The following is a 285,061-nucleotide window of genomic DNA, read 5'->3' as shown; positions in this document are numbered from 1 at the left end:
GCGGAAGAGCTAAAAACTGCAGTTCATCGTGGATCCGCTTGAGGCTGGCTCTGGAAGTCACATACACACCAATTCAAAAAAGACCATTTTTACAGCAGAAATAAACATGTTTAGAGCCTGAGTGTAGTCTGGAAAGCTAATTTCTGAATCCGCACACACTGTATGGGGGTCGATTTTTTTTCTAACGTAGTAATTCGAAATATATTTAGATTACGAGTCATCCAATGAGAGGCACAGCTGACTTGATTGACAGGCGGGAACACTGTAGCTGTTGGCTAGGAGGCTGCTGCCGGCGACTGGCCTCAAAAAAGCGGTTAAGAAACAGATGGATGAAGTCACGGAGACAACGTCCATTATTTATACAGTCTATGTAGTAACTGCATTGGAAACATTGCTAGCATTTAGCCACCTAGCCACCATTATGATAGCTTAGAAGTACATCTCTGGCTTAAGATATGTTACCTAGAATTGTACACCTTACCTTTCTCACCAGGTACCTTAAAAACAGTTATTTAAGCTTTAAGTCATATTTTGGCTAATTATTGTATTAGCTAGCTAGAGTCTAGCTTAACTCAAGTTCAAAATCCAGGCTTATGTTGCCTTGTGTCATTATGAATTTTTCTGATTTTGTTGAACCATATGCTCATATGTTAGAATCAAATATCATCTCAACATTAATGAGAAGATCAATACTACTCTCATTTCTGCACACTAAAAATGCAAGTGGAGTCAGAAGACTATTAGTGTGGCATAACCACAGGAAGCAGGGGGAAAACCGAGATGGCTCTGCTCACAGGCAACAGAATCAATCTCATTATTTTTTTGATTACATAATTTCCTTTCTTTGAATCTGTATTTAAGTACAAGGAAAAAAGTTAGGGTTTTATGAAGTTATGGTCTTGTCTATTCTTGGTAGGATGCAGTGACATTTTGGTGATTCTACTTGTTGCAAAACTCTAAAATGTTTGATCCTTTTGAGCTCCAGTGTGCAACAGTATGCATTTATAAGATTTGCACTCTTGGACATAGCTAAATGGCAAATCATGTGCTTATGACTACAATGCATTAGTCAGAAAGACTCCCATAGTTTATGGTTCCTCAGGCTTCAGTCAAGACTTTAGCATTGGCACTAGCACAAAAAAAAGTGTTTTCATCTATATTCATGCCCCATTTAGGTGAGTATCTTTGTTTTTGTGATGGTACAGTGACGTGAAAGGAAGTCAATTCAGTAACAGCATAAAAATGATACATTCAATCTACATACCTTAGTCGTACATGTGTTCATAATAGGAAACAATGATCCAAACAGGATTCAAGGATAAACTTTTGCCCTTCCACTCAAAGTGGAATGTGATGCATGTGACATTTGAATCACCTGACCTATATCTACTCACATGTTGCATGTTCCATCACTTAAATCTCTGGCTCACTTGTTTGTAGGTCATGTGGATCAGAGATGAGGGAACATTCCTGCTGACCATTGTATGCTTAAATGTGTTTGAAGGGGGCAAACGCAGGATGGGCTGGTTGAGTGTATTTCTTCTGTACAGCACAAATACAATGGACAGATTAAGGTCATGGTTTCATAACTTGCTCCGTTTTTGTCTTCGACCAGTGTCCCTGCAATGGTTCCTCGGGCCATTGCTCCGGTCATACTTTTCAAGTAGTTTGATTTAGAGTTGTTTCCTGCCCAATATTGGACCCCTGAGAATAATAAACCATTCGACAGAGCAGAGGTCATGTGCTTTCCTTTTCCACCACGCTTTGTATGTAAACAGAAGAACATCTTGACATGTAGAAACTAAAGACAGAAAGCTTAATATTGTCTTCCATTAAGTATGCCCTTTTATGTGTACTTGAACACCAGCCATCATTTTGTGTGGATAAAATACAGAGAGAAGAGAAAAACTGAGATGTTATATTCCTGCAATAAATTACATATCATTTACTGTGCTTGACAGATTTCTCAGGTTTAGATCAGGCTTTTAAAACCAACCTACTCGGTAAATCGAATCAAGATTATTTAATGAGAAAAGCAAACCTTTAAATACAATTTTCACAACTTCTTACAGTATGATGTTGGGCAGCTGATATGGATTTGCATTGCAGTGCTGCAGGGCACCTGTAATTGCATGCTGGCACACAGGAATTCATTCCCAACATTCTGTGCTTGTATGTGTAATCTGATCTGAAACTTGAAAGCGGATAAAAGAAAAGTTTACCTCTTTCTAAGACCCTGTGTAAGATGCTCAAATGTGCTTATCACCACAAATAAGTTCATTTGTAAATAACTGTGACACTTTCCCAGGGTGATTAGAAGCCAGTGCTTTGCTACGTTTTTATTTGTACTTTTAATTATGACAAACCAAAAACCACAACATATATATGTAAAAACACATGTACAAATATAAGTGTGAACATGATATTGAAAATTTTGAAGGAATACACTCATCTGTATTCAGTTTGTTTTGACTGGAACATTTCAAACACCATTTAGTAGCACTGATGTAAATCTTTCTCATACAAAGGGATGTCCCAAAGACGGCTTCAGTTAATTGACTGTGTTTAAATGCAAAACAAATGCCACAATGAAGCAGTGAAACAGGCGGGTTTAATTTGCTACACAATGCATGAGGAGTTTTATACCAAAGTTCAAATGATCTCACTGTTTATTCAGAGCAATGCAGCAGATGTGACAAAGATGATGCCATGCTCTTTGGATTTCACTGAAACAACCTCAAGCTTTCAGAGTCCCAACAACACTGACAGACGTCTCATTTATACACCTATAAAGCAACTCAATGGAAACAGCTGATGATTTGTCAGAAAACCTTTTAAGGGGGATTTTATGTAACACATGCACAATAAAAAGATTTTGTTCAACCAGAGTGTGTAATTTCTCCTTCATTTTACTGCTCCTTTACTGTCAAACCATGTTAGTAATTGCCAAATTTAAATTGACATGCAGCATTCAGCACTCTACAGGTGCTGTGGTTGAACACTCCTTGTTAAATCGTCTTATTGTGACCTGCATGGATGATTATGAAGAGCTTGACGTAAAGTTGTCATGCTCCAGCAGGGACAACGTTTTCCTAGTGCGCACAAATAGAGAATGTCATCCTTGTTGAAAATGACAAGTATGTTTCTGAACTATTCCCATGCAGGAGTGACTTCACAACAAAACAGATGAAGCTCTTGTCTGGGCTTGCTCTGACTGCATCATTTGGAGGCACTGATAGTCGTCTCATAATGTATGTCAATGCTGGCTAAAGAGCCCCATTGCGTGTGCCAGAATGAGTCATTGGCTGACTACGCATGAAGTGTAGCTTTGTCTTAACAAACAAACAAACACAAAAGAATCGAACAAGTAGAGCGTTTGCTTTGGTCACAGTATCAGCAAATAGGATTTTGTAGCAGGAATGCTATGGGTATGTCAATAGGTCAGAGAAAGTGAGAGAATAACAAGCTAGATTCAGCTGCCTGGATGGCATGTTGCTAAAACTGCTGATGATAGATTGAGTCATTGTTGTGCCATACTAACATACATTTTCACATAGATTTATATTCGTGACTCAAATTCACATAGCAGTCATTTCCTTGTGAATCAGAGCTTAAATGTTGCTGTAGTACAGCTGTGTTTGAGTTAAGGCTTATTTTGTTGGGTCTCCAACTGAAAAGTCCCTATACTCAAAAAAGTCCCGGTACACCAAGGGGTTGAATTTAGATCATGAGTAACTGATATTAAGTAACCATAATTCTATAAAACTGACAACCTGGACCCTAGCAATACAACAGCATTAGTAGATTACATCAGAGGATACTGGTTGATGTTTGAATACAGTCAATACTTGTGTAACTATAATGACTAATGTTGTCTTTAACTATAACAGTTGCTTAGTATATAACTTAACTGTAACAAAGTGTCCCAAATAAAGACCGACTTCAATAAAGAATGTAATAAGGCCCTTTTATTTCCAAGACTCCTCTAAGTGCATCCTGCAAATGTGTCCATTTCTTAACAGGCCATGAAAGATACATTGTATCATGTTTCACTGCCCAACCTCACCCAAGACTCATTGCGCAACAATTCAAAGTAGATGGTGGACACTTGCAGAGGCAGAGCAACGTTTTATTTAAAGGCATATGTCCCCAAATAGCGTTTTTTCTGCTGGCGGTGCCTATTTTCTATATACCCAAAGTACATGGGGGTAAAATCTAACCACACTAGCCTTTTTTGAGGGTACAATTTCCAGGTCTACAGCTGCCGCCAGTGCTATGACAATCAATCAATCAATCAATCAATCAATCAATCAATCAATCAATCAATCAATCAATCAATCAATCAATTGTTGTATGAAAAGCAAATATGAAGTATATAGGGCAACACAAAACAGACTTAATGGTAACAACAAAGGAAAGTGAAACTTTGCAACAGTAAAAGCTGGTTAGAAGTGCTCAAAAATCTTCCAGCTCAAAAATGCTCTTAGCGGACACAGGCCCTGAATGTAAGTATTTGGTTTCAACCAAGCGGCAACCTCCAGTCTCAAACGATGAAGCCCATGCGGAAGTGTTATAAAACTGCAATTCATCGAGAATCTGCTTGAGGCTGGCTGCAGAAACACCTGAAACCACATAGACACCCATTCAAAAAAGATGATCTTTGCAGCATTAATAAACATGTTTACTGCCTGCTTCAAAAAACAGCTTTGCTCTACATCGCTAATTTCTCTATCAGCACACACTGTACAGGGGGTGATTTTTTTTCTAACTTGACGGTTCATAAGATATTAAGATTACCAGTTTTTGCCCAAATAAGGACATGACTGACTTGACTCCCGGACAGGAACACATAGCTGTTGGCTAGGAGGCTCAAACTCCGCCCCTTTACGTCACACTCTGCCTGGTTGAGTTCCGCATTTCCAATATGGCTGCCGCCGACGATTGGCTTCAAAACAGCGTTCAGGAACAGATGGGTGACATCACAGATACCACATCCATATTTTATACAGTCTATGGTTTCAAATTAGTCCGGCAGCAGGGAATACAAATGATAAAAAAAAAAAAAAAAAAATCAACTGGGTCCTTGGAAATTCAAGTTACCTTTGAGATAATAAATAAAGTTCCCTGACATTGACCATGTATGTTAGTTAGCCAACCAGCTACCTGTTGCCAGGTGACAGGAGCTTTGTAACACAAGAGCAAGGGAGGAAAAAACACTGTGTGTAGAAAGCCTCCATATACCAGACTGTCTGTTAGCAGTCACAGGCAATGAAAGAAGAAGCATCCTTTGGTGCCTGTGTCCTGCGGAGGATGAAGTCCCTGAATTGGGCCACAGCTAATGCAATTTTATTCAGCCTTACAGCTTTGTAATATTAAGAGCAATGCCACTGCTCAGTAGCACAAAATGTTCAGTTTAATGGACTGAACAAGGTTTAACCTATTTAGTATTCATTTCATACCATGCTAATGGCAGAGACACGCTCATTGTATAAAGTATAATGATAATTGACTGACATCAAAACATTTCCATGTATTATTCATCTGAATATTAGGATTCAGATTTTTTTAAATCCTTAAAGTGACAGTACAAACAGAGTATAAAGTATACTCTATTTTGAAATGTGGTTCAAAGCAGAGTACAGCCTCATTCGATTATATAAGGGATTCTATTTGTGCCTCTGAAGCTGTGAGGATTAGTCAACAACAAGTCTCCTGGATTGCTTTCCATGCCAATAAGGTGCCTGTCAGAGGCTGGTGGTGTTGGGGATTTTGTGTTCGCCCTTTGGTTAGCTGCTACTGTGGGAATAACTTTTTTTTTTTGCAACCAGCTGTGGATACATTTAACCTGCTTGGCCAAAATAGGACTGCCAAATTTGGATACATGGAAATAAGCAAGGAAGATTACATTGCTATTAAAATCCCTCATTAAAGTGATTTTGCCTTATTTGACTAAATGAACTGGACCACGGTCTAAAAATATACAAAGAAATTGATATCAATTTAGGATGAGAAAAATGTAACTCTGCACTATAAACATGACATGTAGATGCTTTTACATGACAAACTCTTAAGTGTCTCATTTTAAGTTAGGTTGCAGCCTCAAGAGATTATTGTAATATGAGCACAGGATCTAATATTTAGATAGCCTTGCTGTCCTCTCCTTTCTCCTTATTTAGGGTGGCTTAAAGAGTCAGAGTGGGACAAGAAAGAAAGAAAGAAAGAAAGAAGAAATCTCAGCAGCAGTATAGCATGTTGTTTATGTGTCATATCATTCAAAACAAAAACTTTTAAAAACAGTATGTTCTCCTTTTATGCCACTGTTCCCCAACACAAAGAGTTCACTCGACACACGTTCAACAGTCTGATTTAACATCATGTGGCCGGGCACTGAGGGAAATCCCATAATTCATTGCAGAGGAGGGCGCCTGGTGCTTCCTCCAGGGCTTTGGTCTGTAGAGCAGGAATAAAAGTACTCCTAAAAACAGGCAATAATCTGTAATTAAGGAAATCCTGCAGGTTCATTTTAAACCTTACTTGCTGTTTTGTATGTTGGTGGCCCAAAACAAGAGTGACAGGTTAATTGTTTGAAATTTAAAACTTTGAAACCCTCAAAACATGCATAGTGACACCAGAACAGTAAATTACACACAGCCCAGTCATGCTAGCCTTTCATCACTGTGCGCAGTGTTGATGAAACAATACATAATCCAGCTTTCTCTGAACTTATCTTATGCTACATGGCTTTTAGTTCATTTCTCAGGTTTTAATTCCTCAGGTTTTGTAGGGCGTGAAGCATCTATTCCTGTCAATACAGCTTTGTTTAAATCATAATAGCTGTTTTGTGCAGCAATTTACTGTAACATCCTCAGAGGAGAAGTTTATATATAAAAAAAGTTAAGCTCAGTAATGAATCCATTTCATGTTTTTGTCTAATTTTAGAATCTGATAGCAGGTTATGGAGATGAAATACGCCTAATTTAGGCCAAAAGAGGGCACATTGTCTGAGGCTTAATGTTTGTGGATGTTGCGGTCTCTGCAGGAAGCATTCAAAGTAAGCTTCTACAAGCAAATATAGTTCTACATTTATACTCTGTGTACTTTAACATATCTTTTTCCCATGAGGCCTGCAGCTTTGTAGATCCCCCTGGAGCGGCACACGCAGGGAAACCAGCCCTCCTGACTGCTTCAAGGCCTCAGCGACTATTTAGACAGCTGCACATATCAGCCTGATCTTAAGTAGACTCCAGGGTTATAGCAGATTAAATAAATCCACTGCATTTGCATAGCTTATTGCATAACACTTGCCTGATCATGGGCACAGTGTGAGCCTGGTTTTATTTATCATAGGTCCGTTGCAGTGATGGAGATAATCCGTGTGCTTGTTTCAATGAGCCTAAGTGGAATTAGACTGTTTTCTGGGCACCAGCACAGGCCTCACCGACACACTTTGGACAATGGCCACCAGGCACCGAGTGTGTATCAACTTTGTGCAGCTTTTCTGTCGAAAGAAGCCGTGCCAGGACTCAAGCTGACACACATCTGTGCTGAGTTGGATTTCAACAACTGACCAGGGTGTGACCCATGTCCTCCTTTTTTTTTTTTATTTCTCCCGGCCTGGGAAAAAAAAAATGGGTTGAATCATGTTCAACTATCAAGTACAGCCGCTCAACACCTCTGCTCGCTCCGTTCCCACTCACTCAGGAAAGAACAAACCAAGCCGTGGGGCGCAATAACTTCTATTCTGGGACATGCTGCTTTTCTGTGGTGAGCTGTTCAGGGATTTCTTAGTCATATTTTGTCTGCTGATTATGGGCTTCCCTCTCCCACCATTGCCATGGTGATGGAAGCAAGCTGACACACACAAACAGTTGGCGACAGGGAGATGTGAGAAATGAAAGGAAATGAGGGCTCATCCCTGTTTCCGTGATTAATCTTAAAATAGCCCCACGTCACACACTGAAACTAGGTGTGGAAGAAGAACCCAAACACTGCTGCGTGTATTCATCCCAGGATGAACTCTTTTTTTCCCTGGGTGTTTCTCTCATAACAAGTGGGCCCTGTTTTTTGCTCCCTCTCTTGTGCAGACGGAAGAGTAGAGTGGAGTAAACCACAGACTCTCTTGAAGTGCTCCCCCGGGATGATCTGTAGATAGGGGAATGGCTGCCTGTTAGCAAACAGGAAGAGAATGATCTCATTTCTAAATGCAAACTGAGAACAACAGTCATACAGGGCCGGGTTAGAGGGTGCTAACAGTACAGCAACTGATGGGCTTATCAATACTATAGACCTATTGACATACAATCAGTTGCATAAGTATTCTGCCATCAACAGATGACGCACAGAGTTACTTTTTTATGATATTGACGCATGCAAATGTACAGCTTTCAGATATTACTGCAAAAATGCAATCATATGCAATGTACTTATTCATGGGAATTTGACCTGCTGAATACTGTTGCAGATTTCCAAGTCAAGATAAAAAGTCATGCTTTTGCCCCATGTCAGAGTTTTATGGAGCACATGGTGCCTGATGTAACTCAAACATGCAGGGAAGTTGCAAGAAAACAATCACATGGTTTAAAACAAGCATGTTATTTAATGCTCAAACACTGACTAATTCATGCAACAAACAAGGAACAAAATGTTTCATGAGTGTATATTTGCACACACTCACATATAAATACAGTAGCAGATAGGCTTCCAGCACTGAATTACCATGCATCACAATTCAGGTCACTAGTGTATCCATGTTTAAGTGGCATTATCTCCATGCAGATCATGTTTATCCATTATAAAAGTAGGGCTTTGATAAGGCAAATGAGTAACTAATCCTAATTTAATTTTAGTTTTATATCTCTGGGCACAGAGCTTGTTGATTCTGACTGGATGTTTACTCCCAGCACTGAAGTGATAACAATGCCTGACACTGACCCACATGCAGAAGCTATTAGTAACATGAGGCCTTAAGTATCTCAGCTAACTGATTGCTGTTGTTTATGCAAGGGAGGGCGAACATTGTTGAGAGTGTTTGGCTAAATGTGTGTATATGTGTGTGTGGATCCACCTGAAATTAAAGGAAACCAGGATTTATTTCCCGTAAAAGACATTTTATATAAGATTTCCAACAGAGGCTGAAGGTTAAGTATGTTTGGGACAATTAAAGGGATATCTTCCTTTTTATCAGTTGACCTTCATGCTGCCGGGTACCAGAGCATGTAAGCTTCCTGATAAGAGTTAGTCAGCAGTTACACCACGCTGTGTGTGGTTTCCTCTCCAATGTATCACCTTATGTAACTTGTCACATTAACAGTAAGTGAACAGATGCTATACATGGGTCCTAAATGATGCAGAAAGGCATTTTCCAAACCAAACAAAATACACCTGCTCCAGTCAGATGAGCATGAATATGTGTGACTGCAGCTTGGCGTTCCATTAGTTATGCAACGGACACACTTGTCAAAGTGCGTGGCCCTCAGCAGGTCTATTGCTGCGTGTGTGTGGTGTGTCTGAGTGCAAACAGATGGGAATGTAAACACACAAGAGTAATGTCTGGCACTAAACACACAACAGGATTACTGTGGCAGGCTGGAGAAAAATACAGGGTTTGTTAAAAAGGTTGCAGTTTCAGTCTCTTTAGTTTCGGAGGAATGGATGGGTAATTAGGTAATGACAGCCACACAAGCAGGGAGACAAGCCCTACTGCCTTCTAGACTGTAGACACTAGGGCAGATGTATTGCCTTAACTAAAGGTGAATGTTCAACAGAAAAAAGCATACAAAGTCATTACTGGGAGAATAAAATAGTTCAAACTGGAACAGCAAAGTTAGAGCACATTAAAGCAGATGATGTTGCAATTAATCTCTCAAAATCAAAGGACTTTTGCAGGGACTGATGAAACAAAGATGCTGAACGAGATCTGCAGAAGCTGCTAAGAGGTGGAAGTGTGCATGCACACAACAACAACGATCTGTTAAGTGTGGAAAAGATATTTTACAAAAGCCAAGAGACAGTTTGTCACGGTGCTGTTGGACAGCAGATATCTCAATCCACTGTCCTACACAATGTCAGCAGGAAATTACAGGTGAGCATGCCCAAGAGGATTGAATGCAGAATGATTGGAGGAAGGAAAAACAGGCCTAGTGCTCGCCTGCAAAATACAGTCCTCATTTAACTTTCACCAGAGCTTCATTTCCTGGATATAAGTATAGTATAAGACATACAAATTCAAACAGGAGCAGATACACTGTTGTATAACTGTCCTGGCAGGAAAAACTAGAGGGAAAATCAGATAAATTGTTTTCTTCCGAGGTCTACAAAGCTAAATAAAACATTTTTTCCCCCACTTTTATACTAAACAACATGAGCCCTGATTTTTTTTCTTCCTCTACACCGCAGCTTATGTAAGCCAGCCTGCACGTTGCCCTACATAGCAGCTACCCTGAGCAGACCGCAGCCAGCAAACACTCCAGTCAACTTCCTTAAAAAGTACCAGATAACGGGGAGTAACTGTAGCATGCCATGCAGCTGTTTCATGGGTGTGACTGTGCACCATATGGCCCTCACCTCTACGTGATGCACACTGGCACTCTAAATACTCCACGGTAACAGACTCCTGGAGGAAACTTAAACACATCCTGGCACAGCTGAGCAGCCGGTGTTTTGGGTCTGTTGGATGCAGTTTTGCAGCAGCAGTAACACAGTTTGACAAGTTGACCCATGTGTTTAAGAGCCTGTTTCCTGGGCCTGTCTCACTTTTTGTTTTAAGTGTTCTCAGTGCCGCTCACTGCCCACGCCGACGGTGGGGGGGTTGTCAGTACCATCTGGCTATGTTTACTCTATGCGGCACGGTGGCTGACATCTACAAGTATGTTATGTTACGGCTATTCTTGTGTAATCTATTGGGGTTAATTTTTGTACACATCGTTGAATCGTTTCAGCACAGGAGTACAATCTATTGTTCAACTCATTGGATTATTTCCAAGTAATTTGGTCACTTGTGAGTCATGAGGGTTTTAGACAGATTATTCATTGCATAACAAAATCCTACAGTCAGGCATCATGCTTCAAAGAAAACCCCAAAATTTCCATACAACCACAAGCCGCATTTACAGCGGTTACTACAGCAACTATAACTACATGATACAGTAGATGAGATGTAAATACTAATACAAAAACTATGGCTTCATTGCATAATCTCTTCTGTCATGAAGGGGAAGGATAGGCGAGTCTCTCACTATGAGTCACTGTGTCATACTCTCCCACCCTGCCTTGTTACCAGCAATAACAGCACCATGCTGTGCTATGGTAACAGTGTGTGGCCAGAGTCGTGTGAGTTTACAATGCAAATGTAGGGATCAACCATTGTCTCACACAACCTCGGAGAAATCACCTCTATTACTGCTGAACGCAACAGCAGCATCCTCTTATCATATCAAGCTCCGCATCCTGAGAGTCAATTCTCTGGGCTCTAGTTCTTGTGCTTATCTCACTCCCACAATCCCACCCCTCTTCAACTCAACAGCCCTCCCACCTCTTTCCCCCTCTTGTCCTGTTTTTTTTTTCTATGCTCCACTTCTCATTGCTCCTAGGCTTTTCTAGCAATTTCTGGGTCTCTCCAGACACTCCCCAGTAGATCTTTGTAGACGTATTTTACTAAAACGTGCTTCGTCATTTTCTCGACAGGGAGTTCATACTGCTTCTCACATCAACAGTGAACTGTGAAACTAGAGAGTCAAAATGATTACTGAACATGTTCATTAATTTAAAGATACTTAGAAAGTAGGGATGCACCAATTCGATCCTGGTATCCGATATCGGCTAGATCAGACTCAAAAAGCTAGATCTGATATTGGTGACAAAGGGCCGATATATAGTGCCGATCCATATCCATAACAACTCCTCCGGAAACTTGCAAAAAATAGCCCAAAGGAAGAAGTTCACGTCAGCTGTAGCATACTGCAAAGCAGCAAGAAACCTTCTATTAATGGATTCAAAGTGTGAAAAAAGGACGGGTTATTGGATTTAATTGTTCTGGATCCTTGAAATTAAGGGATTCCAGCCTCCGGTTTAGCACTTGGAACCCAGGTACAGTTCATCATCAAGTCCGAAAAGCCTGAACTTGCCAAAACATGATTCTATACTCACATTAAGGAATAGAGATTGTTAAATCAATACCAGGATCAGATTGGCTAGTATCTGTATTGGCAGATACCAAAGCCCAGGTATTGATATCAATATCGGGAACTAAAAAGTGGGATCGGTGCATCCCTATTAGAAAGATATAAGAAGAAATAGTACTAAAAAGTTGCTAATTTAAATACATGTAGATCCATGGTTTTGAACAAAGGATTATTTTTTTTAATTGGCTGCTTAAAATCCTCTTGTATAACAGGGATTTTCACAAGTTAAAATCTAGAAATAACAAAATCCAGTCAAATCATGTACACATGCAGCATGATCAAACATAAATGCCTAAAACAACCTGGCAATGGAAGGCCACAATCTGAAGGTGACTGTCAGATGTTGTCGTCTACACAACACGGTCGTTCTCCTCCATGTAAGATGATCAGATCCTCTATGTGGCTTTTCTATTTATTACAACAGATTAGGACCTCCTTTCATCCTCTCCACTTAGTACACAGAGATACTCTCAGGGAACGGATCAAAGATAATTAAAAGGAATGAAGGGATTTCCCAGGAGCCCTTGTTCACTCAGATGTCTGGGATGCTTGGTGATATTTATGACCAAAGCACGTGTGTGGTGACCTGGGAGCACAGAAGTTAAATGCTTGGTCATGATTGGAATTCTTTGTCTGTATCTAATTTTAGCACGGTTTTGTTCTTTCATTAAATGTATCTGTTTTCTCTTATAAAGATCTTCATTACAGATTTTTTTCTAAGATATCTTTGTGTCTTGTTTTGTATTTTTCTATCTAAAAAGTAATCAGAGAAGCGATGCAGACAGCTCATCTGACGCAATCAGGCGCAAAACAAGAGTACATTGCAAAGAGCTGCAGAACTGTATAGGCGTTTGTTCCTCACTATTATAACCTTTGGGAATAGGACAATGAGACAGAGCAGATAGTGGGGCCAAATGAACAGTCATTTTTTAAGATATTTGTGGCCGTAATCCATTCTTTGAGAATAATACTGAAGTTTTGCTCTCGTGAAGCTAACATGAATCTATTACAAAACATTTTTCATCACAGTTTTCTTTTTCATTTGGAGAGTCTGCAGTAAACATTTGATATCATCAGTATCCATCACAATGAACATACTCCTTTCGGAGACTTTGTTCATGACAAGTTGATATTCAAGAGGAATTAAAAAAAAAATCTCAAAAGCTCCACGTGATCAGCATTTTGTTGAACAAAATAATAATGTTTTCCTTTGCTGGGTTAATTGAACACAACACCCTGCCTTGTCTCACATGCCTCATGCATGTTTGAACACATTCTTTTGTAACGTGAACTTATTACACTGCCAGAAAGTTTTGATGCCAAATTTATGGCCTACATAACAAGGAGAAAGAAGAAAAAGAAAGGATCATTCTTTCTTTAAAATAACAAGACTATTCTGGTGAGTGAGAGAGGTCTTTTTGTGTAAAAAGCTCTTTAACTCCTGAGAAGAGCTAGAAAAACAGATGATGATGTCAACCACTGGGAACTGCACTGCTTTTTTTATCTGCTTCCTGTTTACCCTCTACTGTGTCTGTGTCTGCCAGCGGGAGCGTTGGGAAACACCTACAACTCGGCTCCCTGGGAGTATCAGGGAGCAGCGGTAGGTGTCAGCAGCAGGTCCATTGTCACCAGACCCCTGAGCAGGCCTTATATGGAGAGAGCCTCCTCTGAGAGAAAGCAGACAGAGGGGACCAGGGGGGGGGGAAATAGAAACTGAAAGGCTGCTGACGGAATAGTTAAAGAATGACTGAGGAAAAGTAACATTAACATAAAAGAAAGAGAAAACAAAAACATTAAAAAGTAGACTGGGGAAACCCCCCTTTGGTCTGAGTCACCGCCAGGAAGAGGGCCAGACCCAGACAGTCTTTTTTCCACCTTAAATCCTCCTCAGCCCCCTCTTTACTCTTAAAGGTGTAAGGGTCTGGCCTGTAAAGAAACAACACAACCAGCTGAGTAAGAAGAACTTCTGATTTGAATTTGCTTGATTTGACAAACAGTTGCTTCACCTACAAGAACTTGGTAGAGTAAATAAGAATCCCCATTTTGTGCTGTAATGTGTTCTGTTTTGTTGCTAGGTGGTTGCTCTAGTGATGGTTAATTGTGATAAACAATGATGTGAAAAGAGGAATTGAAGTGAAAGAGTGCTGTAAGAGCATGGTGCGACATTCTGGATTTTCATGAGTAATCAAGATGTTAAAAAACAGAGTCCAAAGTTAGTGTATTTCTTGTTTTTCTTGTCTAAGCAACACCCAGAATAACAAATGATTTTTATCTCTTAATACATCATCACCATCAACCAATGTGTTTGGCTTATTTACAGGAAATATGACTGACTGCTAAGGCGACAAAGTTCCTCTTTCTCTTGTTGACTGTGCTGCTAAAAACTGCTGAGACAGTGCACAGTAGCACGGTGATGTCATCTTCACACCTCGTCCCTTCTTTCTCCATATTGGGTAGGAAAATTAACTAAACCGTGCATAACCATTGGCTGTTAAAAATGTCATACCACCCTGTCGTCACAGTAGTTAAGCTCACACATCAGTTTCTAAAGTGGGCACATTATGTCATGCACCGCTTCTATATTTGGTTTAACAACAACACTACTGGTTGTCAATGAGGCTTTTGATACGAAGCTGGTGGCACAAGAGTTTCATTCATCTGCTCACACTCCCACTCCACCCCTCATGGACAAAATAAGCCATTTCATCGTCACGGGGGGGGGGGGGGTTCAAGGAGAGCCAGTCAGCTCTAACGGAGTGGATGTTAGCTGATAAAGTGTTTGTTTAAATCCTGTAGCTCTGCCCTGTAGAGGAATGCACCTTGATGTTTGGTTTCAGACTCAGAAAACTATAAAACCTTTCTTTTTATGTGTTTGTTTGCGCTCAAAGATAATTACGGCTCTTGGTAAAGAGCAGAGTTAAGGTAAAGCATTTATACAAAAAACTCCATGAATGTAAAATCTTGATGTGAGTTTTTAAAGCTATGTGTACACAAGAAGTCCTCCTCATTACAATGATTCTCATCTAGAGCCTCATTAATGCTTGTTTTCCTTCAGGCAGGGGAAGAGGCAACCATTATAAGCGCACCAAGAGGGTCAGGGGCCTCATCATTTATTTTTCCACTTATGACCTCATCACTACAATATGGCCTTTTCCTGGCCTCAACCTCAACTTTTCCCCACTAACTAAGTCAGCCAGTTCTCAGACTCTTGCTATTTCAGAACTCTAATTTCCATCAATTCACTGGTAGGCAAACATGTATAATTGAGCTTTTATTTTAATATGGAAAAGGAAAATAACAAGGGTGTGCATGGTGGTTTTTTGGTGCTCTAGTTGGCAAAAGGCAGAGTCAGCCTAAAGAGGTCAAACGATACTGGTCCACTAAGGATTAAGTGGACAAAGATGTTAGCAGCAACACCAGGTCAGCAGCAAGGATTCGAGTCGCCGGCTGTGGCTGCCAGGGTGTTTAAGAGACGAGCCGTGGCTGCAAATGTGGGTCAAACTCAACACCCAGTAAATCCACGTGTCTGGAAATGGAATGAAAGGATTTATTAAAGCCACCTAGAAGCACTGACACACATAGGACAAGTGTCCAACTAATTTAGAAACAGTGTTGGCTTTGTTATAAATGCCGCACACGTAATTTCAGTCAGTGAATTAGTACTTTTATGTCACTGACACAAAAAAAAGAAACAGCAATTTGTTCCCCCCTGTGTGGCTGGCTGCCTTATTGATTCCTGCCCAGTTTGAAAGTGACAAACAACCAAGTTCTTTTATTCCAAATACTCCCTTGTTTCTTCAATTTGGCAGCATTTTCACAGTGGCGAGTGTCTCCCTCTGAGACACCAGTCCACCAGTTCCAGCCTTCCTGCTTGACATGACAACCTGGCAGGTGACACATCCGGCCTTTGACAGATGGTTGCGAGCAGCCAGAACAAGAGCTGGACTCATCCCAATCCCATTAACAAAGTCATGAATGGATGCCTCACCAAGTGCTGTTCTCTTTCCAGCCCAGGTGGAGACTGTGGGTAAACAAACACAAACTCACGTTCTTGGACTGGGGTGACTCCCTTGTTTTTAGGGGAGGAGGGGGGGGGGTTAAGCACCATGATGGGTGCCCACCTCTTTACACTGGAAGCTTCAGGTGTTTTTATGCCCCAGAAAATGTTCTGAAAAGGAAAGAGCAGGGTGCTACAATTACCTCACAGGGAAATAACACTACAGGTTGGAAGCCATATGGTTTCAATTCTGTCAACTGTGTTGATTCAAGCTCGCCTTGCCTCGTAAACCTGTGTTGTTTTAATTTGTTCACATTTTACATCAAAGCTGTTTCTTTTTTTCAGGTTAGGCTAAACTCATTCAAAGAAAATGTCACTCAGGACTGAACAGAAGGACCTCTGTGTTTCCTTGGTGTGCACAGCCAGTCAGCTGACCGAGTAGTAAATAAAATTGAATCCTTCTTATTTGAAAAAAGAAGCAGGCACACTGTCCTTCCTCATTGCTTTGGATTAGATGTGAAATTTGATTCCATGCCACAGAGTGCACTAAGAACACTTAATGGATTGAATCAATGCCAGCTTCTGTGCTACAACCACACAACTTCACATGAAACCGCTCAGAGTAATTTGCTTCATCAGTTACGTGTACAGCTTGTAACATATTAATCTAATAACCTGCTTACTGTATGTGCAGACATATGCTTATGCAACTGAATGTACACACACACACACACACACACACACAGACATGATTCACCGGAGAAGGCCTGTCACAAAGATAAGACTTAATGGCAGATATGTGACCACGTATATGTCTACATATATCACTGAAAACCTACGTCTATACCTGGAGTCTTCAGCTGTTAGTCTATTGTCGTTTTTCGACCGGAGGAACTTTACCCTGGATCTAGGGACTTTACCCCTGAACTACGTGTGTTTCGACCGGTGGAACTACAGTAGGGTCTAAATTTAGTTCAGGGGTAGATAATCTCCCCCCTAAAAAGCCCCTGCTAGCGGGGTAGTACTTTTCAAAAAGCCTTGGGACTTTTGGGGGGCAGGGCCTGCAATGCTGAACGTGTCTGATTGGTAGATTAACCGCAGTGTGTTTATTCCGCCCGCCGTCCAAAATAACATCACACACATTTGTGATTCACTTGATTTCTCTTTCTTTAATTTGTTCTATCTGTTTTGTATGTGTGTGTACTTTTCAAAAGAAGAAGCTGTGATTCACTTGATTTAGCAGCTTGTAACAGTAGTCTTCTCTCAGCCCACCGCAAATGCGTCTCTCCCGGTGTTACGGTTTTAAAAGTGACCCTGTAAACTGGAGACCTTCAGCTGAATGTAACAGTGTTTGTGGAGTTTACACAGCTGTTGAAACACAGAGGGAGTTTTAATATTCAATATCCTCATCAGATATTTAATGATCATCTAAAGACGTTAATAAGGGGTGCATCCGACTGAAAGTCGGCCGTTAACAGGGTCGCTGTTCAAACCAAAACACTGGCAATCTCTGCCACGACTTTTTGAGTTAAAAAGGATTTTAAAGCCGTGTTGAAACGTCTTTGCCACTCGCGCTTATCTCCTCTCACGTGTTGATTCAGTGAATCCATCTGTTATGAAATATAGCACCATTTAAAACAGAGCGAGCTGAGTCTCTTCCATGCTAACAGGCTAACTGTTGTGATACCTGCCGGTCCATCTTCTTCTGTGGTGTCATCTGTGATGAATGGCATTCATCTTTATTTTACTGCCTTCTACTGGTCTGGTGGTGTAGTGCATTTACTTTTTATTTCCCCCATACATCATTGCAAATGAGAATTGGTTCTCAATTAACTCACCTGGTTAAATAAAGGTTAAATAAATAAAATTGGCCTGATTTGCACAATCTACCCGGGCCTTTGGCCCTGCGGTAGAACGAAACGCAGACAACAACGGGGGGCACAGGAACCTTTTAGTTCAGGGTAAGGTAGTTCTGGGGACTGAAAGACCCCGGAACTCTTGGTCGAAATGCACCTTGTGCCTTTAGTTTGTACTCAATTTGATATATTCAATATACTTAAGGGCTTGCTCACACTGAAAGTTTTTTAAAACCTTATGCAGGGGTCGGACTAATCTTTCCTCGATATTCGTGATCACAAACAAGACTTGTTAATGGCGTAGGATTTCACAACAATCAAAAACTAAGCCAGCGCATGGTAACAACAGCTGTAACCTGCTTTATAGCACCAACATGAGAGGGCTCATATTTAACATAACCCATTGCACTTCCATTAATGCACTATCAGGAGGGTCGTACTGCACAATCTCCCTCAGGTCACCTGCACAGCATATGTCAGGTGCTGCAGGTTGAGGCACAGGGCACAGAGGGCAATGAGAGATCATGTAGTTCATAGATTGCAGATGGTGATATTAAAATCCAGAAACATGTAAGAATAGAGTCAGTGTTAGACTTGTGCAGCCTGCTCAGGTAAGGCCTGTTTGGGAAACACTGACATGGACTTAGAGAGAGATGTCAGAGTGAGGGGGCTGCACACAGACAAGTGCCTAGAGCAGCTGGGGGGTTCAGTGTCAGTCTGTACAGGGACTTGAATAAACCATCCTCTGGTTGCCAAGCCAAGACTCTAACAGAATTGGGATGGCAGTGGCTCACTCTGTCTAGCACCAGGTTCTACTAAATTGATGAGTTATGTCTTTGGATGGATTCATAGTGCTAACATGAGATGATGTGATGTCTTATGATGTGTTGATTTAAGACAGTTAAGGTTTCCATGAAAGGAATGAACATGTGTGAACAACACACAACAACAAAGAAGGAAAAAATGTGACTCTCAAAGCGATCCAGCACTTCCATCCTTGATCACTGCGATCAAAAGAGCTTTGATCGCCTGGGCTTCTTTTCATCCAGACTGTCTATAATTAGTACAACAGAGAGACTTTAACTTCCTATTGTTTTGTCACTGGTGAAAAATGTGCATAGCACTTCTGTCTCTGCTTGAATACATGGAAAAAGCAGCTGAATTTAGCCGTGGCGCTTCCCTGTGTCTGGCAAAGCAAGATTTAGAGCACAAACAAGCAGAGGGCAAGATGTGGAGGAAATCTGGTGTCTATTAGTGACAATTTTATTTAGAAGGAAAAGCTAATAATAGAAGACCAGAAGAGATCAACAACAGCATGTTTGACCAAACACAAACAGGTATACATGACGCAAGGCCTTCTATAATTATAGTTTGGACGCTTCTGCTCTATTGTTTGCAATTTTTTTTTCAGCCTCATGTTGTTCCTGTTTGTTCTTCAGGCATGGAAGTCCACGAAAGCAGCAAAAGGAAAAAGAGCAGAGAAGGAGAAAAAGAAGAAAAAGGAGGTGGGATTAAGAATATCTGAATATTCCAACATCAACACAATAAAGAGGCCAACCCTCCAGGCAGAGAAGAACGTCTCTTTGGAAATCTGAGAGTGTATGCATGGGTTTCTCGGGAAGCGAATGAGTCAGTCCTGCACAGTGAAAACACAACACAGTTGTTTTATGGAGGTGTTCAAAAGGAGTCTTGAAAGGACACATTTCTAGCAGGTGGCTTATTAGCGTCTGGGACGGAAAGAGGTTTAAAACGAGGAAATTAGGTCAGCAGAAAATGTGTTTGGCGGGAGGGCATCACAGGTCTGAAGGAAGGAGTTGTCTTTTTTGTTGGTATAGGCCCTCAGTGACATGGGAAGTGGAGGGGAAGACAGGGGTGGGAGGAGTGAGGGGCAGAAACAAACAGAAAGAGAGAGAGAGAGAGAGAGAGAGAGAGAGAGAGAGGCTTGCCTTTGCCTCTGCTCCGACTAGCCATCTATCTTTGGCTGTGCTCACGCCCCAGCTGCTGCTGGTTCAAAGTACGGTCACTGGCAGGGAACCAGGCACAAGGCTGCGAAAAAAACACCCACACAGCCGCTTCACATACAGAGGGAAGTCAAAAGAAACAGAATGTCTTTGGAACAAAGCAAAGTCTCAAAGTGGAGCCCAGTGTCACGCAACTTATACTTCAGATGGAAAAGACCAATGTTTTTAAGAAGAGGACTGCCAAAGTAAACATTCGGTCAGGAAGTCAAAAAACACACTCATGATTTGAAGGGACTAGCTCAGAAATAGGTTAATGCTGAAAGTATTGTCTGCAGCAGTTTAGAGAAAGTGAAAGTTTGGTAGCAAGAAAGCATTCTCCACAAATGTTGGGCTGCATTCAAGAAGTCAGGGTCTGGGACTAAGTGAGGTTAATCAAAATGGGAAGCTTTGAGTTACACAGCCTTCAGAGGTCATGCTTAAGTAGATGTACTTTAGTTAAATCAATTATAGCATGGTGGGCTGCAACTTGTTTGCCACTTGGCATGGCTGACGTCATTCATCTTATCCTCAAAGCACGAGAAAATCTTGTTTTGAGCAGAAAGAAAAACACCAATAAAATTACTTTTCTTTTGCTTGACCTAATTTCAAAAATCCATATTACCCACAGCTGAATACACTGGCTTTAGATTGTAAAGCAAATCCCCTCCTGCACCTTTGGTCTCGTGCCAAACTATCTGGGCCAAGTTCTGGGTGTCAGCGTTCAGTAAGTGCTGTGGGAGCTGGATGTTTGTTGGTGTGTGTGTGTGTGTGTGTGTGTGTGTGTGTGTGTGTGTGTGTGTGTGTGTGTGTGTTTTTATACAACACTAGGTGGATGCTGTATTCCTGTTACTGCCTGTTCGTTGGTTTGTGGTGCCAATGTCCTTGGGCTCTGTTGAGTGTGCGTGTTTCTGAAGGCACGTGTCCCTGAAGAGACACTGCAGATGAGCAGAAAGTCATCTTCATCAACCATCCGGAACCTTATACTGAAGGGTCAGACATTGGATTCAGAAATATAAACACACATACATAGACACACACACACACACACACACACACACACACACACACACAAGTGGGCAGATGTCCTTGTAAGGACTGCCTTGCTCTGGGGAGTCTGAACGTGACTGCACCAGAATTGGTCCAGCTATTGTTTGACTTGTCTCTGCCGTTGGTGACACAGAGATCTGTTTTGTTCTTCTTTGGCAGGATGGATGTTGCAAGTGCAGAACCTGAGACGTGAGGAGTGAACTCTTGCCAGGTTTTGGGGTGCGGCAATCAGCAGATCCCTACTAATGAGAGAGGATTCAGCCAAAAAGAGAGATGATACTAGAGCTGTACCAGAAAGGGGGAGAGGCCTGTTTCCTGTGGCAACCACTTCTGGTGTGATTGATAACTGACTTCCAGGGAAACAGGGATGAGCCTGTTAATTATATTCAGCCAGCATAAGGATGGTTAGTGGTAGTGCTCCTTCTCCTTACGTGTTATTTTGCTGCACCTTTATTTCCAAGGAAAGGGACCCTGCATTTTATGTAGGCAAAGTTTTACAAAAGTGTAATTGAACATGTGTAATAGTCAATGGATCCAAATGGGGAATTTAGTGATTATAGTATACAGGTCAATATGAATCATATTCTATTTTTTTATTTTAATTTATTTAACCTTTATTTGACCATATGAGATCCATTGAGATCAAGACCTCATTTACAAGGGCGACCTGGCCAAGAGGTCAGCAGCACATGTCAAAATAAATAGCACAACTCAACAGCATGGAGCATATACAATTAATGGACTATCTTATCTTATCTTATCTTATATACAGACAGTATGTAGAAACAATCAATAATTTAAAAGTGCAACTAATTTGCAAATAAAGTGCAATTTGTGATCACAAAAACAGCATTTAAAAAACAGGCACTGTGCTGGGGTCTGTCTTTCATTTAAGATCAGATATAAGATATAATTACAACTGATCAAATACTTAAAGGTGGAGTAGGAGATCTGGGGAAAGCCGCAGCAGTTCGCTTGATTTTGAAAGCACACAGCCGAACAGAGCCCTCCCCCTCCATTCAGAGCAGCCTGTAGGGAGAGGGGAAGGACACGCCTCCAAACACATGAACGCGCTGTGGCAGACTCCAGCTGGAGGATGACGTCACGATAGCTAGCTGTGGAGCGGCGAGCGATTGACTTTATTTTCATCGGAGGAAAAACACGTCTATCTCCCATGTAAGTAAACCGATTATATTACCACATTAAAAAATTATGTAATTAGTTAGAATGCACAGCATAGCCTGCATGTTAGCTTTATGTGTGTTTGTTTTTTATCATCTGAAATACAGCTAGAGCAAGTTGTTGCTGCCGGGCTAATAACTCCGGCTAGCCATGTTTATTTTGATTTAGCATGTCATGATGTTTAGTTACTAGACGGCTACAGTGCCTATATATTTATTAGCGTTCACCATTGTTGACAGTCTTCATTTTCGTGTTGGAACTACAACATATTGACTGTTTTTGTGCTTGTTAGAGCTCTCATGATGACTTCTGATTACGATCCTGAGCCAAGCACCTCAGGTCGGAGAGGACGAGACCGGGGTCGAGTGCAAGGCAGAGCCATACGAGCGAGAGGGAGAGCAACGACCGGGGACGAGCTCCAGATCCTGGGGACAGCAACAGAAAGTTCCGCCATGCTGCACTGACAGGTTGTTGTCTGGCAGCATGGAGCACTTGGTGCAGGTCATAGAGGAGTAATACCTTGTTGCTGTATCTGGAAAATCCGTGACCCTTCCACATGGACAGTATAAAGGTTTCAGTGGAGAGTGAATGAAACTATGACATGATTACATACAATACTTGTATGGTGACCCTTTAGTTCCTTTGTATATATTTTATCTTCATGTAAAAAAATACTTGAGTGTGCTGTGTATACATTTGTTAAATAAATCTTTAAATTTACACTGGCCTTCTCTCTTCAAATCACAAAATAATTTAAATCCATATCAAGTAACATACAACATTATAAACAAATAATTGCAATATCAAAGAGTTGTTTTACATTTACTTTTATTAGAAAATGTATTTATTACAGAAATAAAAATAATGGCTGTTGAAGGTAAACATGTTGGCATGGATCATCCGGCCTCCTTGTTCTCTTCTTTGGCATCCCCCCAGTTGCTGTCAGCTTTCTGTGCAGGATTGTGCTCTGGAGGTCTGTGATGTACTTGTAGTCCTTACCCACCTTCATTGTGTACAGGCTCCACTTTTTTGACTTCTTGTTAAATATTGTGCAATACCTGACATAGAAGAAAGAATCAGAAGTTTAGTCAAAGGTTCTCATTATCTTACAGCACTGTGCATTTGATTTCGATCATAATAACCCTTCCTTCAGCCCCATATGTAAACAGTTATTTCTTCTAGCCATGCAAGGAGTTGACACCACTATCACTAGTGTGTGCTTAGTGCCTACTGCAGTGTGCATTGTGCACATATGGTACATGTACTGTATTTCTTATTGATATCTTGAATATTATCTAATATTTTCAGAGTAAGTGATGTCAAAATGTGCTCTCTCCCTCTTTGGAGCGGAAGACTGTGCCCACAGATTATTAATACAATTATTCTGTGTATTTGATTCCTCGTTGAACACTTTTATTCATGCTTTTTTTCACCAAACCAAGCTTTTAGAGAAGCAGCTAAAATTCACAGGATTTTTTATCAGCCAAACTTTTTGTCTCTCATCTCTTTAGTCTGTATGGTGTGGTCTCAGATTGCGATTTAGCATGCAGATCACGTGAAGTGAAAGAGAAGGGTTTGGATTTTATTTTGTGCGGACATTAAAAAAAAACCTTCTGCGTACGTAAATCAAAAATAGCTCACAATAAAAAAAGAGAGCAGTATTTATACCTCCACGCAAGCAGTGGTCAAAGCAACGTTCATGTTCATGGAGTTCTTATCGGGCCTGAAACTCACCGGTCAGAGGGGGACTCCGAACACATGAAACAGCTGGGGTGGAGGCCTCTGCGTCCCGTGTTTTAACGGTGTGGACGTCGATGTTTCCTTCTCGTAGCTATGAAAACACAGACAAGACGGCATTTAGACTTAGTACAACACCCCATTCATGCTGATAAAGAGCAACCGAAGAGCTACCAGCTAACAGACTGTATACAGGGCTCTATAAACAGAGCTACAAGCTAACAGACTGTGTACAGGTCTCTATAAACAGAGCTACAAGCTAACAGACTGTATACAAGTCTCTATAAAGAGCTACAAGCTAACAGACTGTGTACAGGTCTCTATAAACAGAGCTACCATCTAACAGACTGTATACTGGTCTCTATAAACAGAGCTACAAGCTAACAGACTGTGTACAGGTCTCTATAAACAGAGCTACAAGCCGTTAGCCGGCCGCTAGCATTAGCCGAAGTTATCGCTAGCTGTCTCATAGATGAACTAAACCATGAACACAAAGACAAATGAAATGACATGATTACCTGTCCAGTAGAAAATCAGCAACCATGGCGTCGCTTTAGAGACCCTTCAAATCCTTCAGCCGTCGCAGAAATGCAGCCCGAATATTGACTCGTGTTTGTATCTTCATCCAGTGTTTTTATGTCGTCTCCTTTTCCATCACAGTCTCCCTCTTCTTGCTCTGTTTAGCGGCAGAACTTGAGGGCAGAAGTTGAGCTAAATCGTTGGTTACTCTCTCTCTCTGACATGTTTATCAGATGTTCTGCGTTAGTGAACAGCCTGTTGATGACGATCTCAGTCAGGTCACGCGCACTCCTGTAAACAGGAGGTGTGTCTTTCGGCAGGTCACAGGTCATCCGGCCGGTCAGCCAATCATTGCGCTCGGTGGCAAATGAATGATTGGACGAACTTATTGCAGTCTAGCTGCTGACACAGACAACTGAGATTTCTCATCTCAGTGTTAGATCACTTTGTGTATTACTCCCTATCGATGTATACATCGCTTTTTGCTCGTGATTGAGAAAAATGCATCAAAACAACATGTCCTACTCCACCTTTAATGTACTTTAATTAACTCTGATTTGGGATGTTTCTTGAATCAATAGGATCTTTCCACCTCATGATCCACCTGATCATGTTGAGCTAAAATGTGACATTTCTGCATCATGTCCCCGCATTATGGGTCGCCATAAAACTCAGTCACCTACTTTAAATGTCATTGTATCCTAAAGTGGATACACTGGCAAACTGGAGGTGCATGTAGTGTAAATTCATGCGATGTGGCGTGTGTAGTGATATGGAAAAATTCAGTCATTACACTCGATGAGATTTCTTCTACAGGTTTAATTTTCTGAAAAATTTACATCCTGAGGGCAACAACACGCACCGACTGAATGCCAAGTCTTCTCTCTTTCATTAGGAGTGATATCATCTCTCAGCTAAACTTGATTTCGACAGATTAACCCGAGACTGTGACACTGACTGATAAAAACATTGCACAATAATTATAGGGAAAAAACTCTCTCTTGAAACTGTCTGTAAAGTAAACATCTTAAAGTCCTAGAGCACAAGCAGTGGCCATGAAGAAAACTACAAAATAAAAAACTCATGTCATGACATGTTGATTTATATGTGCAAGGTAAAATCTCATGTTCTGATGTGCGTTTATAGAGTAACGTTTCATAGTGTCACGGCAACACAACCCTGGCACGAGCTCGGTCTAGGGCATCGAAGCGTTGGTTGCCCGTGCCATACTAAAGAAGGAATCAGGTGGCTGTCGAGCAAAAGGCAAAGGGAAAAGGCGGACCTTACCTGTGCCGACTTCTTTCCAGAACACCATTCACGGCTCCGGGAGCAGCTCACGCTGCTTCCTTCTCGTTACCCCTCAGGGTTTCCGATGACAGTTCATATTTAAGTTAACATATATAACACACGACAAAACTCAACGGGAAAAAGGGGAAAACTTCGCAAGAATGTCTTTCCACGGCTTATGACAACGGCGTCTCTTTCTTCTCGCCTCTCCAGCAGGTGTCTGCCTGAGCTAATCAAAACCACAGCGTCACCATCTCATTGATAAATTGGTCATGTGACCAGGAAGGTCTGCCCACCTGTAGCTCGACAGCCACACCCCCATACTCTGGACAGTGTTGCCGCAACAATAGCAACTAATTGATTTTGGTTGTTTTCTTCAGTTCCACTTATGTGATATCCCTGAGCTCTGCACAGAAGAAGCAAATGTTCTTTGTAACAGGAAACTTTGAATGTGCCCTGCCCTCTCACACTTCCTGGAGTAGGCAAGATTTATTAATACCCTTACAAATATCAGACAGGCTGCTTCTGACCACACATATGAGGTATGATGGACACACTTATAGTTTTAAGTACAATCTTAAGCACATTTGTGAACTGATAATCATTATTAATGTTAGCAATAGGATAGCAACTGTAGTATAAGCTTAAAATTATGCATAATTTATAGCCGATGACAAGGTGTGAAAATATCAGCAGGTCTTCATCCAATGATGACAACACAGGAGTGATAAATCATATATGCTGGTGTAGAACAAGGAATAAATGTTTTTAATTTTTCTGCATTAGCGCTCTAAGGGACTGGAACCAAGTGCCACACGCATGTGTTCCGCCTGTAACATCAGCGCGATACCAAAGCTTTTTTTAGTGTATAATATTTGTTTAGTGTGGAGTGGGGGGGCACAGGGGGTCCAGGTTCAGTTTAACAGGGCATTGGCCCCTGTTGGCCCCTCCCCAGAACCTTCATTGCAAGAACTCCCTCTGTGTTTCAACAACTGTGTAAACTCCACAAACACTTAAGTTCAACCGAAAGTCCCAGGGCCTTTGAAAAGTACTACCCCCCAAGCAGGGGCTTTTTAGGGGTAGATTATCTACCCCTGAACTAAATATAGACCCTGGTTCCTCTGGTTGAAACACACGTAGCTCTGGGGTAAAGTTCCTGCGGTCGAAAAACGCCTTAAGACCGCTAGGCCACCAGCGCCCAAAAATTGAGATTTAAAATAGCATTTTTAAAATTATTTTTGCATCATTTTAAAATGAAGTCTCCACTTTTGGGTTAAAAAGCTACAAAGAACCAACTTTTCGTGATATATATTTATATCTTCCTTATGGTGGCAAAACATATACTATGCTGAATCGTCAGTGTTCACAGCTGAGCAGCCCTCAGAAAAAGAAAAAGCACAGGTTTCCGACTGTGTGTGACGCATTACATTTCCCCAGCCAGGCCCTGTGGGAGCAGAGCAGGTACAGTGAGCCATATTCCTGCTGATCAGTTAAGAAGCACACACACATGCTTGTTTGGGTTTTGCACTCTGTTTAAGTCTAGCTAGCATCTGTGCAGACAATATGTCTCATGAATGAACTGTTTCCAACACTGCGTCCAAGCCCTTTCCTGCTCAAGCTGGTTTATTGGCAGCGATCTGTCACCTGACTTCCTGTTCTCAGGGGTGGATGATCCGATAACCAGCAGGATGGTTACGCCTGTCAGGTTTATTAACAGGGCAGGGAAGTAAGAACAATTAAACCTACACCAAACCTTTCCCACCTCTCTGTGAGGAGCTATTTTCGAGAGGAGGAAGGGGATTGGTTGGAGCAGCAATACCCAATAATGCGGATGAGGTGTGTTGTGGCTGCCTAACAGGAAAAGCGTCATGGAAAAGATTGACATACAGACCCCTGTGCTCCTCTAAGCCAATTACGCATATCAAGAAACAGCATGGCGTATAGAAACTCAAAGTTTTAAAACGTAACCTATTCATTAAAAGAAAAGCTTTGTAGCAAAACAATTTTCATATATAGATCCACAGATGGGTTACATAGAACCAGTCTTGCTTGTAACTTACAGGTGTGAATTGAGGGGTTGAGCACAGTACCCCATGTGCTGAGGCTAAACCGTATCACAGTGGTCTCTAGCTTAACTACAGGCCCCACTCTCTCCTCCCCATATTTTCTGTATCCATTTAGCTGACCTATCAATAAAAAACAAAGCCCCAAATAACAACTTTTTAAAATAGCCATCCTGCAAGGCTGGGTAGGCAAGAATAGGCCTTGTTATGCCTGTGAGCTTGAGCTGAGGGTGAACCAACAGTTTTGTGGATCATGTTTCACATTTGCAGATATTGCACAGCAGAAGTGTAGCAGAAATTGCATGATAGTCAACTGAGAGACTCATCCCAGTTGTAACTGATGACTTGTGTGTATTTTCAGCTCTTGGAACAAAAAGACACTGAATAACTACGCACACATTTCAAATTTTGTCTCCATATTTGCTAAAAAAATGTACGCTTTTGCAGGTATTGTGGACACATTTGTGGATCTGTGAATGTGTTTGTGAATTTAAGCACACATTTGTGGATCAGCCTAAGCTTTGATGGATGGATCTTTAACATATTTGTAGATCTTTGTATATATCTATAGATTTATGTACACATTTGTTGATCTGTGTATGCTTTTTTAGATGTCTTTATGCATCTAAAATGGTCGTACTACCAAACAGCTTCATATTTGTAGAAATCCTAAGCAAAAAGTACAACAATTGCTGATGTGTGAACCTGAAATAATGTACATTGAATTCTAAGCCGAGAAACTTTGGGGGACTTTCAAGTTAGGGCCCAGGTCACTGCTCTGTCTCACGTGTTTGACTTCAGAAGGGCATCTGAATGCCACATCAACCTTACCCAAGACATTCAACCTTTGCCTAAATAGACAGTCTCCCGCCCCTAAACCCTTATTAACTCCTACCAGCACACGGATTAAGTCCAGGGATCCAGACGGCTCACAAGCCTGTATGTGTCTGGTACAAGCTGCTCACCCATTCACAATGCTTTATGACTTGCTACAACTCAGGGCCTCCCTCCCTCCTCCGCCTCTCTCCACTGCCTCCTGCAGTGGGACATTTGCAAAACAAGCGCTTAGTTAACACTGACAGAGTTGGAGAAGGAGAGAGGAAAGTCAGGGGTGTATTTCAAGATTAGTTGGAGTTGAGGAAGGGTGGGAGACTTTTTGATGATATGGACTTATTAGAGGTGATCTTGTACTGTTTACATATAAAGATAAACTAATTGAAAGGTTAGGATGTCCCTCTGAGACATAGACTGTAAAGAAAAATGGACAGCGTTGCTCTGCCTCTTCCCGTTGTACAGTTCTGAAGCCAAAAAATCCCACTCCTGGGCGCCGCCATTGTGCAGCCAGAGCCTGTGAAGCAACCGTAACAAGCTCCGCCCTACAGGGTAGCGTCACAAGACGCTGTGTGTCCTTTCAAGTTTCCCTCTACGGCGGCTGTGAATCAAAGGAAACCCGGAAGTAAAACCCCGTTTTTTAAACTCTAATAACTAATGAAAACGAAACTTTTCAGGAAAAAGATGCCTTGGACACAAAACAGTCAAATACTAAGTACATATCACCACAGCATACGGATATGAGAAACATTTGAAAACATTTTTTTCTATTACTAGCTTTAGGTATTATCAATCAATTGAAGTTGGGTGGCTTTGGCTAAGTCAAAATGACATTACTTATTAGAGGTATCTTAAAAATGTAACTATTAATAAAAATCTATATTAAGAATGAATATGTTTTTAGAAAATGTATAAAAACGGAGATATCAGTTTTCGCACATTAACTTTTCAAATTTAAAATTTGGCTGCAAAGACTTACAAAAATAATTGAGGAATGGCTTCTGAAATTATTAGACATAGTGATTTAACTTAGAGAACATTTCCAACAGAGAGGGCAGAGAGGGCATGACGCACTGAGGCATTATGTCCCTGGTTTTTCACGTGTGCAGAGGCATGGGTCAGTCCACATGGTCCCCTGACTCCTGCAGAGTCAGGTTTCCAACTTTTCTCCGGTTGGAAGCACAGGACAGCTCACCATTGACCAAAACACTCCTCAGAACGTGACTAAGAAAAAATTGCTTCAGGCCTGCAATGCGACCTGCTACTGATACTGATAAAAAATACTACCAAAATAAAGGAGAAACGAGACAGTTTAAAGATATGATTTGAACGGACTCACGTAAAACCAACACCGCTAAGGGATTCTGAGAATATCAACATACACAGATTCACATTTTTCTTTTACTACCATGTTTCATGATTAAACCTGAACTGGTGTGGGCGTTGGTATGATGAAAACGCATTGTCGCTTTCAAGATGGAAAGTATTTTTGCAACATATTTCAGGGTGTGGGAAAATGCTTCGACTTGCACAACAGCATGTCGAGATTCCAGTCAGCAGTTGCAGAATGATTTGGTGGCCCTTATTTGTCTTCAGCATGAACTGATCTAAGCAAATAAACAGAGAATCTCAGGTAAGTGTGCACTCCTATAGGTCATGGTGCTTGATTTTAATCCGAGGGCCCTGATTCAGTTCTGTAGAATGTAGGTCAGTTGCACTCGTGGCTCTTTCTCAGAGGCAGACGTGACCTATTACTGAGATTTCACACATAAATGGGGAGTCCAGCACAGTGCATTAGGCAAACACAGTGGACTAAATGTTTGAAAAGAAGTTCACTTTCCCACTCATGGTGTGCCAACTGGAGCACAAATACAGAATTGCAGGTTCTTATGAAACCAAACTGGGTCTAGGGCAAAAATATACAGCATACCTAGTTTGTGGTCTTAATGTGATCAGGGAAGTAGACCACAAGCAATCTGACCCTCTAAACCTACCTACAGACACCTAATCTATAGACCTTTAACTGTTGTTTTTAGTAAACTGATCACTGTTAAGACGCCCAATGTGGGACACACACAAGGATCTCCACAAAACTGGACTTTTCTGAAGAAGCAATGTACGATATGAGAGTTTGTCTTACAAGTAATGTATGCAGAACATCAGTGCAAATATGCATGTAATGTTCACACATCAAAACACCTGCGCGCACATTCATCTTATTTTATGATGATGTAATATGAGCTCTTGAACATATAATTACACCTCCATAATGAACCACAGACACTACAAAGAAACAGTTTCATAACCTCACCAGCAGGCCTGTCTCTTTAACAGCAGGTACATTAGGCACTAATGTGTGCCCCCGCGTGAGATGTTATGACCTTGTTGCCAGTTTGCCGGAGTTACATAACGTCTCCAGACAGGTGAAAAAACATAAGACCAATTAATAGTGTCTCCCTGGGGAGCGACGGCACAGCGCAGTACAACTGCAGTGGTGACAGTTCCAGCCGGTCCAGACCAGTGCAGGTGCAGGTGAGGGCATGGTGTGTTTGTTTGTGTGTCAGGTGTGGGCGTTGGGGATGCAGATTCCATGCAAGTTTGCAGGGTGTGCACGCTAATCTCCCGTTTGTCTCAGTTTGAATACCACAATGTAACTACATTTGCAGACTCAGTATGAGACAATAGCTTGTGTTTAATTGTGTTAATTTTAGAAACACTTTCACAGTCAGTGCTCTAAGTGGGCCGCTTTACTCCTGTACATAGTCTTGCCACATGTAAATCTAACCCCTTAGTGTGCCATGACTTTTTTGGCATACTAAAGGCGTTTTTCGACCGGAGGAACTTTACCCTGGAATGAGGGACTTTACCCCTGAACTACGTGCGTTTCGACCGGGGGAACTAGGGTCTAAATTTAGTTCAGGGGTAGATAATCTCCCCCCTAAAAAGCCCCTGCTAGGGGGGTAGTACTTTTCAAAAAGCCCTGGGGCTTTTGGGGGGCAGGGCCTGCAATGCTGAACGTGTCCGATTGGTAGATTAACCGCAGTGTGTTTATTCGGCCCGTCGTCCACAGAAACATCACACACATCTGTGATTCACTTGATTTCTCTTTCTTTACTTTGGTCTATCTTTATTGTATGTGTGTGTACTTTTCAAATAAAAAAGCTTTGATTCACTTCATTTAGCAGCTTGTAACAGTAGTCTTCTCTCAACCCACTGTGAATGCGTCTCTCCCGGTGTTATGGCTTTAAAAGTGGCCCTGTAAACTGGAGATCTTCAGCTGAATGTAACAGTGTTTAAGGAGTTTACACATCTGTTGAAACCTTTTTATTTACAGTCTATGGTTGAAACACAGAGGGAGTTTTAAGATTCAATATCCTCATCAGATATTTAATGATCATCTAAAGACGTTTATGAGGGATGCATCCAGCTGAATGTCAACAGTTAACAGGGTCGCTGTTCAAATCCAAACACTGGCGATCTCTGCCACGGCTTTTTGAGTTAAAAAGGATTTTAAAGCCGTGTTGAAACGTCTTTGCTACTCGCACTTATCTCCTCTCACGTGTTGATTCAGTGAATCCATCTGTGATGAAATATAGCACCATCTAAAACAGAGCGAGCTGAGTCTCTTCATGCTAACAGGCTAACTGTTGTGATACCTGCCGGTCCTTCTTCTTCTGTGGTGTCATCTGTCGTGGATGGCATTCGTCTTTGTTTTACTGCCCTCTACTGGTAGAGGGCAGTAAAACCCCGTGGTCGAAACGCAGACAACAACGGGGGGAACATGAACCTTTTAGTTCAGGGTCAAGTAGTTCTGGGGGCTGAAAGACCCCAGAACTTTTGGTCGAAATGCACCTTAAGACTTCTTATGAACTTCAAACCAATTCATTATAAACATACATAATTTCAGCATACAAAATGTCAATTGTGTTGCTAATGGTCTATTTTGCTTTAATGAGCCACAGAATAGTGTCACTGTTAATTTGCATAACCAGTACAACTTTAAACAAGAGCTTAAAATCGTCATTACTTCAATTATTTCAAGTTAATAAAATTTGACTTTTTTGTGTGTTTGTATCTTTTCATAACAACTTTTTGTGACTCCACGTGTAAGTGTTTATTTGTGTGTATTTGTGTGCTGTGAGGAAAGCTCAACTAGAATTCTTCTTGAATACTTATACCCTATATTTCAGGCTTTTCTCTAAAAAAACAAAACAAAGTATGATGCTTCATTGTACATTGTTTGTGCCATGCAGTCAGAACACAACTCATCCATCAACCTCACAAGCTGTTTTCATAATGATTAATTTAAAGCAGAATTGGTTTTCCCTGAATGTTCCTTCTTGCTTGTTTGTGTCTTTATGTAACCTTCTGTTAGTGCATATGTGACGCTGTGTGTGTGTGTTCTCGTGCGGCGTGCCTCATCTGCTATTCCAGCTGAGATCACAGCCGACGCCCAATGCAGACCGAGGTAATCCCGAGGTGATGACATGTCACTTACACACAGGTATGTCAACAAGGCTGGGCCTTGAAAAGGTTATATAAAATGGAGCATCTAACATATGAATACAGCTAAGCGTTAACTAGGTTGTGTGTTTGGGTGTTTGTGTTGCAGCCCCAGGGGAGATGCTTTTAAAAGTAGTGCAGCATAATGCCTCAGTTGACAGTTACAAATGCAGAAATCTAGCCCTGATGAGATTTCATCTTTTAAATGACTTAATAAAAAGTTTTGGTGTGGCCTGAAAAGTTAATGTCATCACTTGCATGTTATGAAACACACGTAAAATCTGCCAAACACTGCTAACTGGCTAACACTGCCAGCTTTTATGTCACAAAATGAAAGAGCAGTGGATCACTGCTCATAACTCTTTATATCATAATCAAAGCCTTCGATGTTGGGTCTGGGCTGTTTTATAGTACTCTGTAATCCAGATCATGAAGTGTGCTTTTTGAGCTGGATGCCAGTTGCCTCACTGCCTGACAAATTGCACCCTTTGCAGTGGTTGTTCTGGCACAAAGACCACGGTTAAGCCTAGTTATACAACAGCAGAAAGTAACGGCTTCTTTAAACAGGAGTCTAAATGAGTCTTTTGGTAATTTAACTCTGTAATGTGAGCAAAAGAGAGAGAAGAGAGAAGAAAATGACAAGAGGAAAGTTTGGTTCTTAGGGGTTTGCATTGGGAGGCCTCTGCTCAACGAGGAGATGCTAATGCCTGTTTTTTACCTGCAATTTTGAAGGCGTCTTGCAGAGCTGTATAACTGTTTTGGAGGCAGTATATATACAGTATATACAGGCACAGACATAAATACATTGATGTAATCATAGGTGTAGAAATAAACATCCCCACCCCACACATACACCCATGCAAACATATACACAGTAACATATCATTTCCATCCCTTACAGCTGCCTCCTTTTCAAAATGACTCTGGTGTCTTTCTGGGGGAAATTAGGTCATGACTGTATGTTTTGGTGTTTGACTTTTTATTCTATTTGTACTAAATGTATGTGATAAAGACACACAAAGATAATTAATATCTCACATAATGTTAGAAGTTACAACAGCACTTACATAACAGTCCATTTTGACACACTCTTTTGACTTCTTGTTTATGAATCATACAGTAGTCACAGAAAATAAAATGCTTCTCTATTCATGAAGGGTTTAAAATAGTAACAAGCTGCAGCAAGATCTTAATACCACAATCATGCCCGTCCTCAACCTGTCGTTCAGTCGGAGCACAGACTCGCCTTGAGCACAAGAATAGCTCCTTCAGCTTTTATACCTCAGCGAAGATGCATAAGTAGACCACGTGAAATCTCGTACGCTTTTCGCATCACACCCCTGTTGTTGTGATGTACAGCACTATGACACTGAGCTCATTTCTTCTCTGACCACAAACTTCCTCTTTATCTGTGAATGCAATCAGAAACTGTGGCGAAACGGCCCCCAACCCAACAGCCCAACCTTAGGGTGGTTCTGCTTCCTGTGACGAAAAAACATTTCAGATCACACAGTTACACTATCATTCGAGGTAGAGGTGACAGTGGCAACTTTTGATCTGATTTTAGAAATACACTGAGGAGTGAGTATTTAGGAGCAAACTTGAGCTACCTTTGCAGACAGATTAAAAATAAGCTATAAAGAAAGTGTCAAGAGATTTTATTCATGAAATGTCATTCCATTACTTTCCAAATACTAACAGGGATGTGTGTGGTTTTTTTGACTGGGGTGGCCCAAATGGGGCCTTTAATTAATCAGGGGTGGCATGAATTGTGTGTGCAAATAAAGTCACGTTTTTTTTTACCATTTCTATCACCACTAATCATATCTACTTTAGTTATCAACATTAAACTATTATTCATATGTGATGTCCCTTGTAAGATGTATTCAACCCTGAAAAATAACAGTGCAAAATCCTGCTTCTTATGCGGGCTTATGCTGGCAAATTTAAAATAGCTAACAAAAAGCAATACATTTTTAGGCAACTTTTTGAAAATCACTGCTAATAATGTGTCTTTGACAGTGAGACAGTGTGCCGTATGTTTGAAATTTTAAAGGGATGATGCCTCTCGACACTCTGAAATAGAGGTGTGAAGTATTTTTCTTTCTTTGAAAGTACCAAAAAAAAAAGAACGTGCAAAACTTGAAGGCAAAGAAAGCTACATGCAGCCGCAACACAGTCTAAATCAGGGGTTCCCAAAGTGTGGGTCGGGACCCCCAGGGGGGTCACAAGACACAAATGGGGGGTTGTGAGATGTCTTCCAGAATGTCTTTATTTTTTAAGTTATCTGAAAAAAGTACATTTTACCCATTATAGTAAAACATATGGACAAAAATAGTAGCTAAACTTGAAATAAAAGCTTGAAAATAGAAAATGTAATGCATTTTCTGCCTTTCTTTTTGCCAGATGACTCCTAAGTTTACGGTTAGTGAACAGTTAATTATCAAAAGCATCAGTAGCAGTAGGTTAATTCATAAAGGCACAGGAAACACAGACACTTTCTCATGTAGGTAGGTACATTTTCTGCAGACCAGCTAAATGAAGCCACATTAAATCCCTTTGAGGGTCAGTCTTTGGCACCTATATTTTGGGGGTCACAAGCCAAAAAGTTTTGGGAACCCCTGGTCTAAATATCTGATGCTAACACAAGTCCGGCCGCTGACATGGCAAATCAAACTTTAGAATTTTGGGGGGGCACTCAGATTTCAAGAGGGTGCCTGTAACATATCTGGCCACCCCAGACATGTACTCTACTACATATCCCAGTATGCACCTGGAAGAGTGCAGTAGCCGGATTTAAGGATTTAAAATGTACACATATTTAGTCAATAAAATCCACTATGTTTGAAATCAAACTCAACTCGTGTTCTAATAGGCCACGTTTGATTGTCTGTTGGTTATATAACTTCTGTGTGTGCTGCGTTCGAAAACAGCTTCGTCATCCATCCTGTTTAAACAAGCCGACAACCCCCTCATCCCCCAAAATCTTATAAGCGTGGATTACATTCGCTTACTGTAACTGGAACTGTGTGTTAGCCAATATGGTACTAGTCTCTGGTCATCCCAAGCAGACTACTAAACTCAAACTTAAATCCACGGGGCTTACAGAAATAATTTACTGTACACAGCTCCCGGCTCCTCAGCGTGTGCTCGCTTCAGGGAAAAAAGGATTTAGCATCATAGGGGCTGATCAAATTTTAGTTTTCTTCAAGCAGTTTGGCACCATCAGCCTCAAAGCAGGGACTTATTTGTCTGCCAAGGAGAAGAGTCTCCTATGGGAACACTAAAAGCCAAACAAATTAAAAGAGATTGGGCCAGATTACCGTAGCAAAAAGCAGCTTTATATGAGAGCCGTAAAATCAGCGCCAGCCAGGCAGTGTTTGTTTGTGTGCGAGTTAAAGAGCTGCTGGCAGCTGCTGGAAAGTTGTTATGTAGATACCAGCCAAGTTGCTACATGAGCTGAAACATTATTGATCAATCTGGAAGGAGGGAGAATGTGAGAATAAGCGCGTACACTCCATTTTAAACACACTTATTCTTCTGTAGACTGAGGTCTCTCTGCTGATTTCCGAAGGAGCAATCGTAAAAGTTTAATGGTCAGTTTGACCCAGTCAGGACTCTCAGAGACATAAAACAGACACAGCTATCTGGCTCCCACTACACTTGTCAGGATATGGGAGGGAGGCTGTGGTAATTGCATGCTGGCACAAGTCAGTTTGGCCGCTCCACTAAAGACACAAGCGACTTAAATGTCACAGCTTTCTAACACCACATTCATGTCACCAGAAAGGCCTGCGGTTGTTTGTCCAACCTTTTTGTACATCCAGGAAAACTCTATTCAGGATGCTTGTCTCTGCCAGAAACACCTTGATACACATTCACTTCAGTCCACAAATTCACACCTGGGCCAGTTATGACCAGCATTCATCTGTGGGCCACACATTTGAACTTCTGGATGTCAGATTTTGGTTGGATCCAAAGAAATCCAGCTCCTTATGCTGGCATATGTTGTCAAGTAAAAGGTCAGAACCTTAACATACTGTTCCAAACTGTTGCATAAAGCAGGATTTTTATGTATATGGTTGCAATCAGCTCTGATCCTCCTGATGAAACCTCACTGTACAGCAGACACAGGTGGTCAAGACAGTAGAAGTGGGCCCTCTAGAGGTCTAAGGATCCTGAGCACACAGCTGCTGACAGCACAGGCATGAGTTATGAGTGTTGTTTCTTCAAAGACCTACTTTTCAAACCTTTATCCTTCAATCCATAAATCAGAAAATGCATCCAAGGTCTCCAGTCAAGTGTGCAGTATGAGAACTGACCTTTAACTCTCAAAAACTGAACCAAATCTTTCGATTTTCTTACAAGCCACTGTGACTCAACTCAACACCACAGCAAGTACTTTATCTCTAATAAGTCTTATCCATCTACACTGCAAATCTACCAGATTCCCCTGTTAGATAATCATTAGAGCCTCTTTATGGATGCTTAGTCTTCTTTTCCTGAAGGGCAGTGACTTACAGGAATCCTGTACTGCTGAGCCCCCTACAGGTAGATATGTTAATTGCACCTGGCTCATGCCCACAGGGTGTATCTGACACCTGAGGGAGGATCTGACATGCCTGAACTCTCAAATGTGACACATAGAACAAAACAACAGACGCACTAAATGTTTTCTTCTGTGAAGGAGTACAAAGTGCTTCAGTGTGGGGAGTATGTCAAGTCTAAGTGCATCACTTTTCTTACGGTACTTAATATGTAGCTTTTGTTTCACTTTGTCCTCAGATTTGTATTTATTATGATCAATGAAATACATGCTTTTTCAATCTCAGTTTTGCTCCTGTACTTTAATTGGTCCTGTTATTTAAATTCCATACATTAAGTGGTGATTACTTGGGCAAAACATGGATTAAAATGTATATCATGAGTCACAATGCAAGGTGCTAAGGGGACAAACTGCTGCAAGGAAAGAGAGCAATGTAAAAACCCCTTATCTAAAAAAAAAGCCACATCAAACTCCCCTCTATGTTTCTCCCCTTTTTTTCCCTGCAAGTCACAACTGCACGGGACTCCAACTCCTGACTTCATGCCATGAGATATTATTCACGTCTTCCCTTTGTTTCCATTTTTCACAGATCACATGCACCTACTTTTTTTTCTTTAATCATGCCTATTAAACCTGCTGAGTAGGAAAAAACAGCGTGACCTCTCCTGTCCCTTGCACAGTGTGTCTCCCGTTTGCGGACTGGCACGACGCCCAGACGGCTGCTGCTTGCGTGCCACCTCTGTTTGGGTAGATTTGCATCTGTGCTCTGGAGAGAACTGGAATGATTCACCAGTCATTTGGTGTTTGTGTGTGTTTAGTGTGTGTGTGTGTGTGTGTGTGTGTGTGTGTGTGTGTGTGTGTGTGTGTGTGTGTGTGTGTGTGTGTGTGTGTGTGTTCTTGGCTGAGTGCACTGTCTCAATGCAGTCTGTTTTTTTCTCTCTCAATCACTCTCATTTCTCAGTAGAACTATTTCTGTACCATCCTCTCATGAGTAATAAACACTAAAATAACGGAGGAAGGATTAGATAGACCGGTTATTGAGACTTAAACGCAGATGTGTACACTTTAAAGCAGATAACGTTACATAAAAGTGGCACAGTAAGAAATGGAACACACAAGGAGGGGCAACAAGGTCGACCCACAGGAAAAAAACAGACGTGTGAATGAATTTGAGATGCCTTTCTTGCATAAGCAGTGGGGGTTTCCTGACAAATTCATCTACTGTATGTGAAAGCCCACTGGGGAGAATGTAAAGAACACCTGCAAAATCACTCCCATACATCATGAAAGCCAATGTATGTCAGGGCCTTTTATGTAAAGTACAGTGCCAGTGGATAAAAGAAGAAGTTGGCATGAGAAGAACATGTTATTGTCCCCAATGGAGGTTTGTGTCATTGTAACCCTGTCTAAATGGGCTCTTTTTAGTTTCCCAGAGCACATCATTACATGATCATACTGGAACATTTCCCAAAGCTACTCTGGAACTACATGTGATGCAATGCTACTGATGCTAAATGCAATCAAAGTGTATAAAGAGCAAGGAAAGTCCACTCAATGCTATTTTTCTTACTGAATTTATCACTTCAAATGTTTTCCAGAAATGATGGATGTTTGATTTTGAAGGACTGTGTCTCTTAAATGACTGAGTAGATACTGTGTGGTGCATATTAATTCAATACATACCTATGTTAGACATTTAATCAGACTTAATAGGACCTAATGGCGAAAGCGCAAAAGCTCCTATCTTCAAAATGATCCAGGTAAAGGGGTGGAAACCTTCTATCTGCACTTAGCAAACACTAATACCTAGTATTGTTAATTAGTATTGGTACGGGGCCTGCACTGCGTCCTGCTGAATGACCCTCCAGTGCATCGTGAGAACAGCTGAGAAGATTCTTGGTGCCTCTCTGCCCTCCCTCCATGACATTTACTCTTCCCGCCTCACCCGAAAGCCCTGCGCTTAGCAGGCAACCCCTCCCACCCCTCTCACAGCCTCTTCAGCCTGTGCCATCAGGAGGGAGACTACGCAGTCTCCGGGCCAGAACCAGCAGACTGAGGGACAGTTTTATTCACCAGGCAGTCAGGATGCTGAACTCTCTCCCTATTTTGCCCCCTCTTCCCATAGTGCCCCTCACAGATGTAACCCAGCCCAGCCCAGCCCAAAAATGATGCAAAAACATGTATGGATCCCCTGCAACTCTTTCATTTTTGACTCAAATACACAGCTCTGAGCATACTGAGTGAATGCACTACAGCCTACTCACAGTCTATAATAATATAACTAACTTTATGCCTTTGCCTTGCTATCTCCCAGCAGCCATGAGCAATCTAATGTGTAAATACAGCTTATAAAAGTCACATATCCATGTATAGAGGAATTAATGCTTCACTTGCCATTGACCATATGCTATAAAAACAGCTATAATATCCGGATCATGAATGGTAGCATTCAACTTTACCATATAAATGTTTTCCTTTCACAGCCTTAAGAAGCAAGGTTTCTTTTTAGCCCCCTCTAGTAAAAAAAACAGGGTGTTTTCCTTGCTGCCTTGAAGCTTTTCAGGGATCTGTGGCCCTGAGATGATGGGGCTGTTGGCACAGAGTTATTTCCTTCTGTTTAGGCTGGGTTGATTTAAGGTCAAGTTGGCAGCGCTGCAGCCACAGTGAGAGAACACGTATCAACAGCCTTGAGAGTGTACTCAAACACAACACAGCAAACCAAACAAGTGCAGAGAGCACACACAAACAAATGCAGACCCATGGAGGCTTACATGCTCACCTTGCTTTAGATTGACAACATAATGATTCTAATGCACTCTCTGAAGGGTCAGGAGTTGTGTTGTCAGTGTGAGAGTTTGAAAACTTTTTTGAAAACTATGTGATATGTGAAAGTACTCCTCTTTTATAAAGTTTACATTGCCAGTCACTACGCAGTCATATTTATTGAATGGAATTTACACATTTCATTGGAGCCTTGTCAATGCGAGTTATACTTTTATATGAAAGGTTTAATGATTAAGTCAGTGGCAAGCTGTAGATATCAGTATTATCTATAATCACTATTACCAAAACATTCAGGGATCAAGGATTTCTCCAGCTTCAATTCCTTCCACAACAAGAAAAACACAGCATGCTCTTCTTAGTGACGTCTCTCTTAGCATGGAGGCTGGTGTGTGTCTGTGCATGTCTGAGTGTGTAGGTGGTTTTCAGCCACTTCCTTTTGTTATAAAACAACCAAGGACAGCATGTTCTGAAAAATACTGCTTTCACTTTGCAGAGTCGCAGCAGAGAGGCTGATGACGAATGTGAAAGAGACATATTTTCAGCGAGCGAGACAAAGGCATGCACATTCAATAATGAGTCTGAATGTGATCTAAGACAAGAACATGTTGACCTCCATTTTTTAAGCACACTGTTTTATTGTAATTGTATCGGTTTGTGGTCCTGTGAGATGTGTAGGGAACAAAAACATCTCCACATGAAACACTATCCACGGGGGTTATGACAAAAGACAAACACGTTGACTTCACTGTCTAAATGTGGTTTGTCAGCTGGCTTTGTGAATGTAGACTACTTAATTTCATATTTCATCCTGCTGCTCATTTGCCTGCATGTCTCCAGTCTGCATTGTCACCATAAGGGTGGTAAGCGCGATGTGCCTCATCCTAACGGTTTGTGGAAGATTAGTGATACAGGAACAAAGGCAATGTTTTGGCTGACTGGCAAGGCCTTTCATGGGTTTAGTGGTGGCTACTCTGCACACTTTGTTCAGCTGTGGGATATGGTTTGCTACAGCTTTAGCTGCCTTGTTGGAGGATATCATGAAGACACTCTTTGAGCTGCACAGACATACTACTCGAGTTGCTGAAGCTTCATCTGTCTCCTTGTTGCTGTTGTGGAATTAAAGATGTCCTACAATGGCTTTGGCTAATAATTAAAGACTAACTATATCAATTATTAAGATATAAAAAACCCTGTATAACGCTAACTTATAGACTTATTTTATCTTTTTTTTTTCTATTTCACCAACTGATGACTTTCGGTGTAGATTCTTTTACGTTTCCTAACTGGAGCTAAATTTGTGGATGACTATGGGGGATTATGACCCATGGGATGACCTGTTAAATTTTTCCCTCACACAAGTTTCCACCAGACAGTCACAGACCATCCAACCATTGGGGAGACTGTGTCATATTAGATGAATGGTGGCTATGTGTGGTTTAATGAGCCATTCTCAGTTTCACGTTAATGGTCGTGTGCACAGACTTGCATGGCTTAATCTTTGAACAAGCGTGGAACAACCAGGTAACCCCTCTGGTGAACTGTCACATACCAATATCTTCTCAACATTGACATTAACAATTCAAAAACAAGCAAACTTGGCAACAATTGCATGTTTACAAGCATAAATAATCTAAACAAACCAGCTAGTCAGTCCAACACAGAGCAACATGGGAAACCAGCATGGTAGGTTGTCCCAATACCATATTGCCTACATAGCAAGGGTTGAAACTTTTAAAATATATCAAAGGCAACTGACAAAGAAACAGGGAAACCAATACACATATAAAAACATCAGCATACTTTCATGTACAACATGAAAATAGTCGTAGTTTTCAGTCACGTGACCAACGCGTAAGCAGCATGGACTTGTTCATCTAATCAGAATGAGGTGTCCTTATATCACCTGACAACCACAGAAAAACATAGAGAAACACCTGAAACAATACTACATACACTAAACATACATTAATTAAAATACTTCAACTTACCATTGATGAAATGTTCGCTCAGTGACGTGTGAACTTCTTTCCCTCACCATGGAGGAGCCTCTAAAATCTAGTAATCCACAATCTCCTCTCAGGATTTTCTATCTCAGATGAGACTCATCAGAAGCACTAAAGGCCTGTCTCCTCGTCAGCGAGCGCATCCAATTGAACGACGCCGGTCGGGCATGTTTGACAAAGTTTTTGAATGGTAGTTGGCACCAGAGTCCGGTAAAGTCCCCATAACGGGTAGCGGTAGGAAAACCTTTCTTGTCCGCGAGGGGTTGGCTCCATACCTGCTCCATACTTGTAACTTTGTTACAGGATAATTAAGGACGCGATTGGGGATGACGGTGAACTCTTCTGCTTGTTGCGCAATTTCATTGATTGGAGTAGAGGAAGGCAGCTGACTACCATACCGGAAAAAGGTAAGCTACCTAAGTTGGGCAGACAGTTTTTACTCAAGCTTTGTGTCCATCTTTTGAATATACCCCTATAAGGTTTTTAAGAGTGTCTTCCGCTTCTGCAAGGGACAGAGGAAGGACAGTGGACGGTGTCTATGAAGCCAAATATGAAGCAGGCAAGGGGATCGCAAAAGAGGGCTGTCCAAACACGCCATAGGCGGCGCCAGGGAGGGGCTTCCGTGTGCTGAAGCTCCCCCTAAAATGGGCATAGCACCCTCACAGCACCCCCAAGAAATTTCAGAGGTTTAATTAATTTTTTATAATATGATTTTCTTCAAATTTGAGTCCTGTATATTTCCATTTAAGTAAGGATATCAAATAAAACGTCTTCTTCAAATAAATAAAAAGCTGAATCAGACGATTATTTACAGCCAATGGCGCAGCACGCATTAAACCTTTGACCTTACGTACACCTAGCGTTAGAGCCTATGGTTAGAGCCTGTGGTTAGAGCGGGTTAGAGAGCGCCAGTTTTCAAAATTTAGCAACACAGACGGGGTTCCAGGATGGACCGTTTTGTGTTTCATAAACGTCCGCGTCTCGAAACGGAGAAAAAAACAGCACAGGAGGACGATAGTCAGCCAAGCAAGGCCCATTCAAGTGCTGTCTGTGGGGCCGAAGGAGGTCCAGAAAGGTCAGTCCGGGACCAAGAAATGCCCGAGGATGGGGAGGCGGAATGGGACCTGCCCGCGTTTTCTGCTGAAGATTCGGCCACCGCGGAAGACATTAGCGGTCATCCCCGTGAGGGGCCAAGGCAGCCTATTCTTCACAAATATCCCCAAAATGTTGGCTGGAATACAGTGTGTCCAAAGATTCCGCGTTTTGCTTTGGATGTCGGCATTTTTTGAAACCTGGACAAGGATTTCATCTGGAGCCAGCTTTCACCAGCAAAGGCTTTAACAACTGGCGAAAAGCCTCTACATCACTTAAGAGTCATCACGAAAGTGCAGGACATAAATTTGCAATGGAGACATGGAGCGACTTTAAGGAAACACAGAAAAGCGGCTCCAAAATAGCAAACATGTTAGACAAGGGTCATTCAGCATTGGTTTTGGAGAACCGACAATACATGAAGGCTGTGGTGGAAAGCCTTCGCTTTACAGCTTGACAGGGGATCGCACAGCGAGGCCACAGTGAAGGTGAGGAGTCAACTAATAGGGGAAATTTTCGCGAGCTCCTGGACGTTATTGGATTATTTGATCCTGTAGTCAAAAATAAATTAGCCAGCACTCCATCAAATGCGAAGTATATTCACCATGACATTCAAAATGATATATTTTCTGTGATGGTTGATATGATAAGGAAAGACATTAGCGATGAAGTGAGGGAGGCTGAGCACTTTGCCGTTTTGGTGGATGAAAGTAAAGATATTAGTAAAAAAGAACACATTTCAGTGATCGTGCGGTATTTGAAGCCGGACACCGAGAAAGTGCAGGAGGAATTTTTGCATTTCACCGCAGCTGATGGATTAGACGCAGACTCATTACTCGCCAGCATCAAAGCCACACTCAGCCATTGTAATATCAACCTACAATTTTGTGTAGGCCAGTGCTACGACGAAGCATCTGTAATGTCGGGATGTAACAATGGAGTGCAAGAAAAGTTGAGAAAGGAGGTACCGCAAGCAATTTATATCCATTGCTATGGACACAAGCTCAACTTGGTTTTAGTGGACTGTGTGCACAACGTCACCGCTGCAGCAGAGTTTTTTGACACTTTTGCTGCCATTTCAGAAAAACGCACAGAGGAGAAATGGAAAGAAATACGCGAACAAGCGGACGGCCTGTATGGAAAAACAGGAATTTCTCCTCGGACTTCACGTGAGAGAAGGCCAACCCAAACAGCGCGACACCTGGAGGGGTTTGTTGTGGATGCCCCGCTAGAAAGAGCGCGCGTGGACAGTTTGGACGACCTGAAAACACAGTCTTTCTATTCTGTTTTAGACAGGCTGTTGATGGAGATGAAAAGGCGCTTCTCCACAGAGACAAATTATGTTCTGATAGGCGCACCAGCCCTGAGCCCCAAACAGTCATCTTTTCTTAACGAAGAACGCATACTACCCATGGCCCGTCATTATGGAGTCGGGGAGGAAAATCTGCATGCAGAACTTTATCAAGTTTGCCGGCTACTTCAAAGGAAAGCAGAACAAGGACACTGTATCAACACCACACAGGCGTTCTTATCCCTCATGAGGCCATGCAAGGATGCCTTTATGGACTTATTTAAACTCATATGTATATCTCTGACACTTCCCGTCACATCGGTGAGTTGTGACTGTGAGCGCAGTTTTTCTTGCCTGCGTCGTCTGAAGACATACTTGAGGAACAGCAGCGGGGACTGTCGAACCAGTAACCTGGGACTGTTGGCGATTAACACTGACAGAACAAGGGCCCTGGACAGCGAAAACATCATCAATGCCTTTGCCCTTAACCATAAAAACAGGCGGATCGTTTTGTTATGAAGACATCACATGGTAAGTGTGTGTGTTTTCCTGGCTGCTGAGCATATATTTAATGCATTTGGTTGTTGAGGATGTTTTGAATTATTGTACTTATTCCTATTGCTCATTTATAAAATGAATGTGGCATGGAATACAGTTGATTTTGTGTGATCACAGTCTCTGAACAAAAAAAAGATCTACAGCTTGCTGCGTGTGTGCAGGCCACGTTTCTGACTCAGTTGCGCAGGATGTAATCTCATGTTGAGTTGTCTTTTTGGGCAGGCTTGTGCGTTCGCCTTCCGCTGAAAATTCCACCCTTTGTTTTTGTTTAAAATAAAAAATTTCATTTGAAGGACATGTGTGTACTATCTATGTGCACATAGGTGCTTGTGTGTTGATAGGTGCGTGCGTGCGCATGAGGTGTTTGCAGCACATTTATGAAATATCTTGAATTTGAGAGCACCATCACTGTTAAGATGAGCACCCCTATAGCACCAGCAAAAATTATCTCTGGCGCCAAAATAATGTAAGTAACTTTATTGGCTTAAACAAAAGTCTACACTTGCTTAATTTGCTGTGTGCGTGTTTTTGGCCAAGGCCTGCTTAAACTGGCAGACAGCTGCTAGTTGGCAAGCAAAGGTCTATACTGTTGTCATTGTGATGTAGTTCCAAGCTGAAAGATCCTGCAGATCCACAGATTACATTTTTCAATGGTTGTTGTTGTTGTTGTTGTTGTTGTTGTTGTTGTTGTTGTTGATTTGTTGATTCATCTTTCTTCACTGTGGAGTTCATTATTCTTGCAGTTTATTCATAACATGCATTTAACTATCTATTTCATACACTGGATAGTTTAATGTTTTTGGTGTAGTATTACATCCTTATGATTTCAGTGGCTATAAATAATCTACACCATCATAGGTGGGAAATTAAAATCTGAACAATGTGAAAGCACAAATACACATTCAAGTAACAATGAATTCAAAGAAGCCAAACAGAAAAACACACATGATTCGCAGGATCAGATGTTGCGTCACTCCAGACTCTGCTCTGCCATGCTTCACTTGTGATCACAGGCTGATAAGAACCAGCTAAATACCATGCTGAGTGACAGTTTTAAAATCACGTAAAGGCATCACAGAACACACTAGCTCCTCTTCACGTAGACACCCACATGATCTCTCTCTTGGGTTAATGCTGTTTGATCATCGTCACTGATAAAGGTGGATAGAGATATCTCCACACACACACAAAACAAAAAAGGCTTTTACATAACCTAATCTTATTTGCACTGAACTTTTGCAAACTTTCACTTGGTCAACACTCACTGCACAGGAACAATGCAATTGTAGTGTGACTGCGTCCATTCCCATGGCTAGACTGGCCTAGACATATGCTCTCTTAGAAAATGTGTGTGTGTGTGTGTGTGTGTGTGTGTGTTTGTTATGTGTGCAAAACAGTGTTTCCTTTCTCTTCCAACTCTGAGAACATCACGTAGCCCAATAACACAAATAGCTGTTGTCATGAGTCTGTGACTCTCTCTCTCTGACACACATAAACAACCTAGTACACCCACAACCTTACAATGCAGTACACAATCATATACAGTAGACATAGGTAGAGGCTAGTTTGTTTAAGTTGCACAAGTTGCTTAAAATTGAAGGGCTTTGAATCCCCTAAGTAAAGCATTCAAACCGTTGACTCAGAAAATATTGGATTCATTTTCTACACCTTGACTGGAAATGTAGTTCAACTCATAGCTTTGCTCATTCCGCATAAGCTTGTGACACAACTTGAGTTATTGTTTAGTTTCTAAATGCTCGGTACTGGTCGACACAGTTCTGCTGTTTACATGCAAGACTGCATTCCTTTCATAAGCTGGATGTGAAATACGTTCTCTCTCTCTTCAGCCTCAGTTTCTTGACTTATCGCCCTTTGAGCTACTTAAAACGCTTGACCACATGTGAGAAAAATGGGGAACGATGGATGAGACTAGAACATAATGTCCTAGACGCTCAGAGTTTAAACTGGGTCAGGAAGTTTGAGACAAGGCATGTGCTTCCTCCTACTGGTTGTCAATTGTAGTGTTGGTGGCCGTCCCTAATCAGCAGATGAATCGAGTTGTGTTGCATTGCTGTCGAACCAGAACGTATCTTTCTGTTGTGTAGCAGTTTCTTCCATCAGTGGGGATGTGTTGAAGTCAACTCATGCTCATCAAAAACACTGAAGCTGGCATGTTTCCATTAATTTATTTTGTTAAACTACTAAAAAAACCAATTAGGATCTGTTTTTTGACTTTCACATTGTTTGATCTTTGTTTTTGAACCTTGATTTGTTGAGTCAGACTGTTAATCATTTTGAATTTTTACAGTAAAATATTTTAAAAAATGCCTTATTTTGACCTATATTTAACGTTTTTTTAAATACAGTTAAGCCTGTAATTTATGTCAAATCACTCACTGTAGGAATGTTACTCAGCTAATAAATCTCAAGCAGCAATTTTGTGAACAGAGCCCTGTTTCCCAGATATTTGGATGTTCACCCTGCACTTGTACATTATTGGCTTCTATTCAATGACAAAAGCAATAGGAATGCTTAACATGGAGAACACGTCATTAGTAGTAAATTGAATTATATTTGTACTCCAAGACAGTCGACCTTTCTCCTAGAAATGAACCTTTATCAGAAGAAAGATTATTTAAGTCTTTAAAGCGACAGACACAGTTTTGATTTGTTTCCTCAATTTCATGTATAAACTAGTATAATGTGCTTTAAAATATGCTTGCAATCTCACTAAGATCGAACAATGTTTTGGTATTCTATCGAAAACTCCTCTACCCTCAGCACTAGTTGAATTCTGTTAGGACATCCAGTCTCTGCACATCACTCCAACAATGTCTTCTGGGTATCCTGACATTTGGACTCCAACCAAAACCTCTTCACCCGGTGTGCAGCTGCTGCTTAAGAACATCCTCATCTTGTTTTGACAAGTTGATAGATACTTTTCAGCACATCTCTGTGGCTCTGCACTGAAGCCTGACCAAGTCTTACTGTTTTTGCTATCAACCGGTCTCATCAGTGGAGGCTAGTTTGGTTCCTGGATGGCCCGCTTGTGTAAGAAATGCCCTGAGCCAGAATCCCTGGACAGCTGCTTTTGACACGTCTGGTACCAACCATTAAATCATATTTAGGCTTCCTTAGATCACTCAGTGGGGCCATTTTTAGCTCAAGTCAGACAGCCAATGAACCTCTAGATCCTCTTGGTATGTACAGACTTTATGTGTGCCTGACACTCAGTGTGACAGTTTGAGGTGTGATGTCACATTTATATAGCTGTGCAGACGGCTCTGCTTCCACTGTATACATCCTCTCTAAAGCATTGGTTTTTTTTGTGTAGTGATCAAATCTCCCTCTATAGATATAACCACAGGCAGCATGCAAACTGTCGTTGTGCGGTGGCTAAGTGTCCCCACAGAGGAAAAAACAAACCTGAAAATATTTATCTATCTTCCTCTAGATGTGTTTATACGACATGTCCTTTAGTGCTGAAAGGCCTGTGTTTGTGCAGCTTGTGTGTGTTTGTGCACGTGTACACCTTATCTTATTGGTAACACTTTAATCTGTGATAATCTAATGATCATCAGGAAATCCTTGGATGCTGTGCCTTTGTTCCAAAAACCTTTTTTTTTTTTTTAGTTTTCCCCTTGGATTCAACATGAAATGCAAAGTGAGCAGTGTGTGATATGTGGTTCCAAAGTCAGAGCATTTTTCATCCCACTGACACGTTGGTTTGTCAGCCTCATGTATCGACTGTATTTAAGCAGACAGAATGTAGATTACACAATGCAGGTATCAAGAGGCATCAGACATATTATATTTAGTCATATTTAACCTCAGATTTTACTGCTGCTTTAAATTTTGGCTGCCTAGACGTTTTAGCTACCAGAGGGTAAAAATACAAAGCCTGATTCCAAGATTGACTTTACAAAATGTCTACTCCGCTGTATCTACAACATTTGAGATCCCAAAATACCTTGTCTGCATAGAAGAGACTGTGAACTTCTCAGTGCAACCGCTATTCAAATAACCTGTCTCCCGTGATCATTATCTTCAAGGAGGCAGGGCCGCGTGTGGCTCGACAGGAAATTTTTCATCTGGGGAAGAGACAGCAGGGGGAGAAAACTGACAGTGGGAAGACTCTATCGCAGAGGCAGAGAAATACACAGTGAAAGTGGGATTAAACTGTCCCTGGCCTCTTCATCCAGACACTTTGTAGTGCTGACCTGCACACGAACCAGACACCAAGTTGCTGAGAGGGGTTAACAAGGGGAGTAATTAAGGAATAACACTATCTGCCAGCACTTTCTTTTCTCTCTCTTTCTCCCCCTGACTTTTCCATTCTCTCTCCCACCGTCGCTGCTCCTCCATCAACTCGACTTCCCCTCTCCCAGAGCCCTTTGTTGGCTTGCTGCTCTGCTCTAATCTGGCATGCCTTTCCCCTCCTAATTTGGGGACTCATTACAGGAGTGATTATCTCTCTGCACACTGCGTGAGTTAGGAAGGAAGGGTCTGATGGTGTAGGCTGTCGAGCTATCTGGGCTGCAGCTTATAGCGTGAAATATACTGTATATTATTCTGTGATATTCTGCTTATTACTGTAAAGAGGTTATGTGATAATGAGTCAGATGGTAATGTTTGAGTAACTCTGAGCTCCGTCCTTTTGTGGACGAGTCACTCCCCTCGGCCATACAGCCCAATGTGACTTAAAGGATTTGCTGTATAAACAATGAGAGAGGGAGTATGACTTAACTCATGATTCCACATGATTGGATTTCAAAGCTTATATAGATTACACTCCTGCATGACTAAGGTCATTAATCAATTTTGCATTTGTGGTAGTCTGGACTATGCAATATCAAAATTGCCTTTACAGAGTCAGAACACAGCACCTGTTGAAATCAAGTCTACAGAGTTTTCGTTGATTAGATAAAAACGGATTCTTCATCAAAATATAATAAATAGCATTGATCTAAAACTCCATACAGAACTATATACACCCTCCATAGAAGGCAGTGTATGTTCTTCTTGTTTGAACCCTTTTAAGAGGCAAACAAACCGGTATAGGCTTCGCAGAATCTATCAGGTTAAATGAGAGAAATGGTCACCCTATCTAAGACTGGACTTCCATAGTAAGTCTAACCTTGTATGCAAACTGACGCAGGACTCCAGACCTCTCCTATCCTTAAAGAGATTTATCAGAGCATTAAAATGCAGGAGTTGCAGTAAAAAAGGGGTAGTACTTCATCTTGCCACATGATGGCAGTAGAGAGCAGTGTTTCTGGTGTCATCTGGGCCATGCTCACCTCTAAGACACCACACTGCACTCTGCTCAGTTGGTGCTTCTGATGTAGGGCAACTGCTGAAAAGAGAGAATGACACTCTTTTTCCAACCATGGGGATTTTAATTTAGTTTTATTTTGATTATTAAGTAACACATATAGAGTCCTGTACATCATTGTGTTGCAGTAGTATGATGTTAGTGTGAAGGGTCTACTCCTGTGCTGTGTGGTTAGAGAGGTTTGGTGTCCTGGAAATAGAACATTAAAAAAATTACTTAATATTAACCTACTGCAAAAATGTAATTTCTCCAATTCTGGGACTCATTCAAGACTGTCTTATCTTGTCTTATTACTAGACATGATTACATATCATACTTGAACTCTATTAAACTGGCTAATGCACATTTATTCACTATGCCAAAGGGATGCTTTACACCTGCTGACCCTATTCAATGCAATCGAATTAAGACATAGCTGCTGTACCTGATTGGTACATTTTAGACTCATGACTATAAGTGTGTTTGTGCTTTTGAGACTGACCGTGTAACAACATGCATTAAGCTCCTGCTTTACCAACCTGACTGCTGTGTTGTATTTTCTTTTTCTAAGGTTACATTTTTGGGGCTTTTATGCCTTTATTCAGAGGATAGGACAGTGGATAGAGCAGACAACCAGGAGAGGGAGTCTGGATGGACATGCAGTAAAGGGGCCACAGTTTGGAGTCGATCCTGGGCAACCTGCTTAAGGACTATAGCCCAGTGGTAGAGCCACACAGTTTTGACTTGGGTGGCCAAACTGGGGCACTGACTGTTGAAGGTGTGGCCAGGTGTGGAAAACATTAGGGGCTTACCCCAAACCAAGGAGGGTTACTTCCAATAATCACATGAACTTTAACTTATTTTATAAAATAATTTAGCAAATGTTACATTTTTGTAGATTTCTAACGTTTAATGTAGATTTTAATGTCTGTCAACATTTAAATCTGCTGAACTGAACTCTTTAAGGACTCAAAATGAAGATGATTGTCCAAGATCAAGCATCAACAAAAATAATATTCAAATCCACAGAAACTACTGTCTCTGCAGCTTGCTGAAACGCATTAGCTGATTTGAATATAAGTTTTGCCTCTGACATGGCAAATAGCCAATCATGTTTAAGAATTTCAGGCTGGCCAATTCGTTTTCAGAAGTAGCCATGGCCACCCCTGGCCACCCCCTGGCTCCGCCACTGCTATAGCCTCTGTATATGGTACGCACAACTTAGTCATTAGGCTATAGACACTCTTGGTTCTCTTAGACAAAACTTTGCTAATGTACGGACACGTTCTTTGTTGCGTGTGGCTCTCTTTGTGAACTGGATGCATAAACTGGATGTTTTCGGTGCAGCAGCGTTGACGAAGGGCTGTTGTTGTCGGCTTATTCCTTTTAATAACAGACACACTGCACTATGTTTCCTCTCAACTTGAAGTGAATTTTGGACTGTTTGGATGTTTTCTTTCATTTCCGCTGAGGTGTCCGTTCGTTATGCCCCTTGATATTTTCTTCTCTCTTGTCCTCTGTGATTTTTCAGTCTGCACCATGAATCCATGTAACAGCAACAGAGGAAGCAAGCGCATTGTGCCGCAGACATAAGCATCCATGCAAAAACACAGTGCACTGTATCGTCGTATTATACAGTTAAATGAAGCCTCAAGGTGAATCATTTGCCTGAGAATAATATGCTTGAAATTTGAATTGAGATTTTCTTTTCAAATCATCAATAGGATAGAAACATGCTTGTTTGAACTTGATTTGTGTGGATAAAACACAAAATTCATCCGTCTTTCTTTAGCTTTGTGGCCCTGGATTTCAGTATCAAAGACCTGCTCGTGTAAGCGAAGTGAAAATACCTCAACTTGCCCTTGATCATAATATGTATATTATGTGAGCATGGTGTGTATCTACTCGCATGCTTACATTACCGAGGTTCAGCATATAGAATACAAAAGATAAGATCCCTTACATGTTACGTGTAGTGCAGGACGAGGTTGAAAGTTAATCCTAGATGTGGCCATTGTGCGAGTCTGCCTGAGCAGTGATACAGCATGACAATGAGGCTAAATGTTCATTCCCATTGTTGTTGAGGTAGTTCATTATCCTGCGTCTGATAGCAGACACTCATGAAAGAGATGAGCGTAGGAGGATATTGTGTCAGAGGCTTGTAAGAAGCAATCCACTGGTTACGGATGAATTTAACTAATTAAACGAGTGTCCCATTAAAAAGCAGGTTGCTGCTCCTGATGTGACCTGAATTAAAATGTGCCAAACTGCTCAGGCCCACAGGCTTTTTAAAGCAACTTTGTTTCTTTTAATAATCAAACATCCATTTGTGATTGTTCCTGCACACTCAGGGATTCCATCCTTTGGCACTCGCTGTCCGCAAGTTCGACATAAGGCAGCAATCAATTGCTAATTCACACACAAGTGGACAGGAGTCTTCAGTCAGGCCAGCAACTCAAAGGCACTAATTCAACAACTGCTCTGCCTGTTTGTATCCCAAGCGGCTGTTTGTAAAGATCCACAGTGACCACACAAATCCTGGCCAACGTGATTGATGTCCCCCATACGCAGGGCCAGAGCTTCGGATAAAGAGACTTGGATCGCCTGCAACTTTATTGATCGGCCCCGCCAAATAAAGATGACATTTGCTTGCTTTAATAGATCTCCTAATTTGTCATGCTAAGTGAAAATGTAATTCATTCTCAACAATGGCACACCTTTCGAAAAGGTCCTGCAGGGGGAATGCAAAAGGGAGGGTAAAAAAGGAAAAGAGAAAATACGGAAGACTGCAAGACAAGAAAAAGGGAAAAGACAGACAAAAAAAAGTGAGGAACAAAGGATGAAGAACAGAAAACGCTACTTAACCAGAAAATAACGTTGCTTTGCATACAAAACAGACACATTGTTTCACCTCTTCTGTCTGCCTCTCTCACTCGCTCTCTTTCCTCTCACACTGTCTCTCTCACACACTCACACAAACACACAAAGGCACATAAATACTCTTTATTCTGTATTTAGAAGAAAAGCCTTGGTTTTTCAACAGCTTTGGTATCAAGTTTGGGGAGAATAAAAGCGCAGACCTCCCTTTGAGGCACTACATGTCATACAGGGAACATTGAGCCATCAAACCAGGCGGCCAGAAGCATTGTTGAGAAATTACACATGGGGGCTTGTGATTTGGCCTCGGTTTAACAAGGGAGAAGAGGGAGGAGAGGGGAGGATTGAGCATTTGGATTTTCAAAGCTTCAAAAAAAAAAAAAAAGATCCACCCATCTGGGGGAGGCTCTCTGTCTGCAGACAATTTGTAGTTCATACTGAAGATAATGCCCACTTCCCCGTTTTCTCTCTGTCATCCCATCCCATTTCATCCCTCTTTCTCTGCCATCCAGCCCCTGCTATCTCTCGGCACCCTCTCACCCTCCCTTCCCGTTATCAAACGCTTTGTGATCCGGGCGGCAGTGTGGGAGCCTCCTCCACGCCAGCATGCTGTGATTTGAGCAGCTTGCCGCCGAGGACGTGCTCGTCGGAGGCCGGATCAATAGGCGCAGATTCCACACGCAAAGCTGAGGTGACAGGCAGAGACTGTGAGAAAAGGGGAGCGTGACCTTTGGAGAATACAATTTAAAACGTCTTTCCGACTCGAGCTAAGTTAACTCTGGCACCACGCTGAGCCTGCACTTGCAGATCGTTTATTTTCCTGGACAGTACCAATTGAGGGAGTGGAGGGGAAGAGGGGTCTGGGATTGGGATGGAGGTGAGAATAGCCAGACGGAGGGGTGAGGGTGGGAGGGGACGTACACAAGAGCACCAATTTTCAGGATGTTGTGGTAGCGAATTTACTTGTTTTTTCTTTCTTTTTTCTACTCTGTCTGCACTCTTACCTCGTCTTGTTTTATCACTTGTTCTTTAAAGGTTGTTTAAGGAGGCAGCTTGGATCCAATCTTTTCCGGGCTCAACACGCATCCTGCACACAGGGTTCCCCCGGGCTCATTTACATCCTCCATCCCAAAGAGATGGTTCAAGTCTGTACAATTACATCGGGGCGAAGACAGAAAATCTATATTTGTCTGCCTTAATGATTCAGTTTCTTCTTTCTTTCTTCTTCATCCCCCCTTTTGTGCACCATTCCTTCTTGTCTCTTTCTCTATCTGTTGAATCACAGGCCTGAACAACCTTCTCTTTACAAATACTTTAAAAGATAACGTATATTCCTGAAGTGCTGAGTCCATGTTAAGAAGCCTGGTGAGAACATATAAATGCAATTTTTGAGACATCAATTGGTAAATTGCTCATGACTGACAATTTATAGTTTGTCAGGTGCATTGATGGATTTAACAGTTTGACTTACAGCGTGCTTAGGAGGGCTATATCTTTCATGCACAACGATTGGCAGTTTAAAAGCATGTAATGTATGTATTCATGAGGCGTTTCATGAATAACTTGGTGTTTGGATGGGAGTGAGTGAGGTGTGCAGCTGCAATCTTGCCATTTTTTTCCCCCCGTCTCTGAGCTGCCCTTCCAGCTTGCAAACAGCAGGGGGCAGTGTTAAACGAGGTATCTCTTAGGCTGGTGACTTTTTGTCCTCACAGACTGATGGGGCTGCTGCAGTCTTGTCTCGAGGAAGATGGGGAGAGAAAGAGGATGAGAGAGAGAGGGAGAGAGAGAGAAAAAGTAAGGAGGAGGGGAGGTTACTGCAATGCACAACACAACAGTGCATCGGGGGAGAAGGGGGGGGGGGGGTGATAGGAAGCATGTGGATTTACGTTTCTCTTCTGGTTTTACATCTCAATTGTGTTTGGACAAACCCCTCTATGCACGTGTAATTACCTCTGACACTGTTACTTTTTCCGGACACAAGTTCAGGCCTCGGCTGGGTGATTAGTATGCTTTGTGTCCTCCAGGGCACTCGTAAATACAAAAACCCAGGGCCCTCGGTGCGTTAGCCATATATTTGTTTTGTTTCTCTTCCTCTCTCTGTCCCCATTAATGTGAACTTACTCTTATTAATAGCTCTCAAGGACAAAGGGGGGTTCATAAGCAAGTTTTATTTTCTCTCTCTCCAAATTGCCAAGTGGTGGGCACATCATTAGATTCATGAATAATTCCGAGGGATTTGCCGTCTACATTTCCGTGTTCCGGCAGTTTTGGATTGAAAGTAACACCATATCACTGTAATTGCAAATCATTTGATCTCCCATTCAGCTGGGACAAAAGGGAAAATGACAACAGCCATATTCCTCTCCAACAGAAGGGTTTACACTAATGCCTACAACAAACCATTCATGGCAAAAGATTACATCTTCGAGGAAAATTAACATTCATCGCCACGCAGCTGAAGATTAAATCAATTTCCCTGCTTCCGTCACATCATGGTATCAGCCTGAAGATGGTAAATAGTAAGTGCTGTCTTCCTTGTGGTCCAGAGGCATTCTAACACACATCATAATAGGGCCCTATCTGCGTAGGGATGTTTACAATACAGACAAGATGTACATCAATATTCACATTGGCTGAATTTATTGAGGAGTAAGCGTTGACACACATCCTAATTTAGCCAGCACTAAGCTGTCAGATAATAATTAAAAGATCATCTGATGACTGCAACCCATGTTTTTGTATTTGTAATTTCCAAGCAACCGCACATACTGTACACATTTACAGTAGATGACTGTAAATACCATCTAATTAGATTTGCATGTTATTCAAAGAAGTGAAACAGAGAAAGCAGTAATCCACAAATTTCAGGATATAGTTTTGCCAAGTACAAAGTTTCCATTCTTGCTATTTTTTTCATACCTTTTCTACTCCTTTCCTTGGTTGACTTCAACCCTCGTCTCCTTTATTCATGAATCTTCTTTTTAAAGCAGTGAGGAGTTGGTTTGTGGACATGAATGCCCACGGTGACCCTTGTTTTGCCCCCTAGCAAACACGGCTCTCCCTTTAGACAACTAACATCCCTCAGGGGCACAAAATATTCTTCCCTCCTCCTCTGGCCTTGAGTCTTCTGCCCACAAAACCGGTGACACACATGGCGACGGAAAACAGACTGACTCATCGGTCTCCGTAGGGAGGTCTTACATTTCCTTCCCTCCCATGAGCCCTCCATTTGGCCCCCGCCACAAGAAGCCATCCTTGCTATTTGATGTTTCACAAAAACCAATTAGCTGCTCGCATTTCCGCATGTAAATTAAATGACTTGTTTCCATGGAACCTACAGGACCTCAAAGACATATTCCCGCTGCTGGCTTGTGTGACGTGAGGTCTGCCAGCATTAACATTTGATAAGAAGGGTCGTTTACTACTCCCAGCTGCTTGCCAGCACCAGACAGTGACCTTTCAAACAACAGTAAATTTTACAGACCTTTAAAAAAATGCACCCTGCCTCACCCACGCTCTGTCTCATCATCTTTAATGATTCCCTTATTTTGACCACGGCATGTAGGTGTTTCTTCTTCTCCCTTTACATACACTAAACCTACGCTACAATATTCCTCCAATCGCCCCTCTTGATATTTCAATTCCAGCACCCCACAGTCTGGATTATTACCCACGAGGATCTTATTTATTTATTCCGTTTTTTTATTTCAGCACAGACACATTCTTCACCCCAGCTCTATTGAGTTACATGGTGAGGTGAGTTTCTTCTCACACTCCTTTTTTTCACAGATTGCCTGTCTGCCTCCATGGTTGTCAAAACACAACCTTTGTGCACAACCTCTTTGCAAAGAGTGGAATTAGAAGGATTATAGCAATGACGGATTTTCATCACTGGTCAGTAGTTTATCATCCCAGGAGCAAATCTCTCGTAACACAATTTGGTCATGTGCATAGCAAAATGTGGTGCCAAATGATGCTGTATGGAGAAGAAGAGGCAGATTAGCCTAGAAGGGCAAGCAGTGCGGGGGCTCATTCAAACAGCAGGGTGAATAATGCATAAATATTGCACAGCTACAGGGACCGCTGAAAAAATGGAAAAGAATGGGCAGCACAAATCCACACTCTTATGACAACCTTGAGAAGCAGGGGACATTGATTGGAAGATGCAACAATATTCATACATGTGGGTTATAAAAGCAAAAGAGCCATTGTGTAAGTCTGGCTCCTTCTATTATGCCTTTCCCTTGCCATGGCAACAGCATGTTCAACAGTTTGTTTTTTTTTTCTTCAAAATCTTTCAATCTGTCACTGTGTTTGAACTCGTCTGATAATCAGTAAAAAAGTTTTAAGCAGCTTTATATTAGTGTCATAAAAAGCCGACTGTAAATCTGTCTGCTGCTGCTCTCACATAATGATCGTGATCTCCTATAACCCTGACAGCAGGGATACGGCTCAAACTATGTCTGCTCTTGAGCAGAAACTGCATTATACTTGTCCGTTAAAGCCAACTCTGAAAGAAGTTGCTTGAGGCACATATCTACGCGTTATTTTTCAATTAAGCTATAAAATCCGTCAAGGTCACAGAGGCCAAAGTTACAAACTCATATTTCTCACATTTAACGAGCTGCAAACATCTAACGGGCGACACCTTTGCTCAATCAATGACGTAGTCAGTTAACGGAAGTGTTTCACAAACAATCTATTTTCTGTAAGTTCATCATTTGATTTCCTGTATTTTCTCATTAAGTCAGAAAACATCTGATAATGACGTACTGCAGGGTATTGGTGCTATACAGTTATCATCACACAACTACGTGATTATTTTTAATACACTTAAGGTTGTCTAATCTTTTAGGTAAAAAAGCACTAATAACATTTCCATTTACTCCAAAGGGCTCCATTATGTTGGACTATAGATCAAGTACTCTAGATGCATTGCTGAAGGTAATACATAGTATACATCAACACTTATTAAGATTTAAAAGGAGACATTAGAGACTTCAGATCTGATTTGTACTGTACATAATGTACAGTATATATATATACAGTACATCTTCAGAGTCAGCCATGAAGCTGCTACAGAGCTTTTCTCCAGGCATTATAAATATATCTTCTATTGGATCAGATAAAGTTTGATCTTTCATTCCACATCAAATCCTTCCACTGCTTCCAGAGAGAACATGTATAGTGCAGCAAGGCCCACTCTTCAGTATATTGATGTGGTTTTGACACCTCTCAGCCCTCGCTGCCACCTGTGTAGCCAGCGGTCAATCAATCTTTTGACTCTCCCTTTTGATCACAGCAAGTGGGTGTTTGAGAAAACTTAAATAAAACCGAGGTTGACCTCCTGGCAGATTTATCAGCTTTTTTTTTTTACGAAGCTCCCCCATATTAAGCTCGATCCCATTAGGGAACTTTAGAAATCTGTCTAGATTTTGTTTTTCTAGGGGTAAATTATCAGAGTTTAGGTTAAAAATGTCACTAATGAGACCAGGGACTGTGGGTACACCAATAACATGCCGCAAAGTGAATGAGAAAAACCTGGCCGTGGATCTGAGACCAACAGTTCGCTCCATTATTTTTTATAAGGAAATTGAGCCATTAAGTATAAATAACACACCAAGAGATGGGGTTAAACAGAAAATCCCAGTCAAGTCAAGTCAACTTAACTTTATTTATATAGCACATTTAAAAACAACCAGTGTTGGCCAAAGTGCTTTACAAGGTAAAAAGTAAAAAGTACAAGACAACAATAAACAACAACATAACAGGATATTACTGTCCTCTTCACAAGGAGAAGGCCAAAGAGAAGAGATGTGTCTTCAACAAAGATTTAAAACATTCAACAGTGGGGGCCAATCTTAATTGGAGTGGCAAGCCATTCCAGAGCTTGGGGGCCGCTGCTGCAAAGGCACGGTCCCCCTGGGTTTTAAGGCGACATTTAGGCACATCCAGGAGCAGCTGGTTTGTTGACCTCAGTGCTTGAGCTGGGTTATGAACATGGCGAAGATCAGCCAAGTAGGATGGTGCCAATCCATTTAGGGCCTTGTATGTCAAAAGTGCAATCTTAAAATCAATCCTGTGACGGACTGGGAGCCAGTGTAGAGCACGCAGCACAGGTGTGATGTGCTCCCTCTTTTTCCTGCCAGTCAGGAGGTGAGCAGCAGCGTTTTTGAACAAGCTGCAGGCGCTGAATAGATGACATGTCTAAGCTCACATACAGTGACTGTTTATATTTAAATTCCTCAGAAGAACAATATAGCATCACTTTTTTAGTAGAGTTTTAACAATAAGGATATTAAAATCAGTATCATCCTCAATATAGCCAAAAATGCACCATAGCATATACATGAGTATGCCAGGCAATGGTCTGAACCAACAACAAGTGGTTCAAGTACATGTTTATGTAACAGTAAATTTAACAGTGTGGTGCTAGTGTTTAATTTCCAGCTATGGGGGCGGCGTTGGCCTAGCGGTCTAAGCGCACGCCCTATGTACAGAGGCTATAGCTCTTGTTTCAGCAGTCGCAGGTTTGATTCCAGCCTCAACCATTTACTGCATGTCCTCCCCCACTCTCTGCTTCCCACATTTCCTGTCTCTCTTCAGCTGACCTGTCCCTTAAAGGCCAAAAAAAGGCAAAAAAATATAACTATAAATTCCAACCATGGTTTTAAGGTTAGAAAACTCTTGGAAAAAAAAGTCAAAATTGAGCAATTAATGCTAAATGCAGGATCACGGAGTCTGCAAACAATAGCAAATTTGCTTGCGTAGTGTAGTTAGAGTTAGCATCACTAACGATGGCAGCCTCATTGCAGGTGAATGTCCACATGTCTGTGCTGGTTACACATTGCAATGGTGGAGAGGTTAGATGCCAGGATACAGCCTACATACAACTGTTTCTCGATCAAATCACAGCCAAACCATGTCGGGTAATGAGATGCCATCTGTCAGCCCTGCTTGTCTATATTCAGGTAGTACAGCATTATAACATTAGCCATTGATCAGAGCTACAGCACCGGCTACTGGCTAGTGGTGGTGCTACAGCTTAGTCACAACATAGCCTTAACAATATAAGTTTAATAATTAGTTAACCAACAACTATTTCTGGTGACAACTAGCAAGGGTTATTACATTCAATTGACTTTTTTTCTTCACATGTACATCCCTAATTAGTCGAGCTATCAAAAAGAAAAAATGGGGGGTGCTGGTGGCCTAGCGGTCTAAGCGCCCCACATACAGAGGCTACAGTCCTTGTCGCAGGGGTCGCCGGTTCGATTTCTGGCCTGTCGACTATTTCCTGCATGTCTTCCCCCCAATCTCTACTCCCCACACTTACTGTTTCTCTTCAGCTGTCCTATAAAACAAAGGCAAAAAGGCCAAAACTACAACTTAAAAAAAAAAGGAAAAAATGGTATCAGAGCATATCTAATTTCAGCAGCACCTTTTCTTTTTAAGTCATTTTAAGATTCTTGATGATCAGTGTCTCATCATCTTGTATATTGAGCACTGCATGCTCACTGCATCAAGCTGCCTCACTTGTTCATATAATATACAGTTATATTTTATGCAGGACTGATGTTGATAGGTGTGAGGCGCTTTAACTGGGCACTGCTGGCCAGACTGAAGTGCCCTAAAGACAGAAAATAATGCTTAAGGCTCTGCCTAAGGCTTTTCAGAGTGCTTACAAATACATGTGTACTGTATAGAAAGTGTTCCTTGAAAATGCTTTGAGAATTAAAAAAAAGGATCATCCTTCATGGTTTCTGTTTTAGTGCTCTTTGAGTGCGTCATTATAAGGGTTCTCGAATGCCTGGATGGCCAATTCTGGCGTTTGTTTGAAGTACCTCCATGATTGAAAATTGGCATTCTCAGAAAGAGCACATATTGAATGTGACCCGTTCAGACTTGCGTGCATGATCCAAAGTGTGTTGCAGAATAAGTCACACCTCCACCAGACAACTATGATACATGGTTGCCTTGTGATAAGACCAATGAGAGTTAGTATAGTGTACTGCACATGGCTTGATAAGTGTGATGTAGAGGGATTTGGAAGGGATTTGGATAGATGTGAGGACTGTATGTAATCTTTCTCACCCTCCTTCAAATGAATCCTTTATTCCTTTAAGCCACATCTGATGGGACCTCGGTGGGCACTCAATCAAAACCTTTTCTCTTTCACCCTCACTCTGTCTGGATACGGAAATTCCTCCAAACTTCTTCCCTACAACACTGTTGGTAAAATAACCCACACACACACACAGACGTGCTTGCAAAAATATGCCTTCCACGGCAGCCTTTTTTTCTCTATCTTTATATCTCTCACGTACACGCAAACTGTAGCAGACTACAAACAGCCAGGTCATCACTTACCTTCAGGTGTGGCCATGATAGCAAATACTGTTGATTCCAACTTCTACCTTACCCCCTGCTGTTCTCCCGCTTTCAACCTATAACTCAGTGGCTTAACACTTAAGCAGGATGACCTCATGTCAAGCTCAGGCAGAGAACACCAACAACCACAACAGTGAACGTGCATGAACGCTCCGAGTCCTTCAGAAAGATGACGCTTGCTTTGTTTTGTCTTGCATAGCAGGATTTTGCATTTTCTTTGGTGCATTTAAAAAAAAAAATCCTGCACTCTTCTTATGATTCATGACGTTTGCTGCGAGGCAAAAGGTGGAATCTTTTTTTCTACTTATGCAGCCTCTGTGCTAGACAGTATTAGACATGCTTGGGTTGTAAAATTATGTTTAAACATCATACAGTTTAGTACAGAGGCTTGCATTAGGTATTGTGGTGATGCAGTCTGCTGACATCCTTTCAGCTCTCCCTCTCTCTAGTATGTGTGCCTTTATCTGGTCAATGCTGCCTGAGGAAGAGCTTTAGCTTGAAAGGCTCTACATATGTGGACTGCATATATATTCAGCCATAGAGTATCCCTGTGTTCCATGGTCATATTTTCCATCAACTTGTATTGCACCATACAACTTCAAACAATCTATATTTGCATTCAAACTGTTTCTTTTATCAAGGAAATATCCGTGCAAACTCCATTTAAAGACAATATATTTTTTTTTTCACATCAGAATTAGACTCTTCAAAGTTGCTCACCCCCTGTCCAAATGACTCTGAGCATACACAATATGTTCTATTTGAAAATGACCAATCATATCTTTTCTGGTCTTTGATGCCCTACATTGGGGAAACATGTTATGTTGCTCTTTAGGCAGCTGTTTAATCATTTAGTCTTCACATTTACAGTGTTAGTAGAGATTCTTAAAAACCATTACATCAGACAATTAAGATTAATGATTAATATGAAGTTTTGAAACAAACTGACTGCATGGCTGTTAGGTTATTGGAGACCAACAAGCAAGGTAACTGCAACAACACTGATACGTCATTTATTACTCAAAGTGACACGGTGAAATGTTTCCAAAATTATTTCACTAAACTATAACTCATCTTCACTTTTCAAACTTCGGTGTCTCTTTGCAGCTTGGGGCTCGAAGTTTAAATCCAGTTCAGGACCTGTGTGCTGTACTAACTCTTTTGTCTGTTACCATCTTTCCTTCCACTCCTCCACTGTCCACTGATTGGAACATCCCAAGTGAGGCTGATATCATTTGGGAAATTAATTTAGAAAGAAAAATTAACAAGGGTGCACCAACCTCGTTCCTAATCTTCCAAAGAGATAGACAAGACTTTTATAAAAGACTGCGCTGACATCAGAATTCCAATGAGGTGTCCCAAGATGAGAAGACCTCATATTTTAACTTTGACCAACATTTCCAAACAGGACATGGCTATTTTTTTAAGGCCTTGAACCGTGATCAGGACCTAAGATTAAGATGCCTCAACCTTAAACCATGTCCAAAAGGATGATGGCTTTGAGTGGATCAGCAAGCTGCTATAGCAAAGACTTTTTCTCAAGTGTCATGAAAAGACCTTATCCTGGGATGGCTGAAAGAAGCAGAGTCCCAGCAGATGGGACGTAATCCTAAATGTTTGTACCTTATACTTATTGCAGTTTGTGGTGACCATTAAACATATTGTGGAAAAGAGAGATATTCACACTTGCAAAGTAACTGTTAAGTTAATAGCACTACCAACCCCCTACAAACACATTGGTCAGTGTGTTTTTATGTATCTAAATCTTACATTGAGTACTGCGCCTTTAATTGTGCCATCCATTTATAGGATGACGTGTTTACCTGAGTCCTAAGGCCTGACAACAGAATGATCTATAGTACTCAGCCCTGTCTTTTTTAATATGTTTCTCCTCTATCCCAAAAGTCAAATATGACTCAGCTTTTCGTTCTGTTAAGAGCTCTCGATGAATCATCACTTAACCTGCTTAAACAAGTCCAGAGAATTCGCCCATCAAAACACTGAACATTATAAACCCACTTGCTTGTTGATGTTTTAGAGCAGAGGGAAAAAAAACATGTTTGTTATAACCTGCTAGCTCCCCAACTTAAACGGGTTCCACTTACACCTGAACTGTGTTAACATTTGTTAGCTTCTATCTGTGGACAGGCTTATCTGCCTGTGTGCATGTAGTCTGTCTGTGCAATAGTGTGTGAAATATCTCCAGGCTGAAGAGCAGCTCCATGAAGTCTGCTCCCGGGCAACAGAGGTGCACACAGGGTAGAGGAGAATCAACAACACTGGCAGCAACCACTACAGTATATGCTGGAGACTCACCTTTTTCATGCTAGCACTGCTATAAATGGACATTATGGGCACCATTGGTGTGAGTGAGTAGGGCTCTACTTCACCTCCTGGACTTTAATCATTTATTGGTCAGGTGGATCCCTGTATGGAGGTTTGAGATGCATTCAGGTCCTCTGGATTCAGTCCGGTTCACTTTACACTACAAGGAGAACAGGTCATAAATTATACCATTACTAAAATCTGAGAACTTTACATGTTATTCACAAATGGTAATTTCTGGTGTCAAAAATAAAGCCAAAGTGGAAGCGCTGAAGACTGCAGTTATTCAATTGTCCACTTGGGGCAGGCACCAAAATCCCAGGATGCTCTTTTATGTTAAAATTGAATTAAAATAAAATAAAAATAAAATAAAATAAAACAGAATGATTTTTGCTATCATGATTTGGTTAAATTGTGGGTTTGCAATGTAGACTGTATAATTAATGGACGCAGTATCCGTGACATCACCCATCTGTGTGTGTATTTGGTTTCCGGTGTTTCTGCAGACAGCCTCACGCGGACTCTCAATTAACTGCAGTTTTTAACACTTCTGCATCGGCTTCTTATTTTGAGATCGGAGGTTGCAGCTTGGTTTGCAATCATACTGGACAATATTTCAATTTTAGATTGCGAGTTAATAAATGCTTCATACAAAGTGTGAGCACTTGTTCTCAGAGCTACCCACGTATGATCTATTCACCCTGCGGCATGTTAAAACCAGGTGCAAGTGACCCCTGAGACTCTGTAAGAGTGCTCTGCTGTAGTTTTATTTGGGTTTGATAGCTTTGGGCTGTCTCTATGTCTGTCTCTACATAACAGGGTCTTCACTTGCATACATTCACAACACCCTCTGTCATGCTGTCTCAAGTGTTGATACTAATTGGTCCTGTTGCCACTTTTAACTTTGCAAGTTTTGCACAGCACTTCTTGCTGCACTATTTTTTTCATCTGAAGAGTTTACTTCTTTATTTGTGAAGAAGTGAATTTTTTTGTAACTTGTCCATTATAAAGATGATAAGACTAAGAGTGATTCATAGATTTACATGATTAAGGGCCTGCCTGATTTGGTGGACATGCCAGATGTTAGTGATTGTCAGGAGTAGGGTTCAAAATTCCGGGAATTTTCAAACTTGGAAACTTTCCATGGGAATTAACTGGATAGCTGGGAATAAACCAGGAATTGACTAAATTCAAGGTTGGTTCTTAGTAGGGAACTTAAAAAAAGTTGGGGAAAATATATTTTAACATGATCCTGACAAAAAACAACCAGATTTCATGCAAGTACAATTAAATATCAATGCTATTCCTCATCTCAACATGCACATAGACAACACTGCTTACTGCAGGGCTATTGAGACCACGCCCACTACATGCCCTTTTTATTTGCATGTTGAATGAGACTTTTTTGGAGGGAGAGGGCTCTTTTCAATTAACATTTTGAATGGGATTTTGTTGGGATTGCATTTTTGTTAATTTTTGAATCGGTTGGGTCGGGGGATGAGTAATTTTTAACTCAACATTCATGTTTTTGTTCTTCAATGAAAGAATTGATTGTTCAATAAAATATTTAACACTTGATAAAGTTCTACTTACAAATAAATCTGTTTTAATTGTATTATATTGGATGGATGTCTGCTTATAACAAAACAAATATTTATGCTTGGATATGATACATTTCCATTAATTTACCCACAATTCCCAGTTAATTCCCTTTAGTTCCAACAATTTCCAATTTGGAATATTTCCCAAATTCCCCAGCTTAACTTCCCATGGAAATTTACCAGAAATTATCCACCCCTTTGCAACCTTAGTCAGGAGGCTTATGGACCTCCTCAGGTCAACTCTCTCTGTCCATTTCTAGGTTAACCAAAAGTTAGGTTGAGCCAAAATTGTTCCAATATAGCAACCACCAGTGTTTGGACTCAAAACATCTCTTCAGAAACAAATGGGTAACATCACTTTGACGATGTTCATGTTTTACGCAGTCTATGGTTTCTTTAAAAAATGTAGCATTTTTCTAGTTTTGTGACCGGAATTCTTCCTGGTCATTTATTTGATAAAACTAGCCTCATGCTTAGGGCTGGGCGATAATTCAATAACGATAATTATTGTGATATAATTTCTTCTCAATATGAATATAACAAATTTGCGATAAAAATCGATATATTTAAACGCCCATAATCCATAGTAACCTTAAACAGGGGTGCACTACTCACAACAATACTCTATAAACTGATACACAGCATACAATGTGATGTATCTTTGTTTTACATTTAAAGCACAACATGTAAATAACCTCAATCTGAGAAAAATAAGAAACTACAAACTAAAACTTTACCAAAATCTTGTCTTACACAAAATACCTCCTTCCTGTTAGCACCGTCAGAAAAGAGGGATTCAAGAACTTTCTAAAACTTACAAAAATCTTCCTTAAACTGTAAATGAAATAATGATTTGATATTTATCATGATAATTATCGATATCGGCTGATATGAAAAACTTTATTGTGATAACTTATTTTTCAATATCGCCCAGCTCCACTCATGCTAACGTTACTGTAAGGCATGATGTTGCCATTTATGGTGGATAATGTTACTTTAGAACGGTACTAAAGTTTGTACTTAGTTGCAGTGCTTCTGTTAGCTCTCAGATTAGTTGACTCAAATGTATAATGATCAAATTACACCCTTCCTTCCTTCACTCTTTCGCTGCTGGTTTTCTAAAAAGGGGGTCCACACGAACTACTAATATAATAGCCATCAGGTTGTGATGTTATAGAGCTTTGGGCCATGGTAGACAGTGATGCAGGCCAATTCATCATAGGGATCATATCTACTAAAATCTGTCAACAGCACCAAACAGAGACACCTCTGCAGGTCTGTCTCAGTTGCTGAGACAACATATCAATGACACGATGAAATGTTTTGTAGATGTGCGGTTGTTTTTTCATTGCAGTCTTGTATTTTTTATCTCTTTAATTTTTGATAAGCAGCGACAACATGGATATTTCCAAACCAGTCCATCGACCCGCTCCTTTATGATTCAGACAGAGAAACAAAATATTGTATTCCAAGAAAACAAGTTACAGATAAATGTTTCATTGAAATGTTTTTTACCACTATCTAGTAGTCAGATCTTCCATTGCAAGCTGTTGCAAAATCCCTCGACAGAGACCGGGCGAGCACAGTGAAAAAGTTCTTGAAGAACTGTAGAAAATGCTGTTACAGGTTGGCCTGCATGTAGAGCCTATACTTGAGCAGAGTGCAGGCTTCTGGTTCACACACAAGGGTTGATTCTAAAGTTACACTGCCGGCCCACCGAAAAGGGGCAAACTGAAGAGGTGTCTTTATTTCTTTTTAGCAGCAACTCCATTAGCATGAACATTTAAGTGCAGAAGACCCTTGCACCCTTTAAATGATGTTTTAGGAATACAGATTAAACATATTTCTCTTGTTATTTCTCTACATCCACACTCTCAAGCTTTTGTTTGCACAGGATGGTTTTCTTATCACAGACTGAATAACAGAGGATTTCTATTTTCGCATTTCTCAGATATAAAAGCAAACTGTGTTAGAAACTGTTTTAATAAAACATACGCCTTAGTCATAAATCAGGTCTTACTTTCCATCTCCTGCATATTGTCAGCAACTCCCTCTGTTTTTTTCTTGACCCAAGTTTCAGTAAACAGACTAGCACTGCTGAATTCAAGGCACACCTCTTCTTTGCAAACAATGCAAATATTTGTGGATGATGCTGAGGATTCTGATGAAACCTGTAACGTGTCACCCTTCAGCAAATCCCACATGCTGAGCTCCTTTCTCTCTGCCTTGTTGTGTGTAGCTTCTGGATTAGAGCTGCTGCTGGGTCCTTCATCTATATTTCCAACCAGAGGTGTGGCTGATGTGGAAGGGTAGGTGACTCTATCTGGCTTGAGACGGGGTGTGAAGAGATTATTATTTTTTTTTTTGGTTCATGGAAATTCAACTACACCACCAGTGGCTTTGCACAACTTTTATCTGTGCTGCAGCACAGAGTGTTTCTTTGTTTTGGCATGACTCAGAAGTAAAAAGAAGGGAACATTTGGAAAGTAGAGTAAGTACCTTGCTCTCATCTGAACAGGCAGATGGGGGCAAGGTTTTCCATTAAAATGTAGCACAGAATTTCTATCACTAAAAAAAACCCTCAGAATTATTCACATTTCCATCCTCCTCTGTGAAATATGAGTTTTTTTATGTAGTTAATGCTACAATAATGTGTCATCATACCATTGTAGAAGAAGGGACATAAGGCAGAAAATGTCAATCCACTGATTGACTGGAAAACTGTATATAATAAAGAATCTATATTTGTTTCATGTTTGAGTCTGAGCAGGGTTACAGTCAAGCGGCAATCTCTGGCTGCGAGAATTGAAGCCAATGCGGAAGTGCTAAAAACTGCAGTTTCTCGTCAGCTTGAGGCTTTCTCTTGAAGTACCGTAATCCACATAAACACAAATTCAAAAAAACAGATCTTTACAGCAGAAGTAAACATGTTTACAGCATGGTACAAAAAAACAAGTGTAGTCTGGATAGCTCATTTCTAGATCAGCACACACTATACGGGGGATTATTTTTTTGTCATAACGTGGCAGTTTCAAAGATATTAAGATTACAAGTTTTCCATTACGAGAGGCACAGCTGACTTGATTGACAGGCGGGAACACTGTAGATGTTGGCGAGGGGGCTTAAGGCCCGCCTCTTTACCTCACACTAGCTCGACAGCAGTTAGGTTGAGTACGACCTTTCCAATATGGCTCCAGCTGACGATTGGCTTCAAAACGGTGCTTCAGAAACAGATGGGCGACGTCACAGATACTACGTCAATTAATTATACAGCCTGTGATTACAGTCTTAAAACATGCCTGTTTGGTTAACACACCTTATTTCCAGTGGTCATCTTCTTGTGATGTCACACTCATTGACCACGTTTGGTCATTTCACACCTTATCCGGGATAAGCAGCCACAAAGACTATAAATAGTGAAAACTAGGGGAGGGCTTAGACTTAGACATAGACTTAGATATTTTATTACATTTATATAGATATATTGAGATACATTGTGATCAATTGTTTGGGGCCAATTCAAAAAATGATCACATTACCTTGTTACCTTTCAATCCTAACGCTGAGATTTGTGATCCGTTGCACTAAAAGCCTCTCATTCTCTGGGAACATGAGGGTAAACTAGTTAATTAGCTGGCTAATGAATTACATGACGTTGGCCAAATGCCAAACTTGAGTCTTCATATTTGCAGTTCGAGAAACCACAAGATGACGTCAGTGTGACTGTGTCCATTCCTTATTTAACCTGGGTGTGCTGCATGCTTCATGGATCTGGATTACTTCCCTGCTTGTCATTGCTTAGAGTAGATGATGTATACCTTACAAACTGTTATGTGCAGTCAGTCCTTTCCAAAGCATAATTCTTGCGGTGATAACAACTGATAAAGCCCATTCAATGACCAGATAACAAAAGAAGCAGCTGCTCTCTCTGCCTCCTCTTCTAACTCTTTCTTTTTCTTTTTCTTCTTCTCTGTCCGTCTCTCACTTGTCTCCTCTCCAAGTTCCCCCTCGACAACAGCCAGGCCAATTAAGAAATGGCTGTTGAAAGGGTAGCAATTATTCTTTTGCAAGACATACATGGCTCCTGCTTGCCTCCACACATTATTATCTCTCTGGTATCCTACAGTGAGGTGCCCGGCCAACCATTCACTGCAACCCCTTACACTTCTGCCAGCCTCACTGCTTCTTCTTTCTATCTGGCTGTCTGCACTGATGAGGGCCAGATTGCAAAGCATGGCAGTCTGAGGCCCATTGGTGGGCAGAGAAACACAAGATAATGGGTGGATTATTAAGGGAAGCCCTGTTGAGAGAAAGATTTTTTTGATATCCTTGCCACCACCCACGCAACCTACATTCCATCTCCTTCCTTGCCTTGCTTAGCTTTTTTCCTTCTCTCCCCCCTTTTCTGTAGCACTTATCACTTTTTGTTCTCCTCAGCGATGATCCCTGGCTGCCACATGCAAATGAAAGACACTACTGTGGGTTTAATGCTAATCAATACTGAGCAAATATTCATTTAAGGAGATGGCTGCATAGCGAGAGAGGGACCTCACCTACTTAAAATGCAAGGAGCTTTATGTTTTGCTCCAAGCATTGTCATGGAAATGCATACATGCAGTACAAGTCGCACACAACCAATCTCTAAAAATGCAGAAAATCAAACAGCAAAGAAAGAGAGAACTGTGTGGTAAAAACAGGCAAGAAAACAACTGAGGAGACCAAAAAGTGGAGGGGGTCGGGTGCTTTTAAATAACCATTCCACCTGTATACATAATAGAAACTCTCTCACTGTCATTACATAAGGCTTTTGTGTTGAAATTGTGCATCGCTGTACCCAAGAAAGAAGTGCAAATGGAAAAAGGCAAAGGCTGTGGGTGCCACAGGCGTGGGCTCAATGTTGGCTCCATCATCCATAAAAGCACATAAGTAGACACCTAAAGGGCTGGATTAAGAGCCCCACTGTGAGAAGAGCACCATGGGACATGTAAAACAGCCTGTTAATATAACTTCAATCTCTGCGAGTCAATCATTCTAGATATTTTGGTGGAGAGAATACTAATAGTACATTAACTCAAGCTGCTTAAATCAGACTGTAGTGTTTAATTAAAGGCAGAACCAATATCCAAATGTAAACAAAAGTGTTGGCCCAGCACCAAGGTGCAGGATTTGAATTTTAAATTGAGTGAGACATCTTGAAAGTAATTTATTGATATTTTCTGATTATTTCTAGGAGGTTAAATCACTTGCATGCTAATTTTCATCAAAACTCAAATGTAAATTAATAAGCTATAAATCACATGCTCAAACCCTACTGATTTGACCTTTTAGTAAACAAATGTGGCCTTCATTTCCATTTAGCTTTTTATGGGCAGGAGGCTTGGCGAATAGCAAATATATGAGTGTGACTTCATGCGTCCTTGCAAGAGCATTCTCTTTGGGCTCAGAGTTTATGCGTTGTAAATATTGTTCTGACCAGTTTTGGAAAACTCAAAAGAAATATGCACTAAATACGCACCGAAATCTGAAACGTACAACCCATACTAGAGATGCAACTTACTTTCCCATGCAAAACAATACATTTGCAGTACATCCACAGACAGAGCAGGGGTGAGGCTCAAGCTCTGAGTCTTTTAGGTTACTAATACAGCTATAGCATAAGGCTCTTGTAATATTTAATATGCATTCATTCATTCATTCATTTATAACTGCCCCCCTCCTCCTACAGTCTCCCTGACTGAGCTAGCTAATAAATGAAGACAGTTTTATTAATGTGTAAACATTGCCAGCTGTTCATCCATCCTAATTTACAGATGTCTATGTTGCAAGTTGTTGTGTCATATGTGAGTGTGCGTGTTACATTTCATACAACAGTTTTTACCTAGGTTAGCAGGTATCTTAGCAAGCTACCTAATTAGCTGAAGAACTGATGTAGTAAACATTCTTTTTTCAAGGAAAGCCTCTTAAACATCAGTCACCCACAGAAAGGAGATGGTAGCATTTTGATCAGGCAAACAATGGACATTTGTTTTAGGTTAATGTGCTTGCAGCAGAAAGACTGGCCACGGTTACATGATGTTTTTTAATTAGGAATTAATTATTCAGAATTAAATCATTCGGAATTCAAGTATTCTCCTTCGCGTTGACATAGAAATACTGATTCTGAATTGAGGTTTTAATGGAAAACATGTTTAATCGTCTTTATTAAATTCCACTTAAGATCTGGGGGTTGGGAAGGGTTCTGAAGAAAACAGACTCCAGTTCCTGCTTCTTTTATTTTCACAGTTACAACCATGGAAGACCACACAATAAGTGCAATTTTCTCTTTGATTTTCATTATAGTTTTGAATAAGCAGCTGAACACAAACATACTGCTTCACTTTCGTCAGCTGAGGAGGAGAAGAGAGATAGAGGACCGGAGAAGGGAGGCGGAAAACCGTACTTTGGCGTTTGTGCAACGGCTGCTCCACCTCAGCCCACTGCTACATCCCACTTGCAAGGCCAGACAGCATGAATGAAAGTGCGAAGCTAGGAATAATAAATAAATAGTCTTGGCTCGAGTCCAACGCTTGCTTCAGCGGCCATCCTGGAATATGTGCCCGCCAGCGCGGAATATATGTGCGTCATCGCGGCAGGACAAATGAACGAGCATGCGCAGAACGACCGGAATTAATTTAAAGCGGAATGAACGTATACATGATCGAGGAATTATTCAATTCCGATTCAAAATCAGAATAAACCAGCCACTTGTTTCGGATTTCAGTTTAATTTTAATTGGTCATTTTCATTCGGAATTAGGTGTTTACATGGTCATTTTTAATCTTTTTAAAGAGGATTTAATTTTAATTCTGAATTAAAGAGGAATTAAAAGTCTCATGTAAATGTAGTCAGTGAGGGGATGGTAGATTCATATCAGCTGGCTAGCGTTAGGTCATTAGCGTTAGAACTAGAAGTACAACCTTCTGCCTGCATTCACTGATTCCTATCTGGAGGATCGTTGTTAAACCATCCGACTGACATGAAAAGAAAAGAAAAAGTTCCTTCAAGTGTGTCAAGACAGTTGTGATGTATGTATTGGCTCATTGAAGTGATGTTTAATTATGGATCAAATGTGCAACGGATTCTGTAAATGCACCCACACTGACTGTCAAACAATCTTCTGCACATTGTCCCATTCTTCTTCCCCACATTACCTTTTTCATACTCTGATCGCAGACGCTTTTCTCACTTTAATGTGTTACTTTTTACACACTGAAACAACACATTTATCTGCTTGCACCACTTCCAGGTTGTAGCGTTAACGCTTCGATAAACCATAATATTTTTTTGACGTGCTACAATAGTGCCAGCCGATGTAGCCGGCCTAGCTCAATAAAAAACACATTTTTACATCACATGAGAACCAAACATAGAATTTACTCTCCTGTGGTGTTAATCATAACAGACTTTATTAAATCACTGTCAGCTCTGATTATCGGCTCACTTATTTCCCGTGATGTGGAAAAGGTGTTTGAACTGACAAGGTGTACATGTGTGGGCGATGGAGGCCATGCGAAGGGAGGAGGAGGAGGCTTGTTGTTGAGTATGAGTAACTCTCATTCCTTTTCATTTCAACTCTGACAAATTTGCCTTTTCTTTCAAGTTCTGTCCTCAGCAGACTCTTGTTTGGCCGCATCGCAGTCCCTGAGAGACATCACCCAATTGCCTGTCTTCTGTTAGCCCACCCCCACACACCTTACACACACACACAGCACATGCATGCTTCGCCTGTGCGGCCCGTCTATGGCAGCCTTCTATTGAGATGCTATTCCTCTGAAGTGGGATGGTGTGGCCCCTGGCTGTAACCCTGAAATAGAATCATTGAAAACAAACATAACAGGAAAACATTCCTCTTGCTGTCATTTACAATAGCCACCCAGCTTGGCAGGACCTTGTTTTACAGCTCTCTCTAACCAATCGATACATGGCTTTCATTGTCACCGTGCTGCCGAGGTTGTACTGGAAACACATTTCGTACTCTTGTACTTTGTCTCAACCTCTCTCTCCCCCTCTCCTCTCTTTTCTTCTGTGTAACCTTATCCTTCACTTACCATCTTTTGTCTTTTTGTCATTTCATGTTCTCTCTTCCCCTCACTCTCTTGGGGGGACACTTCTTAAATACACTGATTTTCTTCTTGCTGTCGACAGGATAAAACGAAAGCCAGGGAGGAATCGGCCAAAAGATACTCAATCAATCAGCATTCCCTTTGACTCTTGTTATCTCTCGCAGAAGTTGCTCTCCCCTGTGCGCCTCCCCTTTGGATAATTATTTATTATGGTGCCTAATTTGGGGATTGAATGCTACCAGGCAGTACGGCCACTTCTGCCTGAAGACGAGGACAGTTATCCACTAAAGCACACAGAGCCAGCTTCCACTTGCATCGATAAAGAAGGTCAGATCTAAACACGGCAGGCTACACACACACACACACACACACACACACACACACACACACACACACACACACACACACACACACACACACACACACACACACAACGGGTACAGAAACTCAGAGGCGGCAGCTCTAGTAGCTGTCGACCGGCATTTTAAATAAATGAGCGCCTCTTGCCCTGTCCAACGAGCCTACTAATTGTATTTTCTCTGACTTGGTGGCTTTGTCAGGCTCCATCAGTCTTGTGTGGCATGTAAAAATTGACAGTCCACCTAGTTGACATTGTGAACGGTAGTCAGGTCAGGGCCCCGCACTCCTTTGGGCCAAGGGGTTTGTTCAAACATTTTGCTTTGCCTCATTAATTCTCCCAGAAAAAGAGGAAGGCAAGACTTAGTGCAGCATTATTTTTGGCTAGGTGCCATACCCTTTGCATTATGTGAGGACGGACAAGACGTCTGTTCCTACTATCCAGCCCATGGGTATATAAAGACAGTGTTAGAGACTATAATGTAAAACAATGGAATTACTCCAATGTCAAGGCATTTTTTTTTTTTTTTCAGATGTTCAAACTTTACAGAGGGCTCTCAGTGTCAGCATCAAGTCAAACTGAAAGCTGAATATAGTGTCAAACAATTGCTCTTAACGATGCAGAAAATAACACTTGGAACAATGTATATTGCTGCATCTGTATGTAGAGTAAATGCTGGCATAAGTCGAAGTGTTTCTGTCTCAGGCAACTGTAAAGCAGAATATTTCGTGACATTTGAAGCTGAACATCTCATTTTGCAGGGGCAAGTGTAACCTTTTCTCTGTCACTGCTTTAAGTGACATTCTTTTATCAGTAGGTAACTCGCACCTTTCGAGCTCTTCTTCGCAATTCTGTTCACGTTGAACAAAGGGAAGTAGGTCCTGATGATTTTCATGTGGTATCATGTTCACAAATGCTATGTAATGGCGCGGCAAATCACCAGGACATACTCTCACTTCTTGCTCTCAAATGTCAACGCAACACTGGGTGAATATAAACGCTTAACATTTAGTGGCAAATAATGGGATGTAGGCAAGGCATTTGTAGCGCTGACATTTTAGATCAGTGCTCATATGTGTTCTGGAGAAGACGTATAAAAAAAATCTAATGTCTGAGAGGGTCTCGGCGGCTTAAAACGCTGCTAAATTGGAGACAAAAGCAGACATGGGAGTATGGGAGTTGGAGAGCAGCAGCAGCAGCAGAAGGAAGAGTAGAGGAAGAAGGAGGAGTAAGGATGAGTGTTTCTTTTTTTTTTTTAAAACCTCGGCTAAGAGAGAATTACACAGGAAGAAAAATTGCCATTGTCGCAGGCAGAGACAGTGGTAAATGGCGCGTCATTTTGCAGTAATTTACAAATCGCAGAGTGGAAACAAAATTAGATTAAGTGGGTCCGTTGAAATGGACCTGCTGCACATCACTATTAATTATGCGGCTGTCAGGGGTAAAGATTATTTATTTTCATGGCAGAGAGTGAAATCATGTTGGAGGTGACTGCTTTGGGGTTTTTAGGAGAGCCATTTTTCATGTGCACATGCACCTCTAAACAGAACAACAGGGAAACACGAACGTTCAATCAAAGGCCACTAATGTCTACATTATCGTTCAGGGCAATAAATGGCTTAACCTGCCTTATGGGAAATAATAGGCCCAACCACTGTTGCAGTGTCACCGCTGACATTAATGAGGGAGGAATTGTTTGCTAAGCCCTGAATGGTCAGATAAATGTTGTATACTGAACAAAAGCTTCAGCTGAGCATGAGAATAAATGTTGTTCCTAATGTTCATGGACATGATAAAACTCTCAAACCCAGCTACATATTTCCTCTCCAGAAAGGAGAAAAAAACAATACTTAATCTATAAATTTCCATGAAAAAAAGCATGCAGTGTGGGTAAGAGTTTTAATTGAAGGTCATATTGCTTGGCTAGTTGTTCTTTCAATGAACATTATGTAAACTGAGAGATGTTTGTGGGGCATTCATCACCACATATGTGGGCCTGCTTTTTCAGAGTAGTCAGAAGGTCAAAACTATGTCAGGGCACACAATAACCTCATCTACAGTCCTGCTTATATACCGCAAATACTGGGCAGCATCTACATATGGCTATATATCATATATAGCCATGGACAGACACATTTGAGCCGGTACAGCTATTCTTTTGTTTATCATTATTTTAACAAATAAAAATGTATTAAAAAATGTATTTGGCTGCTTCAGCTCCCCTCTGCCTGTCTGCGTGTCATCTGTTTTTACCTTGCAAGGGGCTCGAGTCTCCCCCACACAGACAACCATGAACAGAAAGTTTAGAGCAGAACAATATCCAATCAAACAACTTTAACGTAGCAAATGTAGTTTTTGACAGCATATGTTTGACTGGACCTGCAAGAATACATAAGAAGACCACCTGCATTCAAAAACTCATCAAAAACAGAGACAGCATACTAGAAGGAGCTCATCACTCCCGCAAACACATTGTCAGAAGGAAGATGCTAGTTCGCACAAGACTTTATGGCTGAAGGAGCAGAATCTGATATTCCACAAGAAAAAAAAATGAAAAAGCTGTGTCCGACGAAACAACCGACACCTGTCATTGCAGTGTCCTGAACATTCACATTGGATGCAATTCACAAAAGTTATCTTAGACCTGACAAAATGTTAAATATTGTGTTGAACTAAAATACTTTTTGATGAAATTGATCAGCATTCATTCAATTTAGGATATTTCCTATTGTATTGTTGAAATTGTATTTATTTACCACATGATTAGACACACTTCAGGTGACAAAATGTGGTTACATCATTAAACAGAATGCAGAAAGATGACAATGGCATTTTGGGGGTAAAATTAGATATGGCCCTAATTACTATACAAGGGTGACTGTAGGCAGGTGGTGCTAACTCTGCTCATGTTAGCCAAACTCTGCCAACCAGTTTACAATGTGAGCACTGTGCTCAAATACACTGTTATCTTAACTTGATTGTAGTCTGCTAGTTGGAATCATAGACTGTATAAAATATGGACATAGGATCCGTGACGTCACCCATCTGTTTCTGAAGAGCTGTTTGAGGCCAATTTATTTATTTATTAGTTTATTTGACAGGGGCCATGCAAAACAAAAACTGTCAAGCCAGAGTTAGCTATAAGCTAATTTTCATCTGTGGTCCCTGTGGCCTGTGGTCGGCAACAGCAGCCATTTTGCTGCTGTCGAGTGATTGTGACGTAAAGTTGTAGGCTTTGAGCCCTCTAGCCAACAGCTACAGTGTTCCTGCAGTCAGCTGTGCCTCTCATTGGAAGACTCATAATCTCAATATCTTCGAAATTGCCGCGTTAGAAAAAAATTAACTCCCCCTCACAGTGTGTGCCGATCAAGAAATGAGCTTTCCGGACTACACTCGTCTTTTGTACCAGGCTGTAAACATGTTTATTTCTGCTGTGAAGATTGTCTTTTTCCCATTCATGTGTATGGGGTTTCCGGTACACCCAGAGCCAGCTTCAAGCTGATCCTTGATGAACTTCAGTTTTTAGCACTTCCGCATTGGACTCCTATTTTTAGACTGGAGGTTGCAGCTTTGTTGGAATATACATTTCTGTTTGAATAACCAGTGAAATGGTTGTTTCAGAACATCTCTAGCATGTGTATGTTTAAATGAATGTTATTGGGAGCATTTCCTAACAGAGATGCAAAGTATTACATTTTGAGCTAAATATTACTGCTAAATGAAAGACCATCAAAAATAATACCATCTACCCTTGAAAATCACCCATTTGATAATATGTATGAAATCTTAGTACAAGTAGATTCAACTCGTCATTTTTTACTGTTACTAACAGGCTTGATTTCTACACACGCACAGTCACACACACCATAAACCAAAAGCTGGATGTGTTGAGATATCTGAGTTGAGAAAATAACTTCAAGTGGAAAGCTCTGTCCACTGACACATTGGACAGATTGGCTGCAGTCATCATCCACAGCCATATCTACAGTACATTCTTCTACAGGGGATTTTGAACTCCTGTCAGATTCCCAGAGCATAGATGGCAACAGAAAATACTTCTTCACTTTTGTTGCCTGAGTGGATAATGACAATTCTGAAAGTTATCCTTCAGTTTCCCAAAAGTTTCCACTCCTGCCTGGCCCCTGCTTAGGGCCTGATCTACTAAGATCCCAAATAACGAGCGCTAATTTGCGTGTGCAAATAATAATTTTGCACGAGCTATTTCTGGGCGTGTTGCGGGTGATCTACTAAGACTGCGTGCGCAAATGATAACGAGTGCCAAAGTGGTGCGGACCGCCCTATTTTACGAGGATTTTGCGTGTGCTATCGGCTGTCACCATGGAGAGTTTGAGAGAGCAGAGTGGCCTTAAGCGATAAATGAAGTTTGAAGCCATGGAGTTGGAGGTCTTTGTGGAGGAGGGAAATAAACACATCCGTGAACTCCAGCAGAGACATCTCAGTGTTAGAAATGTGATTTGGAAGGCCATCTGTGAAAAGGTGAATGATGTGAGAAAAAAACTGAAGATCTGCCGATTAAATAAACGCATCTAATCTACTCCAAAATGCAATCAGTGTTTTGAAGGAGTTTAGAGAGCGATTTGATGAGGCTTAGTCTGCCAGTCTTGCTCTAGAAAAGTTAGGCGTCACTTGGATGAAGACAGTCGCCTCACTGTCCCAGGGAGCAACTTTCGGGTGAACGTTTTCAATGCCTGATATCATCATCCAGCAACTGTCCCAGAGATTCACCAGCTTAAATGGAACTGTGAACATATTTGAGTCAATTCATCCCAACACACTGCTGCAAGCACGAGATGAGGAGTTACGCAGAGCTGCCTGGTGCAGCTCAGTGAGCGCTCATTCTCCAAGTTAAAACTAACTAAAAAACCCTTGATGAGCACGATGGGACAGAATAGACTGAGTGGACATGTCATGTTATCTATTGAGAATGACAGATCAAAGAAAATGGACATATAGTGCATCATGGACAAGTCCACGTAGCTTAAGGCTCGTCCAAACAGTGGTGAGTAGGCCTAGTTCATATTGTTTTTTTGTTTGTATGTTAACATGTGTGACGCTGTGCCAATTTGACTAAACTTTATAGCTGTTGATACAGTGACCTACTGTGCTCTCATTAGTTGAAAAAGTTAAAGTGGGTGTCAGAATGATGTGGTCGCTATCCGTGGTGCTGAACTGCTTTGAATTTGTGTTGTTTTATTATTATTATTAGTATTATTATTATTATTATTATTATTATTATTATTATTATTATTATTATTATTTTGTTCTCTTGGTTTGATTGACTAAAACATGTAGTAATGCTTGTAAGCCCAGCTTTTGCGGGCATGTTGTAAAGCGATGTTATGATGAGCTTTACAATGACCGCAGCCATGTGTGCGTAACGCTGTGCCAGTTTGCACCTGCCTTTCAAACGTGCTAAATATAGACGCAAATACAGCGTGCGCTATCTGCTTCAGGTTTGATAAATCACATTGCATGTGCTAATTGATCACATTTGCATCTCCTCCTCCCAGTATTTTGCGCGTTCTGATGATCTACATGTATTCTGCATATTCATGAAGGCAAACACGCTAAATGATTTGCGAGTGCTATTTTGCTCATTTGACAGACGCAATCCCATTTGCTCCCGGTTACGTCAGCTTTGCACGCGCTATCAAGTCTGCACGTGTTTTTAAACACGCAAACCTTTAGTAGATCGGGCCCTTAGTGTCTGTCCCTACAGATTCATTTGTAACACAGTGAAATATAAACACTACACCAAGACTCCCCAGATTATTCCACCTTTTTCTTAATGCTGGTCTCAATTCTGAAGTTTTCTGTGAAAAAAGTGAAAAGGTAAGTTGCTCCTATATCATGATCCTCTTTATTTACCTTAATGGTGGCTTGGAAAAGTGCTTTACGACTGCTTGGAAACAATCTATTCACACATTTTCTCTGTTGATATTGAAGCCAGGTTAGAATCGAAGGACGACTAACTCATTTGCATATTTTAGATTTCAACTTTTTAATTAAGTACAATATTATGTGACTCAATCTAGCTATAACGTTGACAGTTTAATGTAAGAAAATGATTTACCAAACTTGCAGTAGTTTCCCTTTTAAATACAATGAGTGTATGGTGTTCTTTCTTCCACATAATTTGGCTCCTTGAATCCATAACTTGGAGGCAACACATGACTAGCTTTGTGGCCATCAATGTCTGGGCCATCAGACAAGACCGTTGGCTGGTAGGGCAAGCCCCGGCCCCACTGTCCATCTGCTTGGCAGGCTGTCCCCGAATCATTAGGCCCCCTGTACGGGTACCCAGCTGGGGGGGATGGGACTGGCCCCAGTACGCCTGGCACTAGCCGTCCAGAGGGGGGCATCTGGCAAGGCAGCACTCCGGGTCAGGCTATCTGAGGAAGGAGCACATCGGCGAGCGCTTCATGGATACCTCACTGTCTGTCCCTGGCAGCTTGTCATTTGTCACTGCTGAGCAGCGATTTCAGGTGGGAACGTGATTAATTTCACTTTACCATTTTCAGAAATAAGCCCTATAAATCATCCTAAGCTCGGCCTGTGCGCAGGTTTTCCTTGTCGGCCCATCTGACAAATCTTTACCTGGTCCCTCTGCCCCACACAGGCCTCGTCTTGCCTCTGAGGTTGCAGCAAAAGAGAGTCTGTGTCAAACAGACAGCTCGGTGATGAGAAGTGTTCACTCGTAGGCAGACCTGAAGAAAAGAGAGACAGACGGATACATATGCACATGCACAACTATATGCCTGGTATATTGAAAAAGAGAGACAGAGGACAGGCATAAGTCATCAACAAATATTAACACCTCCTCTGTCAATCTAATCCTTGCATATCTGACCATCTGTCCTTTCTAGATGAATGACAGGACGAGAGAGAAGCTAAGACAGGATCAAATGGAACATGCTGATGATGTGGACCTGTCAGCAGAGTCTGTGGATACAGGGGGTTCTAGTTTATTACCAGAGCCACAGAACATATCACATCTAATATGTCAGAGGTAATAAGGACACTCTGCTGATGGGTGGCATACTGCCAGCATGTCAGACAGGCACCCTGTTATGAAAGGCTTTTCCATTAATTTTACAGATGTGCCGCTGTTTTGTGAGTGATTTAACTAGTCTTTAACAAGACTTCCTCCCCCTTTCACTCCCTCTCTCGCTGGCTTTCTAAATTTGTAAAGGGTGAGGCTGATGATGGGTTCAGCTCACACATTCAAACAGGAAGAACGTGAAGAGAACAGATATTAATGGGAAGCAAGGAACAGATGTGCTTGTTTTTAGCAATAAGTGAATTAAAACAAGCAAATTCTTACAAATTAACAGCTAAACAGGTGCAGTTGTATTTCCTGTCATGACACACGTGGAAATGTAGTCCGCCACTTGTAACGATTTAACATTTATACCAAATGTCTCGTGGTTAAAAAAAAAATCCCATTAATGTAAAGTGTACATGCACTAAGAACAGGGCTTTGTTGGAAAGGTTTCTGCTTCACATTTCAGTTGGATTTCACCCAGAACAATGCAGTCGATACATCCTTACCACTTTCTTTTTAAGCTGGCCAAGTAAGCTGAAAGGTCACCTAACTCAGCATCTTCTTGCTAGCTTAAGCCGCCTTGCTAAAGCTACAAGTAGTTGCAGTATCTTTAAGTCCTTCTCTCACAGAAAGGAATGATCCTTGTCCATTGCCGCGGGGAAAATGGGAGAAGTTGCAGGTGAGAAGCCAGTGATGGATAACAAACCTATTGCCTCTGTATCATACATCTTTCCAGATAGACTTTTGCAAATAATTTGTGTTTGCTAATAATGTTGTGTATCATTATGACTGAGGGATAACATTTGTGAACTCTACAGCCTTGCATGCTTTTGGTTCTGCTATTTTTTCTACAACAATGTAGAACGATGACAGGTGTCTTAAACAAGCAAATATGCCATTATGAATTGGGACCAACCACTCCTCAACTGGTTCATTTGGGGTTCATACCTGAAAGGGTCACCATATCAGACCTGGAAATATACATTTTAACAGTTTTTTTCTTTCATCTTTATTTATATCTTATTGTTCAGATCTATAACGGATGTCTATGAAATATCAACAAATATGTCTCTTGAGATGGCTCATCCCCCTTGGAGATTTCCTCTCTCTTCCTTGACCTCCTGATACTAATCTTTTTTAATTAAGTAACAACTTTGAAATTAATCTCAAATCATGTGTGAGAGCAGACACTTATCCTGAAAAGTATCTTAGGCTTGATGGATTAATTCAAGAGGAAGTGGACCATGTGTGCTGCACATTAAAAATCCATCCACTGCTGAGGGTGTAATAATAGAGTATTATATGTAGGACGAGGTGCAGTGGAAGCAGTCGCTGATTCTTTCTGTGATCGTAATAATAAAAAAAAGAAAAACATTGACAGTGACAGATGAGGTGTGTGATGCATGTGGCACAGTAGTTACCTGGAGTCACAATGACTGCACGTGCACATCTGATTCCAATAAAAAAAAAACTCAGTCCATTTTCAGCTTTTCCCCCAAATCCGTATTCACCCTAACAATACTGCTCTTGACTCCCTGGTGAGCTTAACAAATGCCACACAATCAGTCCTCTCTAGCCTTTGGCTATGCCCACAACATTTATTCCTGCGCTAAACCGAGCGAGGCCAATCGATTGGCCTATACCGTGGTTGGAGTCTCTGTCAAAACGAAATAGCGACCCTGTTTCCCGTCCCCCCAAAAAAAGAGAACATGAAAAAGAAATCACATTTACAGCACGGAAAGAAGAAAGGGGAGAGGAGGTGGTGAAAATGATGAGAGTGAAATAAAGGATTCTTTTGCTCCACAAAAGATCTGAGTGTTTCCACTTCCATTTCCTGATCTCCAGCTTCTCTGTCTCTTTGGCGTGCCGTGGTGTAGGAGCCAGATTGCATGACTAAATAGTCGTGTAGAGCTTACTCTATTTGATATTTATATTCCCATTGAAGTGTTCTTGTTCCTGAAGTTTTAATTGGGTGCTAATAAATAAATCATCCAGTCTCTTCCTCAACAGATGTGCAAGTGAGCGTTATGCTGCATAATATCTGTGTGCAATGCAGGTGTGTGCGCTCGCCTCATGTCACTGGTGCATGGGATGAGATGTAGCAGCCAGGCCCCCTTAATCTCCTGTGCTGAGGCTCAGTGAAAGACTAAATAACAAACAGAGGGATATGACAGAACTTGGAAATGGATTTCTGTTTGCTGTGGCCTGTTGAACCTGGAAGAAATATTCCACACATCTGTGGAGGTTTATTCTTGATATTCTACGTCTTTTAGGGATGATATCAAACTTTGTTTCACCCTAAATATTGTTGCTTGATTTGTTTGAGCTTTGTAATGCATCATCATAAACTTTCAATGTACATTTAGAGACCCTTCATAGAACTATATAGAAGTGTTTTGTTGTATTTATAGGAGGACTGGCCTTCAGGTCAAAGAGGAAACAATGTGAAGTAATGCTACCAGGGAAGCACTTTGAAATGCACTGTGTATGCACTCTCCTGTAGAGTAAGCTGAGTACATCAACAGAAAGTGGAGGCTTAATTACAATGTAAAAGGACATCTGAAACATTTCGTGCTTATAACATCAGTCATTATCATCATCATCATGTTTTGTGAGGGACAAGTCTAAAAATAATCAGCAGCAAATTTAAGTTTATGTTGCTTATGCAGTATTTATTTCAATGTCTACTTTCAACAGATACAGTCCATTTTCAGGCTACATATCCTTGTGTTTTTCTTCTGTGCAGAGGCACTCTAGTGTAAAGGCTGTTGCTCCAGGAATCACTGCAATAGACCTACACACAACTGGCAGGATGAATAAGCCCACAGCACCTGTTTTTTTCCCAACACAGTTAGTTGAAGTTGATTTTTTATTCAGGTTTAAATATGTACAATAGCTCTACAACACAACTTTCATGCCACTGTTAATCTTCCTAAGGCTTTAAGGCAAACAAAAAACAAGTCAAGGAACCCATTTCTGCCTCCCACCATCTGACTATGTACAGTCCAGATTGATAGCAGGTTGAGGACCAAGGGGCTTTCATATGCATGTGTTCAGGAGCACTGCAATCAGCAAGGAAGTGGACCTCTGAGAATATGTAGTGCATATGTAATGGATGTGTGAGGTTAGGAAGAATAAAGCAAGTCTCTCTCTCTCTCTCTCTCTCTCTCCCTCTCTCTCCCTCTCTCTCCCTCTCTCCCCCCTCTCCCCCTCTCCCCCTCTCCCCTCTCTCTCTCTCCCCCTCTCTCTCTCTCCCTCTCTCTCTCTCCCCCTCTCTCTCTCTCTCTCTCCCCCTCTCTCTCTCTCTAGAGACAGTTACAATGTATATATAACTAATGAATTTAGCGACTCAACAGATCTCCTTGTACCTTAACCCAACCAGTAATATATTCAGTTATAGTAGAAGAAGATTATATGTTTAGCAATACACATTTAACTATGCACTTTAATGCAAGAATGTAAACTTACCTTAAAATCTTGGATATCAGTTGTAATGGTATATGAGAAACAGACTGATTTTTCAGGGTCTCCCAGAGGGGAAAAGGTATAAACTGACCTGTGTGAGGATTCCTGTTGCATTCAGCAGAGTCCACAATGTGTTCTAGCACTATCTGTTTCAATTAAAAAAAAATGAATAAAGACATTTTTAGGAAAAACAAAACAACTTTAAGAAAAGATTATAATTAATATCTTGCCCCAGAAAACTGAAGTTAAAAACGGTCTGTTCAAAACTAACACTGTTCATTCCCAGTTACGAGTCACTTATTAAAGAAAATGTAAAAACATCTGTAATCAATAAGCAAAAATTACCATTGACTAATACCCAGCAGTGTTGTTATGACTTTAAGTTCTGATGGTATTTCACAAGTTGTATAAGTTGCTTTGCAACACTTTTCCACAATTTAAAACGGAGTGGTTCCACTCTTAGCGTATTCATTCATTCATTCTTGTATGAGTGTATGTGCAAGACCTAAACTTGAGACCAGAAAATTCGGATTTAATTCAAATTTAGCTCAAACTTTGCCTTCCTAGTTTAAGTCAATGAGAACCAGCTGTTAGCTCAGATATGTACTGTAGGTCATAACAGCAGTGTTTTTTTATAATGTATTTGTCAGTAGCAGGTGTATTACTCACCAACCAGTTCAGCTCAACCCCTTTATTGAGAACCTTTTTAGTTTTTTACTGTGCTCATGAATACATTTGTTGAACCTTTTTCAAAATTACAAGGTTTAGATTTTTAAGTGCTTCTGCAGTGGATGCTGAGTTTCTGTATAGCAATCACACATCCTTTCCTGCTATGCCACATATTTGTGTATTGTTTTTTCCATGAGCTGTGGCTTTAGGGACAGCAGTGTCCACACTGAATCTCCACAACAGCTATTGTCATGAAATTTCACATGGTGAGTTACGATGGCCAGAGGATAAATCCCTCTGACTTTTCTAATCCCCTGACTTTTCTTCCAGTGCCTCTACATGGGTTTGGCTGCTGGTTAAATAACTCAACCGCTCCTCCTCCTTCCTCTAGTAGTAAACATCATCAGCACAGCTCGTGGTGTGGTTTGCTCAACGTTTCTTTTCCCCTTTTCTGACATGGATTAAAAATATGGAAATAGCTAAGACTCTATCAAAGTTTGAGCAAAGTAATTAATTTTCAGGGAATTAACTTCAACTTATATTAGACTGTAGCGGGACTACATAATGAACAATGTAATGAGACTGGTCTTGTCTTCTGGCAAATTTATAGTAAAACAGTCAAGTCTGGTCTGTATGGCAAAATAAGGGAAATAAGCTGTGGTGTGTGCGTGTGCGTGCGTGCGTGCCTGTCTGCCTGTCTGCCTGTCTGTCTGTCTGTCTGTGTGAGAAGTGTATGTTTTGGACCGAAATATGTGTTATTATGTATGAATTCTTCTCTTTGTGTGCCAAGATGACTTCTGCAAGCATGTTTCTTTGAGCCATTGTTGACAATTGTGTTACTTTTGTATGCCTTCTTGTGAGTTCACAGGCCTTCATTTGTGCACTACCCCATGTGTGTAGGTGGAATTGTAAAACACCAGTATTGCATTTCTTGTGGTATGAAGGCACCTTGCCAACCAGAATCCAAGAGGGCTGAGGTGTTGTATGAAAATGCATGCACACATGCTGTTTACTTAAGCCTCCCACCCTGCCTCTCCCCTCACCTCCCACATCCAAACACCTGGAACCTGGAAGGTTGGTCACGGGAGTGGGCAGCAGTTATCGGAAGATTATAACCAATGATTGTTGTCAACAGCCAGTTGCTGCCAAAGGCTATATTGGAAGATGGCGTCCTGCAGAGAATGCCTGGCCTCAGCCTAATTAACATTGGCTAATAAAACAACACCTGCACAGTATGCATGTTTCCTTCAGTAGAAACTTCCGAAACGTTTGAAAGAGGAAAGAGTTCAATGAAGATGCTGGATGATAATTTTCTTGTCTGACACTTCTCCCCAACATGGTTCTATGTTTTGCATTAAGATAACTTGAGTTAAATTGAATGAATTTGAGTTTACCTCAATTTTAAGATGTACTCACAGCTTTTGCAGTACATCACTATGCATACTCTGCACCTCTTCTATGATTGTTGTGGTCTAAAATGAATGATTTTTGGTATTGCTTTTTTATGAATTTCCTATCACAAGCAGCACGTTTTTCTTCTTCTGTGTAACACATTACATATTTACTGTTAACCACATGAACAACTGCTCCATTAAAACCCTTTATTGGCTTCTGACATTGCGTCCGGTCAATGTCCATATCAAGAAGACACATATAGTAAGTGAAAACTGATGGACTAGCCATGGAAGGGCAATTTCAAGTATAACATGCTGCAGATGGGATACTTAACCATTTTTTCCTCACATTTATGACAATGTAATAATTTGAGTTTGTAAGTAAATGAGACAGTTTATTGAGGATTTCCTGTTTGCATCACCAGCTGATCCCCATTCTTACCTTTACTTCTTATAGCACCATCCCTGTTGGCTAGCAACAGATGGCTAAGTTGGCTAAGTAGCTTACATAGCTAGCGTCATGTAAAGGTGCATTTCAACCAAGAGTTCCAGGGTCTTTTAGTCCCCAGAACTACTTTCCCCGGAACTAAAAGGTTCCTGTGCCCCATTTGTTGTCTTCATTTCGACCACGGGCTGAAGTCCCGGGTAGATTGTGTAATCAGGCCAGTGACGTATGGAGAAAAACATTTATATTATTTTTAAATCTTAATAAAAAAACTAAACTAGGATACATTCCCAGGAACTCCCTCTGTGTTTCAACAACTGTGTTAACTCCACAAATACTGTAACGTTCAACCGAAAGTCCCAGGACCTTTTGAAACGTACTACCCCCCAAGCAGGGGCTTTTCAGGGGGGAGATTATCTACCCCTGACCTAAATTTAGACCCTTGTTCCTCCAGTCGAAACACACGTAGTTAAGGGGTAAAGTCCCTAGTTCCAGGGTAAAGTTCCTGCAGTCGAAAAATGCCTTAATTTAACTTTCTTCACCAATTTTTAAAAGATGAGCTTCCGGTTTCAATTAAGGCATCTGTCTTTTTTAACAGTCATTTAAGTAGAAATACTTACATTTGTTTTAAAAAATTTTTTTAACATTTATTCAGCCGCTTAAGAGCAAAAAACAGCTTTTGAGATCAGTGCTGACCTAGCATCAGTAACAGAGCCTCTGATTGGTGGAAAGGAACACAGCCTCTGGTCAGCTCTTTGATTGACGATCCTGGCATCATTGTATGTTTAAACAGGAGGCAAACAGTTTCAAAACAAGGTTATTATAATTAATCAACTAAAGGGATCAGCATCTTGAAGAACTTAATGAAGAGTTTGGTGACATACAGGACAATTCAAGCCGGAATTTACAGTCATTGGCCAAATTTGCAGAGAAGTTGTGCTGTTTGGACAGAATTGTACTGTAGAGAAAAACGCAAAACCTTTGATTTGTTTGGTAGACTTTAACTTTAATGTTGTCACTGTCACACTTCGATTCCTGAAGGCCAAAGGTGGTCAAAGGATGGTATTCAACACATTTTTCAGTTAAATGTAAAATGTATCCAAAGCAACAGCACCCAGTCACTACTACTTCTAGGCAAGGCATAACTCATGAAGGACAACACAGGGGTCCAAGCAGAAGCTGTGCTGAATAGACAACTGAGATGATGATCAAGTCTTTGTATTCAAGAAGCTTCTTGCTGATTACTTGTGCGGGCCAAGATAACCACAGGGCTTCAGTTAAAGGAGATTTCTTTAGATGTACACTTGGCAAAAAGAGTGCTATTGTTTATGCTTTTCTGTGGATTTCCAGACAATATGTGCTCATGTTTTTTTTTTTGTCTAAGACTACAATAGGCTACGCTGAAAAGAAAGATAAAACCATATGGATCCACATGAATAGAGCAAATATAACGGGAAGCTCTGCTGCAAAAAGCAGCTAGTTATTCATCTATCTCTGTTCAGGGCATCCTAGCCGATCAGAGGCCACCTGTCCTGTACCTGCTTATTAATTTGAAATCATTTGCTGTACCTCCAGGGGGAGATAAATGCCAGGTACAGAGACAGGCCAGTGGTGAACCTATAAAAACTATTACAGAGGCCCCTTCCTCACCCCTATTGCCATGTCCTGATAATAGCCCCACACTGCTGCAGTTAAGCCAAACCATAGGAGAGTAAGGTGTTTCTCGCTCTACCTCTCTCTGCCTTCTAGGCTCTCCTGCCGAATAAGGGACACACATACACACACATGCACACAAAGGCAACTGTTCAGCCAAGTTGCATGGAGCCCCCGCACTGCCCAAGGGGGCCCGCCCACCCATGTCAAAAAGCCGCTGCAAATGTTTCAGAGGCCATGGAAAGATGGCATCAAAGTGGCATTATCCCTCTGGACGAAGGAAAGAAATGATAAATAAATAAAAAAAACACATAAATAACGCCTGCCAGAAAAAATTGTGGGATCAGCAAGCAGGTAAACTAGGCTAACTTCTGTTTTCTCTCTGAAGAGGTTAGTGTTGTAAAGGCTTTGCTTTTGGCAAAGTAAAGTAACATGAGATCAGTGGATAGGGCAACAGCTGCTTGCCATACAACAGTTATATAATGTGACATCAACTAAGTGAAAGCTAGTTCCCCTCAGTACATTACACGTAAAGGTCAGGTCCATGTCACAGGAAAAATATGAGATTTTCTGCTGCCCTGACTATTAATTGTATTAGTACTTGTGAATGGAGTTGGATCGACCATTGCTAATTTTAACCTTGTTACTAGAAATGCAGACATTTGATAAATTAGTAGCTGTTAATGAGAAGATGTATTATTTCTTATTTCCAATAATACACTTTTATCCAATAGAAAGACAATGGATTAAAACATTGCTTTTATTTCATTATTAACAGGCAGACACATTCAGACACAGCAGGTGTCTGTGCATGAGCTGCCATAAGTGCTGATGGAGCGCACCTGAACAGTGCTCCGGGAGAATATTTGCAGTTTGCATAATCCAGTGGAAATTCATAGACTTTTTGGAGCACTTCAAGATTCATATATGTAAACTTGTAACAGCAGGAGCGGTGGTTTTCGAAAAAAGGAGCCACATATCGTGCACATGCTTACCATACATGTGTGAACGTCATAGGTCCCACTATGAGACTCACCATGACGAAAAATACAACAGCTGTCTTTCTAAAAAGATAGTTCATGTGAACTGTAATGTGAACCTTTTCCTGATGTACTTGTACTTTTTTGCACTAAAACAAAGGGAACCTTTTTGAATTGTCCTTCTCCATAGGTTATTATGCTATGATTTTACTGATCCGGCCCACTTGAGATCAAATTGGGCTGTATGAGGCCCCTGAGCTGAAATGAGTTTGACACCTCTGGTATAGAATATTAAAATGTATGCATCTTTACTCCTTAATTCCTAGCCTTTCTTACCCTCAGGTGTGGGTAGACGACTTATTTTGAGATAACACATGGTAACAAAATAATATTGGTAATCTTTTGGCTATTAGCCATTAGAAGCACATTTTTATCAATACTATATGCTACTGCATGAAAAACAGCAAAGTTCAACACAAAAAAAGCCATCATCGACTATATAACCAACATTGTTATAAGACAGTAACCATGATCTTCCTGCAATCTAAACCAAAGTTCTCAGTGACCCTGATGTTATCTGTCAACATAATCCAAACTTGTTATATTCCATGTGAGGATAGTTCAGGTTGTACACAACTTTAAAGGCTCTAAGCCGGGGATGTGTGGATTTTTGGCCACCACTGTACTGGAATAAAGGGCAGCGAGCCTCCTGCACACGCAGAGCACAGTTCAGAGGCAGTGTACAGTCAAGGTTGGAATAGTGCAGTAAAGAATTACAGACATAGAAAACTGTGTGTGAATGTTGTAGAGACAAGTTCTGAGGCTTGCTGCACAGTTTGAATCCAATTTCAGAGCAAACTCTTATTGAAGCCAGGGACATCTGCTTAGCATCACAGCTGCATTTGAAGACACCATTTCTCATTCCCTGTCATTTTATCAGCAATCGTTATAAAAACAAATATGCCGAATAACAAAGTCCTCTTGATGTCACTGGCAAAGCAAAATACATTTAAAACTCTTTTAAAAACTTCAGAATCAAATGTATGGACTCTCCGCCGCATGGCTCTGGAGCTTATCTCATATTTTCTCCTTCTTTGCAAAATCCTCGGTAGGAGAGCCGCTCAGCAGGAGTTTGCTTTGGACCACAGGGAGCTTGAATTGGCACATTTTAGATTTGTCTGCAGAGAAGCATTTGATTCGAAAGCTATGTTGTCAGAAAATCAAACAGAGGAGACAAAAATGCACATCATGGAAAAGATAATGTGAGGCTTGGAGATTCTTGCATTACAAATGTTGCCTCTCAGCAGTTTTCAGAGCAGTTGCCTCTTACATCAGTTTTACCTCAGTAATTGAAGTATGATGGAAAATAAGACATAACTGCTTTTTGAAGCAGTGGTTTCATATCTTACACTTCGAAGGTTAAACACTAAGTTGTATCATGTAAAGTGCTGCAACTTAAAAAAAACAGAAAAAAATTACTGGTTGACCAAGAATGTTTTTTCAGTGGCTGATGCAGATAATTAGAGAGCATGTTGGCCAATATAATATGCCATACCATGTTGTTGTTTTCATGCATTATTTCACACACATAACAGTCTAAAATACATGGTTTTCTTAGCCAGTGACATGTTTTAGATAGATTTGTAATTAATTTATGGAATAGAAAATAAATTGGGTTATGCTTCTTCAAGCAGATTGATGGGTTATCTTCTAATGCCACATTTATTAAGAGATCCTTGGAGGATTACTGTTTCCGCTGTACAGACCTAGAGAGAAACGTAACTCTTATGCAGCCATTATGCATACATTTCTTCTGTTGAACAAAAAAAAATACTATAAACTATCACAAAACTCCTGTGGAATAAATTGGACTTTCTGGAAATATTTGGGCTCACCAAGTACACCAAAAACCCTCAACAGGTTGGATCTACTTTCCAAAAATGTTTGTAGTGACACATTTTTTTGTGCTGGCAGCGCTTCTCTTCTATAGAAACCAATGCACTTCAGAATTTTGTAGCACTCGGTGTCCTTGGCAGAAAAACACCCTTAGCTTGTTTTCTGCTCCTGCCCCCACAGAGCTTGCTGTTAAAAAGTTCAGCTTTTAGAACACCGCTCGTCAATGACACTTGAGCAATCAAAATCAAGGAGCGGTAGGGCTTTGGACAACAACTTTGTCAACCAAAGGGGGATATATTAATCTGGCAACTTTTTTTTAAAGGTACTGTTTTCAGGTCTACAGCTGTTTCTTATGCCAGGACATGATTATGTTCAACTGTTCATATTGTCTTTGTAATGTCCAGGTCAAACTACATGAACTTTTTGTCTGTTACATTGGTCACTTCAACACATCACAGATCCATCACAGATCCAGGAATTTGTGCTGTGACTTGACTGACAGTCATGACAGACTGCATGGCGGTACCAAACTAATCAATAGAAGACAGAGAGAAAATAAACAGGCTAGACTTCCTCCCAGGAGATTGTGTGGTGTTCCATATGTGTTAATTGTCCCTCACTATGACACACTCATAGAGTGTATGATACATGGATGTAGCCTCAGTGACGTCACCAATTGGTTTCTGGGTGCCACTGGAACTGGATACTGGAACTACATGACAGCTTCTTTAACGACTTCACTTAGCTTGAATGTGACTCTCACGATTAGATGCTATGGCTACATCCTTACTTGGTGATAGGCCTGGTGAAAACTGATAACCGTGCTGCTAACTCTCCCACTTTCTTGGTTCGTGGAGCTTTTTAGCAGGGAAACCAGTCTTGCAGCGTTTTTGTGCACCATCATGAAATGTCATTTTAAATAGTCCTCCTTTGGTAAGACCACACTGGCATTGCAGATTAAAGAGATTTACTTAAAATGATAAAAAAATCATCCTTCCACTCTGAGTGAAAAGAACACTTTTTTTTGCTGTTTTAGCATCAGCCGTTTCTATGCTTTAAATGTGCAGCTAGATAAGTATATATGATTGACAGCTTTCCACTACCACTCACACCCCCAACCCCGACAGGTCAATGCTTTGCCACTAAGCAACCAGCCCAGATTGCTGCCCCAGCGTGGACAATAAATCCACCCAATAGAAAAACTGTGATGTGTTAAAGTCAGTTTGTTTTTCTGTGAAGCATTGTGGGACCTGATTGTAAGAGAGCGCTGACAGTCAAACGATGATACACATTTATCAAAAACGATTAAAAGGAAAACTTGAACTGTTTCTGGATCAACTGACAGTACGCAGTCTGGTCCATCATCCACCGCTCAGGACCGTGGTGTGGAGATGATTGACACTTGAGAGTGGCTGGCAGACGTGTCTTCTGAGCACTTAGCTAATACGCCCCAAGAATCATAGAGCCACGATTACTGCTAATTTTTTCATGATTTTGATACCTAATTTTATAAACTTAGCTGTTTTTAAATATATACATTAAAATCTGGTTGGGCGGTTAACAACTAATTGTCCTGTTGAGTGACAACCTCATGAAGAAGTGGGCACTGCAAGCACAAAAACTTTACTGGACACAGGTCTTAAATTAGGTGTTGTTATGGAAATTAGTTCTGATTTTGTTTTAGGCACAGTAGCTTACTTTGGCTTAACACCATTCTAATATTACTGACTTTAAGGTGACATGAACAGTAGAAAATAGTGTTTTTTCCTACTCAGTGGCATTATTTGGCTAGTTTACGCATCTAACCATGAGCTACTTTCAGTTCCACCAGTTCTACTTGTATAGCTATATACTGTTTATTTGACTAAACAGAGGAAATAATAAATCGTTATTTTCTTTTATTGATAAGTACAATTTGGGTGTAAAGTTCCTGTTTTATTCTCAAGAGTTTTTTAGCATAGCAGTTCATTATTAAGGTCAAAGTTAAGTGAGTATACAAAGTTCATCTGGACTTGTTGTACCATATCTACTTCAAATGATGAGCTCATGCCTTCAATTTGATTTGTGTCTGTGTCTGAATCCATTATTGAGCCATACTTCTTGAAATATAATATCAGGATAGAACTTATTTTTATCAAGTCGCATATTAAGTACATATTACAAGTATATAGAACTGATATTGGGTGTATATATTATCCTGTTGGTATCAAAGTTTCTTATCTGCATAAGTTCTTATAGCATGTAAATCTTGTTTTTATGAATACATTCTAAATCAAGTCTGCAGTGTTGTGCTGTATTCATATTGTGGATTCCACCTACGCACCATTTTCTTCAATTGGATTTTTATCTTTTCACTTGTTTTCTTCTAGTTAGTCTTTGAATAAAGGATTTTCCATCAGCGCACATTCATTATGAAAGCCTATGGCCTATATAGAAATCAAGAGATAAAAACAACGATTGCAAACATTGTAATTCTGAAGTGTGGTCTCATCTGCTTTCTCCATAAACTCTCCGGCTATTAGCATGGGAATTGTGAGACCAATGTTGCTAGACTCCCACACATTTCTAATTCATCACATCGAGAGAAGAAAGAAATCTATGTAGATACAGTTTCTGCTCCTTCTTCCTCTCTGACTTATATTGCATCTCAGCTTTTTTCTTCACGCTTCAAAACCAATGCTTCATGTTTATTTTTAGGGTGGCATAAACAAGAGAAAGGCTTTAAGGGCTGAGATGAAAACAACTGACCATAAAGTGCAGTGAAAATGAATAAACCATCCTCGATCTAATCCTGCCGCTCGTCGTGGAACTACAAGAGTGTCAGTGGAACTCTCTGGGAGCCTGAAACACCCAAATCCCATTAAGCCTTTGTAGGGAAAAGGGCTGACATTTTGTGGTCTAATTAAAAATTTCCAGCGATGAATTGGTGAATGGTTAACAATAATTAAGAAATGGCATGGGAGACTACAGCTGGGACATGACCACATACACTGACGAGCCTCTGAGCTTTGTCCATTTTTCTTTGATAAGTGAATATTTCTGGAAAAAAAACTGCAAAGCAGAGACCTCTCTGATGCATTTTTATTCATAATGCGGCTTTGGTTACATTTTTCTCTGAACTTTTAATTATTCAAATTGTAAAACGTGTCATCGCATGCTGTGCATAAATTAGATTAATGCAGCCGTTAAATTATCAGTTGTTATCATAATCAGCCATTTAACCACACTGCTCTATGTGCATGTTGTGGCAGCTGTGTTTGTGTAACTGTTTATACAATCATGCAGCCCCTCTGTTTCCTGCTCATTTGCATTTTCTCCAAATGTCTCCAAGCAACAAAGTGAAGGAGGCGGGGCTGGAGGGGCCTCAAACATCACGCCAAATACCCCCCCTCAGGACACTCTTCTCTCATGTCCATCCCTCTCCCGGCTTTTTCTCCCACTCTGCTGTCAAGGCACATCCTTAGAAACCACCCGGGTGTCACCATACTTCTTCCTCCAAAGACACAAGGAGGGCAGACACTCTTTTAATCATCACTTCTCGCCTCTACTCTTCTCCTCGGCGGTCAAAATAACAAAAGCTGTCACACAGACTCATGTCGTCTCCTAGTGATCATAACGGATAATTACCCTCCCCCCGGGACTCCGGTTCGGCCCCATCTCTCCCACAAGCACTATTTCACTGCGAATACCCGGCACTTGTGAAATGGCTGTGTCTCAGTAACAAGCTCTGAGTGGCAGTGATTCAGGCAGAGATATAGCCACAGCAGGCCAAGCTAAAAGTACATCAACCTTCAACCCCTATCCACCTTCTATAGGATTAAAAAAAATTCTTTCTTTTCTCCAAAAGAAGATTTATAAATCAATGAGACAGGGTGAGTGTCAGAAATAGTTTGGTGCGCTCGTTTTTCAAGTGGGACATCACTCTGATTGTCCAGGTGACGGATTAGTCTTACCAAAAGAGGGCAGTGTTGCTATTTTACAAAGACAAGGTGGGGATCTGACAGCCCGTCCGACTGCTGCAGTGCATGAGGAGGTGAGTGATTGAATGAGTGAGGAAAGTGAATGAGTGAATGGGTGATTGAGTGAAGGACGAGAGCAGATAACATGCTCACTGACTGACAGAAGGGAAGCTACAGCAGGCAGCATCGATCCCCGCCATAGAGGCAGCAGACCCGCAGACCAGCAGCCTCACATGTGGTTGCTCCTCCGGCCTCCGGGGCACAGCCAGATGCTGGATTATCAGCCTGCATGATTGCATCTCTGGGCAAATATTTTATCGGATACCATACAAAGAGTTGGCTTTCGCACAATATTCGAGCAGTTTACAGTGGCTGCCTTTTTTTCCTTGAAGTGGGGGCCTAGGATGAAGTCAGAATTTCTTCAAACATGCTGGCAAATATCAAAAGATTCTAAATATATCTGTTACTGTATACGTGTATGTGCTGTGTTTTTCAAATAAGACTGGGGACATCCTAGGAGCACAGCACACTATAATGCAGTTGAATGAATCTTATCAAGTTGATAACATTAATGAGATGCAGATTAAGTTGTACCGCAGGGAATATTTTGGTATCAAGGGATTAATGAAAGGAAAGCAACAAACAGAGACAGAAAGAGAGAGAGAGAGTCTGCTGTTTTTAGAGCAATTTATCAGACGTCCACTCAACTATATGATGTCCAATTTTCAGTGAGACCTGCCCTAGGCTTTTATTTAGGGAATTCAGACTATGACTATGGCCTTATCTGCATTCAGTTGGTGTGAGAAGCAAATTCTCTTTTATCTCCGTTAGTGCAGTAAAAAAAAAAAAAAAAAGGAAAAGACACTGGCTAGCTAATAGAAAGATGTAAAAGAATAAAAAGGCTGCCTTTTTAAAAGTATACAGTAAAAATACAGCTAGAGTCAATACAGATGTATGAGTTTCAACTGCAAAGACTGGATTTATGGCAGAATATAAGAGTGGGTAACTATCAAACTCAATTTGTACAGTTTTGTCTCAGAGGGCTTTAGACCTCAAACTAAATCCTCCCAGATCATGCGGAATCACAGAGGCAGGAGAAATGGCAGGCAACCTTGTGATGAATGAAGCTATTCCAATCCCTTCTCGCCATCCTCCCTCTTTTTTTTTTTCGCTCCCCTCACATCTCTGCTGACATACCTTATACCTACACGGCAGATGATAGTATAGAACACAGTGAGAATCATCTTCAAGAAGCAATCCACTCCTTCCTTCGGCTGGCACTTTTGGTGTCAGGATCGTAATTTGTAAACCACAGAGAAAAACTTGAGAGCCCGTCCGGAGCCTGCTATTTAAGATCAGTAAACACTGGCCAGATGACGCTGTGGCCCCCTGCGATATTGCATGTCCACTTCTTCCCTTTTCCCCCCTTTTCTCCTTCAGCCTTGTCTCTCTGGTCTTTGGATGAGAACGGGAAGTAGAAAAAAAATGTTTCAAGCGAAATCTATAATCGAGATCCCTCATTCTTCTCCCCCCCGGTGCGGCCAATTGGTATTCTGAAGGATCTTCCGGCCCCCTATGGCGTTCCCAATCTCCAACTAGGAAGGAAAGAATAGAGAGCCACTAAGCCCCTGGATGGAGGATGCCTCGCTGTGGATTAATGGGTAGAAGAACAAATGAAGTCCAGGAGAGAGTTTATATCTATCAATATAAAGTAGCAGATAGGCATAGAGATTGCTATGTCTCTGTTTTCATTTGTCAAACCGTTTGGCCACATTAGTCCATCGACAAAATCAACAAAGCATGAAGAAATTAGAACAGGATCAATGGGCAGAAGGAGCACAGCAGGTCCTGCATCTGAAAATGTAAAGAGACCAAGATGTGATTCTTGGGTGTAGAGAGTGCATGGAACCTTGTGTGGGGATGGCCCAGATCCTCATATAATTAACTCTTTGTTTTGTTCTCCTATGTTTTGTATTCAGTTCTTCACAGGACATTTCTACACATTCATTTCTGGTGACACCGTTTTCTCCTTTTCGATTCTAGCACCAAAAAGAACACCAATATGGATACCAATACCAATAACGAGATCAATATCCCTGCTAGAACCAATTAACACTGATACCACTACCAATAAGCATACTGATATAAATACTGAAATCCAGTACCAACACTAATACTGGAATCCATACTGATACCAATACTGATACCAGTACAGATACCAACACCATTACTAATACCAGCACTGATACTAGTACCATTACCGATGCCATATAAATATTAAAACTGATAAAAGTTCCAATACTAACACCGTTATTGATACCAGTACTATTCCATTACTAACACCAATTCTAATACCCATGACAATATCAATAGTGATACAAGTACCAATACCAACACTTTTACTGATACCAGCAATGATACTAGTACCAATAACGATACCATACCAATATTAATACTGGTAAAAGTTCCGATACGAACACCATTATTGATACCAGTACTGTTCCATTACCAACACCAATTCTGATACCCATGACGATACCAATAGTGATACATGTACCAATACCAACACCTTTACTGATACCAGCACTGATACTAGTACCAATACCGATACCATACCAATATTAATACTGGTAAAAGTTCCAATACCAACACCATTATTGATACCAGTACTGTCAAGTTCTCTAATTTTTGTGCAGCGTCCCAACTTGAAAGGACAGACAGACAATCAGACCAAAAGTGACTGGACTCCACTCAAATTAGTCAACGTGTATCTTATTTTCCTCCTTTTATTTGATTTCTTTCATCCCAGAGTTTTTCAGACACAGTTCCCAATAATTAGGTGAAAAACCTTTAAATAAGGGAATAAAAAAGACAAAAGAAAGACCCGCATCAAAACACATGCAAATGCAACATAATCACAGAGCAAGAAACCACAAAGCAGCATCCGATTCAAATAACTGCCTATCATTGCCTTCTACCACAATTAATATAATTAATAAATCAATTCAACTTTCAGGAGACCTGCCAAAACAAAGTTATTGAAATAAATATATTTTATCAACTGATATGAAATAGGTCAGTTATTTATTAATTAATCATGTATCATGTGTGTTTTAAACAGTCCTAGTAATAATTAATCATGTATCATGTGCATTTTAAACAGTCCCAGCGCAGATGAAGCGCGTGCCCGAGCCGGCACCGCAGCAGCAGCGATCATCAGCTGACAAACACACAGTTCATAAACCAGCTCCTACCGGCTGCCTCTTCTGTTTCTTTTAGATTGTCCTCTGCACCACCGATCTACTCCATCCAGCAGTCTGTTTTAAAGTGCAGCGCTTCTGCCCACTGCTCTCCAGTGCGCGCTCTGACAGACCTGCACCAGGTGGGCCTGATGAGACACCTCATGCCCTTCCGGGAAGACGCTGTTCACAGCTGATTCCTCGCACTTACAGATTTTTATATTACATATTAAACAATCTAATCATGATTTAGTATATTTATCTAGTCATTATTGTAACATATTTTGTTTATTTATTTATTTGTTTGTTCTGCATAGCAGCATACATTTTAGTCATACTAAATAGATACTTATTTTTGTAAACTCATCTAGGACAGAGTAGATTTTATTTCTAATATTATAAATATATAATATAATTAGATAAATATAAATATTTTTATATATTAAAGCCTAGTTAATTATGATTAGTTCATTTTTCTAATGTTATTTATTCTATTTTTACAGTTTGACTTAACAAGTACTGTTCCAGTACCAACACCAATACTGATACCCATGACGATATCAATAGTGATACAAGTACCAACACCAACACCTTTACTGATACCAGCACTGATACTAGTACCAACACCAATACAGGTACAGATATTAATACCAGCACCGATGCCAACACCATTACTGATACTTCAATGCAATTTCCATACTGTTACCAGTACTGATACTAATACCAACACCAATACTGATACCAGTGCTGATACTAATACCAACCCCCCTCAATACCATTGCAGGTAAGAAATATATGCTGTAATTTTATCAACATTGGCATTTATCTTTGCATGTCACTGTTGTTGTTTGTTATCATAACCTGCGTATTTACCTTAACTAGTCAATACCCAACAATGACACATTTTGGGCAGTGTAGGCGGCTGATACTGTTACTAGTATAACATATTTTTCAGAAATTGTAATTGAAGGTTAATTAAAAGATTGAACTCATGATCTGTTGGATGTGATAGTTTGATATTTTAGGTTTTTTTATCTTAATAAACATCATGTATTTTTTTATTTTTTCTATTTTTTTTCACTGAACAGCATGAGTATAATTTATGAGTCCCACATGAACTTAACTTACAACAAGGCTGAGCAGTGGGTGTACAGTTCCTAAATCAATGATGAATATGTAATTACCAACAAAAATATGTTGAGCACTGCACTGTAATCTCCCTTATGAAAAAGAAGAATATTTAATGAATACATTCTGACCCCTCATCCAATTCAACTTTGGCTGTGATATTATGTTTAGATGAGCCAATAGCAAATACGAATGAGGGCCAAGTGAAGAGATAATTCTATGCCATCTTTGACCTGAAGAAAATGGAGCAGCTTTCTTACTTGAAGGCAAAATATTTGGCAAAATATCATCATGATTTCCTTTCCTTTCCTTCAGAGCTCCTTATATTATGGCTCCCAGCCTTGAAAGTGCATTTCTTCTCTCTCTCCTCTTTTTTAACCTTTCAGGTGCTTTGAGAAGCTTCAACCTCTGTGCCCGTCTCAGACAACCTTGGTCGATCCTGTAATGAATTTAGCCAGCAGCAATAACAGTGCCAATCAATAGCAATCCGTGGTATGTCATTGACAGGTTAGACACTGTAATGTTTGGCCATGGTGCCTAGTCAAAGGAATCAAAGGAAGTCCAGCAGTTGTTATTCAGCACTTCAGCCAAGTGGGCTCTGACTGGTAACCTTGCCCCTGCTGACATCAACAATCAAACACGGATAACAATATTAAATATCATACATCGATCATCTGTAAATAGCTCCTAAAATGCTGTATACGATGGCAGCATGAAAGACATGACCTACATCTTAAGCTTTACACAGCCTGAAAAGGTCCCACAACAGAATGCCCAACATCTTTATATTTATCTACAGAAAAAAAAAAGTATTTAATGGATGTCAAACTACCATACAGTGAGGCAGTTAATTGAAAACACCTCAACCTTAGAGCCAATAACTTGTAGAGTTACACATATCCACCATAATGGGAACAAATTATTGGAATCTTGTCTCTTTTCTCCAACATCTGCTTCATGCAAAGCACCAAGAACAGAAGGCAATTGGATTTGCATAAGTGATGCTTGAGAAAACAATCCTTCTGGTCAAGTAACTCATTGTTTTGTATTCAAGTCGTACCTTTTTCAACAAAAGGTTACTGTTAAAGTAACCTGTGCTTGTATAAAACAAAGCATAAAACACAATAAGAAGATAGAAACTTACATTTCATAATACTTCGGCTGTTGATTATATATCTCAAGTTGTCAGTGAATGTAGCTCTGACATAGGTTAAGTAGTTGGCATGTTTTTCATGCTTATTTAAAGGACTGCTGTATTTGTAGACAACTTGTCATTTGATCAAAATAATGATCTGTTCTTTGAAGTGCACCTTTACTTATTCTATTGTTTTTCTCACCTTTAAAGCATCAGGTGACATATTAGCTCACCACTGTTGCTAAATCTGTTGTTGACAGCCGATAGCCTGCAGACAGCACCCAAACGTCTGGTTACCTGCTTGATTTGTCTTTGTTGTCACAAGAGATGATTTGAATGAACATCCTATCATAAAACATTTAGACTTGTGAAGCCTCCAGTGACTTAGGGCTCTTCTTTTTTTTTTTTTCCTGCCAGAACACTAGTGGTCTGAAAAGCTCATGCGACTAACAATAGAGAGTATAACTCCTCCACATGCTCCCTGTTCTGTCCCTCCATAACAAAGCCATCAGACACATTTGCAAGGTTGGTTATGTCATGTTCCTTTTTACAAAGCAATAACCTCCAGCTAGAGGGACTCTAAGGGATTGGAATTTTACTTCCCGTAGTCATTTGTATGTGTCGAGGTGCCCACTGTGGCAAATTGCAATTCCACATCCCATAAGGTCAGCCCTCGCACTTCCTCCTTGTTTCTCTTCCTTGAGACAGAAAATGACACTCAATAAGGGCCTACTGGTGGAATGCAAAAAAAAAAGAAGCCCTAATCCACCTCAGAAAGTTAAAGTGACTAATATTTGCTATTACTTTAACTCTAAACACTTGCATGCAAATAAGCAACAAGCAGAACTCGAAGAAGAAGTTGCAGCGCAATTTCACATAAAATGACTTAACTCAGGCATAAAGATATATTTTCAAATGAATTATGCTTGATTATTAGTTTTGCTGTACACAGAAGATAAATGTGATGTTGCTTTGGTTGAGAAAAGTCTCCTTATCTACCCTTTAGATAATACATTTCACTCCGATTGTAGTAATATGAGAAATTTATTACAAATCAAACCAGGAGTCCCTACAAATCGTCCTAGATTAAACCTATGATTCAAGCATAAAGCAACAAAGTCCCATTTTATTACTCCAAATGCAATAAACAGTCACAAGTGATTTAGCAATACTTTCATTCTAAAGCCAGCAATCACACAACAAAAACATTGTTACCGGGGATATTTGAGTAAAAGACTGAGCATAATAGACTGCTTTATCATCTTAACTATCTTCAGACAGAAACTCTATTCTGAGTCAGGCAGCCAAAAGGTCAAATATGTCCCCTAAAAATCAAGCTATTCGGCTTGTCCTCCTTTTTCTTATCTCTTCATATCTGCTCTGCTTTCGCTCCCTTTTTCTAATTTATTTCTTCTCTTCTTTGTCCCCTCTTTCACTTTTCTCTTCTTTGTTCCTTTTTCACACTTTCTCTCCTGGCTGGGGAGGCATGAATGCGGTGCGGCAGATGGTCGGGATGTTTTTCGTCTCAGAGGGATCGTGCTCGTCTCACTCCCCCTCCTCTCTGCCTGCCAGGAGGTCAGCAAGGTGGGCTGAAGAGTAATTGGCAACTGGCAGGCAGAGAGCTGACACAAGGGCTGTTGAGGGCAGCATTAATTGACAATTGTAAATAACAAATGGAGCTGATGATTCAAATTGCCTGTCCACACGATCCCCTCCATTAATTGTGTCCTGAAACGTGACTCATCATAACAAATGATTTTTAAAAATTTGGTCTTGGCTAATGCCAAGAGTTTGCAGCTAGAGTGGGAAAAAAGGAGAGGGAGAGAGAGAGAGAGAGAGGAGGAAGAAAGAGAGTGAGAGAAACACATCAAGGAACAGATTGTTAATATCAGCCGTTTCATCTGGCCGATTGTGAAATAAATGGCAATGGGGCTTGCAGTAACATGGTGCGACACGCCGCGGCGTCTAATGGGACGAGCAGATCTCCACCAGCAGGGACCTAATGAAGTGAGACATCGTTTTTCACCCGGCGACCACGACAATGTCAAGGTGCCGCAACACGCCATTTGTGAAACGACGGTGGCAGGACATCACCTGCTCAGCTGATGGCGCGTGCGTGTGGACCAGCCAGGCATCAAACCTCCAAACTACACTTCGGTGACTTTGGAAAATTGGGCGTCAATATCATCAATCGACCTTCTGCTGACCATGAAAATGACACCGCCGTCCCCTTGTTCTCTATGTTGTTTGGCCGCGCACCCACAGGACAACTCAACTCAGATGGGAGACACAGGAGGCGACCTTGTCGAACACAGTGCACTGGGACATGTTTCTATTATTACAGGTCTGCAGGCAGAACACAGAGCATGTTTTACGGGGAGGGCTTTTGACTGATGATGGGGGGAAAGTTGCAGAAAGGCTGCAGTGCCATTTGATTTACTGGCTTCTCACAGCACTGTAATGAGGAGTAATTCTGTCTTGACATCCTTACATCTCCCTTACCTCCATTTCTTTCTCTTCCCTTCCATTCTAATCTTCTTCCCGCTTTACCTTTGCCTGTGGCACCCCCCTTCCTTTAGCGTGGTTTGTCACAGTTTTAAGACTTAGCTGCTCCTGAGTTTTAGTGCTCCTTCCGCAGGCAAGAAGACCCTAACATGTGTCTTATTAACCAAAGGGATTCTGCATGTATCTTCATTAACAGGCTATTAAGAAGACGACATGCAAATGTGAAAAAGTGACATCTCCAAACCAATATCCGCCAGGGAGATTAAAGATAACTGAGATGGTTCATAATTTATGGAAGATATACAGTTATTATGTGCAAGTTCAGAGGCCAAGGAAATAATGTGTTGCAGTGAAAAGTTCATTTACTGAAGTTCTGGTCCATGCATGTATTCTCGTTGATCAGTAGACTTGCCTTTATTTTCATGTTAACCGCCTTGTAAGTGGCTCACAATACGAACTGTCCTCCAAGGATACACAGTGTCTGAAAGCCACTGCTTTTACCTTGTTTAGTCTTTTCAATAGAATGGTGGTTGTTGTTCCACACAGGCGGATCAGTAAGTGCTGAACAGAAAGACCCCCATTCAAGCAGCTTTTCACTCGCACTGATGATCACATGGCATTTTCAAACCAGAATGTGATGAGAAATGTTGCGAAACCATCTACATTAAACCGCATACAGCTCCAAGGACTGTCAGTGGTCTGCAAACAAAGACAAGAACCCAAATAAACATGTTACCAGATCTATTAACAGCGGCCATATAATGGAGGGTCATGATTATAACTGTCAGGACTGATCAACCATTGGTCTAATAAACAAAGCTAATCTGAGAAAGCTCAAAGGGCGAGCAGGGTTCAAAGGGAATGCAGAGTCAATGTGTTGTATGCGATTAATGAAGAGAACTGCAGCAGAGTTTCAAAGCTCCGCTGCTGTTGTTTTTTTCTCCTTCATATCGCTTTGCTCTCCCACTAGAGTGGAGGAGTCAACTGTAATTTCTCTCCTGCAGATAAATTCAAAATGGAAACAGACATTACGCTCTCTCCCACTCTCTTTTGCACTCTTTCTCTTCCTCTCTCGCTCAATTTGGAGTCTTAATTAGCGATGCAAAAACAAACAAGTCACTCTCTGTTCAGTGCAACCGTTCAAGAAGATCCATTTAAAGCTTTGGTTTCCTCAGACCTTCTGTAAGACTTGCTTAAACCAAATTTTCCTCCTCCTATCTCCGTGATTGCTTTAATTTAATACCTGCACACACCCACCCATTATATTTATGGCCGGGCCCAAAGTGGGCCCAGGAAACCTGTGACCGTTCTGTGCTCATTAAAACTTCACACTGTGGAGCGTGACTGGGTATCAGGGTCACTACACTCTGACAATAAAGCTGGTGTGTTTAATTTGTCCATCTCTTTCATGTTTTCAAGGGCTTGAAAGTATTAGATGCCACTAATGATGTGCATGTTCAGATTAATAGCTCTATTTCACCAGATTCACTTTTCAAACAGCTAAAAAGAGCAGTCGACATCAATCAAATGGTTTCACTAAAACATAAAAAGAGAATATACATACCTAATACAGCACCGATGAAAAAATCCACCTAAAATATGAATTTAGTTTTGATATTTTGACAATGTTTAGAGTTTAAAAAACAACAACAAAACGTGAAATTAGGTAAACACTGTTATCTCCTGTCTCAGGTTTTGTATTCAGGGGTTAGATAGGACAATTGATACATCTCTGTTATCAGTATGTAAAGCATAAAGCATGAGCCAGCAGCAGACATGATGTCAACCAACCAACCAACCAACCATCCAGCAATCTTAAGCTTTTAAGCTAAAACTGTGAAAAGGTACTAGATAGCTGGACAGGGTTTCATCCACTACTGGAACCCATGTACGGAAGTCTGACATTCATGTATTTCTATGAGAGTGATGACCAACCTCTTCAGGGTGAATGATACAGCCAGCAGAAAGCATTACAATACTTCCTTTTCCATACAGGTCCTTGTTTACAGTCCAATTTAAAGTGCTTTTCTAGCAGATGTCTACTTATAGAAAGTAAAGTCCCTGCAAGAAGTCTTTAGCTGGTTGCGAAACAGACTGATAAAAACAGTGATGCCTTTACAACTTAAAAACTTAAATGGGTCCAACCAAGAACAAAATAGTAACTTGTAGTCAGCAACAAAAAAAACCACTCTTCAAGTTTTTCACTGAAATATTCACCATGGGTTTTCCAATTCATTGTCAAAAGAAGGCAGGGTGAGATTTTTGGTCAGAAGAAACAACTTCCCTTATACACAGAACAAGTGATGAAAGGTACAACTTTGTCCACAGAGGTTCCCAAAATCAACAATAACACAGAGTTTCTCACAGGAGCTTTTTCTCTCTCTCTCTCTCTCTCTCTCTCTCTCTCTCTCTCTCTCTCTCTCTCTCTCTCTCTCTCTCTCTCTCTCTCCTTTCTTTATTTCTGTCTTCCATGTTTCTTCCTTTCTTTGTTTATTTCTTTCTTTCTTTGTTTATCTCTCAATCTCTTTCTTTCTTTAATTTTTTCACTCTGTTTCTTTGTTTCTTTTTTTCTGTCTTTGTTTCTTTCTCTCAATAGATATATCTGTCTTTGTTTGTTTGTTCGTTTATTTGTTTGTTTATCTCTCTCATGCTCTTTCTTTATTTCTCTATCTGACTGTATTTCTTTATCTTTTTCTCTCTCTTACTTTATTTCTTTCTATCTTCCATGTTTCTCTCTTTCTTTTTGTCTTTCTTCCTCTCTCAATATTTATACCTTCCTTATTTCTGTCTTTCTTTGTTTATTTCTTTATTTGTTTGTTTATCTCTCTCATTCTCTTTCTTTCATTCATTCTTTTTTCTTTTATTCATTCTTTTTTCTCTCTATGTTTCTTTCTTTCTTTCATTAAATATCCTTCAAAATATTTCTGTCTTTGTTTGTTTCTCTCTCCATCTCTCTCTCTCTCTCTCTCTCTCTCTCTCTCTCTCTCTCTCTCTCTCATGCTCTTTCTTTCTTTCTTTCTTTCTTTCTTTCTTTCTTTCTTTCTTTCTTTCTTTCTTTCTTTCTTTCTTTCTTTCTGTCTTTCTTTCTGTCTTTCTGTCTTTTTTTCTCTCTGACTCAGGTGTAATAGTGCTGAGTATGATCAGATGGAGTCTGCAGTCATCCATATATAGCATCCATACATGTATTAATATTTGTAATATAAAGAATTAATGAATACCCATATAAACTTCCTTTTTAACCTTTTGTTTGAAAAATCTTTGGTACACCCAAAGGGTGTCTCCCAGAGGCCACTCTCTCATTTCAGTGACTGAAGGTGAAGCAGATCTTACACTATATGAATTTGGCTCTGGAGATAAAGGCGGTGTGCAGTTTGGCTATTTCAGCACAATCCTTTCCCTCCACAGGTGGATCAGCTCCCTGCGGCAAAACCCTTACCCCTCTCCTCACTCAGATGATAAATATTTCAGGATGAGAAATCAGTGGATATAGAGAAAGCTGTAAAGCTGCTCTGTGTGACTTAGGAGACACAAGTTCACATTTAGCAAGACATGGAGGGAGAAACTCTGAGAGAAGAAGAGTACAACGTTACACACAAACTCACAATGCCCAAATTTAACCAAAATAGAAGAACTAAATTACTTAAACACAATTAAAATACTCTTTTGCCTCATGTTTCTTTAAAAGTGATATCAAAGTGATTTTCATTAATTATAGAAGAATTCAGAAAATGTGAAAAACATGGCATGAGTCATTACAGATTCTCTTTATCGCACATCTTTTGTTGATAACACACACTGCAGAATGCTAATCGCTTGAAGGATGAAGAAAAAGAAAATCACAGGACTGGTCATATATAATTAATGTTCTACATGTTCCTCTTAATTCCACTGTCATTATCTGTGACACTGGCACAGCATCTCTCCTCACACACTGCAGCTATACATCAATATAATTTTACGGTTATATATATGATTCACCCCGGCATCTCTTTACGGTCATTAAACAGGTTGCATGTGCAGGTCACCGGAGCTTTTCCCTCCGTCACTCTTTGCCTCCCTGGCAGCGCTGTTTTATTACAGTTACTAGAGCGCGAGCTAAAGGACAGCTCAGGGAACAGTCCATCCACCTTGTGTCTCTGCGGCTCGGTTCATGTGGAGCAGGTGAAGGTCAGTCTGAAGCTGAAGGGATATCAAAGCCAGTGTGAGTGTTAGACCTCTCTGTCACTTTATGTTCCCTTTCAGTAAAGTCTCTCTCTCAGAGTCTGGCCTCTCTCTTTTCCCCCTTTCCGTTTCTCCTTCGTCTCTTTCTTGCTCTCGGTATGCCCGCCAACCTCCCCCTCACTATCTTTTTTAAGCCCTTTCTTCCTCTTTGTGTGCGTTTCAGATTTAACATAGCCTCGATACAAGTCACTTTCTCTTCCCTGTGGCACAGTCTGTTGAAGTGCTGACTCCAGATCTTCACATTCAGCGTGTCCCCCTAAAGCCCGCACATCTGCAACGCCTCGACTCCACAGCAAACATCGGCTGCACCAAGGGAGGGATAGTCATATGTTTAACTGGCAAATGTGATACCTGACTGGCTACGATAGCATGAGCAGTCTGTATACCAATGACTTGCCATTGTCTTTAAAGGTGCACATAAAGGGGATAACAAAAAGTGGTGAATTTTGACGTACATTCTGAAAAGTATGCTTCACTTCTGATAATGCATTCAACACATTTGTAACTATTCAAGTTTAAGGCTACCTTTTCATTTAACACAGTTATTTGGAGCAGAGGTTTTAGGGAAATAACTGTTTCAACTAGCACACACACTTGCCTTCTTTGCCGTGTGGGGTTTGCAACTAAAGATATCAAGTGCAGCAGTTCAGGTTTAGTATCTTTAAGGGTTTGGGGAACATATTCTTCCAAGCACTTTTGTGAAATCTGTGGACAAGCTCACTGTTCCAAGATTCAAATCCTTAAATCTTGGAACAGTGCAGCTTGTCCACAGATTCCACAAAATCATGGCAAATTCAACTTTCAGGCACATGGCTGGCAGAGATTTGACAGTTGTTCATGCACCAGCAACCCTGCACATCCACAGCTTTTTTGTAGTTTAAAAAAAAACATGGTAAAGCTCAATAGGTAATATTTAAACTTTGTGAGATCTTTTCATGCATGACTCAGTGAACACTCTCTATGACACTCTCGATATATGGGCCCTGCAGGTGTTTCACATAGGCTGCATATAACAGTAGCTTCACCCTGTGGTTTCATAAAAGTCTTTTTGAAGCCCAATGATGACAGTCATTATATTTGAAATGCTGACACAACCTAACTTTTTATCAACTTAGACTCAGGCACACAGATGGAGCAGAGGCGGGAGTTTGGCCTTGTTTGGCTACAACATGTCTGCAAGTCAGTCAAATCAGTCATGCCCCTAATTATACAAATATAACTCTTAGCCTTAATATAATCACAATGAATAGGTTTCATACACACTTTGCATAGAAATGAGTGTATTTGAATAGAATACAATAGATGATAATAATATAGAATATAATAGACTTTATTTGTCCACGATGTGGAACATTGTCTGTGGCTGACCTGAATGACCTGAATTACAAACAAGATAGCATTCAATAACCAGATTAAGAGATGTTAACAGTTGTAATAGTACTTTAGTATTTCAAATTATAAAACACAATTATTTCATAAAAACAGTGTGTATGAATTAAGAAATGAGGCCAAAAAACATGTTTCATTCCATTTTTTTTTTAAAATAGTGATTTTAACATTGGTGTCAACAGGGCTGTGTCGAGGGACACTTGAGGAGCTCTGAGGTTTCTTTGCACTTTCACATCAGCTTTATTTTTCAACACAGGAGGTGGCCATTTGGTATGTCATTGTGACCACTAAAAATATACCTCCAAGAATGGTAGGTCCAGGTGCGGATTTAGCCATATGGTTAAATTGCGCACCCATAGCATGCGACCCCTTACCTGCATGTCATTCCCCCTCTCTCTCTCCCAGTTTACCACTATATCCACTATCCTCTCCTCTCTAATAGAGGTGTAATGCAACCCCCCAAAAAAATTAAAATAAATTATATAATGATAATAATGATAATACGGTTCATCTTAACTTACATTATGTTAATAAAAACATGCTTTTTTTTGTTTTTAATATAATCAGTCAATCAATCAATAAATCAATCAATCAAACCACTGCAAGGTGTAACTGTCTTTTACTTTCCTCAAGGGATTGTCTTGACTGTACCTTTTAGAAAATATATTTTACAGTGACCAATCTTTAAACCTCAATGAGAGGGCACAAACTTTCACTTTAACAGGCAGAAACCTTGAGCAGAACCAAACAAATCATTCTGCATCTATGTATCTGTCACAACTAGACAGGCCATCGAGGTGATAAGAGAGAGACAGAGAAAGACCGATAGAAATAAACAAAAATGCAGACAGGTGGGTGGACAGAACATAAGGAGACAAACAACACTGATGATAGACGATATAATCTTAAACTCCTGTGAGAAACTTTCAGTCCATGTCAATTTTGGCACCCCCTGTGGACAGGATTTTGTCCTGTAGTACATGAGTAGTTCTTTTGTTACCAGCAAAAATCATTCTGCTTACTATCAATTGTTAAAAGTATCATCAACTGTGAATCATCACAATGCAAATGTAACAAAAAAAGAGGCTACTTAGCATTATTTATTTAAGTACTGACGCCTACCTTACTGCAGCTGTATCAGGCAGTAAAACTAACAGGAAACAAATAATCACTCTTATAAATATTTGTGCTTTTGTAGGTCATATAGAGGCATTATTATTAATGTTAATATGTTTTCACAACCAGTTTAAAAATCCTCAGATGAGTTTTAAAGAAGCAGGTCTAACAATAATAGTAAAATAGGAATAATATTCAACAAACAGAGTAATGATAGGGGTGTTACAAGAAAAGCTTTAACACTCAAGCACTTATTTACTGGAGAATAAGGTAAACACAAACCATGCACTGGGATTTTCAGTGACATAGAAGATATGCAAGTGATTCATTTAGCTTGTTATTACCTGCAATGAATCAAATGATCACATTTTATATCCTGACATGAGTAACTGCAGATTTCATAACAAACAAGTTTCACAAGAGAAAGCTGATGTCCTTGAACAGGAGGTTCATAAGAGCCAAGAGCAAATATAACCTTAAATTGAATTGGCATGGGAGAAGAAACATGTTTATCTGCTCCTAGGAGAACCATTGCCCAATGGGAGAATTTGGCACAATGACATTGGGCGAAGAGCCACACCAAATCACAACTGGGCGATCGCCACAGGATGCACCATTCACCAGCTAATCCCATACATCATCAGTCTATTTTAAACAAACAGATTGTAGTAGAGGTTAAAAACTTCTCAAGTCTGTCTTAGATCCAAATTAACATTGAAAACATGTTTGTAATTATCCTCATGTTCCCTCGGTCCAATAAAAGTTCCCTCCCTTAAAGTGATTCCAGTGCAAGTGACATGAAAGAAAAATCCACAGTCCTAATTTTGTGCAAAAATGTATTCCAATTTTTATCTGGAGCTAACAAGAGGCTCATGTAATCAAAGTTAGACAAATCAAAAGGATATCTTTCAAAGCAACACCCTTTGTAGTTCAGAATTCCTTCCTTTTTGTTACCATTCCTCCACTTCTGCTCAGCATAGAAACACAGCCAGTGGTAACCATGGAGGAAATTTCATCATAAATAGACAGCATCTTTTGAAAATATAGGTGGGTATGTAGATTGTTGTGTAAAAATTGAGATCATTTGTATTTATGCCAGCAGAAATTCTCGTTCTTTGGATTATACATTAGTCACACACGTGACTTAAAAAGAAAATACAAAGTGAGCATTATTCATTTTGTCATACTGCAAAAATTCTGCTGTTTGAACCTGTGTCCCATTTGGAAGCATGATGAGATTACAAAGCAGAGTGTAGATTAGAGCAGCCATTGAAGATTCTTATTAACTTGAGTAGCTTTTTTTTTATACAAATCAGGATGTGAGGATTTTGTCCTGTCTTCCCTCTGAGATCACACAGCAAAATCCTGTTTGATGGATTCAGGAGCGTTGATTTTAGACAGACTCCTAACATTGCAAACTCTACCTTTGAGTCTTATGTCTACACCTTAAACAAATGAGCATAGGAGATCACTGATATCCAGTGGAAAAAAAATGAAGACATTGCTGAGACAGTTCCTTGAAGCTCCTGATTTAAGCATGTATCCTTCATGGCAACATTACACATTTAACCTTAAAATAAATAGAAACACAGAATGTGATAGTCCTTGACTCACCTGCAAAAATATTTTTATTAGCTGTAGTTTTCTAAAGTTGAGTGACCTCAGCTAGAGTATTATTGTTAGGACAAGCAATAAAATGATAATTTCCAAGCTTACCATTCATGGCTAAGATTAGAACATGATTAAGCCATTGAATTTTAACCTTATCTGAATGCTATGTTAATACTAGTGCTAACCTGTAAAAATATGTGACACCAAAAAAAATCCCCAATTGATACACTGGAATTGAATTAGAATATCAAATGGGATTGGGTGATTTGGCGCTATTCAGCAAATACTCTTTTCTGAGATCATGTGCAATGAACAAATTAGCTTATTTTACTCACTCCCTTTTGATCTGATTGATTGCCGGTTGCTATTAAGTATCCTCATTCCTATTAAGCACTGCTGAATGGGCTGAGTCGTTTATTCCCTGTGCTTGACTGCTTAACCGAAATAAACCTTGGGATAATTGCTATAGGAGAGTACGGGGGTGGCAAATTGAGGTTGTGCGGTGCCCTACAGCCTATTTATAGATGTTCAGCCAACTGCTTTTGAAATAAAGTAAGAGCTAGCTGGTGCAGTTGTGTGTGGGTGTGTGTGGGAACTTGAATATTTGAGGGTGGTAAATAGGTGGGTGCGTGTGCGAGTACGACTGTGCAGGAACTTTGTGCATCAATGTGTTTGTGTCAGCAGTGTTTGTGCTTATGAGCATGTGTGTACCTGTGTGTGTTGTGCATGCTACATGGACTTCACAAGGTCACATCCATTCAAAGACACATGCAGACTTCACTGCCTTTGTTCATGTTCAGCGTATAATGGCTGGTCAACCCTTAAAAGGACATGCTCTATGTGTATCCTGCAAATAGCTCATTATAGTGGGTGCTCCATAATTGATTGAAAATAAAGGGTTTGTGCTCTTTTCTTTTTTAGATTTCACCTTTTTGCATCAGCCCAGAAAACTAACTGTGCGAGTGAGGTAGTGCATGTGTTTGGTATTTCACAAATCAATATGTCATTTTATATTTGTGAAGTCTAGTCCAAAGCTAATCTTACACCAACAGAACCTCAAAGGCGCCCGTGCAGATGGAATTCTATTGTAAATACTCAATAGTTTATGAGCTACTGTGAGTTTATCTGCAAAGTTTGCTGTCAGAACATAGCAGTAAACTTCTTTTCAAAAGTAATCAATTTACAAGGTTATTTCTTGTATTGGAGACATCACTGTAGGTTCACACAGTTGAACTTGTACTTGACCATATTGAATCTATATGGTTTGGAGCATTGTGCAACCAAAGAATGAGCTAATCTATGTCTGATGTACACAACTGACATGTTCTAGTCTTTTTATTTGACCTCCATGTGGCTCCCATGACAACTTCCAACTGACACTTCACTTTAAGAAAACTCAGTACTGCGAGCGTAAACACATGCAAATAAATCTCCCTGTGTAAACAATATGACTGAATTGTAACCCCCACCTTCACAGCTAAATGTTTAGCACTGGGTTTTTAAAAAAAATAAAACTAAAGTATTTCAATTCAGGTGTAAGGTTGATCAAATGATGCTACATTGAAAAGAGTTTCAAGGCAGATGTGCTTAACTTTAGTTATTATTGTATTACTGTGGGTCAAAATACGAACTGTGCTTGGCATTTAATCCAAAATACAACCATAAGTATTAGGATAATGACAGTAACGGGCACATTTGTTCATTAATCCCTTCCCACTCTGAATCCCTGTAAGTCTGTAGGTGGTAGAACATTATTTCAATAGGGAACTAAATAATCATGTCCTGGACAAGAATAGTTGCAAATTTGAGTATAAATCAATCCAAATCTGATATATTTGTAATTGCTGTTAAAATGTTTCTGACTTGCTGCAGATCAGTGATTTGCTCTCTAGAGGAAAATCTTGAAGTTTGAGAAACATTTGAAAATTTTCAATTTGACTTTCCTCAGAACAAAACTTCAGCTTAAGGGTTAGTTTAGATTAGGCCAAAGCACTTTGTAGATCTGAGTATGATTCTGAAACAAACAGACATTAATCATATATTCACACACAATGGCATGAACTCTGGACCCCTCACCTCCCATCACCTGGCAATGCATTTGTGCTCATAAATACAAGTTTTTCAGGGTAACCCCTATGTCACCCTGGTAGATACACCACTATTACATTAACCTGAACTACAGCACAGGCTAGTGATGGGTGGCTGGGCTACAGCTTGACACTTAATGAGTGGCACTTTGGGCCTGTAATGATACATATATTAGTAATTTGTTCATCTAACTAGTAACTGGTAAAACCCTGTTACATCTACAGTCACTAATCAAAATTCACAGCACAAACCATAGCCTGCGCTCAAGTAGCCTTATCAAACTCATCACACCCAAAGCCTGGACCTCCTTTGGCCGCACGTTCCTCCAGTTTTCCGCTGCAAACGACTGAAATCACCTGCAACAATCCCTAAAGCTGACCTCTCTCATTCCACTAACCACTTTCAAAAACATATGTATCGTTCTGTTTCTAGGTTTCTCTGTATGTCCTCTAAGTTTTTTGTTTTGTTTTTATTTATTGTCATGCCACCTGTGTTTCCTTTTCGCCCAGGTCATTATTGCAAATGATAATTGGTTCTCAATTAACTTACCTGGTTAAATAAAGGTTAAAAAAATAATAAGAATTGTGGTTCCAACTAACCAGGGTGACAAAGTGTAATTGTTTCGTCGATTAAATGTGTACCAATGAGCCCTTGCAGTTACAACATTGCTTTAAGATAATTGCAAATGTCAGCATGCCAACCTAGCACCAGTATCACTATGCGAATGTTGAGTTGGTAATGTCACCCATTATTTCTGTTTGTAGTATGTTAACATGCCAACATTTGTTAGCTAACTTTGCACATGTGGTAAAGCTGAGTCTCATGGTCTAAGAACTGTTGGGCATATTTTTTTATTTAAAGTTTATTTGATGCTTTTTATACCTTTCTTTAGAGGTAGGACAGAGAGTAAAGTAGGAACATGGGAAGACAGAGTGAGGGATATGTGGCAAAGGGTAGCAGGTTGGAAGCAAACCTTGGCCACTCACTACAAGGGATACAGCCGCAATAACCACTAAGCCAAACTATCACCCCATTGGTGAAGTCTTTACTTTGAATATGAGCTTCGCCTGAAGTTTCTAATGAAAGACCTAATTATAATTCTAATTTTATCCATAAACCCAAATCTAAGAAACAAAGAATAATGAGGGTCCTCTCGAGAATTTCTGTCTGAGTCTAGACAAACACAGAAAAACAAACAACATAAACCACAATCTTGCACACATCAAATGAAATGAAGCTCCAAATGAAGGGTCTTGAACATCTGCTTAACTCTCTCGGTTTGCTCCACTGTAAGGTATGCTGAGAGACACTGTAATGAAAGACACTGTTCATCTGACATTAATTGATCAAGCAGGTCCCGTGGGGACATTTATGTGAACAAAAAGAACAATTGCATTATTCAAGTCTCTTGAAAGGTGGAATCAATTAGTTATGTATCAGGCCCCGTGGTATCAAGGATAAAATAAATTAGGCTGGGAATCCCTTTGTTTCTAAGACAGACATAAGAGATAGTAACATAATGGATGAATGAGACGTAAGTTCACTCTTTAATACATTTTTGATTCATGTTATTGGAGTCTGAATGTGAGGGGAAAACAAATGTATTACCAATATTATATTTCTATCCCAGACACGGCCTTCACAAGCGAGTACTTTTCAAATTTATTTGGCAGGAAATGTATAACTACTGTGTTCCTGCTAAACTGTCAGGGCATGGAACCCCATTTAGGATTACAGTTTAATGGGGCTTTTGGGCCTGAATCTGCTCTCAACAAGGCTGCTTCCTTGCCGAGCCAAGCGCCCCCCTCAGCTAAAACTGCAGGTGATTATGCATGGCTGTCAATTCCATTTAGCCCACGGATCCAAACTTCAAAAAATGGACATGAAGCCTTCAAGTTTGCCCTGTCCATGCAGATGCTGGTGTTTATTTACCCAATACAGGACACCAGTGTGTCTTGGTAGTGATAAGAAGTAATCTGGAGGGTACACATTTGGCAGAAATCATTGTTGTGCTCATGATGGTCCACGGCTCAATTTATATTTCATTATGCCCACTCCATGACTGGCATTTTCAAGTTGGGGATATGAAAGATTCCATGCAGTGACACATCATCCCCTCTGTTCCACAGTTCATTTTCTAAACCCCAGACCTAGAGCCCCAAGAAATATTTCCAAGAAATCATTGTTTAAGGCGCTAATTTCAGTGGCAAGCCTTGAAAATCTTATCAGGGTGTGCTGTTATTTGACATTGCCTCTGGCTTGGAATATTTAAACAAATCTTCTCCCCGCTGCCCATGGATGAGAAATGTGTGAATAAAAAGCTTTAGTGGCCCCAAATAAATTAATTTTGACTCCTCCTGTTGAATATTAGCCTCCCTTGGAATCAATCATACCAAACTTGCCTTTCCACTGCATCTTTGTTTATCCAGCAACTTGGCATGTCATAATTCTATCATATCTAGGCTTGAGAAAAAAAATCAGCACATCATTTTGAGAAGGTCTAGGGGCAGTAACGCTGTCCACAGTGATTTAGACCCAGAATTTTGACATGATGGATGAACAAAGAGGGTTATTTTTTCACAGTTCTAAGGGACTGTTGTGGCAGATGAATGAGGATAGTTAGGTTATATTGAGTTGGCACGGTACTTTACCTTGGAAAGCCGGGCTGTGGCAGAGTGCTTTATTTGAAAGAACAGCACCTCTTTCAGAGTCTGAAACTTTCTTTAAACTTCTAGAGATTTAGCTCCAACCTCCAACAACTAAATTCAGTTGTCAAGTTGTATTCACCAAACCCCCCCCTCTTACTGACTTGGATTTATTTTGTTGCCAATAAATGAGAGATTATTTTAACATCTATCATGAAGCGCTGGGAAATACTGAAGCTTTTAGAGATTTCAGGCACATAACTCCTCGACGGCTGTGCTTGTATCGCTCAGGGCACCGCTATTTAGTTTAATATGCACAACGTAAGGCATCGGACTCAATCTTTATCTCCTCCAAGTCTTCAGCACTAGCATATAATCTGATGATTGAAATGAATCTATGCCAAAGACATGAATCACACACATACCCCCCAGTCACTAGAGCCTTTTTTACAGTTGCACATTTTTGAGATAATTACATGAAAGCAACTTTAAGGCTAATTTAACTACAAAATGCGATATGAAATGTAAACACTCTTTTATTATCTTGGAAGGATCAGTTGGTATTGACTCATAAATTGGAATGGAGATGCTGGGGGGACACAGTTTTACGCATGATGATGCAGCACTGCTCTGTTACTTCATGAGAGCTCTAAGGCCTTACTTGTTGCGAGATCTCAGTGCGATCTCACAAAAGCAAAGGCATAAATTATCTTACGAGAAAACTACAAACAGGTTCATTTTATCTGATGAACCCAGAGTGAACTGAAAATATATATGTTTTAAAAGCGCTTCAGAGCACCTACCTCGGCTGCATTAGCACCCACATTTTGGCATCATCCTGGTGATAGAGAGTGTCTCTTGGAGTCGCTTGAGAGACGATATTCTACAAAGACGAGACCAAGATTGTCCAGTCCAGAGCGTCGGGCAGGAGCTTGTCACCTTGTGGAAGGTGCAGAGAGCAGAATTGGTCTAGTAAAAATGAGAAGTGACAGGATATTGATTTGCTTATCGCTGCCGTGCAGACACACAGATGTGAAGGGCAAGAGAAGGGGGAGGGGGGTGTGGAGTGTGGTGGGGTGGCAGTGGTTATCAGGCTTTCACGTCTGATAGGGAAACTGAAAAAAAAGAGAAAAAAAAGAGATTTATCAACTGATTGCTTCACCTCAATTTTGGTTCCACTTTCTTCATGTGCTTAACTGTAAAGAGGCACATACTTTTTGAAAGTAAATAAATAGTGTGCCCGGTTATTTGGTCCGGCAAACTGGCAGTACAGCCTTAAATAGTTATTGATGTGGCTCATCAATATTCCCTGTACCTCCATCGCAAAACATAGAAAGACACATTAATTGAATTACACAGTACAATCACAGTGTGAAGTCAACTAAGCCTGTTTCATGGTGTTTTAAGTAACTACCACATCTAGACATTGACATTCCTCATATAGAAAGATGTATAAAGCTGATACACTTTCAAATTCACATAAAGTGCATGACTTAAATAAAGTTTCTTGCCTTTTTTTTTAACAAGTAACATAAGGGTCATGAAGATGTTGCCTTGAAAAAAAGAGTCATCCTGTCATCTGAAGACATTGTTCAAAAGAGAAAAATGAAATGGCAGAATGTCTTTTTTTGGAGAACAAATCAGCATTAAGAATGTGCAAAAAAAAGTGCATGAGTAGGAGCGGTGATGTGATTCATTTTGTAGAGGGAAGGGGGCAATTTGATGAAAAGTCTACACACAATTATATACTGCTGCTGAATTCGCACAGCTCCTGAAATGATTAGCACATGATTAAAATATTAATCATGTTAACGTTTTGGTGAGAACAGCTGATAGCAAAATATGATAAAAGGCAGAAGCTGCAGTCATCGCAATGTCTCTAATTTAACATTAAAAACCTGTTACCGCTCTCCAAAAAAAAAAAAAAAAGGCAGAGCAAATCTAGATTAACATAAAAGTAAGAGTTTCTGCACTAAGTTGAATAATAAAGCAGTTAAAGTTGAGGTTTATTTTTTGAAAAAAGGGAAACAACGTCCTGGGAGCATTAATGAGACTATATTTAATGTTTTTGTTTCATACCAAAGGGCCACGAAACCCTAATTCCCAGCAACTTGCTTTCCCTGGACCACTGTACTTTCTAGTTCCTTCTTTCCAGCTCTAAGACTTGCTGCTAAGAAGACAAGAGAAAGTCCACATTTTTTATGCCAAGCTATCAAAGTACAGTTAACATTTTCTCAGGTATGATTAGGACAAATCCTCTACCTGTCAGCTGTATCAAGTGATTATCCTGCTAAAAGTGTGGCTGCTATCAGGATTATAATGGCAAAATGAAATGTATTATTGCTTGTGACACCAAGTACCAAAGTAGAGACAGAAAGGTAGAGAAGAGAGTAATGTTGAAACGAAATATCCAATCAGAATTTTTGCAGAAATTTGGAAAGAGAATGAATGTGTCAAAAGTAAATGAATTTAAGTGTGCTGAATATAGGCCTTGTAGATGTCTTTTTTCACAGACTCCAGAAGTTTCTTTTTAATCAGCCTGTTTTTTAATGAAGTTCAAAACTTACCACACAAAACATAAGCATCCCTGTTATCAGAACAAACTAAAATACTACATGAAGAGTGAGTTCCCAGGCTTAGGTCCTGACCAGGGCAAAAAAGGTCCACATGTACAAACGTATCTCCGTACACAGATTTCCGGGATTTTGTAAAGCCCAGAGTTGTGAGCAGGTGTAGAAGACTCAAGCTGTCAGTGTACGTCAACTACAGTGCTTGTCGGATGGTTGAACAATGTTTGAAAACCCCTCCCCTGACACTTCCCCGACTGGTGGGGGGTATCTTTCAGCAAGCGAGCAAGCATGGCCAATTCAAGCAGTGATTGGCCAGCTGTGCAGAGGTGAGAAAGTGAGCAGGAATTCAACTTGGTTCTCAAGCTGTTTTCTTTGATTTTTCATGCCATTATTTGTGTAGATTCTTGTATCAAAATATATAAAACACACAGCAAAAGATGGGAATTGAAAAAGGATCTGTTAGATCTTGACTTGTCAGCAAAAATAGTTGGTCAAGGGGGCCAGATAGAAAAAGTTGTGGACTGACTTTGTCTCCTTTTCGTGAAGTTCAAATTGGAACAAGGTTAGTCTACGCTTCTTTTGTCATTGAGACAATTTAGTTGTCAGCTTGGTTCAAAAAAAGACATCCAAATTGATCTCTCAACTTTTCTCTTTAATAAAAAGATCATACCATCGCATGGGGAAAAGACTAAGAAAAAAAAAAAAAGAAACACAGACGGCACAAGAAGAGGACTGATTAAATTGTCTTCATTTACTTAACCGGCTGCTAATATTTCAATTAGAGCGACTGGAGGCAGTGACACTGTAGGGTTAAAAATGGAACACGGGGAGAATTAGTCCAACTGATTAATAGGAGGAAATGAAGACTTCTCCGCACACAGGAGACATCCCTTCCGGCATCGTTCATCACTGACACCACCCCCTTCACGTTGGTGTCACTCAATTCACAGCTTTAAAAAACGCACCTCTCTCTCTTCATTCCCCTCAATAGCAAACCATGGAGAGAGTTTGTGTTCCCCATATTGTCAACCTGCAGAAAGGTGCATGCGCGAGCTTCTGGCAGCTGCAGCCGAACTGAGGCTGAGTTTGACTGAAAGCACATTGGAGACTTCCTCTCCCCTCCTCTGCCTTTTCCCATTACCATAAAGCCACTCACTCATGATAACCATTAATGTAGCGTCTTATTAAAAACCTATCAATACCGCCGCTGCCAGGGCACTAATGGCCAGGAATCCCTCTCAGTTAAATCTCGACTTTGGTCTCCACTCCGGACTAATGAGAGCAATCGCTCAGCATCTCTTTGGGCTAAATCACCTTTATTTGTATCTGCCTTCTCGCGCTGTTGGCAATTTATAGAACAGAGTGCGGTGAGAGATGCATTGCAGTGAAGCCCGGGGGCCTGAGCTTTAGGGATAGGAGGGGGAGTGAGGGGAGTGAAAGAGAGAGACCATGCTTACCTGGCTATTCTACTCTTTCCTGCCAGGGACCACAGTGAGCTGTTAATTGTTCAACATTGGCGCTCAGGCAATAAAAGAGGGCCCCTCTGCTGCTGCCACTGATGAGGCATTGTTGTCTGGGAAAAAAGTTTATCTCCAGCGCAGAATCACAGGGAGGGCGCGCTTGATGCAGGAGCGCCACAGGAGTCTGCCCTTCTAACTCATGGGAGGAATTGAACATTGCTCTATCAATCTGAGCATTTTACAGCTCAGGCCTCCCAACCGTGAGAAATGTGGGGGAGGGTTTCCACTGCCGCTTATTGTCCGGGATCTAAAAGAAACTCTCTGTATGGTTTGAGAGGTGTTAGTATGACAGAGGCACACTTCTCATGAGGTGGATCGGGACTGCATGACTAGAGATGGGAGTTGATAGGATTTTATCAATGTCAATGCCATTGTTGATTCTGCTTATCAATCCAATTCCTTATCAATTCTCCTAATGATTGCTGAGTATTTTTTGAGGGGGAAAAAGTAGTTCTACACAGTCTTCTGCACCAAAAGGAAACATTTTATTTTTTCCAAAATTATGTCTGCACAAGATTGAACATGAACATATTCAACTTGAACATACTGAACAATAGGTTGACCTCATTCTCGGCCGCGTGAGTCTGGAAGTGGCCCCTCAAGCCTGGATGAAAAGACTTTGAATTTGGAGACGAAAAACGCTTTTCCTCCAGGGGTCATCGCGGAGGTATTTTACCCTCTCTCGGTGCCTCATTTTCGACCGCGTGTGACACGCAATGCAACGTACCGCAACGTGACGTGAGGTTGTGCTGGGAAAGGAATCGTTAAAAAGAATCAATAACATTGGAGTTGTACAATTCCGATGGTCAATCGGAACCGGTTCCAAGTCGGATCCGGTTTTCGATTCCCACCCCTATGCATGACACACATCTGAATGGAATTCAAACTCCCATTGCCTAGTCATAGATGTGCTTTATCTCTCCTCATAGTAAAAGGCTTATGTAAGAGGTAATGTAAAGCGAGCAGGTGGTTATACAAATTATGTAGTATTGTGGCAGAGTAAGCGAGATGTTGAATATCGCATTTAACACGCCCAGGTAATAATGTGTATTTAAAAGGAACTTCAAGAGTCAGCTTTTATTTTAAAGACACTACACAAAAAGGAGAATATATCATATAACAGATTGCAGGTGGTATTCTTAACCTCGTGGTGCAACTCTGAGTGTACGCTATTGTTTGAAAAGAATATTTTAGGCCTGCACAATCTAAAAAAAAAGACCTGCTGAACACGTGCCTTTTTCTCCATCAACACCCTTTTTAATGCTCATTTGGTTGCTTGTATTCACACTTTTTAATTGCCCAGTAAATGAGCGTCTTTGTTGGAGAGGGTTTAACACCTTGCCAGACTCGTATCAGCTTTCAGAGTGCAAGCACACAATTGTCCATTTGTCAACTTAGAGACATGCACAGCAGCGTTCCACACTAAAAGACACTAAGACCTCTACTGTAGTTTTCTTTTTCAACATCATTTCCTCAACCCTTTTTTTTTTCCTAAATATACAGGAGCCCGGTTCAGGTTACTTTCGTTGCATCAAGATAATGACATCCAGTGTGACACCCAATTATAAAATAACCGTAACATAAAACAACACAACAAGAGCCTGAATAATAAACTGTTAAAGCATATTAATACATGATAGAGAGTACTCAGGGCTCCACCAACCAGAACGTACGCAGGAGAGAAGAATAACAATAAGTCTTTGTAACATTAGCAGCTGGCTTTCATGAAAACTTTCTGAAAAAGAGAGCCTAGCTCCTGCATGGGAAGCTTTCAAATACTTGGCATCTGTCTCAGAACATCCTTTAAAATGAAGTGCGCAGTGATCTATTGGACCACTGAAAAGTAAAAGGGATCATAAAGCAGGCTCAGGGTGAAGCACTCAGTAATACAATTGAGTAAAACAAATTGTGCACACTCACATTTAATGAAACAGTAATACATGTAACTAAATGTCAATATCATAATACAATATAATTGCTATCAGTTATACCAATCAGTTTTTATGTCCGGTGCCATCATAACTTCCTCTGCTCAATAATAACAGCAATCCTGACTGCACCACAGAGGTTAGGCTCTAAACATGGCCTCGAAACCACTACAAAAGACTTTCTTAACATCATGATCTTAAACTCCTGAAAGGCGTCTCTCTTTGAAATGTCCCCTACTGTCACCTCTGTCGATAAGGAAAAAAGCTAAACAGCAACTCCATACATGACAAAGGCTCTGGCTGGCAGCAAAGGTAACCAAGGGCAGTGAGCCATTTAATATTTATGACACATGTCGAATCACTGAAATCACCTATTCATTAGTGCCTATATACGGCTACAGCCCTGCAGGAGTGAGGTAGGGGGAGATGTATGTGTGGGTTTTTGATACACTTGTAATAACCATCACCAAACAAGGCCAATAACAGTTTTTATGTTATAGCCATCGTAATCATCGTCAGTCTGGGAGGCGCTTCAGCCTGAACCGCCAGAGAGGCCTGCTTGCCAAGAGTGCTGGTAATATAAATGCACTTTGAAGAATGGAAGGGATGGCATGCTGCTGGAGAGGTGCCAGCTCCACATCCAAAGCTGCAGAATCACAGCGCCGCTGACTCAGGCAATGACACTGTCTTTCTTCCTCCTGTCTTTCTCTGTGGACATGCCAGTTAGAGTGCACGCACAGCCTCAGTATCTGTGTTGCATTATGTAAAAGGTAAGAAAAAAACAAATGATGTCACTTAGTTTGCAAATGAAAGCTTTACTGAAAGAGGTGGAGCTGCTGTTTTCAGAGGAAAAAACGTTAAAAAAATATTTATTTGATGTACTTCATGCACTGGGGGGCAGCATTGCTATATGGGGGCGTTTAACTTTGTGCATAGAGGCTTGATTTTGCCATGTTCAAAATTAGTGAGCCAGCAGTCACAATGCATAAGGACTACAGATGTGGAGATGTAAGGGCGAAAGATTCTCCTAACTGAGATGTATCTCCTAAGTAGCTTCCATGGTTTGTCCTCAGCATGCTACACTGCACCCATAAGAGATTTTGATTCATTACTGCATAACAAGTGGGTGAGGACGTGAGAGTGCTAGTATCAGTAGCAGGCACTCATTAATGCTGATGTGGACAGTATGCTTACAAAGAGGAGGGAGAAAGGGAGATAGGTTCAACTTTGTGACAGGTCTTCTCTTGATATAAGGCTAATGATAGACCATGGGAGATGATAACTATGTATTGTAGCTTATCCTTAAAGAAGCATTCAGCAACAGTGGTTTATGGATGTAATGTCCTTCCCTTTTTCATTTTTAAAACAACGCCTCTGTCTACACTGTTCCTCCAGCCTGCGGTTAAGCAAACATATCTTCCGATAAATCCATTCAGCGGCTATACAAGCTTTTCTTCATCACCCAAAGAGAAAAGACAACACACCACGGCAGGACAAGGTCTTCTCTGGCAAGGAAACCGCTCCTGATGAGCTTTATTGCCCCTAAAGACTATTCCCAGATGGATGTTTGGAGCGCTGCATGCGGATGAGACTGATCTGAATGTCTCCTACGAGTGTCGTTGCACCCAGTAAATGTCGCAGAAGAAGACGATATATGGCCGCCAAGCTGGGCTGCATTAAAGCAAAGAAAGAAATAAAAAGCTGTGAATTTAGTGGACATCGGTGGCAAATTGACTGTCAAAAATTACCATTGTCATTTACTATCATCACCTTTCGGAATGGCTGCAGGAGATTTATGCACACAGACAGATATGTGTTGGCTTGAATAGAAGAAATGGAAGAGAGAAGCACTGCGAGAAACAGGCTCTTCTGGTATCGACCTCTTTGTCTCTGTGTGGGTTTTCTGTGTATGTGCGCCCGCTCAGTAACCCTGTGCATGTTTGAGTGTGTCAAAACAGTGCAGCGCTCCCATCCAGCTCCCATCGCTCCAGGTTTGTATCCCTCCAACTGCAGGTCACAAAGTGACATTGTGCTTTTATGGCTGCTCTCCATGGTGCTTCACATAAGGCCTGAAATGACTAAATCCCTCAGCCTGTGTCCCTGACCCCCAGCATCCCTGTTAGGGCTGCTGCATTCACACTCTTTGATGTGGCCCTGAATTGGAATCGGTCATCGGCCTCATTCCAGGGATTGATACCGCCTCTGCTGTTCACATGCCTACAGGTCTTCAGAGCTTGGCAGTCTGCTGGTGTCTGATTGTCTGTCCGTGGATCTCCTGTCGTCTTCTCTCCAGCGCCGAAATTGGCGGAATTATGAGTACAATAACCTTGATCTTCCGCTTCATACGAATATGTTTAAGCTTTCACTGTGCAAAAAAAAAATAAAAAATCCCAAAGCTCCACAAGAAGTCATGAGAAAGCGTCCATCTGCTGTCCACCCACATCCCTACAGATAAAAGGAGTCATTTTATAAAGTGAAGTGATGAGATTAAACATCCTGCAAATGAATCACACTTTACAAGAAAAGTTATGAAAAGTAATAAAATCTGGCTGAAAGAAACTTTTTTTTTTTCCAGCTCAGGTAGAACTACTTGTTAATGGCGTGTGTCGATCTAAGCTACCATGCATACCCACACACACACCTGTCCGTCATGCTGTGTGTCCTCGACTCCCAGAGATTAAGTGGCATTCAGCTGAATGATTGATACATCCAGTCACATTTAATGCATCTATTTAAACTGTCACACTTGAATGTATCAGTAAACAAAAGGAGCTCAACGGTAGCTGGAACATTTAAAAAATACCAGACAGTAATTTATCACGTGAAGAAAATGCAAAATGAAGAACACTGCAATTATTACCCTGTGGTCTATTATTCTTTTTACATCGTCTGATAATTGAATTTAATTATTCAGGCTCTGTCTTTTTAATATGTTTCCCTCATTTCCTGGCAAATTGATTATGTATACCAATCTTCACTTTTGTTCTTTTTCCGTGCATGTACATCTCGGCCTTGTGGACTCACGCATATGAACATGTTAAGGGTAAAGCATATAAGTGTGGCTAAATGTACAATTTGCTGAAAAACACACACAAAGCTCATTCAATAGAGTACTCTAGAGTTGAACACTTTGAACAGTAACTTTCCTCGCTAAATAATAACTTTTGGGCATAGTGAACGCTACTCGTCAAGAGGTGAAAATTAATATTTTACCAAACTCACACAAGAGAAATTACACCGTGTTCTCTTTTATTCCTCTTTTCATGTGTTATCCTTGGTCCTCGATACAGAGGACCAGGTGATATTGACCTCGTTTTTCTGTTTGTTTGGTCTAACCTCTTTCCTTGGCCTGCTAACGGATGACAAATGCATTATTAAACAGCGACTAAGCCAACCCAAACTCCACGTTCATAATGAAATGCAAGCAGGGGTGAAAGTAGGTGTAGCTGCTTAGCGAGCCAGGCAGAGACAAACCAGGAGACTTTAGATAGCTGCGAAACAGCTCAAGGGTATTCTATATGAGGCACAGTCCCCCCCTGAGATTTGCTTTGGACTCAAGCCGGGCTGCTGGAGAGATATAGCAGGATACAAGTGTTAATGAGAATCTACTTATCACAGCCAGAGGTGTTATCTGCCAGTCTGTCTCATCTGTTAGGGTTCAATATGCAGCAGATTGTTGTGTTACAAGGTGGAAGATGAAGATGTACAATCCTTAACAAGAGAATGGATTTAAGGACGCTTTGTCATAGTTTAAGAACATGTTGCTATGGAAAAGGGAACAAAGTGGTCCTGACCAAAAAAAAAGGCAGTGTCTGAAAACACTTTTACAAAATACTATCCTCTGCATTTAAAGCAATATACAGTATGACATGTGTGTGAAAACGACTATTAACAATGGGCAAAAGCTATTCCCCTGAATAAACATACAAATAGAAGTTGTCATATGAGGTGGATGAATATGAGTGAAAAGGGAACAAAAGCCACGTCACACTCAAGTACATGAAGGAGATTTTTCATGCTGCATTCACATTGATTTTTTTGGGGCAGCTTGAAAAATCCTGGCCCCCTAAAATGCGTTATTCATACACAACGCCCCTCTGTGGAACACAATCTTTGGGATACAGAGTTGCCCTTTCTTCCCAGCGATGCCCGGATATATTTTTTAGAGTATCACGGATCAGGGTTCTCCTCTATGCCACCTTTCACCAGATCCCTTACTAATTGTTTCTGTCTCCAAGGTAGCACGGCTGCTCTTTGATGTTCAAACCCCTTCCTCCTCACAAAGGAGACTGACGGCAGGAGCAGAGAGAGAGGCAGATGGGCCGCGACAGGATGCTGCGAACCTGACGTCTCTCTCCCCCTTTCAAGTGCTCCGGTTCAATCAGCCCTCGCCGCACAAGCTGTTGTGGAGCACCTTTGAAATCACGGTGTCTGCACAATAGTCTTGACTGTTAATGACTTCTTGTAAAGTTCCAAAGCGGCTCTGATTACACACCCTCATGCACACGCACATGTAGCGAGGAGTGCAGACAGGAGCGCCGGCGTGCATAAACGTGTACGCTCACAACTTGCTTGGTCGCACAAATGCACAAAGGGCTGTGTGTGTACTCAGACACATGCTTGGTATCTAAGGCAACACCCTGGAAACCAGTGTGAGGACATAAGTAAACAATTAATATGTTAATTAGGCTGATCAGTTGCGGTCGGCATGCTTGTGTGGAAGAGTGTGCATATGAAATGTTCACGGTCCGAAGAATCAGCATTATGCCATCTGTGGAAATGTCTACAAAGTAAGAATTTACAGTGTTATAACAAAGATACATTTTTAACAACTTGGCTTTATAACAGAATTCTGCACAAGCTTCAAAAGCATGCTGTTCTGGGTTAGTAACATCTCTTTATAAACTACCAGACTTCTTCAGCCTTTTTCCAGAAGTGGTATCAAATGGTACAAGATGTCAAACATGCAGGTGCTCACCCCTAAGAAAAAAATGGCACCAGAGCTAACAGCATGCCTTGAAAATACAACTATCCTATCGGCTTGCCTTGAAGGAGAAGGGGAATGCAGTTCTCTCCGGAGCTGAAACTGCAAGGACTGGCCTTAATTAGGTGGTAGGCATAGAGAAACTGGCAAGTTGAAGTTTGTGGTTGTGGTTGTGTGTTGGTGTGTGTGATTGTGTATTTGTGTGTCTGAGCAGCAAAGAAAGACGGTACTGCGCTGTCCTCTGCTTTAGCTGGTGAGGCTTATTACTCAAACGTTCCAAAGTGTTATCTCGCTGTCAGAACTGTCAGGGAAAGCTTCACCTTTACAAACCACTGGCCAAGTGTGATAAGCAAAGTTTTCCAGGCCCCAGTGACCATTGTACACCTGAAGGGCTTCACAGTGTTGCTGATCAGTGCCACAGACTTAAAAATTACATCACCACAAAATTCCTTTTTTTTGGCTTTTATGTTTTTAAATAAGAATAGAAAACATTCATGATGGAGAATGCCCATTCACTCCCATTTGTCTCCCACCCACTTACATTCCAAACTGCGCACAAATGAAAGCTGCTGAGATGCAATGATGTCCAGTGTCTTTAGATAATTCACCCCAAAACACAAATAAACAGAGGACATGACAATGTCAGTGTTATCATTGTTCAACTTTGGGGTGCATGACTTCTGCTTTACACAATTTCCTCGGATCTTGACTCTTATTAGCTAGCTTGCCTTTATTGCAAAAAGTATCATCTCAAAGTTAATGTCAGTATTATGAGAGACTGGGGAGGGGGTAAGACAAGTTCCATTCTTATTGCATTTCTAGTCGCTAATGAAAGCCAGTAAAGGTCAAAGCTCCGTGACTGTGCTAATTTAAGGGGAAATTTCATATCCTCCACATCGTCTTCACGTTATTGTCATTCTGGCACGCTATGATTTATCATTAGGACACGAAAATATATACTTAGGAAAAGGGAGTATACATTATCTAAACTTAGACCCATGAACGTGTGCCTTTTGTTTTCATTTTCTTTGCATGCTTTATGGTAATCATATTTTTTAAAATATCAAAAAGAGTAATCACATTCGGAGCAGCATTTTGATGAAGATAAAAAAAATCAATTTTTCCCACTTGCACTTGTTGGAAAGTGTATGTTTATTTCAGGAAGGTTGCATTGAGGTGTAGCGAAGGAGAGGTCCATACGGGGGGCTGTCACAGGCAATGAAGACTCTCTGGGTGATGTTTTTGTCAGTTTAATTTATTGGAGACTGTAGACGTCTCTTAAATTTCCACCCCTTTTTATTCTCCTTTTGATGGACTGTTTCACTTTCATTTTACATCGTTTTACAAAGTGCACAACTTATCCCTTGTAAAAAGAAGAAAGAAAGTCACTGTCTTATTTCACAATTATAGGGAATAGTGGTCTTGGACCAGAGAATAAAAAGCAAAAATGAACTCACCTGTCATGGCAGCTGTCTTGTGTACATGCTATGTAAAGGCGGGTACACACTACAGGATAATTGGGCTGATTTTTGTCCCGATCTCCCCCTTATGATCAAAGCCAGCAAAGGCCCGATTGTCGGATGTTTGCAAACAACATTGTGTCTGATTTTCCTGTGGTGTGGGGTGTGTTGAGAGGGATTTTGTCCGGTCGGAGCCGCTCGGAAGGCCTCAGAAGGAGAGATCGTAAATAATGAACATGTTTAATATTTGCGGCTAGAAATCCTGTAGTGTGTGGGATGCTCCGAGAGGCGCTGAGCACGCAGTGTGTAAAGTCACGTGTACCGGAGCAAAAGCCAATCAAGACGCAAGCTGACTCAGATGACTGATGGAAGAGGAAGTAAAGACAAACAAAAACATGACGCCGGCGAAAACTCACCGCTGTAATGAATACAACTCGCGCTGTAACGCATACAGCCCACATTCCCACCGTCTCTGTGACTTTTTCCATAATCGATTTTCGTTTTTATGTGTTTTTTCGGAAAGTAAGAGGCCAAAAACCATCATCATTGCCTCTTCCTGTTTGTCCGCCATGTTTGTTTACACCGAAGTCACGTTTACTACGCGAGATTTGGAATATTGAGCATGAAGAACCTGATACTCTGCTGAAGAATCGATTAGTGTGTGGTGTGCTCCGTAGTGCACAGCACACACTATAAGATCAGAAAAGAGAGATCTTGTGCGATCTGTCTTTTGTTATCATCAAGTGTGTGGTCTCTAAATGTGTGAAGGTTTGAAGAATCCTGTAATGTGTGCCAGCCTTAAAACGTTAAGGATCTGTGCCCATCAGCACCTTTATTTTTTTTGCTCTTGCAGCACACATGATCTCAATTTCAGAGTGTCTCTCACCAGCGCTTACTGTTTCTAAGTTATGGAAGTTGGGTCACTGAACTCCAACTTCCCTGACCTATTAGTTTGAAACTGTTCTCCGTGCTTTAACCTCAGCTATTGTTGTCAAAGTTGATATTCAAAATCCTGCTTCTTCCTGATTTTGATTGGTCGTTGAGGCAACATTTATGTGTGACAGTGATCCAAAAGTTGAACTATATTCAACCTCAAATCAATCAACAAAAACAGCAGAAGCAGAGGGCGTAACTGCACTGAGGAAGTTGAGTGCTGAAAATGTTGCACTGCATTGATTTTGCATAGAAAATAGACACTGCCAGTGCACAATAAATGGCAGAAGTGGACCAAGTGGCGGTACAATCCTAGCTTCATGCTAGTGTTCTTGGGCAAGGAAACAAACACTAAATTTATCCTACTAGCATAGCCATCAGTATAATGCGAATGGGATTAGTTAATACTGATAGGTACTTTACATAGCATCTTCTGCCATCAGTGTGTGAATGTAGGGAATTGTACATGTCTCATGAAGTGTAAAAGCGCTTTGAGAGAAGTAGAAGTCTTGAAAAATGTAAGTAAAGGAGGAGTTCAGTCCATACGAGCATCCTTATTCTCAACATTCTAGTTACCACATCTTACATGAAGCATAATGCTGCAAAGCATACAGAAAACTAGACTGTATAAAATATGGACGTAGTATCTGTGACGTCACCCATCTGTTTCTGAAGCGCTGCTAATTGTCAATATTGCTGCTGTCGAGCGATTGTGATGTAAAGAGGTGGGCTTTGAGCCTCCTAGCAAACAGCTACAGTGTTCCCGCCTGTCAGTCAAGTCAGCTGTGCCTCTCATTAGAAGACTCGTAATCTCAATGTCTTCGAAATTTCTGCGTTAGGAAAAAAATCTGCCCCCGTGCAGTGTGTGCTGATCGAGAAATGAGCTATCCAGACTACACTCGTCTTTTGGACCAGGCTGTAAACATGTTTTTTTCTGCTGTAAAAAATGTCTTTTTTGAATTGGTGTGTATGTGGTTTCTGGCAGTTTGGGAGCCAGCCTCAAGCGGATCCTCGATGAAATGCAGTTTTTAGCATTTCCGCATTGGACTCATATTTTTAGACCTGAGGTTGCCACTTGATTTCACAGAGACTCTAACTGCCCTGTCAAATGTTTGTGCCAGGACTTGTGTCCTGCACAAATCACATCCAAGAGAGCATTCAGGTTCATTTTCAGCTCTCTCTGCCTCTGTGCCTCTCTGTGCCTCCTGTAAAACTGAATTAAAGCATTATCTTGCTTAAAGCCTTAAATTGACTCTAAAAAAACATAATCAATAATGAAATATTGATGTAGTGCATAAAAAGCTGTAAGTGAAGTGTGGATGCGAGCTAAGTGAACTAGATCCATGGCCTAATGCTAGTAAAGAGCTTAAAACTCAAAGGCAATTACAGTCTTGTCTAGCTTTGGAAGACAATAGTTTATTAGCCTTATGACTCCCGGACAATTGTGTGCAGCCAAAGTTAGTTGCCTTCCCATTTATCCAAATTAGCATGAGTAGCAGACAAGTAAATGGCTGCAGCTCATTTTGCCTTCTATTGCTACAGTGGGGATACATACAAACATCTCTGTTTGAGATTGCATATTCACCACAAAGCATGAAGAACATAACACACCAACTTCTGTTCACACCATGTATCAGTCTACATGTCAGCGCCACTCTTGCATCCACCCCCTCGTCCAGACGTCTTTACCACCCCTGCAGTGATTACTGATGTCTGAGTCTGTGGTAGGGACCTTATGATCTGAAACAGTTAGCACACTCACTCCCCATCCGTCGAGGTAATTAGCCCCATGTTTGGTCAAACAAATCAGTTGAATGGAGAAATCAGATACTTGACCACTCTACCATAACCAAATTAGCACTGTAATTACTCTCAGGACATGCCTTCATTAATAATCACTGCATCTTTTGTTGTAACAAAATATCAATTGTCCACAGCTTACAGAGAATAGAAAACAGATATTAGCTCACTCTCAGACAGAAATTAGAGACAACAGTCACATGTTGCTCTGTTTTCTCTTAATTTGCATGAGGAGGAAGAAACAATCTTCCTGGTCTAACTTTCAGAAAGCAAGCTGTGTAACGTTACTATGAGAAAATGTTCTCCCTCATAATAATGCACGGAATAAGTCTAGACTGTGAAATTCAATTGGTGGGCAAATATCAATGCTGGACAGACAAAGGATTATGGAGCTAGTGAAGTTCATGGCGGCGGCGCACACTGCTGGAGAGAAAAGAAGATGGAAAGGTTTCTGCTGAATGTTTCATACTGACAGTGTTTATTTTCTCTCAATTTGGCACAGCCTCAATGCTATATACAAGATACAATGTGCATTCACAACCACACTAAACATGCCACACCCTTCAGATATTTATGAGAAGTGTTAAAGCGAAATATGTAGATTTATTTATGTATTTATTCATAACAAAAAACAAAAAACACAATGTGTCATTTCCAAATAACTAGTCCATCTGTTTACAACTGGTTCCAGCCACAGCTACAATGTAAGGTTGTTAACCTAAAAAATAAAACAGGCTATCAGTGATTTGTTCACTGATAGCCTATTTGTTAGAAAAATCCACCTTGTAAGTGTTATTTTAGAAAGCTAATAATAGATTCTTAGAATAACTCCCTCAAAAAAAGTGTAATAGTTTTCTTAAAAAAAAAATGATCATAGGTAATGTTTGTTTTTGGTTTATTTTCACATAATGTCCCATATGTTGTTGTTTGAGTTGAGTCAGAGGCTCAACAACATGCAACAACTTAAACCTTTAGAGCCTGCCCCACTGGAGCTGAGACTGCTCTTCGTCATTCTCAGCCTCTGTGTGTGTTTATGTCTGTGTATGTGTGTTCCGTTGTGGGAGCGAAAGCCTTTGATTACAGTACTGCTTTCCTCCCTGTCTGTTGTGCAGACGAGAGCGTCTTGGCACTAATGACAAAATGAGGTTAACATTGAATCTCTGAGATGATGCGTTGCCTCCCACCGGACATCCTCTCGTCCTTGTGTTTTGTTTTTTTTTTCCTTTTTGTCTTGTGCCACAGGAACAATGCAGACAAGCAGAAGTGATTGTGTTCTGTGTCAACATGATGTGACTGCAGCCCAATGTTTGTGACAATAGATGGACCGTGCTGCCATGGGAAATCAATTCCATAGGTGTCAACACAGACGATTGAGATGGTCATTGTGAGGTGGGAGTGGGCTGAGGTGGGACGATCTACGTGCATGTGTGTGTGTATTGCCGGTTTGTTCCCACATGTGTCTGTGTAGCTTTTCAACATGTGTGTCTTTAAATGTTTCCACATTTAGCTTCCTATGACCATGCTTGTCGAGGCTAACTGTTGGACTTGTGTGAATTAAATGACTGATGGAAATATCTCAAACATATAAATACAGTCTTTAGACACCAACCGTCCCCCATATAACACCTGTAATGGCAGCTTATTGCTAGTGTTGGTAAAAATACAACAGAATACTGATTATAACCTGCTCCTCACCCAGTCAGGATAAATAGTATGTGATTAATTTTAAACTGTGCATATATATATATATATATATCTTGTTTTTTTTATAAAGAAACAATATAATTTTAAAATATGTACATAAAAGTGAGGGGGAAAAGGTAACCTATGTTCTTTTGCTGCTAAAATACAACTACATTTTCTGTGCCTTTGACAGTGTTACATCCAAATTGTAAATTCCATCACAATTAAGCACTTGTGGTACCAGTATTTGCCATGAATAACTCAAAATGAATAGCATCCCTAGTTTATTAGGTATTAAGCCATTCACTTCAGTTAAAAACAACTATAGTGGTGGCCTCTATGATGATCCGAGGCTTCCAGCTGCTAGATTAAGCCTCAGGGCATACCTTTGATCTGTTTTTCAGTGACATACTCACACACTCTCTTGACGTTCTATCAAAAGCGTCCACTTTGAGGACCACTGGCAGATTTTCTCTGTTTTTCAGACATTCGTTTGGGCTCACCAACTCCAAAAGTTATGCTCTGATACCATATTTATTTTCTGCTTGACAGTTGTTTTATGTCTCTCCTGCACTGATAACCATTTTGTTAAAGCTGCTGTTAGAACTCCGCCTCAGTTATTTTATAATTTGATCCACTTTTGAGCTACTTTGTTCCGGACGATCGCTGTGTCTCTCCATCTTTTATTCCCCATGCACTCTCGTTGTGAGTGACATCTGGCCTCAGTCGTGAGAGGAACACTTTCCTCACAGATAAGTGGCACCATCCACTGTTGTGATTTTATTGATTTATTCAAGGTAAAAACAAAGTCTTACATTATCAATACAGTATTCTGGGCGTTGTTCAATCAAAAAAGCTGTCAGTTGACTACCTGATTCTTTGTTGTTTTTGATGACACAATACTTGTTCATTTCACCATTGTACTTATTCAAATCACTTTTTAAACCATGAAAAGAAAGATACAATATTCCTGGATTGACATAAACTGGCATGTTCCAAAGTGAGAAAACAAACTCCACCAAAAATCATAAAAAAAATAATAGTAATTATGGAAGTTGTCTTAAACTGCAACTCAATCATACGATATTTAATGTATACTATACTGGAATTTTTCAAAGCCTTTATGGATGATACGCCATTATGTTTTGAAATATTAATTGTGTGGTTTTTGGGGTATAACTTTGGATACATAAAAAGCTGAGTGTTTCAATAACGACTTACAGAATTGTTTGTCAATTTGTCAATTTGTCAGTCATGATCATAGACTGTATATAAAATGGACAGCATTGCTCCGCCTTTTCCTGTTGTACGGTTTTGAAGCCAAAAACCCTGTTCCATTGTGCAGCCAGAGTCTGCGCGGTAGATAATTTCTGTGTTACCAAGGTAACGATCTCCGCACTACAGCGTAGTGTCACGAGATCCCATGGAGTTTCCCTCTACAGCAGCTGTCAATCAAAGCAAACCCGGGAGTAAAATCCTGTTTTTTAAACTCTAATAACTAACGAAGAATAAACTTTTCAGAAAAAAAGAGGCCTTGAACAAAGGCTGCAGCCCATTCAAATGAATGGGGAGACAAAGTTTTTGACCCATACTGCAGCCAGCCACCAGGCAGAAGAGTTTGGTGGAAGCTTCACCTCCAGCCAAGCGAGCTGCAACCTTGGTCATGATGGCCTGAAGAAAAAAAAGAGTAATATAGAATGTGTGTTTTCTGAAAGTATACGAATATTTTCAGATTGCAAAGTTTAATAAAAAGTTGTTCCCAGTGCTGGTATAAGAGTACTTATGATGGGTAGGAATGGGTGTTATTAAGATTGTATCAATACTGGTAGCGGTACCAATTCTGCATATTGATACTAATAATTATCAATACTCTTATCAATACTTCTCCCATTTATTTAGTGCCAGAGATATAGCCATGGCATGTAAAGTTGCAAAAATATTTAATTAAAGCCTCTCTCGCCACAAAAAAAGCTATATTCTGCCCAAAATACACATTCTGGCAAGATTCATTCTGATATTTTTTTTAGCATGGTCTCTTTAAAATTGATAATGTAATGTAAAGCACAAATCACATGGAACGTGTTTGAAGCTTGAACACCTACATGAAGATATAGATATTTTTAGAGGTAGTTTCAGTCACCAAAATATTTTTTTTCAGTTAGCCATATCACAAGAACATACTCTGGAGGTGCTACACTGTTTTAGATTTGTAATTTTTTTGTCTCCCTTGAACTGTGCTTTTATCTTTTAAGTGGGTTTGAATAAGCATAAACTGCACAGCTGGCCCAAATTGAGTCAAATGTCTTTATCTCCAACATGAGTCTCATTTCTCACATATATTTCTCATGGATGGTGTCTTGCTTCGGTTGATTATGCATTACAAAGAAAAGCATAGCTCTTTGTCTTCTAACTGTGATAATGATGATAATTAAGCAGAGACGATAGTTGAATTCACACAATCAATCCCAATTTTATGAACCTCTTTGATGAAAAGCATAGAACACACTCTAAAATACAACAAAGACATCGCTAGCAGATGTTCCAACAGCTGCAAATTTTCCCCAAAGAGAAAATGCTCATTTCATTGACTACATCAGTCTTTACTAAAATCATTTCAATGGATTTTGATCATTTCCCGTTGAGTTCTTGTAAAAAGCATCTTTGAGCAAATGAAATTAACTAAAAGCTGAAAGAAAGTAAATCAAATTACAAATATCTTGTGAATTACTAAGATGATTTCATTCATCAAAAAAAGGAAATATATTCATAACTTTAATACAATCTTTATTGAGAGTTAAAATTTAAACAGGTAAATGGAGCATGAAGTCAGCTAAATTAAGCTTTTAAAGGATGGTTGATATACAGGACCAAAGACTCCTGTGCCATAGACCTTCACTGGTGTCCAAAGCAGGTTTTTCATTTTTAGTCCAAACAAGATAGACTGTGTTTGTGCTGCAAATACCTATTTGCTCCCACTCCTTTTCTCAAAGTATTTCCGAACAAAGACAGTATTTTCACCTGTTTTAATAAAACTATTTGACTACATAGTCCAGCAGATTTTTTTAAAACAATTCATATTTTTAATTGCTTTTTAATGGGAGTGTTGTTTTTTTGGGTGCCAGTTAACCTCGCAATCAGAACGTGTGCATTCAAGCAGTGACTGGTTTGACTACGAGCCATGACCCTCTGCTTCTTGCTCTTTCCCACTCTCTGTTCCCCATGTTTCCTGTCTTTCTCCACATCACCTCCGCAACCCTCACCCCACTCACTGACTTACCAAAATTAAAACCTGGATGCAAAAAAACTTTCTTCAACTAAACTGCGACAAATCAGATATCATCTTCATCGGCCCCAAATCCCTCACCACAACCACCCAAAACTTCTCCCTCACATTTGATAACACCACTCTGACTCCATCAAGCCATATTCAAAACCTTGGTATAATTTTTGACACCAACCTCCCCTTTGAAAAACATGTCACTAACATCACCACAACTGCCTTCTTTCACATAAAAAACATTGCCCGACTCCGCCCACTGCACTTCTTTCCTGCAGCTGAAACCCTGATCCATGCTTTCATCACCTCCAGAATTGACTACTGTAACAACACCCTCTTCGGCTCCTCTTCCGAAGTCCTCAATAAACTCCACTACATCCAGAACTCAGCTGCCCGTCTACTCACTCACTCCCGTTCCCGTGATCACATCACCCCTGTCCTCCAAAACCTCCACTGGCTTCCTGTCCCCCAACGCATTCACTTCAAACCCCTCCTCCTGACTTACAAAGCCCTCCATCACCTGGCCCCCTCCTATCTCACTGACCTGCTTCACCCTCACAACCCGTCCCTTGCTCTCCGCTCCTCCAATGAAAATCTCCTCTCCACACCCTGTAATACCAAGCACCGAACCTGGGGTGACAGGGCTTACTCCATTGCTGCCCCCGCTCTCTGGAACTCCCTCCCCAAACACATACGCAACTCCACCGACCAACAAACATTAAAATCCCACCTCAAAACACACCTCTTCAGAACTGCTTTTAACTGTTAATGTTTTTATATCCACTGTGTTTCTATTTTGTGTGCTATTTGTGAAGTGTCTTTGAGTTCTGTGAAAAGCGCTATATAAATAAAATGTATTATTATTATTATTATCATTTATTATTTCTTCAGCTGTCCTATCTCATAATGGCTAAAATGTCAGAAAAAAAGAAAAAAACAACAACTGTATGCTTTGTGAACGCCAATGTGTAACTTATAATGAGAAACAAAGGGCCTTAGGCTTGTCTTTTCAGTTTAAGGAGATAAAACATATTTTCAAGTTTCAAAAAGAAGCAAAAAAAAGTATATAAGTAACTAATTTAATAATAAATATAATAATGTGCATTGCTAGCATCACAAAAGATGTTGCATTAAAACATCAATCCACAAGACTTCATCTGGAATGCATGGAAACGTGGTTATTTAATTTGAAGAGTTTGCCTACAAAATGTTTGTTTGACATGTTTTTTATGTCACGCGATGCACCAGCACATTAGTTTTACGCAACAGGTCCATTGATTAAAATCCTTTCAACCAATAACACTATGTCAAATAAACAGGGGGGGGGGATCACTGAGTTTAATGCTTGACAAAAAATATATCCTGCATTCACCAAAACATTCCAATGATTAGCTGAACCATTCATTTAGTTATTTCCTCTCCCTCAATCCCTCAACCCAAGTAACAGCCCTGTGTGATGACTGGTGAAAAATAAACAGTTACTTATGTACCCCCCAGTCCCACTTACCTGTGGACTTTATCCCCCTGAAGTTCTTCTTGAAAAATCACCTCATTAAGTTTTACTTGTAGCAGCACATTTTTAAACAAGGTGTTTGCGGAAGACTAAGCTTTTGTATTACCAGCACCATCATGCACACATGCTGCTAGTCAACACCAAATTTGACCCAAATACTTAAAAGTATTTTATCGCTCTACGAACAAATTTACCCACAACCCCCCACTGGTGGTATCTGCCAGCAATTATTTGGAGCAACCCCACAGGAAGAGCCATCTGTAGCTGATTTCAATTTGCACACACGCACATACGGTTACACACACATACGCGCGTGCAGGGAGATGTGTGCCTTTAAAATCTTTAATTGAGATAGATTGGGTCATCTAATTAACCCTAACACACTTGGGTGTCCTTTGTGCAGTACAAGTCTTTGCTGCGGGGTATTGTCACAAATCTTTAAGTCACCATAGAACTAGTACACCTGTCCTCACTGTCTTTAGAAAGCTTAATTAGGTTGAGCTCTTCTTCAATCAAAAGCCTTTTTTTCTGCTTTTTTTTGTAACCCTTTTGCAGTGATACGTTAAAAAAAGGAAATGTTAAAGCCATTTTTGTGGGGGTTTTTGTCAATAGTAGGTGTATTATCCTCAGGGGATCACAGTCATCAACATAGACCTGACTGGCTGCAGAGCATCCACTTGAACAAACATTTGTGTTTTAGTCAGAGTTTCTTGAAGTTAGCTTGTTTATGTGGTAGCATTGACCCCGTCTGCAACACTGATAGCCTAGCTTCCATGCGGTTCTTCAGGTGGTTTCTCAGTGGTAGCATTGACCCTGTCTGCAACATTGATAGCCTAACTTCCATGCAGCTCTTCAGGTGGTTTCTCAGAGGGGCTGAGCCAAGCGGAATTCCTCGTGGGTAATACACTAACATTTGATAGGTACCTCATACAACCCCACTTTAAAGTAAACTATCTCTCTCACATACATGTGATTACAAGGTGTGTGATTTGAGATATCACCACAGCATACGTATATGAGAAACGTTCGTACGACGTGTATTTATTTTTTTAAGTTTGACTGCTCCCCCATTCATTTGAATGGCAGATTTTTTGACCTATACTGCAGCCAGCCACCAGGGGGAGACACTCCGCTGAAAGCTTCACCACCACTCGAGGGAGCTACTCCCCTGGTATGAAGCTTCCATTGCTTTGGTTGATGTTGTTGGGGCTTTTCACATTGTTTCCTGGGATGACTTAAATTCAGAAAGTGTCCTTTTGAAAAACACTCGTGGCTTACCAATGTGGCATGGATGTTTAGTCTTGAGTTGCCGTTTCAAGAAGAGCTGGCTTCATGGAGCTGTTAGTAGTAAAGTATCCACCTCATTTTACCTAACTGATTTGTCTCATTTCAACCACCTGTCCATTGTTATCCTCCTGGCTGTGTTTTATAAGCATACAAATGTACGTGATCGCTCGCTGAACAATTGACCTCAACAGACGGAGGCCGTCTGGTCTAAGCAGTTTAGCAAATAATATATTTTATGAATGAATATGCTCAATTTGGAACTAGTGCCCTATTTGATGTTGCATTGAAATGAAAATTAAATAATATTGATAAAGTTGTTTTTAATCAGATTTTTTTTTTTTTTTACATTTGTCACGTACGTCATGTTTTTGTGCAATTCACAGCTCTGTGAGAAGTTTTTAACTGATTCCAAAATAATGTCACTCTTAAACCGATGCCTCTTCTTGACCTACAGCAACGTTCTGTTGTTGTTGCATTACTGTTCGTTATTTTGTTTATGTAGCTGCAAATTAATACATTATACCAGGGGTCCCCAAAGAGTGGGTCGGGACCCCCTGGGGACTCGCAAGACACAAATGGTGGGTTGTGAAATATCTTCCAGAATTTTTTTTTTAAAGTTATTTAAAAATAGTATATTTTACCCATTATAGTTAAAAAAATATCCACAAATATAGTAGCCAAATTAGCTAAATTTGAAATAAAACCTTTAAAATAGAAAATGTAATGAGTTTTCTGCTTTTCTTTTTCTTTTTCAAAGCATCAGTAGCAGTATATTAATTCATAACAGCATAGGAAACAGCCAAATGCTCATATAGGTAGGCAAATTTTCTGCAGACCAGCTAAATGAAGCCACATTATATCACTTCAAGTGAATATGGGGTCGCGAGTCTTTGACAGTGGCACCTATGTTTTGGGGGTGACGGGCTGAAAGGTTTGGGAACCCCTGAATTACACCATCACACTGCAGCCTGTTAAAAGTTGTCTTGAACCAAAGAAGAGTAGTATTGAAAAGAAGCCCTGTATTCCAATCATCTACTTCCACAACAACTGCACGTTTTGGCGAGAGCCATATCGGTACAACAGTGGGTGATGGTGCTCATGAGAAATGCAAAAACACTGCAGATTTTGTTCAGTGTTCTCTACAATATTCATAACATAAAAACTCATCTCAATGCCTTTTTAAGACTACTTTTTAGGCTGTTTATATTTTTGCCATGAAAACTTTTACATGAAATGATTCCACAAAAGCTATAGTCCTTAATCATGATGGATTATGCGTGTTCTGATTTTAGAAGGTTGAAAAAGAAAGAATGACATGATACAAAAACAAAAAAAAGTTACCTCCCCAGTAAACTACAGAGGTTTGACTTTGAAGTTGAAGTCTGCACATCTGCCTTTTTTTTTCTCTCGAATTACTGATAATAAGACCTGCCATGTTTAATTGTTGAGGGGAAGTGCAGCCGGCTCATCTTTTGGGGCCATTTAATTTGAAACGCAGTTCTTCCAGGCAGGGAGCGCAGCCAGAAGTCATGCAGAGAAAATAGTCTTAATTGTTTAATCCATATCAGTTATGCACCATATGGGGGAAATTACAGGTGCCGTGTGATGGGATAAACACTACTACTAAACAAATGTCTTAGGGGGAGTCTCCACTAGTTTGTGTCTTTTTAGATCAATTTGTCTTGGCTCTTCCCCTATTACACCAGCTAATAATATGTGCATGAATTAAAGCAGAGCATGGCAGGTTTAAAGGCTCTGCTAAAAGCTTAAAGTCTGTTTTCCAATATTATTGAATATACAGAGGACAGACTATTGCATGTGAGGGATTTAAATAGGTTAATAAGCTTCTTTTAAAAAAACAATTAATGTTCCATTGAACTTTTCAAGTAAAGAAATCGTAGTTTCCAAAATTCCACTGCAATTAAATTAGCTTTCAGTGTTCCTTATTATTCGATATCCAGAATATATTGCACCACTGAGACACCAGCTCATCTTACTATTCATAGATATATGCAACAATACTAAATGATCTGTAGGGCTGTAGCAGACATTTGTTCTGTGACCCTGGACAACGGTCGTTCCATCATTAGGACTTGAGGATTTTTATTCAACATGAATTATTTTGACTGAGTTAATGTGTTTCACGAATGAGCCTCAATTACCATATCATTAATCTTACTATAATCAGAGTCAGTGGCTTAATTGTGACACAAAATCTCCATATCCTCAAGGCATTAATAAAAGAACTTACATTGAATAGTAGAAAAGAGTATTCATGAATGTTCTCTCCAACAGCTGCGTACGGTTGTTTCCAATCTATAGATACTCATTTATGTATGCGTGTCTTCACATGTAAATGTTTATGCTACACAGTGGGTACCATTTCAAATGGAACAGGAAATAAAGAAAACACACGCAACAAGCATTACGTGCTGTATCTTTGAATGGCAGTAATTGTACCTTGGTCTATGGGTTAATGCTTGATTCTGAAAGGCTGTCAATTACAACAACAAGGTACTTCGGCAATTCTTAGAACTGTCTAGAGAGTATAACAAAGTTGATGGTTGAGGTATTGAAGAAAGAGAGAAAAAAAAGGAGAAAACGAAGTAAAGAGGGAGATGTTTTGCTATATATGGCACAAGTTGTAATCGTGTTACACAAGCTAGAAGTTCACTGCCTCCCTTAACTTACTTCAGGCCACGTCCACCAGTTTGTGAAAACTTTATGTTGATTTGGAGACGATGACTTGGATGATATTGTGCCAGTCTTTCTGTTAGGTATACTCCAAATGTCATTACTTTACAACCTAATGCGCCTGAATCTTACCAGTGTAGCATTGGCTTCCCACTTAGAAGAACAGCATGAGTTGCACCAGGGAACCATGTGTCCTTTATGAGATAACATAAGATACTCCTTTATTCGTCCCACAATGGGGAAATTCATGGAGTTACAGCAGAAAAGAAGAAGGTGTACAGTACAAGAATTTCAACAAGAATATATATAGAAAAGAAAAGTCCATCAGAGACGACAGCTTGGCCATAATTGTCCTGTCAGCCACCACCTCCACAGGGTCCAGGGCTGAGCTTCCCCAGTTAGTTCAGTCTTACTCTCCTGTATCCTGTCCGCCCACAGCAGGTGAAATCTTTCAAATGTGGCGTTCGTGTCCGGTGTTAGCTCTGTTAGCATGATGCTACTCTGCCAGTATTCTCTCTAGTGCTGGGTTAGCTCGTCCACCTTATCGTAGATAGATCTTACCTTCCTCATAACAGTGGGTGGAAGGACAGGTTGATGTCGTCTTTTTTTTAGCTTGCACCTCAGGACCAGCACGTGGTCCTTGCCTCCTTCTCCTAAGCTCACAGGAAACATCGGGCCTAGCATCGTTTAGCATTGATATGCTACGGGCTGCTAACAGCTGATCTCGTATGTAAACAATGCAACCATGGTTACACGTAGGATCTCCGGACACACACAGGAACAAAAATATTAAAAACACCACAGCAAACGTAGCCAGTTTGGTGTCCATGGCCAACAAATGAGTCATTAAAAGACATGACAGGCTCCAAATACAATGATAACTAAACAGATATGAAAAAAAGTTGAAAAAAGAACAACGAAGAGAGAGCCGCTGAAACAAGCAGCAACTCAAGCGGCGCTTAGCAACGGGAAAAAAAATTATCATGAAGTTGTAACTCTGATTTTCTTCTTTTTGAGTACATATTTACGTTGCATTGGAGCTTCATGGTATCAGTCAGATCTTTAGGTCACTATGGGCAGTATGTTTTACTAAACTGCCATGACAGAATTTGCTACTATGATGATTATGTAAATTTTGTAGTGCTGCATGTATTGGCAAGTACATGACGATGTATTGCCTCTCCTTGTAATTCTATATATTGCCATGCCAACATTTTGAGCGCAGCCTTAATATAAAGGCTTTGTTTTGTGCATACTTAGCCATAATGAGCGTGTTGGTTGATTTGACTGACAGGTTGGCACATTGTACCTGTTTGACAAGCCGCAGGCAATGGCTTCAGCTCAACATCTTGGCCTGTTTCCTGGGATGTTGAAGTAAGCCAAAGTTTATTTTCCAATATGGCGACTCCCATTGTTGGGCTTCAAAATGCCTCTTCAGAAACCAGTGGGTGAGGGGTGCCATTTGCCTAGCGGTCTAAACGCACGCTCCGTATACAGAGAGTACAGTCCTTGTCGCAGCAGTGGCTGGTTCAACTCTTATTTGCTGCATGTCTTCCAAAGCCAGTGGGTGATACTACATCCATACGTCCATGATTTACACTGTCTATGATGAAAACAAAATGTAATGGTCAAGTTGTACTGTATGTCTTCCCTAAGCAAGTGGCCATGCTCAATGTCCTTTATATTACATCTTATCAGGTTTTTAGATAGTCATCAGAAACTCTGGATGGTTTTGGCCTCCATACCATCCATAAAACCTGATGATAATCACCTCAAAGGGTGTTATTCCTTATTTCAAACAGCAACAAGAAGCATGTTACGTTCTCATGTGTAACAGGTTAACTTGTGCTCTATTTTTTACCATCTTGTTGCAAAGATGACAAAAAATATCCACCTTGTAATGGTTCACATATAAATGGAGCGCCTGAAAAACTCCAGAATGCACTATTATTGTAATGCTTTCTTAATTTCTTCTTCTGTGGCACTTTTAAATAAGCCTATTTTGCCCTTTACCCCATTCCAATTCCATTTATTATCCTAAGGGCAAGTTATACTTAATTATTTTTGTACATTAATTTTGCTCATGTGGAGCTGGAGTGCAATACATAACACCACGCATTACAAATTTTCATTACTGAGCAAGCATGCATGTTGGAATGTCAGGGTAGTTCACTATAAATTAAGACAACATCAGGTAACATTGTTGTTTTTGTTGTTGTTGTTCCTCCAATGCATGGTTTAAATGTGCTTCCTTTACCCACTTGTTCTGTTATTATTCGGAAAAAGCTGTTGTATAGAGGACCACTGACTGATAGAGCCAGGCACTGCTTGGTCTGCACTCTGGTCTGAGACAGCTTTCAATTTAGCATGTATCATTTCACACTGACTGCAAAGATCAGTCAAAAACATGTAATGAATTTAAGCTCATTGTGTTGCCAGACATTCACCCAAACACATCAGTTACAGGCTCCGAAGAATACACAAGTATACCTTTTGCTTTCCTTTTTTTATGCGTTGCTTTTTCCCCCCCATTCTCTTCTGACCAAACAGAATCATGCAATCTGCTCTTCAAACTCCTCTCCAATTCTTCAGCTTCAAAAAGGGTTTCGTTTGATAGCGGCAATCCTGGAAAGGTCACAGGCATCAAGAAAATAGACGGAATGAGCCAAGAGGATTTCAAGCTGTATTAATGAGGACCCCCTCGGCCAGCAGCCGTCTTAGAGGTCAGGCCATCACCTAAAATGATAAAGATTTATCATGGGGAGGCAGAGGCTGGTCAAAGCGTTCTCTTATCTCAGGCTCTGCCTTTTTACAGCAGCAACCACTGTCAAGAGTCTCACATGGATGAAAGACTTGGCTACCCTCCACCACTGTTGCAAACCTCCAGAAATATTCTGACGTCGGTAAATAATTCATCCACTATATTTTGTACTCTTTGAGAATTTTTGAGGAGGTGCGAGAACATTATGCCATGCTCTCTGTACTGGGAGACCCTCACTCAAAAGTAGGTGGTATGGCCCGTAATGAAAGGGTTTCTCTCTTTCACTTACTCCATTTTGCATTTAAAGCTTGTTTTATTTATTCCGGCTATACATATTTAAATGAATATTCTTGCTATATTTGACATAAATACCACATTATAGAGATGAAATACAAATGGTATTAAAATTAATAGATTTTATATCTTCATATTATTTATACCTTCAATAAATGCTGTAAGATGAATTATGATCAGACCTTTATTTTGACATACATCCTTGTACATGACATTACACTTTAATAGCAGCTGATCTGCTCCAGTAACACAGTGGTGCTGCAAACTCACTTCAAATATATACAGCAGGTCATGTATATGTATTTGTCTCAACCAAAGCCTCTCTGTGATGTTGGAACAGCAGTGGCCCCTGAAGAGAAAAACATTGTTTATATGCCAGCCATGGAGTTCAGTTATTTATTTATTTTTCAGTTTGAAGCTTTTTTCATGGATGCTGCTGCTGTGAACTCTAGAATTTGTGAAAGCTTTGAGAGAAATGCTCACAGCATTCATCAGGTTTGAAATAATTTCAGCTAAAGGGAAAATAAACCACGCCGGTGTGCTCAGAGTGATTTGATGTAAAACTAATATACTCAGCCCAGAAGCATGTCCTGCCCTGTTATTTACTTCTATTTATACTGTTTATTATTTGTTTGTTTTTCTCCTTTTTTGTTCTTCTTTTATATGACTTGGGTTTCAATGAAAAACACAGAAATACATTTACACCAAGCGGCAACCTGCGGTCTCAAACAATGAAGCCCATGCGGAAGTGTTATAAACTGCAATTCATCGAGAGTCCGCTTAAGGCTGGCTGCAGAAACACGGGAAACCACATAGACATGAATGGGAAAAAGACGATCTTTGCAGCATTAATAAACATGTTTACAGCCTGGTTCAAAGAACGGCTTGGCCCTACGAAGCTTATTTCTCTACCAGCACACACTGTACGGGGGGTGAATTTTTTTACTAACGCGACGGTTCAGAAGATATTAAGATTCCGAGTATTTGCCCAAATAAGGACATGACTGACGTGACTCCCGGTCGGGAACACATAGCTGCTGGCTCAGAGGCTCAAACTCCGCCCCTTTACGTCACACTCTGCCTGGTTGAGTTCTGCATTTCCAATATGGCTGCCTCCATCGCTTGGCTTCTAAACAGCGTTCAGGAACAGATGGGTGACGTCACGGATGCTACGTCCATATTTTATACAGTCTATGATTTACACATACTGCTTAGAATCATCGGTCTCCTGTCCTCTGACTTGTGGCTCTACATCTTATCCTCTGACATCTTTTTTTATTTTGTTTTTATTTTATTTAACCTGTATTTATCTAGAAAACTTGTTGGGATTAACAATCTATTTTTCAAAAGTCTGGCCAAGGCAGGAAGCAACACATTTCACAAAGCTCACGAAAAAGAGCAGCATACATATAAAAACAATACAAGAGCTGGTTATTTATAATACATTAAACACAGAAGTCATTCACAATTATAAAAAAAAGTAGTTTAAGCAGAACAACCACAGCCAGACATGTCTGACTCATGACTGACTGAGTCATTCAGACACCTCTATAACGCATTCAATGACACCAGTTCATTTAATTTCAGGTCTCTTTTTTTGAATTCATTCCAAGTAAAAGGAGCCACAAACTTACACGCCTTATTTCCCATCTCAGTTCTGACTTTAGGAACAGACAGTCAGAAAAGGTCCTGGGACCGAAGATTAGAAGTTCCTGTCCTCTTCTGTCTCATGTAGGTTAGAAGATTTAAAGGTAGCAGACTAAAAATGCAATTGTAAATGAGAATGTGCCAGTTATGAAGAAGCAGTTCTAGATGTACAAAAACTTAAAAATAAAGCTTTCCTGCACACTTTTTGAAAAACACGAGTGCTTCTTGGAAATGGCTGTAGTTTGGTAAGGTTTGGATACCTAAGGTGCCAATACCGCCTGGATAGGTTTAAGAAAAGATCTTGGCATGGATTAAAATAAGTGGAGTGACTCTTTCAAGCTAGTTCAGGCTATCAACTAAAGCTGCACTGTTGCACACTTGACATGTGTCATTCTCCACAATCACCTGATGAACCAAACTCCCTCCAAATTGTGCATCTATTTAAACAGCATCCTACCTTCAGGCCCTGATCAGGGGGTTAACATATCTGTAGTCATGCCTGAAACTTCTGCATGAAATAATAATCTGTTGAGAAAGATGAGGTCAGAGCCTGTACGCCAAACACCAACTTATTTTTCTGCTGTTTCAATAAACATTTCAATTTGTTGAGTTGTCTGACTGGAGTGCATTAGTAACCAAGGAACATGACTTAACAGCAGGCCAATTTTCATCAAAGTCAATATTGAGTGTGTTTCTTTCATTTGTTTGTTTTCTTGTTATTTTTACATTGGAATTTAAGCCCTTGCTTCATGGGTGGATTTACCTACCTTTTTTTTTACCCATCCTCAATTTAACAGCCCCCAAATATAGTGCAAAAAGAAGACATCCAAACTATGCCTTAACTAATCGGCACCTACAGCTGCTCTGTGAATTAGGACAGTATTGAGCCACAGCTCGAGTAAATTTATTCCATAATGCATTTTTACACTGATTAAGGTGTTTATTTGGAATTCAAAACACCCTCGCCAATCCCGTCAATTTTCTTTATCAGGCCTCTTTATTGGTCCAGCCTACATTACTGTATATTTTAAATAAAGTAAATATTCCTTTGGGTATGGACAGAATTCTCTATGGATCCAATCAAAATATCACATCTTTTAATGATTAGAAGATAGTTTCTTATGTCAGCTGTCCCCACGAGACCGTTTCAATTACGCTTAAGAATAATGAAACACATTCAGTTCATAGTATTGCTTTTCAATAATTGCAAAGCTTTTTACAACAGACTCTGGTCAATAAGGCTGGCTGGAGAAAAGACAAACAAATCAGACTGACAAAATACCATCTGAATCCTCTTTTTTTTTTCCCTGAGGCTGATGTGGTAAAAGGCTGGGTTATATGGTTTGAAAAGATTTGCCTCTAGCATCTTCGTGGTGTACTCCTGCTCCCCAAACAGGTTTGCTTTGGAAATAGAGTTCAGAAGCAGAGAACAGCCATCGCAGGCCACACCATCCGCTAAATGTTTAACTTTCCTAAAGGAGTCATTCAAAACAAGAACGGGAACTTGTCTATTGGGAAATACCTCCGGATTAGGGGGGCTGAAAGATTGAAAAAGTAATTTGAAAAATAATGGGCTTTTTAATGACTAAACCTATGGGACACCCAGATGTGCTCTTTGTTAATTTTCACTAGTGTAATGTAAAATTCCAACTGCTTAATTACTCTAGGACACACAAAGCAACTGGTTTTTAACGAAGCAATTATGGGAACAGCTTCTACTACATTGCACAACAGCCACCATTCCTCACCGGCTCCTTCCTCTGAGAAGCGCTACTTCATGCTACAAAGTTATCAAGCTTTTCATGTCTTAAGCAGTGATGGAAAACCCAGAATTTTTTTTTTTTTACTCAAATCAAAGGTTTGTTTTGGCCCCAGAGACCTCAGATCATTTGAATATGACCCAATTCTCAATTTCTTACAGAATGAAGTAACTTAATAATGAATTGTTCATAAATAATACGGATATTTACCAGTAATCTCCGCTTTTCTGACATTTCCTCGCTGAATGGCAGAGCAGTTTTCCAGGAATGCATTCATTTAGCAATTTCCAGAGGAGGGTGATGAAAAGGAATGGATGAATACATTTTATTGTTATATATTATTTGTGTAACACAGCTTTTTTTCCAGCTGGTTCTTGCAACGTTGCCATTTTTCTGTCTTTAGTTGTAGCCTTTAACGGTGGAGAAATATTGTTAAGGACAATATCTTTTGACATTTTACTTGTGTTTTTTTTTTGTTGCCCTCTATAGATCAATATAAAAATCTGGCAGCCGTCCCCTCCTCCATCAACCACCTCAGAGACTTGCTGAGGAGCAGCTGTTGGTAAATATCATTACTATATCACATGCTTTATCGTTGCTTTAATGGTGAAATATCAGATGCCCAAGCTCTGGAGACATTAACATTTAGAACAATCAATAAAAGTTGTACATTTTACAAAAGACAATTTCCAGCTGAGAGAGAAACTTGAGGGTTCATTCATTAACTGTGATGCCGAAGAGATCATTATGATTTGTTAGGCTTTTGGGATCCTAACGTGGGCTTGTCGTGGTTTTTCGATCAAGCCAGTGTGTTCTCGATTTACATACATATTACTGTAGATGACAGAAACCAAATGCATAGACATTGAGATAACAAAGTCCTCTTCCCTTAGTCTTTGTGTTGGCTATAAAGTTGTTTAATTCAGTTATTCATACGCTCAACAAAGAAGAAAACAATATATTTATATTCAAATGGCAGCAGTATAAAGGAAATGAAAATTGTATTACCATCCCTTTGTTTCACATCAATAGGAATGTCAGTGTAACTTTTTAATAAATTATACCAAAAGGTGCAGCACTTTCAGTAATGCATGGTTCTATTTTAATTTTTTGTTCCTGTATTTAATTTCCAATTGCAGAAAATAGTGTATTCATTCTTTTCAGTATAACATAAAAGTCATGGGAGGCTCAAAAGAGAGAAACTCAACCCACCTCGGCTCCAGCTTCAAAAATTAAAAGTGTCCCTTTGAGATGCAAATGCTCAAACAATATTCTTCATGTTGGATCTAAATTGCTAATGTACACAGTGTATAAGCCCAGTGTCCCCCTTTCAAGACTGGATATCTTGGAGACATGAACCTGATGGTGTTGCTGTTGATCAAAGGGCCCCGCAGTGTCAGGCCTCTCCCCCAGAGACTCATTGAAATGCATTGGAACATGCATATTCCTTGTTGAATGTTTATGTTGTCTAACAGCTGCAAACCTGTAATTACTCAACCTTCAGGCAGGACAGGAAAGCAAGACACAAATTCAGAATACACCTTTTGCAAAATAGAAAAAGAGTGCTACAAAACTGACAACTACCTGAAATATTGTTATTCTAAATGAGAAACAAAAAAGGGAACTGCTGCATTGCTATGAAAAAAAATGTTTAAAATCCACTTCTGGAAACCATAATTTTAAATTCAAGTGGTGTTTCCATGACACCCGGCTGTTCTTTTTGATCCCATACAGGGCAGCACCTTGATAGACCAACTATATGGATTAATAGCACTAGTTACAACACAGCCTTAGGCCCCCTGTATCCACGTTAATAGAGCCTATCCATTCCTGTCAGCTACTGGGGACTGATGGAATTGCAGGGGCGGCTGTGTACCCACACAGCAAATCATAAGCCCTCACATATCGCTTGAGCTTGACGAGTGCAATTTTCATTTAAAATCAAATGTCTTACAGTGAGATCTATCAAACAGAGTCTGATGATCTGTCTCTGGAAAGGCTCTTTCTCCCTCTCTCTCTCTCTGTGTCTGGACGAGGGGAATAGTTTCTCAGTGCAGGTTGCTTGTCTTCATTTCCAGCAAGGTGACCAGAACACGTACACACATCTTGTAACGTCCAATCTCACCGATGCTCATGTTTCTCTTTGTGTGTTGTTGTTATAAAAGTATCTGGGCAGAAAGAAAAGCATTGCTCTCCTGCAGTAATCCATCACTTACAAGTAGCTTATCTATCTGTGTAGACACCAATAGACCACCTGTCTATTGTGTGACACGTTAACACTTGTATTAACAAGAGTGGGAGTAATACAAGGGTCATATGTGATCAACAGCACTTTTATATCAATTAAGTTTACCAACACACACACACACACACACACACACACACACACACAAAAGCAATGTCAGTACATTAAATACTAATAACTACAATGGATAAATGTATGTTGGTTTAACAAATATACTTAAAGCATCCATCCATCCATCCTTCTAACATTTCCTCCATCCATCCATTTGTCCATCCAGACATCCATCGACATTAACATCCATGGGGTCTGATTGGCAGTGTGTCTGAGACCCCTTTTTGAGGCTGCTGGAATTTTACTTCTCATTTTCATTCTTATCAGCTGAAAAACAAGTGGACACCTGTGGCCTTGAGATTTGCAGCCGATGCAGAAGTGCTAAAAACTGCAGTTCCTTTAGTGTCCACTTACACACATTCAAAAAAGACAACCTTTACAGCAGAAATAAACATGTTTACAGCCTGGTTAAAAAAATGATGATAGTCTGATTAGCTGATTTGTCTAACAGCTCACATTGTACAGGGGGTGAATTTTTTCATAACTCAGCTGTTTAGAAGATATTAAAATTATGAGTTCTGGATAATTGGAGGCAGAGCTTACTTGACTTACAGACGGAAACACTGTAGCTGTTATCAACGAGGCTCAAAGCCTGCCTCAACTCCGCCTCTTTACCTCACACTAGCTTTACAGAAGTTAAGGCTGATTTATACTTCTGCATTGAATCGACGGCGTAGCCTACACCAGGGGTCTGTGTATCTCCTGTACCTGCGTAGCTCCCGTATCTGCATGTAGCTGACGTGCACCTCCTCCAAAATGTAACTACCCGTAGAATTGACACGGACCGCAAGCCTTGTGATTGGTGATTGGTCCGCTCGGTGGCATTGTATTTACCGCATTTACAGCACTTCCAGGATTCCCGCTCATTGGCCGCACATTGGTCGTGTATTTCATCTGCTCCTCTCTATTCTTCCCTTTAATCATGTCTGTATGATAAACAGCAACATGTATCAGCTGTAGGTTAACATAGCACACTCTGAACCTCTGTGGAAAAGTAAACAGAGATCGTAGCAGGGCCGGAAGCAGGAGACCGGCTATCAGAGAGACCACACTGCCCTCAAGCATTTCGGCGGAGAATTGCTGCACGACACAGACACATCGACGCACAACTATGTGGTGCTCATGTCTACGTGTAGGGGTGACGCAGGAGTATAAATCAGCCTTTAGGTTGAGTTAAGCATTTCCAATATGGCATCTGCCAAACACAGGTTTCAAAACTCTGCTTTAGAAACAGAGACTACGTCCATGTATTATACAGTCTATGCTGAAAAGTCACAAGATGTGCTCAAACATACTCTGAAGCTCTGATCTAACTTCTGCCTTCACCAGATGAAGAATATGCAGCCTTGTGCCCAATGAGTGTCATATGTCCAGGTGAAGTAGCCAAAAAAATAAGTTATTGAGCAATGAGGAACTCTACAATTTTAAATGGTTAAAGTTTGGTTACGGATAAGTGACACACATTTAGTGAAGAAATGTGGAATTGAGTCAAAGCAGGAAATGGGGTTGTCGGAGGTGAAGGCAGATGTATTCAACCATCCAACACACACCGACTGCAGCACTTCCTTCCAACTGCAAAAGTCTGCAGTCAGGAACGGTACATCTCCACTCGGGTAATCCTTGCTTGCTGGAGAAATGTATTTCTAGCACTCTTCATGCGTGGAGCCAGTATTTTAAGTGGCATTGTACTCATCTCATGATATTTCAAGAGGCTTGGCTCTCAATTTAGTCAAATAAAAGTCTTCTTCTGCAGAGATTTTGATATTCACAGCAGCTACTGTGGCTACTTCACTTTCACTCTGGTACTGCACGACTCAGAGGAGAAAACCTGAGCAGCATGTTAGAGCTCACATACAGAAGATTGATGCTGAAAACGTGAAACATAACTTCACTCGACTCTGGTTAATACAAGATGCAAGATGACAAAAAGGATTTAAGTAAAGCTTTTTCACATTCTGGGCTCATTAATTATCATAACTGTCATGTTCGGTGCAGTGCTTTTATTTTGACAGTGAGTGATGGTTCATTTTGTGATTGTGAGATGAAAGATCACATTGCTCGGGCAGTCTCTGTCTCACCTTTGCTAAAAGGTTTCCATAAAAGGACAGCTGTTTTGGGGCTATTTTTAATACAGTGTTTTAGAGCACTGTGACAATGTTAATCACAGGAGGCTAACTCTTGCTGTGCTAATGGCACACTGAGCAGTACAAAATCCCAATTAAAACAGTACCATTTATGTACTTCAAGGCTACAATGTAAGAACCTTGACAAAAGAAAAAGAGGACACCTTGAAAGAAAAAAGGAAAAGATGATATTCACTTCTGTCAAACTGCATATTTCTCCTTTCTCTAAAGCTAATAATGACAAGGTTGCTCTTTGATGCAGGCGAGACAGTTTTTCATTTTCCACTGACTTCAAATTCCAGGTATTTAATCCTCCCTGGAAATGCCAAGCTTTGAGGATGTTACCCCAACTGTTCTTTAGAGTTCAGTGCCTCAGGAGAGCAGAGCAAATATGAAAAACAAAGCGTTAGAAATTATTTCCTCCTTGTTGTTTTTGGGTTCGGCTCTTGTTTTCTCAATGCTTGGCAGCTTGGGCTTATGCTCACCTCTCAGTGTGAACGTGACTCAAAGCCACCGCCACGGTGTGAGGAGAATACGGAATGAGGAGGACCCTCTGCTCTCTGCTGTGATTAGGGAGGTGTGCAGGCAGGGGGAAGCCGTAAACACATTTACACACCCACACACTCAAACACGACTAAAAGAGTGACATGTACGCACACTTAGTCGCTGTTGCATTCACAGAAAAACGCAGACAAATGTCAACTCACGCACGTTAACAAAGCGTGGCAGCCAACAAAACAGCAAACAAATGAGGTTTTATCCTTCGGCCTGTCCGCATGCCCTCTTGAGAAAAAGCAGACATGCAGCATTTACTCAAATACAACCACAGCGTCATATACTTTTAACAATACTGCAGCCTCCATTTGACATATTGAGTTTACTGCATACTGTACAAGCCCTTAAGAGGCTTTTACTGGCTGTAGGGATTATACCAGCATTCTGAGGGAGGTTTCAAGGCCTCTCACCACAATGTCATTCATGCCTTTTGAACTCTTAAAGGTTTCCCTTTATTCTAAACAACAATGTGCACCAATGTTAAGAATTTTCAGTGGAAAAACTCAACACTTTCTCACTCAATGGCTTGTAAATGGTTTGAGAACTACTTTTCGGACAAATTGAAGTTTGTCAAATGATGAAATACCCACGCACAGTTTTTACCACTTGCGAAAAGAGTTCGACAAAGACCTGAACTGGACACAGTATTATGTACAGTTTATATTAATATTATTGTCTCCTATTTAACTGACTGCAATATCCAGCCTTACATTTGCATTGTTTCTCCTGGACTGTTTTGCAGACTCAACCTGCTGTTGAGAGCCTACAATTTATTCTAAGCTTTTATTAAGCATATGCCTTTCAGCTCCATATTTAAAAACCTCATCTGTAAGCTGAGACAAACTCGTTTTTTTGTACATAAACAGATCCAACTGCATGATAAATATTTAGGAAAAGCATAGCTGAATAAATCTTCATATCAGTTCTAGATGATGACAGTAAATTCCGCCCTCTTACATTACAAGATGTAGAGTATACATGTGTAATTTCTAGTCAGAAATATATCATTACACTTAATTTATGCCACATTTACCTTCAACGTCTAGATGTTAATATTATTCAAGATATTACAAGCTGCAAATTATGACTTATTTCATTATATTAAGTAGAAATGTCAGTGAACACAGCAAGGAACATTTTCTTCATAAGTTATCAACAGATTTTTGCTTCCTGCATTGGCAGACATTTGTATTCATTATAATCAAATAAAAGTTGAGAAAGTAGTAACATATAATATTTGAAAGATAATGTATTACTGGACTCGTCAGTTCAATGTAGTGTGTAATGAGATATTTGAATGGTAGTTTGACAAGTACATTCAGTATGATATTTTGCAGCGTGTTCTTTTCACAAGATCACCAAGACATGTAGTATAGTTTTCTTTGTATCATAAACCACCCTGAGCAATAACCAAGCTGGACTGAACCACTGGGACCCCACTAGGGGTGGGAATTGATAAGATTTTATGGATGTCAATGCCACTGTCAATTCTGCTTATCAATCCAATTCCTTATCAATTCTCCTAACGATTCCTGAGTATTTTTTGGAGTGGAATTAAAGTTGTAGTTGTGTAGTTCTACACAGTCTTCCGCACCAAAAGGAACCATTTTATTTTTCCAAAATTATGTCTGCACAAGACTGAACATGAACATATTCAACTTGAACATACTGAACAATAGGTTGACCTCATTCTTGGCTGCATGAGTCCAGACGTGGCCCCTGAAGCCTTGATGAAAATACTTAAAATTTGGAGAGGAAAACACTTTTCCTCCGGGGGTCATTGCGGAGGTATTTTACCCGCTCTTGGTGCCTCATTTTCGGGCGGTGAGTCCCGACATGGCCCCCGTAGCCTGAAGGAAAATAATTTGAATTTGGAGAGGAAAAACGCTTTTCCTCTCCATGTTTCCTTGTGGTTGAAGGAGTTCTGCGTCATAGAGTGTGTGACGTAATGAAACGTACCACGACGTGACGTCATGCTGGAAAATGAATCGTTAAGAAGAATCGATAACATTTGAGGTGTGCAATTCCGATGGAATTGACCAATTGGAATCGGTTCTAAGTCGGATTCGGTGTTCGATCCCCACCCCTAGACCCAGCTAAACAAAATGTTGATTACTTGGGTCGTTGGTTTACTCTCTACTTGGTAAACAGGTTTTGCAATTCAAACATGTGAAAGTACTGACAACACACTCAAGATTAGGGGTGCGTCAAAGCCATTCATTTCCAAGACATCAAAACAGAAATGTAAGTTCCAACTAGTTTTGTGTGTTTTTAAGGAGAACTTTCAGGTGAATATGAAACACCTATGTCAGTATTTTTATGGCAAAAAATCTGCTTCAAATTGTAACAAAAGATTTCTTCATACCTTGTCCAGAGCTCACAATACTGACAACAGGTGTAACTTTGAGTGTTGCCTGACAAATAAAGAGGGCATTCTTTTTATGAACTTTGTCCAGGTGCAGGGCAAATATCAGTCCAAAAAACCCCAAAAAACCAGCAGGTCTGAATCAGGCTGGCAGGTTCATCCTCACTACACTCCCATCCAAGATGATCCCCTCTCTGTATTGCTGAGCTCAAGTCGTGGTCCATACAGAGTCTCCAAGGTTGTTCGACTGAACAATTATTGGTCAGTTGGATCCTAACAGAGAAGGAAACAGGTTGACATGAAGAGGACATAACTATGTCAGTAAGATGCTCTGCTGTCAACCAAGAAGTATTTCAAACTGACTATAAAGTATTCTTTAAAATAGGAGCCAAAGTGTGGAATACATTGAACACTGTCTAAATTATTCTGCAATTAGTAGATGTCAGTTTTCATTAATGACTTGACATGAAAATGAATCAAAAAGTATTTGACACTTTTCACCAAAATTAGCTACTGACAGAGAAAATCTTAAATAAATTGAATGGTTAATTTCTTAAAGATGACAGGCAGTCCCTAAAGCAAAGGCTATGTCTTTTGGCTTACTTGTGGACAACAGTGGACAAACATAATAAGGATGCTAAATACATTTATCTGATAAATCCTTGAACATCCAGACCATTTTATATCTCTAGGATACAGATATCCAGATCTGGAAATAACATGAGTGGGCAAGAGGAGATGACATGAATGGAGAAGAAAGAGGGAAAGGAAAAGAGAGGAAGGAGCAGCACCAACTGGGATCACAGGACAATGTATGTAGGCTATGAGAGAAAACGAGAAGATCTGATCATTTAGAATAAGAGGACAGAAGAAGAAATAATACAGAACAGATACGAGATGAGAATAAGAGGACCATAAAACTCATGATGGATTAAGGTGGGGTCAGACTGAGTCTTACCCTGTCTTGAAGTTGGGTCTCTGTTTATAATTTGACATAGAGTGGTCTAGACTTCCTAAGTTTGTAAAAGCGTCTTGAGATAATGTTTGTTGTGATTTGGTGCTATACAAATAAAGATTGATTGATTGATTGATAAAACTCTGGGTAAAACAGTCCACCGAAGAATTTTCCCCGCCACTCAGTCAGACCTATAACCAACTGGGAACATATGTGTAATGTAGGGTTCAGATAGTGGACTCACGTTAAGCTGCCAAACTGTGCCGCACTGAGATGCCATCTGTGCTTGTATACATCGGGGTAGCAGAGCAGTATGGCGTCACCATCATTCCCTGCTCCTGGCAGGTGGCAGTGCTACAGCTTAGATGCTTCCTATGGTCAGCTTCTCAGGCCTATAGTTATACAAATATTTAAACAACTTGTTTAAATATTATATTGATTATTATGGTGCTAACTACATTTTGCTGTTAAGTCAACTAAATTTCCACATCCCTACTCAAGATATAGACTAACTTTTAGTAGATAATTCGAGAAAGTTATCTAAAACTCAATATTGTTGACTTGGTTGTTTTTAACTCTGTGTCTTGGCATCATTGCAGACCAGGGAGACTTCTAGGATTTTCACCAAAGATGCACTTCATGATGACAGCAACAATCCTTGCCTTATGACCAAATTCCGTCTGTAATGATGATTTGAGTTGGGCCCAATCAACCCTATCTTCCTTCTGTAATAGCCGATGAGACTTTGATTTAAGAGCTGTAATTGGTTTCCAGTAGGGCACAGTGTCAGTTTCTCTATTCCCTGGTAGCCCCCGTGTACAGTTTAAGGACATGGCTGCTTGTCACAAGTGCAGGCTTGACTGGTCAGGGAAGAAGATATCCACTGGAGACACTCTGGCTCTTCTGGCACGACTCTCTGTCCGTAATGGCCTCCATTCACAGGCTCTTCATGAAAGGTTTTACATGGGAGCTCCAAAGGCTAATTGGCCCGTGGAGATCAAGCTTATTGTTAGTTCTGCATGGCTTCCAGCAGCCATAGCTGCCATATGAGTGCCTAATCACCATAGGGCTCCACACCTGACTAAACAAAGAGCACTTTTCTTAATTCCAAAAAAAAGTGACTCTCATTCCTTATCTTTTCTCATTTTTCTCCACCCCCTCTCCTCTCTTTTTCTCTTTCCTTCAGTCTCTTCTGGCTAAGATGATATAACAGGTCAGGAATTACTGTATTAATACCTATGGATTTTATTTTTAATTAAACTAACACTATGCTTCAATGCTTTAAGCCAATCATCAAATGACTCCACTGAAAGCCCTTGAGGTGGAGCCAGTTGCTTGTGCTGTAACTCAGTATTGTTTCAGTGTAAACACTTAAAGCTCTGTGATTGCCCTGTTAAAGAACAAAATTCCATCGATTTCTCTCAGGAAAAAGTCCCTGTTGTATTTTAAACCTACATTTGTAATAGTACTTTTTTTTTTCTTAAAGGTGAGAAAAGGAAGTAGACTCTCGTGTCACCTAATTTTTCTGGACACAGTATCATTACCTCTAATTACCCTTTAACTGAGGATATAGCAGTATAAACGAAAACGTGGCATGAAACACTTTTTTCATCGCAGTGAGGCTACATACCACGGATACCTGGGATGACTCAGAAATAGTGAAATTCCCCAGAGGTTCAAGTTTAAATTGCTGAATGCATAAAAGCCTGCTGCAATATCAAAGGTTTGTAGAATGTCATTGCGCTTTAATATCCTTGTCTGTCATTTTGATTTGAATACACACCTGATTGCTCCGCACTGATAAAGCATTCATGCACCACAGGGCTCCCATTGTAAAAACACTTCAACCTGCACAAGCTCTGCTTCTATAGTGGGCAGGGGGATGTTTTGTGTGCTGATGTGCCATGAGGATATTTCTTTCATCCTATAGTGCACAATCGCATTCTGTTATGAGGAGCTGTTGCAAAGAAAGCAGAGTAACTGTAATTATTATGAAGCATTCTTCATGTTTTTTTTTACTCACTTTAAGTAAATATAGTGTAAGTGAAGTGTTAAGGGTAAGTATATGAGCCATTTCCTGGAATGAGACTTAAAGTTTCAAACTTACAGAGACATAGCTCGACACCAGCACACACGTGCCCATGTGGGACATGCTCATTACAGTATTCATGATCTATACTTATAAGTTACATAACCTACCACATAGCTCCTAATGTCCCTAATGGCCCAGGCATGAAGATGGAAGAGGATAGATGGGCAACAAGTTCAAGTTGGCATCTCCCTTCACCGGTGTTTCATCAGGTTAGGCGCGATCACCTCAGAAAGGCTCAGCAGTTAGCTTTGGCACCCCCTCTCCATACCGGATGTCACCTCTCATAAGACACACACACAAACATACACACAAATAAATAAATAAATAAATAAAGGAAACAAGCCTGTTTAGAGATGTCAGATAGAAGACAAGAGAGGCAGTGTCAGGGTGAAAAGCCTGGCTCAGGCTCATCCTGCTCAGGTCAGGTTGTACGCTCTACCTACCCCTACTCCCCCATTTTATTGTGAGAAGAGAGAAAAGTGTGAAGAGAGATGTTTAAAAAACAGGAAAGGCAATGTGAGGGATATAATCCTGTTTGGACCATACGATTTAGCCCCGTCAGATAAGGCTGTACACTCTACCTACCCCACTTCCCCATTTTCATGCGAGAAGAGAGATAAATGGAAAGACATACTGAGTGTTGATGTCTAATAGCATATGAATCAGCCTCCTTACTAATTGATGAGATATTTGTTGTTTTCATTCAGCATGTTAGTGGATCATAAGACATGCAGGAGACAGGAGTGGTCTGTTAAGTAGCTCATTATGCGACAAGGCTCCATTTAGAAAGGATACGGAGTCTCTGCAGGAAGAGGTATATTTAGTCCTTTAACTATTGATGACTCACTCACTAACCCCATTGATCCATGTATAATTTAATCTGCTCCACTCTGATATTTAATCATTAATATTTATCACAAATGTTCGTTAAAGGCTTGAAAGAAGTTCTTTGAGGTGACAAGTACCGCATAAGTGGCAGTTTTTGACACCAGACTTCCCTTTTCTTTTCCTGAAGAGTAAACAGCAGGGAAACAGGGGATTTGAATTCAGTTCCTCGCTGCTTTCACCGTGGGGAGTTTGAAGATTTGTCCTTAAGAGGAGCGTGTTAGAATGTCTTTTGCAAGATGTTTAAGGACGAGACCTTATGCTGTCTTTGAAAATGTGAATACAAAAACCTCTGCTCAACCTCTTTGGTCTCTGTTTGATCCCATGCTTGTTAGCTTGACTTTTGTTTAAAGCAGATGCGGCACTGCTGTGTACGGTGTGTATCACTCTAAGCAGCCTGAGGTCACCGTTTGAACAAAAGACTGCCGGACACAAAGTGGAGGCTGTGTGGTCAAAAAGAGAAAAAAGAGAAAAAAAAGCCACTTTGTACACGCCTCAATTACTTTCAATCAGCGGGAAAAAAATCCAAAAAGCCAAACAGTATAAAACATCTATCACCTCTAACCGCTCTGGAGGCAACAGTCCAGCACTGATTTATCACAACAGCATCTCAAATAATTGGAGAATAGTCCAATGAACACAAATGCTATTTCACCTGAGATGATTTCCACAAACAAAGAGATATATTTAAGACGGTCTGCCATTGAATACTCATTAAGTTCAAGTAATTTGTGACCTAATTGGTACTTACTGCACAATAGTGCTACAAAATTACTTTTGGATTGAACAGGGGGCATTAAATTAACACTTTAAAGCAACATAGGGGATTAGCGCAGTTCAACAACAATGCATTTAAAATTATATTAAGAAGTGAGTTTTCATCTTAATTGTGCAGTCATCTCATTAATGAGTGCAATGGATGACCTACATAACGAAGAGTACTTTTGGGGAGGGGGATTCTTTATTTCAGATAATGAGAGTTTGTCTCTTAGTAACACAAGTGAGTCTTTTATCCCCCCCAAAAAACCTCTTTTCCATTTTATTTTAGAAAATTGCAGCTGCTTTCTGCTTCATAAGGCTTCACTCTTGAAGCAGGATAACTAGGAATAACCAGGCAAATCATTTTAATCACTTATAATGACTTAAAACATATATTTGATTATTTAAAGCAGAAACCAGCACGTTTCAGCTAAACAATCCACGTGAATAACAGAACAGACAAAAATACAGCGTGTTTTAATCGATATAATTGCATAGCAACCAGCCACACAAGTAAGAATGCTATTTATACCTTTTCTCTGTAGTTTAAGCCAAATCACCATGGTGTTTTCTCATTTGTATTTGCCCAATGCTAAAGACACAAGCGGTGTGCTGTATCTGATGGGGAAGCATATTCAATTATTAACTGATCTACCTCTGCTGGTTCCCATTTCCTCACAGATAAAAAGGCCTATTAGACGTATTTCCTCCTTGTAGATAGAATGAAATATCATGTCTTTTAATGGATAGGCCTATTTTAATCTCCCACATTAATACTTTAGTATGCAGGATATTATTGTTCTGTACCAATGACTATAATTAGTTTTGTTTAATAATCTCTGTCAATCCTAAAATTGCTCACTTGCTGCGTTCCACATCTCGCTGGAAAGATCATTAATTCCAGAGTCTTTATAACGTGGTGGGATGAAGATCGCCCATGATTAGATGAACTGGTGAACTGGGAGTCATGTTTAAGGCATGAGATAAGAGGTTAGCAGCATACACATAACAGCATGTTGTTTTTTCCTCAACATAACGTGGATGGTGTTATTTCTCAAGGCCTGAGGCATGAAGGGAACAGATAATGACTGAGGAATGATCCTCCTGGAAGACAAAACACTGAATAAACATGGAGTTTGCATGCATATTAGAAGATATATAAAAACCATTAAGGGAGACTGACAGGCAAGTTTAAATCAGTGATTTTACTCTGCACGTACTCCTGCCAGAGTTCTCTCCTGTACTTTACAATGTGTTATAATATGGGACGCCTACAGCCAAGGTCAATTTGCCATTCATGGCTCACAATTCAACAAAAATGTTTCTCTCTGGGTGAAACCCTTGAGTTGATTTCTTGATCTGTTCACTAACATCTTTTATATTGTGAAAGCTTGTCCTTAACAAGCACATACTTTAAGTTTATGAGTAGCTGAACAAAATAACAAAGGATGAAATATCCGTGACCTGCAAAAATGTTGCACAGATATGTCAAGAAACTATGCAAAAAGTTAAGTTTGTAAGTTTAACTATGTGGTGTTTTAGTTCAGCTTAGAGAAGAGGAGGGCATGTGGCTGTTAGCTAAAAGTGTCTGCAGTACTATAACATAATGTTTCCCTATAGGGTTATTGATTACATCCAGTAGCGTGCTTGTCAAGTCATTTTGCTGCTTATAATTTCAGTAGAGCTCATTCATAAAAAGAGTGAACCTGGCACTTTCTAAGAAAATATTTTGGGCAGAGGACAAAGAACACTACAAATAACTATTGCTACTTACATAAATATTAGACAAAATAAGACTTTGATGAAAACAGCCTTGAGTGACTGCCAGTTCATTATAGGACCAACACAGACAAATACATCCACATTCATGTTCATAAAAAGTTTACAGTTCGCTCCGACAGCAGGGAGAAACTGAAACAGAAAGTTGTTGAGCAGAGTTAAAACTTATTTTTAGTACATTCAGATACCTGTGAATGGATTATCACTCTCTCACAATTGTTGTCAACAATCACAGAACCTGATACAACCACCTCCTGGCATCATCATCACCCGCTCTCTCTTGTCTCCCTGCCTCCTCCTCTCCTCAATGGCAGAGTCAAAATGGCAAAGCCCTCCAATCACATTACTGTATACCCAGGAACATTTAAATGCTAATGTTATAAGCTCACATGCCTAATATGATAAGCTGACAAGCTTATTATAAGCTCTGAAGTTTTAAGAGTTTCCCCCATTAGTTATCACAGGAGGCATTAAATTGCATCGCTGCACTGTGCCAGAAGGTATGGAGTTAAATTCCCCAGCAGAAGAGATTATTTTGGCTGCTTTCTGTCAGCACTGTACGGCGACAGGATCGCACATGATGGTTAGTCAAGAGACAGAGAGCGCAGCGCAAGCGGTTTGAGCTCAATGTATACCTGTGTGAGTGTGTGTGTGTGTGCACGTGTGTGTTGGTGTCGAGAGGATAGTTTATCCAATGGAGAGACGCACCACAGCTGGGTGGTCTGTTATCCCTCCACTCTCTCAGTTCTGATGACATTAAACACGACAGGTAGCACCCAGGCTCAAAGCGCACACACACACACACACACACACACACACACACACACACACACACACACACACACACACACACACACACACACACACACACACACACACACACACAGAAATATGCTACAGTAGTAACAACTGAAAAAAAAGGTTCCACTTTTTTTTTTTTCATGTGGATAAAAGACAAAGACTTACTCCAAATTCAAGCTTTCAGTGTTTAACTCAAATCAGTAACACGTTATTAACCCCAACCCTGACCCTCCATGAACAGTAAAAATATATCAATCAGTGCAGTCAGCATTGAGGAAATTTCTCCTGAGGCTTTTCTGACTCTGTTCATGATTATGGTTTTAAAATATGTATATTTCTACTTCTGTTAATTAAGCAAAGTTACATAATATCCAGGTGTATTCCTGTGCATTATCTTGCATATTTTAATCCCATTGGAGGCAGTCTCTATAGACTCAAGCATCAGTAGTGTTTCTCTAGTGAATTCCAAAGAGACACAACAACAGATTGTCAAAAACTTACACAGTAAGTCAAAGGAAAGTCAACATTCATTCAAAAGTTTCTAAACTGCTGAAACCTAAACCTCCACTATTACTTCAATATCTTAAACTATCATAAACATTGGGAGGGCATGAAACCTGGGCCTAGAGATTAAGTGTTGGCTTGAGACTCATTGTTGGCAATGGTCTTTTCAGTGAGAATACCATTCTGACATTCATATAAACCCGTAGCATTACAGAGTCTAAGTGATCTCGAGAATAAACCTTATGATGTCCCATGTTTCAATTGAGTCATTTACATTTAGCATACTTACATCTTAATCAGGTCGTCTGTTCCACAGCAGTCCCATTGATTAACCTTATCACTGGATGATATACTTTGGACACATCATGAACGACAGGATCCTAACGACTGGCGTGGGCCCCGCTCCATGAACAGTCGCCGTTCTCAATTAGTCAGTGATACTGCATCTGAGTAACAGCTGGCAGCTTCTGTCTGTCTAATCTCTCACTGCAGCTGTGCTGGAACAGGCAACATGCTAGCCTAATTAGCCATGCTGTCTCCATGGGAAAATGAAGCCTTGGGGTCCTAGATCAATGTTGCTGTCCCTTATTCACTCTCCTCCTCCGTCATGCATACACAAAAACTGCTTGGAGCCCCACTCACCGAAAACACCCAATAAAAAGCCATTGTTGTGTCTGAAATGGTTTTATTACCCTCAGTGTGGAGGTATCATCCTGTTGTTTCTCTGTTAGTGCGAAGAGATGTTTAGATATGTGGAAAAATTAGACACTTGCTTATGCACTCACTGGTGCACCAATGTCAATTTTCTGCATTGCTACAGATGTGATTTTAAATTGATTGGACTAGATTACTTCTTTATCAGGTTCTCCAGCTAATGATTTGTTTACAACGCCAACAGCATGAGCATCAAACACACACACACACACACACACACACACACACACACACACACACACACACACACACAGACACACACACACACACACACACACACACACACACACACACACACACACACACACACACACACACACACACACACACACACACAACTAGCTAAAGCAGTTTGTTTTTGTGTTTTTTTCCTTCCCTTTTTTGTCACTGAAGTTGTTGAGGCAATGAAGGGGAATTGGGTTTTTTTTGCAGCCAGCGTTGCCAATCCTTGTTTGACTCGTATTTGCCTGGTATGTTGTTAGCATCTTAAGCATTGGAGAGAGGAGTAATGAAGCCAAGGATTTAACAGCATGCTTGGGGTAATGTACAACTGAGCAACTTGAAAATGATACACCCACTTCTAGACAGTGATCTGATCTGAAGTGTATTTACAGACATCAGCTCCAGTGTTCAGTGCAGAACTGAAAATAAGTCAAAGCTCTTTGATTACAAAAAATAAAAAAAAGTTCTTCACATATTTCACTTAGGTACAAATGAATTGGGGAGCAAAGTGGGTGAGAGATGAAAACATGTACCGTTTCTATAATTGAGGTTTAACACATCATCTGTCCAAATTTCCCACATTAGGTGCGAGCAAAAACTCCATACCTCCTTCAGTGTTTCAATAAATAGCAGCAATTAAAGTGGACTCTATGCATTGACATCCACATCAACATGTGTTTGGCATATGGGTGGTCTCTTCACATGTTAAGTGACAGACTGTTAGACTCTAATTTTTTCATCTGCATTTTATGAGGAAGGCTCAGGTAATACTAAATACGTCAAATGTTGTGAACTCTCCTGAGAGAAATAGTAACCTGCTCCTTGGTAATGTAAATCTCTGTCTTTACTGTTTGCAAATTGAAGCATATTTATTTGTTGTGTTTTTCCTCCAGAGGTTACTCAGCCGGAGAAGCACATTTAGGCCAGTGCACGCAGAGAATAAAAGAATAGATTTTACATTACTTGCAGGAGTTGTTATAGAGTATTGCAGTGATTTTTATTCATAACATCCGGCAATTCCAGACCAACTTGCTGACTCTAAATCTATTGCTCCAGGGACTTCAGGAAGTTAAACTTCCTCCAAAGGTTTTCAGGGTGTTTTGTTTGATGTGGAGATGCATGGTGTCATTGCTACGACCCCTGTTTGCTGTAACACCACCCCCCCTCTTCCACCCCTGCTCAGCGGGGCCCAGCGTGGGTCACAAACCTGTAATAAACAGGAGGAGCTGAGGCGCGATTTGGGAAAAATGGGCACTTTCCGCGGCATCTGAAAACGTCTGGAGTAATGCACTAAATTATTGGGGTCAGTGACTCCACCCGCTCTGTTGATTTGTCTGTGGACACAGAAGGCTTACACTGACATTGAAGGACGTTTTTCCTCCACCAAGGACTGTAAATTAAGAGACATGCCTGCTCCAGAGTAGCTTCTGTGAGGCAGCATGATTGAGGTGTAAAGAACACCCTTGCTAATGCAAAATACACAAACAACCCTGTGAGGGCTTAAGGTTAAACATGTATATAAAGACATAAGAACATAATGTCATTGCTATTTTAATGATGACAAAAAGGTGTGTTATGTGATCTGTCTGTGGAGCTGCACAGGATCTGTCATTTTACCCAAAACATATACACACACACAAAGCAGCAGGAGTGTATTTTTAAACATCCGGCATCCACACAGTTTCACAATTGCAAATAATCAGCCTAATGAGGCAAAGATTGCAGCAGTAATCAGGCGTCATTAGGTTTATGAGTATTTATTATCTGTGGCACGGAAATAATAAAGAAGAGCACCTCTTGTTGATGACACACAAAGGAGCGTAGCCCTGCAATCTGTTTATTAATGAAGCTCTGTCACCTGGCCACCACAACTCAACAGGCCGGGTCATCCATCAATGCTGGGCCCTGACACACACAAGATAGATGTACTTCCCCGTTCTGACCTGAATGTTAGACATTTCAAAGCTGGCAACAAAGAGCCGCACATGGTTCAGGGTGCAGTGTAGGTGGCCTCGGGCAGACATGTCTCCCCCTCCCTTGTTTCCCTCTGTGTTGTGTGTCTGTGTGCGTGAATGCGCGTCCACATCTGTGGCACAGAAACACAGCATATGCAAGTGTGGAGAGTCGATTTGTTTGCCTTCAATTCCAACCGTGCCTCATCTCGTTTGCCTGTGAGCAATGTTTCACGCTGGTACCAGCCAGTTTAGGTGACTAGGGGATAAAGCTTCCATGCGGGTCTACTCTATGTTTTCTCCCTTTTATTTTAGCTGCTTGCAAGTGATGTCATGCTTGTTATGGATCAAATTACATACGTCGTAAAAACAGGCCACCCGCTCCATCAAGCTGCTTTTTATGTTTAAAAAGCCTTTTTACATTTAGAGGTTAAAATTGGATTTAGAACACAGCTTCTTTAATGCTGTTACCATATCCACTGAAAATATTGGACAAATTTGCGAGTGTGAGGGAAGATGCATTAGAGAGAAAAAGCGAGACAGCTGTTAAAAGACTTGTTTGAAGAAAAAAAACACTGTCTTCATGCAACTTTTCATTTTGTGTGAATTACAACCAGCTTTGTTTGTATCATCGGATTCCTCATGAGACATGAGCACTCCGAGATTAGAGGGGATATTGTGAGTGAGCAGTTTTATCTGTGCCTGTTGTGTTATGTGGATTAGTGTCCTGAGCATCTCTTTAACCTGCAGAGAAGCTGGCACAGCCATGTTCCTTTTAGGAAGTGTGTTTATTACTTTTTGTTTTCTCGTTCCCCAATGCCATGGCTCTTAACTGCAGCACACTTTCACCAAAGAGAAAAAGGAAAAGAGATTTCAAAGGTTGAAAGTATTTTCACTTCATAGAACTAAAACCAAAATGCTAAATAAAAAGTTCCCCCTCTGCCAATGTTTGCTTTTCAAACAGCAATTTAACAGTTCTACCATGAAAGGTAGACTTTAACTTCAGTATATGTGGATTAAAATGCAACTTTTACGGCACCTTTTCACCCCGCCAGATCAGTGTTTGTAGGCAAAGCAGTCCCGCTCTCGTAGCTGCAGATCCAGCTCACTGTATCTGAAAACAGGCTTACATTAGCCAAGAGCTATTTCACAGGGACAGCCAAGCAGAAAAATAATTCAAAGGCTTGCTTATCAAGAAAGCTGGTGTGAAAGTTCAACAAATGATTATTCCTGAGTCAATGTTCACATAACTGGTGGCCTGAAATGGGAATGGATGTCAGGCAGAGATTCTGATTCAGTGAATTAATTGCTATCTGAATCAGCCGGGGAGAATGGGAGTTGGAGGCCGCCGGCGCTGCAGTGCTCGCCCCACAGGACCTTCATATGTGACAACACAAACAGAATCAGTCTGGGGGTGGGATGATTGGTGAAACTATTCCCTCCTTGCTTTGCAACATATGAGCAAATTGGTGTATCAACCATGCACTTTCTTAAATATATAAAAAATTGGGTAAAAAATGGAAAATAGGTACATCTCTGCGTTTTTGCATATTCCATAGAGGCAGCTCAATCTGATATGTTAGATGAGGGTGTCCCTTTAGATCAAGATGGAAAATAGTTCCTTTCCAGCTCTTGCCCAGTCTATTAGGGAGTTGTGTCATACCAAGTTTTTCTCATTTCCATTTCATTAATCTATTCATCACAAAGAAAAATGCATGAACCCCCCTGGTTATTCGTTGTCCTGCTAAATGTCTTGAAACTGCTGCTGTGGGAATCAAGAGACATGTGCTGCCAATGCAGAAACCGATCTTTCAACGAGATATTTTAAACTCTATGCTGGGTCTTGCATCAGGTCAGCTCAACTTTTAGCTGCTTGGATGTTAATGCTGATTTGTCCACCGGTTCGTTCTTCGACCTCCTTGGTCGGAAGTGAAATATCTCTTAGACCACAGGATGGATTGCCATTAAACTTTGTACTCCATAAACTCTGGGTCCACCAATCAGTTTTACTAGCTTTTTAAAAGTGCTTTATTGGATCTATCATAACCTTCAACATAACAGCCTGGTTTGGCGCCGTGTGAAGCATCTAGCTCAGTCCTCTCAACAAGATCATAATAATGAGCAGCAAAATCATTGGACTGAACCTAGATCCACTAAGGAGTATTTACAGCAGACCGAATAAAATACAGGGACTACAAATAGCCTTGAAAATCTCACATACACTCTCAAACTAATACAGCCACTCACCTTCAGGCCCAAGATTCAGGTCACTTAGTTTTAAGACGAAGAGCCACAAGCTTTGTGCCTTCCTGCACAATAACTATTAATGCCTGAGCTAGGATGGATGCTGACCTACATGTATTAATTTGTCAACAGAGCTGTTAATCAATCACCTTTCTAACATCAACTTACTAATGGAAGTATACTTCGAAAAATAGAACTTTTGCAAAAATCAGCACAAAAACCAACTACAATAGCAGGAAGCATGTTTGAGAATAATTTATTAGATGTCCATTTTATTTTGCTAGTTCAACACATGTTCCATAATTGGGGCAGCATTAAAGCCTGATTTATACTTTTGCGTCGTATCAATGGCGTAGCCTACGCCGGAGGTCCGCGTAGCTCCCGTGCCTACTCATGTAGCTGACGTGCACCTCCTCAAAAATGTAACTTCACGTAGAATCGACGTGGCCTGCAAGCCTCTTGATTGGTCGGCTCAGCACACATATGTTGTGTATTTCATCTCCTCCTCTCTAATCTTCATGTGATCATATCTGTATGATAAACAGCAACATGTATCAGCTGTAGATCAACATAACACGCCCTGAATCGCTGAGGAAAAGTAAACAGAGATCGTTTTGGCGGAGAATTGCTGCGCAACATGGACACATCGCCGCAGACGTATGTAGTCCTCATGTCCGCATCAGCCCCTGCTGCGTAGGGGCGACACAGAAGTATAAATCAGCCTTAAGACTTACACTACAGCCAGTCACCAGGGTGAGCGCTTTGTTGCTTTCACACTAGATGTCCCCATTGTGGGACAAATAAAGGATTATCTTATTCTCTTATCTTAAAAGTTCTGGCTTCACTTGGCATAGATGTTCTTCTGTCCATTGTTTTGTACGGTCTCTGGTCCCAACCTAATTCTGTGCAAGACAGTAGAAACTGACCTCGACCCCAGCCTGCCAACTGTTACATTTTATAATGTTCAACTCCGTCCCGTTCAGTTCTTGTCACCTGCAGTCATAGTAGTCTGCTGTAGCCCAAAATAACCCAGTCTGCATATTGCTCCCTCAGTCCACATATAATTTACACACATGTTGTATCTCATCAGGACCCCACATGCTGTATTATTCACACTAAAAACAGCTTTATAATTATCTGTATCAACAACCAAATCACAATGCTATCTCACCATTGATTTTCTTGCAGAGTTTTCAGAAGTTTTAAACGTTCCTGTTTTGTTTGATGTCTGACATCCGTATCAGATGAATTATCACAGCCTGAATTAGCCTGTTGGAACTCTTTGGGTTTCTTAATGCCTCTTCAGTAACCGATGGGTAACATCACTGAAACAATGGCCATACTTTATACAGGCTGTGGGGGAGAAAAACATAGCAGGCTTTTTGTTTTTCCTCAAACCAAACCCAATCATCTCAGGTGTGTTGTTACAGGTCTTCCTGGGCCTAAGACAAAATCATTGGACTGACCCTATGACACCTCAGTAGATTTGGTTATTCCCTGCTTTCCAAGTCTTATTTTTGTTGAGAATAGCTAACAATTGGATGGATTATCATGCTGCTGTTCCTTTGTGAAGTTTGATTAATCAGGCATTGCTTTAAACAGATTAAATTGTCAAATTTCCAGTATTTTGCCTTGTGATCAAATACCTTCAGAAATAAGTGAGTCCTCATAAGCTAATACAACATTTATAATCATAATACCTGCTAAACACAGCCATGCTGTTGTATGATCAATGTGAGCTTAATCTTTCTTTTTATTATACAGTCATTTTCCCACTCTGACAAACATCTCAGTGTATAAAACGTTGAAAAATGCCAACTCTACAAAATTATATGAATTCCTTTTCTCTGAAAATTTGAAGCTTAAAATTATCTTGCCTTTAGAAACATCATATGAGTATCGGGACTCAGGGACTTAAATAAGATAATTATAGAGCACTACATCTTACTGTAAGATCCTATAATGTTTCTGACAGTGCAGCAAGAGAAAATGTCTGAATGTTTTCTGAATTGATTCCACCCACAGCGTACATGTTCATTTCAGGTGAAGAAAGGAGGAGGGAGGAGGAACAGGATGAAGGGCCCTGGGACTGATTATGATAAATGTCACACTTTGAATCATATGTTTTTACTAAAAATATCTGACAGACCAAAGGAAGATTTATGAGTCTGTGAAATATTTGTATTTTCTCTTTGGCTTCACCATGGAAGTGCCCTGGCACAGTCAGCACCAATTCAAACGCAGCTGGCCTGCTCGGGGAAATTCATCTACCTTCATTAGGAATGCCAAAGTGACTCTGAAGATGCAATTCATTAATCCTCGGCAGTGAACAGTGTTCTTCATATTGTTATGGAAAATCAATGTGATTGAGCTGGAGGGCTGCCAGCACGGGCTTGTGTTGAGACGCCATGGAACACAGCTCTAATTTATGCAGGCGGCATCGCCAGATCAAGGCAAAAAATCCCAAAACACATCACACAGTGTTAGCCTTACTTAACCGTTGGGTCAGCATCATCACAGACCAACAGTGTGTTCACAGTGCAGGTGGGAATCTGACAACATATGAATGGTGATGATAAATGATATTGCAGCACTTGGCTTCAACCTGCAGTTTGCTCTGTCATGAATCTACAGGTCCTTAGCTCGCTCACATGCAGCAGCCTATGTGATTACAAGTGACAAAACATAGCTGCTAGCAAGCTGATGAAGCAATTAGTTACCTTGGAAGTTAAGACCACAGGCATTCATTAGCTGTGAAAATCATTTGAAGTATCAATGACAAACATACATGGAAAAAAAAACATTTCTTACCTCCTACAAAGCTTTACATGATGACGCTTTGATGAAAAGCAATCTATCTGAACCTCAAATGCTCTTTAACGTTTATAAATGTACTTTATTTACTGTATGGTTATTAAAAAGATCTGCCCTTATCCAAGCTAGGTCCCTATTATTCCGTAGTTTCGAGTAGATAAGTGAGTTGATATGAAATGACCAAAGTAACAAAAACGACTTGCCAACTTTGATTTTATTAAGAATAATTCCATATAATTTGCCAATTGCTATAAAAAAAAAGTTCAGTCCCAGCAGGCCTCTGAAGAGGGAAATGATTTTAAAAACACTTCAGAGTTTTAAAGTAGACCTTAAGATTCAGGCAGCAGAAATGCTTATCAAGCTCAAATTGTATTAAACTTCAATAATAAAACTGCAGTTTAATACCAAGTAAAAAATACAAAATAGAAACTTACAAATTTCAAAATGTCAAGAGCTCTGGAAGCCCATGGGTATTCTGTGGATAAGTCGTAGGTGTCTGGCAGACATACCTTTCAGATTCTGTTGCTGTTCCAAGATTATGAGGAGGATCATTTGAAGTACTTTCAGGGCCTTGCACACTCCCTCGAATATGTTATACGGTAACTGATACTGAATGGAAATCATTCCATAGTTTGAGTTTGACATTCAGAGCAACATGTAGCGCATACTGTAGGTACAACAACTCTCCTTTACTTCCTCTTTTCAAAGAAAATGTGAGCGGAAACCAGAATGTGTTCTGGGAGAAGATTATTCTTGGGTCCCTAAAAGAATTTGTGCAAATGTAGGGAGAGATTTTTTGTTGGTGTGACAGAATAGAAAATAGATACAGATGCATGCAGTAATGTGGAGGATGCTATTTACATTCTATAATAATCAGCTTTTACTGATTTGTTAGAGCTTTGGTACAGGTGTTGATTAAAATATTCCGACAGTTTCCAAATCATCTCTATATGTGTGGCCTGCCATATGGTAACCAATGACTCATACAGGAAATTACACTCTTAAGGCTGTAGTTACATTTCAGCTAATTAAACCATCTGTACATCTCTTATGATTATTATTTTTTGTTTGTTTGTTTGTTTTGTTATGGTTTTTTGCCCTCACAGTTTATTGACAAGGTTTTTACTGTAAATATGCTCAAGTAAAGCTGGGAATTTTTTTTTCTAATGAAACAGTGCTTTGTGATTTTAAAATAACAAAAGGAAACACACAGATGATCTATTGGAGAAGTGATTGGCATCAGATTTAAAAAAGCAGTTATCTTAACGCGCATCAGAGTCTGGAAATAAACACAAACAGCTATTGGAGCTCGCCGCTGTCTGTTTAAAAACAACAGGTCAGGTTCAGCCTTTCCATATATATATTGTTATTTCACATTTTAGCCTCTAGATGTCCTACAATTCTCCTTCCTTTGCAGCTTATAACCCCACTCATTTTAATATGTTTAAGGATATCCATAATTCATGAGGTTGCCTCTTCAGGTTGGAAATGCAGAGTTCCGGATAAATCTAGAAGAATCACATCCGAAGTATTGACAGAATGAAAACATTAGATAAAGCGACATGGTGAGGTGAGTAACAATGTGTCTGGCACATTATTAACAACATAAAAGGCATTTACAGTGTATTTGATAGTCTAATGATATCTATACAAATAATATATAAATATATACATTGATGTATAAAACCCAAAAAGCTAAATTTTGCTAAAGCTAAAGGGTTCAGTGAGTTAGCTTAGGTTAAGCTAACTCACTGAATTTGTCAAGCCTGTTTCGAGTTAGTAAAAGTCATTGTGATGGGACAGCAAAAAATTGACTTTGTTCTGCACTTTAAACAGAACATGAAGTCCCACCAAAAATTAACTAGCCTAGATATATTTTTATTTAAACCAGGGGTAGCTAGCCTTGCTTAAATGTCCTGAAACTAAGTATCGCTAACCTAGCTTGATTTCTGTTGAGACCAAGGATAAATAGCCTACCTTAAATTGTAATACAGTATAAACACTATTATCTAAGTATGGATAATTATACAGCAGATTGTTTGCAGCACACTTTAGATACACTTAATACCCCTTTAATCATAAAGCCTCTTGATTTGGTCTCTGTCATTTTTTTTCCATTTGAAGGCAGACTGTGTAATTGCTGAGACACGGTTGAACTTAAGATAGAGCGCACTCATTACATGAGAACACAACTCAATGGAACTTACTACTCACAATATTCATTTCAGCTCCAAGATATACATTTTAATGAATGTTGTGAAAAGAGAGCCACATAACATTCTGTGTTCCAATTAAAAGGACTGACTTCTAGCATTTTGGCTAATTTAAGATAATAAAGTATAGGTAACAACTGGAGGTCAGACACCCATAAAATGATCACATCTCCTATCTCCATTTCTACAGCTTTACTTTTATGTTTTAGATCAATATGTAACCACTTTGATAATAAAGTAATCTTACTGGCAATGTGAATTTTGAACTTGCACCAAAGGATGTCAGCCTTTGCCCTGTTGGCATACTATCGCTAGGCTACTTGTGTATGTTTAATTAGTGTTGAGAACTGACAGGCTCGCTGCTCCCAGTTCCTTGATGTTTCTGGTTGCCTTTGGCACCACTGACCACATAATCATTGCTGGGCACATCAGGGACAGGGCTTGATTTTCAAAGCCTTTCGCTCCACTGATTCGCTGTGCATCCATGAGATTGATCACAGTGGTTTATCTGTGGCAACATGTGCTTCATCCCTTCAGATTTGGGAGGTGGTCGCCTCAAGGGGTTGTGTCCTTGCTCCAGCTCTGGCTGAGGCACCACGCAGGCTGAAGGAGGGGAGGAGGGACACTATGACAGCAATACAGCCACGGCCCATCAGAAGCTGCCTGTGGCCCCCTTGTGATTAAAGCAGCAAGAGGCGGAAAAAAGGGACAGAGGGAGAGGAAGAATGGGAAAGAGAGAGAGAGAGAAAGAGAGAGAGAGAGATACTATCATCTGTTGCATGAAAAGAGGACAGATAAGTGCCATCCTACATTCATTAGGTCTTCTGCTCAATTAAACCAAAATTATTTCTTATCTTCCCTCCCTGGCTAAACTGTCAGCATGTCAAAAGATTGAAACATTGCTGCAAGCTTGATGGCAAAATAATATTACAACGTCTAGGAAGGAAGGGGGGGCAAAAGACTCCCTCTGTAAACAAGGCTGTGTTTGGGTGCATAAACCGTATAATATTTCTCTCACATTTAAGAAAAGAACGGGAGAAAGCATCTCCACAGTGATTACAAAGCACGAGTGGAATTTAAGTAGATGGAAATAAATGTAGCGGCACTAAATCAAAGCAGGAGGTAGCTGTTACTGTTTTTGGTATTCAGAAGATGGTGCTATTTGTTTGAGTATGCATTGTATTCATGAATCTGTTTATTTGCTCCCTGTGGCTTTCACAGCTGCCCTCTGCAGAAAGATTGTGTTTTATCAACACTGCTTGACACAGCTAGGAGTCCCTCTTACAAACATATGCACGTTCTATATTAATTTGTTTGAGTTTTCAGGAGGAAAAATATAAAAAAATATGTTGACATGAATCCCATTCAGCTCAAATTGGAACTCCTATGCCCCTATTGTGTAAAAGCCATGCATGTCAGGAAGTCATCTTTATTCAGGAGACGGTATCTATCACTACAGCTGCTGCTAATTCCACCACGAGAACTACTATTTTTAAATACATATTTCTGCTGCTGTTATTATAAGCACCACAAAGTGCATATAGTCTTCCCCTTAATTTACATTGTAGATCTACGAAAGGTTTCAGATTTAATAATGCGTCCAGTGTCACAGGAAGTTCAAAACTAAGTACTTGCTTTAAGAACATGATTAGATCTGAAAGTCAAATAAAAAGAAAATGTAATCAGTGTGAGGAAGTTGAAGTCAATTTATTGGCTGTGTGATCTTGTCTCATGCTTTTCCCCCTCACTGAAACACTTGCACCAGTTGCAGAGAAGGAGAGGGACTTTTGACTGTGGCAAAAAAAGAGGAAAGAGTCGAGGTAATTTACACTAATTTGAGCCAACTCAAATCTCAGAGCCTATTCCACAGGAGACCTTGAGAGCTCTTTGAGACAGTCAAAGAACTGTGCTTGTGTAGCCAGGAGAACAAGATCATTATTTCCATCGCACTTGTTCTGTATACTGTAAGCCAGAGACAAGGCCAGAGGGAAAGGAATTGGCATTGATTTTTTTCTTTAGAAATTGATTTTTCTCTTCACTGACAACAGGGTGAAGGCTTCAAAAAATATCAGCAGGAGTGAATGTGAACAGCAGCAGTTCATGAAGTCTAAAAATGTCCAAGATTGAAACCTCTCATGTTGTCATCCACAGGGTTTTAAGAGCAAAATAAGACCAACCCTTAGAATATACAAACCCTAACAGTATGTGTGGTGGGACAATATGTTTCTTTAAGATATTTTGCTTGCCAACTATCCAGCGTGGCCGTTACTTTCCCCCATGTAAGGTTAGACATAGCTACACTGTTCGAGATTATTTGTCTTAGGGGATGCAGGGAATGATATTTCAGTGATGCCAAATTTACCTGATCAACATACTTGTACAGTTTTATGTTGTTGTGATGCATGACATCAATAGTTTTATGTTGAGCTACTAAAAGAAACAGGAGATGCTAAGTTAACTTTTACAAGTGTAAAGTTGGACACTACATTGTTTTAGTATTACTTTATAATGTTACATTCAGGTTGATATGTCCATCTGTTGTTTCTTGTAGGTGTTGGGTTTGCCATGTTATCTTAGCTTTTCTGGATAGTATTTTTCTTTGTTTTGGATCTTTGCAATAATAATATATATACATTTGTATAAAGCAGGAAATTTGTCCTTCCCATGTCGATAACAGTATTAAAACATGAAAAATATCCCCTTTGAGGTACATTTAGAAGGAATAAAATATTTGTAATGAATTTGCGATTAATCGTAAATTAACTGAGGACAGTTTTTGCTGACACAACAAATAGGCATTCCTCTGTCTGCAGTGTGCTAATCTGCTGTTAGGATTGGCAGGCTGTGATTTTTATAGTAATGGTGACGTGCTGTTTACTTTGGACACAAGAGGGCACCTTTATGCACCAATTTACCAAAGAAGAACAAGTCTCAACAACCTGAAGGAGAGAGGGGAAAGGTTATGTGCTAACTGGAGGGAAGGAGAAATCCACAGTTACCTGGTGGTGCATGAGTGTAAAGTTTAAGCCCATGCTCATGTACCAAGAGAGCTACTGTTGTCACGAGTGGGACTTGGTGTCAACAGTACTTCAGGACCTTTCTGAATCAGCGGACACCAGCAGCTCGCATGCAGCTGCAGTCTGAATCACTCGTGTTCCCTGCCCTAGTAATAAAGACTGAATATTCTAATAATAATGCATTTTATTTGTAACTCGCTTGGCTTTAAAAGCAGAAAAAAGACAGAGCATAAAAACAGAATAAAGAGCAACATTAAAAACAAGACTATAAGAACATCTTACTGACCCTTTTTGGACTTTCCTCAATATCCAGAAGTTACATTTAGAACAACAGTAGTGTAACATGGTGACATTGCCCCCATCAATAGCAGTCAGTGTATCTTCTGTGCTACTTCACCAGCTGGTTTCTCAATAATGTGGCTGACCATCATCTCCTGTGAGTAAAACACTGACCATTGACAAATAGCTCTCACACAACCCCACTTAAAAAAACGTCTATCCCTTTAAACAGTTAAAATTAGAATGCTGTTGAAAAGGAAGAGAAACAGGTTGTTGTTCTAGCCATTTAATTGCAACACATTGAGTAATCACACAGAGTTAAACTACTGTTAAAGAGGCAGACAATGACTGCTCTACCTACAGCAGCCCTGATATGCCAGAATACAGTGACAGGCTGTTTAATTACGAATCTGTTGTGAAGCACAAAGCAATCAGGAGATTTTTTTTCCTGTCTTCACACGGGGCTGATCAAGTACAGGAATAAAAAACGTTCAAGTGGAGATTTAGACCTAATTCTTCCACTACTTACTGAAAACCAAGCAAACATTTGCTAAGATAATGCAGGATAATTAAACAAGGTATGCATCTGCTTCATACTAAAAGCCCATTCCTTCTGCAAGGCTTTGCAGGAAGAGATGTAATGAGTGGAAGTTAGTATTAACAGCATCGTAACATCACAAACATGCTAACATCTGCAACTGTCCATATATTTTCTTTCCTGCCATGCTGTGCAAAAGGTTGCAAAGAATCCCACAACTTCTGCTGTTTGTTTTCCATCATAAACTGTTTCTGTGTTATTTATTGGCTGTGATACAACACACGATTGTTCTCCCATCTGTCTATTTTTGTTCTATCAGAAAAACACTGTCACAACTAAGTAAAGCAGAAGCAGGAGGCAGGTTGAGAGAGAGAGGCTTGTAAATCGCAACAGTTATTATGAAACCTGCTTCAGAGATCCATTATGTTGAAAATGCAGCATTTTTCCTATACGCAGAAGTCATCCCTTGAGCTGTGTGGGTATTTACTCTTGCACACTGTCTGAACATGAGGCCCCAAGCTGATCGGATCTTGATTTCCTCACAGTCTCTGCCTCCATATTTTTGTCTCTTGAGTACATTTTTAATGGGAAACAGTCAATAATTGTTACGATGTTCATCCATGGCAGAGGGCACAGACAGTTCACATCACACATTGTGGCTTACTTTATATGTCAGCTGAATGTGTTTGACAGTGATTAGTAAGGCCTGTCTTGTTGCTGTGGCAGACTGATATTTGTCGTCGAAGGTCAAGTAAATGTGCACCATGTTAATGTAATTATGCAAAACCATCGGCTGCTAAAAGCTGTCCAAAACTGACATATCCCATTCAATTAGAGGGTACGCTGATGTAACTGATGTACTTAGACGTCTTAAAGAGTGGCACACATTCTCAACAGATTTTCATCACTGCGAGCCAATTTGATACACTTCCAATTTGGCACTGAAGGAGCATGTATGGAGTGGCATTCTGCAAAACAAATACAGTGCTTTTGAAGAAAGCATGGGATTAGTTGGCTCTTTCTTTTGCTTCTGTTCTTAATATATCCATCAGTGTGCAGGGGACGTAATTACTCCTGAAAGGTGGAACAAGGAAGTGGCTTTTATGCTCGCAAAAAGCATCCCTCAGAATGATGACCGAAGGAAGTGAGATCAGAAGCAATTAACTGCTGAGGAAGGAAAGTCACAGGGCTCTAAATCTTATTGCAGCGCAGCACTTGGGTTTGTGTTGTTGTTAATTATCGCAGTAGCTCTGACAAGTAGAGGAGGATGAGCTTTTTACTTATTGAATTCTTATTGAATACATGCAAATTTACACAATAGTTTCACTCTGATCCCACACTTCATGAAATGCTGAACTCTGATGGCAACTTTTGATACCATTGAAGTTTTCTAGGTTTGAAAAATTGCTGTTTTAAACTGTGTGAAAGTTCATCATCCCAAACCTCTCACATGGAACATTTCCAGACCTGCTGTTGTAGCCCTGATACCCTCTGTGGTTTGGATTGACAAGCGTTAAATAGCTTAGCGTTGGCTCCTATATGCTCTATTATCACAAGAGGACATATCGACTGTTCCTGTTTAATGCATCAAGACTCCTCCTGTAGCACCCTGTCTCTGGCCTTCATCTATGATTCATTTTTATTACCCATCATTCCCGGGACACAGGCCCCCTGAGGCCTCTACATGGCACGTGCGGGCGGAGCGGAAGTTAGCTGACACCTAATCTGTGCAATGGTGGAGCGGTGTTATTTATTGGAACTCTCAGTGAATCCTGATTCATTGACAAATGGGGCTGGGAGCAGATCAAGCATTCAGCGTACATACACAAAACACCTAATGTGGTGAAAGCAAGGTTACTGGGCAGGCTCTCACGTCTTATACTGCAAAATAAAATGAAATAAAAATTCATATCATACCCCCCTCCTTCCATGTGAATATGTCAGAACAAGTCAAAGCCCAGTTACCGAGCCCTTCTGTGTTTCTCAGATTACTTTGAACAAAATCACTTTGACCAACATGCAGCGATTCTCTATGCTGACAACTCCCCTGCAGATAATTTCCCTGTGTGCCTCTGTGTACATATTCCCCTTTCCTCGCTCCTCTATCAAATTTAATCAGTCTCAGTTTTCTTCACAAGCCTCAGCATCAGCATGGCCAGTAAAAATGCAACACGACTGACAGCAGCAGAACTCTATTAATTTCTCAGCCGTTGTGGCTGCAGGTCCTCTGTAATATTTGTCTTAGCTTGGCAGGGGACTTATGTATGTAAATTGATTGGAAGGTGTCTCAGAATATCAACAGTTAGCAATGCTCTGACTATAACTATAGCATCACACCATGCCTGTAGAATTGTGAATGCACATCTGTTTTTCCATCACACCCCAAAGTTACTGGCTCTGGTAACTTTAAAGGTAATTTTTGAGAAAGCTGGTTGTCATTTAATAAGCAGTTTGAGGTGTTTAGAGCTGCAGGGCTAGGTCCATCATCCAGCTGGATATAGGCTTTAGAGGATGGGTACACTGTGGTCATGAAGGGATGGACATTTTCAGCAAGGCAGTGGTGTTAAAGCATTGCTCAGTGGGTACTAAGGGGCCCAAAGTGTGCCAAATATGCTTTTCACCATTACACCAGCAGCAGCAGCAGCAGCAAAAACCTGAATGTGATACAGGGTTGGGTGGTTCTAAGCTTTAATGTTGTTTTCATTCAATTCTGACACAACCATCTGAATGTTTCACCAGGAATCAGGACTTCTGGACCGGCAATGTGTTTTTATTTGTGATTGTCCAACTTTACTCAGCTGCTACCCTCCTTATAGCCTCTGCTTCCTGTTCTTCCTCCCTGGGTTTTTATGGGCCTCATGCTCCAACATGTCTAAAGCTCAAAGATCCTCTTTTTCATACCTTGACTGCAAATAGTGTTTTTTAGGGGAGGTCCCAAAAATCTCAAGATGAATAAATCAGCATGTTGACATGACAGCCCGCCGCCACATTACCTCATGATTATCCTGTAAATATAAGGGTCTCTGTGACATCGCCAATCAGTTCCTAAAGAGGTATTCTGAACCTCAACAATGACGGTCGTCATATTGGAAACTCTGACTCAGTCTAACTTTCAGGCAACAGAGACACAGGTGAAGAGGTGGAGCTGAGGCAAGCTTTTGGTCTCCTAGCAAACTACGCAAATGCACCCACCTGTCAGTCAACTTAGCTGTGCCCCTACTAATGCAAATGCATGTGCAACCTCTAGCTTTTATATTATTGTAAGGGACAGTCATTACAAAAATCACATTGGCTTCATTTTCAACACCAGACTAGAACACAGCAACACACTGGTAACAACAACATTTGTATAAGCTCTTTCTTAGATTTCTCTGAAGGGTGACTGTCTCTTTACAGGGCCGCAAGGTTCTGGGAGCCCCCATGTATTATGAAGCCTGATTTAAAACACATTTTAAGCCACTGCTTTAACCAACTTTCTTTCCTGTCAATTACATTTTTGTTTTAATTTTTGGCAGACTGTGTCTGACTCTTTTGACATTGAGAACACTTAATTGGCTGATTACATGATTGCTTTTATGAGCAGGTCAACACCCAAGAAACTAGAGGTGAAAGTATTATTTATTTATTGTTTTAATATCAAAACTAAACAACTCTTCTACCCTGATGGAAACAAAAGGTCAGAATGTTGCATTGTGCTTAGCTACTATATCATAACAATACCCTGCACACTACAACAACATATTAATTCATTTCTCCATTCAAAGGCACCCTAATTAATTAGTCATGGCCCGGGCCTTCGGTCAATGGATAGCCGGACTATGGCCGATCTCAGTACCACACTTTGCTGGATTTAACTGCATAATTAAAAATAAAAAGACTCCCTTTGAAAGCCTCCAACCTTCATACCCTTCCACTCTCTCCGTGCAATTATACAGAAAAATACAGCTTCTACATTGACTTTTGCCGACTTACAAACTAGCACTAATTTGTTCAATTGTTGTGGTATTTATTCCAAGACCCATTTTTTTCAGCACCTCATTGAGTGTATTGATTCATTGAGAGTTGTTGCAGTCATTTTCTCTAATGGATATGCAGCAGACTGAAATAACAAAGGGAAAATATTATGCTTTTTCACTGGATGCTGTGCTCGGCTAAGAACCATTTGGAGTAATGTTTGTTGCTGTGGTGCATGTACTGTATGTACAGTACTTCCTGGACTTTGAGTGCATTTTAGGCTTTGATTCAATAATTGCAGTGCAGAGTACATTTGTTTGGTGCGGGGCAGTCAGTAGAATGAGGGTGTTTTCCAGTACAAATCATTATGTTTCAGAATAAAAGCTGCACTTAACTAAGCCCAACACTGATGCACACACCTGTTAGCTCAATCACACTAAAACAAAGCCTCCCAAAACTAAAAGGTGCTCAAAAGTAATTGACGTATGGAAGCATCCCCCTTGAAGTCACCTATCAAGGACACACACAGGTTTATTTCAAATCTCTAATAGCCACTCCCAGCTCTCACCGTGGACAAGAAAGGGCACATACCTGGAGGATACTGTTGTCTCGAGTGTTTCAGGCCTGTCAGCTTTTGACAGCATCAACAAAGAAAACCAACTAGAATGGGTGCAGGGTGAAAAGAGCCACTGCAGGTTTATACCATCACTCTATCTTCTTCCACAAGACAGAATGGAGAGAGGTTGTCCCCTGCAAGGTGGCTTCTTGCACCTTTCCTGGTCGGATTAATAAGTAATCTGTGAAAATGTAGCATTATCCTAGAGGCTTTCAGGCGGCCTGGCTGTGATGCTGCAGATACATTGACAATCTATCTCTTTAAAAATGAATATGTTAAAGAACAGGACTTCCATTAGCTTTCTTTTAACATTTCCATTCCACCTTGTTCTCTGGCCTCATGCACTCAGGCTGTTGTACACACTCAGAAGTACGTTGAACTCTCTGGGAGACTGTGTGACTCTTTTCTGGAGTTCATGAAGTCAAAGTATTGGGAAAAAATGGAAACTTGTTAACTTCAGCTGAAAAAGACAAGACCTTATTGTGTATAATTATGTCTTCCGTGATAAAAGACTGTGAGGTGTCTTGGCATTCCATAATACCATGGGGTGAGGTTGATCAATCAGTGGCAGAGTTTTTAACTTTCCACCAACATGAGGTTTTTGTCATGGATTGGTGCTAGTGCTGACCTCAGAGAGTCATTGCAGAGAGTTAATAGCCCCCTCCCCCCTTCCCTCACCAATGGTATACAAGTGAGGCACCTGAAATAACAAGAAGAACAGAACACATTTAATATACAACATATTCTCCTATGCATACATGGAAAGCAATTTATTGTACAAGCACCCTGGAAATTACATATTCCATAATTTACTGTAGTTTCATTTCCTCTTTACTTATTGTGTTTGGCGTCTTAATATGGAAATCAAGCTGAAATGATGTAAGAAATCAAACACTGTGCTCAGCCAATGGATGGCTTATGAGAGCATGTGCACCCAATGGATGAGTTATGTGTTACACAAATAAAAACTGTAGTGATAACACATCTTAAGCCACATGTATAACAAGATTATAAAGGGACAAATACAAGGATGTTAATGGACACAAAGCTTTTAAAATAGCCAAACATCATCATAGGCTTAGTTTCACAGAATGAAACAGTCCATCAAGAGTCATGGCAATACAAAAACATGACATTCTGTCTATCTGTGTAAAACCAGGGCATCTCCAGTGGCTCTAACAATGAGCGCTTTACTGCTGCCCAGAAAGTGACTGTTTTGACTGATATAAATATCAAGCTTATGTTCTTTTATGGGAATGATGTGCATTAACCAGCGTGAAAAGCCGCTAACAATAGGCTTCTGTCAAGCAAACAAGGATAGAAATGTCACTCCTGTCAGAGACAGATACTGACCAAAGTTCTCACTCCGTCTCTCACCGGCTGCCTTTCTCCCTCCCTGACAGAAACTCACTTTGACGACTTGAAAGGAAGACACTGTATCTTCCATAATTCAAACATTTGATATTAGTGCGAGAGCCAAACACCCCCTGATATGTCGGTGGTGGCCCCTGCCTGCATGTGGAAAAACCAGCACCCAGAATGCACTGAAACATTTATGCTGGGTTATTTCTACTTCAAGGAATTTTTCCTTTTTATTACTTTATTTCTGATGCAACATTGTGCAAATTCATCTGGCTGAATTATTCATTAATTGAATTAAAGCCACTGAGCGAAGATCAGTATGGGCTACATCATACCACCTTAAACATTCATGGCACAGTATCTTATGTGTTTGTGTATTTCACATTGCAACGAAAACGCCCAAGCTACACAGTGTTGCTGACATTAATGGAAACATTAGGGACTTGGAAAATAAGTCAAGGGTAATTCTTTGAATTGTATTATTATTTCTGAATGTTAAGTAGAAGCATGCAGAGAGGCATCATGCTGTATTGTAACTTCTATTACACTGCTGCTTTTTGGGGAGTAATAAAGGAACATGATTAGTCCTGCCCTGGAGAACTGACTTGGAGTTTTGCCTAATTCTCCTCTATGCTCGTACTGTGCAGTTATCACCTCAGGGATGATTGGAAATTTTCTTTTTTTTCTCTTTAGGCATCACAAATCACTTAGGCTGTAAATTAATAGCACAACAGATAGTAAATAGAAACTCAACATGCTGCTAATATTCTGCACATTCTTTCTCAAAATAGTTTAATTGGTGAACGTGCATGATACACTTGAATAGGGGAAAACAGAGCAATTACCTCACCGCCATCTGTTTTCATTCGTAAAAAAACAAATGTGTCCTCTGTTTTCTTGGTTTGAGAAGTATACAAGGGTGCAGTATCTAATATATTACTGGAAGGAATGCAGTATCCGTTGATCATATCCCTCAAACTTTATAGAAGGTCTGCAAGTAGAGCAAGTGGGAGGTAATGCAAATCAGAATCGCTTCAGGGCGAGCAGTGGTATGGTGGCCCTGAGAGCTCACAGCACTGCAACTTAAGAAAAACACATGCAAAAAGACAAAACACAAGCAAATTAAGAAAACATCTTCATCCATTTGACAACACATGTGCAGCATTTAGAAAACGCGCTGCAAAGACCATAGCACAACACATTAGAAAAACACTCTGCACAGACCACAACACAACGGAAGTGTTTCCAGAGGACACTTAAAAGTGATGCACACGTCCAGACACGCTTGTTGGGTGCATCTCAAAGCTCTAAACTGCAGTCTCCTAGCTCCTCGCTCCTCACTCGAACCAGAAGTAGTTACTGACGCGCCATTTTAACTTGCGTGCCAAAGCTTTAACGCTGCTGGAGGAGAGAGGAGCGAGGAGCGAGGAGACTGATCCGAGGAGGGATAATCGAGGAAACATGAGAGCAGACTTTGCGGAAGTCTTTTCTCTGACAGACAGGCCCCCTTATCAAATATCACTCACTGATTGGACGCTGCAGTGGCTCGGGCTTAACCGAAACTTAACATCAGCTGAGTTTAATAACAGAGAAAAAACTGACCTTAAAACAGTCACTGAGGGTGCCCTGAAACAGATCTTAAACACATGTCGGTTTCTAAACAGTCTGTATGTGATGAGCTGAGATGGAAAAGTGTTTGATGTGAGTTTTAAACACAAAATACTGAACGCAAAATCATAAATTCGATATAACAGAGGATGGATTATGTTATATCTGATTGTTTTTGTCAGATTCACTGACTAATGAAATAGATTAATAGAGTCTAATATCATAGATAGAATATATATTAATGATCAGTTATTCCTCCTGTTAGTTTCCCCATTTGTTCTTGTTTTCTTCATGAAGAGAAGTCTGACAGTAAAGTTTGTCTGTTAGTAAAAACATTATATTTCCTGTCAGGTTAATAAAGTTTCATATGAGGCTGATCATTAGTGAGCACAGGGTTTGAAAAGAATTGCATGGTTTCTATTTTCCCTTAAAGTAATAAATAATTTAATAACAAGGCATTTTACCGGTGAATCGATCCATGATGCTTTAGGACAGAATAAACAGAGAGCTGATTCTCTTCATGTGCAGGTGTGTGTTAAACATGTAAACACAGAGACAGAGCTCTGTTACTGTTTATATTTATCAGAGTTATTACAGTGAACATGTGTGCAGACACAAACAGCTGTTAAAGCCGTAATCACAAACCGACGTCGCTTCACGTGACGCTCCGGAGGAGAGGACGTCTCATTTCTCTAAATACAAATCTCCTCTCTCCTATCTCCTCTGGTTTCATTTCCTCGCATCTCTGGTGGGCGGGACTAAGACGCGAGGAAGAGACGCGAGGAAGAGATGCGAGGATGGACGTTTAGAGCTTTGAGAAGCACCCGTTGTTGACGCAGATTTTGAGTCACAGCACTATTAAGGTTTTTCACCACTGTCAGTGGTGTTGGAAAATTAGATAAGAAAGGAAGTGAGATAACAAGCGTGTCCGGACGTGTGCATCACCTTTAAGTGTCCTCTGGAAACACTTCCGTTGTGTTGTGGTCTTTGCAGCGCATTTTCTAAATGCTGCAGGTGTTGTCAAATTGGTGAAGATGTTTTCTTAATTTGCTTGTGTTTTGTCTTTTTGCATGTGTTTTCTTAAGTTGCACTGCTGTGAGCTCTCAGGGCCACCGTACAGAGGGGTCCTGCTCACCCTGAATGCTGCAAATGTCACAAGTTTAAAATTGCTGCTGATTATGGTTTCGGTAAGTTTGTAATGATCAGCAGCTTAGAGATGCACTCACCAGCTCTGCTGCCGTTAACTGGATAGCAGGACAGGATCTTGCTCCACTTTGCCCCTTCAGAGAAGGTCAGAGCCCAGCAGCTTCTCAGGCTGCTCTCACATCAGTCATTACAGACTGACTCTGAAGACCGGCCTGCGACAGAAAATACACACACTGTGTACCAATAAAGAATGCTAATGGAAACTCATGTTTTTGCTTCAGTGTAAACAGGCAGAGGTGAAATGTGTCGGACTCCTGATTGATTTCATATGGCGTGTGTGATCCAGTTGTCCTTGGTGTTGCTTTTGCTAAGAGAATTAATCACCACTTATGGGGTTCTCACCAAACAGAATCGAGTATTTATCAGAGCTACAGAAGTTTTATTAACACGTCTCAACTTACAATCAATTACTGTGCAATGACATACTTCAGACTGAATGCGACACCTGTTCTGATTTCAATGAGTTACTGTTTTTTAACAATCAAAAGCAACCTTGGAGATGATCAAGGCAAAGACTTGGATTGAGACCTGGATTGAGCAATTAGAACAACCTATGTGGTTCTTGCAGTGAAAATAGACATTTAGCACTGTGGCCAATAAAAAAAAGTATCTTGCTTATGTTTTCTGGGTTGGCAGTTTTCATTATCCTTTTTCAGATTGCATTATTTATGTATTAGCAGCATGCAAATGTGAAAGCTCTTTGGAGCATGCTGCTTCATTTGTGTGCAAAATGTTTCATTATTTCACCTGTTTTGGCATTTGCATGTGATTTTGATTTTGCACTGTGCCTGAATTTTCTGGCTGTTTCTCTTGATGGACAACATCCAGGCAACTGCAGAAAGTTTGCCCATTTAGGCCACTGCAATGTAATCATCAAGTTGCCAAGACTTACCTTTCCATGTGCAAATGTTCCACAATACTCATTTTACTCCCACTGCTTAGCTGCATTGTCCCCAAAGATAATTGAGATTGGCTGAAAGACGAACAAATAACCCAAAGCTTTTTTCAGACTTTTCTTCAGCACTGGCAGCATGCTAAGACAAAATGTGGAGAAAGATCTGGCTTATAAAACACCTAGAAATAAGCAATCATTCATTTTATTGTTGGATGTGTAATTGTCCTTTGTCATTTTTAACTATTTGTGAGGGTGAGCGCTGGTTTTGACCGACACAGGCACCGCCCCTCTTGGCATTAGCTCTGCTCTGTCACTTCCTTATCTTTCCCAGTTTTCATCATGCAAACACGCACAGAAACACCATGCCTGTGCTTTGAATTCACCAGTAGGCGAGGATAAGCTATGGTTTCAGTCACACATATCTAATGCTTAAAACAGCAACAGCAACAAAGGCTTGCAACATCCAGTTCGCAGCCTTCAAACAGGGATCTGACATGACAGAGAGGGAGAGTGATGGAGAGAGAGGAAGGCAGACACAGAAGGATAATTCTTTTTTATCTAAAGAAACATTCTGGATGAAAAAGAACTGCATAATTTGCAAAGTTATTGTTTACATTTGAATTTCATTATTTAAGGAAAAGGCAATATATGTCTCCTTTTGCAAATTCATTACTCTGATATAAAGTCTATTTTAAAGCTTGGTGCATGTGGACAAAGGACATGTTACATTATCATTCATGTCTTTTCTGCTTGCTGTGGGGCTGTCGCTTGTTTACAGTGACACACTGACATGCAAGATGCTTGTTATTTTAATGAGCTCTGTAAAAGTTTGACAGAAATGTCATGTAAACCACAAAAAGTACTTTTTTCCACCCAAACTGGTGTTTATAGCATGTTTTACCCCATATAGTCTAATAAAATACACTAAACAGCATATAGTGGAACAGACATTCTTTATGTCAGAGCATCTGCAGCTAACTAGGAAGTGTTAAAATGTATATATTGAATAGAAATAGCAGCCTTTGCGAGAGATCATAATTAATGTCAGCAAATCTCAAATGACCCTGTATGCAAAGAGCCTAATGGAGCACAGTGCCAGTGCTTGATGGTGATGATGATAACTTCAGAATTGAGCTCAAACTGGCATTAAAAATTAACTGACTTACACATCTTTCACATTAGGGGCAGTCTCAGAACATTACCATAGTGATTTAAAGTATGATGGTGAAGTGCAGCTTGCAGTTCCTGACCCTTTGTACATCACGGTCTCAAGCCAATCGGCTCACATCACGCCGCCTGATCTTCAGTTCATTTCAGAGAAATTAGCTGCAGTTTTCAAAAAGCTTGTTGCCTGTGAGGTCAGTTAGCTGTCCGCCCACGCAGAAGTGACACGTTTGCAGTCATTGCTTTGAGTTGTAGCATAATGACCGAGCAATCCACCCAAAGAATCCTTCAGCTCACTTTAACAGCTTTACAAGGTATCTTTGATAGCTTCATGTCAATGTGAGGCTAAAGATGCTTGTTCATTGCCATGTTAAGAAAAGTTTCTTGGAAGTTTTCTTACAGTGGCTAATCCATGCCAAAAAACTAATTTACATACAGCTATGTACAGCTTTATATACAAACATAGTGTTTCAATATACCATCACTCATATATATATACCCTACACTGACTGTCATATTTTATTTTCCAGAAAATCCTGCATCAACTTCAAGTATGACTTCAACTGGGAGAAACCCGCCCTTTTATTTGATTGACAACGGTCCAAGTACGAAAACCAGGTGTGAACACTTTTTCACTCAGCACATCATTTTTTAATAACTCACTGTGTTAGATAACACAACATGGCATTTTTAAAATACATTTCATAACTCCAATATGTTTCCACTGGTGAAAGGAGGCTGATAAACTGAAGCAAGGTACACGCTTCAAGATAATAGGGCCGGTTTTGGGCCTGATTCCCTCCTTCCAACAAAAGCAAGCAAAGTCCAGATATTTTGATTGTTCTGGATAATTTTGTGATATTTTCCTGTAGAGTGATATTTGTTAAAAGTGATATCACATCCCTGATCTGCTCTAAAGATAATTGGTGGCACACAGATTTGAAATTATTAATATGTAACATGTTCAATCAGATATTGTGCTGTGTAGGAGGAATTCCAAGCACACACTCTTTGGATTGTCAGTTGGAATGATACGGTAACTAATCTTGAAGCAAGCTGATTGAAGAGGGAATCACAAAAAATGCAATGAACAGTAGTAGATGCAGAGTTAGGCAAGCTTCAGAAATGCAAGGCCAACCTGTTAAAAGAAGCGTGTAAATGCTCAACCGAGGCAAATTCCAAAACCCTTACAACAAATGTTCGAAACAAACACAACAGTAAAAGAAAATGTGATCCCCCCAACATTTTAAAATATTTAATATTATCAAGTTCAACCTAGCACATTTATGCCATGTGAGACCTTTCTCACTTCATAATCAGCAAAATCTATTATGCCAGCAATAACATTTTCTCACATAACACACACAACATCCAGCACGTTATCAAGTCTCTCCTCAAGAAGACAGTCAAGCCTCTTTATTTCTTTTTTTGCAATATTATAAACAAGTATAATATTTTCAACATAACCAGTTTTAAAACTTTTGTTGATGTCTGGCCTTTTTGTAAGCTTTAAGTAGGCTTGTCCTTTCAGTAAAAAATACAATAAAACATTAAATACCAGAGCATAAGCTAGGGGAGACTGTAATGTGCCTAGGCATAAAACTAAATTTTGTCAAATGGTAATGTCTGGTAGAGGCACACATTCCTGGAACGAATGACCGGCTCATATCAGGGAGTGTGAGAACTACTTAACCTTTAAAAAAAGACTAAAACATTGTTAAAAACAAGCCAGTTAGGTACTCATGAATGTCTGTTTCCTCCTCTGTTTGCCTGTTCCTGGGAGGCATCTTGCATTTTAGCCAGCTCAATGAAGGTGGATCTGTCATTGGTAATGTGACAAACATGTTCATTTTGGTTTTTGAGTGTGTGTGAGTTATTTTGTTTGCTGTCTTGGGATATGTCCTGTATTTGTAACTTGTTTTTTCTTTTTCTGTAAGTCTCTGTATTGAGACTAGTGAAACATAGCTATTGTGCTGAATCCAGTCATATTTACATTGAGTAAGTAAGTATTTCTCTTTATTTAAACTCGAAAATCATTGAGGGCAAGCCCTCATTTACAATGACGACGAGTATATAAAAGAAACATTAAAATGCATGACAAGCAAATAAAAGATATAACCCTAAAAGAATGATGATCAATTAAAAACAGACGACAGTTAAAAGTAATGTTACAACCATTGAAAAAATAATGTTACACAAAGTTAGTGAAAACAGGTACAATCAGAGGTTAAACATTTTAAAACTAATGATTTAAAATGATTAAAGGAAACCAGTGCATTTATTTTTAAAGTGCTTTGCAGGGAGTTCCATGCAGATGGTGCAAATACGCAAAAGGCAGATTTTCCCAGCTCAGAATTAACTCTGGGAACCTGGAGAGTAAGCCAACCAGTTGATCTGGTATGTTTTGCCCCAGAAGACCAAACTAGCATCGAAGATAAATATGACGGTAGCATTCCAATAAGTGCTTTCTAAATAAACAAGTAAAAATGCAAATCATGTCTTTCTGCCAGAGAAGACCATCCCACCTTTTGGTAAAGTATGCAATGATGAGTGCTGTAACTATCACCAGTAATAAAACGTAGGGCAGAGTGAAATACAGCATCAAGAGGCTTTAATGTAGAGGCTGAAGCATGCCTGTACAATATGTCACCGTAATCGAGGACTGATAAAAATGTTCTCTATCAGAGTTTTCCTGCAGTGGAGAGGAAAACAGGACTTGTTTCTGTAAAAAAAGCCAATCTTTTGTCGAAGTCTACTTGACAAATTTAAAATATGCCTTTTAAAAGTTACTTTCTCGTCGATCCAGATGCCGAGATATTTGTAAATCTTCACCCTTTCTATTTCGGTGCCTGCATTGGAATTGATGATGAATTTACTCAGATTAATATGTTTGGACCTGGAAAAGAGCATGAATTTTGTTTAAGTAAGTAAGTAAGTAAGTAAGTAAATCAACATTGTGCAACTGAGATTGAGTGATGTATGACAAAAAAAGAGTTAATGACAAAATAAAATAAATTTCAACTTGTCTCCTGCTTTCCCTCAAAGAAGTAAAATCTGTCAAGACAGGCTGAATGTTCCTCCCTATAAAGTAAGGCAAAGTGATTACCTATAGATAGCACCTATGAAGTCAGAGTAAATCTTAGTCTTTAAAAAGATTCCAAGTGATGATAAGTACTTTTTAGTGTTGGAAATGTCCGCTTTAGTCCAGGCAGGCTTGAAAAAGACACTTTACAGTATGATGTAATGGTTGCTGGACCGTTCTGCTTCAGGAGTCAGCATTTATGTTTAATGTCCAAGCTTGAAATTTTGAAACAGCAATCTTCTAAAAATGCTTTGTGCTTTAAATCTCTACCAACAAAACCCCCTTAAAAAACAGTCACACTCTTCTTTATGATTTATGTGGTCGTAGTTTTTTCATTACTTTGAAATCCTGAGAAAAAACACTTTGATTCCATGAAATAAATCAAAATTAAACTTTATCAGCATAATTTTTTCCAGGAATAAGTTTTAATAGAATCTATTCTTACTCAAAATATTACTAAAATGTATATACAGTATTTTCAATATGTTCTTTAGCGTTTGAAGTTATGATAAACCTACATCACAATAACAGCTGCAGGTGGTTCAGTTCAAACCGACACTGCAGGGTCCCCCTCTCTCTCTCTTGCACCACCTGCAGAAGAGCATGTCCACTAAACTTTTACATTTCCCCGTGACATGGGCTGCTCCGGATTCACAGGCAGCACCCCTTGTAATGGAGAGGTGAAAATTACGGCCAAAACAGCTGAGCCACGGCCATGCCAGTTCCCTCTCTGCAACCGCACTATTTGTATCGTTATCTGTACTGTAGCAGACCAGTTCTCCTTCACCCATGTCCCAGTTAGGCTACAATGAGTGCAGGCTGTAAGCCGAGTGAGGCGCTGTGTGGATATCCTGCATGCTGGAAGTTTCCAAACATTGCCACTTCAGGGACCAATTTCTGGTAATATAGTGGACAGGCTCATGTTGGGAGTCATGTTAACACAGGAGTACATATCTGTCGTTGCTGCAGAAAGTCGATGTCTCCTGTGTAGCTCTTTTTTCATCATCCTCTCGGCTCTCTGTGTACATGCTTTAGAGTGCTCTTGTCAAATCTTTGGAGTGTGTTCTCCATGAGTTCTCTGCTTTTTATTTCTGCCTGAATGACGTTTTATCATAGTTTAAATATACTCTGACTGCATCTGTCAGTGTCACCATTTGTCACTGTCATGTTAACTTTTTTTAGAGAAGGCAAATGTCTGAGCCAGCTGCCTGTCATAAGCCAGATGTTTATGGAGACAGAATAGTAGCAGACAAGTATGTTAAGAGTTCAGAGTACAGATCAGACACTGCTCAAGTCACTGGAAGTGTGACATTTACCTAGAAACTAGAAGAAGTCAGTATTCAGTACTAACCTTGTAGATAATACACTGTATAAGCTTAAGTAACACTAACATGACATCATGATCATGTTATGATTGGATTAGATTAGATTAGATTAGAAAATCTTTATTGTCACCAAGGGGCAATTTGGTTGGCAACAGCAGTCCTACACACATCCTATACATACAAGCAATACACACAACAAACACAAGTTCACAAATCAATTCAAGTACATATCCATATAACTTAACTCCTGTGGATGACATCATCCTTCCTGTACATAAGACCAAGGCAAGGTCATACAGCTTGTTTAACTGAGGGCACAAATGATCTAATGGCTCCTTTCCACCAAGCGGTCTGGTATGGATCAGTACAGTTTGGTACGGGTCAGATCGGTAACGCCTGCGTGTAAGTTGGACTCCGATAGCCGCGTCAGCTACGCAATAGCGTGACGTCATGGCAGCGCGACACAGTGTACCCAGCTAATAAATGCAACGAAGAAGAAAAATGCGAGGAAAGTCTGTACCTCTGCGGTCAACCGTGAAACGCTGTTTCTTGATGCAATTTTCCATCCAAAAAAGTTGCACGGGAAGTGACGATTCTTTCGACCAATCAACGGACTGCAGTGTTTCTAGCTCCACCTTCTGGGGTCGGATCGGTATGTCTGGCACCCCAACAGAAGGGTACCAAAAAGTGGGACAGTACGGCTTGGTAATTTGGAGACCTGTCCTGGTTTTAGTCAATGGAAATGCCACAAAATGCATGCCGTACCGAGACAAACCAAACTGAACCGCTTGGTGGAAATGAAGCTTAAGATATTGGTTTAAACTTGCCCTCCCAGTATAAGTGAACCTCCTCCCTGTTGGCAAAAGTCTAAACTCTGAATAAAGGGGGTGGAGAGGGTCTTCAAGGATGGTCTTTGCCTTCTGAGTGGCTCTCACTTGGTAGAGTTGGCCAAGATTACTAAGATTAGTGCCAACGATCTTTCGGCAGACTTTGACGATGTAATCTAACCTGTTTTTGTTAAAAATCCTGAGGTTACCAAACAAAGAGGTCATTGTAAAAGTTAAAATAGACTCAATAAAAGATGAAAAAATTGTTTTTAAAAGTGATCTGTCAACATTAAAACTCAGCTTCCTCAAGAAAAAGAGTCTCTGATTGGCCTTTTTGCAAATGGCATCAGTGTTTGCATTAAAAGTCAGTTTGTCATCAAAAATTGTGCCTAAGTATTTATACTGAGTCTCCACAGCAGATCCATTGATGACAGTTGGTGCCTTTACTGGTTGATTCTGACGAAAATCAAACAGCAGTTCTTTTGTTTTTGAGACATTTAAATTCAAGTAAGGGTCATCACACCATTTGATAAAACTTTCCAGGACTGGACCGTGACCCACCTCGTGGTCCTGCAAGAGGCGGACTATTACTGAATCGTCAGCAAATTTAATTAAGAACTGTGACTCAATCTTACTCTGACATTCATTTGTGTAAAGCATAAAGTCATAAAGTTCAAGTCATTTTATAAATTGTTATTCCTCAGCTGTGTTAAATGCTTGATTCTGAATTGTGATTAATTTCCAAAAGCAAAAGTAATACAAGGGACAACCTGATTACTCATGTCAATATATTGATAAAATTAATCATCTGCCTGTTGACACTGTGGCAAAAACATTTGTTTCTGTCTCAGGCCGGTCTTGACAGCAGTTAAATAATGACAGCTACAGGGCACAGCATAGATCAGTAAGGATCACGGCGGGGACTTTAATCAACATAAGCATCCATTCATTATCCCTTACTTAACCCTCCTGCTGTGTTGCGGGTCAAGTTGACCCTTTCAAAAGTCTATTTTAAGCAATATATGCCTTCCAAACCGGTTAAATGCAGCATCAAAATCTGGGCAGCATGTGACAGAAGAGATGTCGTGTTAATTATCAACATCACTACATAAAAAAAATCAAAATTCAAAATGTAAAGTAAAATGAACAAAAATCTGTCATGTAAAACTATTGTATTTATATTTAGGGCTTTCCAATGTGCATTAAAAAAGTTTTACCATTAATTTTAATTAGAAAACGAGTGAGTTATCGTCATTGAACCATGATCTGTGATAATTAAAGAACACCAATAGACTAAACCTTGATATAAATGGTTAGTAATGGAGTTTAAAATTAGATTTAAAAAAATCTGACTGGGATTTTTTTGGGTTCTGACACTTTTAGATAATTGAATATGCACCGGGTCAAATTGACCCAGGAACATTATTGCTCTTCCAGAGAAACAAACATAACAGGAGGGTTAATAGTAGTGTGGACGCACCACTATAGGGCCACAATCAAGGAGAATCTATATAAATTAAAGGCAATCTTATTTGAATTAAAGACATGGTGTGGTTAAAGAAATGTGCAGGAATTATAATAACATTTTGCAGTATAAATAATCCAAGTAGTGTGCAAGTTATTCCATGTTATATATTTTTTAACAAGGACAAGCACAAAGTAGGTAAACCAATATCATACACTAGCACTCATACTCTAAGCCAACTTTGCGATGCACATCCCTGGATGGGAAACAAACTTGCAGACCAACTGCAGAGACATGAAGCAGTATAAAACAAGCTCCACAATAAAACAAACAGAACAATACAGCATACAAATATCATGCAATAATAATAATAAGGTTGAGGTTTTATTGTTGCTGAGAAACCAATACACATTTTTCTTTAGAAAATAGCATGACAATATCTTAGAAAAATACCTTTCTGAACAAACAGGAGTTGAATACAAATCCCACATCACATATATTTTGTAATTTGTCAGCTATTTCAGATTTAGTCTTCGTCTTTAGACAAAATGCCTCTTAGTCATTTTTTTGTGTTTTTTTCCCCTTTTTAGTGTTAGTGTATTTCTAGTCAACTTACATTTTAGTCTTTTCTTTTAGTCAACATGTTTCTCTTTGCTGATATGTAGTCAAGTAGTAAGGTAACAAGATAACACTGCACCCCTCAGCTAACTAACTAAGCCTGTTACAGGACAGCTCTGCTTGTATTTTGACAGATTAGAAACACAGTGAGGGAAATATCACTGTTTCTGAATGTCTGGCTGTGCGCCACTAACATTTCCGTCATCAATATGTTTTTATTATCAGTGAAGTATTGTAGCTCAACATCATCTCAGTTGCTGTTGTGTTAAATGTGTACATTGAAGCAATCCAATAGATACAAATAAGGGGAAAAATACGAGAAAATAAATGCACATTATCCTCATTCTGCCAATACAGCACGATACAGGGTTTTGAAAACATGACATGACTTGTAGGTGGTGTTATTATATTTTTTTGGTACATTGCTGTTTGTATTTGCCTCTTAAAGGGCTGTCTGTACATTCTGTTGATTGAACTCAAGAAGAGTTTACATAAATACATGATTTCATCTCATACACCTTCATTACCGTGGCTGAGATTTGATTCTTGAGGCATCTTAGTAAATACATTAGCATATTAATGAGAAAAGGCCATTCAGAAGCTCAAGTGACTCTTATTTTTCCTACAGGGTGTGTAAAATGAAATCATCTTATCATTAACATGTACGTTTTTTAGTCATTTTTTTTCAGGTGGATTATTTATTTTCTATTTCCTGATGTATTCCATGATCATATGAAAAAGAAACAAAAAAATAAATATGATTTATTTTTATTTTTATTATCTTTATTTCTCTCAATTTGGACTCCATTAGAATTCAGATCAAACACTCTGTGCGTTGTATTTGACCTGCTTTTTGCACATTAGGACTTATCAGATATGTCCTGCTACATGCCTGTGTGACAGTCTGCCCAAGGTTGTTGCCCTTTAATTTGGCACAGGCTGTCTAATCAGATCATGTGTTGGAAGATGGCTGTGGCTGATGTCACGGAAAGGACGAATGAGACACAGAGGTTGATAGAAGATTCAAAGATTTCAATGTATATCAGAGGCTTTTAAAAAAATAACTAAAACCGTTTAATAGCAGACTAACAAAATACATAAAGAATAAAGCGAAACATTTCTGTATAAAATGATGTATTGCTGGTATCCTGAAATTTGTGATAATATTGACAATGATCCCTTCCTAAGATTTACATTCAAGAGATTTACTTATAAAATATAAATTCTTTTAGTTTTATCTGTTTCGAGTTCAATCATTACATCAAGTTTAAGGACATTCAAACAACATTAAACGTCATAAACACTGTAATTTAATTATATTTCCTATCTGGCTTTCCTATTAATCACCCAGCTATGTCAAATACTTGATCCTGATTGATCTAAACCCTTTGACCCTGGTGTGCTGTGTGTGATTTCATCTCTTCCTGAAAACAATCTGACAAAACTGCTACATTCCAATAGCATTTTAATACAACATGGAGAATAGTTCTTCTATTACTCTCAATTTATTGGGAGAGAACAAAAGTATATTGGTGGCTAATTGCTGACCAATCACCAGCAGAGAAAAGAAGACGAGATACAGCGAGAAACAGGAAAGGATGTCTAACACACAGGGAGCTGAGTGAAAGAGAGAGAATCGATCAAAATAAGGAAAACAGACATGAAGCAGCCACAAACCACAACACCGTTTGTGCTTTGGCAGTGTTTCAGTACTGCTTGAGTGAGAAAAAAAAAAACAATAGAAGAGTTATAAGGAATAGTTAATTCAACTGGTTTGATAATGGACATGCTAACAACAATCGAAACTGAGGCACTAGATTTTTAAGCTGCATGAATAATTTTTAAATCAATAGAATCAGCTTTGTATCATGGTCTAGTCTCAACCTGTCAGGATTCTTTCACAAAACATCATCCTGAACATAGACCTCATGCCACCTAATATTCCAATCATAGGCCTTTGGTGCACTTTTTCAATGCATCCAAAACCAGCAATAAAATATTTCTAATTGAACATTTTGTTTGTACTTTGTTCTGGTAAAAGGTTAGCCTATTCAAACATTTCACATTTTGAACTCAGGGCTGCCTCTTATCCAAAAATCCTGCACTTCTATCTTCTATCACATCAGCAGAGCGTATTACTATCAAATGAATCATTAAGCCAAATTAATGATGCATAATATTCAGTGTGCTTCTCTGTCCAAGGTTCTTTCTTGTGGAGGTTAAACTCCTTGAATACTGAGTGGGTGTGCGTTTATGTCTAAATGTGTGTGTGTGCGCTCATGTAAGCTTTAAAGAAAAAAAAAAGTGGTCGAATCATGGATGAGGTTTATTAGATATCAACCCTGTGAAAGGCTGATCTTAATTATATCTATCACAGCAGTTCAAAGGACTTCTATTATTTTATCTTTTCTCTTTGCACGCCTATAGCTAGTTTCACTCAGGACTTTTCTCACTCAGTGACAGTGTGTGTACACGGCTATCTCTCCCTCTTTATATCTGGTTACACTTTTACACTGACACGTATGCTCAAGTGACCTCATTAGCAGGGCAGATTCTCCAGTTATCAAGGAATGCCTTGTAAGAGATGTAGCAGCTAGCCCCTTCTCTTTGTATCATCCGCACAGTCAGCATTGGAAATGCCCCTTTAGATTCATGTCTGCGTTTGCTTTGCGAGTCAAGGTCATGTCACTGATAGATTGGACGGAGCTCCTGTGCCTGAATTTAGCCCCTTTATCTCTCTAAATCACTGCCTTAAGGCCCCAAATTGAGAAAAACAGCAAGGGTCTCATTTCCAAAACCATCTGAGCATAATAAGTATGAGCTGTCCAATGGCATTTATGTGTCTATCTGCTGGAGTGCAGAGACAGAGTGCAGGCAGCGCCAAGGACCCATTATTTCAGCCCCCCACAGACTTGGTGAATTGCAAAGGTGCCTCTCTACATACCTCAGCACATTTCCATTTGCTGCATTATCATAAAATGTGTGTCCAAATCCATTCGTACTCACATCCTGTCATACTGGAATAAATGTATCTAAACATGCTCAATGATATGTTTGATTTAAACACATGGTTCCATGTCAGTTTTTAGATGTGTACATCATTGGTAATATTGCAGTCATCAACATTACAAATGACTGATTTAATGCACATATGGATGCAAATGCTTTGATGCCATGAATCCAATGTGGAGCACACTATATATACTTGGCTAGCATTTTACATCTCTTCTGAATGTCATATTAAAAAGAAATCATAATTTTTTGATCATTTAAAAAATAAATGAGGATTTGAAAATATTGTGTTGATTAGAGAAACAAATTAATTCGTTATTTTCTTATTTTTGTTTTTGGGGTCTTTTTTTCCCCTTAAAAACCCTCCTGTTATGTTCGTTTCTCTGGAACAGCAATAATGTTCCTGGGTCAATTTGACCAGGGGCATATTCAATTATCCAAAAGTGTCAGAACCCCAAAAAATACCATACACATACATTTTTAACTCCATTACTAACCATATAAATCAAGATTTGGTCCATTGGTGTTCTTTAATTCTCATAGATCAAGATTCAGTGATGATAACTCACTCGTTTTTTCATTGAAATTCATGTTTAAACCTTTTTTAATGTACATTGGAAAGACATAAATATAAATACAATAGTTTTACACGACAAAGATTTTTGTTTATTTTATTTTAAATTTTGAATATTTTTATTTTTATGAAGTGATGTTGATAAATGAACATGACTCCTCTTCTGCCACATGCTACCCTGTTTTTTATGCTGCATATAGCTGGTTTGGAAGGCATATATTGCCTAAAATAGACTTTAAAAATGGTAAATTTCACCCGCAACATAACAGGAGGGTTAATAGGTAGGACAGCTGAAGGGAGAGAGGATGTTGGGAGTAGAAGGTAGGAGACAACATGGGACAAGGGCTCATGAGTCAAACCATCCACTTCTGCAATGAGATAAAGCCTCTGTACATGGGGCGTAAGCTTTAACCGCTAAGTTAAACCAGCACCCCACAAGTTGAAATAATCAATGCAAACTTACAGCACTCAAATGTCATTGATCATACAACCTTCCACAGGAGCTTTATAAACATGACAACATGCTACAGCTTGACCCAGAGATCACAGCATCTGTGACAGGTTATTAAGTGTACATCTCCCCTAGATCTCTGCCCTTTCTCTGTCCTGTCATGAGGAGGGGCTACACACACGTCTCTCTTTCTCACACACACATGGAATTGCACAGGTACATTCACACTGTAAATGCAAAGATTGACGTGTTACCTTTTCCGTTTAAAATAGAACCACACCTATTACTGCCGCTAGAAACACTATAATCAACAGCAATCATCCTCTGCACATGAGCAACTGTGAAAAAAAAAGGCAAAGAACTTAGAAACTTAGAAAACATTTTCCTGATGAAGAGGGAGGCAGAAACAGAAGGAGTGGTACGGGTTAAGTAGCTGTGGTCATATGTTCAGGTTTGTCTATACAAATAAAAATAAAAAGCTGCTTTGTCTGTGTGTTTGTGGGAGGGGGGCATGATCAGGCTTAAGTATTGTGTAAATTACATTTATTTTTGAATTTATTTTAGAGTACAAGTATAAAAGTGAAAGTTAGGAATAACTATCTGTATTCTAACCATCATGCAAAGCTCCTCATATTATTGGTATTTGCTAATAATTGATTACAAAGCTTGTGATAACACGATTTTGTAATCACTTCACAACCTAATGTTTTTCATTTCTTACTTTAATTTGTTCACTTGGACAAGTCCACCCCATCATACATTTAAGTTTTATGTCCATCCCTTGTTTTCTTGTCTGTAATACATTAACTGTGTAATGTATGGCACCAAATGAAGGGTAAAGGCAAATTAAGTATTTCATTAGGCAAAACAAATACTTAATTATAGAATATGACATCCAATCTCATATCAAAATCTACATCTGTATCTCCAGTTCTCCCAAATAAAACTTCCTGGAGAGTCCTCTGTTGTCTTTTCGACCCTAATTTACTTGTAGTTGGGTTGTGACTTTTTTTCCCCCATAACTCATGGGTACACTGTGGTGCTGTTATAATACTAACAATCCCAGATATAATCTTAGATGTATTTTTTATCCCCTGACAAGTCGTAATGCTTCCTTGAAGATTAATTAAACTTTTGGTTTTGCTCACTTTTTATTATGAGGAAAACTGCTATGTGGGTTACAAAGACATAACGTGATAAAGTCTGATTAAAGATACCTCACACATCCTGAAAAATGGGTGTGTTAATGAGCACAGAGTAGGCTGAAGCTCTCTAACTAAAAATGAGGTGAACTGATGTGCACAGCCTTTGACCCTTTTTTTTAGTTTATCCTATCAGTACATGATTCCCAGCTCGCGTTGTCTCACACCGGTGGCTTCTTCTTGTTACTAATGACAAGCCTGGCCTAAGAGAGGGTACTTAACCAACAACTGGCATTTGGCACTGTTTTTATCATTAGACACGCATGTCTCCAAAATGCAAGCTCCAAGGAACAGAATAATTATACAAACTAATTCTGGCTGTTGTTAATTAGTTTGATGCAAGGTTGTGTGGAGATGTCAACATCGCAGGTTGGAAGATGCAACTTCCTGGTGGTAGTTGATGGAGAATCTCAGCATGCTACTAAGAAGCCGGTAAGTGCTTCTACAAGCCCATATGCTTTGTGAATCCACGTCTGACTCATCATTGTCAAAACCACTTTGCAGGTGCATGTTTTGTCTGCTCTCATGTGGGTTTTGATGCCGTAAACATGGCAAGCTGGTGAAAACACTTTGTTTTGAACAGTGAACAAGCAGACTGAGATGAGGTAATTATTAAACGCAACTGCCTCTCTTTTCAGCATGGTTTTGACTTTTAATTATATTTAACTGATACCGAGTAACAATGAAATTTAGATAAGGTAATACTTTAATGTTTTAACAATGTTTTCTTTATGAAAACTAGAAGTAATATGATCTCTATAACTGACTGAGGCAGTGGCATTTTCTCCCAGAAGAGAGGGGAAGCCAGGCTTTCCCTGTTTTTTTTAAATTGAGGTTGTTCTGTAATGAAACAAGTTGTTTAACACTAAAGGTGATTCTTCTATTGCTGCCATCTCATTTTAAATCGACTGAAACAACGCCTCCCTAAATGTCATGTGACAGCTTCAATGATTTAATTTAAATCTTTCACACTCACTAGGGAAGGCAATCAAACAAGTCAATAATTAACCAATCAAATGAGGCTATTGTCAACCCACTGCCAAACTATGATCAGTCAAGACCATGCCAAAGGAAGCCAGAGGTCCTTCAGGTTCACCTCATTCAAATCAAAGCATGGTTTTAACTTCACTGAAATGAGCCCACCGTTAACAACATTAGAAGGTGAGATAATGGAGAGTGGAGATTTGGAGCTATTAGTGAAAAGCATTTTTTCTAATCTACCTCCACAGCAGTGACTAATAATTCAATCTGATGGTAGGCAAACTCAAAAAGTTGAGCTGGGAAAGGAAAAAAGGAAGTTGGACGGAGTCCTGAGGAAATTCTACATTCAAATTCATGCTAATTTTCCATGTCTCCCAACCCTAGGTTTAAAAACAATGTGAAAGTCCAAAAGAGCTACAGTTCCTACAGTGTCCACTTGGAGCTGGCTCCAAAAAGTGAAGAAAACCCCATTAACAGAATGTTAAAATGACCACTTTTACAGCAGAAATTAGTGTATTGAAACCTGGAACAAAAAAAACAATTTTGTTCTGAATATATGTATATAAAAAATAGATAATTTTAAGGCTTAGATTTATGCATACATTTGCATAAATCTAAGCCATTATTCATTCATTCAAGTGTGTGTGGACGGTAGCAGTTTGCTAGGCTTGCCTTAACTTAACCTTTTTGCCTTTGATTCAATCCATTGAAAATTCAGGTCAAGTCAGTATTTTCCATATGGTGACTGCCATTGTTGGGAATTGTTATAACAGCCAATTTTGGCAGTAAGTATTAGCTTGGTGATAGCGTTGTTTTTTTTTTAAATCAACACATTTTTCGATAGCTATTTTGATCAGAGTGTAGCCTAGCGTGGTGTTTAATGCAGTAGCATCAAACAAGCAATGTTTTTCCCAAACAAAATGCAGTGGAGTTCTCTGTTGTGCCTAAAGTCAAACTGCTGAGGATTGGTGTTAGCACAGTCACGTTGCACAGCTACTCTGGTGTGCATACCCAAACTAGAATTAACTAATTATGTAGTAACAAACATATAGTGAAGCATTGGTCTTGCTCTACTTGAATCTCTCTCAGGGGACAGTTTTATTGACGCACATCAATTAATGATTGCGGGAGTTGTTTTCCTTGTCCTTTTCTTAACGGAACTAAGAGGCAGAAACTAGGTTTTTATTTCATGGCTTACTCACGACATTATCACGGTTGATAAAAATTGGGTCAACTTAAACTATGAGGAGAAAACATTTAACTTCAGAAAGGTCAACTTCCATATATCTGAGTATATGGTCAGCAATACATCTTGCCTCTGTTTGTAAATCTAGCTACAGGTCAAATCACCTCTCTGGTCTGTTAAACATATTTCTGTACATTGGCTTCTAAGTTTACTGCTTGGTGAAGTGCATTCCTTTCCATGGTCACAAGCACCGGTTTGTTTCATGTTAAAAACACATAAAGGACTATAAAGTTGCTGTTTGCTGTGTAACTGTAGCCTACCTGGCTAAATATCGCTGTAGGGAAGCGTTGGTGCGGTGAAGCTAAATTCAAGTCACTTGTTGATCAGCTTACAACATTTTACAAGTAGTTTGCCAATCATTGATAATGCCACATCAAAAACCAATGGGTGACATCACTGAGACTACAGCGATGTTTGATACAATCTGTCCTTTGAATCTATCCTGATTGAGTCTGTAGCAAAATGTGTCTTTTATTTGTTATCCAATCTCTGTGTGTTGGTTATCAGGCATGTATAAGTTCTAAATCTTTATGATGTGGTTGTATGTGAAACAGGAGCTATACAAGAGGATCTGGTTATGTTACATTACCTGCAAAAGTAGCAACAAATTTGCTCTGTGAAACCCTGCCTAAAATGTGCATAGATTTTTACCCAGGCCCCATCACGTCAAGCAGCACCACACCACACCACTGCTTTTGGGCCTAAAATCTTCTTGAGAAATCTTGTCCCTTTGTACAAAAGACAAAAGGTTCTTAAACAATCATGATGCTTTGTTTCCACAATTTTTAATGCATCATTTTTTAAAAAGCTCTGTATTTGTGTGATTGCAAATAATAAATGTTGCCTAATTAAAAAAAAACAAAAAACAGTAATGGCAGGTTTTACGTTGCAGACAGAATAATTAACTGTTATGACGAGATCACAAAATGAAAGTACAAATTGTCCTCTGACAATAATGAATAGTATTTGTAGATCTTAGAAAACATTGCTAAGACTTCATTAAACAACATCTGGGCCACAACTAATGATTATTTTCATCATTGATCAAAACATTTGTTTGTCTTTATTGATTCAGTCAACCATTTAGTAAATAATATAATAGAATAAGATCAGCTGAATTATTTCCTAGAACCAAAGACAGTGTTGTTTATTTTTCATGCTTTGGACTAATCATTTATCCAAAACCTAAATATACTTATTGAACAACAATAACATTTACTAATTGGTGAATGTGCTTTTTGTTAAAGCTCAAGTTCGAGCCACATCATCAGAGAAAATCATACCTTTAAAACATCATCTTAGATGTATTAATGTTGTCTTGTTTAACACAGTTCAGTCCATTTCTTTTGTGATACTCTGTCAGGAGTCAAGGATTTATTTTGAAATGTGATTGACGCTCCCTTTTTATAATATGAATTCTGAGTCTCCTCTGTCACTCTCTATTCATACACACCAGCCATCTTGAATGGCAGCCTTGGAATACTTTGTCCTGCCCACCTTTGTGTGATTATGAATTCAAAGCCTCTGCTGCTGAGCTGGTGTTATGATAATGCACGGCACCCCTCTGTGATATACAAAATTGGTTTTGACAACAGGCTAGCTGTTGGACTCACACTGCCCTCAGACCATAGAGTTACGTATAACACACATCACACAGACTCCTCTCCCCTGGTAAGAGTGGTGGAGGGGGTGATTTGATGGGGGCTAACTATTCCTGAAAGATGTGAGTGGCCAAGAAATTCATAAAACACTGTCGTTTTTCCCCTCCACATACACTCGCTCAAGTCTCCCTGAGGACCTCCCCTCCAGTTGAGGGAAATGTGCCCTTGACAGTCCCAGCGTCAGCTGTGATTTTGTCACTCAGTGGGCAAAATACATTCTGGAGCTACACACAGACCTCTCGGATGCTAATAACTAGAGGGGGTCTATCCTCCTTTTAACTCTGTCTCCAGCGAGAGTTGCCACCTCTTTAACAACTTTAACAAAAAAAAAAAAAACAGTGTTTGAGGTGAAAATTGTTACATGATTCTTCTGTTCATCCAACTCTCATTATAATATCTGTTAAACACCATATAGACTGTGACGGAGACTCTTAGCTTCTTCATTATTTCTGCAGGTACACCCAGATTTCTCTTTTAAGCTACAAACAGCTGCATGCCAGAGAAAATTAAAGCAACAGCTCTTGAGTGCATTCACAAATGAGGTTGCTGACATCCAAAGAAGGGGGACGTCTACTTCACTGAGTGGCAGAGGTGAATCAACAGATTTGGCTCAATCGAAGAGTGAAAAAAACGACAGACGTATACAGACAAATCAACCTGTGAGAGGACATCAGTAATGGGCTCACATTTTCCTAATCTCCTTTGATGGATTCAGGCCATGATTTTCATTTAGTCCAAAAGAGATAACCAAACTGTCAGCTGTGCTGCTGCTTTGCTTTAATCTCCGCCTGCAGCCAATAATCACCCCACAACCCGCAACCTTTTGTCAATTGTTAATCTTGTATTAAAGACATTTAGATGCCAGGACGGTATTCTGCATCCTCGGATAATCCAGAAGGCCACAGAGGGAAAGGCAAATTGGATTCATTATTAAATTTTGCATTATTAAAAAGACAAATGAATTGAGTTCTCAAAAGAATTTGTGGAATCAATTTAAAAATAATCATTAACATGCAGATGCACATAACATCTCCTGCAGACTGACAGAAAGATTAGCAATCACACATTAAATACTCAGGCAATCTTCTCTGTTTACTGTTAGCTGCAGTAGATGAAAGCAATCTGTCTTACAGGCATTTATCACATGGTTATGTGTCAGACAGTGTTAATGCACACATGTCATGTGTGTCCAGAGACAGCACATAAGCTGCTAAAGTGAGTTGTTCCTCAGGTGATGTGTTGATCATGAATTCCTTGTACTCATGTAGGAGCAGCTATCTGGAATCCTGGGTGATTTTTTTAAAGTTCATGTGAACATCTACGAAAACAAACAGCTGCTAATAATAGTGGATCCTTCCCTGACTTTAAATATGTACAAATTATATCTTGCACATCTGAAACTGCCAATATGACTCGAATGAATCTCGACATCCACAGATAAAAATCTCTAGACATCCCACAAGTGAAAAAGTGCAGCCTGTGTGCTTCAGTTAATGGAGCAACAGCCTGTGGTTAAAATGAATCAAACAGAGATTGATTGGAGGGTCACTCCTGGCAATTTTGTAGGTGATTATATTAGCAAAGGCCTTCACATTTAAATGAAAAATCTTAAATAACTTCCCATTTGCTATTTGCCTTTGCCGCGGAGCACACAACACCGGATATGCCGAGGCATGCTCAAACACCAAGAAGGCACTAGGAGCCTGATTAAAGTTTATCTTTCAGGGGCAATAAGTCTACTGGCATTCATTATTGCTTGTCAGATTGTAAATGGTGTGTGGGAACAAAATTATGCAAGATCACACACGTATGTTAAGGGGGAATGATTTAGTCACGTTGCTCCATCACGCTCTAACCTGTTTGTCCCTGAGAGTGTCAATGATCAGTCTGACTGGAGACAGCATCTGAGAGGGGAGAGCAACAAAACATTCCGCATGGACGCTGTCTGTGGGATGTGCCCTACATCACATCCCTGAGTGTTTTATTCATGAGAGGAAATTAAATAATCTTTCTGTAAATTGGGAGAGCTTCAAGGAATTAAGTACCTATCCCCGATGACCCTAAAACAATTAGTTTGGGGAATTTTTTAACAAAATACTGGCGGCTTTATTATGACAGGATTATCTTTGTCAAAGAAGAAGACGGTCCATAGGGAATCGTCCAATAAGTGAAAGTCATACCTCTACCATATCATATCATACTCCACTTAAAATGTAATGTGGTCTGGAAAATGTACTAAAATTACCAAAGTCTTTGTGTTCAGGTAAAGAAACAGCAGTGGAATGGTCTAGGTTCATTGGCTTGTGCTACCGATTCCACTCTTAAAGGATTTTTATTCAACAGATGTACACTACCAGTCAAAAGCTTTAACACACCTTCTCATTCAATGGGTTTCATTTATTTTAATTATTTTCAACATTGTAGATTAATACTGAAGACATCAAAACTATGAAATAATCTGGTTTTGCCATAATATGGATTACAACAGTAGTCAAATAGGGCTATCCAATGTGTACTAACCCTACCTCTGAACAACACAACTGATGGTCTCAAACACATTAAGAAGGCAAGTGATTCCACAAATTAACTCTTGACAAGGCTCACCTATTAATTTAACCATTCCAGGTGACCACCTTATGAAGCAGACTGAGAGAATACCAAGAGTGTGCAAAGCTGTCATGAAGGAAAAAGGGGGCTACTTTAAAGAATCTAAAATATAAAACATATTCTGGTTTGTTTAACACTTTTTTGTAAATTAAATAATTCCATATATGTTCTTTCATAGTTTTGATGTTTTCAGTAGTAATCTACAGTGTTTGAAATAAGCAAAATACATAAAAACCCTTGAATGAGAAGGTGTTTCCAAACTTTTGACTGGTAGTGTATTTTATTTGAATGATCAATGTTCTTACTTCTTTTTTTTAAATAATGCTGTTTCATTTGATCTATATTCCTGTTATGTAATTTATGCAAATCTTTGGAAATACAATATAATAATATATGTTATTTTTAAATGTTTTAAAAGTGAAAGTGTAACATTAAAACAATGAATGTAGCCATTGCAAGCATATAAAATATGATTAACCAATAACAAACAGGTGGTACTAGACTTTTATCCTGAAATTTGACGAAAATATCTTATCAGTTTTGCTTGCAATTCAAAAAATTATTGATTATTGGTGATTTGAAGGAATATTGTTTGAAAGTTGTATCTGTATTGGGGCTACGTGGCTCAGCCAACATGTTTTCACTGTTAATGTGACATCAACTCATGTTGGCCAAGTCACGTAGCCTTTCCATCTACTGGAACCCTAACAGTGCAGGCCTACATTCCTGACAATACAAATATCATTTTAATACAAAAGCAGTCTTTTTTTTCTGTTGCAGTCTTTTTAATGGGAGATTAATCAGTTATTGTTTCACTGGAATTTAGTTTATATGCAACAAAAATGGCTTGAATCAACAAATGATTAACCTTTTTTTTCTAAAAATAAAATAAAGGTCCTCCCCTCTTGGTTTCCAAATCAGATGAAAATCATATACATTGTCAACCAATTTTGTATTTATTTATATATATTTTTGAAATTGCTAACTCTACATTTTTTGATTAAAATAAATGTGAATTACCGTATGATAAAGGAAAACAAATACATTTGAAAAAAACACAAATACAAATCAAAACAAACAAAAAGTAGCACCGCTTCCACTTACCGCTACCTTGGACTAATACCAACACACCAGCATTAGGGACATTTTCTGTCACACAAAGTTCATTTCTTTAGCCAATCAAATCTATGTATTTTAGACAAGCCTGCAGTTAGCTGCACCCAAATGCGATGAAGGATATTGTGTCTTTTCTAAATGTATTTAAAACTTTTACCAACCCAATTTCACATGTAAATGTAATAAAAATTATATACTGCTGATATTTGAAGAGATTATTTTCCCTGTTGAATGATGGTTGAGCCTTGTCATACACAGCAATAACAACATCATGTAGAATAGACTCAACCTTCCTCTGTGCTGTTTAGTAGAGTGATGTATTTCAAATATACCACTGCTTTAGTTGACAAGAAAATCACTCTATTTTTTGCCTCAACCTCAAAGAGTAATTATGTCTTAATAATTCCATGTGCTTTCATCGTTGCTTTGACGGTAATTGTTTGGTAAACACAACAAATAATTGCACAGAGCCCATTAATTGCCTGGTCACTGACAGTCTGCACCCTGAAAAAAAGATTTGAGACAACATATTGTCCTGCAGTGCAAACATTTGATGCTTGGGAGAGAACAAAGTTGCAGAAATTCAGAGTTCAACCTGACCAGCACTGGCTGGCTGTGATTAGCTTGCCTGAGAAAAGAGAGAGCTCCCAGAGTACAGCTGCTCAATAAAATCTCATTGTCCCGAGGAACATAATGTTGAAGTTTACCCAGTGCCCAGGCGGTTACTCTCTCACATAGATTTCTGTAATGTAATACTTGTGGCAGCACACACATCATATTTGGCCTGAGGAAGTGACTCATGCATGTCTTTCAGACAGAGTCGTGTTCTGAACTTGTTTATTATGTTGCCTAGTGTTCTCCTGCCGTACAAGCCTGGGACCAGCTTGCGATTAGTCTTGTGGATGCAGGGGTGTGAGACCCCGCTGAAGACCCTGGAGCAAGTCAATAAAACATACAAACAACAGGTCTGTGCTCTGATTATTGCTCCCATGGCTTGAGGGGCATCCAGTATAACACTGAGCTGTGAATGTTTTGGTAAACATCCACAGCTAAAATGTTGTATTTTGTACTTATTTGAAAGGGGAGTGTGGTCGAGGGACTTGATGTGATACACACATTTGACCAAATCTACAGGGAAGCTTGAGACTATGTGATAAGTGTTGTAGGCGGTGGGATTAGCAAAGGGGATCATTCTCAGGGTGTAATTCTACAGTTGGGTGTTATGTGACTCTATGTCTTTAAATCAGTATCTCTCAGTGCGATGACAATACCTTCATTTGGAGGATATCACCATAAGGTATGTCTTTTTAATACAAAATAAATAAGTAAATCTTCCTGAGGTATTATTGGTAAATATGTTTTACCAAAATATGACTCATCCTGGAGTCATAAAAGTTTCCCATAAATCCGGAACTATCTAACTGTAGAGTATGCAAACAACCTTAAACTCTGTCCAAGCTTTCACTGTCAGACACATTGCTCCTTTGGTTGGTACTCAAAATGTACTGCAGTTCAATAAGGAATGTATTTCTACTCCTAATCAATTCCTGGCAGTTCAGGGGAGGCTGGAAGACTTTTAAACTTTTTGGAGTAGTTGGGCAGGGAACTCTGACTTCTGTATGTCTTCAATTTCGTTGCCTAGCAGTGGACATTTGCCAATTTATCTGGTTCAACTGGCCAAAAAATAACAAAGTCTTCCACAGCTGTTCTTAAATAAATCCTAAATCACAAAGAGAACATTGTTCTGTTTTTGGGAAATTGCTTTTGAGAGGTGCTAATTCATCTTCATGGTCACTTAAAGCTAGGATTGGTAGTCACGGAAAACTAGTGTGAATTTGAATGTAGCATTTATTAAGGACTCCGTCTAGCCCATTATGTATTGATTGCCATCAGAACATAAAGATCATATTAACCAGCATAGCAAAAAGTGTATCTAAATCTGACTACCAACCCAATCTTTAAGTTGTTGTAGTTTATGGTTCTAAAACCTGAATAAAGGAAAACAAAAAAATCATTTTTGAATCGTTGTTTTGGACTGCATCAGTTTTACCTAATGGTGCATAATATGATAAGATAAGATAAGATATACTTTATTGGTCCCCCATTGGAGGAAATTCTTTTGTTACAGCAGCTTACAACATGGGACAGAGGAATACAACAATGTACTAACATATTTAAAAATATAATTACAGTAATAATAATAATGATAAAGGTAAAATAGAATAGAATAAAATAGAATGGAATAAAATAAAATAGAACAAATATGGCAACTATTACAGATGTATACACACTATGTACACTTTTATCTGATAAATAGATAGTAAGGTAAGTTATTGCATGGATAACATTGAACCAGGTTATTTAAAAGATACACAGTATGAAGAACATTGCGATTCAGAATGATGGCATGTATAGTGGCATATGTATTTAATTTATTTTTTAATTTCATCATCATGGTATTTTTATGAAAATATTACTTCAATGTGTCTCATGGTCTTCGGGACACTAAAATCAATTCACATTTTAGTATGTTAATTTATAAAGTGAAATCAATTATGTTGTGGGTCACTTTCATACTATATGGTCAAATGCTTTAATGCTACAGCTGTGCAATATGTCTGAATGTCTTTTAAATGATCATAACTGCACTAGGTCTCTGACATAGACACAGGAGGGCAGACAGATTCTAAAATCATGCTTTTTTTTCAAAGCCCTGCTTAAAAAGTCTGAAAACTTCCTCCTCACAACCTCCATCTGCTGCACGCATGTTAGCCTCCAAACAATATCTGAAACAGATTTGCTGTTGGTGCAGGAATAACCTTTGAAACTTAAACAAACTTAGATCCCTGCCGCTCGCTGTTGCTCGCCCTTGCTTGTTCAGCTTGCAATGTTCCACAAAAGCGGCTGTATAAGATTTAAATAGGGTACACTGACTGTCTTCCTCGATATCTTGTAGGAACCCATGTACAGTGCCAGAATTTAAATCAGTTCATGAATATGGAACGGTCCAGTTGGAATTTCCGTACGGTAAAGCAGCTTGTCACTCAGAACGTCAGCATCAACTTTTGCCCTTACAAGCCTGAAATACAAAATTCAGAGACTATGATAAATCTGGCAGGCCCGGCTGCTGACAGCTGTGTGGGGCTCCAGAAGAATGACCTGCTAACTGTGTACCTCATGTATAGGGGGTTCTGATCCACTGCTCCTCAGACAGAAGACAGAGACACTCGCAGACAAGGGAATTGGGAGGGTCTACATGCGGATACAACAAACCAAGCATGCGTTCAACTGCATCCCTTGGGCTTGGAGGTTGTCAATGGGCTTGTTTTCCAGCCTTCAGGACTGTAGTTTACTTTCCAAGATTAGAGAGGAATAAAATGATACACACAAGGAAAAATAAACTTGGATTTTTGATTTGGGTTTGAACGTGCCAACTGCAATTTCCAACAGTTTGATTCTCCCTTTCTGGTTCCAGAATAGATTTGGCATTGAGAGAACATCCTTGATATTTCTTTGAACCTTTTCAAAGGACATTTGATAACTATCAAAACTTTAGTTTGCTGAAGTTTTACCAAGAACTGGAAGAAATGATCAGTTCTTTCATTTTGGATCCTGCTGTAACAAGATAAGCCACAACACGATCTCCCTGAGTGAAGCTCTCCCTCTAATGCAGATTATTGTATTTCTGGTTTAGTATGTCATAATATTTCCACATGTCAATAAGATTACATTATGCAGCTGATCCAAGTTGATCCAGAAATCCTAATCCCAAAGTGCAAGGATGCTCGGTTTCTAACACTCCCAATCTTCTTAGAAGTAGTCTAGCCTTCCGTTGGGGGCTGTTACGGGGCTGTGGCTGCCTTGTGGGAAAGCTAGTGCCTTACTTGTCTATGGTCTGAGTCTGGAGATGGTGGATGTAGTGGGGGGGGGGGGGGGGGGAGGTTGAAGCATGTTCAGACATTACGTATTCTGCACCCATCTGTACCCCAATAATTAGACTCATTCCACGCCCGGCGAACTCACAGTGACCTGTTTTTCAGAGGGAATCAAGGCTGTAGGTTGTTCTTGGGATATATCCAATCCAATTGAGTGGATGAGAAGTGACAGAGGCATAAAAGCCCAGAGAGCCATGCTGCAGATTCTGAACACGTAATTAGCCCCTGTCCCAGGAGGACATGCGGTGAGTCTGCTTATTCCAGACCATACATTAGCAATGACATCCTACTCTAAGTAGACAGTGCCAAAATGAACTCTCCTTAACAGAAGAGGGGGTAAAATATAAAATAATTAGCACACATTAGCATGAAATTCAGCTCTCAGAGCCATAAAACATGAGCAAAGTTGATAGGAATGCTTTTGTTTGATTTTGCCTTTCCGTGACGTTCCTTCTTAAAGCGGAAAATGGCGTCTCCGTTTGCACCAAAAAAATGTGAGGAGTGTAACGGATTGATTAACTGGGTGAAATTAAATCATTGCTACAGGTTTGACAGCAGGCTTACCTCAGAGATACAGCTCATTCTAAAAGCAATCAATCCTTAATTGTTCCACTCCATGAACACAGAACAAAAAAAGAAAGTGCAGATTAGCATTGCAGCAACAATGATTATGTTTTCATTAATTTTCTTTCATAAAACTATCTACTTAATTAAAACCACTGGGTTTCTTTGCCAATCAGCCTTTCTAAAATAATCATTTTTCCTTGGGTGTGTTTATGTTCACTGTATATTTTTTGTTTTTCAGCGCAGGTTGATTTGAAAATGGAAAAAGCTGTATTTAATTTGCGTCCCAGCTCTCACTTAGCTGTTTGTAATCTGTTTAACCTGTAGTACTGTGATCAGAAGACTGTTTCCATCTTACAGCTGAGGCCTTGGCCATGCAAGGGGAGCAGCTCTCAGTTTGAGATTATCCTTTACCCTTGAGTGGGATTCTCCACTGGAGGGATTCAAAGACGGGGGCTTGAGGGACACAGATTTCCATCTCGTTTTCAGCTCTCTTCTGCCCCTGTCTCCCCTGCTTTCTCTCAATTTTGTCTCACTCACTCTCAATGTTGACTGTGGAGCTCACTCGTTCTAACCCATACAGCATGTGCTTATGTATAAAAAAGGTACATGTTTAATAATGCACGTTAACAGCTCATTCAAACCCAGCACACGGCAGAAATGTACTGTATATACAGAATTCTGCTTAAATCAAAGAGCTCTGAATGCATGATCCGTAGCTCATTTACATTCCGGTTTGGGTCAATGCCATTGAGAAATCCAGGCTGACTGCCAGCTCACAGCAAGCAGAAATCTGTTTTAGTGTGAATAAAGGTGCCAGTGAAAGCAAAGATATAAATGTGAAGAGTAAGATATGCTTTAGAATTTCCAAACAAGCTCCTGCAAACCCCTGGCAAGTTCAGAAATGCTTCAGTACTTTAGTAATGGCATACTGTACTCAAAAACATGCACCTTTCTTTTTCCCATTCATGCTAGTTTTCTCCGCCTGGTTGCAGTTGTCGAGGTTGTCTCACGTGTTGACGCTAATGCTAATCCTGGTGTCAAACAGATTCAACTTACTGTCCAATATACATAGGAAGAACTAAGAGTATTATCTCTCCACACAAACGGAGGTGCCGCGGTGTTCATCAGTGTGAGCCCTGCTTAAATATTCAGATCCATCCCTGCACATGGGGAGGCTCGTTTGATGTTTATGGTAGAGATTTCATGTCATGAGCAGATTATTAGAGGAAAGGTTAGCTGGAGATAGAGCGTAATAATGGGCAGTATTGATTATGGGCATTTTACTGAGGACAGCGTAATGTTTTTCTCAAGCAAAGACATCAAAAAATAGAGGAAAAAAAAGTCAGCATCATACTTAAGTAGTCCAGGCTTTACACAGCAGGCAGCTGAAGATGCAAGTTTTCAGACACACAAAGAAAATGCAACAGCCATGTGTGCACTCTTACAAGACTCCAGCTTGCCTCTGAAGCGATTTTTTAATGTGCATCAATCTGTGCGATCTCCAAAAAAAAGTCCATCTCAGCCAGCAAAGGAGATGAATAAATGAGTGCGTCTGACAGAGCAGTCATAGTCGAGATCAAAGGAGAAGGAGATAATTAACAGCAGACTAATTGGTAACCACCCCAAGTTTTCATCAGATATGAAAAAGACTGCAGCTTTGCTGGCTATTAATTGGAGGAGAATGTGCATTAAATATGTTCGGGTAAGGCGTTTTCAGCTTGAGATGGTTTGACACAATCTCCCTGCACTGCCAAGTGTCAGAAATAATGAATGGATATAAAGTAAGCAGAAAATATTCAATGAAAAGTGCCACAATAACAGCACTCAACACTGTCAAATGGAAGTAAATGTGTCTTTTTGTGTACTGCAGTTGCCTTTAATATTGCTCAATAAATTGCACATGACATGGTGACATAACAATGTAACAGTGCGTCTGTATTTGTGTCTACCGCATGCATGTAGATTAGGGTTTTAAGATTTTCGAGGACTGTTGAGGGGCTCATAAGTGTTTTCCCATTATTTATTTTTCCGTGCATACAGAATGATGAGACTAGCCGCGCTTGGTGTCTTCTCAGAGAACTCCTCTTCAAAAAAAAAAAAATTGTGGTTAGGGCATCATGCTCCATGTCTCACAATGCCAAACCACACATTGCCAAGGTACTGAGCTGTGTCAAAAATTCACGAACCATGCCAGTCATGCTGCTCATGAATATTTGATGGGATATCTTGTAAAAATGTTAATGGACAAATGTTAATGGCTTGCATGAAAGCGTTGGCCAGAAATATAGGCTCATACAGTATATGCCTCCATCTTTGATGTGGGTGTTGAAGCTTCTCTGCATGTATGGTCTGTCAGGTCCCATTGCACGGAGAGCTCGGGCTGTGAGCAGAATGGCAGCAGAATCAATAATGGACTTGACCCATGAGAAATTTTAGAAGTACTAGGGTACTTTTGACAGCCTGGTAGTATATTGAGGAAGTTTTCTCTTTTTATAAGTGGGTGGTAGACACAGCTGAACATGAAAGGGAAGATCAAGTATATAGACCTGTAGTATTAATGAGTCAACACAGGCCTAATATACAGCATGTATCAATTTATCATGTTATCCGGCAACGTGTGGAAATACCACCTGGAGGGAAGGCAGTGCAACAGTCTCTGGCGGGCATTAAAAGGCAGTATTTATAAGGCTGAAAATGTCTCATACAGCAATGAGATATGGCATTGTTAGAGGTTCGGAGCAGCAGTTTTCTCTGTAGTACTACTGTGAAGGTATACTCTGCAAATAAAAGGCCAGCATACCAAAGTCTTCTTACTGTGAGAGAAAAGCAAAGAGTGTAACCTCATCCTGTTTAAGACAGGAAAGTGAAACAAATAGCTATCAACCTGTGTTTACTACAATATTGACATCCACCACAGGTCAGGTGAATATAAGCCTCGGTATATAGAAAATAAATCTGTCTGCATTGAAATAGATAACGAGAGAAATGTAAAAAGAATTACCCGCAGCAGGACTGTCAACACCAGTGGAAAAAAATGCATGCACTATTGGAAATATGCTGATACATACCTGCATAACTACACAAAAAGACCCCCTCTCTGCCTTCATGCTGTATGAAAACACATTTTGATAAACAGCAGATGCTTTTTGGACTGATTGGAAAATCATCTAAAATCACCTTGTGAGTTAAGCAGTCTGACAGCAGACTTCCTGTTGAGGACATGGACATCATCCAAGGACATTAGCCAATTGCTGTTAGGGGCATACAAATCATAGTTTTCAGGCTGTCATTGCCTCAAGTGGATGTTAATGAAAAATACGTTTTTAACAAAAGGAAATGACTGTGATTTTTGCCAACCCAATTCATGAGAAATGAGGATGATATTGGGAGACAGGTTTATTTTAAACAAACGTCCCTGGCTAAATTTGACGTTGTGTTCTTCTAGCTAGCTAAGTTTTGTAAACTTTCTTATTATGTTTGTTTCTAATTGGCATTTGTTCAGATTATTTTATGCAGCTCACCTTGGTCACAGGGATTTTGGTTGCAGCTATAACACCACTGAGAAAAAGGAAAGTCTCAGTTCCAGGTGCAGACTAAATTTTGCTTTTTTAAAGAACTCAATGCCACAACCTCAGTAACTGGGCCTTTGAAAACTGCGACCTTTTACAAAGCACTGCTGCAGTTATTTTGTGTTGAATGGAGCTTAAAGAAGTGTTTAAAGAACCAGAACACATCAGACTCTGGAATGTTTTGAGCAAAAGAGGGAAATTAAGAGAATACTTTAATTTGAATAATTAAAATTTTAAAGCTCCTGTGAGGTATTTTGGGGCATTATTTAGCAGAAAAAAAATACTGGTGCCTTTTTGTGAGCCACAAATTTGAGCAAAACTGCAAAGAAACATTATTTCTATGTAGTTATTTGTTGCCTGAAACCACTGCCGGGGGATGGATGCCAAGTTATTAGACAAAAACGGGTTTGTTGCATTTTCCAATAAAAAAAATGACAAAGAGTGATATATGTGACTTTAAATAAAAAGAAGAATATATCAGTATCAGAAAACACTGTCTATACATGCAGAGGATACAATCAGCCAAGAGATACAACTTTTGTTTCATCCCGCCTGGACTATCGTAATTCACATTTCACCTCCCTCAATCGTCTTCAATTAGTCCAGAACGCTGCTGCAAGGCTGTTGACCAAGTCCAGCTGGACAACCCACATCACTCCGATTCTATCCTCCCTACATCGGCTTCCAGTTAAATTAAGTATTGTTTTTAAGGTTCTTGTATTTGTGTATAGAGCTCTGCAAGGTCAGGCTCCTGAATATATCCCCGACCTGCTCCACTCCTACCTCACCAGTAGGTCACTCAGGTTTTCTGATCAGGGCTTGCTGGTTGTCCCTCGAGCTGGGCTAAGGACAAAAGGTGACTGTGCGTTTGAAGTGGTGGCACCAACATTGTGGAACGCTCTTCCTGTAAATATCCGTTCAGCTGTCTCTGTTGTCACTTTAAAAAAACTCTTAAAGACACATTTATTTAACCCTCCTGTTATGTTCGTTTCTTAGGGACAGCAATAATGTTCCTGGGTCAACTTGACCTAGAGCATATGTAATAATTCAAAAGTGTCAGAACCCCAAAAAATGCTTTTTAACTTTTTTAAAATCTCATTATTAACTCCATTACTAACCATTTAAATCAATATTTAGTGCATTGGTTTTCTTTAATTCTCACAGATCATGGTTCAATGAGTATAAGTCACTCATTTTTTTATGAAAATTCATGTTAAAACTTTTGTATGTACATTGGAAAGTGATTTGGGTGAAATATTTAAAACAGTTGCAAAGAAACATTGAGTATTTGACACTTCTGACCCCTTTTAGCCTCCACTTTGAATGCAGGGTTAAATTGACCCACGAACAGTATTTATGTAATATAAGCGTGGATGGGGGGTTGCAAATGTATGAAATGAACCATCATCATTTTATATGTTGTTCACGCTAATTAAGCCGAGCAGAGGAAGTTTCATAGCGAAAAAATACTTGTTTTACTTTAAAATGGGTCAATTTGACCCGCAACATAACAGGAGGGTTAAACACTCGACTCACCTTGTACAGACTAATGTTTTAATTATGCTATTGTCTGTTTCTTTAAATGTTTTATGATCTCATTTTTTTACGATTTCATTTTAAATTGAATATTTTTCCTGGGAAGCACTTTGTGATTTTATTCTATGAAAGATGCTATACTAAATAAAATTCACTTACTTACTTACTTACAATGCGGGGCTCAAAATTCTGTTTAATACTTGGTAGCACTGGCTCCCCCAACTTCAAAAAGCTAGGAGCAACAGCAACACTTTAGGAGCCCCCAATGAAATTGAAGGAACACCACAACTACAATATACAAATGGGTTTAAATTTGGTGATGGCGAGCTCTTCTGTGGAGATGCTGCAGGTGGTTTTCGATTTCCCATTCAGCTCTGCCTATTGAGCGGATCGGCAGTCAGCACCGTGACCACTGGTGCATCCATATTCTCCACATCACCACCACCATCTTCAGGATTTACATTTTTTACATTTTCACATACATATTCTCAGTTTTCTCATCTTCTCTCTTCAGCTTCGCCAATTTTGCATGTGTTAGCACACTGTAACATGACAGTGAAGCGTAGTCAAAGAGAGGGACTGAAGGTTAATGTCCACCTATCAGAAATCAAAAAAAAGTTTAGAATGTCAATATGGCGTTTGATTGGGTCTTTAAGCATCAACTGAAAGTAATGGTGGTTGATTAAAAAAATGCCTGCTAAGAGGCACATGTCGCTCTCTACAGACATAACACTGAGTCTCATAGCAGGCATTATTAGTCAACCACTTTTCAATGTATTGGTGAACTTATTGTTGCGAAATGGGAAAAAAGGTTGCACATCTAAAATTACTTGCACTCACAAATGCTCTAAAGTACATTTTGAGGTTGCACAGACTAGATTTCGGGATCACATTTGACCAAAATCATCACAATTCAAGCCATGTCATGTATTGCTCTAACCACAGGGGGAGCCAAAATCAACACATACCTAAAAATACCTACTGGAGCTGCAATTCATCAATCAATAAGTACACAAAATCAATATTTATTATCAATTTTGTTATCCTCTTTCACTTTGTTTTATATGTCACAGCATCAAGACTGTATTATATTTAATGGACACAGAGATATTTCTATAGATGAGACATCGTAAACAGAAACAGGCAGAAGAGAAACAAACCGGAACGTAAAGCACTTATAGATGCAAAGCTAACCCTCTATTAGATTGTGTTTTGAGGACCAACAACCACACATTAAACAAGAAACTATTATTGCAAGATTACACTTATTTTTGTACATAACATTCTACAAAAGACTATATTTACATGTTTTGGATGGATGATATAAACTGTGATACTGTAATCCATCTTAGAAGGGCTATTATGAGCTCAAATAGGTTAAAATGCTCTTTGTGTTTTTGTTTATTCACTTAAATAGAAGCAGCAACTGAATATATTTGACATTGGTTCCTCCTCCACTCTGCTGCAGAAGAGCATAAACTAAAACGATGATCTGATACAGAGAGAAATGTTTGTTTATGCAGCACATATAGGACAACTGCAACTTGTAAACAAATCATGGCTCTGCGTTCTTTGAAATGCTTTCATTTCCTGAACAGTTGCTTGCAAGCCAACAGTGTAATAAGTCCCAGAGGAATGGTCCTTTGCCCAATTGGAGAGGTAAAAAATCTTTTCAAAAACTGTTAAACTAGGTGTGTGGATTATTCAGGAAGAAGTGAGAGCCATGGTGGTTGTACTTGACAGAGAGTTATTTAGTTGCAGGTACACACAAACACGGTATTACATGCTTACATCCCCCACTGGGAGCTGTGGGTCTAAAAATGAAAGGCCTAACAACACATATTTAAATCTCAGAGGGACGCAGATGTCTCCAGTCTTTCTTGAACTGCGCCAGGTCTTGTTACATCTTCCTCTGAAGTTGTGTATTTCATTATTTCTTGTATATATATTCAGTGTTGTTCATGATATTGTATGGCATGTCTGAGCTGTGATCCCACCAGTGCCGGAGACATGGAGGAGATAGTGCCTCAGGGACCTTGTGAACCGATACAAAAACACCTGCTTGTTTGCACAGTTCTATATACAATTTACCGACCCTCATATCCCCGCTGAGGTTGTCATAAAAGTTCAAGAAGGCAAGCAAAAGGGAAGATTCAGGACATAGTTAGGATAGGATGCTACCTACATACGGATAGGTCACTGACTCAGTTCTCATTACCAACAACTCCTTGCACAGCCAATGTACAGTGTAGACATGTACATGCCACCGTTACAGTATGTGCTCAAACTATGAAGTGCATTTTTTTCATTGAGTCACAAACATTGGACCCACAAACAGTACTGCATTCTTTGTGAAAAAAATAATAGTTGCTCATCATGAAGTGTTATATGTTATTTAAAGTTAGTCTAGCTTAGCACAAAGACATGAAGTAGGGTGAAAAGTCAATGTCTCAAATACATACACAGACAGAAATGTAGAAATTATTAGTTGATTAAAGGGTGTAACATTATCTAACTATTTATTGGTGGAGACAGCTACACCTTGTAACTTCCCCAACTCATTGCAGTATGTTCTCATTGTTTGATGCTAACATGCCTCAGAGACTTACATCCACCTTGTGCACTACTGACTGTCTTTAGCACACACTAATGGTGGCACTACACAGATGTATGGGTACAAATGAAATATTTTAAGCATTTTTTAATTACCTTTATAATGAGTATGGCTAATATGTCATGGAAATCAGAAATCAGAAAAGTATGTTCATTTTTACACCTAATACCTGGTTGGGGGGGCTTATGTGGCAGGATTGACAGCATGCTTTGTGCCGCTCGAGTGGCTGCTTGTTGCAGCAGCTCTCTCTTGGTTCTTTTTTCGACTTTTTTTCATATCTGTTTAGTCATCTTTGTATTTGGAGCCTGTCATGAATTTTAATGACTCATTTTTTTGGCCATCAACACCAAACTGGCTACGTTTGCAGTGGTGTTTTTAGTATTTTTGTTCCTGTGTGCATCCGGAGACCCTAAGTGTAACCATGGTTGCATTGTTTACATATTAGATCAGCTGTTAGCATCCCGTAGCATTTTGAAGCTAAAGATACTAGGCGTGATGTTCCCTTTGAGCTGAGGAGAAGGAGGCAAGGATGACATGCTGGTATTGAGGTGCAGGCTAAAACAGACGACTTCGACCTGTCCTTCCACCCACTGATATGGGGAATATAATATCTATCTACAATAAGGTGGACAAGCTAACCCAGCACCAGAGGCAATACTGGCAGAGTAGCATCATGCTAACAGAGTTAACACCGAGCCAACACCGGACACGAACGCCACATTGGAAGGATTTCACCTGCTGTGGGCGGACAGGATACAGGAGAGCAAGACTGAACTAACTGGTGAAGAAGGCCGTCTCAGTCCTGGACCCTGTGGAGGTGGTGGCTGACAGGAGAATTATGGCCAAGCTGTCGTCTCTGATGGACATTTCTTTTCTATATATATTCGTCTACTGTGCACCTTCTTGTTTGCTGCTGTAACTCCATGAATTTCCCAGTTGTGGGACAAATAAAGGAGTATCTTATGAACACAGTATGGCGTAAAGGTGATCAGAGTGCAGCACTGCTGGTCTTGTTGGAGCTCAGGTTGCTTTGATAGCAGCCTTCAGCTCATCTGTATTTTTAGGGTTGGGTTATTCTCATCTCCTGTTTTACACATACCCTTAAATGTTCAACAATTTTCAAGTCAGGCAAGTTGGTTGGTCAATCGAGCACAGTAATATCAGAAAACCATTTGGCAGTATTTTGGCACTGTGGGCAGGTGTTAAGTCCTGCTGGAAAAGAAAATCAGGCACCTTCATAAGGCTTATCAGCAGATGGACTTGATAACTTGATAAAACACAGATGACCAACACCATCAGTTAACACTGCACTCTAAATCCTTACAGACTGTGAAGACTTCACACTAGACTGAAAACATTGCGGATTCTGTGCCACTCCACTCTTCCTCCAGACTCTAGGAATTAATGACATACAAAATGTACTTTCATCCAGAAAGAGGACTTCACTCTGAGTTCACTGAGAAACCCAGTTATTCTTCTCCGCAACCCAGGTAGGACACTTCTGACATCTGTAGTTCATGACTTGCTTGACATTATCTAAGAGAGTTCTAGCCCCCTTTCCTAAAGGCAGATTTATACTTCTGTGTCGCCCCTATGCAGCAGTGGCTGACGAGGACATGAGCACCACATACTTCTCCGTCGACGTGTCTATGTCGCGCAGCAATTCTCCGCCAAAACGCTTGAGGGCAGTGTGGTCTCTCTGATGGCCGGTCGCCTGCTTCTGGCCCCGCTACGATCTCTGTTTACTTTTCCACAGCGATTCAGAGCATGCAATGTAAATCTACTGCTGATACATGTTGCTGTTTACCATGCAGACATGATTACATGAAGAATAGAGAGGAGGAGATGAAATACACAGCCAATGTGCGGCCAATGTCCGTGATCCCGGAAGTGCTGTAAATGCGGGAAACACAATGCCGCCATGCGATCCAATCAGAAGACTTGCAGTCCGCGTTGATTGTACGGGTAGTTACATTTTGGAGGAGGTGCACGTAGACCTCTGCATAAGTACGGGAGCTACTCGGACCTGACCTCTCAGAAGTATAAATCAGCCTTTAAGATGTCTCTATGGTGAGCTCTCGATGTATTGACGCCAGCCTCAATCCACTCCTTGTGAAGCTCTCCCAAGGTCTTGAAACCACTTCTCTTGACAAACCTCTAGTGCACCTTTTCCCCCCACACTTCACCCCCACCAGTCAACTTTCCATTAATAAGCTTCAATAAAGCACTCTCCGAACAGTCAGCCTTTTCAGCAATGTCCTCCTGTGGCTGACCCTTCTGGAGGGTGTCTATGATCGTGTCCTGGAGCATTGTCAAGTCAGCAGTCTTCCCCATGACGTTGGTAGTGTGTTCTGAAATAAACCAAGAGTTATGCTACATTTAAAAAAAAACTGAGGTGAGCCTGTATTTTATGGATGGATAAACAAGTAGACTCCTCAAACACAAACCTTTTAGTTTTTCTGTTATTTCTTGATGTAGAGTTAAGACTTTGAGGTTGGCTGCTTGTTTCCTGCTGCTTTCAGTCTTAATACTACTTAGCCAACTTTACCCTGGAACAAGGTCTGTATTAATGCTTGACAAAAGAGTAAACTTGAAACTTCTAATCTCCCTTTTAAAATGAAGAAAACAAGCATACTTTCTGAACATGACCTGCTGTAAGGTCTTTTTCATTGAACCCCAAACAGTTGTCCACCGCCCTGGTGTTGGGTTAAACACGTCCATCTGACATCCTGTCTAGTACACATAATGATATTTTATTTCTCTTTTATGCTCTCTGACGCTGTGGATGATTCGTAATCACAAACTTTTCAATGGATATGAATGAAGATATTGAAAGCTGTATGCAGTCAATACTGTGACTCATGGAGTGTGTCTCATGTGTTTTTCCACTGACTCTTTGGAAATACACAACTGATGCCCTGCCAAGCATTTCAATTCCATATTCTTACAGTGCTGGTCAAGTACATATTTTATGCATTCTTCATTTTTTATTCATTTTTATACCTCTGCTGGATGAACAGATTACATACGGAGCAGAATAATCCTGTGCCAAGGACAGTAGTGGGGGTTGGTAGGTTACACTCCACATCTCCTTATACAGCCTGAGAAATAATGAGCTAAAAGAAGTTATGATAGCATATGGATTTGCAACACGAGTGAAAGTCACAACCACAGATGGCTTGCCAAGGTGATATTTTTTTTGTTGTGCACAATGTATATCTTGAGAGCATAAGTTAACAGTTTATACACACAAGTTGTTAACTTGTGTGCCAACATTTTTTTTATACTATATGTATATAATATCATGCATCAACGAACTCATGTATTGTTTCAAATGATGCAGGCTAAAATTCTTGCCCTATTTTTCCGACTTCCAGGTAAACCTGAAATCAATTCTCCGATCAAGCAGAATCACATTTGCCCAAAACCGGAGCTGATAGCTGCAGGCAACTTGCTCTGCAAATTATAAACCTGGGCAGCACATCTGAGACTCATGTCGGGCTGTGGAAAGTATTTTCATTTAAATTTGCATTACCAATTATTTTCTTTTAGAAATAAATTATTTGAACTTTGTTGGTCAGACTTGTAGTGCATTGTGATTTATCAAGTAGCTCCACAAGTAATTCTTGCTTTTTTTTTACTTTAATGGACTATATGTGGAGTTCAGATTTAATCAATACTAATCCACTCAATCAATAGAATAACCCATGGCCCCTTGGTAACCCTGTTGAGGGATTTAGCAGGAGTTTCAGTGCCCCCAGTGGACTGGACGTACTACTTTTTTTAATATCTTAAAATCTGAAATAACTCCAAAACAAAAGTGCAGCTTTAAAGATGCAGTACAAGCAGCTCGTGTTAGAAACAGACAATGAAATAGTCCGATGTTCAACAGACATGTTGGTTTGAACAGTGCGGTGGAACGTGCCAGTGTTCACAGATAGAAGACAAACAGTCCACCAAGGCATTGTTGTCAACACAGAGGCAGTGAAAGCTTTATCTTTTCAAATGCTGGTGCCACGGTGAGGACAGGGCAGAATATGGAATTATAGCACAATAATACAGATTGGCCGGTAACAAGGTTAGAGGCTGATAGGATTTGGGGAGAACCTTGTGCTGCATTTCAGCGCAAGGGTGACTGGAGTATCAAGCTCTGGTTAAGAATAATGGTTTCCCTTCAGGAGGATGTGAAATTGGATTGCTCATACAAAGTGCTTGCTGAGGATAAACCTGTGTTATCCAATTATCCACCTAAACTACATTAAAAAAGCTGTGGAGTCCTGGCAACACTGTTGACCTAGACTGAAAATACACAGAGAATACACAAATATACAGAAACTGCTTGTGCCTGCACATCAAAGTCAAAGTGGAAAATTACCCTGTGATATCAAGTGCATTCACTTATTTTTTTCACTTTCAAACATGCAGTAGTGGGAGAGAGATGTCATTCTCACTCATCTGATAATCTCCCCTCTGCAAAGCAGAGCCAATGCAGATAGCTCTGTTGCCCAACAGAGGGCAATAGTTTATTGCATAATGCATTTCACACCAAAGAACAGATTTGTGTATTAATTTCTCCTAAACTTCTCTGATTTTTTTTATCTCCACATTTTTAAAATGTCTGCAGCAGCTGTGGCATTCTCTGCAGAGCCACTCTATGATTAGTGTTACTCTGTTGACAGAAGGTTGCTGCAACTGCACAAAAAATGGCCTTGAAGACTCTATGCTTTTCAATGCAGCAACAAATATCTGCTTTTAGACTAATAGCAGATGCTTAAACATAGACATTGTGTGTCATGACCAGGAACATTGTTGCAGAGACGTGTACACAGCCTCTATCCTGTTGCTTAGACACTTACTGACATCATTTTCCCCTCTTGTTATCCTCTATTCATGGTATCAACTGAGAGAAACAAAGGCACAAGAAATAGTGACATCATCTGGCAAGATCAATCCATGTCTGCTCTGATGCACTGACACATATAAACCTGTTTGCAGCATTTTAAAGTGTTCAAACTCAGATCTCTTCTTTTGTAACTACCATAATCACTGCTTGAAATTTGCAAATGTTCCACAGAGATGATGTTCATATAGCAATGTAGTCGTAACTTGCTTCTGCAGCTCATTTAGAAGCGGAATTTCCATTTCCTAATGAGAGTGATTCTCAATAGGAAATACAAAAGCCTTTCTACTTCTAAAAGAGTCAGTCAGCACACATTTGCATAAAAAAGCCTTTGATTATGATAGATATCGCCTGCAGTCTCAAAAACACTGGCCTGGGGTGGCTCTCCAGTCAGTTAGCCTCTAGTTATGGCTGAGATTGTTCTCTGATATGAAAAATTATGCACCATGTTGCTCTGCTTAGAAATGAGGAAGTGACTCGCCTTACCCATGTTCAAATTATTGGAGATTACATGCTAATTAGACACTAATCCAAACACACAAACACAGAATTATAAAACTTTTTTTTTTTTCGTTTTAGCTTTTGAGCATTTGCACTCTTCCACGTGGGAATGATAAGTTATGAGATGCAATGAGTTCATAAAGACAGTTTTATTGTTGGCAGGGTATATAAAACAGACGGCATGGGACTCAGCATTCCAGACAGAATGAGAAAGTAAAAGATTAAAAGTGAAACTTCTAAAGTGGGAAATAAGATGAAAACCACTGGGTTCTGAAAAAGGGAGAGGACCAATGAATTAGTTATCAACCATTACTGACAAACCCAGCCGACTTCATGCCTCTTAAAACGCAAAGAAGACGAGAGCAAGGGGGGGGGAGGATGGGGAGGGGGAGAAAGGGGAGGGGGGATCGAGGGAATTAAAAAAAGTATTCTACATTTGCTGTCATGCTCTTTGGAATACATTACGAGATACAAATAGGAAATGTAAAACAGTGCATCCCAAGGATAGCATAAGAAGTGATCTAAGACATTCTTCTTTTTCTTTCTAAGTGGCAGTAGTTTGGACCTCCTACTGTATAACAGATTGCTCTTAAACACAGTAATTAGTGTGTCTGATGCTGTGAATACACATTCATTAAAAGTAGGAGGGCTGGGTTTCTGGGGAGCAGAAGTATGGCCCTACCTGGGCTTTTTAGGCCCCCTGTCAGGGTGTAAAGCATCAGTAAAAAAGCACAGCAGGTATGCAAAGCCCCCGGTGCCAATGGTGATCTCGTTGAGAGAGGCAGCAGCACTGTGAGGGGCTCTCTTTGAAGGGCACGGCAGTAATGACCTGTTGTCACTGCATTGCCTTCAGTGGCCTCGAACTCTGACATCGTGGCGTTACTTTGCGAATAGGCCTGCAAGTGCCATTGATGCAATGGAGGGCGGTATCACAGGCTCCGGGTCAGTCTTGTCACACTGGGGCACCGTGGTCACAGTGTGCCTCTGACAGGTCTGGTGTAGGCAGGGGACATCGAGGGGAGTCCAATCGCCCGTTGGCCCCCTGACACCCACCACAACCCAGACCCGTGATTCCCTGCAGCAGAGGGATGATTATCTGCATGACAGAGCCGGGTGCATTTGCAGCCAGTGACTATGATAGTCCCTGGCAGCAAGCATTTTTAGTTCACTGTCTCATGCTGCTGTTAATTTGATGACAGGGAGTCCTGCACAGCTGCGGGAGAGGGTGTGTGGTTGCTTTTCATAAATAATATCACTTAGTTTAACCAAGACATGGGATGGATGTAATGCAAATAGAAAAGGATCACAACAAAATCCACTAGGATATGGAAAGGTGATTGAAATTTAATGCTTGTCTGGCTAGAGTTTTTACTCTCTTGCTGTGCTTGTGGGTAACGTACAGTAATACGGAAAACCTTCTGTAATGTGGAGGCTAACAAAAACATAGGGCTCTCCATGAGGCTGCACGACATCCTGGCAGCATGAAATTACAATGTAATGACTCATTTTCCTCCGATGGTATTGTATAAGATAAGTGTAATGGAGTTTTTATTCTGTCAGGGACACTGTAAAGAATTCTGAAATGTGTTGATTTGTACAATCTTCTTTGATAAAGTACAGAGAAGTGAGAAGGGATAACATCTGGGTCAAGTTTACAATGGTCATATTCATCTCCCATTCTGCATCATCTCCTATTCTCTGATAAGAAAGAATTCATTGTGGCAAATCATCAAAAGTGAAATGAAGAAGAGAGGAAAAAGAGTCATGTTCTGCAGAGTTATTCTGTCAGAATAAATGATAGCAATTAAATAATAGATAGTTGAATCTGAAAGGGGATGGGTTCATTTTGTGGAAGCCTTTCTGTGATTACAAAGGGATTAAATCTTTCTTTACATGCGATGAGACGTGTCGCCTTTTTCACGGGGGTTGTAAATCCTAGACAGGTCAGAGCTGGAAAAATTCATTTCCCCATGTCCCAATTAGAGCCCGGAGCATCCCAAGACTTCCTGTTATGTGACATGGCTTCATATGAGCCGAGAGGCAGGGCCTCGGTCGACACAACATTCAGGGTATGAACAAAGCGTCAGCTTCAGATCCTGCTTTCTTTCTGGTATTGCCCTGAGACGATCTGTGGTACAGTTGAAGAGTTCTCAGGCTATGCAGATGTTTCAGTGCCTCATGAAGCCTGCGGTGATGATGGGAAAGAAGACTGAAATGCCACCAGGGATGAAGAATGTTTTCTCAACTATACTTTCTCAAGCGTCATTTAGTATTTCTACCACAGAGGAGGGATTCAAATGAATACGCTATAAGAGCCTGGATTTCAACATGGGTTGGAAAAAAGTTTTGAATCACACTTGAGCGTCCTTATAACTCTTCTGTGCTCATTTTGTTTTGTAATATATGCTAAATAAAATAGGATAGGCCTGCAGTAATCCATTATTTTAGTAACCAGGTACACTATCAGTTATTGCTGTGATTAATTGAGTTATCAAATAAAATGTTTTGAATTTAACTAACTTTGCTTTATTTAGGAGCAATAGCAATATACATAAGATACAATTAGACAGGTCAGGTTGTCCCCAGCGTCATATGCTGTTGAGAATCAATCACCATTGTTTTGGGATTTTGACCCGGGATCAGAATCAAGTATTCAACACAGCCAAGAAATAAGCAAGAAAGCTGGTAATATGGAATGGTAGTTAAAGTTAGTCTTGATATTCTCAAAGTCAGTTCTAACATGAACCGCTTTTATTTGATTTTTGCAATTTCTTTATGATTAATCACGACTTTACTACGGACAATCATGCGATTGAACAATTAAATGACAGCCCCAGTTATATCATTTATAGTTAGGAATTTGTCTTTTTTTTATGACCAAGTCACCAGCTATAAGTCATGATCATGTTTCTCAGTTCCCCTTTTAATTGCCAATACTTTAAAAAGGGTTCTTTCTTTGTGTCCATTGATATTTAAATACTGGAGACCACAAATTGATCAACACTTTGACTTGTTGGATAAGTTGTTATTTGCTTCTTTTATCAAAAAAAGACAGCAATCTCCAACCTCCAACATGTGACCAGTGATATCCTAACTCCTGCTACCACCATCACCTGATCCGTATCATTCTTTGCTGAACTGACACTAACTCAGATAGCTTACAAGAAAAAGCATCAACACAAGCAGCAGTGACTAAAGCTCTCCTGCCTTCAAAAAGCACATGCAATAAACAAATACATTATTCATTGTCTTTACATCTAAGCTATTTGATTTACTGATGTGTTTCTATTATCTTTATCCCTCTTCTCTTAATTCTGTTGAACTGCTTTCTTTGTTAATTTTCTGTCTCCTGAGGCAGCGCAGAATATATATATATAGCAAAGAGACGTTAACAAATCAGAATTCAAATATATTCCTGTGAATGTACAGGAGTTAAATCAAAGAAATATGATTAAACAATGCCCAAAAGTGACAGGGCTTTCTTATGCATTGCTCTCATGTCGGCCATAAATAAACAAGCAGTGCTGGAACATAGAATTCAGCAGGCCGAGGGTAAAAGAGAGTTATTTGTTGCTTTCTGAATGACAATGCATCCCAGATAACATAAATATGATTAATGTGTTGGACTAAAAGGAACTTGGTAAGAAGGCAGACCAATAACATTTCAGAGCCATTTCATGCCTTTTTTTTTAGAGGATGCGCCCAAATGCCATGAAGGAACATCCGTGTTTACTTGTGTGTTCCACAATTACTTCAGCAGTGATTGAGCATAATGACACTCTGCTGTACATTCTGTATGACCTTTTGTGCCATGCAATTTAACAAACGGGTATGGGAGAGATCACTGTTTTATACAACTGGACAAGGATTTATTGAACCTTGCTTATATTGCTATTGAGCTGATTATTATGACTGCATAATTAAGTAAATTGCTATTTGGCTTGTGTGGACAGTTACATTCTTCTCTACATTCAAAATGTTTTCACCATGTTTTTAAAGATATTTGGATTTCAAGGACCTACTTTTATTCAGGACTTTAAAAGTTCAGGCAGGTGAAATAAGAGATGAGTTAATGAAAAATTCAGATCTCTAATAACCTCTTTTAGTTTCTGGCCCATTTTCAGCCAGCACAGTGTCAATAATATGATATAAATTTACTAGCAGTGTTACAAAAGCAAACCATGCTGATCAAATAAAAGTCTTATAAATCTATTCCTGTTTCCTATCTATTTTTTTCTTGGAGCGATGTAAGGTAGGACAGAAGCAGAGTGCAGGGCAGCGACTGTAAATCCAGGACAGTTACTGCTCGATACCATCAACAAGGGCAATGGAGGTATAAATGGTCCCAATAAAGGTTAGGGTTTTTTTACGGTTGTGTCTTCGGCAACCAATTGGTTTCAGAACAAAATCTTTCTTATCATCTCTCAAGACACTATTGATAGTTTCTGATTGATACTGCTTGTATCATTAGCACAGAAAATGTTGCGTGCTGCCAGCATTATGAAACTGTCACACCCCACTGATGTAAGGTGTAACAGAGCTAAACCCTTTAACACTGGACCACTGAAGTGTATTACAGATCCTGGTATTTCAATACTCTTACTCTTTCTTTGCGTATTGTCAATTGAAGTCTGTGGGATAATCTAGTGCTTCTAGCTAGCTATGTGGAAAATGTGTCACACAATGGCCAATATTCCTCCCAGGGTTTAGGTGGGATTTGGAAGGTTGTGGAACACTAAGAGCTATTGGTGGGTGATGTGGCGAGGAAAATGACTTACTGGAAAAAATAGCTGTCAAACTGGTTCTCCCAGTAACGTCCGACTATATCCTGAATTATATAGAGAAATGTTCGTTGTGTTGCATTTATTGGAGTGCAGACTTCATGCCCTCTAGTTCCTGAAAGAAAAGTATAAAGTGGTAAGTGTTAGAGTACCAGCACCCCTTGAATCTACTTTACATGGGGAACAAAAGCTGTAACAAAAGTGCATTACTGAATGAGTCTGCTCCAAAGACTACCCACTGAGCAGAGCTTCAATTCCGAGTAAACGTAAATCAATTATGTAACACATTTCTTGTCATCTGCTTCTCATTGTTTTTTGTTTATATGCCCACATAGATGTACACACAACACTTATTGGAAAAATCTAAATATTAAACAAAACAACAGTGGTAATCTTCTCTTTCTCCATATATCTCTATTTGTAGTACAGTACTATATGCAGCATACAAAAATCCAACATTTAACAAAAACAGAAAAATGCAATCACAACAATTCCTTAATTTGATCTGCTTCTTTTAATCTGATCTTTAATGTGTGCGACCGCAAAATAAAATGTATAACATGCATTAATACAATGACTGCTTTGTTATGAATGCCTGCTCAGAGCCCTGGTGTCATGACCTCAGTCATTAGTGACGTTTACCTCATAGCACTAATCAAACATCATTCCGTTTAATCCAATGCTTACATGACCAATCAAACGTCAGCTTGATATATTTAACTTCAATGCATGTTAGTTTGGTTTAAATACAGCAAGTCTTCTGTCACTTCATTTTACTGCTTCATTGTCACGTGACAGTATGCATGTTGAAACTTTTTAATAACATGCTGTAACAGAGAGGTGAGGGTGCTCTGTATTAATTAAATTCATTACACTGTTTTACACTCTGACAGAGCCAGAGAGAGAGAGAGAGAGAGAGAGAGAGAGAGAGAGAGAGAGAGAGAGAGATTGCTGGACCGTTATTAAAAACCATTCACGTATGCGTCACCTATCGTGATAACACAACATAGAGTAACCCATTTCAAAATGTTGGTTATGTTATTTGGGCATCTTTCTAAAATGTCCTTGATAAGTAGTGGGTCAATTTTGACTTAGGACAAACATATTCTTTTTGAGTACTTAATGATTTCAGCCAAGGAAATGTATATGTTGCTGCAGTGCCGTCTCTTTTTATAAATTTAAAGACTACATAATGGAATATACCATCTGTATGATTTAATGTTAGTAGTTTAAATAAAATGACTAAAATGAGTAATACAACGATAAATACATTTGTGTGTTTGCATATACTCCCTTCATGTCCACCCTGCACAAGCGGGTACTCCTGTTTGGCCATTCTTGTCCGATGAGTATGGATCTAAAAAACACGAGATAATTAACCCAAAGGCTAGAGACTTAACTTAGACTTGCAAAAAGTGACATGTGACCATCTCTGGTTTCTAGAAGCAATAACAGTTTTTGGACCCCATCATCCACTAGTCAAGCAAAGACTCTTTAATGTAGCATTTCAAGTCCTTAGCTCATACCTCTGTAATTGGAAGGGCTTTAAAGGAAGTGTTCTAAAAGAGTGCATCAACATATCGTTTTCATCCTCTGTAATACACAACAGAGTCCACAGGATGTATAACAGTGGCGTGTTCCATAGAACTTCAACTGCTTTCAAGGGCGACCGCAGTTGGAGATACAAAGAAATGGATGAGCTTGTTTAATCATTGGTTGGCTTGATATCATTAAAGTCACAGAGCGTGTTCTCATTGTACATGTCAGTAAATGTATGAACCCCTTAAGTGGTTCAAGATGGGTCTGAGAACGCACGTTATCTGGAATACACTTCCAACAAAAAACACAAACAAGTTGATTTTAAGTATTATTTTAAAGATGATTTTATTGATTTAAAAGTGTTTTGTTTATGCAGCTAAAGGAAATAGTCCCTCAGATTTGATGGCAATGGTATTCTTAACATTAGCCAATAGAATTGTTATAAATTACACTGAACCTAACATTTCATTCACAGTAAAGTCCAGACATTAGCGTTTTTTCAGTTGGTATTTGTAACAGCAGCATCTGTATGAGGTCCTCTTCCCCACAACTTTTCTGTTTCTGTTTTCTATTCACTTAACTGGTCTTGTAACACAGACAAAACCTGTACCTTGTTGTGGTTTGTGGTTGCTTGTGTCTGTTTTTTTTAATTGGTGGACATCTCTTTCTCTCAGCTCCTTGTATCTTAACTCCTCTTACTAGTACTTGTGCTATTTTTCCTCGTCTTGTCTTCTTGTCTCTGCTGGTGAATGGCAAGCCATTAACCACAGCTCTAAAGTTTTGTGCTCTCAAAATAAACAGAGTAATGATAAAAAAAAAAAATAGCTTTCAATGGGGAGAAATAAAGAATGTTTTTCCTCATTGTCAGAAAGAAGTAAAATCTTTGTATTTATGTCGGACTCCTTTACACAGATAGATTTGATGAGGTGTGTGATGAAGTTGGCCCTGGCGTAACTCTTGCCTTTCAGAATATATTATTGTTGTTCTGGGGTTTTGACCAATCAGAATCAAGTATTTAACAGTTAAAATATCCTTCTATATATATGCATTAATAACAAAATAAATCATGTATTAATTGCAGAAATTAGTAACTTTTGCTCAATGCATTTTAAAAAAAGAAATGCATCCAACACTTCAGTCAAGCTGATATTGTGATACTGTTTTTTACTGTTTAAGAAGCAGCAAAAACTAAAATACAGAATGTTTAATGGTCTCAAATGTAAGTGTTTGAGGAGCAGCTGAAATGTTGTTCTACCTGTTAAAGAGCAAAGTTGGCAATAGTGGTGCATTACTTCTCACTCCTTAATTGTGTCCTTCAGATTGAAATCTGATGCTCATGTCCTCCCTCTTTTAAATGGGCCTTTTTCTTTCTCACATCAGGCTTCTCAGTGCTCTCTGTTCTTATTGGTTTCAGCCATTGTGTCTGCTATTACTTTTCTGCAGTCTCATCTTGATAGCCACAGCTCACTGCAGGCTGTGTCCCTATGACATACTCTGGTAGTAAATGGCCCAAAACGAACCCCGAAACCTCCCCAGCACTATTAAAAAGCCAATTCAGGCAAATGGGAAAACTTTGGCACACACAAGGTGGTAATCAGAGTGCTAATGTATTAAAATGTTATGAAATAAAATGGATAATAATAATGTCCCTTAACATATCTGTCCATATGTCCATTAGTATTATGGTTCTAATGTCATACTTTTAAACTTTGCTCACTACCACGCTTTATATTGATAAACTATTTTCAAACATGACTTCAATGAGCAGGAAATAACTGAGTCACAGGGATGGTGTTTTGAAAAAAATGTGATGCGATGAGTAAAGCAGTAATATTTCCATCAATTTTCTGACTCACATTTAGAGCACTATGTACATCAAGTATGGACAACAACTCTTCTGGTTTATTTTTAAATACAAGAGCCCACAACTGTATCACACAATAATAGGATGTTCAATACATGAAAATGTTGAGAGTGGAGATTACAACAACACATTTACGAAGGGCACATCACATATTAGAGCTGTAAATTCACAAACACTTACCGGTGGTGGTGTGAAAAAGCTGAAAACAACAACTGCCAAATCAATTAAGTCAAGTGTTCTTTGTTAGTCTTTGGGCAACTATGCAACCTCTTCTTTTTTTCCTCACCTGAATTTTTTCCTTACATGTGCCTATCAACTGCTTCATTTTGGTGGTTAAAGATCATGAGCAGTAATGCAACAAGAGCCAATCTTAAATGCCAAAATGAAATTATTTTGAAGTACTGTACAACTTGGTATACCATTCACACCAGTATACTGTTTTGAGGGTCTCTCAGAGAGGTTTAAACTGTCTTCCTGCGGGACGATTTCCATTGCATCTGGTAAAAATGACTGTTTCTGTGCAGTGCAGTAGTTCTTCTTGTGCCATGTTTTTGTAATGTGGAGTTATGGAAGTTGAGCTCAGCCTATGATCATTTTCCCGGTAAGCATTTAAAAGCCCACTACGGCCACCGTTAAAAAGACCTTAAAAACTGGGTAAAACGCTAGGCCACATTTCACTAGGAAATCTCATTTGTATTATGGCTTAAATGATTGTGAAAGTAACAATGAGTCAACAATGAGGAAAGTAAAAGAGCAGTGAGAGATAACCAGTTTCAGTACCAACACATGCAGTCTTCTTTTTTCTCTTGCGATGGGAAAGTTTAAAACTGTTATCTTTATGATGTCTCTGAACCTTCTTGTCAGTGTCACACGCCCCATAATGTGCCAAATTTGTGATTTTTTACAATTTTTTTTTTTCTGAAACCACAGACGTCTTTGCATATAGACAGGATTGAAACTACCATTGGAAAATAACTTTGAAGAAATAGCGTGACCATAATCATTTCTGTCCTCCTGTCATCCCTCCTTATAGCCAATTGAAAACTGAAAACTGAAATTAGGTCTTGGTTCTTGGATGTCCAGACCTAATTTCAGCCCGTCTTCCATTAAAATTCAATGTTGAAATCCTGATTAGTGCTCACTGGATTAATAGCTGTGAGGTACAGACCCACTGCCCAAGAGTAATTTGCAAAGAGCCCGGCCACCTACCTCAGCTGGTAACTTGTCTTGAATCGAGGAATCTTTCAAATCAAAACCAGCACTTCACAAGGTTTTTTTACTCAAAAGTAGACCACCAAATGCACAATTATGACCTGCTGAGGAGGGAAAACTATTAAAATGTGGTGCCACAAAATGTCAGCTTGCAATACACAATGAATGTGAGCAAATTTTCACCAAGTTGCATGCAGTGGGTAATGGTGGCAGCTGTACCAGGTGCATGTCTGTGAAGAGACTTGCTTCAGTAAGTAAACCCCCTTCTGGCTTAGTGATGATAGATGAGGGAAAAGTGAGTAAAAAATGTTGTAAAAAAATACTTGTGTGTTTGTAAGAGTACCTCAGAGAACTAGAAGTTCATGTGTTCAGAAGTAAATGGAATATAGTTTCAACAATTGAAATTTGAATACAGAATGGGAAAAAACTAACTTTTAAAATCTGTAACTTCTTCAAATCATAAAATCTGCTTTAAATAGATCAGAACTGTTACATGAGAAAATATTCAAATAACAGACTTGAGATGCTTTGCTTGATGATGAGAGATGTGATTAAGGATTGTGTGTTCTCTCCCGCTGGATACTGCAGAAATATTTTATTGCAGAACTTCTTCAGTAGGAAGGTTGGGGTCAGAACTGTAAAAGCAGAGGCTGAAAATCTCTTCTTTGGGAAGAGTATAATTTCCTGTTTCTTTGCTGCTACTCTGACTAAACACTACATATGAAAGCAGACAGCATGAGCTTAAAAACTGCTCAAAACTGGAACATTTGGGTGGTATGACTGTGTACTCTGCACTGCCTGAAGCTTTCTCTTTATAAATAGAATAAGCATAATAAGCATCTCGAGTGCCTAACATGACTCATTTGCTTAACAAGACCTGAGTGTTGGCACAATGGAAAGCATTAATTATTCGTAACACCTGAGCTGGTAATTTGTAAGTCTTATGAGTTTGTGCATCTGGATTATGCATGGCTGTTAAAAGTAACACTCACAGCACACACTGCAGGAGTGGATTTCATCAACATGGCCCGCTGTAAATCCTTGGCTCAGCAGAGGCTACAGTTTATCACAAGCACAAATCTGCTCCCCTTTCTTACTTGATCCATTCACTGATACGAAAAGGAATTCAATCAGGCCGGGCTTCCTGACATAAAAAGGATTTCTCATTGCAGTGGTAGCTATAGTGCTGAACAGACTTCAATCGCTCACTGGACCTTTAAGGATGCTCTTTTGTTGCAAAACATTAAAGGTGACCTCTGCCTTTATCCCCATGATTGAGCAGGTGCTAATACTCATCATAGGTCTGAATTGAAAGATTGCTTGGATACATCATACCTCATTGAGAACAAAATGGGCAGAATCCTCTGATTTTCCCAGCCTGCCACCTAAATGACTGCAGCAAGGAGTCTGCACTGATTGCATTCACAAGAATGGAAACACAGTTAGGCTGCACTTTGGGTTTCCATAGGAAACTGTCTGACTGTAGTTATTTGAGTCAATACAGAGGACTGTATGGAACAGATTAGGTTTCCCTTTTCAGAGTATTGTCCCACTTTTTAATTTGAAACAATTTCATCGGAATTGAATTTGGACAACTTTAGCAATTTCACAACCTGGAATGTATAGAAATATTCATTTGGTTGTACGTGAACAAGTGGTTAAACACCAGCCACCAAACCAGGGTCTTTCTAAACTTAAAGTTAAACTCTAAATCCTTGTGCCAGCCGATTTGAGGGTCTACAGTTTTAATTAGGTCAAAATGAAAAAACACTTTGTACACCAATCAATGCCAAAGTTAAATAGGTAGTCGCTGAATGCTGTGCTCTTAAACTGAAAGTTTAACTCAAATGTATATCTTTGAATCTTGTGTTTTTTATTTGTATGTTGGGAATGAGCTTGTTTTTAGGCTTACTCTACACAAAATTAACATCATTACCTCAAACTAAAACTGTTTTCATTATGTTTATGAAGAATACAACAGTGACACCGACAAGGCACAATCTGTTCCAGACCTTAAAAGTAAGTGACATCATCCATTCTTTCATTGAGAATTTGTTATGGCACCGTACCAACGCTATGCCATCACTAAGCCCTTGTTATTTTAAAATGAACCCCACTGTGGTATAATATTGGTGTCCCAGTTTGTCAAATTGAATTAGGATTTTGGGGACGTACAAGAGACGCAACCTGTAAACTCACAGTTGGAGTCACACTCACACACACAAACACACACAAACACTGCAATGCTCCATTCTGCTTGTTCCAATGTTTACAGTGACACAGTTCCACTCCCGTTACACTTTGCTTTGCCACCTCAGATACCAGCTCAGCAGTGGCATGACTTTACGTTACCATTACATCTGTGCGTCATGTTGGCAATAGCCCCTTTTATATTTCAATGTAAGTAGAATAGGGAGTAAGCATAGCCAGGGCTATACAACACGAAACAAACACCATAATGTTTATGACAAGAAAATATCTGGTTTAATGGATTTACTTTCTTATTTTTACAACTGTCACCAATGTTTTCCACAAATGGAATAAAATATAATAACTAGGTATCAATTTAGAATGCTTGATGTCATTTTTAAATGTGGGAGAAGTTTAAAATCTTATGGTAATTGTGCATTGAGGTTGTCCCCAAATAAGACAACAAACTGCTCTGAAGAGCTTGTTAAAAAGTCAAACAAGAATCCAACAAGATCAACACAAGATATGATCAAATCGTGACATCACCAGGAGGTAGATCTCTTTAAAATGGCACACATGCCATTCTAAAAAGAGAAACACATTGCAACAGTGAGGGAGGCTTACAGAGTGCTGTTTTCTGGAATGTTGGGCCTTAAAGAGACAGTAGCTGAAATGAGGGGCTTCAGATGGAGGTTGAAATGAGAAGCCTGATAGACAAAAATACACTTATGAGCTGGAAATCATGTAAAGCTTCTACAAAGCTATACCGCCATTATATCTTACATATAATTTGGGTTTTTTTTCAACCATGGCAGGATGACAGATAAGAGGGTGGTCAAATAAGGAAAACTGGTGGTCAGGGGCGATTCTAGGATCCAATACTTAGGGCTGCTGAGCACCCAGAGAGCTGCCCAACTGGGCAAGATAAATTTCACTGTTTTGTACATTTCAATGAAATTTCATTCCCACATTTGTGAAAGAAAAGTGTAACACTTTTTGGGAAAGTCTGTGACTAAACCATCCAATCTGATAAAGGTTATTTAAATGCTGAGCCACAGCAAAAGAGAAATGGATTGGAATCATAAAAGAAACATATGGTAACCCTAATTTCTGTGGAAAGACAACTCATTTTGATACAGCAGCTCCTCAACATATACATATGTATGTATGTTTCTGGAGTAAACAAGCCCCCTATAGTGAGTACCATAAATACCAAAAATTGACATTGGAGTTATTTTTGGGACTTTCATTTGAAATGCAATGCACAACATGTAAAATGCGGTGGAGCTGCTGTATTTTTGTTGTTAAAATATTACATTTCAACCAAGTACTGTATGGACATAGGCCTACAGTAAAACATGTTTTAAACCTCTCAAATTTAGGGGTGCTGGGATTCAATTTAGAGGTGCTTCAGCACCCCCCAAAATGGCCTAGAAATGCCTATGCTGGTGGTCAACACATTTACTTCATTCAACATGATTTTGGAGAGTCACATTTCTGGGAAAGGTAACAGCGGGAATATTGATTAAAGATGAAATTTTCACACAGAACTAGGAAAACCTTTCCCAATTCAATAACCCCCTGTTGAACTAATAAAATATATTAAGGATAATGTGCAAAGCTCCTATAGCAAGAACACAATTCTTAAGATACTAGGCTTGATAATAAACTGAGATTATGTGTTGAATAAATTCTGGTTGGTATTTTGAGTATACAATGGAAAACATGATGAAGAGCATTGACACAAACACTTACAGAAGATTAATTATTTGCAATTAGTGTCTAGTAATGCACCATGATCCTTTCTTTATGATTAAGAAATATTTCCGTGTTCGACACTTCAACACGCAATATTACCAAGCGTGACAGCCTCAGAGACAGCAACTCCTGTGACATTACAAAGTGCACTTGTGCATGTCCAACAATTAATACACTTGTGTTTCTATAGACATTTTGGGCAACAGGTGATGCTTTCATTTAATGAATCAATTTCCTGGTAGAAATTCAGTCAGGAAGGAAGCAACAAAACTCTAAACTGAATAAATATCCCAACAATGGAAAAACCTGCATCCATAAATATTGATTCTCCATCTGTGGAATTCTACAAATAAGATTTCACTTTGGGGGGATAAACATAGAATGAAAAACAAATACCAGAGGAAGTATGTTATCTCTGAGAGAGGAGGTAAACTGCAAGGCTGGAATGTTATTTGGCAGATTTGAGGTGATGGTGAGATGGAAATGTAATGCTGTTATTCACAATCATAAAAACTTTTTCTAGACTTTTATTCTACTACAAAGCCTAGTTATGAGTTACAACTCCCAGAGGCAGTGAGTGAGCTGCTAAGACTTGGGTTCTTTTTTGTGAGTACATAAAGCATTCTCATTAATGTTTCCTTACAGGCAAAAGGATACATAGCTGACAGTAAAGAAACTTTCTTAGCCTGCCTAGCCACACACCCTGGCCTTGCCCACAGCTTTAAAATAAAACATTGCTTTTCTGTCTGACATTTAAATGTGGTTGCTTTCATTTAATTTCATGCCTCATCTTTGAATTAAGAAGTACACAACACCAAAATGCAGAGAACTTTCTAGCGTTCTCACTTGTTGCAAAAAGTTGAGCTCATCATGTGAATGCTTTTGTTTCCACATCAAGCCTGCTGATCAGCCTGAGGTCTCTTCCTGACTGTGTTCATTAATGGAAATCAGTGTTGAATGAGCAGAAAAGGGCAGGTCTAGAAGGTTAGTTTGTCTTGAATGGTATCATTAAGATGGGACATGAATTAGCAGCTGCTATTGTCCACCATCTCCTTTGATTATATCCTATTTGATGTAATAAATTGGTAAGAAGACTGATAGTTTAATGTCTTTTTCAGCTTTTTTTGCCCGTCATGTCGCTCCTTTGAACAGATTTCTCTCATTGAACTCAATGGAAAAGACGGGTCATTAAGAAATAGCAAGCAGTGCAGAGGCCACATTGTGACTGCACTAACTGCAAAATAAAAATAATTGATGTTGATTGATATGAACTTTCCAATCCAGCTTTTCCCAACTTTATACACTTTTAATAAAGCAGATTTACATTTGAGCTTTGACTCAGCTTGTCACTGAAATAAACAAAGATATGGGCTTTGCTTTCTTTAATGTCTCAGACCTTGGAAGTGTTCTGTGCCTGAAGCATCCCTTACTGTCTGTGGGGTGCCACAAATGCCAGCGCCTTGGACTGTTCTCTTGGCCAAAGGCTAAACTCTACATTAACACCCAGATTTATTCACCGCAGTGAAAATATTAAACAATGGCAGTCATGTTGTCACTATGGCACTGCTCACGCTATTTAGTTGCTCACGTTAAAGAGGAACTTAGCTCAGAAACAGTGCCAAGTAGCATCATTTGATTGCATTAGTGGCTTGGCATTTCCTCCTGCCTTCTTTCTAACTTTCCCCTAAGCGATAACGTGCTGTGCGCGTGCATGTGAAAAAACATGGCACTGCCTAAAACAGCTCTACTGCTTTTCATTCATTTGCTCCATTAACATGTGATTCATTAACACACCATCCACCCAGTTAAGTGGGTCTCTGAGGTCATAGCACTGATGGTGAACCACTAACTCTGAGGATAGTGGATGAACGTTCAGCGAGCTATAATCCTGCCGTGATGGGAGAACAAAAAAAAAGCTAAGGCAAGAAGTGCAGCTGGGGCTGTGGGTTGGGGGGGTGCTAACAACAGTGTAGCAGCCCCTGCTGAGGCCACCATGCTGGCTTTATTAGTTTAGCGTCACAAGCTTCTCTCCTCAGAGAGTGTGTGCGGCAGGATGGAGGGGAAGTAATGCTTTGTTTGTCTGTGCATATGTGTGTGTGGGTCCATCTCTTTGTATCTCTGTTTGTGTTTCTAACAGAATAATTTGTGCAGTATGTAGTTCTGCAGATTTTTTTCTTCTTTTTTTGGTATGTGTTTCTGGGTTTGTCTGGGTATGTGCATGCCTTGTGTGTCAAGCCCTGTTATATTTTTCTGACAGACATGATTCTCCAAGAAAAATACCCTGATGCTGACGCAAAGCCCTTGCAAAATAAAAGCCTGTGAGGGCCAAAACAAAACAAATAATGAACCCCTTTAAATGGCAACTTCCAAATAAATGCACTAATAAAGAGGGCTGACCCGCAGAATTCTAATTATTGCTTTTAAAGGCCTAATTTGAATTTTCTGCAACCCCAGAGGTTGTTTTCTAAGAAAGTGGGGACTCACTGCAGCAGTCTCTTTCTACATGCATATATCTCAGGGGTAGAGACAAGGCGCAAGGTGCACTTCTTCAGGCATGAACAGCAAATAAGAGAAAAGGTGGGGTAGGTGTTGCAAAATTGAACAGCTGCTATAGTAAATAAGGTTTATGTGGCAAGGGGAGAGCAGTCTCTCATCGGTCACCACGGTAACTGTGAACGTTGTTGATCCCTTGGGGGAAGAAGAGGCGTCTCTTTCCTCACACACACACACGCACACCTCCAGTGCTCAAAGTAGCACTTCATCTGATTCTAATCCCAAGTGTTAAACAAAGGTTTCATTTGAAAAGAATGCAAAACATTGACACTCAATTAGGTAATGATTTTTCCTTTCTTTTTCATCCTAGCTGTGAGGGAATACAACACACAGGGAAGTGAGCTTCATGTGGCGCTAAGATTTGGTTGTTGACCATGTGACAGAAAACCTAAGAGACCTTGATTCAAGCTGTCTTAAAGTTGTCAAAGTGGTGGTTTAACACAGTGCAGCTGCCAGGGGAAGAGCAGTAAGCCAGCAAACTATCTCCTTTTTGAGACGTTTGCCAAGAAACTGGCGATGGACCAGATTCCCATTCTTGCTATGAATGTAAAACAGCAATTATTTTGTGTTTGCGCCATGCTTTATCATGCATACGGTGGAATATATTCAGAAAACACAGATGGAAAGAGTGAACTGTTAAGATTTTGACTTTGTTTCAATGACACCTTCTCTGTTGTGATTTTGCTTCTAATAATAATAACTGATTGTGGTGCGACAAACACTTTCTTGTGTTTCCTTTATCGCCAAGACTACACAGTGTCTGAAACAACTTCAAGAGAGGAAACAAAGTAGACAAAAAGTTCCACTCCTGGAGACAAATTTGACATTAAACTATGTGGATTTCCCTTTCATTCATTAAACGTTACTGTGTTTTAGGAGGGGGGTATCGCCATTAACTGTCAAATCAGTGCAGGAGAGAGAGAGAGAGACTAGCAAGTACAACTCCCCGAGGCAGAGAACCAATGCTCCTCTTGTTTCCCTGTTGATCTCTCCCTGGTTGACATGTCCTGTTTTCCTCCCCGGCTCGTTCAAAGGGCTAACAGGCTCATTTAAGCCATTTCTACAGGGAGACGTGGATATAGTCATTTGAATAGAGTTGCTTGGACCAGACTCGTTGTGGCATGGCTTCCTGCGCATTCAGGCCAATTCATGATTGCCGTGCAGGGAGCTATTGTAGATTTCCCACTATCCTTTTCATCCAGGACAAATCAGCCATTCAGTGAGCGTGTGCTTTTTGAACTTCATTTACCCTTTGGAAAGAAAAGATGCAAGAGGAACGTGCCGCAATAAAACAAGCCTGTTAAGCTATTCTCATGTAAATGATTCCAGTTTTTATTAGAAGGAGGTTGTGAGGGGTTTCAACAACACTTTAATGACTGGTTGTGCTATTGTGTGGAGTCTTTTGAATCACATCTGAATGATACACTTTTTCAAATGCCATCTTAACATGTGAATAAGATGTGGGCCAAATGTGTTACAAAACCAGTATACAATCCCATGTGCAGCATTAAGTAAGACTGTGTTTTTGCAGTTTAACTGAATACAATTTTGTATGAGGCCTTGGACTGTCTGACCGAGCAGGACTTGAGGAGCCTCTCTGTTCTTTCTATCAGTTTGCATTTCATCATACACTTTACAAGTTATATTGAAAGCTGTGAGCATTGACTGACATCCTGCCATTCAAAATTAAATTTGATTTTTGGAGATGTATCTTCAGAATCCAAACAAACCACGCTAGCCTGGAACAAGGCCTGTCACCAGCTCTTCTGAGACATATTTTCTCTCCTGATGTGTTTGACTGAGAGTGCTTTTCTTGAAAGGCTGAAGGGCCATGACAAAAAAACAGACAGCTGAAAGATGTGTGGTCTTACTTTTACAAAATGTGAGTGCTGCTCGACATGTTCAGATTCAACACGTGATGGTGGCCCTGAATATACCCCATGCATACAACTCAGTACATTAAGGGCCTGATCTACTAAGATCCCAAATAACGAACGCTAATTTGCATGTGCAAATAATAATTTTGCACGTGCTATTTCTGGGCGTGTTGCAGGTGATCTACTAAAACTGCGTGCGCAAATGATAACGAGTGCAAAAGTGGAGTGGACCGCCCTATTTCACGAGGATTTTGCGTGTGCTATCGGCTGTCACTATGGAGAGTTTGACAGAACAGAGTGGCCTTAAGTGATAAATGAAGTTTGAAGCCATGGAGTTGGAGATCTTTTTGGAGGAGGGAAATAAACACATCCGTGAACTCCAGCAGAGACATCTCAGCGTTAGGAACGTGACTTGGGAGGCCATCTGTGAAAAGGTGAATGCTGTGAGAATAAACAGAAGATCTGCTGATGAAATAAACGCATCTAGTCTACTCCAAAACGCAATCAGTGTTTTGATGGAGTTTAGAGAGCGATTTGATGAGGCTTAGTCTGCCAGTCTTGCTCTAGAAAAGTTAGGCGTCACATGGATGAAGACAGTCGCCTCACTGTCCCAGGGAGCAACTTTCGGGTGAACGTTTTTAATGCCTGATATCATCATCCAGCAACTGTCCCAAAGATTCACCAGCTTAAATGGAACTGTGAACATGTTTGAGGCAATTCACCCCAACACACTGCTGCAACCACGAGATGAGGAGTTATGCAGAGCTGCCTGGCGCAGCTCAGTGAGCAATCATTCTCCAAGTTAAAACTAACTAAAAAACCCTTGATGAGCACGATGGGACAGAATAGACTGAGTGGACATGTCTTGTTATCTATTGAGAATGACAGACCAAAGAAAATGGATATACAGTGCATCGTGGACCGGGGAGTTTAAGGCTCGTCCAAACAGTGGTGAGTAGGGCGAGTACTTCATATTGATTTTTTGTTTGTATGTGAACATGTGGGCCGCTGTGCCAATTTTAGTAAACTTTATAGCTGTTGATACAGTGACCTACTGTGCCCTCATTAGTTGAAAAAGTTAAAGTGGGTGTCAGAATGATATGGTCGCTATCCGTGGTGCTGAACTGCTTTGAATTTGTGTTGTTTTATTATTATTATTATTATTATTATTTTGTTCTCTTGCTGTTGCGGGCATGTTGTAAAGCAATGTTATGATGCGCTTTACAGTGACCGCAGCCGTGTGTGCGTAACGCTGTGCCAGTTTGCACCTGCCTTTCAAACGTGCTAAATATAGACGCAAATACAGCGCGCGCTATCTGCTTCAGGTTTGATAAATCACATTGCGTGTGCTAATTGATCACATTTGCATCTCCTCCTCCCAGTATTTTGCACGTCCTGATGATCTACATGTATTCTGCATATTCATGAAGGCAAACACGCTAAATGATTTGCGAGTGCTATTTTGCTCATTTGAAAGACGCAATCCTTGGTGCTCCTGGTTAGTACGTCAGCTTTGCGCACGCTATCAAGTTTGCACGTGTTTTTATATACGCAAACCTTTAGTAGATCGGGCCCCAAGTGTTGTGATTTTTTATTTTAGACCGATTCTTTCACAAACAGTCAAGATTATCATTTCTATCTTGTTTTCCTCGAATAAACAAAACAATACTATGACTATCAAATATTTGCAGTATTATTACACCAATCATCTGCATACATTTCCTTTTTCCCAAGGCAATATTTGCCATCAGCAGTGCACCAACTGTGTTTTACAAGGTCGAAGCTCCAGGCTACACCTGCACACTGAACACCACATGCTAAGCAATTCATCACTCTAATGATTCCTTTGAGATTACCGGGCAATGCATTGATAAATTATTTATTTTTAGTGATAAAATAGAAGGCAATGGAAAAACCACCAGTTTAGGGCATTTGGTTGAAGGGCATAAGATTAGCTAGTCATTTGGTAGCTTTTCCCTGTTGCCTCCGGCCATGTTGTAATGAAAGTCCTGGTTATAAATATAAAGAGGAGATTAATTGTGGTGAAATTTGTATTGAAGGAATTTTCATGTTCATCTGATTTTGAGGTTTTGCTACCTACCTAACTCACTTTTTTTGAATTTGCTACATGGTGAAGAACCACTAGCTCAAGACTAAAACTATAACAGCCACAGACTACAGGATATTATAGGATGACTTTCATAGTAGCAATCAGAGGAGGGATGACAAAATACTTTTTACCAATTAACTTGAATAGTCAGAACTGCTCATAACACAAACGACTAGATATGAATAAGTAACAATTCAGTCAGGGAATCTGACCCCAAAATCCTCAACTTTGGTTGGCTTTTTCATGTCATAGGTAGGAGTTCTGTTGAAAATAAATTTGGGCTGTGTTGTAAGAGGCTGCTACTATATTTCTTTTTATTTGTAGCTTCTTTAATTGTTTAATCCCTTCAATTGTGTTGGTGGACAAATATATTTATAAGTCATTAAATAATTACACTGAAAGGGTTTGAATTATGCCACCCTGTTGTTACTTTGTAAAGTTAAAGGCTGTAGTTAATCATTATACTCATTTCTGAGTGTGCACCAAGCGGCAACCTCCGGTCTAAAAATATGAGTCAATGCGGAAGTGTTAAAAGCTGCAGTACATCAAGGATCCGCTTGAGGCTGGCTCCGGAAGTACCGGAAGTCACATACACATGAATGGGGAAAAGACGATCTTTGCAGCATTAATAAACATGTTTACAGCCTGGTACAAAAGATGAGTGTAGTCTGAATAGCTAATTTCTCGATGTCCTCTCACTGTGAGGGGGGTGAATTTTTTTCTAATTCGGCAATTTCGAAGATATTGAGATTACCAGTCTTCCAATGAGAGGCACAGCTGCCTGTGGGAACACTGCAGCTGTTGGCAAGGAGGCTCAAAGCCCGCCTCTTTACGTCACACTGGCTCGACAGAAGCAATATGGCTGCCGCAGCCGATTGGTCTCAAAACAGCTCTTCAGAAACAGATGGGTGACGTCACGGATACTACGTCCATATTTTTTACAGTCTATGGTGTGCACCAAGCGGCAACCTCCGGTCTCTAATGACGAAGCCCATGCAGAAGTGTTATAAACTGCAATTAATTGAGAACCCACTTGAGGCTGGCTGCAGAAACACCAGATACCACATACACATGAATGGGAAAAAGACGATCTTTGCAGCATTAATAAACATGTTTACAGCCAGGTTCAAAAAACGTCTTGGCTCTACGTAGATAATTTCTCTATCAGCACACACTGTACGGGGGGTGAATTTTTTTCTAACGCGACGGTTCAGAAGATATTAAGATTACGAGTTTTTGCCCAAATAAGGACATGACTGAGTAGACTCCCGGACGGGAACACATAGCTGTTGGCTAGGAGGCTCAAACTCTGTCTTTACGTCACACTTTGACTGGTTGAGTTCTGCATTTCCAATATGGCTGCTGCCGTTGATTTGTTTAAAAATTGCGCTCTGGAACAGATGGGTGATTTAACGGATACTACGTCCATTTTTTATAAAGTCTATGATGTGCACTCATACTTCATGCCACTCCTGCAAAAGTGTGTGTCCCAATTTGGTGACCCTAGTCAGAAAAGTATGGCCCCTCCCTTTTCAGTAAAGACAAGATTTGATTGGCTGCTTAGGAGTGTTAGAGAGACACAGATTTTTGATGTGAAGCTGCTTTACTATTTTTTCCACTCCAGTTTTAATAAGCAGGTAATTGTGTTTTGTAGTGCAGGGGGCAAGCATTTAATTTAGGTGCCTTTAAAAACCACATTAATAAAAAACGATAAAAGGAATGCTAACCTATAACAAGCATATCATCCACACACAAGCTGAGCGAGTGTTAGCAGTGGCTAAGCTTGCAGCCTTTCAGACCTGCTGCTTTGATGAGAAACTGCTTCATCCAGATAAGTCTGGATTAGAATTTGATTCTCTTCTGGCACTGTATTACTGTTGTATAACAGTAGATCAGGTTATCTCTGCTGCTCTACAGCAGTCGTCACCAGTGGCACCCAAAATCCATCAAGGGGAAATTATAACACAGTTTGCTGTGTAGGCTACCTGTCTGGAGCCGGGGGGGGAATAAATAGATATAAATACAAACTGTGAAACATTTAGTTTTTCTTCAAGGAAAATATAATCACAGTATCTGATCAGTGCATTATCTAATTTCCTCACAGATATCTGATTCAAGCAGTATTGTATGTTTTTCAGACACTTAAAATGGGAATAACTCTACTTTTTCATGACTGATGAGTTTTTGTCTGCTGGATCTTAAGTACTCATGCTTTGGGATGGGACAGTGCAGTCAAAATTAAACACCAGATGTCTTCCCCTCCCCCCTCGCCTCATCTTGGAATGTTTAAGAAATCATTCATTTTAAAACTGCTGCTACATCAAATATCCATCACTGAGTTTCCTCAGGATGTGGAGTAATGATCCCGGGATGGGGAGAGGTCCAGAAAGCCACGTCGAGGAATTTGAGTGCTTTTTTAATAAGCAATCAAGTGCTACCAAGGTCATTCATTTATTTAAAAAAGCTCTTTGCATTTTGGTTTTTTCGAGTTTCTTTATTTTTTCCTTGAATATACAAACTCAAAATGATTTTGAAGCTTGTACAGACCCTGGCATACCATTTTTTTTTAAAAGTTCATACGCTTTAGGTTGATAAAACAAAATAAAATACACCTTTTTGTGATCTGTGAAATAAGATGATTCAGGGTGCAGGCATGCTTTACAGATAAGGACCTGGAGCCTTGGAGATATGATAATTTAAACAACTGATGCTTTTTCAGCTGGCATTTTTTTGCAGTTAACTTACCATACTATTTTCACTGATCCATCCCTGTTGATTTTTTATGCACAAAGGGAAGGACTATACAAATTCAAATTTGCCAAGCATATCAACTTATCTTATACACATTCAACGAACTCATCAGAGCATGCCCCTGCTTTCATTAAGGGTCTCAAACGGATTGCTTGAGAGAAAGCAGGATTTCAAAGAGAGTTTGAAATTCAAATGCGTGCTTATATATTTTGTAAAAGAGTTATGGATGTATACATTAGCATCCCATAATACTCTGGGTTAACCTATTAATTCTCTCTGTTCCCCTGATTGACTTCGCTTCTGCAAGTCAGACTTTCAGGACTTTAATCTTGGAGTTAAAATTGTGAAAATACAAGTTTTTTAATTTTTGCTGGTACTTTAATAAAAGGTCAAACAAAGAATGTAAGGCAGCATTCACATCATATTCACATTTATTCCGTAGCCTTCTACAGAAAGCCCCATTTGTGTAACTCCAAAAATGAAATTATATAGTTTAGAGTTCCATTTGGTCTTCGTTCATCCCAAGTCGAAACACTATGACAGTAATTGGTGAGTAATTCATTTAATACAAACACTGAGTGAAAAACACTGAGTGAAAAACACTGAGCGAAATGTCAGTCTGACCTGTGATTCTAAAACTTTGTTCTCCAATCAACTTTCTCATTACCCATTCTCGGTACATTAAAGCAGCTGCAGAAAAGTCAGAGTGGAAAGCAACAGCAAAGAAGCAGAAATCTTCTTTTTTATGGTTTTATTTTTTGTCTAGAGACGCTGTACTTATTTCTATTTTGGCAAAGAAACACGATTTTTTAACCCTGTTTTGGCCTGAACTTTGCAAAGCACCACTGATTTATTTATTTTATCTTTTTTTTCTGGCCTGACACATAACAACAGAGCCACAGTGCAAATAATGGTGTACTGGCAGAAATGGCTGACATGCAGGGTTCCACTTCACAAATCTTACTTCACTCGTGCCCCGAGGACATTTTTGGAGTGAAACTTTGGTTTGACCTGATTTAAGTGCGAGAAGGAAACAAGAGCAGCGATTGGAGCTGCTCTTGAAAGTGACCTCTTACTTTCACTTTGCTTTTCTTTTCTGTTTTGTCATATGATCCTCTCTTGTGAAATTTGTTCATGTCGCTCTCCACGGGGAGGTCAAAGGTCAGAGGTCAGGGTTAGACGTAAAGCTGTGTCTGTGTATACGGGAGGGATTCTGTGTCTTACTCGAAACACTTAAGCAGGGCAGGTTACAGGGCTGATTATAGGACGCTCCCCTACCACTGCGCCACCCTACTGACCGTAAAGCTTACACTGACCTTTCCGAATGTCACATCCTGAACACCAGCGCTGTGAGATAATGGGCTACACTGTCACATAACCCGACTGCAAATAAAAAAGAATACAGGAGCTCTAAACCCTTCTTAGGCACGAGGGAATGAAAAACGTGCTGGAATTCATCAAGCAAAACCTTAATCCTGACGTGAACTGATCAATAATCAATCTGTCAATCAATCTCAGGCTAACAAGTCTATCAATATGCTGACACTGCCAGTGATCCAGACACTTGACCTTTTCTGTGGCTGTGACTGTGGCTTAAATCTTGGCATGAAGGGGCTTGAGAGGGCTTGAGAGGGTCTGACAGTGCGTTTCAGCACTGACAAAGATGGAGTGAATCACAATTTAGATTTGATCGGTATGGTCAGAAATTAACAGGAGCCCAGGGGAGACTAAAAACGTTAAAAATTCAGAAAAAGGCCCATCAAATTCAAAGGATGAGCATGCTCCTTAGTGGTTATGCAAACCATATTTTATATTTCAAGTTCTAATAATAAATGATGTTATCATCTTATATTGAGCCGTCAAATAGTTGCATGTGAATGTGCTGGATGTGACTTGCATCGTGATTTTTGGCAACCTTCAACAACTTGATGCCAGTTTATCTCAAAGTTGTTTTACTCAAAATGATTGCTTTATTGGCAAGAAAAGATACAAAGTCCTCATGTTTTGTTCTTTAGATCTACTTCTACTTGCAAAAATAAACAAGGGAAGTGAAAGCAGGGGATAGCCACTTATTGATTCTCCTTTCTGAGTATAAACACACCTCCAAAGAAGGGAGGTTAATAAGAGAAACTGACAAGTAAGAGTCTTTTCCCCTGTGAAAAAAGAAAGAGAAAATCCCCTTAAATATGTGCTCAATCATTGTTTTATTTTACAGTTAACACACATTTCCCTTGAAAATGATCAAATTGTGTGAACAGAGGGGATCCAGATCAGATCGGATTAGTGAGAGAGAGCCCTCCTAAATCGACATAAAGCCTCACCAAGAATAGCAATGATTTACTATCAACCAGCCAGGCCAACTGGGCCGTCATGCTCGTAATTTTTACCCGCACAAGCTGTTACATTTACCACCGTTAGATTTACACCAGTTTGCTTTGATTCTTCTTTTCATAGCTAAATTATCAGTGCAACACATTTACATGATAACATAGCACCTGCATGCTTAACATATTTGTAGATAAAAAAGGAAGCAAATGTGTTTCTTACAACAGCAAAATAGATCCTACGGCTAACAGAGAATATTACAAGATTGCATAATTCATATATAAAAATGTGCAACCTCCAGTAAGCATTGCTATCTGTCAAGGGGGTGTTTAGTGCTGAAAATTAACAGAATCTTGAGCTAGTAACACTTTAGCAACTTCTATGATTTTCTTTTTTTGTGTTAATGGATTCCAGCATGAGACTACACTTTTATTCCTTTCTTTTTCTCTTGTGACCTTCAAATGTCCATGTGACCACTTCTCTCTGGCCGTGTGTGGAATCAATGCCTTTTTAAGACCATTTATCCTTAGAAAATATGTCATATTACGCAGACAGGCATCCTCTTTGAGAGCTGTGTAAGCTTGTTCAGTATGTATTCTTCAAAGTGGTGAAGGATCTGTCACCAATAACGCGTGCTTCTAGTAAGTATCCTGAATTTACAGCAATGCACTTACAGTCCCCAGCCAGACTACACAAGTCCACCAGAGCAATGTTAATACATTGGTTTCATGCAGGAAAAGATATGTACACACATGCACCCTCACAGACCCACACACACACATTAACACACAGGGGAGCCAAAAGACAAATGCAGGTAAATACCTGATATGACAGATCCAATCCTACGTGTGTAACCTAAACAGGGATGGATAGGTGCACCCCTAAACAAAAGATTAATAAAGAGTTGTGGGTCTGAGATGTGACGAGAGCTGCAGCATTACACTCATTCATCTTTCACTTTGCTTTTCCTCTAGGCCGTAATATTTCTCATCAATCAGCAAGTTGGGTGTCAAGTGAGAACAATTCAGCACAAAGTGAATGTCAAGCTCTCTTCAATGCCCATTTTCCAATCTGGCAAATGAATGGCTCTCTGATGCTGATGAATATGTATTGATAGTGGGAAGATGGTATGCACAGGGGGCCAGATGACCTCACACGCTCATGTACAGAAGACATCTTTCCCTGCAGAACAAATGGAAAGCTTGTTCTACAACGCGGGAATTTAAACTCAAAGCCACTTGCCCCTTCTTTCACACATTACAGTTCAGACAAACTAAATATATCCATTATTATTTTAACACACTATTTGACACATTATCTCCCTTTTACCCACATATTTTACCACCTTTAGTTAGCTCTTAATTACTGCAGTGTTACCTTATAATAGTGCCAAGCAACACATTTGTGCAGTGGCTGTACTCATTAGCAACTTTGCCCTTAAATAGTCATATGCACACTGTGATACTTCAGGGATTGCGTTGTTGTTTAACTTTTAAATTAGCATAACAGAGCTTGTTTGGCTCTCTGCTTGATCGTCACTTTTTTAATTATGTTTTAATGTTAACAATTAGCACTAAAGTGGAGTCAGCAAGACTTGATTGGAATCCTTCATAAGCAAAGCTGTCTTAATATGTTTTATTGTTAAGAATAAATCGGCAAGCAAATTAACCGTTAAAAATGTTCATCTCTTTGGAAGACAAATATGATACATTGTGTTTTTAAAGCAAATTCCATGTGTTTCATATTCAACTTTGGTCCTGAGTGATTAATTAACCCCCTCTAAAAAATGAAAAAATAATAGCACTAAGTAGGCTTTGAACTACAAGACACCAACACAGCGTGTGAATGACACATAGTCAGGCGTGACTTAAGGCCTGCCGTCAGCGCTTTGCAGAGCATTTGAATTATGACGCTGTTTACACATCAAGTCCTGACAAACACCAATACTTTATTACCTGAGAAAATTATTTGCAATCCATTTTTATGGTGCTTATGCTGTGTGATTAAGCTAAAAGCTGCCGTCAGCGGACAATGGCCCCTCACATGTCAGATGAAGTCCTTGGTCATATATCTTTGCTTTGAAACCTGTCTGGCCAATTGTGTGCAGCAGGGGTGTGTCCAGACTAGTGTCCAGGCTACTTTGACTGGGGTTGTCCAATGGGGCTCTGCTTTACAGTGTCACCACTCATCATATCTACTTCTACTAATAACATTACTGTTTGTCATTTAAACCTAGAGAGTAACTTTTAATTCCCCCCTTCTTGGACAAAGTGGTACCTCTCATTTATTTACTGATCTTGTTTTCGACACTCAAAAATAACAGAAAAATATCTTATTCTTCTTTGTTCTCAGTCAAACTGACGCTGGCTGTTAATATTTGATGTGAACAATGTAAACAATGTATCAATATTAATTTCAGTCTGTTTTATAACCAGTTAAAATATCCTTACAGGAGCTTTAATGTTTATTTGTATTGGTACATGTATGAGTAAAGTAAACCAGTGCCACATACAACAGCATTGCTAACCTATGTTAACTTAACAATATCATACAAATACCACCTCCTGAATAAAGAAATAGATAGATAGATAGATAGATAGATAGATAGATAGATAGATAGATAGATAGATAGATAGATAGATAGATAGATAGATAGATAGATAGATAGATAGATAGACTGGAAAAATGCCCCTCCAAAAAAAGTATTTCAAGGTACTTTTACCTTGAAATAAGCAAAAATATCTGCCAATAGAACAAGTGAAAATTTGCTCGGTAAGATTTCTTAAAACAAGACGTCATATTTAGAAAACTGTGATCTCCAAATTAGCAGGGAAAACTTATTTTAAGCAACATTTTACCAGTATTTTAAGGCTTAGTGTCTCAGAATAAGCCAGGAATGATAACAATTAGTATTTTTTTGCTCAAAAAAATATTTCTGCAATAATACATTTCATGTCGACTTCTTTATTTAAGATATATTCACCTTAATTTGAGTTGTATTGTCGCGGCACTTCTCTAGGTTTAAGACCGTCTTGTACTTGAAATAAGATGACAAAGTTTAATTTGAGCATTTTGAGATATAATGTCTTAGTTAGCTGGATATACTAATATTCAGTCATGTTGTTTTTAGAATAAGCCAGTTATGCTCAAAAGTAGGTGTTTAACCCACCATTAAAAACAACAACTTTTCTTTCTTTCTTTCTTTTATCAATGGAGCTGTTTTCTGATAGATTCTACACTAAAATGCATTTACTTAAATCAAGTAAAGTGTGATCTCAGCTTAAAAAATGTATAAAAATGTAAAATAAACCTTGTTTCTTCTTAAATTACAACTCAAAAAAAGATCATTTCAAGATTGTTTGACTTAACAAGATATGTAAGATGAAACAAGTCCCTCTATCTTGCTCAAATGTTACTTGTTAAGTAAATGTATCTTAAAACAAGTGGGATAAGACATTTTAACAAAAAAATTGACAATTTCACTTGGTAAGATTTTGAGTTTTTGCAGTGTAGACAGATAGATAGATAGATAGATAGATAGATAGATAGATAGATAGATAGATAGATAGATAGATAGATAGATAGATAGATCTACTTACATATACTGTAGATATACTGTAGATATACATAATTACACACACACATAGATAAACATGTAGATTGCCCATGCTTATTTTTGTATTGACTGATTAAGATATAAAGCTAATACAAACAGTTCAAACTATCAACTAAAGAGAATATACAACATTGAAATGTGATTAAATTAAACTTCAGGGCTGATGACACCCTAGGTAATCCTCTCGACATGCAAAACCTAGCTTCATATTCTACTTGAAACCATGTCTTTTTTTTGTGTCAATCAATACAGTACTTAAATCTAAATATGTATCTCCAGATAGTCATAGCCTTGACTGCCTCTGCACACCTAGCAGAATATACCACCACGCTTGAATTCTATTTGAGAGATCATTTCTTGGCTGTCAGCAGCAGTCCGCTCTGGCCTCACTCATAGTCCACAAACGCACACACATCGGAATAGGAGGAGCTGATTGGTCATTTGATGCTGTCACTTTCTTTTTACACTGCCCACTTACTTCTCACCACGTCACTCTGCAGAATAGCAAAGTAAGTGTCAGCACTGAAGTGTGTTCCTCTAACCTAACCACACACCCACCGGTCCACCCACCAATCCATCTCAGCCATCCATCCGTTCAGCCATACAATAAATGTCATGAGCAAAAGAAAAAAATAGAAAGAAGAAGAGACAAGCACTGACAATGACATGTCGACCATCTGTTACTCTGTTAGAACGGAGGATTTATTGTGTGTGACCATGCCAGAGATAGTTGTTAAAGTGGAGATTATGTGGTCCTGAGTTATCTAACTCCATTTTAAGACACAAGCTAGTCTAAATCATTGTACAACATAAAATAACAAAACTGAGAGCCCGTCCTTCAGAGCACTTTGAGGGTAGTTACATTTCTTAGGATAATGAGAGCATCACAAATCATACTCTGAATCAGTTCTGAGTGTTATAAGCAAATTACTTGAAAAGTTAGCACGAAAAATGTTTAAGATGTTTCCTGCCAAGTCAGGATATATTAAGTGGATCTTTTGCTCCATGAAATTAAATCACCAACTTTTAGAAGACAAATTGGTTTCAGGTGCTTCAGGAGATTCTTCTGTACTTATTGCCTAAGAAATTAATGTACATTTTGCTTCATGCATTGTCTGCTAAAGTTAAAGATAATAATAATTTAAATGTAAGATTTAGCTTGTACTGTATTTGACAGTGTATCTCTGTTCGTAAAGTACACGTTTGTCTCTTTCTGCAAAACTATGTGGTGGACACAGTTGTTTTTTCCATCATGTAATGTATCTGATCTGCTGTGTTTAATAATAATAATAACAAGAGCAATATTCATTTCATTTAACACCATGTTGACTTTTTAACTTTGATCATTTTAAAATTTGCAATATGTCTCACAGCATTAAGGCATTTAGATTATAACAGGATTAACTTATTGACTTCAAATCAAAGTCAAAATGTTGTGCATGTTCTGTTAATATGTGTCCGTGGGGTCTCCATCAAGTTGTAAAGAGCACGCTGTTTGGGTCAATGTAGCCTCCAGCAATACTTTGTTAGTTGTTTTGACCCAGTTTGAGTATCATTATTTACGCTGTTGTTGATTTATTTACCTCAGATACATTTTTTCTCACCCTCGACAACAAGCTTGTGTTAAGAACTGTCACAAATGACTTGTTAGTTTGAAGAAATATGTTGAACTTCAAAAACTTGCAAATAATAAACCAAAAAGACCCCCAAATTTCCCAACCAAACCGTATCTAATATATTCTACCTATTCATCTATCTACTCCTTCTTCACTGTTTATGATGTAATATCATATCTGCTCAGTGCAGCCCTGTAATCTTAGAGTGCTGTCGTCCAACAGAAAATGCACTTCAGCTGGCTGTTAAAGATTAAGTGCAATTATTTTAATTCCAACAGGAAATGCTTGCTCTGTCTTTCTGACAGGGGCACTACTTTTGATGGCCCATTTAATTTGTCACTGTTTCCCTCAGCTCAGCCAGTTTTCATTAGGTGGAAGCAGGCAGGGTGGCTCCGTTCGACACGAGTACTAACACTTGTTTCTTGTTGGCCGTCATGTCCGAAACACAAGCATCTAGTTTGTATCCCCCCCTCCTCCTCCTTGCCTGCCTGCCTCGCTCGTTCACTCGCTCATCCATGACAGACCAAATCCCTCGCTTTTTGCTCGTCTCCTCCACTTAACTTTAATAGTGCAAAAGAAGAATTTGCATGTTTCAGATCAAGAGATAAAAGAGAGACAGCAAAAAAAGCTCATCATTGTCATCTTACTCAGGAATACCTCCTTGTTGCCAGCCGCAGAGGCAACCTTCCCCCCCTCCCTCCCCTGTCTTTTTCTCCCCTTCTCTGTGCTGCTGTCTGACAGAATATAGGACAAGTCTTTAACTATGTGTAGTGCAGATCAGTCAGACCCTTATTTAAAATCTGTTTAGGTCTGAGTTGTTGAGTGGTCTGTTGAAGGGAATCAGATAAGAGTTCCCTCAATGCAACTCTTCACAAGACTCCTGCACATTTGAGTAACATAGTCATAATGATGTGCGCTTCTGATCTGTGCTGCCAGTTTCAACAACATTTTACATTTAAAATAATCACCATAGAAACTGTAACGACTAGAAACCAATTATTACATTTATGTCGCCTCCATCCATACCTTAACACCAACAGATTAGAAAAATTCATCGTAGCAAATGGTGTGAGCATCATGGCAAACATACCTGAATTTCAATGCAAATGTCTCATTATTGGACCTATTAAAGTGTTTGCATAGCTGCTTTACATTTGCAGGGAAAGCCCATACATAGCTGATAGGAAAATGCCTATTACTGAGTTGGGTTATTAGTCATGATGCAAAAAACAACAACAAAAAAAAAAAACAAGCAACACAAGTATCAGAGATTCATTATGATCCAGAATGGAAGCCATGCTTATGTAAGAACACTCGAATCAAATCAGAACAGAAAAACATTTCTCTAGTAGTCTTTTCAGGGTGTACATGACTAAGTGGAGTATTTTTATTTTATATACTCCATTTTTCCCCTGGGTTAGAGCTTTGTGAGAGCAATAGACAACGTGGGTATGAATTAGAATTGAATCCACAAGTTTCACTCTAAAGCTCTAATCTGTTTAATAATCCCCATTTATACTTGTTATATCTGGGTTTGAGTTTGATGATGTGTCCACATAGAAGGCTTATCTTTCTAATAAAGAATATCCTGGAAGTTGACCAAAATTATACTTTTTGGTAGAAGTCACCTTTATGCCAAAAATGTATTTTATGGCATTAATGCCTTTGTCATGTAATCCTCTTTGAAACAGAGGAGAGAAAGTGAGGCGAGAGCATTTCATAAAAAGCTAAGCCAATCCCATTGGGATTTAGTTTAAAACCTGGCAGGAGTCTAACAAACTCTGACTAATAAGTGCATCTTTGCTGTCAGAGTTTTTCTAAGGACAGCGAGCTCGTTGAAGGAGAAACCCACATTCTGCAGATTAAGCTGAAGTCTGGAGGCTCAGTTAAGAGTTCCCATTCTATTCCAGGAAATTTCACAGTTTCAATGTCCTATAAAATTACTTAACTTACATGATTATGTGCAGACACAAGTGTGTGCATAAATCAAATGCATCTCTAATGTTCCACGATATGAAGTAAATAACCTTAAAACTCTGCTTTCCAAAGGTGAGTTTCATTTCCCAAGAAGACAAAATGTCTGAATATTTTTCCTGGTTTGGCACAGTGTAATACGGTCCAGGCTGTGTGCATGCTGGTAGGTAAATATCCTTGGCTCGTGCTGCCTTTTCTATTGAGCATGGAGCATTGCAGCAGGCAAGGCCAGAGGCCAAGCAAATTTTGTCCATCTAACCTATTCCCATGAATTATAGAATAAATTCTGCATGAGCACAGCTGAGCTGCCTGATATATATAAATTTGATGGGTAGTTCCTGCAGGTATTTGCACTGCATGAGAGGTGCATCATTCATGACAAATAAAGTAATGGACCAAGTATTTAAATTATTAAAAGCTGCTATCATCTTGAAGCCCAATATTACTTCCAAAAAGATCAGTGACATTTTCTTTTGAAAGACACCATTTGTTATTAAAAAAATTACCTCACAGATTTTGTCAGAGAAATACAAAAGTGACATAAACTCACAAAGGGCTTTTATTCAAGGAAATAAATCAGTGTCAGCAACAAATACTTGTACAGTAAGGCCGGATTATACGTCATGGGCATATTTCCATAGGGAAATGAAATGGCCTCATTCTTCGGAGTTCTGGGCGAGAAAAGATAGAATTGAAACCTTTCTCTCTTTCTCTGCTTCACTGGTTCGAGATAACCACTGTGGAGACTGATGCTTTTGGAATCAGCCTAGATGCCCAGTTAGACTACCAATACTTCTGAGTCTCTGATTAAAGAGGTTACAGACAGAGTGAGCACAGCCAAGCCTGACTGTCCTCATAAGCCCAGAACAGAAGGTGCATAGATGTGGTGAGAGGGACTAGTTAAAGGGCTCATTAGCTCAGAGCTGGTTATTTAAGTAAAGATGTGTTCCTTTAAATGATATAGCTCCATTTTGGTTAGAGTGGACATTCTGAAAGGGATAGTCCAGATATTTATAAGTGGAGTTGTATGAGGTACTTTACATTTGAAGGTGCATTACCTACAATAGATCACCAGCAGCTTGACCTCTGTTTAAACAAGAGCACCAGCACGATTGTCGAAGTGTAAAAAAAAATTTTTATGTCGCAAAAATCCATCAATCCATCAATGATTTAAACTGCTTAACCTGCCCGGGGTTTCAAGAGGCAGGGCACATCCTTCACAGGAGTAAACAGTCAAACTCATATTTTTGACACTTTTTTGGCTTAAGAGCATTTTGATCCAATATCTGTCCACAGCAGTATCTAGCTTATCTTTAGTAACAGTACTTCAGCCAGCTTCTAGAAGTCCCTGGGTACTTAAGTGACAATAAACTGCTGCAGGAGAAAGCACTGATTGGTACCTTAGGTCTCAAAGTAATTTCTTTCATAATAAGTTCCTTTCAGTAGTTTCATCATTCTATCTTTCTTGTTATTATACACTCACACAATATGTTTTCTTCCCAAGGACTTACATTTTCAAGCAATAAAAGACACAAATCTATACCAACCATTTTTTCTTGGTAATGTGTGTTTTATTGGTCAGCTCAGGAGATGTTTTCCATGTTGCTGCTTTCCCTCATAGGACCAGAGTGTTCCTAGACAGATCTAAAGAACAAAATGGTGACCTTGCTTCTGTCTATACAGGCTGCTCACATTCAAGAGGTACTACAACCCCAGACATCAGCTCTCAATGTAGAGCAATCATTTCTTCTTGATTAACTTCTGTCTTTCCAGTGTATATACAAGGGCACTGTGACATGCCCAGCCCCTGGGTGCACACCAGGACACCCTGATCGTGCACCCATCCTCACTGAGCGCGTCTGATGATACAGCCGGGGCTGCTAATCAGCATCAAACAGAGCCGAGGATGAGGTGAAAAGAGCCCCTTCATTTGTTCGTGTTTTGTAAGTTTCTTAACTTCAAAGAAGGAAAATAATAAAAAGCCAACCCGGTGCTCGGGTGTGAGAGTTTGGGACCTAGATTTAATAAATTCAAGAGCTGTTTTGTTGATATTTGTTCCAGCGATGCCAACCCTCAACAAGGCTGACTAGGGACAAATGTCATTGAGCCTCCAGTTTCTTTTTAATGAAAAACACAGAACCTGAAAGCCGGTTATGATTTTCTAACATCTCTGGCAAATCTCCACAATACTTTTTATTATGTGTTTATGCATATTAGAAATAAAACGTTGCCATCATCACAGCCACACACTTAGCTTTGACTGGCAACACCTATAAAGAAACCCTTGAGTGTGTCTAGGTGAGCAATGCTGCACTTCTTCAAGTTGAGCGAGTGTGTCTTATAACATTTTCACTGTGTTTAATAGTGAAATGTCATAACCCAATCTTTCATTTGTATTTATCGTGCTGTTTAACAATGCTAAATGGCCCGGAGGATCTTTAGATACAGACAGAGAGTGCTGAGAATCCACTGGAAGGAAATTAATGACAAGCCTGTGGTATGCTGCTGCACAGAAGCGCAAATAGAAAGAGAGAGAGAGAGAGACAGAGAGAGAGAGAGAGAGAGAGAGAGAGAGAGAGAGAGAGAGAGAGAGAGAGAGAGATAGATCCGTCATTCTTTTAATGTGATGGAATAAGGTTAGAATATAGTTACATAAGGGTTGTACCTGCTTGTATCATCTTGTAAAGTGCTGCTCAAGTGTACTGAAACACGACAAATGGCGGCCATGTATTTATTTATAGGCTACTTGTTAAGATAGCAGGTAAACTTTGTCCTCACCAATTAGTGGGCGACTAATTGACTTCTAAATTTATTGTGGAGAGAATCACCTAGGATTTCTGCACCTGGTGTGTGTTTAAGGCCTATAAGTAAGACCTTTTCAGCCAGAAATAGTCATTTAAATCGGCAGGTGCCAAGCCAACCCGTCAGAATTTTTTTCCAACAGTATGTTGCATCAAAATAAGAAACAGAAAGACTAGAAGACATATTTTCAAGCTGTCAGTATTCTCTTTAAGGCTAGGTGTCCGTGTCTTTTTGATCAAGAGCAGCTGACAGCCTGATTGCAGGTGTTGCACTATACAAAACAAAAAATTAGAGTAAAAAAACTACAAGTCACAGGCAGGCAGGGCCACACCAGCATCCAACAGGTGTTTATGAGTACACATTCATGCTGCTTGAAGGGCTATCTGCACTCCAGTTCATAAAGGTGTCCTCTTATGTCTACAGTAAACAACACGTTGTCGCTCCTGTCGGAATCACTCATTTTCTAGTTTGACTGTAAGTGTTGTTTCTTTCGAAGCCTGAAGACCTGCACAGCTGATCAGTGTACTGAAAGCAGAAGAACACAAATTTGTCATATGTAATGAAAAGTGCAAAAATGTCTAAATAGAGCGTACACGCTGACATTAGTGTTTTGTGAAGGAGTACATTAAAATTAGCTAAATTGTGTGTTGGAGTTGACCCCCAATGCAGCTGACCAGCATCCCCAGTGGATAAATTACTTTGTATTAACAAGTATCCCATACAACTCCTCTGCAAAAGATACAACCAAATCTGAGCAGCTGGTTAGCTATCTCCCCTGTAAGTCTGTGTTAGCCCTATACTATACCCCAGGCTGATGTTTGGTCATTTGTTAAGTCAGAGAAGAAGAGGCTTTTCAAGAAAAAAAGAAGGTAAAGAAATAATGTGGATAGTTGTAGCACATGTTACTGCTTTCTACTTTGCTTGGCCACAGAATTTCCTCTGTGAGAATCCATATGAACACAAACCCAATGATTCACTGCATTATTAAAGTGCAGTGTTGAGTGTTGAACAGTGAGCAGGGTAAACATATGAGTGATGCTGTAAAAGAAAACAAACTGTAAACTTAAATTATATGAATCAATAGTAGCCAGAGAACCCAGAGAAAAAGTGTGTGTTGTGGTCGTATAGGGAGTTGTTGTAGGGGGTTGAGTACAGTCAGAATTCTTCTTCTTTAATCACAGATATATTTTTGGTTTACGTTGTACTGTGTGCTGGTCTGGGTTTGTCTATGCTGGAAACACACAAAAAAAACCTTCTGTTTCTCGTTTTTGTTCTTATAAAGCTGGTCCCACTGCATCATGTGTCTACTTCAGTGCAGCACTTTCTGTTTGTTTTTTTTATAGAACCATGTTAACCTCCATGTTGCCTCTGTGAATTAAAAATAGATGTGTTTTCCAAGTTGTGGATTAAAATCATAAAACTGGAAGTTTGTCAAAAAGTCACCAACCTTAAGAACTTAGGCTGGGGAATTCTGTGCCATCATAGTGGCTATTCTGATGTATTGCAGCTTTAATCAAACAATGCTTCCTCTAGAAAAATACAACAAAGTGTATTCAAAGTATACTGTAGGTGCATCTGTTACCTTTTTAATGATACAACATACAATAGAGCTTATTAACTGGGACCTAAATTCTAGAAATACCAGCTCCTGCAGTAATCATCAAGTCATTGGTATTGATCCACAGCCCTGTTAACACCCTGCAGGTAAACTGTGCATGGTTGGTTTAAACAGTCAAATGCTTAATGCATGATAATGCATGACAGCAGTTTCACTTTGTTGTTCACAGCTGATGGCACTGATTCTGCTGCACTTGCGCTGTTAAGCATCGTCCATTGCCTCTGGCCTTCCATTTGAGCCAAAAGACAAGCTTTAATGCCATGACGGGAGTTTAGGGCTGATTGATTGACAAACACAAACACACTCTGCCGGATAATGACCTCAGAGTGAAAACAGACACAGTGTGGTGTTTTCTGCCATGCATTCTGCAAAAGCGTATCTCTTGTGACAAGATGCAAAAAATCTAATTTTTCTATGCTTTCTTTCCCTAGTTAAAAAAAAATTCTGCACAAAGTTATGTTTGTTCACAATCAGATACACATTACAAACCATCTGACCCGACTTTGCCCCCCTACACACACACACACACGCACACATATATGCTTTTACACACATGAGTGGAAAAGAAAGTGACATTTTCCAGCAAGCTTTGTTACCCATCAGTCATTGTTAGTGTGTGTCATGGAGAGAAAACCCCTCAGAGCGCTGAGGGATTCCAGGCTTTAGTGTGGAGCAGCGGCCTCTGAGTGTTGGAGGGGGAAAGGAGCAAAGATGGACTTGATGCTTGTAATTGTGCCCATGCACATGTCTACCTGACTTTGGCTAGAATCATAGTATTTAACTATAAAGGTTTTTATTGTCATTTAAGTTGAAAAATAGTATCTGTAAAGACTATCAAAGTATGCACGTACTTTATAGCAACATAAATTTGCACTTGTTTTGCATGCCCAGTGCAAGTAGCACCAGAAATGGCCTCTTAAGGTAATTAGCCAATGAGAGAGCCTGTCTGAATATGAAGTAGAGTTCTTTTGTTGGCTTTATGTTACTATAATTCAGACACTGATTTTATGAGCGCAATAAGAACCTGTCCTTTTTAAGTCTATGCACTGTTCCAGGCATGAACACCAAACATGTACTTCTGCATTTTATTATCCTGATTTGTAATGACTTTTGAGCACTTTGTAACTTTGTTAAGAACTGCACTATATAAATACTGGTCATTACCGCGCTTGTTTATACATCATACAGCTTAAATAGGCATGTTACTTTTTTGCTCTCTTACCTCCTATAATTAGTCTTTTTTAATATTAAATCCATAATTTTTGAGACCATGACCCTTTTATGCTTTTAATTGTATTGGTTGTAAGGGCCAGGAAAAAAACAAGTCTTCTGGGTTATGCAAATTATTTTCCTTTCACTCTTGCCGGTTTAACTTATCTGTATGATATAATCAGATTAATCACAACAAGCTTTGTGCATTTAACCAATAACAGCTAAGAGAATCACTCATTCCCTGAGGTCAATGCCTGAAATGGAGAGGCGTGTTAGTATAAGGGCTAAATATTTTATTCATATGTTCCTGCACGGTCTGTATGGTATCCACAGTATAGTATTTTAAAAATTTCATGAGAAGCTGTATCTTTGCTTGGCCTAATTAGTGATTAACACTAAATGGATGCATTGCATGTGCCCCTTTAATAAAGCATAACAGCTCCCTGACCTCCCAAGGACCACTCGGCTCTCTCCATGCTTCATTAGCATGAACAGCAGGCTTTTTCCTTCAAACAGCGGTACACTGAAACGTTCAAGGAGCGGTCAGCAAATATTGGCAGCTTGATTGCTTTGATATTGATAGCCCCTTGCTTGTTCGTCCCTCACATCCTTTTGCATGTGCATAGATGTGTGTGCTCCAGGAGGTAGAAAGGGAGACATGTACATTAAACATGCACGGAAAGGAGCAGTCTTGTTTATACGAAGAACACGGAGGAGGTAGATGAAGAGAGGGGAGGGGAAGAAGGCAACGTTTGAATATATGGCATCTTTGGATTTTCAGAGTGTTGTCACAGCTACGTCAGGGCTGTGACGCAGCCATTAAAGACACAGGAAACCCTAACTTAAGTTTTGTTTTGGAGCTTTTATGCTTTTACTTTTTCTCACACACACACAGCCACACACACGAAATGTCCTCCCAGGCTATCTTTCCTTTTTTTTAGAGGGGTACTGTTATTATGCCTTAATGAATACCCCTTAGCCAATCAGAGCAGCAGACCCTTTTATAATGCAAAATATGCTCTCTAATCAATGCATATGCAGACTGCATGAACTGTAATGAAAACGAAGCAATAGTTCAGTCTGGTCCTCAGTTAGCTGTCGGGCAAGATCCTATCATTATTACCATGGACACCTGAGAGAGCGAGGGGAGGGGGAAATACAGGCGATACAGAATTTGAGAGACAGAGAAAGGGAGAGAGGAGAGATGAAAAGGGGGGAAAGGGGGATCTACACTATCGACATTATTGTTAAATACATACAATCACTGGCAGAAAGATTCCTAAGACCTGCTGGAGTGTCAGTACTTGACTCTCTTCTCTTATACCCCTCCATCCCTCCAGAATCACTTTCATTGCGGGTGTACTAGTGCATAAAGTCTTCCATGGCTGAGACCTGACAGCCTTAGATGCCAAAAATCCATCTTCCAATGCAATTTAGCACAGAGGGAGCTGGGAAGATGGGGAAATTATACAGGACTCGAGTCAGAGTTTTAAGGTAGCAGTGAAGGCCCACAGACACATTTGAAATGATGACAGGTTGCAAGAATCTGACAAGTCAAAAGTTAGGGACTCCAAAAATAAAATTTCAGTCACTTTCTTGAGGCCCTTGTGACAAGGTAGAGTACTCAGTTGCTGCCTCCCTCCTTCTCTTTGTTTCTATAGGCTCAAGAAGACTAGCCGCCCAGCCAATTTCCCTCTGAAGCCTTCTCATTTCTCACCTGGGCTCAGGAAAATGACAGAGGTAAAGTAATGCCAAATGTTGGAAATTGACTCTGTGGAATGGAATCTTATGGCCGCGCAGTTGGACTGAATTATGAAGAAGACGCAGTGAGTGCATCTTTCCAAATACCGATGTGTTTCAATGTTTCACCTTTGTTAAGGTTTTGTTTGTATTAAACAACACGTTTTGAAGTATGACGCTTGGAGACACCCAGACCCTTGCCCTCATTCATAATTCATACAACAATGTAATTTTAATGCCAAAGAAAACTTGAATGTTGTCTTACAACAAACATATGTTGAAATTGTCAGTGAAAAGTGTTCTTTTACTGTTGTTACTATTTTTAAAGGCCAGTTTGGATAATATGTTTACAGAAGCATTAATATTTGAACCCAAATAATGCAAATGACATTAAAGTAAGCGTCTCATGCTCTCAGATTAATTACTTAGGAAAATCTGCAAAACACACTCAGGAGCAGTCAGTCTTTTCAATGAAAGCTGCATCTCTGGTAGCAGGGCTTTATTGCATATTAATGCCCATAAATCTGCTCAAGAGTTATAGGAAGAAGAGGTGTCAGAGTTTCGGATTAAGTTGATAAGGAATTCTAGGTGATTGTTATGCATTTATCAATGTCAGCAAACCAGCCATTTAGTGCTTTAAGGTAATGCAGCACAACTTTTATGACACAGTTTAGCCAAAATGTAAAACATAAACACTGATAAGATGGGACTAAGGTGGAGCCAAATTAGTGATCCCATAGAGGTATTCTTTTTGCTTAGATTTCCTGCAGCCGTAGTGTTTGGTTTAATGGAACACTTGTTTAAAATACCAAATTTGAAATGAAAATAAAATGTCATCTTACATAACAACATTTTTGCATTCATTAATTTCAAATTTCTTAAACATGTTGACACATGGTCATTCTCCTGCACAAATGTGTGTACAATTACTTACAGTATGTTTAAAAAGGTGGCACGTATTGAGGTTAAAAATGCTGTATTTATTTTTCTCATAAAATCGGTTCTTGAACTTTTCAAAACCACTGACATTTCAGTGGATATAATTTCTAATTATAACCTAGCTCTATATGAAATAAGAAAAATAACTACATTATTAGCATGTGGGGATGAGTCTGGATGTCTGGATCTTCAATTATCTATGAAATTACAGTGCTGTGCGCTGTATGAATTTGCATCACGCCTGTCTTGATGATGAAATACTCATTGATTCTGTAGAGTTAGGATCATTGCAGGTGTCTAATAATCTCAGAAATACCTGCTCCTCTTAGCTAGCAGCTTGCTAACAGTCGCAGTCCAGCAGCCTGTTGCACCAGCTGTCCGTAAGTTGTGTCCTAAGTTAGGGTGTAAAGTCCTCCCTAAACCAGACGTTGAAACTAGTTACTTTGTGACGTAAGTTGTCGTTTCACCACAGAGACGTTAGGTTCATCTGAACTAGTAGACCGTGACGTCCAAACTAACCAAATTATTGTTGCAGGTATGACGTTTTCACTTCCAGCAGCCAATCAGAGGAAAGCACCAATTTGGATGCATGGTTTCCTATGTGCATTATCTTTCCTGCTTAATCGTCTTGAAACTGACCGACAGCTGTAACAAATTTGTGCCAACTGCTGCTACAGTCGAAGAACAACAACAGAAGGTATGTAAATCTTGATAAAGTGTCATAATAAGGTGATAGCCTAAATCCTTAATCTACACCATCTATAATAACAGTGAAGAGAGAGCAAATCTTGGTCACCATATTTTTCAAAAGGATGTAATCTGTAATCTCTCACAGATAATTTGTTGCCGACGTAATCTAGCTGGGAGAACCCTCTGTATCTCCTCATCCTCCAAATGATGCCACCTTTCAAAACGATGCACCGTGTCAACCAGTACTCTTCGGAGGACTTTACACCCACTCGGAGCCGAGTGTAAGAATTAAGATGTAACTTAGGCTAACGTTGGAACTATCTCAGCTGGTGCAATGCACAAAACATTAGTAGAGTGTAAACTCCATCCTAAATGAGAAATGACGTTCAAACTAGGCTATGTTTGAACTTACACACAGCGGATGCAACAGGCTGCTGGTAACTTTAACATGTCACTTACTTGTCTGAGTGCGTCCTTGACAGATGTCTGACAAAGTTTGAGTTCTTGACCATCTTCTCCTTGATGGTTGGTTTACATATTGAACATGCTGTGCTGCACTTGCTTGCATTCGCTGTACAATCTTTGAAAGTAAAACGCCCAATTTGTGGCATCACTGTATGCATCCTGCAGGGGACTGTTGCTGAACAAGAGGGTACACAACTGAAACTAAATAAATAATATAAGTTTCATTAAAAAATTGAATGGCAATGAAAATAATAAAACAGTCAGAGTCCTACTATTCATCTTCCGTGTTCAAAGGTGGTGTCGTGTCTTGGTGTTTTCACAGGAACTTATGGGACAAAGAAAAGACTCTCCTCAAAGGCACAGGGCAGTAAGAGTGGGATTTGTCTGTTACTAAATATATTAAGTACTGTCCTCCTACACCAAGGATATAAATCTTTGTCCCTAATGCTTTGTGTTGAGGGAAAAATAGCTGTGTTCTGTCAGCTTTAATTCAGCTTTCTACAGACATTAGTAAAGATGATATTTAAGAGACATTTAACAAATTAACAGCTATTCACTCAATTTGAAGAATTACATTTTAAGTATTTCTTAAAATGTAATTACTTAAGTTTTAATTTTGCATCAAGCATATTTTCTGGTACCATTCTATCCCCTTCTTGGCAGACAATAAAATATGTATGATTATGAAATACTCTAAGAATCATTGAAGTTTGATGAGAGGAAAATAAGCCAAGTATTTGCAAGTGGGAAGAGTTCACGGCGTAATCTTTTGAAGAAATGTCAATTAATTTATCATAAATTGGATACATTTAGAAACTAATCCCTTTTTTCTGTCATTACTGAAGGTTACAAAAAATTCTTCATTCCAGACAACAACTTTTCTGGTGAGATACAGAGTTCAAACTGCAGATCAGAGCCAGAACAACAAAACCCCTTCACATAGCGACGATAACAGCTGAACACAATTGGCCTGGATATATCAATGATACAGCGTGGTGGTAAACAGATTACATAAAATGACTGAAATCAAATTGACGACCCTCGACGGACATTAATCCTCGTTCCAATGGCTGTTAGCCTAATTTCACCATAAAACACGAGCTCTCCCTCTGAGCCTTCACACAGCAATCAGAGAGAAAGCCAAGTGTGATGTGGGCATCGTGCTCGTGTCCCTCAGAGGAACACATGATCCAACTGTCAGATGCCAAAATGCCACGGGCTTGATTGACAGTCTTGTGTTAAACTGCATGTTTGAACTCATTAGCACATTAAAGCCTTGCTACATGGAGGACCCCCAGTCATTGTGTATTAATGTTGTGCTCTTGATTCTTTCAAGTCATCACTCAACACAGCACCCTTGTGGAAACGTTGAAATGTAGTGCTAATGCAATTTTCAAAAGCCTTCAAAATGGGTTGTAATCCATTGATACTGCAGTTATCACTTATTTGTGTGCATTATACACCACATACAGGCCTTTTGCATAGGCAGTACAAACACATACATTTACTAACATGCTGTTCCAGACTGACCAATGCATTCACACATATGCAAGCAAAGACCATCAGTCAGCAGTCAGCATGCTTCTCCCCTCACATGAGCTGTAATTCCAGTCTCTATCATAGCGCAGTGCTGAGAGCTCAGCATCAGTCAGGTCCACCCACTCCTATTCTCACATCTGTCACATCAAACAATCATGTTGAACTTTAGGGTTCAAAATATCTCTCAAGCTTTGCTCCAAAGAAAGGAGCAGTGAGCAGTGAGGGACATATAAACATACGTTTGTTTCAGGCTTGTATTTGGTAACAAAGGGTTAGCTGCAGGACAAAAGTGCAAAAAAATATACTTGTACAACATTGCGTCAATGTGTACTACCTTGGTACAGCACAGGTTACAAAAGGGTTTGCTTTTAAAAGACAAGCCTTTTGCATTTTCATTTTTAAGTTGTGACTGTCAGCCTAATGCAGCCATCATGAAAGTGATTGACGTATGCTGTTATCATCCTCGGTGGCATTCGAAAGAAGGCCAGTGGCAGCCTCAATGCGCTCTTCATCTTTAACTAATAGGGACAGCACATGGCTGGAAGCTGTCGCGTTGTTGGTCCCTGTTTGACACTGATGCATTTCTATCCTTACTGAAAATACTCGGTCAATAGCCAGCCTCAGTATGTAGTGTATGCTGTGTGATTTTCTCTGAGATTATGTCCTGTGTATTGAATCATATGTGTGGGAAAAGTTTCACATTTTGCTTGTGCAGCTCCCAAATAAGTAGGTATCTTTGTATTTTTCTTTGAAATATTCCCTAATCCATGCTAATCCTAAAGAGGATGCTCAGACAATTTAGTCCACTGACTGACAAGAAAATGCCCTTTAGCATAACGAGACTTTGACAATTAAATTCCACTCTGACACACTTTTCCACCCAGGTTATAAATAATTAATTTGAAGAAGTAAGCAGTCAAGAGAATGTCATGTCTCATTTGGTTGCACTGAGCGACAGTGACGAGCCTGAAACATGCGGCTTACCGGATTCTATTGGAGGGCTGTTCTGAATATCCTGTCTCACAGCGACATAGACGTGTTAAAGAATCTCAATAAGAGGAGTTATGTTCAGAGTGGGGATTTTATTTTGTTAATTCTCTTAGCTCACATTAAGGGTTCGATAAATGTTTCAAGAGCCAGCTCACGTTTTGAGTTTAAATCAATGAGAACGAGTAAATATGCCGCAGTGCATCCATAAGGAGAGTCTCAAGAGTTAAGGGGAGATTAAATAGTAGAGAAGATAAACATGTGATTGATAAAATGTGGTCCAATATGTTCTGTGTTTGGGCTTTGATTTTGTTCTTCAAACACCACCCAACCTCAAAAGAAAAGAGTTCCTTAACCTAAATTAAAAGAAATTGCGAGAAAAAGTAGAACCTGTCTTTTAAGGCTTGACTTATGAAGCTGGTGACATGCACTCATGAGCATATCAGATGTAGAAGTCTTGCACGCCATCATGTTTCACTGTGAGTTTTCTCTGAACAAATCCAACAATCGTTCTCTGAGACAATTCCTCTCTAAAAGATTTTGGGACTAGACAGCATTGAGCCTTCAATATAGATGAACATCCGTCAAACCCCCATTCAAATTCACTGTATGATGCAAGTCAATGCAAGTCAATATTTTACGCGATTTCACTGAAATTACCATGCATGTCAGACAGGGTCAACATACTCCAAAAATCCTGAGCTTTCTCTGCCCATGTGAACGTCATATTCTTTCTTCTACCCCCTGCAATTTGGTGATGGAAATATATTCCTCTTTCAGGCTGACATGCAGTATCGCACAGGTCATATCAGTCTTTTGATCCAGCAGCCATTAATAATCATAGGCCACGAAAAAAAAACTAGACTTGCATATAGTCGGGCCCATTAATAAATGATAGCTCTGATCCAATTAAAAGGCCTCTTGCTAAGGAGGGTTTCTCCGGGTGTCCTCACAGAACATTTTTTGAAGGCACGCAGGCCTGTAAATAATCAAGCCCGGGGCAATCCAGCCCTCAGTACCCAGGAGATGCCGGCTGTGTCAACAGTGTGGCACTGTGCTGTCACCACATATCACTCCTGAGCCCCCTCACAGCCCTCAGCTGCGTGAAAACACCACATCCCTTATCTTTTCCCTCTGTACCACACCGCCATGTTAGCCATAAAGAATACACAACGGAACCAACCAACTAAACTAAACAAACCGCCATCTTCCGTTTTTTGTTGTTTGCTTGCTCCATTTAACGATTTTAAGGAATTACAGACACAACAAACAGTTCTGAATTGGTGTATATATCACAGAGCAGAGACATTGTAAAACTTAAGCAATTTGTCCCTCTGTATTAACGATAATCCCCACCAAATTTACAATGAAATTTGAACATTTAATACTGCTATCAGTCTCTCATGAATAAATACATTGTTCTGACGGTGTCTAAGCCACTATTCCTGCAGATATCCCCAAGAGCTTTAGCTGCAATATAAGCTTGCCACTGCTCTTGCATCATCATGTATTTCTTTTCTGTTCCATATTTTAGTATTTAATTAATGCATCATGCTTCTCGTAGCTAATAAATGTCAACCACTGAATCCGTCACTGAAAATAGGTGATTAATGCATTTGTGGTGTTTGCTGGTCACGCTTTTGCGTACATGCACTGCACAGACTGGTCCTTTATGAAAATCCATGTGACTTGCCATCATTAGTGGAACAGACACGCTCATCCAGGTTGGTGTTTGGTTGAGTGCCTGAGGCTGGAAGATGCCCTAAAATACTAAGCCATACTGTGTGCAGAGCAGCCTGTGACCTTCTTATAGAGACGCATTAATACTCCAGAACAATATGATGGAGCATGGGAACAAAATGATCTTAATTAGAAGATGAGCTCATTGTGTCTGACACCAGCAGAATCACCAGCCTACCAGTCCACTCTGCAGCACCTTATTATCACGTAATGACTTCCATTGAATGAGAAAAAACACTGAGTATAATGGAGTGGTCGGAACAGAAAATTATAAGGTAAAGGCAGTTGGCGTAAAATATGTGCTCTCTCACTAAATTAAATGTTTAGCATAATATTGCATTTATTAAAGCATGGTCAAATTATTAGCATTTCTCACTTTACTGAATCGTGGACATCTGTATTTTGGGCTTGTAAGTGCCACCACTCAGACATCAATTTGACATTGTCATTACTGTTGAGAGTGGCCTTGACTTTCAAATGAATTTAATTCCATTCTGATGTTTGACATACAAGCACGGCAATAAACAGTCTGAATGAAAAGTTTTTCATTTCTCTAATGTACCACAGACCGCTGAACAAGCCCTCTCAGGTTAAACAATGTGATTATGTTGCAAACTTCAACATTTTGTTGCAGTGCACATGCATGACCCGAGAATTACATGCTCATTTGTGCTAAACCTTTTCAATGAGAGTTTTTACAAGGTTGTTGAAGACAAAGTTGGTAAAAGGAATTTTATGGGCATTAAGCTACATTAAGGTCAGTGTTGATTGACAAGGGATGTGCGCACTGCGGATTCTATGTTTTCATCAATGAAAACGTTAAACCTTGGAGCAGAAAACACCAACGTTAGGGCTAATTAAATCTTATCATTCACTTACTTTAAATATTAACACCTGATATGATAAAAGCTCTCAACTGTATGCTGATTTGACTGAGGTCAAAGCAAGTTTGCCAGATGTGTTTTCAGCTCTCATTTACAGCTAAGGAAATTTTTTTTGCCCCCTATACATCTTACTTCAAACTGTGTAAACTCATTTCAATTCCTGTGATAATATGCTTGATTACAATCACACACTGTTGCAGGTCTCAAGCACAATTAAGATGCTTGTTCTTGATGACTTATTTGCCCCATACAATAATTGACATATCCCCCAAAGTGCGAGCAAAGCATTAACTCAGGGACAAAAATAGACGTGAATGCTGTGTATTTATTGATGAAATAATCATCAAGCCGCAGTTCATTAGGCCCTGCTTTATGTTTCGCTTTTAATTATTGGCCCTGGAAGATGTAACATGACAGGATCTTTAATCACCTGAGACAGAGGCTGGCTTCAAAAGGACACCTTGCTGACACGCTGAGCGGGGAATGTGTCTGCAATGCAGATTCACTGATCTCTATGAGTACATGTGTCACATCACCTTGATAATTAACAAAGGGATGTGTCAATTACCACCGGGCAATCAGGCAAGCCGTGCCAGCAGGTGGGCTCTAAGGATGGGGATTTCAATTGCAGTTCAGGCACCACCGCTGCCAATCAAAGGTGTACTCACCTCTGCATAAAGGTGGAGGGGGAGAGACCAGCAGCACCAGCAGTGTTCCCACAGCAAATATTCAAAGAAGGGCAAATTGGACTCAGCTCACTGGAGCAAAGAGGGCAGAGAGAGAAAACCCTGCTACTGCCTTGTTGTGCACATGCGTACTGTGTATCTGCTGTTTCCACAGAGATAATCTGCATTTCAGCCTCATATGACTCACCCGAGACTAGAGGAATATGACATGACTTAACCAGTTTGGAAATGCGTTGCATCACACACAATCATAGATTTCACAGCTAAGCATGGTAAGGTTTTTTTGTTGTTGTTGTAAATGTGTTCACAGGGCAAAAAATTGGGGGTTTCTGCTGTCTGTACCTGTCACTGAAGATCCTGCTGTGACTGTTTATCCAACAGGAATGTGCATGATCCAACATGAATAAGCATATATTAGTTTGCACTTCAAAATGAATGCAGAATCAGGGCAAAGCTTTGGCTGAACACAGCTAGTCAAATGAGCATAATTCAGTAAATATAGGGGGGCAAACACAGATGAATGAATGTAATAGTGCTGCAGTTAAACTAGTAGTTTATTAGTTTGGGGGAAGGAGTTTCCAAATTACTCTCCGCTGTAATGTGATCAGTGATTAGGATCGTGATTTAACATTTCTGGGTCACTTCATTCTGGGCTCTCATTTGCTTCTGGCAGACCTTGCTGAAACAAATCTCTTATTCCAGCACAAAACACAAGCAGAACAGATGTGGGCTCCAATTGAACAGAAATTGAACTGCAAATCACACCCTGGATTTGTATGTATTCTATGTAACAATACAGTTACATATGTTTAACCCTGGTCAAGGATGATCTTATCTGTGCTTCATACAATCTGTATGATCCGTGCATGTTTAGTGACCCAATTACTTTGAAGGATATATTTTATTTGTAGAAGAGGAGTAGAATGATATACTTGTTAATGGTAAATGTATTAACAACAGGGAATGCCCTCCAGCTCAGCCCTTTTGTTGAGAAACCAGCGGCAGAATCAAAACAGATGCAAGGCTATCAACTGCCACAAACAAGGTCAACTGTGAAATTGAATTGAGCTTGTTTCAAGTAACACCGACCCAACACTAATGTAGATGTCAGTGTGAACCCTGTTTAAGAAAAAAAATAGCATCTTACTTTGCCATCAGAAAGTGTTTTCGAACTATTTGGAAACATGGCACATATGTGTTCCACCACCTGCGATGCACTGATCAGCTGTCCTTGTTTGCAGGCTTTCAGAGGGAGACAAAAATACAACTAAACTAAAAAATGAGTGATTTTGAAAGCAACAATTACATGGTGTTTACTGTGGACACAAGAGGACATTTTTGTGAGCTTGAGTTTACAGAGAAGAACAAGACTCAACCGATGAAAGGATAGATAGAAAAAACTTCAGTGCTAAGTCGGGAGCAGAAGAGATCCCAAGTTACCTGATGGAGCAGGTGTGTAATCTGTGAGATCATGCCCACGAACTGAGGGAGTTACTGATGTCACAAGCGGGACCTTCCTGAATCAGAGCATACCAGATCACACACAGATGCAATCCGAATCACTCACAACCAGAGTTCCAAGCTTTATAGAACACTGGTTATATTCTACCAATGTTCTTTTTTTTTTTTTTAAGTTAAATCAGAAAACCCGGAAAGTCAAATTGAGTCTTCAAAGAAAGTATATCAGCTTTCACAGGTTTTTTAATTGAACAATGGCACATCCCATGGTACACACAATGATCCTCATTTATCAAACGTGCGTACCATGGGTGTACGATCATTTCCACGCAAATATCAGCATATATCAACCTGGACGTGGGTGGAGGATACGCTCAAATCCCACGGCAGGTCTCAGCGTGTGTACGCAAGTTTTCATGTCAGTTTGAAGCGCAGCGCAGCAAGGTAAATCTGTCTGTGGTGGAGAATTACAACATATTAGTGCAATGCATTTTGACCCAGATATGTATGTCTCATAAATCACACATTAACCTTTTCGTACGACGATTTCTGCACCCAAATATGCGCTGGTTTCAAGCATAAACTGTATAAATAATGAACGTAGTATCCGTGATGTCACCCATCTGTTCCTGAGCGCTGTTTTGAAGCCAATCGAAGGCAGCAGCCATATTGGAAATGCAGAACTCAACCAGGCAGAGTGTAACGTATAGAGGCGGAGTTTGAGCCTCCTAGCCAACAGCTATGTGTTCCCGTCCGGGAATTAAGTCAGTCATGTCCTTATTTGGGAAAAAACTGGTAATCTTAATATCTTCTGAACCGTCGCGTTAGAAAAAAATTCACCCCCCTGTACAGTGTGTGCAGATAGAGAGATTAGCTACATAGAGCCAAGCTGTTTTTTGAACCAGGCTGTAAACATGTTTATTAATGCTGCAAAGTTTGTCTTTTTTTCGAATTGGTGTCTATGTGGTTTCCGATGTTTCTCAAGCCTCAGGCAGATTCTCGATGAATAGCAGTTTATAACACTTCCCCATGGGCTTCATAGATTGCCGCTTGGTTTCAACACCAGGTTGATAAATGAGACCCTGTTCTTAAAATTTGCTGAATTCCATGGTAGTATAGTTGCAGCAGCTGACAGCCTAGCTTTCATTCCTAGCTCCACCCCTTTGTCTGGTTTCCCAACAAAGGGGTGGAGCTAATCTTCTGTGGGTAATACAAATACTATTGAGAAGTACCTCATACAACCCTGCTTCATTAACAAATAGATAAATGAAAACCTTGAGAATCTCTCTCCCAGCCTACGTGTTACCATAAGTAGCATTAACATGACATCAAAGCCTTAAAACTTGAACCCTGTTTACTTCTCTCTGTGTCTTTGATCTTTTAGACATTTGCTGTATCTTCTAGCAGTGTGGATGAGGGTGAGCCTGTCTGAAATAGAACTCTGGATTCAGATCCAAATTTTGTAAAAGGCTGCTGTCAAACATGTTGGACACCAGCTAAACCCCAGGATATTTTTTTCCATGTACCTTATTTTAAATGACATGTTGTATACATCTTTGTGTTTGTGTGGTACATCACATTAACATATGCCTGGGATCAGGGGAAGTTTCAGAAGGTGTGGGCTGCTTTTGAAGCATCAGTGCTTGTTTAAGGCAGCAGCAGCATCACTCAGCATTGCAATAAATATCTTGACTGAGAAACAACACCATCCAGGCGAGTTAGCAAAGGGCTTGATTTTAGACCATTTCTGTATTGCCAGTTTATTTTATTAGCTTAATTTTTTTTACTCTTGGGTCAGAAAATCTTAAAAATTAACCAAATGCCAAAACAGTTTTACTTTACTAAGCTCCACCGTCATATACTCAATAGAAAAATATTTAGAGGATTACGAGTTATTAGGAGAGATGTTAGAGCAGATATAAAACCAAACCAAAGAAATAATCACTATCCTTCCATAATTGTTAGCTTTCTGTGTATCAATCAGAAGTTGAATATACATGTCCTTAAGCAGCGTGATTAAATTGTAAATCTTATTCTAAACTGCATACAGTCTCTCTTATATATGTATGATGCAGTAAATGCAGCAAACACTACATGGTTACTAAGTAGCATCAGAAGAAGACATCAGTAGTTGACATCTACATTTAGCAGGAAAAGATGATAATGAGCAGAATGAGCGGAACCTTTCAGAAGCTTCTTACTAACATCATCTCCAACGTTTATAATTTCAGCCCCATATTTCAGTGCTTTTTTTTTTTTGGACCCGGCTGTCTTTTGACCAAAATGACTTTATTTCCCCCGCAGGGATTGTTAAAGTTTCATCTTCGCCTCTCATCTTCTTCCTTCCATCCCTCCTTCCTCTTCTTACAAACAGTGTTCAATATTATTAGTTTACTGCTGTGGGTTTTTATGTTGGCTGTGAAAATAAATCATCTTTATGAGTGGATCTTTAACAAACTTTTGATGACAACCGAGCAGAATAAGTTAATATACAAGAGCTAAACAAGAGCAAGCAGACAGGCAAGTAAAAGCTACAAATAAGGCCTGGGGCTTTTATTGGATTTGCATGAAGAATGCCTGTTGAGGCCATGATGCTCATTCATCATTTATTTTTCCAACAAGCATTGATTTTATTTTTTCCCTCCAAGAAGAAAAATTAACTAAGCTTTTGATTTTTGAGACAGGATTGTGATGCAAAAGAATGAGATAATTTGGTAAATTCATAGCTGAGAGACATGCAGAGAGCTTTTAGAGCTTCAGTGTAACTTACGGTGTACGTACAGTGTCATGGAACCTGTGGTGTGATTTTGTTAAGTCGTTTTGTAAAATCAAACTAATTATTTTAACTTTGTAACATGTTCTGGTTAATAATTGGACTGAATGTCATGTGAACTTATACATACTAGATGTAGTGGGAAAGACTGACGGGTGGAGGCAGTAAATTTTATCTTCCAGACCATCCTTTATTTCTTTTTTTATAGTTCATCAAGGCCAATACAGCATTTGGGGTTCTTTTGTAACTGTTTAACTTTATTTGGAAAGGCAAAGCATTTGTTTTATTGTCAGTTATTCTGTGAATATTAAATGTTATGTGGACATCAGTTTGATGCATGGATTCTTTAATGCTAAGCAGTCACAGTCTGTGCTGCTGGTAGCAAAGTAGGCCAGTAAAAATGAAGTGATTCATCAATCTCTAAACAGTATCTTATGTTATGATTGCATCTTGTTAACAAAATAAAAGTACACAAAATTAAGTTCAAGCAACTAACACACAGCTGAGATCAGAGTATATGAACCAAATTAACCAGTGAATTTAATTGTATTTGTATAGCACCGAAACTTAGAAAAGTTACCCTATGAAGCTGCAAAAAAAGAGCAAGCCTAGATTGTATTATTTTTTTAAAGACCCAACATTCACCATGAGCAAGCATTTAGCAACAGTGACAAAGTAAAAACTTGCTCCTAACAAGCAGAAACCTCGAGTAGAACCAGACTTATTGGTGGACCAGATGACCAGATGGGGAGACAAAGTGGGATAGAGGTTGAGATACAAATGCTAGAGAGGAGGATACAAAACAAACAGCTAGAATGAAAGTCAGGGAAATAAATGCTTGAAAAATTAGTCAGTTAAGGATAGTGCTGTTCTGAGGATAGCATATAGGGAGGAAATGAAGACGTGAATGTGCTCAGTAATTTGACTTAACTGTCATCTTCATTTGTAGGTATCTTGTGTTGCCAGGCACCTGTCTGCCATCCAATTACCATCTGTGTGGGAGTCTATGAACGTTGATGAGCCTCTATGACATATTCTTCATATTAACTCAAGATTTCAATGACAAAAATATGTATGTTTCAGGTCGGGATGATGTTTATAATGTCTATATACCTGATAAACAAATTAAATGAACTTGAACTCTCAAGTCAAGTACCTCTAGAAGGAGCAAGCGTTGTCATGAAAACAGAATATACGCTTTGCTAATTGAGAACACTTGGTGATAAGATTGCAAAGACACGTGTCGCTCCACAGTACAAAAAGGAACATTGAGTTCCTTTGAGTGTCAGGTATATATATTTGAATCAAGGAAATAGGCTCTTCCAAGTGTTTCTTTCCATTCTTGTGTTGTTCTTCAGTTTGTGCCACCCAGTAAAGTCAAAAAGCCATTAAATCATCTTAAACTTTCAGTGTCACAACTCATAAATCTTTCAGTATCACGGAGGATCCATAAGTCTAAACAAACCCAGCTCTGAGATACATTACCCAGAGTCCCTGGCTGAAGGCCTGGCTGCTATAGAAGTGGAAAGCTGTATCTTTGAGGAGAACACGGCCCCCCCTGTGCTCATTCTGCTCGAGGGGACAGCAGTGAGCTGATGCAGTTCCCCATCTGAAGTGACAATCCTGACAGAATAAAAGTAATGGCAGCCCTAAACAGTGGGCAACGGATCTGACAAACATTTAGATGCTATCTCCCAGTTACAGTGAAAAAGTGTGCCGCTGCGCTAAGCACACCAGCGTAGCCACTGGCAACACCAGCCAGACATGAAATCCCTTTGGACAGGAGAGCACCTCATCAAGCATAGGCCCAAATCAAAGTAATTGACAAACGCAGAGAATAATAGATAGAGTAGGAGTGTACTATAACCAAGAATTTTGTTTCAGAAGAAAGGCACGCTTCAGCGTGCGTGTGCTGTGCAGACTAACTCTACAACAATGAAGCTAGTGATTTGACAGATCAAGGAGAGCCAGTGTTTTTATAACGCTTTCTCTAGTCTTTTGACCGATCAAAGCTCTATTACATTACATGTCACCTATTCGCACCTCATTCATACACTGATGGCAGAGGCTGCTATGTAAAGCGCCTTTTAATATCAACTAATCTCATTCTCTCAATGATGGCACAGCCACCAGGAGCAGTTTGGGATCAGGTGTCTTGCCCAAGAACACTTCAGCACGTGGACAGCCTGACCTGTAATCGAACCCACAACCTTCCAATTGAGAGACCACCCGCCCTTCCACTGTGCCACAGCCGGCACAAAATGAAAAGAAGAAAACCAAACATTTTAAACGTGATTATTCATTCTTATTCACCAGAGACATTATCAGTTTCATGAATCTGAACAGCTGTATATGTGTTAAAATACATTCACCTCCTCATTATAGTGCAGCGTCTATCTTATTCTTGGACTATATTCCTGATAAATGCAAACAACCTACCATGTGTCAGGCTGAAACGACTTTGCTACTGTATTCTTTACTCTTAGTCAGCTTGTTACACTTATTGTACAAAGTAGTTGTAAGGCACAGTAAGCCCGACAATATTTCCTCATCTCATTTATGTCCCCTATGGGTCACACTCACTATCTGGGCAAAGACTCCATCTCACACACACACACACACACACACACACACACACACACACACACACACACACACACACACACACACACAGCCTATTTACAGATGCAATTTTATCCGGGCTGCTGCAAAGATAATTCTACGTTGCCAGTTTGATGGTGTTTTCATATCCATTTCATGTCTGCCTGTGTCTTCACCCTAACCCTGTGTGCCAGCAAGGCTGTATCAAAATGTTTTAATGAGGTCAAATAGATCACAGCCATACAGGAGGGGACTTTGAGGGTGCCACCCTAGAGATATTCTTGCCATTTAAAACCAATTCCTTGTGATTTGACTATAGCTTTGTCCATCACATCTTGTAAAATTGACTGATAGGACGGGGGTTCTAATCATCTCAGCATCTCAGTGGTTCATGTAATTTGGGTGCCATTTGTTCCTGGAAAGACTTAATGGTGTTTTATTTCTCTGAGTTGGATCTTTACGGTTAAGTCATACTATCATGCACTGCACAGAGATATTACATTGTGTTCTTCTGACATGCAGGGATCGGCTTATTCTCAGTCCCAGTTCCTACCAAAAATACATTGTGTTCTTATTATTAAAATCACTAGGGATTGCAACAGAGTGAGTCAGCTCTGGCATTCTGTATCTTTATTTTGTTTTATGTTTGTTCTTCAAAATATTCATATTGATTATTTATCCCATGTGAGGACCTTTGTGTTTGTTTGTGTTGATTTTGGTGCCCCCTCTGGAAAAAGTGATACTCACATGTTTCTGACCAAATATCTCATCATGCTTTCTTCTTATAGTCAAATGTATCATTTATTAGGACTTTTTTCTGTGGGAAGTCTAAAAAAAGACTTTTTTTCTTGGGAGTGCTGTCAGTCGTCTGGCCTGACAGCTTCCCCCCCTGCAGCAGTTACAGGCATTCATCATTTCAGTATAGAAATTGTAAATCTAATTTCCAGAGGTCTTGTTTGCTTTTGTAGGCTACAAAGAGGCATCACTGTTAATTTCAGTCTGTTTCATAGTGAGCAAATCTATTCACTTTGATCTGTTTACACCCAGAATACATCTTGGTATAATGCAGGGCCACTTTGGATCCTTCCATATCAACCCTCACATCAGAATTACTCACAGGATATTTCAGCGCCACTATTATTCATCATTTGATTTCAATTATGTCCTCTTGTAGCAATTTAGGCATAATAAAGAAAGGACCTGTGTTCACTGTCCTCTTGAGTCAGTCAGCAGACATGCGTCTCATTATTCCCGTGCTCGTCAAAACATTGCTCTGCACTCATGAAAACATTCCTCTGCTGCAGCAATAGTGGTCAAAATCACCACAGGGAACCTTTAATGCAAAGTCACTCTGGCACTGGCTTTCAATCTCAATCCACTTAGGCCACAGACAAGCCGATAAAAGAGAGTTCCTCTTAGTACAGTGCAGAAAATAGAGACTAAATGAAAGACAGATTTCTACACATTTATGACTAAAAATGTTTGTCAAAGATTGAGGCCTTTTAATTCTGGGTCTCTAAATATTTGCTTTTGATTTATAAAATGTTGCTGCTTAAATGATTCTGTTTTGTTTTTCAGATTTTTCACTGTAAATTAAATATATATATTCATTTCTATATAGTTTACAATATGGGGATGTTTAGGATTTTAAAGTAAGTGGGACTTGGATGGCAAACAGAAACTTGCAACTTCAGACCAAGTAAAAAGAAGGCAGAAACTAAAGACGCTTTGAGAGAGATGTATAAGTTCCCACTGTCAGCAGTAGTAGAGATCACTTTGGCAGAGGTATCTCGATTGTTTCTCCTCCTTCAGTGTGCCGTTCATGCAATGTTTCCTCTCATCACTGTAAATGTCCTCTAACAAGTCTAATAACCAACCCATGTCTGTCTCTGTGAACAGTGGTACAGGAAGTCTGACACATATCCCCCTACAAAAAGGCTCATGTTTTTTTCCAGTTGCTTCCTGTGGCCCAGTTTCAGAAGTAGACTTTAAAACCAACAAGAGAGGGAGAGGAAAAGAACAAATGAAACAAGAATTTGAATTTAGATCAGCAAAAGGCTAGAGTTTTATAAAAGAAAAGCTTAATGAGCTGAACTTATTTCCATTGAATGTATATTATGATTCTGTCAGCTCATCAAAATAAAACAAATATATTTTTGAAGTATACAAAGGTGACATTCTCTGTTCATTATTTAGATGTACAGCTATGTATCTCAAATACAATGTTACAACAAAGGCTCACATTAAATAAAACTACTTACAAAAAATAGGTCAAATGAATGCCTTCATAAAAAATGTTGAAATCATGATGGTAGAAAATAGAGCACCTCATCAATATTGTGAAGTCTAATTTGGTTCCCATAATAGGATATTAATTCCAAAGTGGACAGATGGCACCATTTGCATGTCTACCAGCACTCTTAGGGATCAAGCAACAATTTTGCACTTCACTGCAACTGTCTCATAAGAAGGTCATCCATTAAGTTATGCGCGGCTTTAAAAGCCTTTTCATGTATTATGAAATTAATTTTAAAAAAGGGAGGTGGCACGTAGGGTCTCATACTTCACTGGACGGGCTATAGCTAAATTACCACATTTAGCTGGGTTAACCTGAAAAAGAAACAATTATGATAATAAAACCATTAAGACATTCTGAATTACAATTTTGCTTTCTTCTTGTAATGATACAGCAGCAAACTTGGCACACACGTGGAGGCATGTGTGAAGGATTAGAAAACAGCACACTGACCTTGAGAAGCTTTGTACGTCTTTGGGGGGAAATGTTAGGAACTTGAGCTCATTGTCATTACAGAGGGGGAAATGTTGTGGGGATCATCTACATCTCTGATTTAATGATGCATAGTGAAATCTTATGAGAGTCGCTTATGTCCCATAAAATCCCTGGACAAAGCTGTAAAATCAATGATCTGTTTTGTTACTTAATGAGTAGCTCAACTGTGGAAAGGTTGGACCTTTTTGATTCCTTTGCCCCACCCCTTTAAGTAGAAACACTGATGTGTGACATCAAAAATAAAGTTCAGATATTTATGTTTTTAACTGTATATTCTGCCTTTAATCGCCTACTTAACTGTAGTCTGAGGTCTTCATGATTACACAAGGTATAACCTTGTAATAATTCCCCCATTTTAAACAGCAAATATGAGTTTGGGTATTTTGCTGCCCTTTGTAGCACAGTGCCGTGGATGTCTTCCATAATATTGTACCTGCTAATCTCAGCGGGGTATTAAAACTGAAATGATTGGTATGCAGCCTTAATGTGGGAGAGTTAAGAGTTAGGGGTGAGAGAAAGGATATAAAACCAACCAGGGGAAAAATTAATATGAGGCAAGGTAGTGGAACTGATAGTATTCTATAATGTGTTGGCACTGAGATTGGAGGGAGAGGGGAAAAAAAGAGTCACCAAATATAAAGTGATGAAAGTTTGTAGATTGGTAGGAACGTTTTCTTATAGAGAAACAGTAGACGCTCTGAGGCTAAACCATAAGAGAGACTCTAAACTCTTTAACCGTTTGATGATATTTACTGGGTCTATTTTCTTGAAAACAGTAAATTAAATTGTTTTTCCTTCTTTTTCAAACTTTGTCAGGGAAAGTAAAGGTATGTGGTGAAACTGTTTTACCCAGGTGAGGAAGCGATTATGCATTCCACCCCATCCTTGTAAATCCATAATCATTAACATCTGCTCTAGCTTTCTTTATTGAACTATTTCGCCCATGTGTGGTCCACTTATCCTCGTTAACTCCACTTTGGCCAGCTCAGCACATAGATCGAAGGCGAGATAGAAAGGAAAAAAAGAGGAGAGACAAACAGGAATAGGAGGT

At 39.8% G+C, this 285,061-nt stretch overlaps 2 long non-coding RNA genes across 3 annotated transcripts; both read left to right on the top strand.

The window, feature by feature from the left end:
* The first annotated feature begins 43,590 nt into the window (after nt 1-43,590).
* Nucleotides 43,591-267,258, top strand: LOC117817081. The gene is made up of 5 exons (XR_004632080.1): nt 43,591-44,114; nt 44,709-45,448; nt 149,648-149,720; nt 189,661-189,748; nt 266,379-267,258. It is a non-coding gene; the product is annotated as an uncharacterized LOC117817081 (long non-coding RNA).
* Nucleotides 173,531-177,773, top strand: LOC117817082. Of its 2 annotated transcripts, XR_004632082.1 has the most exons (3): nt 173,531-173,614; nt 173,760-173,848; nt 175,029-177,773. It is a non-coding gene; the product is annotated as an uncharacterized LOC117817082 (long non-coding RNA). The 2 variants fall into 2 exon arrangements; XR_004632081.1 differs by lacking the exon at nt 173,531-173,614 and having other exon boundaries at nt 173,696-173,848.
* Nucleotides 267,259-285,061: the final 17,803 nt, after the last annotated feature.

The sequence above is a fragment of the Notolabrus celidotus genome, chromosome 8 (assembly GCF_009762535.1).
Source record: "Notolabrus celidotus isolate fNotCel1 chromosome 8, fNotCel1.pri, whole genome shotgun sequence".
In the NCBI taxonomy this organism is placed as follows: domain Eukaryota; kingdom Metazoa; phylum Chordata; class Actinopteri; order Labriformes; family Labridae; genus Notolabrus; species Notolabrus celidotus.
The sequence above is the reverse complement of the archived record's forward strand: the minus strand, read 5'-3'. Positions and strand labels throughout refer to the sequence as shown.